This window comes from Myxocyprinus asiaticus, chromosome 20 (assembly GCF_019703515.2).
Source record: "Myxocyprinus asiaticus isolate MX2 ecotype Aquarium Trade chromosome 20, UBuf_Myxa_2, whole genome shotgun sequence".
Lineage (NCBI taxonomy): Eukaryota > Metazoa > Chordata > Actinopteri > Cypriniformes > Catostomidae > Myxocyprinus > Myxocyprinus asiaticus.
Window position 1 is genome coordinate 27,167,189 of NC_059363.1, and position 288,358 is coordinate 27,455,546.

General features: G+C 39.2%; 3 protein-coding genes across 10 annotated transcripts; all 3 read left to right on the forward strand.

Annotated features, from left to right (window-relative positions):
* The first annotated feature begins 605 nt into the window (after positions 1-605).
* LOC127411258 (gephyrin-like) lies at positions 606-138,561 on the forward strand. Of its 8 annotated transcripts, XM_051646683.1 has the most exons (27): positions 606-708; positions 37,582-37,660; positions 46,566-46,623; positions 47,108-47,200; positions 60,127-60,221; positions 60,349-60,415; positions 65,927-66,199; positions 68,910-69,026; positions 80,238-80,369; positions 97,378-97,419; positions 98,744-98,818; positions 102,066-102,128; positions 104,323-104,365; positions 104,453-104,590; positions 119,981-120,073; positions 121,485-121,540; positions 122,431-122,550; positions 122,711-122,769; positions 123,770-123,923; positions 124,043-124,164; positions 127,235-127,322; positions 127,757-127,830; positions 128,196-128,260; positions 128,755-128,856; positions 136,161-136,264; positions 136,360-136,456; positions 138,213-138,561. In XM_051646683.1, the coding sequence occupies exons 1-27, from the start codon at positions 645-647 to the stop codon at positions 138,344-138,346; spliced, it is 2,607 nt and encodes an 868-aa protein (XP_051502643.1). In that variant the 5' UTR covers positions 606-644; the 3' UTR covers positions 138,347-138,561. The 8 variants fall into 8 exon arrangements, with proteins under 8 accessions (XP_051502643.1, XP_051502645.1, XP_051502644.1 ...); XM_051646685.1 differs by lacking the exon at positions 128,755-128,856; XM_051646684.1 differs by lacking the exon at positions 97,378-97,419.
* Positions 138,562-145,629: 7,068 nt separating this feature from the next.
* On the forward strand, positions 145,630-204,393 carry LOC127411259 (protein PALS1-like). The gene is made up of 15 exons (XM_051646691.1): positions 145,630-145,772; positions 168,953-169,082; positions 183,059-183,590; positions 188,155-188,363; positions 193,757-193,834; positions 194,071-194,220; positions 195,338-195,499; positions 196,111-196,188; positions 196,294-196,477; positions 196,642-196,713; positions 196,998-197,069; positions 199,986-200,153; positions 201,254-201,456; positions 201,547-201,657; positions 201,991-204,393. The coding sequence occupies exons 3-15, from the start codon at positions 183,125-183,127 to the stop codon at positions 202,165-202,167; spliced, it is 2,130 nt and encodes a 709-aa protein (XP_051502651.1). The 5' UTR covers positions 145,630-145,772; positions 168,953-169,082; positions 183,059-183,124; the 3' UTR covers positions 202,168-204,393.
* Positions 204,394-205,459: 1,066 nt separating this feature from the next.
* LOC127411266 (eukaryotic translation initiation factor 2 subunit 1-like) lies at positions 205,460-209,706 on the forward strand. The gene is made up of 8 exons (XM_051646705.1): positions 205,460-205,622; positions 205,923-206,170; positions 206,251-206,330; positions 206,479-206,630; positions 206,748-206,854; positions 207,664-207,761; positions 208,177-208,320; positions 209,142-209,706. Exons 2-8 carry the CDS (start codon positions 205,930-205,932, stop codon positions 209,265-209,267), a joined length of 948 nt encoding a protein of 315 aa, XP_051502665.1. The 5' UTR covers positions 205,460-205,622; positions 205,923-205,929; the 3' UTR covers positions 209,268-209,706.
* Positions 209,707-288,358: the final 78,652 nt, after the last annotated feature.

The following is a 288,358-nucleotide window of genomic DNA, read 5'->3' on the forward strand; positions in this document are numbered from 1 at the left end:
GCCTCTGCCTTACTTTTATGCCTCCTTTATGTGATTTATGGAGTGTCAACATTTTGGCACCCATTCACTTGCATTGTATGGACCCACAGAGCTGAAATATTCTTTTAAAAATCTTCATTTGTGTTCTGCTGATGAAAGAAAGTCACACACATCTGGGATGGCATGAGGATGAGTAAATCATGAGAGAATTTCCATTTTTGGGTGAACTGTTCCTTTAAGTCAATAGGAGGGTTAATAAAAGAAATATTCAGAGGATATTCCTTATCTTGCCACTTCAAGGTAGTATGGTTAAAAAAAAAAAAAAAAAAAAAAAAAACACCTGAAATGACACCAAGAAGACAGGAAACAGGCTTCTTGGCTACTGCAGATATTGAAAAAAGAAGAAAGAGTCCACACTAATATATCATGCTCATCATATAAATTATCTTCTGGGCATACTATGAAAAATGTAATGTAAAAACATGTCAAGCTATGTCCTTAACTCAAATACAGGCAACAAGCTGTGAAAGATATATTTCTTTTCACTCACTCAGACACCTCACAGCGAGTGTTCGGCTGCTCACGCCTGACTCCTCCCCCTGAGTTCGATGCTCTCGTCTCTCGGCTCTGCTCAGGCTTCAGTGCGGGCGAGAGCGCTGTTAAACATGGCGTCAGACGGGATGATTTTAACCAACCACGACCACCAAATCCGAGTTGGAATATTAACAGGTAAATACGAAATGACACTAGCTCCTTTTCCGTCTCATCGCTCGTCCTGGTCTGATTTTTCATGCCGTAGCCCGCTGTGGTCTGTCGTGCTGGTGGTGATATGTTACAGTGGTGTTTTCTATCTGAGCGACTTGTGCCTATCGCTTGCGTTCCTCCACTCGTTTGTAGGCGACGCTGACCAAAATCTCTGTGTTTGTTCTTCTATATATTCTCTAATTCAATTATGCATCTGTGCAATTATGTACCCTGCTATATGAGATCTGCCTTTGGTCTGTCATGCAGCAAAGCTCAGTGTCAAGACAACAGTTTGTGTGATGAATTATTCATGCCTTGCACAGAAGACATCCAACTAACATAAAACAGAACGCAGGAAAACCCACTTACATCTGTGAATGAACCCACCGATCGCTGCCATATGTCTTTTTTACATTCATATTAGCATGCTTGGCAGTGCTGGTATTTGGAGTTGGTCACGCAGTGGGGTTTTTTTCTCCATGGATTTCTGCACAGCAGCATCTCGGGTTTACTCTGAGGCTTTATTTGTACACATGCACCGAGATATTTAAAGACCTCGAGCTTGCATGCAATAGATCCAGCTGTGCTTATGCACTCAGCTAAATCAGAAATGCATTTTAAACACGACTTTCAAGGTTACTGATAATGACTTTTAACTAAATGCATGCGATTTAGATGCATTTTAATCGCCCTCATTGATCGCTCCCTCTTCACCACCCCAATTTTTGCCATAAACGGTGGGATGCAACCGCCGCCTTCCCGTTAAAAATCGCTGTAGCGCTGCCGTTGCTGCCTCACGGGAGCAGGAGGGAATGAGTGGTGAAATGCACACAGTTACTGCATGCAAATGTCAGTGAGTTTTGCGGTGTGTTACGTATTCATTATTCCTCTCGGCGTGTTTTCGCCTCTCTCGCGCGCATATTCCGCGCGCGCGAGCCTCTGCGATGATTGTCGAGAGGGGGGATGGCATAAAACAGTATATGGGAATCCCCCTCCCCCCACCACACTCTCACACACACACACATATTAAAATACAAATACAGATATATTCACATACAGACATACATAAAGATACACATTCGCGCGCTCACAGCCCTGTCAAAGCATGACTGCTGATCGCGAGGGTGCTGTCCACCGCTATTTGGTGCTGAAATGTCTTCAGCTACATATTTGTGTTTGTCGCAACGGTTTCCTGAGCATCATACACCCATAACAGAAATAGGTTTGCAAATGTGAGGGGGGATTTTCCCGAGGACATTATAAGCACCCCCTCCCTTTTTCTTTTCTTTTTTTCTTATGCTAACATCAGCTGATGTAGTCCATCATTAGTCACAGTCACGCCTAGCCCTTCTAGGAGATTGGTTAGCATGCCTTCACTGTGTAGGGGCATTTCGTGAAAGTGCACGCTTATTGATGAGGAACTCTATGTGTGTGTAAATGTGTGTGTGTGTGCGTAAAGAAGGCAGCCAGGAAGCGGGAGAGTATGGATGCTGTAGAGTGAGACGAAAATGGGACCAATTGCCTAGAACTACGGAGCGTGCATACTTAATAGTGAACAGGCTTATTGCAGACAGAACACCATTTCTAGATGGTTGTGCATTGATGAGCAAAACCCTTCTGACCTGTGGGGCATCCTCGTTTGAGATGTTGTACATTGGTTAAACGGAAGCATATCAGGGGTATTCAGATTCGGTGTCAATGGTTTATAGAGTGCGCTAGTCCAAAATTAGCTCTCTAAAACATCTACCTTTCCTAGGCCTTATAAGTTGCACCGAGAAACAGAATCCGAATTAGAAACGATCGATTTCTTGCTATTCAGAGTTGATTTGTTTTTGTGTTTATTTGTGGGGTAGCAGTCGAAAGTGAGTCTGCACACTCTGCAGATTCTCCGAATGGTTTCCAAGCAAACATTATCATGGTTCACAGTCCTATCTGGTGGCAATACAAATGTTTTACATATAGCATCCAGAGCCTGGTACAGTTTTGGGGGAAAAAAAACTATTGAATGAATAAAAAATACAAATACAGAATTCTGGCCTGAGGTTTTAGTTGAATGCTGAGCTCAGAGGCTTTAGGTTTTGTTTCTCAGTGACCATAGAAAATGGTTATCCAACAAGCGGCTTCCTGAATGGTGCACGTCAGGAGACTGAATTTGTTATGTTGTAAACGCCTTGTATTTACTGCATAGATCAGGTATGCTTGACAAAACATTATTCATTCCGATTGCTTGAGCTGTAGATGGGAAGTTTTTGCAGATGTGTGTTGCTCACTATAGAAGCTCAGATCTATAACATCTATCAGTTCCTCTTTGATATCCGATACATGAAATAACACAGAATAAAAGCACAAGCTTTTAGATCTCTTCCTCCGCTGTCTTTCCCAGCTCTCATCTTTCCATACAAAGGTGGCAGAATCAGAGTTACATTCATGACTGTGGATGCTGTCAGGGCCTGTCTCTGGGGTGTTCAGAGTGATGTGCTGGTGTGGGCAGGACTCCTTTCTGTTTCCTCCCTCTGAACAGCTGTCGTGCTTCAACGAATACACTAAAGTCAGGTACGTTCTCATCATTGAGAAAATCACGACAGGAAATCACAGACACAGACAGGAAATCAGGAGCAGCACCTCTTGGAGCATCCTGGGGTTAAGGGTCTTGCTCAAGGGCACAATAGAGCACAACATTGTGGTCCGGAAGTAAAAATCAATTTCTTTTCCATAAGGACAATTATTTTTAATTTAAAACCTTATTATTAGGTTGTTAATAAATTGTATATGTTCCTGTTGAAGCCATCGGTTTGAGTTATTTCAAATTCATTAAAAAACATAAAAAAATAAAAATAAATTTATAGTGGAATTCCAGGTGAAAAACAACTACTCATGAATCATAAAGAGAAAGATTCACCCACTTCCGTGATGCATTTTGAATGACACTATTGAGTCAGTCTCCTGACACTCTTAAACTACTTTTTTATTTGTGTAAATATGAAAATTTTGCAATCAGTTAATTATATTCTTTCTATACTTATAATCAACAACTGAAAGCGATAGTTCACCCAAAAAATTAAAATCTTCTCTCATTTAATCACCCTTATGCCATCCTAGATGTGTATGACTTTCTTACTTTTGCAGAACACAAATTAAGATTTTTACAAGAATATAAGCTCTTTTGGTCCATACAATGCAAGTGAATGGTGCCCAGAACTCTGAAGTTCCAAAAAGAAAATAAAGGCAGCATAAAAGTAATCCATTCGACACCAGTGGTTAAATCCATGTTTTCAGAAGCGATATAATGGTTGTGCGTGAGAAGCCTACCAATATTTAAGTCCTTTTTTACTATAAATCTCCACCTTTGACCAGCCCCTACCATTAGGTGGCTATATGCACAAAGAATGCAAATCACCAAAAAACAAAAGAAGAAGAATGTGAAAGTAAAAGTGGAGATTTATTGTAAAAAAGAACTTAAATATTCATCTGTTTTTTACCCACACATATCACATTACTTCTAAAGACATGGATTAAACCATTGGAGATGTAACAGTTACATTTATGCTGCCTTTTTGTGCTTTTTGGAGCTTCAAAGTTCTGTCCACCATTCACTTGTATTGTATGGACCTACAGAGCTGAAATTTTCTTCTAAAAACCTTTGTTTGTGTTCTGCGAAAGAAAGTCATACACATTTGGGATTGCATGAGGGTGAGTAAATGATGAGAGAATTTTCATCTTTGGGTGAACTATTCCTTTAAAATCAACAGTTTTATATACACTGATCAGCCACAACATTAAAACCACTGACAGGTGACGTGAATAACATTTATTATCTCATTATAATGGCTCCTGTCAAGGGGTGGGATATATTAGGCAGCAAGTGAACAGTCAGTTATTTAATTTAATGTGTGTGAAGCAGGAAAAATGGGCAAGCGTAAGGATTTGAGTGACTTTTACAAGGGCCAAATTGTGATGCTAGACGACTGGGTCAGAGCATCTCCAAAACGGCAGGTCTTATGGGGTGTTACTGGTATGCAGTGGTTAGTACCTACCAAAAGTGGTCCAAGGAAGGACAACCGGTGAACCAGCCACAGGGTCATGGGCGCCCAAGGCTTATTGATTCGCATGGGGAGCGAAGGCTAGCCCATCTGGTCCGATCTGACAGAAGAGCTACTGTAGCACAAATTACTGAAAAACTTAATGCTGGCCACGATAGAAAGGTGTCAGAACACACAGTGCATCGCAGCTTGCTGCGTATGGGGCTGCGTAGCTGCAGACCGGTCAGAGTGCCCATGCTGACCCCGTCCACCGCCAAATGCACCTACAATGGGCACGTGAGCTGAACTGGACCATGGAGCAATGGAAGAAGGTGGCCTGGTCTGATGAATCACATTTTCTTTTAGATCATGTGTACGGCCGGGTGCATGTGCATCGTTTACCTGGGGAAGAGATGGCAGCAGGATGCACTATGGGAAGAAGGCAGGCCGGCGGAGGCAGTGTGATGCTCTGGGCAATGTTTTGCTGGGAAACCTTGGGTCCTGACATTCATGTGGATGTTTTTTTGACACGTACCACCTACCTAAAGATTGTTCCAGACCACGTACACCCCTTCATAGCAACGGTATTCCCTGATGGCAGTGGCCTCTTTCTGCAGGATAATGTGCCATGCCACATTGCAAATATCATTCAGGAATGGTTTGAGGAACATGACAAAGAGTTCAAGGTGTTGACTTGGCCCCCAAATTCCCCAGATCTCAATCCGATTGAGCATCTATGGGATGTGCTGGACCAACAAGTCCTATCAATGGAGACCCCACCTCGCAATTTACAGGACCTAAAGGATCTGTTGCTAACGTCTTGGTGCCAGATACCACAGGACACCTTCAGAGGTCTTGTGGAGTCCATGTCTCGACGGGTCAGAGCTGTTTGGGCAGTACGAGGGGGACTTACATGATATTAGGCAGGTGGTTTTAGTTTTGTGGCTGATCGGTGTATTTCCGAAGTTTTTAATTAGATTATGTCATTCACAGTGCTTCATGGGATTGTAGTTCATGCCCACGTCTTTTTTTATTCAATTTTCAAATACTTTTTTGCTTCAAATCACAGTTTGCAATTTTGTGCGTCACCTCGGAGCTGGTTGGTTTGTTTAATTGCTTAGAATTCTTTTATAAAGACATTTATGAAATCCCAATCGGAAAAAATATTTCCGGAGCCATGACAGCTGAAAAGTGCACTGTTGCACTTTATGGTGATAGCGGATCTCACTGACTCTCCACTTTATGAATCACCCCTTTCAGGCTTTTGAATGTACCTTTAACCTAAGGGTTACTTGCCCAGATCTTTAACCACCAAAGACCAAAGTTTCCGGAAACTGCTACGACTCTCGCTCAGTGCGTGTGACGCATATTTCGTCACCAGCACACATACGAAAAGTCTGTGTCTGTGCGCGTCATCTGTGCATAGCCTCCCGTTTACTGTACTAATTAGTATCACAGAGCAGTCATAGTGTGCATGCGTTAAAAACGTATACTTTGAAAAGGCTAGAGTGCTCCACAATGTGCAAGACATAATGGCACCTGGAAACAAGAGTATACCCTAGCCTTAACATTCAACTATTCCTAGCTGGATTGTCATTATAGGCAGCACCACCTTGTGGTAGGCGTATTGTATTGCATTATCATATATCATAGATAATGTAGCTTAACCTGCAGTTTTAGCACCTGTCGGGCTATTTTCCCACGTAATAATGATAGTAACCAATTAATTTTTTTATTATTATACATGAATTATAATGGATTCTCACAAAGTATTAGTCACCAGTCATCTGCTCATACTTTTACTACCCTTTTTGAAAACTACCTTCAGATGTACTTACTCAAGGCCTTTGCGGTGTCACAGCATGTTAGCACCCTCCCGAAGGGTATCTTTCCGCTAATGCTCAAACGCACACAAACCCATAGCTACAGACTCTCAAGCGTTTACACTTCAGCTATCTTTAACACCTCCTGAAACTCTCCACCGGTGAAGGAACAGACACTTGAATAGCAATTGGGAACCCATGTGCCAGACTTTGAGAGAATTTGAAAGACATGGGCCTCTGCCAAGATCTAATCTCAGCTGTACGTCAACAGTTGCCATTAATAAGCCTTAATGAAAGATAGTTCAGATGTCAGTCCCCAGGTATCATTTCGAAGCCATCAGTGTTGAATTACAGGGGCATTAATTCACAAGTGTTTGAAATTCAGACAATATCAGCCCAGAAGAACACAGATAACAAACTCATAATGGGCCTTACGTTAGTCATCAAAACAAAAATTTGTTGACTGAAGGGAAATATGGGTTATATGTTATGGTATATGTTATGCGAATAACCACTTCCATGTTGACACAGCGACATAATATAAATATTATAATATATATATATACAGTATATGGCATTGGTACTCTAAGGTTTGTTGCCCCTTTACCATAGAGGCAGATATAAGGTGTATGGACCTCATTGTACAAGTTTTTGAAGATCACAGTAATTTTTCAAAGTTAACAAGTGTTTTGAAAAACTCTGGACGCACAGTCACTGATTACTACAATATCAGGAAGATAAGACCCTTCCTCTCTGAACATGCCACACAACTTCTTGTTCAGTCACTTGTCATAACTAGACTGGACTACTGTAACGCTCTCATTGCAGGCTTCCCTGCATGTGCAATTAGACCCCTGAAAATGATCCAGAATGCAGCAGCACGTCTGGTCTTTAATCAACCAAAGAGAGCGCATGTTACACCACTCCTTGTCTTTCTTCACTGGCTGCCGGTTGATGCACGTATCAAGTTCAAGGCTCTGATGCTGGCATACAAAACAGTAACTGGGTCTGCTCCAGCATACCTAAAATCATTTCTGCAGAGCTATGCGCCCACTAGAAGCCTGCGGTCGGCTAAGGAACGTCGCCTTGTTGTACCAACACAAAGAGGCACCAAAACACTTTCCTGGACTTTCGGCTTCATCATACCACGTTGGTGGAATGACCTTCCCAACTCCATCCGTGAAGCTGACTCAATTTCTGTCTTCAAAAAACGACTAAAAACACATCTTTTCCATGAGCACTTAACCAGTCACAAAAAAAAAAAAAAAAGATTTCCTTGTTGCACTTTAATCTGTTTTGAATGCTATTCTGATGCTAGTGAAATTTGTAATATGGCACTTTTTGTACCACTGTCTCCTTAAGATGATTCGCTTATGTGTTCCTCTTTTGTAAGTCGCTTTGGATAAAAGCGTCTGCCAAATGAATAAATGTAAATGTAAATTACTATATCATGCCTTATGGCTATATTTTGTGTTCATAAATAATGTTGTTTTCTGAAAGTGTTGTGCTTTATCCACCTTATTTTGCAATGTGGAAGTAAGCAGTGGCTGCATTTCTGGCGAATGTGTAAAAGTTCCACTGTTATTGATCGCAATGTAAATAAATAGAAGGATAATAATACCAGAATTTAGTGATATAAGTTTATAAACTATCACACAACCATAGGATGTACAGCAGAATGATGGATTAATGTTGGATAATTTTCTAACTCTAGCATTTATAGTAATAGAGTATGTAAATCATTCACTTGTTGCTGTGTGTTGTATTGAAGAGACGGTAATAAAATCTGCTTCTTACTTTACCAAGATAGTGACGATGCAGTGTTTCTTGTCTCCATGTAAACCTCCATTTATATGTACTTGCATAACCTCCGATGATGCCTTTATTTGTTTATTTCCAAAGGCGATGTTTCATTAGCCATGCTGAATGGGATGATCTGCGTGTCTGTTTACTATACACCGCTAAGAAAGCGAGAATGCTCTCTGACAAAAACGGAGAGTAAAAGGCGTTTATTAATTTGCCAAGATGAAACAAGATGCAGTTTTGGTGTAAATGAAGTTGAAGCAGCATTTGCCCAGCGGCTTTCTGCTCTCTGGTTGTGTACATTTTGTAGAGGTGTGTCAGACGGCGTGGAGGACTGTCCTGTCAGCGCCTGATCTCTCATTCGTTCTGCCTGTGCAACAGTGTGTGATAAAACGATGGCAAAATGCAATATACAGAAAAACTATATGCGTTCAAATCCAATGAGTTTATGAAAATCATAATTAATGATAATAATATGACGACATATATTGCCAGCCTATAATATAAAGCAGCATAATGTAGTATTTTTGTATCGCTAAAATAGCTGGAAGTGGCTGATACCGGAAGTGGTCCACATTCAAGGTTAATAATGGCGGTGCCCTAGTTTCACTGAAAAATAAGGTGGATAGAAAGGTGTAGCCGATAGCACATCTGTCCTACTATGCAACAAGAGAGACCAATCAAAAGAGGTTTTTATGTCGCCACTTTGGTAGATTATTAATCTATTCCATCGAGGGATTTCCATCTAGATGTGAAAGAGATTAAATTGCATGCTCATGATAAATCCATTGCAGTTGTTATCTGCATATGTTTAGAGCTCAGCTCTCTCAGCATGGGCACAAGAATTTCTTTTTGAAGCGGATTATCTTTGAAGCATCTCTCTGCCGTTTAGAGAGCCATAGCTCGTACTGAGAAATACTTAATGTAAGTATCCATTGTATTGTAGCCCCTTGGCAATGATGTATTCTTTAAAATGCCTAAGGGGCCCACTTAGTCCAACCAGTACAGGAAGAATTGAAACTGAGGTTTTGTATGCAAGTACTATACCCAGTTCCATGCATGTAGATTTACAGTTTCATATTAGGTTGATACATTTTGGCAATTATTTTACATAAATATACCATGCTTACATGCAATGTTGTTTTTTTTATTTTGGTTATCATCTTAGAATAATATTCCATGTATGCATGTCTTTATGTAAAATAATGGCCAAATAATAATAATAATAATACTTTTGCATTAGGGCTGGGCAATATAAAATTAAGTAATATTGTAAATATAGCAATGATTTTAATGCACTTTTTATTTGGCCACTGAAAATAAAATTTGAGGCCGATACTGATCTCCGATGTTTTTAATGCTAAGATTGGCCAATACAGATTTTTTAAAAAGTGCCCTTTGCCACACTTTTGCAAGTTATATTGTGCAGTTAAATGTTTATCCCTCACGCAGTTAAATTATGGTAAATTTCTCTTGGGTGGCTGCCGAAAAATTGTCAGTTCCTGAAACCCCTGTCCATGTTTCTTCAATTGTCTTTTTCAAGTCTCCACCTTCCTCCTCCATTTCTCTGACAGAATGTGTGCATACGTGTAACATCAGTAGAATAAGCTAGAGACAGTAATCAAAATTCTTGCCAGAGACGATAATTCAAAATGTATACCAGTTGTGAAATTTCTACCGGGTTTATCATGTCTACCAGTACATCGCCCACCCCTACCATGGCAACATTTTTGAAAACAAAATGACGTGCTTCATTCACATTTGGCTGCAGTTTCCTAGTGAAATGTCCAGCGGGGGACTCCAAAAACAAGTGAAATTATGTTTATAAGGTTTATGAGGTTTATAAGGTAAATTTTAGATGGATGTTTTAATGAGTAAAACATACTTCCTCAACCTAAAACTTTAGCCTAAACCTAACCCATAGTGTCCTAAAACATAAATGAGAGGTGAACAAAACAGACATTCTTACTTTTAACCAATGCCAAAATCTAACCGATAGCGTTTTAAAAGCAAATTTGAAAAAAAAAAAAGCAAACATTTTTCTGAAGCAACCACGTCATTTGTGTCTCTTCTCATCACTTTAGTTTTACTTTCATTCTATGAGACAAGGTCGATTATGAACTTGAAGGCAAAGTGCTGGAGGTTCACACTTTCTCGCAAATCCAATTTTTTTTAACTGCTACAAGTTATTATACAAATAAAAAAATGCAACAAAGTATCACAGAAAAGGAGATGACAAAAGATTTGTCACGAGGACATATTTTATGCCATTTCAGAGCAAATATATAATTATTGAGATGTACTGTATATCAAATATTGTCAATAGGCTGAAAAATGTCAGGCTAAGTTTTTGTAACCATATCGCCCAGCCCTTTATTGCCTGCAAGTGTATTGTCTTTGTTCATTAGCTGAAATAAATAATAATTTGGCATAAAAAAGCATATTGTCTTTCTGTGAAATAAAAGCCTAAAAAGAATACAGTTGCAATGCATGCAAACATGTCTTTATTTTGACTTTTATTGTACAGAATGAGAATTTGCCTACTGTACGTGCAAAGTTATTCTATATTTTGGGTATAATTTCACATAAAAACTTCTTTATTTTTGCTAATATTTTAAAGACAATATGCTTCCATGCAAACAATATTTTGCCTGCTGTTCTACATAATGTTTATAAACTTGAAAGCAAAATTATTCACAAACATGTAGGATTTTCATCATGGTTTTATCATTGTTTCATAACACATTTATCGCGTTTAAGTTAATCTTCCACCACGCTATTGGTTGCCCTTGTGACTGACAGTTCTCCTGTCCTCTCGCAATGTGTTCCTGCTGGGTTGGCTCGATGGCCTGCCTCGATTACCACACCACAAGCTCCATTCATAAATGCTTAATGGCTCATGAACGTGTTGGCTCTCTGTCTGTGTCCTGCTGGGGATTTGGAGCAGTGGGAAATATGATCCAGCAGGACTTTTATACCATGCCGTCTAGCCTATGCTTCGCTTCCCACTTACACTGAGTGTGTGAACTCAACTGTGTATTGCATGTTTTACACACAGAATATGTGACTGGCTCTTATAGACAAGTTGATCATTCAAGTTTGTGGTGAAATAGACATTGAGTTTTTTTAACGGAAATACATCCAACAAACTATTAAACTTGTCTGGTTGGTTGTATCCCTCCCTATATCATAATTTAAAGGAATATTAGTGACTATTTTGAACTATGTCCCGCATCTGTGTAGAAAGTGTGTATAAAAGTGCGTTTTCAGTAAAACACTTATAGCTTAGCAGGCATGCTTGTATGCGTTTGCACCTGACCAGTTTCATTTTAACACATGAGGTTTATTATGTGTTATGGTTATACTTCAAAAACAGTGTAATTGTTGCATATTTTAAAATGTTATCTGCAGTACTACTTGCCTGTTAAAAACGGTGCATTACATAAATGTTAGGATGGAAACACTTGTCATGTCACAGAGGTCTTTGTCTTAGAAATTGCCCGTATCATCATTTTTACTATTAACTTCATTGAAATATTCAGTGGCCCTAGTTTTTATTTTTTTGACTGAGATTTAATTTGAGGTGCAAAATGAAATGATTAAAACAAAAAAAACAAAGCGACTTTAATACAAAAGCTGCTAAAAACTGTAAATATGTCTTGATGAAATGGATTTTACTCATTTAGAAGACATTTATTAGCTCAAATGAGACCCATTTCTGTATGACAAAAGATCAAGTCTAACAAGATATTATTCACATCAAAGTATTGCTTTATTTTTGTGACTTCAGGCCTTTTTTGCTGTTAATTATCAAGAAATGACCTTTGCCCTTCTCTGTCCCGAGATGCTCTGAAAGCTGGCCTTGAAATGGTGGATTTTTCACATTGGCCACCTGACTGCTGATTAAATTGACCTCTGAAGGGGTTCATGGCTGGTCATATATTTATCACGTGTTTCACCATTAGAGTCCAGAGAGCAGCCAAGATCCTGTGATAGAAACACACATACACACAGACACACATATACATACAGATGTACTAGTGCAGTGGCTGAAATACAGCACTATTGGATAGTTAGCACAGCAGAGGCTGAAAATGAGCATCATAATCCTCATGCAGTTTTAATCTGCCTTTAATCATTACACTCATTACACCACTCCTCTGTCAACGGCACTCTAAACACACATCCGCACAACGAGATGCATACAACTCTGAATACATAATAGACTGTCTGTGTGTTTGTGGAATAGATCATCTAATGCTGCTTTCACGTGCTATCGGAATTATCCTACTTCCCACTTCTGAAGTGGTAATTACGAGTATGTCGTGTTCACATGCTTTTTGTTGGAAAGAACGGGAATTATGGACGACGCCAGGTTCATTCATTCATATTTCTTGAGGAACTTTTATTTTGACACCACAATTCATATTACTTAGTTAGCTTGTTGACGGTAATGGAATTTACAAGCTATTTTCACGGTGTAAAAATATACAACATGCATAGAATGGTTACTGATATACATAAATGAATATGACCAAAACGACAAGTGCTAACAATTAGCTGTATTTAGAAAAATGAACAAAACCTGTCATTCACTACAGAAACTGTACTCTCCTCTGCCATGTTGAGTTTAGAACTCATCCCATCTCGGAAACTCGGGTATCAAAATTATCTCAGAGTTTCTCAGTCGTAATTATGACTTGAGGGATCATTCATGTGCAACTTCCGAGTGGGATACTCGTATTTACAATAATTCCGATAGCACGTGAAGGCAGCATAAGCATCTTGGATGTGTCATGTCTTTGTGATTGTGTGAGCAAAATTATGTACTGTAATTGCTTATTTTTAATGGTTATTTCGAAATATTTTAATATTTAAAACATTATATTTCATGCCATTCATACGTTTTAAAGCCTTAAAAGGAAATCATACAGGTATATCCCTATTTTATTATTCGATTTCGCATTACGTGTACAGAAACAGTTTCACAAATCAGTCATAGACCGCATGTGCCTAACGCGTTCATATTCGCTCACGGTCAGCACGGTATACTTTGAAAGGAAACATGGGGTCTGCTCCAAAACCTAGTGAACGTTCTGATTAGAGAATTTACATTTTTGGGGTGAACCATCCCTTTAAGAAAGTAAATGGAATCAATGTTGATTTCTTATTGTCTTTAAAGCTGCCTTAGCATAGTTAAGACAATCTCAAAAAGGTTGATAAATAGAGTGAGGAAGTTCACAATATACAACACAAATTACAACAGCTAGGCCTTACATCATATTCCGGAAACACCTCTTACAGTGAGGTTAAAACTGTATCAGTAACAGTAAAACAGTCCCATATGGTGGAAACAGACTGTGAGAATCTCCCAAAGTGTCTCGGTAATGATCGCTTCTCTTAAAGATGGCTTCCCATCTTAACGTGCCTGCGTTCTGTTGGCCCGTGTCTGGATGAATAATTTAACTCAAGCCTTATCTGGACACAGCGTGTCTGTGTATTCTATTTAGATAATAGAATACAAGCATTAATCACAGCCACCAACCCCCCATCCACCACCAAAAAGAAACCCCCCGTTTCTAAGGAATCTCTCTTGTGCTGTTCAAACCGCTCTTTACGTTTTCATAACCTGTTAGAGTGTGTGTTCTCGATGTTAGTGAGTGTTTCAGAGTGACAGTGAATGCCATGACTGAGATGGTTGATGATGTTTTCTGTGCTTGGCACTGGTTTGGTGTTAGCTGTGACTAATAGATGATATTAGCAACCACAGACATATTATCTGACAGTTTGTAGTAAAACTACCGTACGTGGGACTGAACCTGCTTATTAAAGTGCAATAAAGCTTTCATAAGACTCTTGCTAATTGCATGTTTCATATCAGGCTTTTGTTTCTCTTTAATTCTGTTAAAAGGCGAAGTGAATCCAGGCACTTATTGCACACGAAGCCTAGACGGGGCATTTTCAACTGTGCGTATCCATATTACTATAACTTCCAACAAGGGATGGGACAATATATCAAATTTCAAAATGTCATGAACCAAAATGAATGACGAACCATATCGAGGTAAAATTGGACATTTCAAAATTTGCAACATTGTTTTCTGTCCATGTGATCATAAAAGAAATAACCCGTCAAACATCTTTCTGTTGCTTTTTTCTATGCTATGTACAGGGTTTGCACAATATCCTCTAAGTGCTTAAAGTGCTTGAATTTAGCTTTTAGATATTTAAGTACTGGAATACCTGGAAAAGTGAAAAGTGCTTGACATTAATAGATTTTTAAGTTTGACTTAAAGGGTTAGTTCACCCAAAAATGAAAAATCTCTCATCATTTACTCACCCTCATGCCATCCCAGATGTGTATGACTTTCTTTCTTCTGCAGAACACAAAACAAAGATTTTTAGGAGAATATCTCAGCTCTGCTGGTTTATTCAATGGTGGCCAGAACTTTGAACCTCCAACTCCAGTGTTTAAATCCATATATTCTGAAGCAATATGACAGGTGTGGGTGAGAAACAAATCAATATGTAAGTCTTTTTTTACTATAAATTTACACTTTCGGCCAGCCCTCCTATGCGCGTTCACAAGAGGACCAAGTTCTTCTTCTGTTTTTTTTTTCTTTTTTTTTTTTTTGCTGAGTTGCATTTTTCGTGCATATTGTAAAGTAAGAAAATGAATAAATTATATTTGCACAACAGCTCAGTAGGTGGTGATATACACAAAGAATGTGAATCAGCATTAAAAAAAAGAACTCTTGTGAATGCAGGGCTCCAGACTGAGACTAAAATGGTCGCAAATGTGACCAAAAATCATTTATTGCGACTATAATTTAAAATCTAGTCCCCATTTGGTGACAGTCAGGTTGTGTGCATGCATATGCGGTTTCATCAGATATCATCTTGTGAGTTATTGAATACATCTATAGAGCACGCACCATCAGTGTGTCTCGTGCTGCTTTTAACCCGGTCTGTTGTGGTGTCGCTGCACCGCACGCAACAACAAACCCAGCACGAGAGAGACATGAACAAATGATTCTTTTGAACTGGATCTTTTTCATGAATCACCCGAAAAGAACTGAGGGTTTGAACTCAGGAGCTCAGGTTAGCAGTTTGAATCAGATTCACTTTCTCAGCAAATCAGCTGTCAGTGAGCTCACAACTGGGATTGCAGACATTTCAAAATAAGAGTCCCATGTGTACACACATAAACTCAGCAAAAAAGAAACATCCCTTTTTCAGGACACTGTATTTTAAAGATAAATTTGTAAAAATCCAAATAACTTTACAGATCTTTATTGTAAAGGGTTTAAACAATGTTTTTCCATGATTGCTCAATGAACCATAAACAATTAATGAACACACACCTGTGGAACAGTCGTTAAGACACTAACAGCTAGCAGACGGTAGGCAATTAAGGTCACAGTTATAAAAACTTAAGACACTAAAGAGACCTTTCTACTGACTCTGAAAAACACCAAAAGAAAGATGCCCAGGGTTCCTGCTCATCTGCGTGAACTTCCCTTAGGTATGCTGCATGGAGGCATGAGGACCGCAGATGTGGCCAGGGCAATAAATTGCAATGTCCTTACTGTGAGACGCCTAAGACAGCGCTACAGGGAGACAGATCGTCCTTGCAGTGGCAGACCACGTGTAACAACACTTGCACAGGATCGGTACATCCGAATATCACACCTGCGGGACAGGATGGCAACAACAACTGCCCGAGTTACACCAGGAACGCACAATCCCTCTATCAGTGGTCAGACTGTCCGCAATAGGCTGAGAGAGGCTGGACTGAGGGCTTGTAGGCCTGTTGTAAGGCAGGTCCTTACCAGACATCACCGGCAACAACGTCGCCTATGGGCACAAACCCACCTTCGCTGGACCAGACAGGACTCGAATGAATGAGCGTTACACTGAGGCCTGTACTCTGGAGCAGGATCGATTTGGAGGTGGAGGGTCCATCATGGTCTGGGGCAGTGTGTCACAGCATCATCGGACTGAGCTTGTTGTCATTGCAGGCAATCTCAATGCTGTGCTTTCCAGGGAAGACATCCTCCTCCCTCATGTGGTACCCTTCCTGCAGGCTCATCCTGACATGACTCTCCAATGCCACCAGCCATACTGCTCGTACTGTGCGTGATTTCCTGCAAGACAGGAATGTCAGTGTTCTGCCATGGCCAGCAAAGAGCCCGGATCTCAATCCCATTGAGCACGTCTGGGAACTGTTGGATCGGAGGGTGAGGGCTAGGGCCATTCTGCCCAGAAATGTCCGGGAACTTGCAAGTGCCTTGGTGGAAGAGTGGGGTAACATCTCACAGCAAGAACTGGCAAATCTGGTACAGCTGGTGGCCCACACGCACACACACACACACACACACACACACACACACACACTTTCTTGAGGGACACTGTAACACAGCTCACGAACAGAAGTGAAGGAGAACACAGGGAAGCAGGTTTTTCCAGGCTCAGGTAGGACTTTTAATCGGCCACTTCAATGCTTTACAACTTCACAAACTCGTCAGCTTCACAGGCATGTAGACTTAAATTCATTAGCGTCACAGGCACGTAGTAACTTAAACACATCAGCTTCACAAACATAACAGATTAAATGTAGCAGCTTCAAGATCACCGTGGCCTTCCTTGTGCCAGACTCTCTCCCTCTCTCTGCTGGTAGCGTGGCTGCTTATATGCCACCCTCCCCATGCTCACTGGAATTAGAAACAGGTGTTAAACATAATCTAGCTCAGGTGCAAGTGCCCTTACTGCTTTCTCTCTCTACGGACGGACACTTGTCCACGCCCCCGCTGCCACAGACACATTATTCCATTTCTGTTAGTCACATGTCTGTGATTCTTGTTCAGTTTAGACACTTAGGACAATTGAGGGACTTTTTTTTTTTTTTTTTTAAACATTCACTGATGCTCAAAAAGACAACAAACTACTATATGCATACTATACTTTATGTAATTATCTGTAATGTAGATTGTGAAGAGCAGCTTATATTTGTATAAATTATGAAAGAGGTGTGAACATTTATGAGACAAAACGGAATGCAAACTTATCTTCTCAACTACGTACTGTATACTGTTTATTAAACCTCAGATTAATGGGTTATCAGCTGTCTTTTCTTCTGCTTTCTATCTTGTTTCTGAACACTGGAATTAGAAACAGGTGTTAAACATAAACTAGCTCAGGTGCAAGCTGAATCGAGCAGTTCTGTGATTTGGTGACTAAAAACAGCCATTTGACTCCTTAATGTTTCAGTTTAGGAGCCAGTGGCTCCTTAGTCATATTTTTAGTCTGGAGCCCTGGAATGTGCACAGGAGCGTCAGTGTAAAAGTAGATTTATTGTAAAGAAAGACTTAAATATTGAGCTGTTTCTCACCCACACCTATCATATCGCTTCTAAAGACATAGATTTAACCACTGGAGTCTTATGGAATCACTTTTATGCTGCTTTTTGGAGCTTCAAAGTTCTGGTCACCATTCATTTGCATTGTGAGGACCAACAGAGCTGAGATATTCTTCTAAAAATCTTTGTGTTTGTGTTCAGCAGAAGAAAAAAGTCATGCACATCAGGGAATGCAAGAGGGGGAGATGATAAGAGAATTTTCATTTTTGGGTGAACTATACCTTTAAGAGTCCAACTACTTTTTAGGGTCTCAGTACAAGTCAGTGCGGTGTTTTAGACACAGGCAGTTGTTCTGCAGTAGATTAAGCTTCAAATCTGGATGCAGTGCTGGACTGTGGGATTAAAGCTTTCACATGCTGGAGCTCCATCCGCAGTATCACTTTAGTTTCTCCCAACTGAATAGAACCCCACTGTGTGCAAGTGAAGGATGGTGCTACTGTCACTATATCCAAACACTATTTGTAGCAAATCAGCCTGCAGCTTGAGACCTACAGGAAGTTCTTTGTCTCATGGCCCTTTCACGTGATTCACGTCAAGTTTTAAATGCAAGCATCACGCGCCGCTTTGACCTCCACATGAAAAATTATGCAGATAGTGTCACAAAAGGGAGATGCACACTAAACATAAAAAAACAAACAAATATTTGAGCCTAGAGCAGAAAAAAATCCCAGCAATTGCTTTGATACATTTATTACAGAAAAGTAATAAAAAGGACTTGTTGAATACATTAGGAGTTAAAGGTGCAATATGTAATGTATTTACTGTACTAAAGCATAAAATAATCATAATGTGTTATCAGAGGAAACATGCTAAGTTGAAATACTGGCTTCTCCGAAAACAGTGCTACAGCCAGTATATTCTATTTTGAAATGTCTGTTCCGGGCCGGAATTTCTGTTTGTGTTTTGGCCTGTGTGATCCCGCCCACTGCCCATTTCCCAATAGTATTTCTACAAAGATTTGAAACAAGTTAGCAGGCAAAAACAGCACACTGCAGCCATGGAAGCCAGCAATACATCTAGCTAACATTAACAGAGTTATAAAAAAATCCACATGAGCTGGTTTATAATTTGCAAACAATAAAAACATTACAAACGAATACATTAGCTGATCAACTTACAGTGTAAGGCTTGTCGCTTGCCATTGTCAGTTTGCTCGTTCCTGTTGTGTGTCCTCAACCTGGCAACCCGCGTGAGCTTCGAGTCTGGGGAGGAGGGGGCGGGGGAGACAGGCTCTCTCCAATATTTTGAATTTGGACTACAGTACCCATTTTAAACGCTTGATGTCAATGTTACATATTGCTCTTTAAATTAGTCTGAGGATGCTAAGAAACATTAAGGTCAACATTAATGAATAACATGAAATTAGACATATAGTTTGAAGTTGTGTTATCTGCTAGGCCACCACTCTGAAAATATTCTATATGATTAAACCAGCCTGTTCTCATGAAATTTACATGAACATTACAATTCAAAATTTACGTGCTGTATAACACGTTTGGCTGCAGGTTTCTAGTGAAATGTCCAGCTGGGGGTGCCAAAAGCGTATAAAATGGTGTCGTATTAAGATGAATTTTAGATGGACGTTTTTAAAACTTACCTCCCTAACCTAAAACTTTTGCCTGAACCTAACCAATAGTATTTTAAAATAAAAATTAGACGTTTAAAAAAATACCTCCTTACCAAATCAACGGCTAAACCTTACCATTAGTGTTTTAAAATATAAATGAGACGTTAAAAAAGACACCCTTAACTTATCAATGTCTAAACCTAACCATTAGTGTTTTAAAATGCAGAAGCACATTTTCTGAAGTAACCACATCACTTTGTGCCACTTCTATGACTCTGTTGTGTCATGTGCACAGCCATTTTCAGATCTCTCCAGAGATGTTCAATCGGGTTCAAGTCTGGGCTCTGGCTGGGACACTCAAGGACATTCACAGAGTTGTCCAGTAGCCACTCCTTTGTTATCTTGGCTGTGTGCTTAGGGTCGTTGTCCTGTTGGAAGATGAACCTTCGCCCCAGTCGATTCATCAAGGATGTCTCTGTACATTGCTGCATTCATCTTTCCCTCGATCCTGACTAGTCTCCCAGTTCCTGCCGCTGAAAAACATCCCCATAGCATGATGCTGCCACCACCATGCTTCACTGTAGGGATGGTATTGGCCAGGTGATGAGCGGTGCCCGTTTTTTTTTATAAATTTGCAAAGATTTCAAACAAACTTCTTTTACGTTGTCATTATGGGGTATTGTTTGTAGAATTTTGAGGAAAATAATGAATTTAATCCATTTTGGAATAAGGCTGTAACATAACAAAATGTGGAAAAAGTGAAGCGCTGTGAATACTTTCCGGATGCACTGTATGTAGGTGGGTCTGTAATACATGCATTAAAATGTGTAATGTTTCATAAGGTGCGTTAGAGGAAAGGCATGTAGATGTCATAAAAGAGCATGGTCGGAGTAATAGAGAGAAAAACATATATTTATAAAGTCATAATCAGCCATTAAAGTCATGATTTGAGTGAGAGTGAATAAAACACAGTTTTTGAAGTGCCTCTAGTATTCATTTCACCTGGAAACAACAGGGAATTGTACCTGGAGACACATATAGCAAGTTTTACAAAAATGTATATAGTCACGTTTTCACTGTGAAACCAGGTTGGATTAAATAAACAAAGAAAGAATGATACACTTTTCAGGTTAGGGTTAGCCAACCTACAAATGGCTTATTTAAACTTGACTCTGCACATTAAACTGGATAAGGGAATGTATTTTAATATAATAAAAATCACAGAACGGTTTTAAAAGAGAAGGTGAGTTTGAGCAGGACTGACACTATGGCATTCTTTGGTCACCTGAAGTGTTTATAAGAGGAACACCATAGATATTGTTTTCATGTTTTACAGTGACACTTTTCTTAGTAATTGATGTTGTGCAGGAGATCAGATATGTGTGCTAGTATGTGCAGACGTGAAGCAAAAGTGCTACTGAAAGCACAGGTGTCATCAGCAATGGGCTTTATGATAATTACCTGCGTTCACAAAGGGAATAGCTCTGTTTGTGTTTGTGTGTTTTTGGTTGTAAAGGTTTACATCATTCCTCTGTAATTTGAAATCTTTTTCCTCCCTGTGTATTCTCTCTCTCTCTTTCTCTCAGGATGTGTGGCTCATCCTGTTCATCATTTATCTGATCTTCTCTGTCTTCTCTTCACTCCCCCTTTCTTCTCATTCGCCATCATATCACTCACTGTTCCCCATTCAATTGTTCCATCCACACCTCCCACATTCTCTTCTTCAGATCCCTCCATCCTTCATTATTCCCCATTGTTCATCCTGACGGACCATCTGTCTCTCTCCATCTCTGGCTGTCTTTCTGTCTCTCCCTGTCTGACTGTCTGTCTGTTTGTAGCCTTTTCTCTCATGCATCCTGAAAATATGAATACTCTCTTTTGAGTATATTGAGGAGTGGTAAGAAAAGAAATGAACGAGAAAGAAGTCAAGATGATGATTGGCTGGATGGAGGGATGAATAGAGACGAGTGCTGAGAGTTGTGTATGTAGCGGGTTTCTGAACTAAGCTCTCTTTAATATTTATTAGTGTGGTAATAAAATATTTAAAATGCCGGACAACCCCATCTCACAGAAGAAAAAAAAAAAAAAAAAAAACGGAAAAAAACTAAACAAAACCCATATACCTGGCAGAAACGCTGACTAGTCGACTAGTCATTCAAGAACTGACCGACTATTTGTAAAGGGGTTGGGGGAAAGGAGGAGGCGAGAACCGGCTTGACAATATAAATAATAGTTTAATAATAAACTTAAACAAAAAGACACACAAACACATGCAGGGCAGCTGCCCATAATTCTCTCTCTCTCGAGCTGCCCTCTCCGGTCGCCTTTATCCCTCGCTTGCCTCATCAGGCTGATTGGGGTCCGGGCGTGCGTCATTCCGGCCCGGCCCCACCCTCCTCCGCGCTACAGTATTTTATTTTCACATGCCTAACTTTTACGTGCAGAACTTAAATCACTTAAAATGCAATGAACAACACACAAAAACAGATACCAGTTTTTCCACAAAGTGGGGGCCTCTCAGATAATGTGGGGGGCCAATGTGTTCCATGGAAAAATCAGGCTCTAATTCCTCTCTGTCTTAGTACTTTTTTTTTTCAAAACATGAGGCAGCATGGAAATGAACATGGAAATGAAATAAACTCTTACAAAGTTATAGACATTTCTAGAGAGGATGTCAATTTTTCTAGTTATGTACAACTGTAAATTATTTCATCAACTAGAAATTGCTGTTCATGAGTGCGATCTCTATAAAATGTTTTTAAAAATCCTTAGAAATCATAAACAACTGTAAAAGTCATGGAAATTCATTTGTTTTAAAAGTGTAGGAACCCTGTATTTTTTTTTATTTTATTTGTTTTGTTTTTTCCCCTTTTTCTCCCAATTTGGTATGGCCAGTTCCCAAAGTCCCCGTGGTCGCGTAGTGATTCACCTCAGTCCGGGTGGCGGAGGATGAATCCCAGTTGCCTCTGCGTCTGAGATCGTCAACCTACGCATCTTATCACGTGGCTTGTTGAGCGCGTTGCCACAGAGACATGGCGAGCGTGGAGGTTTCACGCCATCCACCGCGGCAACCGCCCTCAACTCACCACGCGCCCAACCGAGAACGAACCACATTATAGTGATCATGAGGAGGTTACCCCATGTGACTCTACACTCCCTAGCAACCGGGCCAATTTGGTTGCTTAGGAGACCTGGCTGGAGTCACTCAGCACGCCCTGGGATTCAAACTAGCGAACTCCAGGGGTGGTAGCCAGCGTCTTTACCACTGAGCTACCCAGGCCCCGTATGTATTAAGATAATCATAATAACATCATTTAGATGATTTATTAAGATGCGAGTGTGGTCTTGTCAGGGCTAGATAGTGAATACTGTGTCTTTGACTTTGACCACCACTGTTATACTTTGTCAAGTTTCCATGACAAAGACAGATGTTTAAAGTAATTTTTTCATAACGGTATGATTTTTGTGTGTGTGTGAGTGCCTGCTTTATTATTGTGTGGTCTTGGCGTTGTTTCGCATGTGTGTTCAATATGGAGAGATGGGCTACATTTTGCTGACTAAGTAAGTTAGCTGTGAAGCTGCTGTGTATGATGTTTTATTAATCTGCTCTGGAGAGCAAGAGAAGTCGAGGGCAACTTTCAACTTATGATTTTTTTAGTCATTTTTCACTCAGACTTAGATTAGCATGTTTTTACTTAGCTATACTTTACATAATGTTGTTTTATTCTTTCAGTTCGGAAAGTGAGGTCAAATAATTTCGTGTTTCAGATGTTTGATGGGCTTTTTGACAAAACTGATTGACTGAATGCACTTGTTGAGCGATTGTGGCCAGACTGAGGGTACAGAGCAAACCAAAGTAACACCGCTGGGAATAGTTGTATTAGGACACTGTGCTGGCAGCTGGTGGTGGGAAAAGGACCCACAAAAGACACCATAAAACCATAGTAAAAGTACTAATTTTCACTGGTGCAAATACTTATTTCTGAAGCAACACATTCACTTTGTAATACTGTTATTTTTTTATTTTTTTTTCTCTCTCAAGCTTGACAGACCAGAGTCACTATTCACTTATAAACCCTGCAAATAATTTTTAACAGAAGAAAAAGAAGTCATAATAGTTTGGGGTAACATAATTACAGAATGAAATTTTTTGGGTTAACTGTTTCTGTAATTTGGCATAAATAAATAAATAAATAAATAAATAGTTGTTAATGCTTTTAAGATTGTAAAGGGTTTCTATAGTTTACAAAAGCATTGAACTTTTGCCTTCATAAATCCATGAGCAGCAGATGAAACGCAACACACTTGCTACTCTTTCAATTGGTGGTTGTCCAACTAAAAATGCTTATGCTTACATGAGTATGGGTGATGTAGAATTACATTGATAGATTGTACTGTAAATACAACGTTCATGTCTAAACAGCTAAAGAATCTTCTCATTTTGAAATGTTCACATCAGGGACTAAAACCGAAATATTGTTTATTTCGGTTCGTTCTGAGCAAAAACTGTATTTTTCTGTTCTGGTTCAGAAGTTCTGCAGCATCCTTTCCAAAAGGTTACCGGTTAGTACTGGTTTTTAAATGACAGTACTCTGCGCTAAGGGGTGGGTGAAATACCAATTGCAGTGTTGCCAGATCTCGAGAGAAATGAGCAACCTGGTCTGGAAAAACAAGCCCAAAATATGCTATTTGCCTCACTAAAATAAGCGAATATTAGCAATAAATTTTTTTCCTGTGTGGTGGATTTATCAGCATATAAATCATAACAGCATACAGTTAATTAACAGTTAGTATAATTTTATTTACAAATCTGTCAAATCAGTCAAAACCCGGCAGCAACAAATCTGTATTAATACATCATATCTAACAATAATTTAGTGAAGACTTGAAAACAACTGTGAAATGTACTTTTTTCCTTTTCACTGTATCTGGATTAGCCGTGTATGTATATGTAGTAATTACACATAGTTTTTAAAAAGGTCTTTATTCACAGAATGCAACATCCACAATGGGAAATTAGTCAAAAAATGTGTGATGCACCAGTTTCCTTCAGGATCAAAGCACATGTTTCATTTTCTCGGGCAACATGAAGTGATGTAGTTCCAAAAATGTACTGTGATAAACCCTTTGGCCTTTAATTTCATGAAAAAAATTATCAGAACAAAATTAACCAGTTATAACCGGTTACCAGCATTTAAAAATAACGTTTTCACTCCAGAACAATTGAAAATCAGTTTGTTCTGGTTTTCGGTTACATTCTGCTAAAAATTTTGTTCGTTTTCGGTTTTTCGTTTTCGTTCCTTGATCCATTTTTAGTCCCTGGTTCACATATTATCCATCCTAAATAGTATGCAAGATTAGAAGTAGTCTTAAATGACAGTATGTTCAAAAAGGAGTGTGCCTGGAGAGATGCTGTAATTTTTCTATGCATGCTTTTTGTCTAATATTGCTCATAACCCTTAGTTTAATGGAATTGGAGTTTATGACAGTTCCTTCTTTACATTTTAAGAGGTAGAAAAGTGGCGAAGAGTGGAAAGTTGAATCTGCTTCAGCAGTTAAAATGTGTGTTAATAATGCATTTTTAAGTAATGCATTTAGGTGCATGCTGACATTTACATGCAAACGCAAGCACTCCATACTCAAAAGTATGTACTTTCCAATCACTGCTAAGTATATATTTTTAAGGAAGAGTTCACCCAAAAATGTAAGTTCTGTCGTTTACTTCCTCACCCTCATTTGTTTTAAACCATGTGACTTACTTTCTTCTGCGAAAAACAAATAGATATATTTTAAAGAATGTCATGAACTCCATACAGTAGCAGTTGATAGTGACTCTAAAGCACGCTAAAGTGTCACAGATGTTGTCCATGCTACTTGTGGGTCATATTTCAAGTGTTCTGAAGCCATAGGACCACTTTGTATGATGAGCAGAATGAAATCAACAGAAGTCCATATTCACTTTCAAATCAAATCATTGATCAACTCATGTCTACGGAGTCCATATCAAAAATGGCGACATGTCAACAACAGCAAGTCATACAGGAGTAAAACGACATGAGGGTGGGTAAATGATGACAGAATTATAATCGTTCTATTTTTCCTATAAAATAACGCCTGGTACTCTTTGTTAACACTGTATGAAAATATACAGTGTATGGATATGCGTATGTGTGTGTTCAGAGGTGATATAAAGACAGTGTTTTCTCTGTGATTAATTAAATACCCACAAAGCCTCTCCATGAACATGTCTACAATGCTCCCACCGTACCATCAGCACCCTTCCCCCTAAATAAATGTTTTTCTCTCTCTCCTTCGCCACTTTTCCCTTTGTGAAGCGCTTATCTAGAAATTGAGCTTTTGTGGAGACTCTGTACGATACATTTTGTATAAAGGTGCTTTGAAATGCAGCTCACAAATTGGAGTTCCATTGTGGCCTTCCCTGTTCTCTCCTTAAAGGGATAGTGTTGGTGATGTTATGCTAATTTTGTGGTCCAGATCTAATAAATTATTCAAAAATACATAGAAAATGCAATTCACATAAAACAATTACAGCGTACACCTATTTTATGATGAACATGTTTTGTTTGGTGGACCATAAAATGGAAAAAAAGAAATCCCTATACTTACGTTGAAGGAGAAATCAAAGCCATAACTAGGGACTCTCATGGAGACTTGGGGTGGCATCTTTTGACTTGTGCAAGTAAGCAACCGCCTAGAAACCAATCATAATACTTTTGCAAATGCATTGCCACGTGCTAAAAATCTCAGAGTCAGAACACATTAGCCATAATATAGCAAACTCCTTGGCAACCAACTGTAACACCTTAGCATCACTGTGGCACCGTATGCACAAGTGCATGAAGAAAATGTAAAACTCTAGTTTTAGCTATGCTAGACTATGCTAGTGTCATTCTTAAATGAGGATATTTGCTATAGTTGCTGCTTACTGCCAAAATAAACTTTAAAAAACTTGAGGCATAAAGCAGGATGGAAATGAACCTGCTGGATTAAATGATCGTCCAATCAGAGGAAGACTTATCCTTGTACCGTAAAGGTCACAGTGTGTAAGACACAATTTATTTTCATTAGCACAGCACGCATGGAATACGCTAAATGCTAAAGCCCTGTTTTTCTAGACATGCAGATAGTCCGTGTTTGTGCACGATGTCTGCGCATGAGCCTAGCTTTGTCTGTACTTAAAAGAGTCCACAAAGCAATCAAAATGTGCATGTGGCGAATGTGTCCGTATGTGCTTGCCATTAAAGAAGTAGGCTATACTTTGAAAGGCTGAAGTGCTCGATCATGTGCGAGACTTACAACATGACCACACAGAGGTCGGCATATTGTTTCCGATACTTCCGGTACTCTAGGATCGGCCACATCACGGCGACTTACTGACAAGTGCCATCTCATCAGACATGTTTGCATCAGCTCCAACGTGTTTATCTTTCCCTGTGGCGCGACCGGAAGCACATTGCGTCAGCAACGTGGGAGGCCCGTGTTAGGATACTGCATTGAAACCAGCAAGTAAAATCAGTGATGAGCACGATTCAAAGGTTGCATTTTTGCCTCTAACATTACATTTTCCTCGTCACTGTATTACTGCCTGTACAGCTAAAAACAACTCGCTTCACAATTTGCTTTTGACGCCCATTCGTGGACATTTTACAGCCCACACGTGCCCATTCGCCCAACAACAGCACCGCTTTTGCCACCCAAGGCAGTGTTTTAAATTTTGGTAAGCACAGACTGATTTTAGCTAAAGAATAGCCAACCTACTGTTTCTGATTTCACTGTGAGATCAGTCATGATGAGACATACCGGTTCCATAAAAAAGAAAAAATACTGCAACCTAGTGATGTCAAAAGTACCGGTACTTTGGTACCAAGTCGATAATAAAATAAAATATATGATCATGATACCAGCGTTTCTGCAGTACCAGTCGTGCAGAGTACCATTTTAAATCGGTCCTAGCATGCTGTCAGACCTTCACATGACTGCTTTTAAATGCTCATACGCTTATTTGAGCTTGTGCTCTGTTGCTCCTCTTACACTGAAATGCACAATTAATCAAATTAACATTGTGATATGTCCTAGTGTGATAATTAAACCTGGAAAGGCTGCAATCTTAGTCTGCACAAGCTACCTGCTTTAAATGAATATGTGAAACCGACCGCTCATACTCTGAAACTCCACAGACATTGAGAATCATTCGCATTGTTTGAGATGACAAAGCAGAGCACTAATCCACTGTGAAGCGTGCAGCACATGCAGACTACAGTAAATTTATAGAATTAAATCTTTAACAATCACACTGGGCCATGTAGCGAATGTTTATCCGGAGAAGTGAAGCTTCTGTCAAAAACATACGTCAAAATAAAAGCACGATTCGAAATAAAAGCTAGATGCTAAATAGGCTAAAAGAGTGTGTTCAATAGCACATTATGAAACCATGAAATTTCACTGGTATATATAAAGAGTCAGACTACTGAAATTTCAGTATTGTGATAAGACTACTGCAACCAAAAGTTTTTATGACTTTTGGTTCCATTAACGGTTCTCAAATGTGCATTTAGTATGGAACACCATACTTCCTGTTAGGGATGCACTGATAGATACCACTATGTCTGCTCTGATCTGATCCCGATATCTGAAATCTCAATATTGGCCGATACCAATCCTGAACCGATACCATGCAGTATTGATTTTTTTGCATAATCAGATTAGAATATCTTTACTTCACTGTTTGAAACTAATTGAGGGTACTCTTTAATATGTAAAGAAACACAAACCTCTAACTACACATTATTTCAATATAAATGTGCAGCCTATTAAGAAAAACTTTTTTGTTAACTAGTCTACTAAATAATGTTGCAGCAAAATTAACAATTCCACTCTTCAGTAGAAATAAAAAAAAATTATTTTCAACTTGTATCTGAACTTTAAAGGATTCAGATCTCTTTTTTGTAAGATATCAGTCCACTTTTAATTCACACAGTTATTTTTTGGAACCCATTCAACTTAAATAATGTTATAATTTTTAAACAAATAATAATAATAAATTATTATTATTATTATTATTATTATTGTATTTTAAAATACAACAGTAATATATTTCAGTCGTGCACCTTTAACTTTAAAACCCTCGTGCTTTTATTTTGACCTAACACTTCAGGTAGTCCTGTAAGTTTCTGTTTGTGGGCTACTTCACAGTAGTTTAATTCGCTTCTTATTCAAATTCTAGTAAAATGCTTCTCCTTTGCCATTCTAAATGCATATTATAAGTGAACTGAACTATTGAGCATTTACATCTGAGATGTTGTTTGTGAGTAGCGCTCACATATGAAAACAGCCACGAGCTCTGAGGGCTGAAAATAGCCGCAAGCGCATCACCAGCCTGCACATTATGTTTGTGTGTTAACAGAGCAGCGCCATTCACTAACATGCTGCGCATGCATACTACACGTCTATATTTTCTTATTAATCACAGCCTTTTGCAATTCATAAAGCTGTCGCATGTCTTGGCTTTGAAAAAAATGCACGAATCATATGGACTGCTTTAACCCTGTGAGACCCAAATATAGAAACATTTAAAATTTCACCTTTTATATGTTGTTATAGGAGGCATCTAATGCAGAAATAAATGGGTTTTTAAATGTTTTACATTTTAGTAAGTTTTTAGGGAAAAGTTGTAATATTGCAACGTTGGGCCTGTTGGGTAGCAGAATTTCAGTGATTTTACTCACTGTCTGTATAAATGTAGAGAACATCTAATGGTTCATTTGCAGGGTGTACTGCTTATGTAGCCCCATAACAGTAGCCTATATATCTATACACTAATAATCACACAATAATGATAATCAGACAAGTCATATTTTTATGAAGAATTGTTTATTATAAAAGATATATGTTCAGATTGTATTTACAAAACCTGATGAACTGAATGAAAACTTTGACATTTACTATGTTTAGCTCTGTTCATAGCCCTGACCTGAAAAATCAGTGTTGGTACTGATAAAATCCTTTTTCAGCCAACGATACCTGTCACGGGGCATGGTCTGTGTTCTTGAATGGTTTGGTTTTGTTGGCATGATGTCCACATAATCATCCGATGGGTGGGTCATTGGGTTTTTTATTTTCCTTTTCCAGTTCACAGGCATCTCCACATTCCTCTTCATCACTTGTATCAGAGTCCTTCTCAAATCACTGTTCCCATTTTGGACGGCATCAATGACATCATACACATTGTAGATAAGACGGTCTTTCCTGGCTGGTGGCATTCTGAAATGTAAAAAAAAAGAAATCACTGATTATTTTCCAGGCTAAATAATCTCAATGCGAATAAATCCCAATCATACTTACACATTTTAAAGAATTGACCCATTCCACAGAATTCACACAATACTGTCTGGCTAGCTTATTGTGCCCTCTACTTATCATGCTAATAGCACTTATACCCCCCACATTCCAGAACATTATCACCTGTCCCTCATGAAGCAAGCAGATATTTGGGCAAACAAGCAAAGCCCAGAAAAGAAAACAGGACCAGTTAAGTATATTTTCTATTAGTATTTTTTCACATGGAACAGGAGAGAAGTACAATTCATCCATGTAATGTGCAAGGTGCACAGGCAAATTTTGCTACCCCTTTCACCCAGTGTTGTAAAATTACAACATTGACATAACAAGCTCAAAATCTAATATGATCAAAGCATTCAACAGTACCTTAATATCTGCATGATCTAGACATATTACTAATCACAGAAAAAAATATTTTAGACATTTTACTTACTTGAATGTTGATTTATCCAGTCCAGTAAAACAAGATGATGTGCTTCAAGGCAAGTTTGCAGGTTGTGTTGAGTTCATGGCCAGGTGAACAGGCCTATTTACAAAATCTACCATCCAATAGCATTGCAGTGCTTAACAATAGGACCTATTAGTTGTGTAAATGTGGTCTTAGAGAGAAAAAAAAACATGTGCAGGTTTATTTTAGTAGAGCTAAAATTGATGTTGTAATATTACAACAGTGGGCATCACAGGGTTAATGGTGTTTATGTTTTTTTATGTCAGTTTTGGATCTTGACAGTAATGAACTTGACTAACACACAGTATCGGATTTGAATCGGGCTCGTTGGACCGATACCCGATCTGTCTAATAGTGTCAGTATTGGATCGGTGCATCCCTTCTTCCTGTTCCTACTGGCAATGCTACAATGCTATTGAATCTACATCGCAAAACATACAGCACGTCCAGTGTAGTTATATTCCCCAACAAATGACTTACGAGCTGGTTCTTTTAGTGATTTAAAAATAGAGATCGACCGAATGGCTGTTACATTTAAAAAAAAAAAAAAATTTATTCAAGCAATACATTACAAGAGCAAGCTACTTTACCTGTGGACAACCCTTAGAATTGTTTCCTCTCACACGCACTGCTGCAATGGCCGTCTTGCATGCAATTTCAGAAACTCCCGCTAGATGGCGCCAGTTATCGGTGGATTTGATATTACAAAAACGATATCGATTAAAGAACAATGCTTGAATATCGGAAAAAATATCGGAAAATCAGTTGATCTCTAATCAAAAACCCTTATGAATCAGAGCGGTTACAGAGAGTGCATTTCATCTCGCTCCCTATGTCGCGATTAAGCAATATCACACAAGCAAGAGTGCGATATGGCCCTACATCAGCACTGCTGTGATTCGGACGCAGCAGCCTCGTGTCGCAGGTAATCACAGTAGTACTGATTTAGGGCCATATAGCACAATTGCGAGTGTGATATTGCTTATATACAACAGTTCAAAGAACAAGTACATTTAAAAAAATTTGGAAAAATTGAGTGCATGGAACTACTTTCTTACGCGACGGATCAGAATCTGCCGTTGCTGGTTCAAACCAAATGATGCGTCCAAGCCTCTCATAAATGTCACTTTAGAAGTAGTATCACGGCTTGGGCTGTTTCTAACATGTTATTGGAGAAACAAGGGTGTGTGTGTGTGTGTGTGTGTGTGTGTGTGTGTGAGAGAGAGAGAGAGAGAGAGAGAGAGAGAGAGAGAGAGAGAGAGAGAGAGAGAGATGGAGCGTGTGTTATCACCTGTCTCTGTTGCCACTCCAACAGTAGTGTGTTAGTCAGCTTTAATGAGATAATGTTCTTTTGGTCAAATGCATCCTATTTTCTCAGTGGAAAAATAGCCGTCGAAGCAGGGGTTTTCCTCCCTATTTCGTGGTAGCCAGTGCACGAGACCTGGAGACCGCAATCTCCTCCGCCATTTTGAACAGTATGTCCTCTCCACTGTGGAAACTCTGGTAAGAGGTAAGCGCCTTGAGTTTGTGTAATTAATCAGTCTGTTGTGTCTCTCAGCTGTAATGAGCCGTAATGTTGAAGTTGTTAGTTTAAAGCTGTTTAAAGCTATTTCCTAGCTTTAGTAGTGTAGTAGTAATCCAAGAAATCACGGAGTGCCGATGAATGAAAATACTGACTGACTGGTGAAGCACGTCACCACAGCTGAATCATTTACACACAAAAATGGTCTTTTGCTGCCACCTGCTGGCTAAAATCTGTGATGTCACAAAAATAAATGTAAAGAGACACACCTAGCTTTTTATACATCTGCACTGCTCTTACACTTTAGTTTAGAACCGCACGAACACAAGCGGAGTGATAAAAACAGTGAAGCATCTGAGTGATGATGTTCTGAGACATCAGTACCCATGGAACGTCTCTCGTCCAATCAAATTCGTGTACCGGAACTAACTGTTGTATATATCAGTATATCGTGAACACGAATTTGGGCACTGGCAAGGGTGTTCATCCACTGAACATTGGGACGAACACTTATGAATTAATCATCTGTGATGCGATTACAATACACTATGTAGATAACACGTTCTAAGTTTTGTTGTAAGAAGTGGTGTTTTATAAAAATTTTAAATAATCAATTAAATTTATTAATAAAATATGCCACCAAATGTTAAATTCCTTACAATTCCAATCCCAATGCTAGAAGTTTTTATTAGCAGTCTTTTATCGCAGATCAGAGGTTTGCTCTACTCTGAGCTAGGCTTATCTGCTCCTAGGTTGGACCTGTGGTGTTTGGGGAACAGAGTGAGGTCCACAGGTCCTCTCTGGATGTAGGCAGGGGTTAACGAGACTGAGTTTTACACCAGCTCAGCTCATGCAAGTCTAACTCCTACTCGCAGCCGCTGGCAACACACACACACACACCATCTCACGCTGAGAGGGAAACTCTCACCTCACCAAAGTGTCCATGCAGACAGACTTTTCCGTCTGCAGAGCAGTGATTCACAGACATGAGGTAGAAAGAAAGAAGGAGAGTGTGTGTGTGTGTGTGTATGTGTGTGTGTGTTTGATTGCGCTCTCAGCTTGAAGGATGCCCTGTGGGAATTGATGGTCTTGAATAACCCCTTTATATTTATTAGGCCTGCCGCAATTATTAAATAATAATTTTAAATTATTTGAGATAACCATGATTATTGGGCATTCTAATTCCAATCACGTTTTAATGCCCAAACAAGGGAATTTTAAGAGAATATACTGTATAAATGCCATGGAAGGCGCATTTGTGTGTCCTTCAGTTCACGCTGAGCATAGATATACATACATAGATGCCTCATTTGGCTGGTTCGGATACGTCAACCGCGATGCCATCTTGGAACGGTCAACAAGGAGAGCTGTTTGAATGCAAGTGATTGGAAAAGAAGCCTCAGACCGCTGCATCAACTGCTTTTGTGTAGAAACAGTTAATCATGTAATGAATTAACTGACTGGGTGCTAATTTTTAGTATATTTACCATGATATATTCATTTGTAGAGGAATTTATTTGCAGTTTGCTATGAAAAAAAAAAAGTCAGGAATTTTTATATAATCTAAAATATTGGCCAATGTTTATGGAAAATCAGATAATCTGAAAGTTGGCTGGAAAAGATTCCAATCTTTCATGTGTTGATGGACAGCTCTTATTCTTTCCAATATGGCGGACACACCGACGTATCACGGTCCATAGGAACAGCTGCTAAGAAGGTATCTATGTAAGGGAAGATACCTTACGAAGCGGAGGGGTCTTGTATCACCCTGAAGGGGTTCGTTTTGCGATAAAAACCGACTGACTATTCATTATCCTGCTTATTACACGGCTATTAACCAAGTAAATAAATACATGGACATCAAATATTGATTTGCATTCAAATTATATAATTTGAGAAGAAAGAAATGGCTGAACAGCTGATATAAACCTCCAGTTTGTTTCTGAGTTCTGTTGGTGTTTATTTTGTCTGACTCTTCAATATTCAGACTATTATAAGACTACTTGCCAAATAAATAAGTAAATGCATATGAAACATTTATTTAAGTTTAAAATATTTTATTAGTTTACTTGTAGAGATCGCACAGTGAGCCGAGAAGCAGGAGAGATGGCTCGCAGGACCCGGATGAGCGGTCTGATACGTCTAAATCCCCGGATATTCGGTAGTTACAGAGCAATATCTGACCACCAGATGGCACCATTGACCAATCAGAATCGAGTATTCCAGAGAGCTGTGTAATAAGTATAGATATCTATGACTCCGAGTCAGAGCGTCACTGAGCCGCATCACGAATGTCAACCAGCGCAGTTCCTGTCTAGAAGAGCGCATGAAGCGCTTCTCAAGCGCTCTGATGCGTGCATCGTCAGCAGAGGCTCACGCCAAATGCTTGCAAAAATATAAACAAATGCTCCTGTTTATATATATATATATATATATTAGATTTAACTATAATAACAATAAAATAAAACAAAATAGTTGAGTTCCAAAAACAACAGTGTAAATGTAAAATTGACCAAAACTAAAGTTGAACCAAAAAGAAAGACATATTTGAAGTATTTAGAAATATTTTGATATTTAAAAAATTATTTTTCATGTCATACATAAGTTTTTAAAGCCTTAAAAGGAAGTATATATTCCTATTTTATTATTTGATTGATATATTTGAAGTTAAATATGTAAAAATGATTTCTAAAGGTGCATGAAGCACACATGCCGAAAAAAGTTCGCCTTAAGAAATATGACAGTTTACAGTATAATAATTGTGAAAGCCCTTAAGGAGACAATTAATCATCATAATCACAATTATTTGTTTGACAATTAAACGTCAGCTAAATTTCATAAGTGTAGGAATATCATGATATTCTTTAAAAGTACCTTGGAGTACTGAGTAAATACTGTGGTATGTTAATGTGGTACCATGGTAAATATCAAAGTACCCTGGGATTGACATCTGTTACCATATCTATACTAGGGTAGTCTTTGAAAAACCTCGGGAATCCAAGCAATATAATAATCTTTCAGTACCATGGAATAGATACACTCACCGGCCACTTTATTAGGTACACCTGTACATCTTCTTATTCATGCAATTATCTAATCAGCCAGTCATGTGGCAGCAGTGTAATGTATAAAATCATGCAGATATGGGTCAGGAGCTTCAGTTAATGTTCACATCAACCATCAGAATGGTTGGAAAAAAAGTTATTTCAGTGATTTCGACTGTGGCATGATTGTTGGTGCCAGACGGGCTGGTTTGAGTATTGTTTGACACGTTGTATGTTCAGAAATGCTTTTCTGCATAGCACTGTTGTAACGTGTGGTTATTTGGGTTACTGTCACCTTCCTGTCAGCTTGGACCAGTCTGGCCATTCTCCTCTGACCTCTGTCATTAACAAGCCGTTTTCGTCCACAGAACTGCCGCTCACTGGATGTTTTTTTTTTTTCGCACCATTCTCTATACACTCTAGAGGCTGTTGAAACTGTTGGCTCCTGTGTGTGAAAATCCCAGGAGATCAGCAGTTACAGAAATACTCAAACCAGCCCATCTGGCACCAACAATCATGCCACGGTCTAAATCACTGAAATCGAATTTTTTTCCCCATTCTGATGGTTGATGTGAACATTAACAGATGCTCCTGACTCCTGAATCGCATAAATAATTTGGTGTACAGGTGTATCTAATAAAGTGGCCGGTGAGTGTATAAAGAACCATAATCTCTCTCTCTCTCTCACACACACACACACCCTCTCAGGCACTTATACGGTACACATCGGAAGTACAATCACCATTCATACACACACAGATGCTGGTTTGCGTGCCTGTGACTAGAAGTTTTCTGCTGCCTCTCTGAGGAGAGCTCACTTCTACTGGCTCCTGCAGGGAACACCAACCTATTTATAGATCAAGGGTTAGCAGGGTGGAGAGAGAGAGAGAGAGAGAAGAAAGAGAGAGCAGGGTGAGAAAATGCTGCAATTATGAAGCAAGTGTTGCATTGAGCCCTTCTGCGTGATAGAGAATGTGACAGAGAACGCCAGCGCTTTATCATTTATTTACACAGGACAGGTCATTGTCTTCTGTCTCTGTCTCTCATTCTTTGTCCTTTGACACAATTTTTATCTGTTTTCAACTACACTCGACTAATCAGTGTCCACATCACAATAAGGATGAAGCTGTTATTTCTATTTCTATTACAAAAGCTGCTTTTAAAACTAGTAGCAGTACTATTGTTGTTTTATTTAAAGAGGCCTGATTTTACTCTTTTGAAACATTTAATTGTGTTTTTATATTTTATTTTATACATCCATTATTAGTTATTATGTTGCTCAAGTTTTCTTGCCCCAAAACAGTTAAGCAAATTTTTCTGTATATGAGGCTTCGCTATATTGTCAGTATAGAATATGGCTAAAAGCCAGTGTAGTATTGAGTGCCTTATTGCTTTTGTAAAACGGTTACTACTACATAATAAAATTAACAACACAAAGTTTCCTTAAAATGTTTCTTTAAACAAATTAAAGGGATTGTTCACACAAAAATGGGAATTCTGTCATTTACTCACCCTCATTCCAAACCTGTATGACTTTCTCTCTTATATAAAACACAAAAGAAAATATTAGGCCAAATGTTGAAGGAAGATTTCACCCAAAAAATTAAAAATCTCTCATAATTTACTCACCCTCTTGTCATCCCAGATTTGTATGACTTTTTTTCTTCTGCAGAACACAAATAAATATTTTTAGAAAAAAATATCTTAGCTCTGTAGGTGCATTCTATGTAAGTTACCAAAACTTTGAAGCTACAAAAAGCACATACAGGCAGCATAAAAGTAATCCATATGACTCCAGTGTTTTAATCCATGTCTTCTGAAGCAATCCAATCAGTTTTGGGTGAGAACAAACCAAAATATAACTTTTTTTCACTGTAAATCTTTCCATTGGAGTCTCTAGGTAAGAACAAGATTTCAAGCTTCTTTACACTTCCAAGCACTTGACGCATATGCAGTGCTCTAGATGGTGCTAAGAATTGTAGTAGAGTTTGAAATCGAGAATGCCAAGGAGACTGCTGATGTCAAGATTTATAGTGAAAAGGAGTTTTATTTTGGTCTGCTCTCACCCAAAACGTATTGGATCGCTTCAGAAGACATGGATTAAACCACTGGAGGTGTATGGATTAATTTTATGCTGCCTTTATGTGCTTTTTGGAGCTTCAAAGTTTTGGTCACCATTCACTTACATTGTATGGACCTCCAGAGCTGAGATATTCTTCTAAAAAAGTCTTCATTTGAGTTCAGCAGATGAAAGTCATGCACATCTGGTATGGCATGAGGGTGAGAAAATAATGAGAGAATTTTCATTTTTGGGTGAACTCTTCCTTTAACCCCAGTCACCATTCATCTTATTTTTTCCATACAATGAAAGTGAATGTTTCTGAGGCTAGCATTTAGCCTTACATATACTTTTGTGTTTCACAGAAAAAAAGAAATTCATACAGGTTTGGAACAACATGAAGGTGAGTAAATGATGACAGAAATTTTTGTGTGAACTATCCCTTTAACTACTTTTTTAGGACAATAATTACAGGAGTAACTGCTGGTAGCTATGCACTGGTGCTTCAGGATGTGCCCAGCTGATGTTTACTATCAGTGGTGCTGGTTCTATTCACCATCATCCTGCTTGTAAAATCCCTGTGGAAACTGACATAAAACAGTGTGTGCTACTGTTGAGTAATGTGTTTTGACATAACTCATATTCTCTCAAACCTCAGGACAAAAGTGACATTTAAGGAATGAGACATTATTCGGCCTACAAAGGGGCATTTGGCTATTCCCATGAAATTATGTGATCTTTTTCTCTTTTCTCTTCCATTGCCTTATGTCTCTCGCCCTCTCTCTCCTTCTTGCAGTGAGTGACAGCTGCTTCAGAAACCTTGCTGAGGACCGCAGTGGAGTCAACCTCAAAGATCTTGTCCATGACCCGTCCTTGTAAGTGACTCGCACACAACACATACTGTTGCCTATTTCCAGTACTACCATCCATGTTTCATGCCCTGTCCACCATTGGACTTTGCCAAACAGCCATTGCTTCCCATTCACAGACTTTCTGTGCTCCAGGAACATTAAATGGAGCACAAAATGAGTGTCACCCATGATGATCAAGAGTTCTCATCTCTGACTATCAAGGAAAGCAGTTCAGATTTCGGGAATGCATACTTGTTCTGTGTGCATTATTGTTTATGCATGGATGCAAGCTTCATTGGTGCTTAGTACAAAGAATTTGAAGCAAACCTTCTTCACAGTTTCTTGTGGAGCACCAGGCTGCTACATTGAGGGCTTTCAGGGGACAACTAGTTACTGAGTTTTCCAAAGTTCACAAGGTTCATGGCATCAGATCTGTAAAAGAGTTCAAGAGTTTATTTTAGGCAGTTAGTAGCAATAAAACGAGATATTCTTGAGTGCCCATAAACATCAAAAAGCAAACTGTGGTTAGTAATTTTACATGTCAGCCACACTGTTAAAATAAAGGTTCCAAAAGAGTGGTTTTCACAGCGATTCCATTGAGGAACCAGTTTTCACTTACAGTGAAAGGTTTTTAAAAGGACCAAATTTTAAAGGGATAGTTTACCCAAAAATGAAAATTCTCTCATCTACTCACCCTCATGCCTTCCAAGATGTATGATTTTCTTTTTTCTGCAGAACACAAATTATGATTTAAGAAGAATAATTAAGCTCTGTAGGTCCATACAGTGTAAGTGAATGGGTGCCAAAATTTTGACGCTCCAAAAGCACATAAAGGCAGCATAAAATTAATCTATACGACTCCAGTATTTTAATCCATATCTTCAGAAGTGATATAGGTGTGGGTGAGAAACAGATCAATATTTAAGTCCTTTTTTGCTAGAAATTGTTCTCCCTGTCCAGTAGGGGGTGATATGCATGAAGAATGTGAGTCACCAACAACACATGAAGAAGAATGTTAAAGTGAAAGTTAAAGTGGAGATTGACCTTAGCAGGGAGGAGAATTTATAGTAGAAAAGGACTTAAATATTGATCTGTATCTCACCCACACCTGTCATATCGCTTCTGAAGACATTGATTTAACCCCTGGAGTCTTATGGATTAATTTCATGCTGACTTATGTGATTTTTAGAGCTTCAAAATTTTGGCACCCATTCACTTGCATTGTATGAACAAAAAGAGCTGAAAAATTCTTCTAAAAACCTTCATTTGAGTCTAGCAGATGAAAGAAAGTCACACATCTGTAGATGATGAGTAAATGATGAGAGAATTTAAATTTTTGGGTGAACTATTCTTTTAAGAAGCTTTTTATAGTCTAAAGAATCTTTTAGTACTCCTAAGGACCATTTGTGCAATGGTTCCAGGGATGCTAAAGGTTCTGAATCATAGAACCATACCAAAGTCCCTTTCAAGGCAAATACAGCTCCTATTTACTTGAATAGGGAAATACCGAAATCTCCAAAATGGCTGGTCAAGATTACGATCAAAGAACATATTTCAAATCAGCAGTAAAATCTGACAACAATGGTATCATAAATGATGCTACTATAGCTCATATCATACTAAAAATGTTCTTTTTTTAGGCCAGTTCAGCAAATACACATGCGCATTCTCGAGCTGACTGACAGGCAATTTCTGTATCTAAAAGGAGATTTGATTAGCGGGACTTCCACAGGCATTGGGCGTTCCAGTTCCTCCCATTCATTTGAATACCAGTGGTCCGTCTCAGGCTAAATAGTCTCTGACCATACATGCCAATAAAGAAACTTTCTTTTTAAGAGTGCAGATATCCTCTTCCTGTCTAAAGGTGTGTTCACACTTGACAGGTTTGGTTAGATTAAAACAAACTCTGGTGCGATTGCTCTGTTAGTGCGGTCCATTTGAACAAGTGTGAACGCTGCCACCTGAATCTTGGTGCGTACCAAACAAGCGGACCGAGACCGCGTGAATAATGGGTCTCGGTCCGCTTCCAAACGAACTCTGGTGCAGTTCGATTGATATATGAATGCAGCATGGACCAAAGATGTCTAAACGGACCAATAACAGGAAGTCATTTGCCTAATACTGACCTCAAGCATACTTGGTTCTTCTCATCATAGGAGCTATGTTGTCCATTACAGTTCGCTACAGGTGTCGGAACCGCCGTCAGCCATCCTTGCAGCATATCCTCGTTTGTGTGTGCAACGGAGGAATTCCTGGCGCTGTTTTGACACCTTTACGCATTTTATTAGCTCTTCGTTTGTTCTCAGCTGGTAAAAAATAGCACCATATATACAAATAAAAATCTAACGAGCGCATTTCGCCCAGCAGCCAGCATTGTTTTGGATGTTCGGCAAGTTCCATCGCAAAATATACGTTATAAAAGCTGTCCAATCAGGTTGTGATCTTATTGTTATGCCTTTTGTTTTGTATCTTTAGGTTCAGTGTTAAAAATGCCAGTGTGAACTCTAAGTGAACCAGGACTAAATGTATCATTTTCTTTTTTGGTCCGGACCAAGAGAACCAAGAGAACCGATCTACAAGTGTGAACACACCCTAAGTGTGTAGTTCTTGGCCAGAATAGACCCTTTGGACATTTCCATGTTTGGAAAGTGGAAGTAAACTATTACAAGGTAAACTTTGATAGTATTGAAGAATGGACGACCACATTTTGACCAGTCGTGGTTCAAAATGTCATGAAAAAATCCACCGGACTGGACTGCTGGAGACTGCACTTTTGAGTGCTTTTGTGCTGTGTGTCGGCATGCACTCTTGCTAATAGGCATAGTGAGGAATCTTCATATAATGCAGACCTCTTGTATGCCATTACTTCTCCTGATCTTCAGTTGAGACCTCTCATACTTTTTCGAAACCTTCTTGTCTTAAACAACATTTTGACAAGGAGAGCTCATTCTCCTTCCATCTCTCTCTCTTCATTCCAGTGAGTTTAGATTTAGTTGTGAGTGGCTGTATCTGAAATCCAAAAAATACTGCATTTTCGGGTAGTCGAGCTTTCCATAGGTTGAAATGCAGCAAGGTGCGAGTCTGATGTTGATGTAACATCCTGTCCAAGAAGATGCTTTTATTTGAACAATTTTTGAAGGCAGCAGATCTATAATTTGCTGGCTATGGTTATATCCAACAATGCAATAAAAATGGCACCTGATGAAGCTGAAGCTGTGAAAAAAGAGAATTTATTTATACAGTTTTTAAAATTTATTTTTTATAGTTTTTAAAAGAAAAATGTTTTAATCTTATTTTAGGGATGCACGGATACAAAATTTGTGTGCCGATACAATACCTGATTATTTTAGACAACATCTGCTGATACGATTCTGCTTTTGGTTCTCATCCTCATGTTCCAAACCCATAAGATTTTCTTTCTTCTGTTCTTCTCTTTGTTTCTTCCATTTCATTGTATGGAAACAAAGATGGCTAATATTCTTAAAGGGTTAGTTCACCCAAAAATCCTTTACTCGCCCTCATGCCATCCCAGATGTGTATGTTTTTCTTCTGCTGAATACAAATGAAGATTTTTAGAAGAATATCTCAGCTCTGTAGGTCCATAAAATGCAAATGAATAGCGCCCAAAACGTTGAAGCTCCAAAAAGCACATAAAGGCAGCATAAGAGTAATCCATATGTCTCCAGTGGTTAAATCTGTATCTTCAGAAGCGATATAGCTGTGGATGAGAAACAGATCAAAATGTAAGTCCTTTTTTACTATAAATTCTCCTCCCTGCCCAATTGGTGGCAACATGCACCAAGAATGCAAATCATCAAAAACAAAAGAAGAAGAATGTGAAAGTGTGTGGAGATTGATGGTAAAAAAGGACTTAAATATTTATCTGTTTCACTCCCACACCTATCATATTGCTTCTGGAGATTAAAACACTGTAGTCTTTGGATTACTTTTATGCTGGCTTTATGTGCTTTTGGATCTTCAAAATTTTGGAACCCATGTACTTGCATTGTATGGACCTACAGAGCTGAGATATTCTTTTTAAAATCTCCATTTGTGTTCTGCAGAAGAAAGAAAGTCGTACACATCTGGGATGACATGAGGGTGAGTAAATGTTTGGGTGAACTATCACTTTAAGAATCAAAAACCAATGCTTTTGTCAGAGCAAGTCTTCATGCCTTGACCAAGGACAAGGTGAGGGACAGAGACAGAAGGATTTAGGTCTCAGGAAAGAATGGGGCACAGTCAGAAGGTAGGAATAGTTCAGAGTGTATTGATAGATGAGGTCTGTATGTTTGTGTGTGTGTGTGTGTGTGTGTGTGTGTGTGTGTGTGTGTGTGTGTTGACTGTTGACTGGTGAGCTCATCTCCAGTGCTCTGTCAGCTCAGGTGAATTGATTAATCGGAAGAGCTGTCAGTTTTACTAACGAGTAGTGGTAAAAATAGAGCTGCATTAATCATAGCGGGACACACACGGCTCATCGTCCTCAGGATGGAGACAGTTCAGACGTCTTCACCTATAGAGAGGCAGATGTTTGATAGAGGGATAGCCGAGTCCTCACCTGAAAAATATAGATGGACATTTCCTCACCCAAGAGCAGAAAAGCCACCAAGGTCAAAGTGAATATTGTTTGCCGTGGGCCTGCAGAAATTCTTTATTAACTCATCAGAGTTTGCCGCTTTTTTATAATGGAGACAGTAGGGAAGAGACAGGAAATTATCGTGGAGAGAGATCTGGACATGACATGGCTCCTTCAGAGTCTAAAAATGAGAAATTAGTGCGTTACGTTTCCTTACCAGCTGCAGTGCAACAAACAAAAAGTTCTCTTCCATAAAAGGATGTAAACTTATTAGGATTGGGGCTATTAAATGTATTAGGCCCAAGTGTCAACCATTGAAAAACCCATATCAGTTGAATATATTGAATATAAATCTGTGGTGGTAATGGCGCTGTGTCCAGGTGAATTGATTTGATTTTTCCCATTCATTTATTTCCATAGGGTTTTTAGATTATTCTTCATATAAAAGAGTTGAAAACCATGAACCAAACCAACCAGCTCAGAGGTGAATCGCAACATTACAAATTTTGATTTGAAGAAAAAACATAATTGAAAATCGGACAAAAAGACAAAGGTACAAGACTGTGCACTTAAAGGGATAGTTCACCCAAAAATGTAAATTCTCTCATTTACTCACCCTCATGCCATCCCAGATGTGTATGGCTTTCTTTCTGTGAGTGACTTTTAAGTGAATGGTGACCAGAATTTTGGAGCTTCAAAAAGGACGTAAAGGCAGCATAAAAGTAATCCATATCATTCTAGTGTCTTCTGAAGTGATATGATAGGTGTGGGTGAGAAACAGATACAAATTAATTCCTTTTTTACTATTAATTATCCTCCCTGCCCAGCAAGTAGTGATATGCACATAGAATGTGAGTTGCCAAAAACAAAAGAAAAATTATGTGAAATTAAAAGTGAAAGTGGAGATTTATAGTTAAAAAGGCTTAAATATTGATCTGTTTCTTAACCCACACCTATCATATAGGTTCTGAAGACATGGATTTAATCACTCGAGTCAAATGGATAATTTTTTTGTTGGAGCTACAAAGTTCTGGCCACCATTCACTTGCATTTTATGGACCTACAGAGTTTAGATATTCTTCCAAAAATCTTCATTTTGTGTTCAGCAGAAGAAAGAATACACATTTGGGATGGCATGAGGGTGAGTAAATGATGAGAGAGTTTTCATTTTCTCATTTTTTATGAGGGAATGAACTACAATCCCACAAAGCAATGCAGATGACAATCAAATTAAAAACAATGTAAAAATATAAAATTATTGATTTATAATTGTTGACTTGAGGTATATATTTTAAGTTTATGGCAAAATATTCAGATATGTACAAATATACAAATAGCTTGAGAGTGTAGGGAGACCGACTCTATTACGTCATTCACAGTGCGTCATTGAAGTAGGTTGTTGCTGCAGAGCTCTTTTGGTGCACTTTGTTTGCAATGATTCTTTGATTGGTGGATATTTCTCTTCAGTATTTATGGCAAGTGCAGTTTTTCACCAGAAATTCCACCATTAAACACAATAAAAAAAAGAAAAAAAAAGTTTAAATAATGCAGACTGATGGCTTCAGCAGAAGCATACTGTATACCATGGATTAAGAACTTTGGAGCTCATGGTAGATCTGTCTATAAAGGCTTGTAAGATATCATTAATAATCAGTTCTCCTGTGGAGAAAAAAAAAGATATTTTTACCTCCAAAAGCAGCGCTGTATTAAACATCAATTATATTCTGATTGTCTGTGATTATGTTGCATCGCATAAATTCTTTGCCTTTAGTTTTAACAGATGAATTACTTGTCAATGTAAATCTGTTTCATTACACCTGGTTAGGACATGGTGTTAGCTGTTTACAGGTGGAAACCTCTGCTATATCCGTACACACGCACACATGTAGTCAACCAACCAACGTATCTACTTATTAATATATTTTTGTCCAAATTCAGAAAGCACTCCTATGGAAAGATTCCGAGCTCTTCATTCCAGTTCTTTTTGTTTGTGTGCGTTGGTGTGTGTGTGCATGTGTACTCACTCACACAAACAAAATACCCAGGTTGAAATCCCAAACTCATCTCCGTCTTAAAGCACGTCTCCCCAAACCCCCAATCTTCACACACCAGTGGTTTCCCTGGCAACCAGATTAAAGAGCTCTGCATCTTTGTGTTCAGCATATTCTTCTTTTAGTCTCTGCTCTCCCTCTCTCTCTCCCCCCCCCCCCCCCTCTCTCTAATTCTCACTCTTTTGTGGGAAATACACCATAATACTTAAATGTATAGATAAATGTGCTCTGTTGATTTTCAAGGAAATATTTAGATGCAAAACTACATTGTATTTAACGTAACTATATACAAATATACAAATTAGGGCTGGGAAAACGCCCCAAAACTTTCACTCACTGTCATCTAACTCCTTTAACCCGGGGTGTCAAAATCAAAACTGCACGAGAGTGACCCTGCCTATGCGTGATAGAGACTCATCGGCAGCCAGATAAATTGATAGATTCAAGATTTTAAACATCAGCAAATTAAACTTCAGCATTCAATATGTTTTATATGTGAATGAATAGTGTCTAATAATGCATTGGCAATGTACATTTAAGTTTCTCTTGCCAATAAAGCTTGATATGAATTTAATCTGCCAATTTGATCCTATTATTGAAAAAAGTCCACTGGAAAACACTAGAATATTTTGCCTAACTTTTAATTACAGCATATCCACTGATTTTATGACATGTGTGTATATATATATATATATATATATATATATATATATATATATATATATATATATATATATATATATATATATATGCTTGTATAAAAGATTTATACCTGTACAAATGTGTCTAATTAACTCTGGTAAATCTGCTAAAAACGTAACATTTCACCATGAACATACATATTTAAATAATTAATATAAATTATGACTAACCAATAACTTGCATGTTCTTTGAGACAAACTATAAAGTAAATATATATATGATTTTATTTTAATGTTTGTTTTAATGTACCATGATTAATAGCAATAAATCACAGTGATTAATTCGTTAAAAATGTTTAATTCACAGCCCTAATACAAATCTAAAAAACCTCTCTAGTCAAAGCAGTGGCACAATGATTAACGCATATCCTCCTGATGCATTAAAGGGACTGTTCACCCAAAAATAGAAATGTTATCATCATTTACTCACCCTCAGGCCATCCCATATGTATGACTTTCTTTCTTCTGCAGAACACAAACAAAGATTTTTGGAAGAATATTTCAGCTCTGTAGGTCCTCACAATGCAAGTGGATGGGTACCAACATTTTGAAGCTCCAAAAAGTAGATAAAGAAAGCAGCATAAAAGTAATCCATAAGGCTCCACTTGTTAAATCCACATCTTTAGAAGCTATATGAAACGTGTGGGTGAGAAACAGATCAATATTTAAGTAATTTTTTACTATCAGTCTTGACTTTCACATTCTTATTCTTTTGTTTTTAGCAATTCACATTCTTCATGCATATCGCCACCTACTGGGCAGGGAGAAGAATTTATAATAAAAAAGGACTGCCATTTGGTACCCATTCACTTGCATGGTATGGACCTACACAGCGATAGAGATATTCTTCTAAAACTCGTCATTTGTATTTAGCAGAAGATAGTCATACACATCTTGGATGGCATGAGGGTGAGTAAATGATGAGAGAATTTTCATTTTTGGGTGAACTGTTCCTTTAAGTCTTGGTGCTCAAGCAGATGATGCCGGTTTGAGTCTAACCAGCGACGCCTTTCACAAATGTTTTTTTGGGGTTTAGTTTTGCAATAATGACTTTCTGCGAGAAAGTCCACTATCCCTTACTTGTTTGTAAAAATCCCATATATGAGCCATTTCTTGAATTATTGCTGGCTGCAGCCACTAGTTGGTGCTGCACTTGAGAATTTGAACATGATTTGCTATGATTTGTTCTTTTATGCCTGGTCGTTTATATTATAGAGACTTGTGCTTGAAAACTAGCAGTTGCACCAAACTACCTGTTTTGTAGGCTAAAAACGGCACTGTCAAAGTTTAAACCTCCGTGAGCCGTCACCCCTGAGAATGCAGACATGCATAAAACAGCAAGGGCCCCCTGAAAGAGGGATATTTCTTCTTTAACTGTCATCCCTGCTGTTGTGGGTGGAGTGTGTGGAGATGTATTTTGACAGCTTTCTTATACCTCTGGCATTATGTTGCTCTTTCCCACGCTCTGTCACATTGTGTTTTTATTCCTCTATCACTCTGTTTCTCCCATGCCGTTAGGACTGAACATGCACTAACAGGTGTTGTCGGTTGTGTGTGTGTGTGTGTGTGTGTGTGTGTGTATGTGTGTGTTTCTCCCACAGGCTCGGAGGCATAATCTCTGCATACAAAATAGTCCCTGATGAGATTGACGAGATAAAGGTAACGCTTCCCTCACCACTTCCATAAACCATGCCGCACATACACACACACCTTTGCACACTTCTGCCCCCTAGAGGCCAGCAGTTTAATGACATGATATATTTCGAGTTCACTTGAGCTAAAAAATGCAGTATATTCAAACATTGCCTTCTTTTCATCATATGTTCATTCACTGCTTCAGTGTTTGGTTGCCAGCTTACATATGGGAGGCCCCAGAAAGTTTTTGGACATTTAAGTCACACATAAAATTAGTGAATGTCAAAATATGAAACCATGTGGGAATTATTTTAAATAAAGGCAGCACAAAACATTTTACAGAAAGTTTTAAATGATAAATTAATAGATATAGGCCAACTGTTAGGATTTAAATGATTAAACAATATGCCGTATATATGCTGTTCAAAATCAAGACAGCATTACTAGTGAAAGTTTCTTTTTAGACACTGCCAGGATCCATGATATTATGTGTGTGTGTTTATTAAAGGAGACGTTGGTGGACTGGTGTGATGAGAAGGAGCTCAACTTGATCTTGACCACCGGTGGAACGGGCTTTGCACCCCGTGATGTAACACCTGAGGTACATGGGAGCCCACCTGTTTGTGTTTGCATCCATGTGAGTGTGTTTATACCAGTGGTGGAAAGAGTACTGATTTTTTTTTTTTACTTAAGTAAAAGTACTGCTACTGAAGAATTAATTCACTTGAGTACAATTAGAAGTACTGAGAAATATTATGACTCAAGTAAGAGTAAATATGTAGTTTGCTGAAAAACTACTCAAGTAATTACGTTACAAGTTACTTTATGAAAATATATTATATATAGTATATATGCTTCCATTTTTAGAACACAAAACATTTTTGTTCTTGAAAGAAATTGATGCTTCCTTTCACCAAGGGTGCATTAAATTGATCAAAAATACTGCCAAAATTATGAATTCCAAATTATTATTATGGTTTGAAATAATTGTTTTAAGTGGTATTTATTCAATTTTTTCTTTACCTGTGATGGCAAACATATACTATATCACCTATACCTAACAAAAGCATTCTAAAATGCTAATCTGGTACTCAAGAAACTTTTCTTATTATTACAACAACTGAAAATGGTTGCCCTACCATGCGGAAATCACAATACTGTGGGGTATTTCCCCATTTACTGAGGTATTGAGTTCTTACAAGTTGCTTTACATTTGCAAGTCAAATTTTGGTTTTAAAAATAGGCAAAAAGAGACATTTCTCCTGAAAGTCTACACCAATCAGCCACAACATTAAAACCACCTGCCTAATATTGTGTAGGTGCCACCAAAACAGTGCCAACCCGCATCTCTGAATAGCATTCTGAGATTATATTCTTCTCACCACAATTGTACAGAGCTGTTATCTGAGTTACCGTAGACTTTGTCTGTTCGAACCAGTCTGGCCATTCCGGTGACCTCTCTCATCAACAAGGCATTTCTGTCCACAGAACTGCTCCTCACTGGATGTTTTTATGTTTTTGGCACCATTCTGAGTAAATTCTTGTGTCTGTTTTGCGTGAAAATCCCAGAAGATCAGCAGTTACAGAAATACTCAAACCAGTCCATCTGGCACCAACAATCATGCCATGCTCCAAATCACTAAGATCACATTTTTTCCCAATTTTGATGGTGGATGTGAACATTAACTGAAGCTCCTGACCCGTATCTGCATGATTTTATGCACTGCTGCCACACGATTGGCTGATTAGATAATCGCATGGATGATTGTTTGTGCCTGACAGGCTGGTTTGAGTATTTCTGTAACTGCTGATCTCCTGGGATTTTCACGCACAACAGTCTCTAGTATTTACTCAGAATGGTGCCAAAAACAAAAAACATCCAGTGAGGGGCAGTTCTGCGGACGGAAATGCCTTGTTGATGAGAGAGGTCAACAGAGAATGGCCAGACTGGTTCGAACTGACAAAGTCTATGGTAAGTCAGATAATGGTATTCTGAGATGCGGGTTGGCGCTGTTTTGGCGGCACGATGGGGGACCTACACAATATTAGGCAGGTGGTTTTAATGTTGTGGTTGATCAGTGTATTGATTTAGAGAGATGAAGGTTATTCCATACATTACTGTTTTGAAAAAAGGATCTCTAACCAGGATAGAGAGGGAAGTAGATGCCCAGATGCACAACAAAAACACAAGTAAATCGCAGTCTCTAGTTTGAGAAATAGACTCCTCACAGGATCTAAACTAGCAGCTTCTTAATGTGAAAGACTGGCATTGCTGCAAGAAGATTCTTGGACAAACAGAACATTTTAAGAATACAACATTTATTTAAATAGAAATAGCCATTTGTAACATTCTAAATATCTCTAAATCATCTCTAAACTACATAATGTGCATTGTGACTGAAACACATTCCTATTTCAGGTTTATTTTCATTCACATATGTCCAAGTATTTTGGCTATTAAGTTAACATACTGTACAAAACTAATATAATGCAATATCATAGAGGAGGAAATGTATCCTCTATGATATTGCAGCAATTATCCAGATTTGGAATGAGATTATTAAGCAAACTGTTATCAACTCCTACATGCCAACTGAATAAAATAAGGCAAACATAAACATTTCACACAGTGTTTAGTGAGAGATATGACTGATTCAAACACTAAAAGTGGTTGTTCTGTATATGTATTATTGCATTACAGTTGTAATAATAAATTATTTATTAACATTATGGTTATTTAACATATTGAGATATAATTATTAAGTAAATTGTAACATTTGCATACATTAAGTTTTCATTTCTCATACCTTCTTTATATAACATCCATCCCTTACACACTTTTGGCCTCTAGCGGATGAGGTTTTTCAGACAGATAAACAGCAGCACAGGGCAGGGAAGTACAGTACAGCACCGTGAGCGAGAATGTTACCTGTTAGGACAGTTTATTTTGAACAGGAGTGACGAATGTACGGAATTCAGTGCGGGAGTACAATACCGAGCTGATGTGGATTGATAGAAGTGGAGAGCCCATCTGTGAGCGCGATGGTGCGAGGAACTGGATGGTGGGAAAAACATTATGTTCAGTGAAAAGTCAAAAGAAGATCGCAATGTATGTAATTGTAACTATATCAGATATTATTAATAAAACACGAGAAATTTTTTTGCCCCCATATTTTGAATTTTGGGGATATTTTTGTCAATTTCGGTGGTTAATTTCCGACACTATTGGCATTGTATCTTTCTAAGGCATTTAAAACGTTTGTTTTGGACATATAGTAGCAATTAAACAAGATATCCCCACATATATGTCAAACTACATTGTGTTAATGTTTGACACAGTTAAAACATTGCCTATCTTAAAAACAAGTGAAGTTTGATCAGTGGTTAAACGTGTTCAGACGGTTCCCTCGTACCTGAATGAATGGCTCCTTTCCAGAATAAAATGAAATATGCAGAAAATCACATTATTACAGTTCTTGTATAGTGACAGGGCAGAAAGTCTTGGAGAAACTAGAGAAGAGAGGATACCGGCGGCAGTATATGCAAGCTGATGTGCTCATGATGCTGTGTCCTGCAGGCTTCCGTCGTGCCGAGCACAACGCGTTTTAGTTTTTAAACGGATTTAGCACTTATAACTTGCCGATTTCTTCTTCCCAAAAAACATCCCAAAAATTCTGAAATATTATGTATTTTTTGGTACTTTATAATTGTAGTGAAAAATAACTGTAGCGAAGTTGAATACTTCATTTTTAATCAACTCAAGTAATAGTAAAAGTACTATTATTTATTTATACTTAAAAAAGTAGGATACATTTGAAAAATGTACTCAAGTACTGTAACAAGAGTAGTTGTAATTTGTTACTTTCCACCTCTGGTTTATGCCCCCACACCCATTTGTCTTTGTTTTTCTGTGTCTGAATGTGTGTAAGAGAGAGAAATTGTCTGTTTTGTTTGTTTTGTGTCTTTTGTGCTGAAGCTGAAGTGTTGCATGTGTGTGCTTTTACTGTGTGTATGTACATATATATACTGGAGACATGGGTGAATCACATGAAGAACATGTCTGGGTCTGTGAAGTGTGGAGTAAATGTGCTGTAATTACAATAACAGAGTGTAATCGACACATATGTTGGCGTGTTTGTGCATTAGCGCCATAAATACAAAAGGTAAACATGACAAATTGCATATTATGTACTGCATATATGTTACTTTTTTTTTTTTAAATCATTGAGTGATTAAAGCAACTTCTTTTACTGATCTTGTGTGAATTCTACTTGTAGAATGAGGCTTGAAGTCATTGATAACACATTTTAACGTCAGATCAGCAGTGCTGGGTAGGGCCGGGCGATTAATCAAATTTTATTTTCAATTGCGATTTTGGCTTCCAACAATTATGAAAACAAGATAAACGAGATAAAAAAAAATGATTGTGCCACATTCCGTTTCGCAGTGAAACACCCCAGCGTTATATCTTTAAAGCATCCTTTATTAAAGTTCAAATAATAAGGAAGCGGGTTATGAAAATAAAAACTGGCATTTCTCTGTGCAGTCAGCACCGCGTCTGTGAGTTGCGTGAAGTGACCGGGGAAGAGCTTGATTCTTCTCCCGGCTGATGCACACTCTGAGCGGGGACGCTCATCACTCGCACACATTTGCTGCAGCTAGATTATAACATGATGGCTCGTGATGTAGTGAATCATAATATATGTGTCACGTTCACTGTGTGCATCTTATCATGAAGAAAGCTCTATTAAGAAGAGAAAGTTTGTTTTTTGTGAATTAAAGATGGATCGATGTGAACATAAAGCTGAGAGAGTGTAGTCTTAGCCCATTATACACTGGAACAAAATACATTTCTGATTAGTCTTTTTTGGATTGTTTTCTAAAATAGTGTCTAAAACTCCTTTATAACAACGTACATTTACTTTAGGAGCTATACTGCTGAAGAAAAAATTGTTATCGGAGAATGTTGAATACAATATTTAATCTTATTAACGCTTGTCCGGGACAAGTGGATTTTTGAAGGGGCAAGTGAAAGAGAATTTTACTTGCCTGACTAGACAAACAGACTGATTAAAACCTCAATAACGAAGAATTAACTGGCTATATTTGTGATAGCCTAGGCCTGTATCACTTTTTAGAAGGTTCATATTCTTATTCTGCTGTTGAAAGTAATCAAGAGTACATAATTTTATAATTCGCAAGCAATCTAGTAACAGCTGCGCCCTGTTTGATTGACAGGCGGTGTATGTGTGTGATGAACATGCGTGTGTTCTGAAAATGCTCACGTTAATGCGCACCTGAACGGTCAAATACATTTCAAAATTCCAAAATGCCCGTCTTGGTGAGGTATTCATGTAAACACAGAGAGTGATGTCTAAAGTGAACGTAAACAGCGGAGGAAAAAGCGGATTTGTTTTAAAATGTCGGACTTGTAAGTATAAATGTAAGCTAATAGATCTGCTGTCGTCTAGTGTGTCATTATAATAATCAACAGAAAACACTCGCTGCTCTTGACTGAATAACTTTAGTAGCTTTAAAAAGTATTAATGTATTATAATCATAAAGTGAAGACCAGAAGTAGTTTTATGTTGCATGTCATTCTGAATGTTTACTTGAATACTTGATACTGCTGTTAACAACTTTTAACACTGTTAAAAAAGCACAGAATTTTCGTAATTTGTATTTTTTTGTTCTATTATTTTTAAGCTATTTCTATTCAATGCTGCTTTTTATTGTTATTTTATTACTGACTGTTTACTAGTCTTGAATAATTACTTATGAACTTGAAACCATTCTTCCATAATTAATATATTAGTTAGTGTTATTATTTGTTGTGGTTTTGAAGCTGGTATTGGAATCATTAAATTTCATTACGACTACTGAAATTTTGGTATTGTGATAATGTATATCCTTTATTGTACTTGGTAAATCTTTGTAATAACATGATGAAAAAGTAGATCTCATTGTATAGAAGTGTGAACGTCCCTGATGGAGGCTTTTCTTTATTTGACTACCATTCGTAACATAAAATAATTATCATATGACAATAGCCTCCTCCCCTACCCATTGCTGTTTCCAAGTTTAGGAAAATCCACTGTTTTGAAGTTCAATAAATGTATGATGTTTCCAAAGTCAATGAGTAATCATGTTAAATAATCGTGGTCTCAATATTAACCAAAATAATCGTGATTATGATTTTTGCCATAATGAGCAGCCCTAGTTCTGGGTAGTAATTGATTATCTGTAATCTGGATTACGTAATCAGATTACGAAACTCAAGTGCTTGTAATTGGATTAAATTGCATTTTAAAATACTCATAATTGAACTACAGTTACTTTCTTATTGATTACATGATTACTTGTTAATTAGGCAATGGCAGTAAATTGTTCTTTATATTTTTTAAATCTTTTACATTTTTCACTCAGCCTAACTACGATATATGTTCAGTAACTCTTGAGGGAAAGGAGGAGAGTTGTCAAATTGCACACAGACCCGAAACTCATCATTAGCCAGGTGAAGATGGAGCGGTCTAAAGCAGAGATTGACCACTGGATACACAGAGATAATTTTAAGGCGACAAGAGGAAAAAACATCACTGTGTGTGCAATGTAAACTCTGCCTTCTAAAGGTTAATATATTGTCAACTGCAAAGGATTCAATGTCAAATTTAAAGAAGCATTTGAAGATACAGTATATTAACTTTCTTAACTCCTGATGATCACATTGTAATTATTTGTAACAAATTCCGTAGCTCCAGGGAATTAGGAAGCGGGAGACGACGATTCCAACACAGGAAAAACACTTTTATTTAAACAAAAAAACGTTCGATTAGCAGCGATAATGAAAATAATGAAAATGGACTCAATTTCCAATAAATCAAAGGTGACAAACAAATAAGCACAGCTTTTCAGCAGACGGTAAATGAACAACACACAGGCAGCTTGTCAGCTGGGCTCTCTCTCCCCATCTGCCGCTGGCTCCTCTCCTTAAATGCCCGTCACTCCTCACTGAAACACAAGACAGGTGTTAAGCACAGGTGGAAATAATTCACCACTCATCTCCCCCGGCCTTACTCCCCACAGCACGGCGCTCGACCAAGCCCCCACCTCCACATACCCCCACTGCCCAACTCAGGCTGGGGAGCTGACTCCCCCCTGCTCCGAGAGAGGAAATCAGCCACAGCCAACTGGGCCCCCGGTCTGTGAACCACCTCAAATTTTAAGGGCTGAAGTGCCAGATACCAACTAGTGATCCGCGAGTTGGCATCCTTCATGTGGTGGAGCCATTGGAGCGGGGTGTGGTCTGAACAGAGGGTGAAGGCCCTCCCAAGCAGGTAGTACCGGAGGGTGAGGGCCACCCTCTTGATGGCCAGACACTCCTTTTCTATTGTGCTGTACCTAGCCTCTCTTTTGGTTAATGTACAGCATGGGGCGCCCCCCTCCCCACCCCCCCACCACCTGGGACAACACAGCCCCCAACCCCCTGTCTGATGCGTCCGTCTGTAACACAAAAGGGAGAGAGAAGTCAGGGGAATGCAAAAGTGGTCCTCCACAGAGTGCAGTCTTCACTTGCAGGAAAGCCTTTTGGCATGGCTCCATCCACTAGTCAGGGTCTGGCACTCCCTTTTTAGTGAGATCAGTCTGGTGACTGGTGACGGGCTGGTGACGTCCGAATAATTAGGCACAAACCTACTATAATAGCCAGCCAGCCAGCACCAGGAACTGTCTCACCCCTTTTTGGTCTTGGGTCTCGGACAAGCCACAATGGCTGCTGTCTTATCAATTTGGGGACACACTTGTCCGTGACCCAAGTGGAAGCCCAGATACCGTACTTCCAACCACCCAATTGCACTCTTCTTTGGATTTGCCATGAGCCCCGCTCACCTCAGCGATCTCAGGACGGCCCTCAGATGCTGGATGTGATGCTGCCAATCATTGCTATAGATGATGATATCATCCAGATGGCAGCAGCATACGCAGCGTGTGGGCAGAGAACTTTGTCCATGAGTCGCTGAAACGTAGCCGAGGCCACAAACAGACTGAACGGAAGAGTAACACATTTGTGTAAACTGAACAGAGTGGAAAAGGATGCTTTTTCTCGGGACATGGGAGTCAAGGGAATCTGCCAATATCCCTTCGTTAAATCCAGTGTCGAATAATAGTGAGCCGCACCCAACCGATTGAGCAGTTCGTCAATGCAAGGCATTGGGTAAGCATCAAATTTAGACACCACATTAACTTTTCTATAATCTACACAGAACCGGACTGAGCCTTCGCTCTTAGGAACTAGGACCACCGGGTTGGCCCAGTCACTGTGGGATTCTTCTATTACCCCCATATCGAGCATAGCCTTCAATTCTTCCCACACCACCTGTTTGTTGTGTTTGGGTAATCGGTAGGGACGACTGCATACCACTACCCCTGGGGTCATTTCAATATGGTGCTCTATGAGATTCGTATGACTGGGAAGAGGTGAGAACACGTCTGAGAATTCTCATTGCAACCTGGCAACCTCCGTGACTTGTGCCGGTGAGAGGTGGTCTCTGCAAGTGCCCGGGATGACTCGATCGGTGGTTTTTAAGTTCACATCTGGACCGAGCTCCTCCCTCTCCAGAACCACTGTCGCCAAAGACAACTCGCCGTGTGACCTCAAAGTGTCCTTGCCATATGGCGAGTAATTTAGAGCTAGATGTGGGGAGCAATACAAGTACTTTATATCCCGGTGTAAATTCCCATAGCCGAGTACCCCTATTATACAGCTGGCTTTGACGTTCTTGAGCCTGGAGTAAATTGTCCTGTGTTAATTGCCCCAGTGTGGGGAGTTTTGCTCTCAGGTCAAGAACGTACTGAATTTCGTTTTCGCTGTTTGAAGGTCCCTCCTCCCAATTTTCCCATAGGACATTGAGCACACCATGCGGCCGATGCCCGTACAGTAATTCAAATGGGGAGAACCCCGTGGAGGCTTGCAGGACCACTCAAACTGCAGATAATAGGGGCTCAAGCCACTTGTCCCAATTTCAAGCATCTTCGTGCACAAACTTAAGAATCATATTCTTTAGGGTCTGATTAAATCGTTCGACCAAGCCATCCATTTGGGGGTGGTAAACACTGGTCCGAATCGATTTAATCACCAATAATTCGTACAATTCGCGTAATATATGTGACATAAACGTAGTGCCCTGATTAGTGAGGATTTCTTTCAGAATCCCCACTCGTGAGATTATTCTGAAGAGTGCCTCTGCAGCACTTCTTGCTGAGATGTTGCACAGAGGCACTGCTTCTGGATATCATGTTGCATAGTCCACCAGAACCAACAAAAAGTGATGCCCGTGTGCCATCCACTCTAATGGCCCGACAAGGTCCATGCCAATTCATTCGAAGGGAACCTTGATCAATGGAAGTGGGAGCAATGGTGCTTTTGGTGTGGCCATGGGATTCACCAGCTGACATTCACGGCATGCCGCACACTACCTGCGAACATCCCGCGAATGCCCGGCCAATAGAAACGGGCCATCAGACGGTTTAGTGTTTTTTCCTGCCCTAAGTGACCCGCCATCTTATTATAATGAGCTGTCTGGAATAACATTTCCCGACGGCTCATTGGTACTGACAATTGGGTTGTATCCTCTTTGTCTGAGTGTCCTGTGTCACTCGATACAACTGATCCTTAATAATTGAAAAATACGGGTATGAGAGTGTATTGTCTGACTTGAGGCGTTGACCATCAGTCACGTTCACTTGGTCAAAGGCTTCCCTAAGAGTCGAACATAACGTAAATTGACTCAACTTCCAATAAATCAAAGGTGGCAAACAAATAAGCACAACTTTTCAGCAGGTGGCAAATGGCCAGTGTGGCATTTGTAAAATGGTGAAATTGCATGACCAAGTTTGTGTAATGCACCCCAGGAACCTGTCCATATTTCTAGAAACTTCCACAAGAAATGCAATGACATCACATAAAAGAGTTGGAAGTAATTTAAAAGTAATTCAAAAGTAATCAGATTAGATTACTGATTGCAATTTTTGTCATGTAATTTGTAATCAGTACCCGATTACAATTTAGATGTATTCTGCCCAGCACTGCATATTAGTTGACGTTTTACATGTGGTTTTTATCGTCCTCATATTTAAATGTACATGTAAACGCCTCCCCCAGCCACGTGGTAGGTGTTTGAATGTTCGCAAACAATATGTCATTGCTCAGCTTTTTTGAGGGTCTTTTTGGCTCTGAGCGAAGAACTATGAAGCACTTCGCTATGAGTGTGCCATGGCCTTAAAAGGGTCATTATCAAAATATGGTGACAAATGATTTCATATAGTCAAGAAACCCCATATAAAAAGGCATCATTCTATAACCTAAACTTTTATAAAAAAAAAAAAATATTAAATGGCTTGACTCTATATTGGTTTACACACATTTTTTAGAAAATACATTTGAATTTGTCAATTGCCTGAAAAAAAACCCTTGTCCCTTCATCTGGTATACCACTTTTATTACATTTACAGTTACTGTACTTATGTGTAAAGTTTTTTACTAATTTTGTTATATTGCAAGGCCTAACAAGTGTCCTAAAAAGTAAAACAAAATAAGTAATTAATAATCTGGAATGTTCGTCTCTTGATTTCATGTCATAGGTGGCATCAATATTAAAAACCTTTTTGACAATACAAAAAGTTGTGTAAAAGAACTTCCAAGGTCAAAGTCAAAGAAGAGGCTGCTCAAATGTGCATATTTATTTAAATTGAGAAGTTATTAATTTAAATTTTAACTGCTAATTTTGTTCACACGGTTCATTTAAATATGTCATTAGTGTTACATGTGGCAGATTTTTATTGAATTAATTTTTTTATTTATTTATTTTTTTAACTGTTTAATAATTGAATGGTTTGATTAATTTACTTTAGTCTGATCAGTTGTGTATGTTTTTTGAAGCTATTGACACAATCGTAAAAAATATATTTTAAGAGAATTTGTCACTGGTGTTACAACCCTTGCTTCATTTGTGAAACAAAATTAAACACTAAAATAAACAGTTAAATTGTCCTTTATGAAAAATATATATATATTTCAAGATCTCAAGATGCTTAACCTCAGCTTTTATGGGTAAAATCTGAACTGAATGGAAAATGTCAATATTTTGTAAGTTGGAATTTTTTCTTTTTTTTTTTAAGAATTACCCAAAAGTGTTGGAAATAACTGCAAGTTGTGTTTAGCTATAGGAGTTCAACAAACACTTGCATTGGATATAAAACCCAAATACTGCTTTTGAATAACTTCTCAATCATTAAGAATAATGTCATTCATGTTTTTTTTTTTTGTTTTTTTGTTTTTTTTTGTTTTTGTTTTTATAAATAGGTGTCCAAATTATTTTTGTGGCCACAATGTTTTTGCTATGTGTGCTTGTAAACCTAACGCCCAAAGGTGCTGTAATGGATGTGTGTGAGTGAAATTGTGTGTGTATCTATCGGAGTCTGGTGGGGATTATGCCTGGTGGAGCGATGCTCTGTAGCTCTTCTTTGATGCATCCTGCTCTACTTCTTCCTTTTACTAATGTGAGCATTTGAAGTGTCATTCAATTCAAGGGCACAGTATGTTACATTGCAGAGAAATTCTCCTTTTCTTTTAGCCAGAGATCCCTTTGCTTTTTCTCCACCCCTCCCTGCTGCACACATTTCTCCTGACTTTGCGCTTGTGTGTTTGTGCATATGTTTAATTTAACACTGTGTTTGTGTGGTTGTGGGTGGGGGTGTGGGTGTGGGTGTGGGTGTGTGTGTGTCTGTGTGTGGGTGTTCTACTGGAATGGTACAGTGGATGTGGAAGGGCATGTGTCCCAAGGGATGCTGGGAAGGGTTTGGTGAACGGGGATTTTCAGATGGAAGAAGAAAGACATCAAAGGCTCACTGGAATGTTTGTAATGAAAAATCTCAGCGACCGGGCTGTGCTTATGTCATGAACATTGTAGTAATGCCAGAACTGTGAGGAACAATTGGCTCTAAATGCTGAATTCATTTAGCCTGTTTACATTCATAAGAGCAAAAAAGGATTTAATAAATTAAATAAAACAAATAATAATAATAATAACAATCAGCTTGGTAACTCGAGTCCCTATTATAAATAACTATAATGTGATTAGTTCTGGTCCTGAATGCTGAATGATCGGGTAATATAGAGTTCAAGCCATGCTAAAAACACAAAATTGCATCCATCCATCCGTCCATCCGTCCATTCATCCATCCATCTATCCATCCATCGCCAACAAACTTTTTGTATCTAGTCATAAAATAACACAGTGCTATATAATTTCACAGATGCGTTTTAAGACCCCATGAAATAAAAGTTTTGTGGCACCCCCTGAACAATTTAGCTGTTCAACGGTTCCCCCTTGAAATGGCTCATAAATCACCAGAAATCGCTGACTTTCTTTATATTTTTTCTCCAAGCAAGTAAATCTGTTGCAGTAGGCTGTATTTTATGTAAATATCATAGGCAACATTCTGTATTGTAACAGTAAACATACACAGTTTTAACAAGGCATGGTGGTCGCTCAGCACACCAGAGCAGAAGGGAAAAAAACATTGGCTTATCATTTATGAACCGCAGAAAGTTTGCTGAGTGTAGACCTATCTGGAATCATACGTAACAATGTAACAACAGTCACATGAAGTCCTCTTTGAGTGTTCTAACTACTTCAGAACTTTAAGTCTTTGTTACACAGAATGCAGGTGTCTTGAGATGCATTTTTTCAACAAAAATAAACACAAAAATGTGGTGGTCCTGCAAGAGATGCTGAAAAAACAGTGGCGGTGCCATGCTCAAAGACATCCATCCAGTGCATGTTTACATAAAAAAAATAATAAAACAAACTGTCTGTAAGTGAGAGCGCGTGCACGAAACAAGTTATTTAGGCCTATTTTTTTTATGAATTACAAAACTGACCAGAACCTCAAGTCAAACTTGAAAAACTGAACCGAACCCGACCCAAAACACGACGGTTTGTCCCGTTGTGCTCGGATCAAGTTGCAAACCTCTAGATCGGGGTCCGTCTTGGCCTGGCATAAAAATACGGGACACATCATTTCATCTTTAAATGCAAGACGAACCCTTATTTTACAGTATGGGTGGCAATCCTACCTGCAACTGACTAGCTAAATCACTTAGCAAATCATAATTTAGAGGTGTGTTTTTAATTAAAGGCTGTTGGCTAAATAAAAAAAGACCAGTCCTTCAATATGTCATGCCCAAACTTCCTGTCATTTGTCAACACAGGAAAGAACGTTGTATTCGTTCAACCATTTCATGGGGTCTTTAACACATTGGAACCAGGGTGCTCATGCATGTAACGCAGGTTCAAGTCTGGCCTGCAGTTCAGATCCTATTCCCCATCTCTGTACCCAACAATTTTTTGTTTTCTTTTTCACTAAATCTAATAAAGGGGCAAAATGAAATATGTAAGATAATATTATTGTTTTATGCACCTGTGGTAGTATTTTGCTGAGATTTATTTGTTTCTGTTCTGTCATCTGCAGGCCACCAGAGAGGTGATTGAGCGTGAAGCTCCAGGGATGGCTCTAGCCATGCTCATGGGCTCCTTAAATGTCACGCCCCTTGGCATGCTGTCGAGGTGAATGCACATGCATGGACATGCCTTCTCCTCTCTTTCCTTTGCTCTGCCTTTCACACTCAAACTTGTATAAAGGATATGTTTTGAATACAAATCAGATTGAATACTAATCATCTCCTTCCTGCAGACCCATATGTGGAATCAGAGGCAAAACCCTCATCATTAATTTACCTGGGAGCAAGAAGGGCTCACAGGTAAGCAGTCTGTGTGTGTGCATGTGTCTTTGCGCATATGTATTCTGATCACTTCCACTTACGTTAACCCTTCTGAACGCTCAACGAATGAAGTTCTGTACAATTCTCAGTAGCAATGTCCGATTAGTGAACTAATCATTCTTTTGAGTTAATCTGTTCAACCGGTTCACAAAACCGTTCTGAACGATTTGTTTACAAATTGAACTGATTGTTTGAGTGGTTCTCATTTAGACAATCGCTCCGGTTGGAATAGCATACTAGCATAATACTTTTACTATTTCTGCCATAGATAGATAGTGTAGAAATCTTAAGATTAGTGTGGTATTCTGAACATAGCTAATGAGTTGTTCTTAGCAGATCTCAAGTCAACAACTCAGTGAACCAAATATGTTAATGACTTGATTGTATCAGCAAGTTTTATCAGCATTTATACACAATACTGTTGTTTCATTTTTTTTTAATGCAAAAACAACACATTTTTATATTGTTTTTTATGAATGTAAGTTATATTTCATTTCTAAATGAGCTGACTCATAGCTGCAACTAACTGAACTGTGATACATGAAAGTACATGACATCAAAATGTGCTAATATATGGCTTAATAGCATTTATGTGACATTTTATAGCGTGTAAAATGCCACGTTGGGAAAACTGGGACCAAATGATGACATAAATAATTTTTAAGTGTTTAATTGAAAAGAACTGTTCAATTGGACCTATTCTTCCCATCCATGCTCTCCAGTTTACATCCTCACTCTTAAATTGGATAAGCCCCTCCCCTTCCTTCACCTCTCACACACACTTTCACCCACGCTTACCATTTTAACATTGTGGCCAATCCTATTACAGCTCCTTCCTACGGAGCTTTGCTGATAGGACCGTGGTAATAATCTCCATTACCCATCAGCCCCAGTCATGGAGCACTCCGCTGTCACTGGCGCTTTGAAGTCCACAAGCCGAACCGATAAGGAGATTAAACTTTGAAGAACCCCCTGTATGCTTGGTCCAGCTCTCCTCCTCTCCCTGCCTAAATAAAAGCATCCCTCCATCCCACATCCACGACCCATAAAAGCTACCTCCTCTCAGCCCTGGCTCCTCACTGAGAGGGACTCTTCTGCTGGACTGAGTTTTTTTTGCTTTTAAAATGGAGGCAGACACAGGCCACCACAGTATGAGTTTATAGAGAGACACCGATACAGATAGAGATACTGCAAAGCTATTAGATTATAAGGTTTCAATATATCTTTCAGCAAGTAATGTGAAAAAGAGAGTTTTCAAACTAAATGAATGCTGAGATTTTATACATTTAAAGTGTATAATTTCAGAAAGAGTTGATTGACTTTTCTTTAGTTTAAATCGGTCTGTGCTTACTGTAATTCTAAACACTCCTCCCAGTGGCCAAAGTGATAAGTGTTGTTGGGCGTATGAGCACATGTTAGCTCCATTTTCCGGGTGTTATGTCCACTAAGGGGTACCAAAAGTGAGTTGTGAAGCGAGTTGTTTTCAGATATACAGGCAGTAATACAGTGATGAGGAATACGTATTTTATAAACTGTACCCTCCAACCCAAATCCCAAACCTAAGCTTAACCATCAGTGGAGTAAAAATTTCATGTTAGAGGGAAAAATGCAACCTCTGAATTGCACTCGTCACCGCTAATGCGAACGCGAATACTTTCTGGTTACAATTTGCTAGCCGAACTGTTGCTGACGCAACAAGCTTCCGGTTGCACCACAGGGAAAGGTAAGCACACTGGAGCTGATGCAATGTCTGATAGAAGATTCTGCTTGTCAGTGAGTCGGCATAATGTGGCCGATCCTAAGGTATCGGAACTATCAAAAATAACATGCCAACTTTCCATGTGATCATGTTGGTCATTTCTGCACCACAAAGGGTTTTGCACCATGTCATCAAAAAGAGTTGCAGAAATAATGATTGTTGTCAGACAGGTGTCCTGACCACTCCCCCTCTTTTCCATTGTTTGGACAAACAGATAGTCTGCCACCAAATCATGCCATTGGTTGAACCAGTGTTGCTGTGTTCAACCAATCGAGCCACAGTGTTTAAACGAATGTATTATGAATGGATTACTTATAGTTGTCTCTGGATATTAAGATGGGATAGGGGCAAGTATTTTAACAATGTTTTCAGCGTCAAGTAATTTTTGTCCTCTCTGAAAATATTGTGTGATATGCTAAAAACACGATCTGTGATGTCTAGTTTTGTGCCACTTTATTTGGCCATGATTGGTTCGGACACGGTGTTGGTGTCCAGACAATTTGTAATGCTGCAGATCTGAATAAGAGCTACTTATTAAGAGTTTGTGAGAGTCCTGACCATTTAAAGTGATTTGGGGTGGCAATGGTAAAGAATTGATTCTGGATCCGATTCTAATTCCTCTTAATGATTCTTGTTCCTTAAAGACTGTAAAGAAATACTCTGACTTAACTAGCCAGCTAAACTCTACCTCGCAAACATAGTATTCTTTGGCATAAATTTTGTAAATCTATCTAGTTCTCATCTATAATACGTGTGCTACAGTTGTTAGAACTGCACATATTCAGCCATGTTGCTTTAATGCAGCGGTTCATGCGTCCATTTGCAGTTGCTCTTTCGGCAATCTAAACGCTTTAATTTCTGTTAGTTCCAGGCATCCAAAGATCATCCAGCCGCCGAACAACATAGTTCACATTTTAATAATGACATTTTATGACAATTGTGTTAATGTTAGTAACGTTAACCATGTTAAAGTCACTATGAATGAAGCGCCTCCCGCTGTTGTTCTAAATGAGTATGACAACTACAGTAGTAGGAAATGTTCAAGGGACAAGTATGAATTAATATTAGTTGTACTAATTATTTAGTAATAATAATATTATTAATACTAAACTTGTTATAACTCTGTGTCCCCGTGAAACATCTGACACCCTATGAACCATCAGCGAAACATGATCAAGGGGTACCGACCCAAGTGAGATTATCAGGGAGCACCCCCTGGACAGTTGCCCACTTTAAAGATCAAACTGCCCCCCCCCCCCCAGATCACATCCTAGTACCCAGTCCCCCAATTCGGTTCCTGTATGGACCTTATTCAGAACAGGTTCTCTGTTCCCAACCCTAAATGAAAAGTGGCTTCTTAGGCACTAACATTTCATTCTATACACTCATTTACACACATTGGCATGTCCCTGTCTGGTCAGCCTGTCTGAGTTGCCCATCACTTTTACTAAGAGCTCAGGTGCCATTGCCTACAGAACAGTGTGCTCAGATCTAAAGTGTCAGCACTCACACGCAAACATGCACCTCACCTTGCACCACAAAGACAAAAATAGACCATCTTATGCACCACGAGGACATGAGGTTGCCCCTGGACTGTTGATGTCTCCACACATTAATCTTCGTTTTATCTCTGAGTTACCATAATGGAGAGATGCAACCATATCAGACCTAGGGTGAGCAACACTCCAGCGGATAAACCCTGCCTGGACCTGTCTGTATCCCCTCTGCCATCCTCTCTTTCATTATTATTAATGTCTTCAGCCAGAAGTACTTAAGAAATGCGGTTTACGAGCAATCCAGTTCGGCCACCTGTGTTAAGTTCTCTTGCTGTGTCCTTATCAGGCTTCAACCCCTTAAAATAGAGTCTGTACAATGGTATTAGAAATTCCATTAAGTAATCGCCAATAGGCTGGCCTGTATGTCATCTTATTAGGGGATAGATAGTGGGCCATCACTAACACACTGTTAGGATGGAGAAGAACAAGAGGGATTTGCGCTGTGAAGACCTCAAATTACTGCTAAACGGTACACTTAGCTATGGAGATGTTTGCAAGAGCTGGAAAAATTGTACTCTGTGGAGATTCAGAAGCACACTTACACTGTGAGGCTGGTTGTGTTTATCAAATAGGTTCATGCATTTTCACAATTCCTCTTTCTCAGTTCAATTAATTTAATCAGTGTGGACAATATGGAACAAGTTTATTGCAATCACACCACATTATTTTATATAATGTTAGTCATATTTCTATGCCAATCCCCAAAACTGTCAATATGGTTTGACTGATGAAAATTTGAAAAGGACAAGGAAACACATTCATCTTCATTAATGTTAATTTCTGTGCATTGATTTTTATTGATAAAAAAAAAAAAAAAAATTCAAAATATCCTGATCTTGTGCAAAATTTAGTAATACTGTTCAGTTGTACTTACAAAATAATTTGGAAAAACAAAATATGCAAATTATATTTTCACTGTAGCATTAATCATTTTAGAACTTCTTTAGCTCATAAAGTTTTTTTGTATTATGTTTTTGTCAGAGACATACAGTATTTAGATCATGTTGTCTGTCACACTAAATGATAGTGCATCACAACATGGAATAATAACAGAATTGAGACTATTTATAAATAGCGTATATACATTTTAATAACAAATTGAAGAAAGATATCCAATTATTTTGGAATAAGAACCTTTTTGTTGTTAATCTTCACATAAAAAACTAAATATACGGTATTTATAAAGCATAAAACATGTAAAATATACTGTTGTTTTACTGATTTATTACAGAGTTGCTGCTTCATCATACCATTAAAGTAATTGTTCACCCAAAAATGAAAATTCTCTCTTCATTTACTCACCCTTATGCCATCCCAGATGTGTATGACTTTTTTTCTTCTGCTGAACTAAAATAAATTTTTTTTAGAAGAATTTCTCAGCTTTTTTGGTCCATACAATGCAAGTGAATGGGTGCCAAAATTTTGAAGCTCCAAAATCACATAAATCATCATAAAAGTAATCCATAAGACTCCAGTGATTAAATCCATGTTTTCAGAAGCGATATGATAGGTGTGGGTGAGAAACAGATTAATATTTAAGTCCTTAAGTAAATTCTCCTCCCTACTCAGTCAATCTCCACTTTAACTTTCACTTTCACTTTCTTCTTCTTTTGTTTTTGGTGATTAATATTCTTCATGCATGTCGCCCCCTACTGGGCAGGGAGAAGAATTTCTAGCAAAAAGGACTTAAATTTTGATCTCTTTCTCACTGACATCTGTTATATCACTTCTGAAGATATGGATTAAAACACTGGAGTAGTATGTATTACTTGTATGCTGCCTTTATGTGAGCATCAAAATGTAGTCACCCATTCACTTGTATTGTATGGACCTACAGAGCTGAGATATTCTTTTAAAAATCATCATTTTTACTCTGCAGAAGAAAGTCATAAACATCTTGGATGGCATAAGGGTGAGTAAATGATGAGAGAATTTTCATTTTTGGGTGAACTAACCCTTTAATGTCATACCACTTTATGTCACATTTTATTTGTCATGCAGTTATTTTTTTGTGGACTGGTACAACTTTGAGTCATTATGGTCAAATTTTCGTACATTACCTGAATTACTGTACCATGGAGCTCCAACTTGACATAAAGGAAAATGTTTTGGGACTTAAAAGACCTTCTTGCTATTTAATTCACAGCCTCCCTCTTTCTCGCTCTCTTTTTTCAGGAGTGCTTTCAGTTCATCCTGCCCGCTCTGCCGCATGCCATAGACCTGCTGCGGGACGCTGTAGTGAAAGTGAAGGAGGTACACAACGCTCTGGAGGACCTGCCGTCACCTCCTCCACCCCTCTCCCCTCCACCCACCACCAGCCCACACAAGCAGACAGAAGACAAGGGTGTGCAGTGTGAGGAAGAGGATGAGGAGAAGAAGGACAGTGGCGTGGCATCCACTGAGGACAGTGGCTCCTCTAACATCACAGCAGCTGCTATTGCTGCTAAGGTTAGCGCTGCTATCTGCTAAACAACGTGTTAAACCATCACTCAGACTGCTGAATTAAACTGGCTCAAGCTGTTCCTGTTAATACACTACATGGCCAACAATATGCGGAGACACCCATCTAATTAACGGTTTTGGCTATTTTATTATTAATGTGTGTGAAGTCAAGTATATAAATCAGGACTCATTAAAAGTTTGCACCTAAATTCATTGTAAATTTAGGATAAAGTTTCACTAACAGAAATATTCGGATCAGGCAATGGTACAAACATGCCTGCAAAATCTGTGCCGAATTTGTGCAATTTGCATATTGCAATTCTGTTCTAATGGGACAGTTCTGAGCACTTTATAGCGGAGGAAGCTGCAAACCACCACGAACTGACACACTCTGCCGGAACTGTTCAGCATCTCTCCTCAACTGTGATTCAGACATCTGACTTATCTCTTTAACATGCTGAAAGCACGCTTGACTCTGTCACGTATATAGATATATGGTAGGTTATAACACTTTATAACGTTTTGTCATTATTGATCAATATAAATCTCTTTCAAATAAAATGCAGTTTACCGCCTGCTTTTCTCGTGCGGTAATAGCGTGATTCTAATTGCACTGGGCAGACTTTTTAATTTACAAAGAAAGGAGGCATGTTTGCGTGGAAAGTAATGAAGGACGGGGAGACGCAGTGCTGTTTTAGCACTTTTTGCACCTGCTAAAGCTGGATTGTGAATGGTTTGTTAAGAAAGAAATGCTTCATACATATTATTATAGTTATAAAATTTTCATAAAAAAAAAAATATGTGTATATATATATATATATATATATATATATATATATATATATATATATATATATATACACTGGCGGCCAAAAGTTTGGAATAATGTACAGATTTTGCTGTTCCGGAAGGAAATTGGTACTTTAATTCACACAAAGTATAGTTAGGACATTACTGATGTAAAAAAACAGCACCATCACTATTTGAAAAAAGTCATTTTTGATCAAATCTAGACAGGCCCCATTTCCAGCAGCCATCTTAGAATTTCTTAAACTACTTCAAAGAGTTCTCATCAAAAAATCCTCCATGAGCAGAAATGACTGCTTTGCAGATCCTTGGCATTTTAGCTGTCAGTTTGTCCAGATACTCAGGTGACATTTCACCCCACGCTTCCTGTAGCACTTACCATAGATGTGGCTGTCTTGTCGGGCACTTCTCACTCACCTTACAGTCTAGCTGATCCCACAAAAGCTCAATGGGGTTAAGATCCATAACACTCTTTTCCAATGATCTGTTGTCCAATGTCTGTGTTTCTTTGCCCACTCTAACCTTTTCTTTTTGATTTCCTGTTTCAAAAGTGGCTTTTTCTTTGCAATTCTTCCCATAAGGCCTGCACATCAGAGTCTTCTCTTTACTGTTGTACATGAAACTGGTGTTGAGCGGGTAGAATTCAATGAAGCTGTCAGCTGAGGACATGTGAGGCGTCTATTTCTCAAACTAGAGACTCTGATGTACTTATCCTCTTGTTTAGTTGTACATCTGGCCTTCCACATCTCTTTCTGTCCTTGTTAGAGCCAGTTGTCCTTTGTCTTTGAAGACTGTAGTGTACACCTTTGTATGAAATCTTCAGTTTTTTGGCAATTTCAAGCATTGTATAGCCTTCATTCCTCAAAACAATGACTGACTGATGAGTTTCTAGAGAAAGCTGTTTCTTTTTTGCCATTGCTGATCTAATATTGACCTTAAGACATGCCAGTCTATTGCATAATGTGGCAACTCAAAAACAAACACAAAGACAATGTTAAGAGTCATTTAATGAACCAAATAGCTTTCAACTGTGTTTGATATAATGGCAAGTGATTTTCTAGTACCAAATTAGTAATTTAGCATGATTACTCAAGGATAAGGTGTTGGAGTGATGGCTGCTGGAAATGGGGCCTGTCTAGATTTGATCAAAAATGACTTTTTTCAAATAGTGATGGAGATGTTTTTTACATCAGTAATGTCCTGACTATACTTTGTGATCAGCTGAATGCCACTTTGGTGAATTAAAATAACAATTTCCTTCCGGAACAGCAAAATCTGAACATTATTCCAAACTTTTGGCCGCCAGTGTGTATGTGTGTGTGTGTGTGTGTGTGTGTGTGTGTGTGTGTGTGTGCGTGCGTGTGCGTGCGTGTGTGTGCGTGTGTGTGCGTGTGCGTGTGAGCGTGTGTGTGCGTGTGAGCGTGTGTGTGCGTGTGAGCGTGTGTGTGCGTGTGCGTGTGTGTGCGTGTGTGTGTGTATGTATATATATATATATTCATTTATTTATTTATTGATTTTTTTCTAAAATGTTATAACTAAGTGACCCTGCAGTCTTACTTGTTGCAGAGTAACAAAAATGATGCATGTTATAGCTTGATCTGGGACAGATTCTGCTTAAAAACACAGTTTTAATGATATGTAGAGTAGTGTTCAATATGCACACATGGGTGTGTTGTTCAGGTGTCTACATGAATATGTCCATGTAGTGTTTCTAAGGCTAGCTTGATGCACTGAATTGTATTTGTATCTAAATATCAGACTTTCATCTGTCTCACAAACAACCAGTTGTTTTGTAAGTTTAAGACTTCTGTTTTTCTAATCTTCTTGTGTCCTTGATATTCCCATCATCCATGTGTATTGTGTTTGTGTAAAGTCTTTTGTCATTTTTATGTCTCATGTTCATCATCAGAGTATGAAGTCTCATCCCAGTCATGCTGTTGTCATGGCGAAAGGTGGGCGGCCCTTGACTGCCTCCATCCCGCCCACCTCCATTCCCTCCCATTTTACCTGCTCCTGCAGCAACACGGTAAGCCACACCTATTTATCTCCCCTCCCACATTCACCTGTCCTGCTATTTCACTGGCCTTTTGAACATCCAGTTTTACATTTACATGTATTCATTTAGAAGACACTTTTATCCAAAGCGACTTGATGAAGGATACAACATGAGCAATTCATTTTAAGAAGACAGTAACACAAAAAGTGCTGCATTACAACGTTTCAATTGCATTAGAAAAGTACTAGCCAATAAGGAAAGTAAAACTTTTTTTTTATTATGAGTGTATGGTCAAGTGCTCATGAAAAAGTTGTGTCTTCAGCTGTTTATTGAAGATAGAGAGGGAGTCTGCTTCTCGAATGGAGTTGGGAAGCTCCTTCCTCCATCGAGGTACGGTGAAGCCAAAAGACCAGGAAAGTGATTTGGTGCCTTTTTGTTTTGGGATCACAAGGCGCCAAACATTTGCAGACTGCAACCTTCTGGTGGGAACGTAGCTCTGCAGGAAAGCTTGTAGGTAAGCTGGCGCAGACCCAGTGACTGTTCTGTATGCCAGCATCAGAGCCTTGAACTTGATGCGTGTAGCAACTGGCAACCAGTATAGAGAGACAAGGAGGGAGGAATTTGCGCGAATTTGCGCTGTGCTGCTGCATTCAGGATAATTTGCAGAGGCCTGATTGCGCATGCAGGAAGGCTGGCTAAAAGAGCACTTCAGTAATCCAGTTTAGATATGACAAGAGACTGAATAAGGAGTTGTTGCATGTTCAAAGAGGAAGGGTCTTATCTTTCTAATGTTGTAGAATGCAAATTTACATGATCAGGATGGTTTTGAGAGGTGGTCGGTTTTAGAGCCAACATATCAAAGAGCTTAAATTTCACAAGCAAGTTGTAATTGGTTTATTTGATGTTGTAAATTTAGTGGATAGACTGTTAAAGGGATAGTTCACCCAGAAATGAAAATTATCTCATTATTTACTCACCCTCATGATATCCCAGGTGTATATCACTTTCTTTCTTCACCAGAACACATTTGAAGAAAAATAGAAAAATATCTGAGCTCAGTAGGTCGTTAAAATGCAAGTGAATGGAGTTCCCTATCTGTCACTCACTCGACGTTGTGTCGATGTAGTGACACTAGGAGTCACTCTTGGGAGCCCCAAACTTTTTTGAAAAAAGGCCAATGAGAATTGGCGAGTGGAATTTGCATGCCACTCCCCCGGACATACGGGTATAAAAGGAGCTGGTATGCAACCACTCATTCAGATTTTCTCTTCGGAGCCGAGCAGTTCTATTCATTGAGCTGAATTCATCCGCCGAGTTCATTCACCTCTCTCTGCTGAATTTTACAGCGCATTTCAGCGGCTTCTCGCCCTCTGCATCTGTGGTTTGCAGAGAACGCCCCTGGGCGCTTCGGCAGAACATTTAAAAGAGTATATTCTAAAAGAGTATATTTTCTTTCTGAAAGAGCAGCACACATGGAATGTCTTTTTAAAGATGACTTTCCGTTTGTGTGTTATTCCTGGTTGCGGTCGTTATCTCTCCACTTCCGACGGCCACGATCGCTGTCTTATGTGTCTGGGCACTGCCCATGCAGAGACATCGTTCATGGATGAGTCATGTCCTCATTGCGAGAACATGACCATGGCAATGTTGCGGTTGCGGCTTGCTTTCGTAAGAAAAGCAAGAGCAAAAAGCATCCCTGCACCGGTCCTTCTACCTATGGGTTTGAGGCCGCATCGGTTAGCACTGGGGGCGATTTGGGGACATCAATGGGACCACCTCCGCCTGGTATCCCCCCACGGAGCTCCCATTCCCCAGCACGCTCTCTTGCCCTGATCAGGCTCTCGCACGAGACCGCCGGCTCATCTCAGCGCGAGTTCGACTTCTTGTTCAGAGCTCGGGAAGACGATGATTTATCGAGTGCAGCATCGGAGAGCGGGCTCATCCAGTCTGACGCAGAGGCTTCGGCTGGGCTTCCTCCTTCGGGAACGGTCGCCCAGTCTCACGACGACGCGGAAATGACGGACATGCTTTCCCGGGCGGCCGCGAGTGTCGGGCTAGAGTGGAACCCTCCACTCTCCCCTGAACCTCGCAGCTCAACGATTGGTTCCTGGGCTCGGGGCGCCGCCCACGGCCACGCCCCACCCCCATTCCTTTCTTCCCGGAAGTGCACGAGAAGCTGACGAGATCGTGGGAGGCACCTTTTACTGCCTGGTCCCGGTCTTTCAGCTCCCCCGCTCTCACTACCCTCGATGGTGGAGCAGCCAGGGGGTATACGGTGATCCCCCAGGTGGATAAGGTGCTCGCGGTACACTTGTGTCCGCAGAGCGCCGCCACCTGGCGCGGGCACCCGAGGCTCCTGTCCAGGGCCTGTAGGTTTACATCGTCCCTGACGACTGTGGCCTGCGGTGCCGCTGGACAAGCCACCTCCACCCTGCACGCAAGCGTTCTCTGTCAGCGAATCGTGCCTGGAGTTCAGTCCGAGTTACTCTCACGTGATCCTGAGACCCCGACCGGGCTATGTGCCCAAGATTCCCATGACCCCTTTTAGGGATCAGGTGGTGAACCTGCAAGCGCTGCCCCAGGAGGAGACAGACCCAGCCTTGGCGTTGCTGTGTCCGGTGCAAGCTTTACTCATCTATTTGGATCGCACGCAGAGCTTTAGAAGCTCCAAGCAGCTCTTTGTCTGCTTTGGTGGACAGCGGAAAGGAAGCGCTGTCTCCAAACAGAGGATCGCCCACTGGGTCATTGATGCCATTGCTGTGGCATATCAAGCTCACGATATGCCACCCCCTGCGAGGTTACGAGCCCACTCTGCCAGGAGTGTGGCAGCCTCCTGGGCCCTGGCCAGTGGCATCTCTTTGGCAGACATCTGCAGAGCAGCGGGCTGGGCAACACCCAACACCTTTGCGAGGTTCTACAATCTCCGGGTTGAGTCAGTTTCATCCCATGTAGTGGCAGGCACAAGCAGGTAAGTTCCAGGACAGCTGGCCGGGTGTACCGCTTGCGCATAGCGCCTTTCCCCTCCCTTGAGGGGAAAGTAGTTTGACTCCCAGTAGTGTTCACAGACTGTGATCCCTGGATGACTTCCTCCTTAGCCCTGTGGCAGTCGAGTTTGCAGAGAAACTCACTGCCGGCTCAGTAAGTGCGCTGGTAAGGCCCTGTTCCCCATAGGTAACCCCATGTGTTATATCTTCCATAAAATCATTTCCCTCTTGGTAAACTACGTCTTCCTTGAGCAGGGGGCCCTCTACTCCGGTCGCCATGCTTGTAAAAACTCCTCCCCAGGACCTACCATGTGACTCTCCACATGACATACTTCCGACAAGACTCGGTAAGACCATGTGATGTATTTCCACTTGAAGTACCCATCCCCCCCCCACCCCCCCTCCACGGTATGGTCTCCGTGGTGTCTTCCCCTTGGGAGTGACACCCCCACCTATGTGGACACTCGCGGATCCCAGTCCGTTAACAAAATTCCACTCTTTTTGGGGAGAAAAAAGAGGGAAAATAGGCCTCGGCTGGGCTAGCCTGTCCCTATAGTTGGGCAGTTGACTTGTTCCTGATGGACCGTTCGACACTCATAAGAGCTTTGGGGGAGGTTACGTGATGGCCTGGTGTGCTGGCTATGAGGCACACAGCAGTCTGCCCATCACACACCACCAGTTCACATAACACATTTCAGCTAGTTGTGGCGTTTTGTATAGGGACCCCTAGTGTCACTACATTGACACAATGTCTAGTTTAGACCCCGCACCCTGTCTGCTCGTCACCAAGGGCATCCTCTTGCAGCAACAACACCGGCTCCGCCGCAGCCCGCCCCCGTGGCCCGGCTCTGGCGTGGAGCCCTCCACAGGAAGCAGATGCCACTCCTGGTTACTTTCGTAACCTCCATTCCCTGATGGAGGGAACAAGACATTGTGTCCCTCTTACCACAACGCTGAACTACCCGCTGAAATGACCGGGACCTGGTCTTGGCTCCTCAGCACAAAACCTGAAAAAGTGGTTGCATACCAGCTCCTTTTATACCCGTATAAAATTCCACTCCGCAATTCTCATTGGCCTTTTTCAAAAAAAGCAGAGGTGTTTGGGGCTCCCAAGAGTGACCCCTTGTGTCAATAGATTGACACAATGTCTCGTTCCCTCCATCAGGGAACGGAGGTTATGAAAGTAACCAGGACGATTTCTCTTTTGAATCTCCAAAAATCACAGACAGTCAGCATAAACGTCATCGATACTTCACCAGCTGTTAAATTAATGTCTTCTAAAGCAACACAATCGCTTTTGATGCAAAAAAGATAAATATTTAAGTACTTTTTTTTAACTCTAAATCATGCTTCCATTCTGCAGCGGTACGTGCATGTGACATAATCGCATTGGCATTGGAAACACGTGAGAATTGACGCACGTGCGTCACAGCCGGAAGAGCAACGCTGTTTACAAGTGAGGAGCAACGCTGTACAGTAGCTTGGTTGGTTTTGGTTTAGATCTGTATTTAACTGTTTCTTCACTCACAATGGTGCGATTATGTGCTCATCCTGGATGTCTCAAACGAGAGGAGAACGTGAGACTACGTCCGTAACATGGCAATGGAATATGTCACACGAGAGACCGTTTGGACTTCACCTTCTCGTGAACCCTAACGGAAGCAATGATTTATAGTTAAAAAGTACTTAAATAGTGATCTTTTTTCGAACCAAAAGTGACTGTATCACTTTAGAAGACATTAATTTAACCGCTGGAGTCGTATCGATGACGTTTATGCTGACTGTCTGTGATTTTTGGAGCTTCAAAAGAGAAATCTCCATTCACTTGCATTTTAACATCTTACTGAGCTCAGATATTTTTCTATCTTTTTTCAAATGTGTTCTGGTGAAGAAAGAAAGTCATACACACCTGGGATATCATGAGGGTGAGTAAATAATGAGAGAATTTTCATTTTTGGGTGAACTATCCCTTTAAGCTTATATTATACAAGAATTCGTTTCGATCTGATCTCATTGGACAAGTGGTAGTTAAAGTGTTGGGTTCAACAGTTTGTGTGGATGACACTCGTGAGGCATGGGAATATACATGTACAAATAGGCTATATCAAGACTTGGACAGAGATGAGTTTGTGCTGAAGTGCTCTTCTCACTCACATTAAATCTTTATTTCTCAAATGGCTTCAGATCAACAAGAAACTGCAAACACTGAACTAAATGCAGATTTACAATAATTAAAATAATTACTTCTCCCACATTTTATGGACATAATCTTATGTGTAAAATGTTTTGGTGCTGGATTGCTGTCCCCTGACGGAACTCGCAGAATGACTAAGTTATAGTCTAATGTCACATTGAATAGATGCTAAACATATTTAATCAACCACAGATTTTTGGCTTCATCCACAACCTCTTCCTTGTCTGTCATCTTTTCAAAGGCGAACAAGGCAAAGATGCACGTTTGTTGGTGTTTGTTGGATCAGTGTGAACACGACAGTTGTGTTTTTCAACATTCTAAATACAACAGCCAACATTTGAATGTTTGAAGTGTTGGCATCTGTTGGCATTTGTTGGAGCAGTGTGAACTGGCCTTTAGTCTGTGCGTTGCTCAGTGACATGCTGTGGTTGATTCTTACTTGGCTTCTAACATTTTGATATTGGAGCAAATCTAGACAAAATAATTGCCCATATTTTGTCTAAAATGTAAGTTACTTATACCTCGATATAGTGTATCTAAAATGTAAGTTACTGAAAATGAATTTCTTGTTTATAGAACTGTAAAAGAAATACTACACAAGCAAGAATTGAAAATGGACTGAAAATCAGCTGTGATATTGAGTATTGTGCATTTTATCAGTTTATTCTCTGGTAAGCAATGTTTTTATTGTTATTCAGCCTTGCCAGTTCTTGTAAAGCTTTTCTCCTGATAACAGATAATTTAAATTATCTCCTGTATTAGCTCTTTTATATAGTAATTATAATGGGGTCATGCAGGTTGGCATTACTGTGTTCTCCACAGGGAGTGCTCGTAGCATGAGTCTCGTGGGAAGGCAGAGGTTGAGTCGAGTGCTATTATTAGAGCAGGGTTAGCTTCTGTTCTGGTAATTAAAGTGCTTGCGGAGCTGCTCTTTCCTGTGAGGCCTTGATTTAGCCCCAGTGTTAATTAGTGCTCCGTTAAGCCCCAGCGTTACTGTGGAAGATCCCCATGCTCTTCACCCTTCTGCCCATCAGACTCCCTCTTAATCCCACCACCCTACTTCCAGAGAGCAGAGCTGCAATTTGGTACGGCACAGAGACTTGCCTGCTGGATCAAAGGCAGTGAGACGAAGTGAGACTCAGCTCTGACTACAGTATATATAAATAAATAAAATAAAAAAGACACACACCGTATTAGTTATGATGTTTCATATATTGAGTTCTTAGTGAATGCTCATTGATTCCTTATATAGACGTTATTCCAAAAGCCTATTCAGGACATTTGTTGCATTTAATTTTCCCCCTAAAATAATTATTGCACCAAAAATGAGTAATTTAGTTGCACAAAACCATATGCCACCCCCCTCTCTGATGCTTATAATTGAACAGCCTGTTTTTGCCTGTTGAATACTGTTTGAATGACCTTTCTTATGATTGGTTAACTTCAATAACAATAAGACATCGACTGATAGGGTTTTTTTTTTTTTTTAATGGCCGATGCTGATATCCAAAGAGCAGTGTAGCCGATATAATTTAATAGTTTGTAATAGTAAATGACAAATACATAAATTGACTATAAAATGAATTAACTTTTATTTAGCATTACATTTACTAAAATTTTCACACAAAACTTTAACTTTGTAAAAAAAGATTTTGTGTGTTTTAGATGGTAGATAGCAGTTTCTCCTGGTTTCTGTTACGTCCTCCCATTTTGTTTTCACATAAAGAAATTGTTAAACATTAGAAAAGTTGAAATAATAATAGTGCATAGAGTAGACAGAGTCTTTTGTACATACAGTTGTACATCAATTATACATACAGTGCACAGTGAATATGACATTTACCAATAGCACACGTGAAACACTTTTAAAGTACTTTGAAGTTACTCTATTGCTCTCGTGCGGATTCAGCAAGAGCAGCAATCTACTGACTGCTTCCAGTTTACTTGGCCTGGATCGCCTGCTTGGAGTGTCATGGACTGTCCGTTGCGAAGCATTCGTGAATCAGAGCTACACTATTTTGATCCAGGCTATTATAAAACACTCTTAAGAGGAATATATGTCAGCGCTTTTTTTGTGCATGTTTTTATGAATTAAATGTGTTCAAGCTAGATACAGTATCTACATATTTGCAGATGATACAGTATATGATAGAAGTATTATTGATATTTGCCTTTTTCTCATTAGACGAGACAGTTAAGAGTTACAGGGAACTGTACAGGGAAGAAGAAAGAGAGGGAGAATGAAATGTGTGAGGTTTGTGAGTAAAATTAGTTTAAATGAGCTTTCCGCATATATGCAGATGGTATATCATAGAGGCTTTATTGATATTTGCCTTTTTATCATTAGACAAGTGTGGTGGAACAACCCGCCACTCCCTCCCTTTCGTAATCGTCGGCCTGCCTCTGAGGGCCGTCCTTCAGCCAGGCTCACAACGGGAGTGGGCAGGAGAGAGGAAAGGCGCAATTTAATTAGCATCATTTGGGCAGCGGATGATGAGGCGCACCTGATGTGAATATTGCCTCATCACTACTGCAGTTAAAACACAGAGCACGCCACTCCTTGGGAGGTTAGCCTCTAACTCCAGTGCATGCATGCTGGCGGGTCCAGGAGCAGAGCAGGGAGTGTACCGGCCAATTTAGGTGTGTCGCCGGACAGCAACCTCAGAACCCCAGCACCAGTTAGACGTGTCGCCGGCACACTAGGGATGTCAGTCTTTGGTTTTAAAGTGAATCTATTCGTTTCACTGGTTTTCGATTTGATTCAAAAACGATATTTTGAAAATTCAAAATGATTTACTTTGATTCACAATGAAATTTGATTCGATTAATGCTTCATTTCAGCATTTTTTAAAAATGCATTTATAGTATTTTTTTAAATACTTCCCCTAATGTGCATTAAGCAAGAAAAAGAAAGGCAAACTATTTAAGATTGTTTATTGCACCAAATGTAACTTGAAAGAAAACACATTAAAATGTACTTTATATGCAGGCTACTTGGAATACAATAATAGTACAATAAAATATTTCAGAGATGAACATATCTAGAAAAGTATTCCATATTCCATAGTTCACTATAAAAAGTCTTTAATTTTAATATTTTGCATGAATTTTCCAGGCCTTGAAATCACAATTTTAAAATTCCCTGATATATCCAGGTTGACCGTGGGGACCCTGAATCAGTAAACTAATCCAAATATTACAACATTTAGGTAACATCATCTGACTACATTCAGTTTCAAAGAAAAGAGAAAATCAATTATATAGATGACTTCAATTTAAATGTTTTCTGCACACCAAGTCCCCAACTAAACAATGATACCAGTAAAATGGCACTATATTTTAAATGATAGAAAATAACGTCTTTATAGGTTTCCTCACAATTAAATCACTTTATTTCAGTTGTGACCCAGTGTCAGAAATGAACTTTTACATTTGTGGTCAATATTTTCCCCCTGTATTTGATTTTCAGGGGCATTTTTTTTGAGGGCATAATTTATTCTAACAATTTAAAACATAAACTGTGTCAAATCTATTTATGTCAATTTTAGTCTTACCCTAAAAATGAACATCAACATCAACTATATTAGAGGTTACATATAGAAAACAGAAGGATTCATTACGAGGCCATTTTTTGCCCCCACATTTGAATTTCATTGAGAAAACGAGTGAATCATTACACCCCTACAGCACTCATTGCGGCCGATGGGCTAGAATACCGAGCCACCTTCCCCTCAAATTCCGGGGCCCCTGGGAAGTCGAGTCACATAGAAAAATCCGACACCCCTCGTGCCCCAGTTTGCGACCGCTGGACCCCACCCACATCCTGGACTATTCCTTTGGACACTCCCCTCAACCTACATAGACCCTTTTCACCACAAGGATGCCAGATTCCCCCTGTGTTTGGACACTTTCCCCGTGGACACATTACTTTCCCCTTTTTGAACATTTTATGTTAATAATTATTTGAAATAAACATCATTAGCTCATACGCGTCTGTCTCAGCTCTGATATGAGTGACTGTTTAAACGAGACTGTGTTGCACAGCGGTCTATTATTGTGGTAACACGATGGCACGTAACAACAAAATGAACTGTGATTGGTCTTCCATGTCTCAGGTGGCTCCTTCTTGTGCAAGCAGGCGACTCTCAACTTTGGCGCAGCTTCAGAAACTAATTGGCCAAGCAGGAAAATTAATCGGCCAATGGCGATAATTTAAGAAATTCCGAATATCAACCGATGTAACGGCCTCGGCAATACATAAGTCGAGCACTAATAATAATATACATTGAATTGCATCGATGATTAATTACTTTATATTAGGGATGGGACGATATATAGAATTTCGATAAAAATGATGATACATACCGAGGCAAAACTCGATATTTCAAAATTTTAAACATTGTTTTCTGTCCATGTGATCATAAATGAAGTGACCCGTCAAACATCATAATCTTTCTATCGCTTGATTTGACCCCAACTGCACTTTTTCTACACTGTTTACAAAAGTGCTTGAATTTAGCTTTTAGAAGTTTAAGTACTGGAATACCTAGAAAACCACCTTGTTTTGTTGAAAAGTTCTTGAGATTAAAACTGACCATTTCTTCTGTGTAATATGTGTCCAAAGATGAAATCCCGCACTCCACTTTAATTGAATAATGTGTCTTTTAACATCCTTTCTGTTCTTTACAGTCAGATAAAAAAATAAAAAGAAATATTAATTTTATTCACAAATAACACGGATGCGCTAAAAAAACGAGACTTCTCTTGTTAATAAATTAACCGTAACACCTGTGCGAGAGTGTGAGATGCGCGTTAAACTCTTAAAGTGACGGTACCATTATAGCGCTTTTTATACAAATTAATGTAAACTTATTTCAAATATTCAATTAATTCAAACATTGACAGCTCATATCATTATTATATATACAATTTCAAGAAATAATATTAATTGATAGAAAGTAGAATTTTTATATTTTTAAAAACTTAAAATGTGATTATAATAATCAAGACATATGAAAAATAAATACACTTTCACATACTTTTTCAGGACAAGTTCTGTTCAGTTCACTTGCTTGTTCTGCACCTGATCAGCCTGAATGAAGCCCACTATTTTTGAAGGCACATTTGTTCTTTTCTTATAGTGAAAGGTACATGAGAAACTCTTATTATTCAGACTTTGGGCATTTATATTGTGTATTAAAGAACTTTATTTTGATAAGAAATTATAATGTGCATTTTTGCAAAAAGATTTCAAAAAATAAACAACATTTTCTGCCATACTTTGTCATTTAAGTGTTATCATATCGAATCGAGATAATATCAAATCGCGAACTTCATATCGTATATCGAACCAAATCATGAGATAACCATATCGTCCCATTCCTACTTATATATATATATACACACACTTAATAAAGAATATAAATCCTGTATGACACAAAGGAAACCATTTTACATTATCATTGAAACATCATCTTACAGTTTTTCTCATTTGCTTACACACTAAAATTGATTCTGTTAGCCAAATATGTCAAACCATAATGCCATTTTCCCAAAGTAAGTCTCATTTCTCTAACGTCAATGAGTATGTTTGTCTCTGATTATATCTATGCTACTATAGTTATCTGTGTTCTTCTTCATGGAAGGTGGAAGGTATTTAACAGAAATTCTTACGAGCAGCAAAACCTTTTAAAGCCAATATAGGTGACTTGTTTGAATGTTATTTTGGACTACCGAGGTTGCTCTAAAGACCTCATGGTCTGATTGTTATTGATAAATATCAGAGTGTGTAATGACTTTTTAACTGTGCAATTGATGGCCTTAGCCATTTCAGGGAAACATTTTAATTTGTTTAAAGATATTATAGTTTTGAATAGAGTGTTTACTTTTGTGAAAGTTTGAGGTTTGCAATTTTGATTTTGTGATTACATTATTTAGAAATGTCTCTAAGCACTTCAGAGCAGCTGTAATATTAAAGTCAGCATGGTGAATTCTGACAATGCTTTACTGAATTTTACTGTTCTGGTGGTTTTATGTAGTTTCATTTTCATTTTCCATTCACAGATACCAGAATCCATCATTTCAAGGGGCGTGCAAGTTTTGCCACGGGATACCGCCTCTCTCAGCACCACGCCCTCCGAGTCTCCTTGTGCTCAGCAGTCCCGCCTCTCCACTGCCTCCTGCCCCACCCCCAAAGTAAGACTCCGCCTCTTCTCCCTTTCTTCACGCCATACTTCTCCCCTCAAGCTCAGCTTACTGTTTCATCATGCACTCCGTATCCTCCATGGCTGGATTTTCATCTGCTGCCACCTCATTGGCTGCTTTGACACACTGCTTTGCATTCCAGACAGCAGTGACTCTGCTCATTGGGTCATCTGAGAAGAGAGGCGAAGCTTTTACACTGGCTGAAAATCAGTTTGTTTTTACAGATCCAAATGTGTGACTTAATGAATGGGGGGGCTACAAATGGGGGTTCAACAATAATTCTTTTCTTTATTATTTTCAGTTGAAGGAGCTGTTTTGGTTTATGTATTTTTAAACCCTGTTTTTTGCCATTTTATTTCCCTCCCTAGAGTGAGGATACTATCTCTAACTGCGACCTTTCTCACTTTCAGTTAGCAATGTTGTATTTGGTCACTTCATACTGTACATCATGATCATACTTTCATCTCTTTTGAGTGAAAAGTGCTAAAATGGTAGTAAAGGTTTAATGAACACTAGTGTAGTTTCTCTGTGGCGTCGAATAATGTTTTTATGCAAACATTCTTTTTGATTTTTGAGTATGTAACAGTGCAATACTTTGATTTTAATATCAAGAAATCTTTTAGTTTTGGTTTCTAACTTTATTACACGGGACACGTCACAGCGCAACAAACTAGATAGCTCCCATTATAATCAACAGAGTTGTCTACACTACAAAGGTCTGTTGCAATGTGTTGTGTTGCAATGCGTCTTCAGACGAATACCCTGTTTCAATTTTTTTGCCCTGCTTGGCTTGTTTAGCCACTTTGTTTTTACCATAAATAAAATAATAAATGAAGACAAAATAAAATAATTTTATTAACACGTGTCATACAGTATATAACAATAAATCAATCAATCAATAAATAAATAATAGTAGTCAAATACTCACATTTTAAATAGGTTCTGACTTTTACATAAAAGCCAACTTATCTTTGGCTTTTTACTTAAAAGAATCTTTTGTTTCTAACAATTGTAATTAAGGTTGTCGATTTAACACGTTAATTCAGTGCAATCAATTATATAAAAAAGTAACGCTTTAAAAAATGTACGCCACTTTTTATGTCCCCTGACCACAATAAGGAATATTCCTACCATTGAAGCAGCTAGCTTGAAGTTCCACCTGTTTTCAGCAGGGGGCAGTAAGCAAAACTCCAGCTGTATAGGCAACACGCAGCTTCACAGAGAACAAACCACACTCAGGCTTGCTTGACACCAGCAACAGCACAAGAACAGGACATGTTTTTGTGTTCAGACAGCTGGACGGAGCGCAGTTCCGAATGCAGGGATCTCGAGACGCGTTTTTCAAGTTTCCTAAAAATGCTGCGTTAATAACGCGACACAACCAAAACTGGACACATCCTTAGCCACGCCCTTATAATAAATATATCTTGGACAGACTAACAAATTCAATCCCAAAATGTATTGCTGTGGACTGTACACTCAAAATAAAATAATTGTAATGTTTACACATTTCAGTTTCATAACAAAATTCCATCTTAAAAAAAATAATAATAATAATTTTTGTAATCTTTAACAAAAAATAAAATAAATAATAGTAAAACTATTTTGCTTTTCTAAAAATGTCAGTTTTTATTCCAGTGGATTTCCATTGAAAATTAAGTTTATTTTTATAATTTTACTGTTGCCAACATCTATCTTAAAGGTTACAGCTGATTGGTTCATTGTTTGTGAACATTCTAATGTGATCTGCAGCTTTGACGCTTCCAGTGTAGACAGGCTCATGACACAACACAACGTTGGTCGATGTTGGTGAATACACTCTGTTAGTGGGAGTGTGATATTTTAAATGTGTTTAATGTCTTTGCTGTTTCTCCTGCATGTGACCTAGTGTTTGTGTGTGTGTGTGTGTGTGTGTGTGTCTGTTTAGCAAATGAATCAGAGGGTGAAAAGGTAATATGAGTATGAGCTTTGTCAACATGCTGTGAATCAGTAATTAGTGAAAAGCAAACAGAAATGCAGGGATGAATTATATGATGCAACAGTCAGAAGCAGAAGATCCATAAAGTGACTTGGGCTTCAGCTATGACCTCAGGCTGGGTTTAATTCTGCTGACTGCTTTTTTTTTTTTTTTTTGACAAGCGTTTAGTGGATTTGCTTTAGATCCTAAACATTAGTATCAAGTGGCACTTAACAGTTATAGAGTACATAAAGTGCAGTGTGTGCCTGTATGTGTGTACTCCATTACACATGCTTTTGTGTGGAGCTGGGTATTGATTATGGATGGGCACGAGTACGTGTTAAATGAGGTTGTAATCAAACAAGGTTTTTAAGGTGAATTGTAGATGGAGATAAAAAGTACATCCCTAACCTAAAACTTTACCATAAACCTAACCAAAAGTGACCGAAAAGATGAATGAGAGTTTAACAAAACAGACATCCTAACCCTTAACCCACACCTAACCCTAACTGATAGTGTTTTAAAATGCAAATTCGAAATAAAAAAAGAAAACACACATTAACTGAAGCAACCACATCATTTTGAGTTGCTTCTGTGCAACTTTCATTTTGTGCGTTTTTGGCTGGATTTGAACCGCTGTCGCCGAGCCCAAAGTCTGTCGCTCTATCATGTGAAATACTAAGCAAGCTAAAGCCATAGGAAAAAGTGTGTATATGTAGTATGTAATACAAGTGTTAAAATGTTTAGTTTCTCAAATCATGCATTAAAGTAAAAGTGTTTTGATATCATAACAGCGGGGGGTGAGTAATAGAGTGAAAAATACGATTTTATAAAATCAAAATCAGCAATTGTACTCGTGATTTGTGTGACAATGATTAAATCACACAGTTGTTGTAGCATCTCTAGTGTTCATTTCACCAGGATACTGCAGCTAAATGTAGAAGGCGGCATGTACAAGTCAGTTTGCAAAAATGTATATAGAGTAACGTTTATTATGAAAATATTAATTTTAAAATTATATTTTATCATTAGTTTTTCATCATATCGGTCACATTTTAGCCTTTGAAAATTTTTCACATTCAGTCTGTTCCATCAATAAATGTATTGAAATTGAATATATTATGGTGCATATATATTTTTGTTAAATGTTTATGGTGTACTTGCATCATTTGTACTATTTTCAGGTGTTTACATTATGTAAAGCATGTGCTAAATAGGCACTGTCTTTTTAAGAATACTGGCATCAGCCAGTGAGTGCATATTATCGAGAGAGGACGTACATGGTTTCTTTAGCATTCTTGTATGATTAGAATTAAATATTTTTCATGAACAACTGACTGTAAAGAACAGAAAGGGTATTAAAAGAGACATTTTTTCAATAACAAATGGATTGTTTGGATCTCGTCTTTGGACACACAGAACGAGTTAAACTGAACTTTTACCAGGGTTGGGAGGGTTACATTTGAATGTAATCTGTTACATATAGCTGATTACTTAAAAATAAATGTAATCAGTAATGTAATCCAATTACAGCAATGTGAAAGTACCTTAATCAGATTACTTTTCATTACTTTTGGATTACCACAGGGGCACACATGTAAATAAAGTCAAGATAAAATCAATATGATCTCTAAAACTTTAAATTATGCCTTGAATACAAACAGAACATGTTTGAGTAATATTACGCGTACTGTTGTAGCTGTTATTATATCTAAGGAAAAGAAACATGGACACTGCACCCTACCAAGAAAGCAGAAAATGAGCTGTTAATGTAGAACAACTCAGTATTTTTAAAGAAATCAAGTGAGTTCGCTGTCTGCTACGGAAAAAGAAAATTTCTCATAAAGCAAATATAATCAGAACAGATGCACTGAATTATGTCTTGGTTAACATTAAACTAAATCTGTCAGGATATATCTCAGATTCAAAAACACTGCAAAGTGTAATTTTACTGTGTATTGCAGTTAGTGTGTACAGGCAATTGTAATTTGCACTATTCGTTAACTTCAGACTGTATTCATCTTCATCATTGTTATTATTGTCATAATTAAATGCTGGAGAGTGTCTTTCCTCTGCTTGCTCATGATCCAAAGTCAAATATCACCAGCTAACAGTTAATGGCTGATTTCTATGTTTATGTTTCTGTTTAAGGAGGATTTTAAAGGGGGAAAAAGAGTTTTGATTCCAAAAAGAAAACAAAATCTAGTTTTAAAGAATAGATCAAAACAGATTAAAACTTCTAGTGTGTCTTTTCAATTACTTCTTCCTAATTACTATAAGTGTTGAACATGTTACATTTACCAGAATGTCTCCCTCACCCAGACATTCGAAGTGTCCTCAACAATAATTGATCAAAATCAGATCAATTCTTCATTGAACTTTCTTTCCTATGAACTTAAAACACATTTTCAATTAATTTGGTATTTATGTGTACAATTTGGATTTGTTAATAATGATCAGGGATGCAAAATCATGAGAGGTGAAAAAGGAGAGAAAGTTTCACCTGGGGGAGGGGTCATTTCTTCAGCTTCAATGCGGAACATCATACAGGGCGTCCTGGCTAATATAGTACAGTTCGCATTTGTAATCTTGCAAACCAGGGGATTTCTATGCCGTACCAGCAATGATCCGCAGATCGTGTCAGTATTGGCAGCTATTCCTGCTCCCACCAAATGATGAGGGCCACGGATTTCTTTGAGCACTAAGGCTAACTAATTTTAACACATTTTAATATCAAGTAATTTTAGCTAACCTAGCTAATGTGATTTTTGTGTGGCTCTTATTACCTTCAAATTCTCATGTCCTTGGATAGTGAGAGCATTTTCACAGCTAGAAGGCATAAATTCCACTGAACTTTAATATTGTTTCATTTTTCCCTTTTAAATATAAGAGAAAATAATGTCGAAATTTCCAAGAAAATTATGCATGTTCTTCTGTGGCCATCGCGATGATGCAGCTGTTTGCCTCGAGAGCAGAGTGCTGATGTGAGACAGGTGTTATTTGCGCTTGCGACAGTAGGAGGCGCTCCTGACTCAAGAGAGTCATGACCGAGAACCCGAAGAGAACGTGCATCTAAACCATCTCACACTCAAAACAAACAGCTGTCTTTATCACTTTATGTCAGAAATTAAAACTTGTAATCCTGACAGTAATCCCATTTTTTTTTTTTAATGTAACTGTAATCTGATTACGATGGGGTTTTATTTAATGGATTACAGTTACCTAATTTTTGTATCCTGATTACCAAATGCCATTACAAATAACCCGTTACTCCCCACTCTTACTTTTACTGAAACACACTACACTACACTACACTTCTCAATCACTGGTGAGTGAAATCTGAATGTTTACCAGCCAGTGGCAAATCACAGACATTCCTAGTCGCATAGTGCAAAATATTTTTTTGATTTAATTGCATTATAGAAGGTTGCCACATAGAGTCAAACATCAATCTTGGGATTTATGAATCAAAATCGAGATCGTTCAAATGAAGATTGCGATGCATCGGAAAATCTATATTTTTACCCAGTCCTACTTTTGTGTATACATCTACTGTATGACATTAGGCACCTGGCAATTGACAAGCTTGAAAAATGATGTCAGTTGTTATTCGAGGATTTGTAAAAGACAGGGTGCTGCAGAGGGGCCAGAAATGTGCAAAGAGGGGCCGAATACGTTGACAAGTGAATTCAGGTCCTCATTTTTATTGTTTTCTTTTTAAGCAATTATGTTCAAAGATTAACAATATGCAAAAAAAAAAAAAAAAAAAAAACATTTTCTTAATTAGTATTTTTGACTTAATCAGTTTCCAATTAAAATATCTAAACACCCTTAAAAAAAATATAGAGTTTTAAGTGTCATCTGAAAAGTTAAATAAAACGCATACAGGTCCTAACTTTAAACGCCTTGGTTAATAAAGCAAAAGATAAGAATCTAGAGTTAGCATGTTTCTGTGATACAGCCACAGGACCCAAAATAGGTTCCACCTGAGCCATGAATGATTTATCATAAATTGATATAGTTAATGATGATATATATATATATATATATATATATATATATATATATATATATATATATATATGTTTTTTTCCTCACTGAGAAATAGAGCAACTAAAGCAGCATATTTGCAATGAAAATGTGCGTTTCATGATGTGTTTACACAGGAATCAAAACCATGAACCACTAAATCAGTTTAGTGTATCATTCGCTTGTTGTTTCTCATGCACAGTGGACAGACAACATGTGCTGAATGTCATGACAACGGCACGGTGTAAAGATGTTTTTAGAGTCATCTATTTCTGTTTTTCCAATTGCCCACATAATGTGCACGTAATGCAGTCTAAGCGATTGATAACACCGAAGTTAAAGGAGGCACTAGTAATCTAATTGGTAAGCTAATTCTTTTTCTTAATTTTTGGTAATCTAATTCTTTAAACATGTTTGTTTTATGCAAAATAATTATAATAATAATAATACTAAAAATAAAAAACAACAAAATAATCTTGTAAAGCGCTACACTAATACATTTGAATTTAAAATTAATTATTTGCAGTTCCATACTGACAAATCAGCAGTCTTGACAATTTCCAAAGTGTGTTCTTGAAATGCACATTGTTTATTTAATTACATAGCCACACATCATGAAAAAACTTATTTGGGACATTTGATTGTTTGGACCTATGCTGGGTGGGAAGGAAATTTAGAGACTGGACCTCTTGAAACTTTAATTGAATACCTCTCATACAGGACAACCAGGGGAAATGTACACTCCCCATGCTCAAACACACACACACACACACACACACTGACTGCATTCCCTCTGTAGAACGTCCAGCTGTTACGTAATACCCAGCCTGGCTGTTAGATCACTGTGTGTGCTAAACACAGAGGTAATAATGCATTTTCTCTCTCTCTCCTCCTCCCTCTCTTTCCCGTTTTTAAGGTGCTTTATTGGCATGAAAAATACTTGTACATTTGTATTGCATATGCATTTGCTGCCTAGCTTTGTACATATAAAACCAAACCAACATACATTAAAAAAAGAAACAGAAGCAAAATATACAGTGTAATTGACAAAGAAAGATACAAGGGATGATGTTAAATAATATAAATTAAGCTATGAGAATACAGGAAAAAAGGGAATTAAAATGATAATAATAATAGAAATTAGGAAGTGCAAAAGTCAATTTGGACACAGGACTCATGTCAAAATACTCACTGTCTCTCATATTGTGACAGGTAGACACACACTGTGCTGCCCAACATGATCCAGTGGGAAAGTGGCGTGTTCGGACCTTTTTTCCACCTAAATTCTGACATAATGTGACAATTTCTGGACAAGTGCCATTATGTGGCGAATGTTCATGCTCCGAAAATTTCCGCTGCGCTGTGCCTTTGATGTTATATCCCTTTTCTCCAGCTAGCGAGATACTACATATGCTAAGAAGTAAGAATGCTGTTATCTGGTCTCAGTACTGTTATGGTTAGGAGTATATTAATGTAATTATTACTAATTAATAATGTTTCAGAAAATCGTTTGCACTGTGCCTTTCACATCACATGAATTTATTTGTTTCATTTGCATAATGTTTGCTCAGGTCTCACGCTTGCACAGTGTGTCGCGCAAAAGTGCACATGTGCACAACTGTTGTTCCAAGCTTTGGCCACTAGGGGCATTTTGAAAATTTGGAAAACATCCGATTTTAGACCAAAAATCTACTTAGTGTCGTAGATTTTCTCGTGAGATCAGTCTGGCTGCTTTCTCTCTTAAGATCCTTTGCTTGACCCCCTGTTTGTGCTTTAACAAACACACCCCACAGACAGCACAGCAGTCAACCCTATTACACTGTACATCACTCAGATCTTTTTTTGCATTTGCTCCAAATTTAGATTGCAGTGATCTGTATTCATCCTCCGCTTTGCACTCTTTCTTTTTTCCAAGGCTCACTCCACCTCTCTCTCTCCCCTCCTACACTCTCTCTAGCTTCATGCATGTAGTAGTGTGTGTGTGTGTGTGTGTGTGTGTGTGCCTGCCTGTATGTGTTAGTGTGCGTATGGGAGGCAGGCAGCATTCTGCTGTGTATCGGGATAAAGCATGGTAAGCACTGGCTTTCTCCTCTCTCATGCGTCACTCTGTTTTGTTGCACACAAGTCTTTTTTTGATGTGCGTGTGTGGATGTGAGCGTAGAATAGTAGGGCTCCAGACAGTATCCGGGGGAATCCGTGACAGCTGTGTCTGCTCAGGACGCTCTGTAAATGGGGTGATTTCAGTGTGTTCTTGCCTGATCTGCTGCGTATGGAGCAGCCACTGTGGTTTCGAAACAGCTGCAGTGCTCTGGTGTAGTACAGGAGATGTTAGTGTGGGGTTTCTGAATGGGGCAGGGCTCAGATAGGTTCCAGTGTGTACAGTTGGAGTTTGATATACTGTAACATTGGTGCTGTCCCACACTATCTGCACAACATCTTACAGGGAGTTGTTCTCAAGTTCTCTTTGCCTCATTTTTGAGTGTTGTGCATTCAAATTTATAATAATACTTATTTTCTGTAGCTCTTTAACCAAAAACAAATTGATTGTACACATACTGCACATCTCCCAGACCTCTGTGTTTGTATTCATCTTGTAAGATGGCATTTTTAGGACTGACTTTTTGGTTTTAGAATGTGTTTGAATATGCTGTTTAAGATTTTATCTGATGTTTGTATACAATAGCTTGATGCTTTGCAGGTGATGCGCTCTCTAACAGACGTCTTGGTGGTGTGTGCTCACTGTATACTTACTGGGTATGTGTAATGCGTGTGAAGTGTGTTTGTTTGCATGTTGCACAAAGTGCACATCTGCTTGATGTTTGTATAGGACTAGCATTGAAATTCAAAAAATAAAATTGAGGACATCTATTATGAATTTATTAATTCAAACATAAAAATTTAAATAAATCTCAAATTGTGAATGGACGTGTATTTAATTAATAGTCATATTTAATATTTAATAGACACATTTAAAATGGTTTGTGTTTTTGTAGTTAAATATAACAACAAAACAATAAATTAAAAATAAAATATTAATTTATTATTATAAATTTTAAATAATAAATATTTTTTGATGGATTATTATGAATATATTGTTATATTTATATTTAAACTACTTTTTAAAACATTAATTAAATAAATGGTTTTAAATATGTCTATTAAATTGTCCATTTAAAAAAAGTTTTTTATTTCTTTATTATTATTATTATTATTATTATTATTATTATTATTATTATTATTTATTTATTTATTTAGTTAGTTAGATTTGTTTGTTTGAATGAATAAATTGATAATTTACTTCTTCATTTTATTTTTAAGTGTCACTCCTAGTCCTCAAAAGTTGTTTTGTGTGCATGTGTACTTGTGTCAATGCTCATAGTAAGTTTGTGTGTGTAGACGGGGGAGAAATTGTCTTATATAACATACTCTTGTTTTCCATTATGGAGTTAGATTGAATTGAATGATTCTGTTCAATACAGTAACTTTAAAAGTTCCAACTTCCCATGTGACATATCAACTATTTAGCCTCAAATACAGGGTAGCTCATATCAGCAATACTAAAAATGGATTATTTGAGAATTATTTGAAAATAATGTACAGTTGTAGATATTTACTTACAGGCTTGCTATTAGGAGCTTTTAAGTTATTTGTTAAGCTTTTTTCAAAGTGAAAATATTTGCATTATAAGAATATTACAGTAAAATTAAGTGGTAACACTTCATGATAGGTTGTATTTATTAACAGAAGTTAACACAATAATTAAAATGAAATAACAATAAAAAATGCTTTTACAGCATTTATTTACGTAGTTTAGTTAAAGACTGAAGCTCACTCTCTGTGCTTCATTGGCTGGAGTTGTGTGGAGAGGAAGTGATGCTGGGCTTGTGTGTACGCTTAGAGGGACAGCCTGTGTGTTGTGTTCACTGAGGCGAGTGTGTGTTGTGTTCACTGGTGTGTATGAGCAGGGTAGAGTTGGTTAAGGATACACCCTGAAGGGTCTTTCAGCCAAAGACAGATGTGGAGGAAAAATAGAGAGAGAGAGAGAAAAAAACTATAATTAAACAGAGAGGTTAATACTGAATTGCTGTTGCATCTTTCTCCTACACAATAGTGATTCAATAATGACATGAAAGTTGAAAAATCAACTTTGATTTGAAAAAAGTTGTTTCTCTTTAAATTCCTTCACACTGAAGGCTGAAACATGCCGAATAATTTACGGAAGTACGTGAATGCAGACGCAAGCTTGATTTCTTGCATCTTTGCGTTCCAATATGTGTCAGACCGATTCATAACATAATGCAAGTACACGTTGCATTCGGAAGTCAAATTTTTAATTGTTCGGATGCCATAAAATTTTAGGTATCCAAACCTTTTCTAGAGAATGATGATAAATCAGTGTCATAAATAGTTCTGATTTGAAAATCTGTGAATATTTTATGCTTTCATGTCATGTCCTTCAGTCTAATTTATAAGGTTTTGTATGAGCGAATGTGGATCTTATCTTAAAAATATTTTAGCCCATTTTTAAAATGAACAGATTTCAATTTCATAACAGAATTAAATCAAATTAATTAGTGTAATGTTTAAAAAAAATTAATTAATGAAATGTAAAATATTTAGGTTTTTTATTTTATTTTAATAAAGATTACTCAATTCAATTTGATCAAATTTTGTTATGAAATTGAAATGCGTAAATCTTAAAATTAGTTAATTTTAACATTAATTTGAGTGTATACGCAATTTTAGGTTAGGTTACTTAGGTTATTTTTAGGTTAGGTTATAATTTTGTTTTGTTTTGTTGTTGTTCAGATGCTGAACAATGTATTCAGGTATCTGAACTTTTGTCCATACAGAAAATTTGGTTAAACCTGAGGTTTGTAATTTCTGCACCACTATTGACTCCAAAAGTAATTGCTTAAACCTGATGGATGTAATTTCTGCACCACCAAATGGAATTGCAGAAATATTCTTTGTTTTCAGAACAGTTTTCTGAATATGAGAGAGAGTGTACCTGGCTTCCAATCTCCCCTCTCTGTAAGTGTAATAAACAGACATTGGTGGTCCGATGGTCCTTTGGATCCCCGGCCCCCACCCTCACCTTCTCTCTCGGTTTGATTGATAAATGGAAGGTACTGTAGATTGGAGGTCAGCTGAAGGAGAGATCAGGCCTTTGCGGTTGCCATGGAGATTACTACATGGTTCTGTCATTGATTCTGACAGGTGTGTGACACTTGTGGAAGAGATACATATTGTATCTGGCACTGGCTTTGCATTGAATGTTTTCATTAATGTGTGTGTGTGTGTGTGTGTGTGTGTGTGTGTGGTTAGAGGCTGGTGCAAGACTTCAAGGGCAGAGAAAGAGAGAGCTCTGTGTTCACTTTGGTACTTTGTGTGTGTGTGTGTATGTGTGTGTGTGTGTGTGTGTTTCTGTCCATTTGCATTTGTCTGTTTTCATTGTTCCAACCCAAGATGCAGTTCTTCTCATTCAGAGACCATTACATCCTACTGTATACCTCAAAGGTGCACTCAGTATTTTTTTCCTGATTAAAAAAATTTACTACCAAAGAAATGAATAGTAATTTTCAAACCTATGTATAAAGTCATGACCACTAACATGAGATGAAGACTTAAGTAATCAGTAACCTTAAAAAAACATCCTGGTTACTTTCGTAACCTCCGTTCCCTGATGGAGGGAACGAGACATTGTGTCAATATAGTGACACAAGGGGTCACTCTTGGGAGCCCCAAACACCTCAGATTTTGAAAAAAGGCCAATGGGAATTGGTGAGTGGAATTTGCATGCCACTCCCCCGGACATATGGGTATAAAAGGAGCTGACTCGCAACCACTCATTCAGGTTTTGTGCTGAGGAGCCGAGACAAGGTCCCGGTCATTTCAGCGGGTAGTTCAGTATTGTGGCAAGAGGGACACAACATTTCGTTCCCTCCATCAGGGAACGGAGGTTACGAAAGTAACCAGGATGTTCCCTATCTGTCACTCACCCGACGTTGTGTCGATGTAGTGACACTAGGGGTCCCTATACGAAACACAACAATAAGGTAAACTGTGTTACTTGGACTGGCGGTGCAAAACGGGAAGACCGTTGTGTGCCTCGTAGCCAGCGCACCAGGCCGTCATGTAACCTCCCCCAATGCTCCTTTGGGGACAAGTCGACTTGCCCAACAAATAGGGACAGGCTAGCCCAGCTGTGGCCTCTTTTCCTCTTTTTTTCTCCCCAAAACGAGTGGAATTTTGTTTACCGGCTGGGAGCTATAAGTGTCTACGTCGGGGGGGTGTCACTCCCAAGGGGAAGACACTGCGGAGACCACACCCCGCCCGAGCTTAGTTAGCACATGTACTGTGCCGGCAGCGAGTTTCTCTGCAAACTCGCCTGCCACAGGGCTAAGGAAGAAAGTCATCCAGGGATCACAACTTGTGAATACAACTGGGAGTCAAAAGCACATGTCTTCACCTCATGGGAGGGGAAAGGTGCTATGAGCAAGTGGTACACTCGGCCAGCTGTCCCGGGACTTACCTGCTCGTACCTGACAATACACAGGACGAGACCAACTCAACCAGGAGATTGTAGAACCTCGCAAAGGTGTTGGGTGTTGCCCAGCCCGCTGCTCTGCAGATGTCTGCTAAAGAGGCGCCATTGGTCAGGGCCCAGGAGGCTGCCACACTCCTAGTAGAGTGTGCTCATAGCCCCACAGGGGGTGGCACGTCCTGAGCATAATATGCCATCACGATGGTGTCAATGACCCAATGTGCAATCCTCTGTTTGGAGACAGCGCTCCCTTTTCGCTGTCCGCCAAAGCAGACAAGGAGCTGCTCAGAACTTTAAAGCTCTGCATGCGATCCAAATAGATGCGTAAAGCACGCACCGGACACAGCAACTCCAAGGCAGGGTCTGCCTTCTCCCAGGGCAGCACTTGCAGTTTCACCACCTGATCCCTAAACAGGGTCGTGGGAACCTTGGGCACATAGCCCGGTCGGGGTCTCAGGATCACATGAGAGTAGCCTGGACCGAACTCCAGGCACGTTTCGCTGACAGAGAACGCCTGCAAGTCCCCTACCCACTTGATGGTGGGGCCTCGCAGCGGGGCGGATCCTGATGCACCACGTCGAGAGGGCTCGAGCCCCGTAGCCGTGCTGAGTCCAGGGACATTGAAGCACTTACCTGGCTCCTGATACCCACCATAGGATCGGCCGTGGAGGAGGGAGGAGGAATATCGTCCCGCAGTCCATCAGAACCAACCTGGTATGGGCATGTTTGTGCCACAGCTGGAGCGCCATACCTGCCATAAAGGAACGGTGGCTGGTGGTCGTGATAACGACGGCCGTGAGCACTGGATATGTGACCCAGGGAATGAGGAAACTGCTCCTTTTCTGAACGTGTAGGTGCCGCAGCCCTTCAGGCATGCGGCGAATCAATGAAAAGGCAAAGGATTCTCCTTCCAGCCCTTCACCGCGGGATGGAGTGGTCTGCTTACCGTCTCCAGGCCTGCAGCAGGTCTCCAGGTGTCTGGGTCACCCATCTCAGGGGCGCTTTGAAGCCTTCCTCGGGTTCTTGGCGGCTGGCCGTGAGACGGGTGGCGTCTGCTTCTTGCGCGTGGCTCCACGCCGGGGCCAGGCCGCGGGGGCGGGCTGCAGTGGAGCCGATGTTGTTGCGGCAGGAGGACGACCTTGGCGATGAGCAGACGAGGTGTGAGGTTTTGAACCACGCCGATGCAGGATGTACTGAATAGCCTCCGTCTGCTGTTTCACTGCCGAGAACCGCTGGGTGAAGTCCTCAACGGTGTCACCGAACAGGCTGACCTGGGAGACGGGGGCATCAAGGAACTGTACCTTGTCAGCTTCCCACATCTCGACCACATTGAGCCATAGGTGGTGCTCCTGGACCACCAGGGTGGACATCGCCAACCTGAGAGTCCGCGCCGTGACATTCGTCGCACGGAGAGTGAGGTCGGTCGCCGAGCACAGCTCCTGCATCAATCCCAGGTCAGAACTACCCTTGTGCAGTTCTCTTAGCGTCTTGGCTTGGTGCACTTGCAGGGAGAGCCATGGCTTGCAGGGCGGAGGTGGCCTGTCCAGCGGCACCGCAGGCCTTAGTCGCCAGAGACGACGTAACCCTACAGGCGCTGGACGGGGGTCTCAGGCAGCCCCGCCAGGTGGCGGCGTTTTGCGGGCACAGGTGCACCGCAACCGCCTTATCCACCTGGAGAATCGCCGAGTACCCCCTGGCAGCCCCACCATCGAGGGTAGTGAGAGTGGAGGAGCTCAGAGACCGGGTCCGGGCAGTGAAAGGTGCCTGCCACGACCCCGTGGGCTCCTCATGCACCTCCGGGAAGAAAGGGACCAGGGCGGGGCATGGCTGTGAGTGGCGCTCCAGGCCCAGGAACCAATTGTCAGGCTGCGAGGGTTCAGGGGGGTGGAGGGTTACACTCCAGCCCGACACACACAGCCGCCCGGGCAAGCAAGGCTGCCAGCTGCACGTCAGGCTGCGACTGGGTGACCGCACCCGAAGGTGGGAGCCCAGTCGAGTCCTCAGTGTCAGACTGGACAGCCCGCTTTCCGATGCTGCAATCCACTTTGTGAGCGCCGAAACGAGATAGCGAACTCACCCTGAGACGAGCCGGCGGTCTCATCCCAGCAGGGCAAACGAGCGTACTGGGGAATGGGAGATCTGTGGGGAGATACCCGGCAGAGTGGCTCCCATTGGGGTCCCCAAATCGCCCCCAGTGCTAACCGACACAGTCTCAAATCCGTAGGTAGAAGGACCGAGGCAGGGAGCTGCTGGGGTGGTCTTTCCCTCTAACGAAGGAAAAACCGCGACCGCAATGTTGCCATGGTCACGCTCTCGCAGTGAGAACATGACCCGTCCACAAAAGCTGTCTCCGCGTGGGCAGAGCCCAAGCACGTAAGACCATGATCGTGGCCATCGGAAGTGGAGAGGTAACGACCGCAACTAGGAAATACACACAAACGGAGAGGCATCTTTAAAAAGATGCTCTCTGTTAATGCCACTCTTTTAGAAGGGAAAATATACTCTTTCAGTAGGAAGAATATACTCTTTTAGCTGATGAAGCACCCAGGGGATGAATAGCGTGAGCCTCCACACGCGCTAGGTCTATGTGGTAACGCGCTCAACAAGCCACGTGATAAGATGCGCGGATTGACTGTCGCGGAGGCAACTGAGATTCATCCTCCGCCACCCGGATTGAGACGAGTCACTACGCCACCACGAGGACGAAAAATGCGACCGCCTGGAGTGTGAGAACCGCTGCCAAGGGCCGGGGGAGACCCTTCCACTGCCTCCAATCCACCTGGAGAGGCACGACTGTCGTCCACCAGAGGGTGAAGGAGTGGCCGAGGACCAGGCTACGGCATATCGGAGAACCGGCAAGTGAATTTTTTTTTCTCTCTCTCCTCTCTCTCTCCTGCTGCCACTCTGTGTTGGCCTTTTCCCTCTCTTTTTAAATGTTTTTGTTAATTTGGCATGATCACCGTTACGGCGTGTAGGTGCCACATATTTTTTTGTTTCCCTCCCCTTGTCCCCTCCCCTGATCCTGGTAGACGGGGATGACCTGCCGACAGACGGGGCGGAAGACATCCCCCCCCCCCCAGGGAAAGGGGTGTATGTCATGCCGGGGTCATGCTGAGAGAACGGGGGAGGAATGTGGCAGGGCGGAGGGCGGGGCCGGGTCGTGATTCTACACACCCGGCCCCTAATTAGGCTGGAGACGGCAGTGCGACAGAGAGAGAGTTACGGACAGCTGTCCGACACCTGTGTGTATTTTTCTTTTGGTTCAGTTTATAATTAAACTGTTATTTATATTATCAAGCCGGTTCTCACCTCCTGCTTTCCATTGATGTGTTACAATCACATAGTACATAAAGCATGCAACTTCTGATCCTCGAGCGTATCTGATGCTGAGATGAAATTTAGTGGGATCTTTTAGTTTTAGTTCCAGTAATATTTAAGACTTACTTTATATTAATGACACCTCACTGATGTAACATTAACATTTTTATTATAAAGCATGATATTTCAATATTTCATCAGAGGATGCCCCCAGTGTGGGCTAAGCCCCGAATATTCACTGACCTTAGAACCGCCCCTGCATACTAGTGACAAACAGCGCAAGTCATTGTGTCTCTCATTGAGCTAGTCTCCGTTATACAGTGAAACTGCACCCGTCGCAAAAACATGGAGAAGACCAATTCCTAATATTTTTATTGTGTTGGCAAAGAATATTTCGCCACGTGGAGAAAAAACAAACCTACGGCATCTTAGATAACTTTTGATTGTAAAAGCTGCTAGAATAGTTTCGACAGATGTTTTCTTTTGTATATAGTTTGTATGTCTTGTGTAACATTTTATTTACCCGCCAAAGTCCATTTTTACTCTAATTTGGCACTTGCTGGTTGTTTGGACCTCATCTATATGTTAATGACCTCTGTCATTATTGGCTAACCCCTTTTGCATGTGAAAACGTCAGGCGTATTTCACACTGTCGTTCATCAGGAAGGGCTAAGGTGCTGAATTCTAAATAGGTGTTGAGATGTAAAGGTGGGCTGTCATATGTAAATATGCTTTTGGTTGTGAAGAGACATTTTTGCAGCTTAGTTTCCAGAAATGGGCTGGGGAAGGAGCTTTGCGTTGTGAATGTTAAAGTATGCCTACATAGCAGACTGAACTCTATTTCAAAAGAGCAAAGGAAATCCTGTTTTCCATCACACGTCCCTTTAAAAAACAAAAATGTAGGAATTAAATGGTTTGTTGCATGTTTTATTTTATGTTAGAAGAGAACCTTTCCCTGGAGGTCTGGAGGAAACGTGTGCAGTTGAGTCTAGTCAAACTGACAGTGGGCTTGTTATGTCCTGGTGTCTTGAATGTGTCCTCTCCCTACAGAGTTGCCTGTGTAATGACGGGAATGCTGTTTGTATGTTTCCCCTGCTTGTGGCTGCAGTTAACCCGCCTCTTCCCTGTTCCCTCTCTCCTTGCACCAGGCCCGGCTCATCTCCTGCTCATCCACTTATAGTGTCACAGAGGTACAGCATGTTTTAAGCAGCTCCGCCCATCACCCTGCGACTAACCACACGTGCACAACTCATCCCAGTTCAGCAATTCTGTTTCATCAACGGTCCCATTTACTTACCCCAAAAAATGGCCTCTTATTCTCTTTTATCTCATAGTTTGCTTTGTGTATGTTTGTTGGTGTATAATTCATCAATTGATGCCTTCAGCGATCTTTTTCTCAAGAATTTTGAGCTTTTTTGTCCTAAATAAGTATAAAGTGAACACACAACCATAAATAAGATAATTGTGAAACATGAAATTAATATTGGAATATTTAATAATTTACACTTAATTATTTCATTAAAGCTGTTGTAAGCGATCTAACAACAAAATACACCAAAATAGGTGTCCTGGGTCTCAGTGACAGCCCTGGGCTCAGTAAACAGCGATAATAATAATAATATGTCATAATAATAAAAATATGACTGTGGTTTGTACATATTAACCAATCAAAAACTTTGAGGTGCATCTCTGCCTGTTGGTCATTTTGTGTGTTCGGGTTTGCTGACATCTGGTTGGTTGACATATCTTTGGAGGGTGGGGTTTTGGAGAGAGAGCGTCTTACTAAAAGAATGGATTGCGGTCTAATTCAGTGGCTAAACTGCCGAAAGTTCGCAAGATGGCAAATATCTCTTACAGCAGCTTTAACCACCGTAACTCAAATACACTTGACCCTCAAGACTATAGAACAAAGTATACTTCGATTTTCCACATGCCGTTATATCTCTGCACAGTGTGCGTAATGCAAAATTCATCATCAGTACAATACACTACTGCCCTGTTTTTCTAGGCAGTCCGCATCTGTGCACAGCATTTTTGCATGCTTCTGGCATTGACTGTACTTAAGAGCACTCAACCGTGCCCAAGACATAACAGCACTAGGAAAAACAAAGTATCCTCTAGCATTAAGTTTGTTATCTGTCATTAAAATGTACTTTGTGCAACACTTCCAGTTTCCCAAAGTTGAAGGGTTACAGAAATGAGCTTTAATGCGATTACGAGTGCTCATTATCCACTCAAACCTCCTTTTGTTCTTTGAAATCGGCTGAAAGATCAGTGTAACACTCAGAAACACTCTGTAGCTGCTTTGCTCATCTTTAGTTGCGTAGTAGTAGTGGGAGTATTTTGCTGTCATTAAGTTTCGCTTGGTTCCCCCTCACATTTTTCATGTCAGTGTTAGCTGATCTTTAGGTAGAGTGTGTGTTCGTGTATGTGTCTGTGATAGTGTATGTTATTAATTGTGTTTGTGTGCTGATGGCTGTATCAGGTGAGTTACTGTCCTGTGGCTTCCTCCAGGCCTCACGGAGAGAGTTCAGGGCTCACCTGGATGAAGTCATCACGCTCAAGTCAAGGTACTCTACCTTGGACCAGGTAAATGGATATTCCCTTTCTCCCCTAACTTTCACATAAACCAGCACTCAGTCAATCACATACACAACCATGCACTAGTGTCTTCCCTCAGAGTGTTGCACATGGCCCACAGTCTATTGGTGTAGAGTTAAGGCAGTTTGGTTTGTTAGTGTCTTGTCTTATACAATCTCTCTTTCTCTCTCTTTGTACAGTAGCTCTGTTCTAAATCCTAGTGAAATTTTTTTTATTATTTACTGCCTTCTAAGGCTATACGCTAACCGACATTGAACCTCAAAAGTTACTGATTCGGAATGCTCTTCATTGGCAGCAAATGATCCACATGCCACAAGTAGCAATCTCACGTGAAGTGCACAGGAGACTTGACTCAGAGTTTACTTTAATAGTGTTTGATGTTAGCATACTGCTAAGCTAATAATGAGAGACTCTAATAAGCATAAAAATACATAGCACACAAATATTGGATAATTGTCAATTTTTTAATTTAATGGAACTTTATTTATATTGCTTTTCCATATTGCTTTTAAAGCATATATAATAATAATAATCATCATAATAATAATATAAAATAGAATAATAATGTATATGTTAGGATGTTGCTAAGCTAAAATATCTAAAATGCCTATTAAGCATAAAAATATATAGCAGACAAATATTGGGTAATTTTGTCCACTTTTAATTTGACTGTTAAGTTTATTATTAATTCTTTTCCATATTGATTTTATAGCCTATATAATAATAATTATAAAAATAACAATAATAATAATAATCATAATAATTTATATGTTAGCATGTTGCTAAGCTAACAGTGCAACATTCTAATAAGCATAAAATACATAGCGCACAAATTTTGAGTAATTTAGTAAATTTTTTATGCGATTGATTTTTATTATTAATGCCTTTCCATATTGAATTTATAGCCTAAATAATAATAATAACAATAATTATAATAATTTATTAAAGTAATTTATACATTAGCATGTTGCTAAGCTAATGCTAAGCTAACAGTGCAATACTCTTAATAAGCATAAAAGTACATCACACTAATATTGGTGATTTTGTAAATTTTTCAAATTTGATTGAACTTTATTATTGACATATGATTGATTTTTTTTTTCTACTATTACTACTACTACTACTACTACTACTACTACTACTACTACTACAACTACTACTACTAATAATGTAAAATATAATAATTATTTATATTTATAATCAACATTTCTCCTAACTTGTCTGCCATCTTGAATTTATTTTCGAATTCGGGCATTGCCATCCTTTCGAAGCATAATTGTCATGGTCCTTTATTATTTGTCCAAACAAAAAGGAATTTTAGAAGACAGCACAATTATGTTGGCTGTCTTTTGAAAAAGCCTTCTCTTCTGAAATGTGCATATGATGCCTAAAATGCTCTCTAGGTAGGCAGCTCACTAGATTTTGGAACAGAGCCTCTATTTCTCTTTCTTTCTTTCTTTCTTTCTTTTTTCTTTCTCTCTCTCTCTCTCTCTCTCTCTCTCTCTCTCTCTCTCTCTCTCTCTCTCTCTCTCTCTCTTTCATCCCTCTTTCTTCCAAGCTAATGAAATGGCTTACCAGCATTTCAGCTGTTCGTACCTTAACTGTCTTATCAATCATTTCAGAGCGGAGTTCCTCTTATTGGGCCTGACACTCACTTGTTAATAATTCATTCCTCATTACTATTCACCAGTTACTCCATCTTCATTTCACTGGTCAGGGTTTAACTCTCATCTGCCTGTATGCTGACACATCACCCTTTGTGTGTGTGTGTGAGGACATGTCTGTTTTTGAGCATGCGTTTTCAGTCCACTGAGTCCTTTGGTCCAGCTCTGATTTAAAGAGATGTGAAGTCTCTTCCTTGCTTTCATTGCCTCCGTCCATTCCTTCAACCCCTCCTGTGATCATTTGTTACATCTCATCTTCACTCTGAGCTCATGCTGTTTGTTGTTTGATGAAGGGAGGTTAGACGTACAAATACGAGGAGAGAGGAGAATGAAAAGCAGTGGTTGTGCCATGGTTGCATAAATGTTCTTGTTAGTTAACAGGATAATACCATTCTTAGATCTGTTTGTGTTTGTAAATTTGTGCTATTAGGGGTGTATTATTCATTGTTTTTATGTTGAGTGTAGAAAAATTTACCAGCCTAATGTGTGTGTGTTTTTTCCCATGTACACGTGGGTTTAAGTGCATATATGAAGAATCTTATTGATATTGGCTTTAATATTTTGCTCCTCTGAAGACAAATGCACATTATATATGGCACATTATAGAAATCTATGAAAGGTCTACCCTAGGGGCTACATTTGTATCTTTAGTTAAGGAAATAAGTCTTGTACAACTCCCTTACTCCATCAAATAAACAAATATATTATTTTGAGAGACAAAATATATTTATTCTATGACAGTCAATAGATTAAAATAATCACAATTAATCTCATGTTGTTGTTTTTTTTTGTTTTTTTTTTGTTAATGCGAATAATCTTAAATTATATTATATCATATCATATATATATCATACCATATCATATTTTCAAGATTTTATATATTCAGTTCCAATGCATTTTGTACTTTTGAGAAAAAAAACAACAAAACAAATTGAAATAGTTGGAATATCAAATTAGGTAGCTCTGAAATATTTGTGTGCTGTTTATCAGCAATTCTTATGTCATCCTCATCATCATCCATTCATTCATTTACCCATCTGTCCATCCTTGGTCTTTCCTGACAGAAATCTCCCACACCTGTGCACACGCTCACATTCACATTTATATAATATAAATTTTGACATTCTCTGGTGGCCATTAGCACTTTGAGCCCACAAAACACCATGGACACTCTAGTGGCTGTGTAACATCTTTATCAGGTGTCTTTTAAGTTTACTGGACCAGAAGTGCAGTATGTGTTGTGTGATTTTGCTAACTGTGCTGAGTGATATTTGTGCCTCACTGCACCCCTCTTCCTCGCTTACCTGTGCTAACTTCCTGGCTGGCTGGCATAATGCCCCTTCCTTTATTAGCACACAACTGAATGACTGTCCAATCAGATTGCTTTACCTCTCAATGCTCGTTTGTTCATCTCTCAGTTTGTTTTTTTGTAAACTGAATGACTGCTGTCTTAAAGAGCCTTTAAAAAGAATTTGTTTTTTGATTTTTGTTTTTTTTGTTTTTTGGGTCTCCCAAAGCTTCTCCTTTGCTCTGTCTGTTGTAAACCCTTTTGTTTCTGTTCATTGCTAAAGCTCCACTCTAGGCTGGAGGGGCTCAAAGATGATCGCCGGGGACATAGGACCTTCGACTCGCGAGTAACTATTCCCCACCCACGCAAAAAAAGGAGCTGCTTCCATCCGCAAACTCGGCTTTGCGTCAGGAGTCCAAACTCCTTGCTTTACACTCTTCTCTTTCCTTGTCTTCGTTTCTTTCCTTCTCTCTCATTTTCTTGTCTGTAGATGTCGCTTAATCTAACACTCTTTTTTTATTAGCCGTTTGGTGTGTTGGAGTCTCTTGTGGACATTGAGTTCTGTTTCTTAGATCTTATTATTGTTTCTTTCTTTCCTTTTTTCTGTTCTTTAAGTTTTTATCTCCATTTAGATGCAGTGTTTTTTGCTGTTTGCTGTATGTGAGCTGCGCCTCATCTACTGTTTTTCTTACTCTTCCTTTTTCCTGGTCCTTTTCCTCTTCCTTTCTTTTTCCTCTTCCTTGTTTTTGTTCTCTTCCATTTCCTATCCTCTTTCTCTTTCTCTTCATTTTCTTCTTCCTCTCCCTCTTCTTCCTCTTCCTCTTCTACTTCCTCTCACTCTAAATCTGCTATTCTGTTCCCTTTTCCTTTTCATATCCTCTTTCTCTTCCTTTTCCTCTTCCTCTTCCTCCGCCTTTACCTTTTCATCTTTCTTTTCCTCTTCCTCTTTTTCTTCTACTTCCTTTTCCTCTCTCTATCTCTCTCTCTGAATTTGCTATTCGTTTCCCTTTTCCTAATTTCCTTTTTCTCTTTCACTTCCACTTCCCCTTTAAATGGCCTCTTCATTTTCCTTTCTTCTTTCCTTTCCATTTCTTCCTTTCCAACTATCTCTTTCTTTCCCTTTCCATTTTCTTTTCCTCTTTCTCTTCCACTTCACCTTCCCATCTCTAAATCCCCTCTTCCCTTTCCTATTTCTCTTCCTTTTCCCCTTTTAGTTGCTCTTCCTTTTTTTCTTCCTCTTTTTTTCCCTTTACACTTCCCTTTCCTCTCCCTCTTCCTTTTTCATTTTCCTCTTTTTTCCTCTTTTTCTTTCTCTCTCTTCCACTCCCTCTTCCTCTGTCTTTATTTAAATCTTACTCTTTCTTTCTGCTCTGTGTCGGTCATTGATTTGTCGTGTTGGTGCTAGTCTGTTGTAACTGGATCGTGAGTAGAAAGGATTTGGGACTTGCTTGTGTGTCTCCCCCTATAGGCCAGGGGCATTGCGTCTCAGCACGAAGGACACATAAAGGGCTGTTTATAATGTTTTCATGCACTAATTCAAACACTTCTATAATCTATAAACCTCTATATCACTATTGCCACAAGTTTATGTGTATTGTTTGCATGGAATTTAATTGCCCTCTCATACCATTACTCTTGGCCTAAGGGAACTCCATACTTATAATACTTTGTACTGGTAGATTCAACAGTTACAGCTGAGTGTATAATAAAATTTGCTATTATTATTATTATCGTAAAACATGCATAGGTCTTTTTGAGATGAATTCTACTTAAAAGGGGTGAAAAGAAAGTGGGATTGGAGGGAGAGCTTTAATTTAGTTTGGTCTCATGGGGCTCCTAGCTGTTAAAGTCAACATGAAATCAAAATTGATCTTATTTAATTTCTTAAAGCATGTTTCGGGCTTTATTGTGCACGAATCATCTGTGCACAATATATACATTTATTATAAAAATAAATGCCTTCATAATTTTTCATCAAAATGTAATAACTTGATCTGCCTCTGAAACAATATACCTTTTCGGACGCCACCATTTCCATGCATGCAAGGAAAATATTGTCAACCAGTAGCCAAATCAAATTTTGCCCTAAATGTTTTTTTCTTCATATTAAATATTCAGATTTAAATTCATTACAATTTGTTGTAACTGCTATTTCATGTTAACTTTACTGTCAGCTATATAAGATTTTATACATTTCTGGGTACTAGAATACAACACAGCACAGAACTTCACAGACTCAAATCGACATTATGTCAAGACCGTCATGATAATGATAATAATGGCAGTAGGACTGAAATGTTGTTTTCAGTTTGTTTTATTTCTAGCTAGTTTCTTTTGGTTGCTTTGTCTGAATGTGCAGATGATCATTCTTAACAAAATGAATCCTGTCAGTGGAATGTAAACACTCCTGGACGTAGGATGGGGCTCCTTTTGTGCTCTAACTCTCTCCATCTCTCTCTCTGTCCTTCTTTTTCCAATTCCCTTATCTCTCTCTCTCTCCCTCATTCCCTCTCATTCCCTCTCTCTCTATCTATCTGTAGGTACAGTCACGATGCAGCAGCAAGGAGAACATCTTGAGAGCAAGTGGGTGACCAAACATGCATTATTAGTGATGTTATGTGTGTGTGTGTGCATGTTTGAACATGTGTTAACTCTTAATCTTGGTCTCAGGTCACAGTGCAGTGGACATCACCAAGGTAGCTCGGAGACACCGTATGTCCCCTTTCCCCCTCACCTCTATGGACAAGGCCTTCATCACTGTGCTTGAGATGACTCCTGTCCTGGGTATGGAAATCATCAACTACAGAGGTAAGACCCTTGTAGTGCATACAAAACTTTATAAACTAGAGCGAAGGCCTATTCACACCATGTCTGGTGTGACAAAATGACATGATAGTAAAAAAACTAAAATTCAAAAACATGTTTTTCTCACAAAAATGATTAATATCGAGTTATGGAAAAAATCTAGAAAAGGGTTGGATTAGGGATGTAAATTTTGAGAAAGTTTCATAGTTGATTGAAATTAGAATTAACAATCAGTCGTTAATATGAATACTTTGTTAATACTTATAATGTTTAGGACTTTAAATACCGTGAGCACGTGGCCAATGTTTAAAAGAGGTCATGACATGCCTTTTTTAAATGATTTTAATATGTTCCTTGAGGTTTACTTATAATACTTGTAAAGTTGTTGTTTTTTTTGTTTTGTTTTTCACAACAAACTGTCATATATTTGAAAAACATAATTTTCCACCTTCATTCTGACCCTCTGTCAGAAAAGCTCTGTTTTGGTGCTGTTTCTCCTTTAAGACCTGAGAGAAAACACCCACTGTTATTATTGGCTCTCTGCTCTTGACTGACCTGCTCTCTCCTTGCCATAAAGGTCAATGTAAAGTAGGCGTTGATGTGTTGTTGGGGAGGCAGTCAGATGCAATTGTCTACCACAGTGTGACATCACAATGTGGAGGAAGTAGAGAACGAGTCGTTTTGGCAGCTTGGTTTCAACAAATGCTCTTTTTACAGTGAGGAGGAAGTTTTGAGTTCTGAAACTTACAGTATGTTTTTATAGCACAGTGACCCCATATGTTAAAAGATCAAGGAAATTTTGATTCCTCATGTCATGACCCCTTTAAACAAAAATGTCAAAGACTATTCTGAAGAAGTTAGAATATTGGTATTTTCATCTAAATGATTGAATGTATGTATTTAGTATTAATTTACTGCTATTAATAATAATGCAAAAAAAAATTAAAAAAAAAAAAATGCAGATACGACTCTCCAGTAAATTAATAGTGTGGCTCATAAAATATTTCAGACATTACTTTTATGTGAATGTCATTGGATGTATTGTTGGCATTCAAACAATTAAACAATTGACCTAACTGCAGAATAAAACATGACATATCATTGCAGTATTAAGGAGTTCATACAGATGCATTAATTAGTTTTAAAATCTTGTCATGCTTTTCGAAAACATGTTTTTTTGTTTTGTATTTTTGTTTTTGTTGAAAGTCACATTCAGACACATTCTGACAATTAATCATAAGTTGTGAATAAGCCTCAACGTGCAGTGCTGTCCCTTGCCGAATGTATTTTCTCTTTGTCTATTGTACTGTATATAGGCCAACAAGAGCTGAAGGCATATAGTCACCATGCTCTTGATGCTTTTCAGGCTTTAACCATTGCTCTTGCTTTTTTCATCTCTCATGCCTGTAGCTCCTCATCTGTCACACATCTGTTCTTTCTTTCTTTTCCAACATCTCTCCATCCTTCCAGCTTTAATCTTGTCGCTCCTGTCCATTCGCCAGTCTTTTGTTGTTTTCAAACTGCTGACCTCCTCTGAAGCTTTGATGCCATTTGCGGTTATCTGAAACAGAGTATGTGAGTGGTACAGAGTGGAAGAGGAGCTGCATGATTTTGCAGCGAGAAGCATTGTCTCCAAAGACAGAGCGTCAGAGTTTTTTCTCTCACTCCAAGATCGTTCTGATACCACATCACGAGCATAACACAACGAGAATTCACATTGTTTTAATAGACTATTAGCAATTAGAATGAAAAAAAAAAGGTGTAATTTGGCAAGTCCAAAGATTTGTTGTGGAATTTGAAAAGACCTGTAGAGAAAAACAATAATTAAGTGTTCCTCTTGCACGTGGGGAAAAAAAATATGCGCAATACGTCACATATTAATAGAACTTTACAGTGGAATGGTAATGGTAATTTATGCTGTTGAGCGAACTTGGAGTGAGGGAGCACGGAGTGCACGGAGTGGAAAACCTGGAGTGGAGTGATTACAGAATGCTTAGAGCAGGGAGAAGAAATACTGTCACTCTACTCACTGACATATTCTTATCTGAAGTCAGTTCCTGTGGATAGTTTCCACACAGCTATGCCATGTGGCTACCTCCAACACAAATCCAAGTGTTAAAGCTTTCAATTTGAATATTTTTTTCAGGTCTCATGGGCTAGATTACACCCCATAGTTTTTATTTACTTTATGGTTGGCATAAAAACTGAAAGCTGTTACTCTGCTTTCTGTTTAGTTTTAAAATCCCATGTTATTTGTTTTTGGTGGCTCTTCTGTTATTTTCACAGCCATCACTAACACAAGGCAGCCACCCTTGCATGTGTATATGAATTCCGCCACCACTCGCTAGAGATCTGCACGGGCCTTAAAATGAGGCCCGAACCCGACCCGTACCCAAGACTGTTTGATCCGACCCGGCTCTACCTGACCGGTACTGTCAAATTTTAAGCCCAAACCTGACCCGGACCTGAATTCGCTCACTCTCTTAATAATTTCTTCTCAAAATAATAGGATATATGTAAGCATTGTAGACAACATTCGTAACAGTATAGTAAAAGTACACAGGCAGTAAACATAACACTGAACTTCTTCAGAAAGTCAATGTGTCTAAAAAATACGGCGGTCCTGCGTGAGACGCTGTGCAGTGGTCAAAGACATCCGTCCAGCATGTGTTCATGAAGGACATTTGGAAAAACAGAACAATTGAAAAAAAGCGCAGACATGAAAAATGCATTCCGTTTGGACAGCCCCTAATGTACGTGTTCACTGGAGAATTAAAAATCCACTCAAAGTTGCTCACAATGCCAGCAGTCTATCATTTTGGGATGTTCAGTTACAATAATAACATCTTAAATATGTGCGAATACAGTTGGAAATATGTCAGCTTCATGTCTGAATGCCCAAAGTATATAAACAGCAATGATTTCATACACTTTTGCTTACCCAGCCACAGTATTGCCACAATGAATGCGTGCAATCATCATTTGAAGTCTGTTTGCAGTTGGCATTTTTTGCTCCTCAGCTGAGCATTTCTAAACTCTTTGACGCTCTCTTCCGTTCTCAACACTTGCTTCACGCTGCTGTCAATTCCTATCGCGAGCGTGGCGCTCTGCTACCATTGGAATGAATTGAAAACACCTGCTCAGCTCCGCTCACTCGTCCATTCACCCGTGTCTGTGAGTAAGAGCACGTGCGCAAAACAAGTAAGGTAGGCCGATTTATTGTTTCATTAGTTACAAACCTGAACCAGACCCGAACCCAAATCATACTTGGAAAAACTGACCCAAATCTTTCCGGAAACCTGACGGGTTTTCAGGGCCCGTTGGGCTCGGGTCGGGTTGCAGACCTCTACCACTTGCTAGTCTCAGCCTTAGTCCGCCCACAGGTTCGCTGACCGTCTGATGCATATTGCACACAATGATGACTGTAAAATAATCAGTACAAATCAGTTTTGAATGGAATGAAATTCTGATCAAAAAGTTTAAACACATTTTCCACAATTTTTTCCCGTGTTTTCTGTACAGCTGGTCTATTATTGTGGGATAGTTTAAGATTACCCTGCCCACATGTCAGTCAGACGGTCTCTTCCTGTGTAAGTGAGCAGTTCTTGGCCAGAATAAGCTGCAGCGAGGACCAGACCTTAAGCAGTTTAGTCAAAGGTTATGGCTTTGCGAGACTACCAAGACTCAGGCTGTGAGCTGGGTGTCAATTTCGGTCCATGTGGTGGGGGATTCTGGGATTGCCCATGTTGTAGTGAAATGTGGCATGCGTGTGGCAGGGCCCAGCACAGGTGACTTGGTCCCTCCAGCACGAAAAGGCATCTGGCGCCAGAATGGCTCAAGCTGGCGGAAAATTCCTCTCTGTACTGGCCCCGAAGTAAAGGCAGAGAGGAGCGCCCTGGCCAGTGCAGCCCATACCCCAAAACTTTGCACAGGTCAGTGAGCACCTTACCCAGCACCTTCATATCCGGCGCACACCTTCGAGCATGCCTGATGCTCATCTGTGCACAGAATGTTGTGGAATTGCTGTCATCCATGCTGCAGCGTCATTTCACCTCCAGACCAGGGGGGGGCGATTGAGAGTTGTTGATAACTACTTGCGAGAGGGTGGAGTAAGGCAAAAAATGAATGGCTAGATTCAGAAATTTGTATTATGGAAGTATACGATTCCAAAGTTAGTCAACGTTAAAGGACTGTTCTGGGTTCAATACAAGTTAAGCTCAATCGACAGCATTTGTGGCATAATATTGATTACAACAAAAATGTATTTCTACTTGTCCCTCCTTTTCATAAAAAAAGAGCAAAAATCGAGGTTACAGTGAGGCACTTACAATGGAAGTGAATGGGGCCAATTTTTGGAAGGTTTAAAGGCAGAAATGTGAAGCTTATAATTTTATAAAAGCACTTATATTAATTCTTCTGTTAAAACTCTTGTATTTGAGCTGTAAAATTGTTTAAATCCTAATTTTTACAGTCGTTTTATGATTTTAGTGTTTGTTGACATTGCATCGTCATGGCAGCGATGTTGTAAAATTGGCTGTAACTTTACACAGAAAAGGTTAGTACGTGATTTTATCACACTAAAATCTTGTTTACACATATATTGTTTATGTCTTGTGGCTATATTTCTGAAAAAGTGAGTATTTTAATGCTAAAAAATTGGCCTCCATTCACTTCCATTGTAAGTGCCTCACTGTTACGCAGATTTCTGCTTTTTTTTTCAAGAAAAGTAGGGGCAATAATGTTTGTGGTAATCAACATTATGCCACAAATGCTGTCTATTGAGCTTAACATGTATTGAACCTGGAACATTCCTTTAAGGAGTAATGTGAGCATGGCTGAATCACAATTTGCACACATCTTCGTATACTTTGCAGACGATGCACTAAAAGTAGTAAATAACTATGTTGGGGATGGTAAATCACATACTTTTGAGTATGAAGTAACCAGGGTTGGGAGGACTTTTGAAATGTATTCCACTACAAATTACAGAATACATGCTGTAAAATGTAATTTGTAACGTATTCCATTAGATTACTCAAGGTCAGTAACATATTCTAAATACTTTGGATTACATCTTCAGCACTGTTAGATTTTTCACTTGTTTTGACTATAAAAGCTCTTTAAGACAAAATACACGTTAAAAATACATTCTCTGAAAAACCTAAATATCTTATGCAGTGTTATTTCTAAAACAAGATCAATCACATTGATCTTGTTTTAAGGATTTTGTTATATTTTTACAGGAAAACAATACAAACATTATTATCAAGAATATGATTTTTGCCCTAATTTCAAAGTTCTTACGAGAAAAAAAGAAATTATGATCCAACGTGAATTTTCTTGATAAAAAAGTATGATCGTGCCTGGTAACATGTGCATGTAAAATGGCTAGAAATAGCATTTTAGCTTAGCATAAAGCTGACAATTTACACAAGGTTTATTTCTATTTCTTCTGCTTCAAACTTACCTCTCTGTCTGCTCGTATGAATGTAACACATCATAAGAAAGTTTTTCACCGCTGTTCAAATGCACTTTGGATCGCATCATTAATATGTATAAATGTTTTCCATCTGAAAGGAGTAAATATTAAATGAAACAAATGACAATAAAATGCAAAGTAATCTCTTCAGTAATCAAAATACTTTTTGAATGTAACTGTATTCTAATTACCAATTATTTAAATTGTAACTGTAGTGGAATACAGTTACTTATATTTTGTATTTTAAATACGTAATCCCATTACATGTATTTCATTACTCCCCAACCCTGGAAGTAACCCAATATGACAGTATTGGAACACACCATAACATTAAATCATCTTGATACTGCAACAGAGAATCATTGCAAACCAATTCTCTTTCATAGCATGCACAATTCCATCCTTTGACAATCTGCTTGAAATAGTATGCCATTCGAGCACCTTTGACATACTATTTTCAACATAATTTGATTTTGGATGTTCTTATCTTATGGATAGTTTGCAAATTGGGATCCACAGCATAATAAACAAAAGCGTTTCACTGTTATCTTTTGCAACCTTTTAGCTTCTTCCACTGATTTTACTTAGTGTGGTTGTCATTAAGATTCAAATAATGAAATCATGTCCCATGTTCAGCTCTAACTCTTCTTTGGATAATGGCCTAGAATGGGAGAGCTATATTGTCATTTTGCATTCCATATTATTTCCCCATGACCACTGCTATGAAAACCAGCAAACTCATCAATCAAAATTTGATTAAAAACCTCTGGTTTAGGGATGTGCAAAACTACAAGTTTTCAAAATCCAATAGTTGTTGGGGAGTGTGACAATTTTTCCACTTAGTTGGTCTGAAGGAAGCCCTTTATGATTAGGCTGATTTAGGGGCAATCAGATACATTTCTTAATGGAAGGGTATACTTTGTTTTTCCACATGCTGTCATGCACTGTCGAGCACTCTTGCCTTACAAAGTATACCCTTGACCGCAATCCTATACAAACACATTCACTGCATGTGCACTGTGACTGCTTTGTGAAACTCTTTAGTACAGTCAACAGCAGGTGCATATGCAGACGAGTCGCACAGATGCAGACTGTCTGCTCGTCAAAAAAAAAACATTCGACACGTAACTTGAACCTAACCCCAACAGACATTCAAAAACATTCTTCCCTATCTGTCACTCACTCAACGTTGTGTCGATGTAGTGACACTAGGGGTCACTCTTGGGAGCCCCAAACACCTCTGATTTTTTTTAAAAAGGCCAATGAGAATTGGCGAGTGGAATTTGCAAGGAGCTGGTATGCAACCACTCATTCAGATTTCCTCTTCGGTGCCGAGCGGTTGTATTCAGTGCACTGAATTCAATTCCCTCCAAAGACGCACGGCGCATTTCAGCAGCTTCTCCCCCTCTGCACCCGTGGAGTGCAGAGAATGGCCCTGGGTGCTTCGGCAGAGTGAAATAAGAGAGAATAAGAGAGTATATTCTAAAAGAGTATATTTTCATTCACAAAAAGAGCAGCATACACACGGAACATCTTTTTAAAGATGCCTTTTTATCTCTCCACTTCTGACGGCCACGATCGCTGTCTTACGTGTCTGGGCACTGCCCACGCAGAGACATCGTTCGTGGATGAGTCATGTCCTCATTGCGAGAACATGACCATGGCAACGTTGCGGTCACAGCTTGCTTTCGGCGGCCGCGAGCGTCGGGCTAGAGTGGAACCCTCCACTCTCCCCTGAACCCTCGCGGCTCGACGATTGATTCCTGGGCTCGGGGCACCACCCAAGGCCACGCCCCGCCCCCATTCCTTTCTTCCCGGAAGTGCATGAGGAGGTGACAAGATCGTGGGAGGCATCTTTTACTGCCCGGTCCCGGTCTTTCAGCTCCCCCGCTCTCACTACCCTCGATGGTGGAGCAGCCAGGGGGTATTCGGTGATCCCCAGGTGGATAAGGCGCTCGCGGTGCACTTGTGTCCGCAGAGCACCGCCACCTGGCGCGGGCGCCCGAGGTTCCTGTCCAGGGCCTGTAGGATTATGTCGTCCCTGAAGACTGTGGTGCCATTGCACAAGCCACCTCCGCCCTGCACGCCATGGCTCTCCTGCAAGTACACCAAGCCAAGGCGCTAAAAGAACTGCACGAGGGTAGTTCTGACCCGAGAATAATGCAGGAAGTGCGCTCGGCGATCGACCTCGCTCTCCGGGCGATGAAGGTCATGGCACGGTCTCTCGGGCAGGCGATGTCCACCCTGGTGGTCCAGGAGCGCCACCTTTGGCTCAACTTGGTCGAGATGGGAGAGGCGGACAAGGCACGGTTCCTTGACGCCCCCATTTCTCAGGTTGGCCTGTTTGGCGATGCCGTCGAGGACTTTGCCCAGCAGTTCTTGGCGGTGAAGAAGCAGACGGAGGCCTTACAACATATCCTGCCCCGGCGCGGCTTAAGACCCCGCACCCTGTCTGCTCGTCGCCAAGAGCGTCCTCCTGCAACAACAACACCGGCTCCGCCGCAGCCCGCCTCCGTGGCCCGGCTCCAGCGTGGAGTCCTCCAAAGGAAGTAGATGCCACCCGTCTCACGGCCGGCCGCCAAGAACCAGCCAGGAGGCTGCAGCACCCAAAAGCCTGACAAAAGAATGGTTCCCTCATCTCCTGGGTCACATATCCGATGCGCACGGCCGTCATCACGACCACCGTCCCATTTTGGCAGGTATGGTGCTTCAGCGGTGGACCCCCCGCCCCTGTGCGCCTAGCTGTGGCACAAACATGCCCACACGGGATTGGTTCCAATGGAATATGGGGACAAGATTCCTCCTCCCCTCTCCCTGGCCAATCTTATGGTCGGCGGCAGGAGTCAGGTAAGTGCTTCGATGTCCCTGGACTCAGCACGGCCACGAGGCTCGAGTCCCCTCGATGTGGCATCTCGAGCTCTGCCCCGCCGCGAGGCCCCACCCGCCGGTACGTCCGACATGATCATTCCCTTGGTCCCCCTCGCCCGGAGTTTGGGCGCATGGCTCGCGCTTTCCAACCCATCACGATGGCTGACCCAGACCGTCCGACTCGGCTACGCGATTCAGGACCAATCCTGGACCTGCGAGTACTGAACCGGGCTTTGCACAGACTCCCGTCTAAGATGCTGATGCAAAAACGCACTCTAACGAGCGTCCGGCATCAAGATTGGTTCGTGGTGGTAGACCTGAAGGACACGTACTGCCATGTCTTGGTCTTACCTCGACACAGACCCTTCCTGCGGTTTGTCTTCGAAGGCCAGGCGTACCAGTACAAGGTCCTCCCCTTCGGCCTGTCCTTGTCCCCTCGCGTCTTCCCCAGTTCAGAGCATCTCTTTTCTCGGTTTGGAGTTGGAGAAGGCGTTCAGACAGAGGACAGTGGTTCCACTGAAACTTTTTCAGAGGCTTCTGGGGCATATGGCATCCTCAGCGGCGGCCACACCGCTCGGGTTGATGCATATGAGACTGCTTCAGCACTGGCTTCAGACTCGAGTCGCTGCCTCTTCAGTCCTTGGACCGACCTTGCATTTCTACGGGCAGGGGTTCCCCTAGAGCAGGTCGCCAGGTGCGTCATGGTTACAACAGATGCCTCCAAGACGGGCTGGGGCGCCGTATGCAACGGGCACACAGCTGCCGGCTCCTGGACTGGCCCGCGGCTGTGTTGGCACATCAACTGCCTAGAGTTGTTGGCAGTACTGCTCACCCTGTGGAGGTTCCGGCCTTTGATCCAGGTCAAGCACGTGTTGCTTTGGACGGACAACACAGCGACGGTAGCATACATCAACCGTCAAGGCGGTCTACGCTCCTGTTGCATGTCACAACTCTCCCGCCGTCTCCTCCTCTGGAGTCAGCAGCGCCTCAAGTCGCTACGAGCCACTCACATCCTGGGTGACCTCAACACCGCAGCGGACGTGCTGTCATGTCAGGTTACCCTCAGGGGAGAGTGGAGACTCCACCCTCAGGTGGTCCAGCTGATTTGGAGTCAATTCGGTCGAGCACAGGTAGACCTGTTTGCTTCCCTGGAATCCTCCCACTGCGCTATTTCGGCTCATCATGATGCAGTAGATGGTAAGTACTTGGGAAGCACGACATGATCATCAGGTTCCTGAGAGGCGCTAGGAGGTTGAATCCCTCCAGACCGCGCCTCGTCCCCTTGTGGGACCTCTCTGTAGTCCTTTGGGGTCTACAGGGAGCTCTCTTTGAGCCCTTGGAGTCAGCTGAGCTTAAGGCACTCTCTTTGAAGACTGCCCTCCTGACTGCGCTCACTTCCATAAAAAGGGTAGGGGACCTGCAGGCGTTCTCTGTCAGCGAATCGTGCCTGGAGTTCAGTCCGGGTTACTCTCAAATGATCCTGAGACCCCGACCGGGCTATGTGCCCAAGGTTCCCATGACCCCTTTTAGGGATCAGGTGGTGAACCTGTAAGCGCTGCCCTAGGATGAGGTAGACCCATCCTTGGTGTTGCTGTGTCCGATGCGAGCTTTACGCATCTATTTGGATCGCACGCAGAGCCTTAGAAGCTCCGAGCAGCTCTTTGTCTGCTTTTGTGCACAGTGGAAAGGAAGCGCTGTCTCCAAACATAGGATCACCCACTGGGTCATTGACGCCATCGCGATGGCATATCAGGCTCAGGACGTACTACCCCATGCGGGGTTATGAGCCCACTCTACCAGGAGTGTGGCAGCCTCCTGGGCCCTGGCCAGTGGCGCCTCTTTGGCTGACATCTGCAGAGCAGCGGGCTGGGCAACACCCAACACCTTTGTGAGGTTCTACAATCTCCGGGTTGAGCCGGTCTCGTCCCGTGTATTGGCAGGCATGAGCAGGTAAGTTCCGGGACAGCTGGCCGGGTTTACCACTTGTGCATAGCACCTTTCCCCTCCCTTGAGGTGAAGATGTGCGCTCTTGACTCCCAGTCGTGTTCACAGACTGTGACCCCTGGATGACTTTCCTCCTTAGCCCTCTGGCAGTTGAGTTTGCGGAGAAACTCGCTGCCGGCCCAGTACATGCGCTAATGAGACCCTGTACTGAGGTAGGTGCTCCACATGTGCTGGTTCCCAAAGGCGACCCCTTGTGATATTTTCCGCAAAATCTTCTTGCCTCTGCCCCTTGTTTGTCGCCATGCTCTGTAGAAACTCCTCCCCCTTCGGGTAGGACCAACCATGGGACCTCTCCACCTGACATACTTTCGACAAGACTCGGTAAGACCATGTGACGTATTCCACTCAAAATACCCCCCCCCTTTTGGGCGGGGTGTGGTCTCCGCGGTGTCTTCCCCTTGGGAGGGACACCCCCTGACGCAGACACTATGGCTCCCTGTCAGTTAACAAATTCCACTCTTTTTGGGGAGAAAAAAGAGGGAAAAGGCCTCGACTGGGCTAGCCTGTCCCTATAGTTGGGCAGTCAACTTGTTCCTGATGGACCGTTCGACGCTCATAAGAGCGTTGGGGGAGGTTACATGACGGCCTGGTGTGCTGGCTACGAGGCACACAGCGGTCTGCCCGTCACACACCACCAGTTCATGTAACACAGTTCAGATAGTTGTGGCATTTTGTATAGGGACCCCTAGTGTCACTAAATCAACACAATGTTGAGTGAGTGACAGATAGGGAATGTCCTGGTTACTTTCGTAACCTCCATTCCCTGATGGAGGGAATGAGACATTGTGACCCTCTTGCCACAATGCTGAACTACCCGCTGAAATGGCCGGGACCTGGTCTCGGCTCCTCAGCACAAAACCTGAATGAGTGGTTGCATACCAGCTCCTTTTATACCCGTATGTTCGGGGGAGTAGCATGCAAATTCCACTCGCCAATTCTCATTGGCCTTTTTGCAAAAAAGCAGAGGTGTTTGGGGCTCCCAAGAGTGACCCCTAGAGTCACTACATTGACACAACGTCTCGTTCCCTCCATCAGGGAACGGAGGTTACGAAAGTAACCAGGACGTTTCCATGTGTCACCACTTTTCATAAAAAACACCAGTACCTCAAACATTGCACCTTCAAGCCATCAGTAACCCAAGTCGAGCCTCACTGTTCTCTGACAGATAAAAGTGATGGATTTTCAGCTCAGCGTGAGCACAAGGACACCAGGTCCAGAGTAGAGTAAATAGAGGAAATATTCTCACCCCGCCAAGTAATGTCTCTCATAAATTTTTTAAATAGCGATTTTCACACACCAAGATGGGTGTAAGTTATGAGCGGGGTGTATGTTTTAAAACGTCTCCCTGTCATGCTGGTTAATAAAATGAATGTAACGATTTATAAATGGACTCAGCCTTGGAGAAGATGGGCCATTTATTGGAAGCTGAGGTTTTTACTGTGTTCTGTTGAATGTTGGTGTATAAGTAATAGTCACACCAACATGGGTGTCTAAGTAATCATTCCTAATAGGAATGTGAACATTCCTTTTTTATGTAATGGATGATAATTAGTATGTTTGCATCTTTTGCCTCTGCTATATCTTGAAATAAACATTAAGGTATGAGAAGCCATGCTAGATTGCTATTTTGAAATGTGTCTCAATCAGAAGACCTTATTAATGTTTCAAGCAGTTTATGTTTCATCATTTAAGATGTGACGACATTCAAAGTGCGCAATATAGTCTGGAGCTGTGATTAGTTAATAGTGAATAAAACAAAGGCCTCTGTCACTTGTGTTCTCTCATACAACTTGAATTATGCACCATGGTGAGCCCTAAAGTTTGAATATATAAAAACCAAATCAGATTTGTGGACAGTGTGAACAAAGCCTATGATTAATTGTACATGAGATTCTCTTCTATAATGTTGTCTTTTTCAAAATAAAGGTATAGTCCACCCAAAATGATAATTCTCTCATCATTTACTCACCCTCATGCCATTTCAAATTTATATGACTTACTTCGCTCAATCGACAGCATTTGTGGCATAATAATGTTAATGTGGATTACTACAAAAATTTATTTTGACTCGTTCCTCCTTTTCTTTAAAAAAAGCAAAAATCAGGGGCCTGGGTGGCTCAGCGTGTAAAGACACTGACTGCCATCCCTGGAGTCGCGAGTTCGAATCCAAGGCTTGCTGAGGGACTCCAGCCAGGTCTCCTAAGCAATCAAATTGGCCCGGTTGCTAGGGAAGGTTGAGTCACATGGGGTAACCTCCTCGTGGTCGCTATAATGTGGTTCTCGCTCTCGGTGGGGCGCGTGGTGAGTTGTGCGTGGATGCCGCAGAGAATAGCATGGGCCTCCACACACGCCATGTCTCCGCGTTAACGCGCTCAACAAGCCATGTGATAAGAAGCGCGGATTGACGTCTCAGACGTGGAGGCAACTGAGATTCATCCTCCGCCACCTGCATTGAGGCAAATCACTACGCCACCACGAGGACTTAGAGCGCATTGGGAATTGGGCATTCCAAATTGGGGAGAAAAGGGGAGAAAAAAAGTGCCTCACTGTAACCTCGATTTTTGCTTTTTTCGAAATGTATTTTTGTGGTAATCAACATTATGCCACAAATGCTGTTGATTGAGCTTAACTTGTACTGAACCCAGAACATTCCTTTAAGTATGGGCTCCAAAACTTTCAAGTCTTCCAAAGACATAGAGGCTGCATATTATTAATCCATATATCTCAAATGGTTTTATCCATGTCTTCTAAAGTAATACAAGTGCTTTGGATGAGGAACAGACCAAATTTCAAGTCCTTATTCATAATAAACCTTGACATTTGCAGTCTCCTTGAGAGCAATTACATGAGAGTAGCTCGTTCACACATTTCCACGCGCTTGATGCACACACAGAGTGCTGTTGATGAACCAGACACAGTGTGACAAGGTTTCCATGGTTTAATGGCCAACTGGACTATTTTGAAAAAAGGTGAGGGGCCTGGGTAGTCGCGAGTTCGAATCCAGGGTGTGCTGAGTGACTCCAGCCAGGTCTCCTAAGCAACCAAATTGGCCCGGTTGCTAGGGAGGGTATAGTCATATGGGGTAACCTCCTCATAGTCGCGATTAGGGGTTCTCGCTCTCAATGGGGCTCGTGGTAAGTTGTGCGTGGATCGCGGAGAGTAGCATGAGCCTCCACATGCTGTGAGTCTTCGCGGTGTCATGCACAGCGAGCCACATGATAAGATGCACGGATTGACTGTCTCAGAAGCGGAAGCAACTGAGACTTGTCCTCTGCCACCCAGATTGAAGTGAGTAACCGTGCCACCACGAGGACCTAGTAAATAGTGAGAATTGGGCATGTCAAATTGGGGAGAAAAAAGGGGATTAAAAAAAAATGCAAAGGTGAGTCAAAATGATAGTTGCAGTTTTTTTTTTTTTTGGCATACTTTGTAACGTGGTCGCCAAAAGGTTGATGATAAACACTAGAAAATGAAAATGCAAAGTCTTGCATAATGATACTGGGATTGAGGACCTGCCAATAATGTGCAGTGTCAGAGCATCACCATCTTGAAGACTGCACTGTTCAAATCAGGCCAGATGTCAAGAATTATAGTTAATAAGGACTTAAATTTACTTGTAATCTGCCTTTATGTCCTTTTTGGAGCTTGAAAGTTTTGGACCCCATTGACTTACATTATATGGAAAAAAAACACCTCATACATCCTTCACATTATTTGCGTTTGTGTTCAGCAGAAGAAAGAAAGTCATACGCATCTGGGATTGCATGAGGGTGAGTAAATGTTGAGAGAATTTTCATTTTCGAATGAACTATCCTTTTAAAGTCTGCCATGAATGCAGCGCCTTTAAGACACCATGTCAAGTTAAAAAGAGTTCAACCGTTAAATTGCAGCACAGCAGATCAATGTCAGTTTTAAAATAATGGACCGATCAAATGAATCTGAAGGCGTTATAACCTATTTACAGATGAACAAGCATATTCAGTATTTATAGAAGCTTTTTAGTATGGGAGTTAATGTGCCTTTAAAAGCACCTGTTCACTTCCATTTTGCTCCGTCTAGCAGTTTTATCACAAAACATGTCCTTACAGTTCCTTTTTTTTTTTTTTTGTAGATGTGGGATTCGTTTTTGAAGTAGTGAGTTTGGACTTCAGGCTTACACTTGGTCTCTTTGCGGGCCCAGCATCTGAATATGTGATCGGCTGTGCTGAGTAGATCTGGGCTCATTGTATTGTAGCTTCAGGGAATCATTGCAGTTGCACTGTGACTGGGTTGTCAGCGCTCTCAGTGATGCGAGTTTGTGTACTCATCTCTGTGTGTAGATAACACCGTACCCATCTGTTTGATCTCCCAATCCAGACAAGCGCTATATTTAGAGCTTCGTCAGATGTGCTGTTTTAGAGAAATAAGCCTTTTCTAATCAGCCTCCAACCGAGGAGAGGTCTCATTAGCATCAGCTCACTCTCCCTTTCTTATTTGCAGTCTTTATCTCTTCAAGAGCGCCTTTGCACTCTCTTGCTCTCTTTTTCTCTCTGTCGCTCTATGTCTTTCCTTCTGGCTCTCCCCAGTTCTTTATTCCTTGCCTTCTCTCTCTCTCTCTGTCATCTCTCTTCTCTCTTCTTATTTTCATGTGTGGGTGGGAGCTTGTTGCTCCCTCTGGAGATCCCTGGCTTTGTGCGTCTAAGTGTGTGTGCACAGTAGTGTGTTTTTGGTGCTCAGAGGAAATGGCACATCTGTGTTTCAGGGCACACACACTCATCCACCTTTCTAACTCTTCATTCGGAGTCCTCTGTCTGCACCATCTCTTCCCATGTTTCTCTCATTCCTCCGTCCCTCCGTTCATGCTCTTATCCGTGTGGCTGCATGCATGCATTTGCTGTCTCACACAGCTTTTGCCTGTCTGACTCAGGGACTCTGAGCCCCCACACATGTCCCCCTTTTTTACACCTACATAGAAGCAAACTTCCATTGTGCTTTCTTTTTGAGCTGCTTCTACAATCAAATGACTTTTTTTTTTTACTTTTCCCCCTTTTGTATGTTTATAGATGGAATGGGTCGAGTTCTGGCTCAGGACGTCTATGCCAAAGACAACCTGCCTCCTTTCCCTGCGTCAGTTAAAGATGGCTACGCTGTTCGAGGTGAGAGCTCATTATAACCAAATGACTGAATCCACAAGGTCTCATTTAGCCAGTTTCACCAAAGCATTCTGGTGCTGGAGCTGGTGCTTGGCAGGTCCACATGATCACTGACTTGCGTAACTAATGAGGTAACTCCTCGTTTTAAGAACATATTTAACATGCAAAGTAATTTAATTCGGCACCTTTATGCCATCACAGACTGGCTTTGATGTAAATAATATTGATTTTCCGATGAATCTTCATTTGAATGATCCCGAGATCGATTCTTAAAATCCCGTCATTCTTTTACTGTTCACACAACCCTGTACAATGCAAGTAAATCACTCACATTTGCAACCGAATTTTGCACTAAGCCACTATAAATGCCTGTGATTAGCCACTGGCTGGTAAATGTTCAGATTTCACACACCAGTGATTGAATAGTATATTGGCAAAGATTGTTTCATTGCATGCTGAGGGTAAAAGTTTGGTTTGACTCGTGTGTCTAAAGATGAGACCAACACAATCCATTTGTCATTGAATAAGGTCTCTTTTAATGCTCTTTCTGTTTTTAACAGTCAGTTACAGTCTTACTAAAAAATGTATACAAATAAAATAAACTTTTAATTCTAATCACACATAGCATGGATGTTGTAAAGAAGCCGTGTGACTCCAATCTCATTAATGTGCACTCACCCGAAATTCTTCTGTAACGCTCACTGAACTGCCTGTATTCTTAAAGAGGCAGTACCGTTTTTGTCTTGCGTATCAATAGCCAAGTTTCCATTCACTTTTTGCGTGGTTCTGTTATCGACAAAGCGAAAATGCGTTAAAAAAAACATTCTTACCCCGACGGATGGCTTCCGTTAATTTCAAAGGGTGGCTGCTGGCCATCCATTGTTCTCCAGGCACTTGTTGATGACTGGTGCATGACAGACGTAAATTCTGTAATGTGACATGACATTTGATGTATCGACATCATTGTACATTTATAAAAAGCTCAAATGTGACCAAAATGATGACTAACTAAACTAATGATAAAATAAAATGTGTAATATTAATATTTTTGTAATGTACAAAGTTAGAAAGTCCTCTGTATAATTAACTGCATTAGCTGAGATATATAAGCAAAATGGACATTATACTCTAATTGAAAAATACACAAATGAATTGGAATCAAACTGAATTGCACATAAAAAAATAGGAACCCTGTGTCTGTTCAACTAAATGTGCGGCCACTTCCAATGTAAGTGGCTTTGTTGAAGACCATATTTTATCATGATAAACTTAATAAGATATATTAACCTTATTATTACCTCAATGTAACCTCATTCACCAAGCCATTTATCCTCATGAAAATGACTTTGTATGAGTGTGCTCTTTGGGCAGATAATAGTGCTTTGACAGGAGTTTATCTTTTGCTGTCTGTCAGCTGCTGATGGCCCTGGAGATCGCTTCATCATTGGGGAGTCTCAGGCTGGGGAGCAGGTGAATGAAATTAACACACATTAGTGCTTCTTCTTACCCTGTCATGTGCCTGAAAATCTGATGTGAGCTTGCTGATTCTCTCTCACACACATACACACACATGCACTGGAAATGCTTGCTTTTGCACTGGCTCCTTGTGTCTGCAGGAGGCTTGTGTGCTCAGATGGCAAGAAAACTTAGTGAGCATGCTTTAATGAGTGCATCAGTAAGAAAAAGAGAGAGAGGGAGATCCCCGTGGGCCATGTGGAGCAGAGTGCAGGCCTGCACTCATGGCTGATGTCCATAGAGAGCACTGTCTGGTGTGTGTGTGTGCTTGTTTTAGCCTAAATGTATGTGCATCATCAAATGGGTCATTCTGTTATACTGTTTCTGTTAGCTGATGTCATGTGGCTGTATTACATGTGAGTGTTTATGTCATTAGGTAGGTAGTTTACATGAGCAGTTTCAGCAGTGTCCTGGGGTGAAACTTGCTATAATTCATCTAAATAAAATCAGACTCTGCTGTAATTATTATGCATGCAGTGTTTATGATCTCTGATGAATTGAGTGACTACATTAAATATTTATACTTTTAAAAATGTATATATCACACTGCAGGACTGTTTACTGTAAAATGTACTAGTAAAGGCAATGATAATTAAAAATGGTGAAAAACTTGTATATAATAAATGACATATTGTAGGCCTATACGTTTTTAGACTTATGTACCGTACATTTTAACCTAGAATCTGATATGTTATTTGTCCACTACCCATGTATTAAGATGCTAACCAGTATAGGATGGATGCTTGTATTATTCAGACATCAGTGTTCTATTGCTTTCACACTGCAGACCAGGTGTAATGTTGTGTGATGACTAAGGGTTTGTCTTTCTGTGTTTATGTGTTTAGCCCACTCTCACTGTCATGCCAGGGCAGGTGATGAGGGTGACGACAGGGGCTCCGATCCCATGTGGAGCAGATGCCGTAGTTCAAGTAGAGGACACAGAGCTGCTACGAGAGTCTGAAGATGTAAGCATATCACGCAATCTTTGCGTACCAATTCAGAATATACAAATATATTTGGGTCCACTGCTTTTAATATACAACAGATCCACTGTTGGTGATTTTAAACCCATGTTCATTTGTATACACATACATGCATTTCAGTCTGGTTGTTCATGTATTATAGGGTACAGAGGAGCTGGAGGTGAGGATCCTGGTTCAGGCGCGTCCAGGACAGGATATCAGGTCGGTGGGACTGGAGACTGGTTTCTTCACAACCTGTCAGCCAGCAAGCTGAAAACCCCCAAACTTTACTTTTCTTAACTAACCTAATTTATACTCTTCATCCTACCAAGTCAAACCAGATCTGATGCGACATGAAAGTATAAAGTATTTGCCAACCAATTGCACCAAAATTAATCACAACCAAGTTTGATGCCACATTTTTGTTGTTCTTTGAACAAAGTTCGGATACCTGAATGAATCGTTTGGCTTCTGAACAATTAAAAAAAAACAACCTAGCATAAAAAAAAAAAAAAAGAAAGACAGATGACAATGCCAACTTTTACTCACCCTCATGTCATTCCAGACTGGTATGACTTTCTAATGTGGAACACAAATGTAAAAATTAACAAATATCCCGGTCAGTTTTTCAATGGTAGTTGATAGTGACTCACTTTAAAGATAAAAAAAAATTACCCAAATGTATCATAAAAGTAGTCTATGCGACTCGTGCATCATATTCCAAGTTTTCTGAAGGCATATGATATGAAATTTGTCATTTTTCAGAGAAAATCTTGACGTGTGTTGCACATTCATGAGCGATAAGTGAGAAACTTGTTTACAGAGTCAGCGTTTTTGCAAGAACTTGCATTGTTTTGCATTGTATTGGAAAAAAAGAAAACGAACCAAAATATTGATTAAAATATTTCCTTTTGTGCTAAACATAAGAAAGAAAGTCGTACGGGTTCGGAACGACATGAGGGTGTGTAAATTAAGACAGCAGTTTAGTTTTTGGGTGAAATATTAATTTAATAGGGATGCATAGTTTTGTTTTAAAATCTTGTCACATTTATTTTTTTCAAGCCATACATTTCAACTTGCATACGTAACATACTTACATAAGCCTCAAGTCCATGTTCCATCTTTTTCATGTGGACATAATTGAGTTTCTGGGATTTAAATAAAACTGGTGATATTAAGACTGACATCTCGCTTTCCTTACTTTCCTGTCTGACAAATAAAGACCTATAGGTCATGATATCAAGCGTGGAGAGTGTGTGCTGGCTAAAGGCACTCACATGGGTCCGTCTGAGATCGGCCTCCTGGCCACTGTAGGAGTCACAGAAGTGGAGGTGCAGAAATTCCCAGTTGTAGCAGTCATGTCTACCGGCAATGAGGTAGGACAGTGTTTTCACAGGGTCATTGTTTTCTTTTTTATTTGTGGTATTTATGTTACTTTGTTACTCTCTTTCGCTCATCATTATTTGTGTTTGAACGTGTTTATGTATGTATGCAGTTGTTAAACCCGGAGGATGACCTCCACCCAGGCAAGATCAGGGACAGTAACCGATCCACGCTGTTGGCCACCATCCAGGAGCACGGCTACCCCACTATAAACCTCGGCATCGTCGGAGACAAGTCAGCATCCCTCCCTTTCCACCCACTCCTACACGCAAACACACAGTCAGCTTTGCCCATGTCTAGATTTTCTAACCTCAGCATTCCTCTGGAGATTATAGCACACGTATTAGAATCGATATAGGATCAAACTTTGTGTCAGCAGAATTTACGGCAATTGTCTACATCCTAAGTTCAATGCTTGGTAGTATTTGCACTATACAGCTCATTCAGACCATTGTTGTTAGATTCACATAATTTTATTATCCAATGTAGAAGTAACATTTCTTTCATCAATACAGATGTGTGAGAACAACCATTTAGAACTTCACCAAACTGTTTGTAATGGGTACACTGCAAGAATAATTTTCTTAATCAGTATTTTTTGTCTTGCAAAATTGCTATATAGGCTTGTTTTCAAAGAATATATCTTGAATTAAGTTTATTTTTCTAACCCCATTGGCAATTTCTTTTTCTCATTTTAAACTTAATTCAACAAAACTTAGTGAGCTTTATAGTTAAAACAAGGAAAAACGTTTTTTTGTTTTATTATCTTATATATTATGCATATATTATACCAGGGTTTTTTGACAGGGGGTCCATGATGGTAGTGCGAGGGGGCCGCCATTTAATGTTTGATCTTAAACTATTTTTTGTGAAACAATGATAATATGCAGTAAATAAAATGTTAATTTTATGTGCACATTGCAAGTTAACTTTAACCAAAGCTAAAGTTAAGAGGCTGAATCTCAGCTCAGTATTCCATGTCTCTCCCACATTAAAATGTATTAAGTTGAATTTAAATATAATTTATAAGTATTTGGCTCTGCACATTAGTAATGATTAGCTTAAAGGTATAGTTCACCCAAAAATGTAAATTCGCTCATCATATACTCACCCTCTTTCTTTTTTCATCAGAACACAAACAAAGATTTTTAGAAAAATATCTCAGGTCTGTAGGTCCATATAATGCAAATTTTGAAGCTCAAAAAGGCACATAAAATCAGCATAAAAGTAATCCATAAAACTGAAATGGTTAAATCCATGTCTTCAGAAGCTATATGATTGGTTTGGGTGAGAAACAGATCAATATTTAAGTCCTTTTTTACCATAAATTCTTCTCCCTGCCCAGTAGGTGGCAATATGCACTAAGAATGTGAATCACCAAAAACACAAGAAGAAGAATGTGAAAGTGGAGATTTATAATAAAAAGGACTTCAAAATTGATCTGTTTCTCACCCAAACCTATTATATTGCTTCTGGATTCTTTTGAAAAGGTATTTAATCAAGTGAATCCAAATTTAGTTTTAAGGTTTTTAGGAAAAATGAATCTTAAACACCTTATTTAACTCTATTTTTAAATAACTAAACCTGGTTCCCGCCATGAATATAGACATAGAAGCTGGCATGGTGTAAAAAATTGCATTTCTAAATTTTGGTACCCATTCACTTACTTTGTGAGGACCTACAGAGCAGAGATATTTTTCTAAAAATCTTTGTTTGTGTTCAGTAGAAGAAAGAAAGTTATACACATCTGGGATGGCATGAGGGTGAGAAAATTTTCATTTTGGGGTAAACTATTCCTTTAATAACTTTGCAATGTTAGCATTTTAACAAACTATGCAAATACATTAAAGGTGCTGTAAGCGATTTTTTTTTTTTTTTTTTTTTTTTTTTTTCATGGAAAATAGGCAAAAATATTCCTACTCCCTTAAAGATATGAAATAAGTGTCCTGAGATATCTCACCGGTCTTTGTGACAGCTGTAGACTTTGTAAACAGCAAACAAAACTGTGTCCGTGGACATTGACGCTTTTTACCTGTCAGTCATTTTGCTCGTTCTCATAGTGTTGTATTTGAAGCGGATCATTGAGGCTGTGATTCAAAATGTTTGTCATTTGAGGGTGCTATTGTGTCACTGTTGACAACCACAGGAACAAACAATGCTGCTATTTTGCTCTGTTTTGGTCTCAAAATGATCTTTGGAGGGCAGGGTTTTGGAATGAGGGAGCATGGCTAATTCAACAGCTCAGTCACGTGAAAGCTTCAGAATGCTAAAATCGCTTACAACACCTTTAGTGTGGCACTATTTTCATGTTATTATTGGCCAGTCTTCAAATGTAGCATTACATTTTATGCAATAAACTGTAAAATAGGGCTGCAAATAAAAAAAGTTTAATTCAGTAAAGAAATTCACGGCAATAAATCCTATTGTTATCAAGTGTTTTTGTCTTTTTCCATTTAAAATGGTCTAAAAATCCTTAAAACAAGATACATTTACTTGAGAAGCAACATATAAGATATTTAGACTTGCTTTTAGGGAATGGATCTTAAATATAAGTGTATTTTGTATATAAGTGTATTTTTTCACTTGGTTATACTTCTGTGAATGCAGCAAAGACAAAATATACTTATATTCAAGATCTATTCTCTAAAAGCAAGTCTAAACATCTTATATGCTGCTTCTCAGGTGAATGCATCTTTTTTTAAAGGATTTTTAGATATTTTAAAATATTTGTATTTTTTATATTATATTCAACATTCTCAGATAAAAAATTTTCTTCTGCAGTATAGCTGCTAAAGAAAATGTATGTTGTTTTAAAGGAGTTTTAGATATTCATATTGGAAAACAAGCCAAAACAAAAACAAATCAAAAACGTATTTTGTTGCAGTGTATAATGGGGTGAAGACTACCCTCTCTCACCTTTCTGTTCAATTCAATCCATCTTTAACACTCCAAAAAAAACAAAAAACTCTCTCTTATTAATAAAGCTGCATACAGTATTGCCAATTTTCTTCACGATAAGAAATGCACAGTGACACATATATTATGATTCAATAAGTCACGAGCCATCACGTTATAATCTAGCTGCAGCAAGCGTGCGCTCGAGGGACGAGCGTCCCCACGACAGATTGTCGATACCGTCAACTAATAGTTTCAGCCCTACTGTACAACAGGGTGTCCCTTCTCCATTTCACTATCCACCAAGTTGTCCTTGGTCTAAAAATGGTTGTGGACTTGTCTTCTAAAATGATGAACGTATTTTAGAACTATTTAAATTTTTAATTTCAAATTTAATTTGATCCTGCAGCCCAGACGACCTGCTGAATGCCCTAAATGAGGGAATTAGTCGTGCTGATGTCATCATCACTTCTGGGGGCGTGTCCATGGGTGAGAAGGTAAGTAAATTGGCATGTCCGAAAGCGTTTTACCTTTATAAAGGGTAGTGACAGTGCTCGAAACCTCTGAGCACCTCAATAGAGGAATGCAGTCTCACTGATCAATGTGTTTGATGTCAAATTGAGGATAACATCAGTTTACCCAGAGGCAACATGATCTCTGACCAAAACACTTTAAAGCACAAGCCGCCATGTGTTTTACTGCCATCTGGTGTTATCACTTGTTTCTTGCCACAAAGCAGCATTTGTTAATCTGGCCATTTACTCTGGGTCTTTGCCCAGATTTTCCAACCTACTAATTAGAGCTCTTTAATTACCCAATGTTTCACTTTGCCGTGTGGTACTGTCGGACACGCTGGAGTAGATATGTTGTCCTACATGAGAGGAAAACACAAACACTTTTACTCACAACTAAAATCTCTTTTTCCCTGCAGGACTACCTGAAGCAAGTACTGGATATAGACCTCCATGCCCAGATCCACTTTGGCCGAGTGTTTATGAAGCCAGGGTGAGTGAGTTGCTGATCAGAGTAATATGGTCTTACAGAGCCAGACTCACTCAAAGTCTGGTTCACATCATAGTATGCTCCAGTCAAGATCTGCCCACTTAGGGAGAGAGGAAGGGGTCTGACCGACATGTAAAGCAGCCAAGTTGTTGTCACGATTGTTTTTTCTGAAAATTCTGAAAACGCTGATATCATCATAATAATAGACTAGAACAGCATAGACAGAAAGAGCTGAAGATCATTGCTATTTGTTATTTTAGAAATGTTATTACTTTAATTGTCGCATTACTCTATTCTTGAAAATAGCTTGGATTGACCCTGGGATGCAGACTTTTGATGTACTCGCTTTATTTTCCTTTTAATTGCAGTTTGCCTACTACATTTGCCACCTTAGACATTGATGGTGCCAGAAAACTGATCTTTGCCCTACCAGGTACTGTATATTGTACTATGTGTTTAAAATTGTGAGTGTGTATGTGTGTGACTGAATGGTGCAATTTTTTTTCAACGTGCAGAATGTTTCAGTTGAACTTACTCTGATGTATACTCTGATGAACTTACTAAAATGTATACCATTCACACAAACAAGAACACGTACATACACAAACACAAACAGCTGATTTTTCCCACATATGCATTGATCCAATTAAAACAACTTTGCTCATTCTAACTATGAAGTTCTCTCCAGATTTCTAAACTAAATGTTCCCCCTCCAAAAAAAATATAAGCAGCTCACAGTTGCCCACCTGTATACCCTTCTGCAAACCTGTGCCCCACATCTCCCTGCTTGCCAACTGCCCACTTGCCCGGTCAGCTTCCCCAAGCTTGCCCCTGCCCCAAGCGCACTGTGCTCCCACCTTGTGCCTTCGGAAAACAGGTGGTTTGAGGCAGTGATGACAGTGGCAATTTCTATATTCCCCTTTGAAGGTAATCTCACCTACAGAGACACAGGGGCGACTCTTCTGGAGGCAGTGCCCCTGAGTGACAGCGAGGCCAGCAGACTACCTGTGCCTCCTCCCTCGCGTAGAAGTAGGTGCTCTTAATCCAGGAAATATGCCCTGTCTTCAGCCCGAGCTCAGAAAACGGAAATGGACTTAAAATTTGACACAAAATCTTAAAGAACTGGTTTTCAAAACCAGAAACATTTCTTTGTATTGCACTTGGGCTCATTTGGGACCAGTATGTTAGAATTATTATAGACGTCAGATGCCAAACCAGAAAAAAAAAAACAACCTCAAAAACACATAATGAAATGGATCATAAGTGTAACGGAGGAATAAAAATGGGATATAATATTTTTGTTCTGATTTTCAAATGTGACTTTCTGTTCTGTTTTCTGAGAGAAGCTTTGTATTTTTGCTTTATTTTGGGTCTATGTTGCTCGTTGTAGCTATTAGTTCTGTTGCAACCTCTCAAAGCCTTACCGTTTGTGTACAGTGATGTGGCTTAGTGTCTTGAAACTGCTGTTTGTCTGAAATATTTGAATATTCACCCCATTCCCTCTCCTGTCCTGTCTTCCTTTTACTTTCAATGCCCCTTCCTGATGATGTGTTAAAGGACACCTCTCCACCTCACACACTATTCTTCCTTCACAGAATTTTGTAGGATGGTACACCTGACTTGTAAGAGAGGAATCTTAAAGCGCACACTTAAGGACTCACAGTATTTTGTTTTCGGTCATGTCAATGCACACACTATAAAACTGATTGCAGACTGGGTGTATCAGTTGCAAAACCACACAGCCCTGATTGAAGCAGCTACTGTATATTCCCCAAATGCATTTGCATACAAACTCACAAGCTGTATGTTGGGCTGTTAATCGATTACAATAAAAAAAATAAAAAAAAATTTCTTACAATTTGGAATGCCCAATTCCCACTACTTAGTAGGTCCTCGTGGTGGTGCAGTTACTCACCTCAATCTGGGTGGCGGAGGACAAGTCTCAGTTGCCTCCGCTTCTGAGGCTGTCAATCCGTGCATCTTATCACTTGGGTCGTTGTGCATGACACCACGGAGACTCACAGCATGTGGAGGCTCATGCTACTCTCTGTGATTCATGCACAACTTACCATGCACCCCATTGAGAGCGAGAACCCCTAATCGCGACCACGAAGAGGTTACTCCATGTGACTCTACCCTCCCTAGCAACCGGGCCAATTTGGATGCTTAGGAGACCTGGCTAGAGTCACTCAGCACACGCTGGATTCGAACTTGTGACTCCAGGGGTGGTAGTCAGCATCAATACTTGCTGAGCTACCCAGGCCCCCCAATCGATTACAATTTTTAATCGAATGAATTGCATGGGGTGCCAATTAATTGCTTAATCTCAATATTTAATCAGAAAACAATCAAATAAACATAATTTTGCATATAAAAGTTAAAAGGATAATACATGTAATATATAATAAATATTATAATTCAATTAATTAAAATACATTACATCATATACATTAGATATATTGTGACAGCAGACAAATTAAGCATTTCTACAATACAAAAACTGGTATAAAGGTAAAAATATTATTTTTATTCCCGTATCACTGAACATAATCCTATTATTGACTTCGGTCTCAGCTATTTGTAATATTTGGTCTGTGCACTCATGCATCAGACGGACGCTTTTGGGGCATCTCACTTTGGTTGCATTGTGTTTCAATAGTTTACAGCGTCTCTGGTCATAAGTTCTGTGTTTTTAGGATGCTTTATTTTGGGTCTGTGTTGCTCGTTGTAGCTAATTAGTTCTGTTGCAACCTCCCAAAGCCTTACCGTTTGTGTACAGTGATGTTGCTTAGTGTCTTGAAACTGCTGTTTGTCTGAAATATTTGAATATTTGCCCCATTCCCTCTCCTGTCCTGTCTTCCTTTTACTTTCAATGCCCCTTCCTGATGATGTGTTAAAGGACACCTCTCCACCGCACACACTATTCTTCCTTCACAGAATTTGGTAGGATGGTACACCTGACTTGTAAGAGAGGAGTCTTAAACAAAGTGCACACTTAAGGACTCACAGTATTTTGTTTTCGATCATGTCGTTGCACACACTACAAAACTGATCGCAGACTGGGTGTATCAGTTGCAAAACCACACGGTCCTGACTGAAGCAGCTATTGTACGTTCCCTAAATTTATTTACATACAAACTCACGTGCAGTATGTAACAACTTGGGCTGTTAATCGATTAAAAGTTTTAATTGAATGAATTGCATGGTGTGCCGATTAATTGCTTAATCACAATATTTACTCAGAAAACCACCAAATAAACATAATTTTGCATATAAAAGTTAAAAGAATAATGAATGTAATATATAATAAATATTATAATTCAGTTAATTCATATACATTAGATATATTGTCAGAGCAGACAACTTAAGCATTTCTACAAAACAAAAAGTGGCTTAAAGGTGAAAATATTATTTTTATTCCCATATCATTGAACATAATCCTATTATTGGCTTACTTTGGTCTAAGCTATTTGTAATATTTGGTCTATGCACTCATGCATCAGACGGATGCTTTTGGGGCATCTCACTTTAGTTGCGTTGCGTTTCAGTGGTTTACAGTGTCTCTGGTCACAAGTTCTGTATTTTTAGGATGCTGTGTCAAGTTAAATGTAGTTTGAAATAGGGCTGGGCGATATGGCTAGAAAAATCTCTATATTTTTCAGCTTATTGACAATATTCGCTATATATCTCAATAATTATGTATTTGCTCTGAAATTGCCCAAAAGGAATTTTTTCATTTAAATCAGAGGAACCATCATTTCATCCAAACAGCCATTGTAGCCAGTTAGATTCAATAATTTAAAGGCATTTAATAAAAATCTATTTGAAAATAATAAAGCCATTTTCCCCCACAGATTTTCTCTAAATGAACACAAAGGTGAATGAGATTACATCATTTTCATTGATATGCACTTTTATATTTATATTTTATATACAATGATGCATAATAGCTTAATAAAAAAGCATTATTACATTCATATATTTGTACTAAAAAAGAATTTGTGAATGAACAAGCTGTACAAAAACTACTTCACTTATTTTTTGGAACCCAGTTGAACAATACAAAATTATTATTGTGGGACCCAGTCAAGTGTATTATAACAATACTAAATTATTATTATTATTTTGAGGATTAATTTTGTTTTATTTAAAAGTAATATATATATATATATATATATATATATATATATATATATATATATATATATATATATATATACAGTGCATCCGGAAATATTCACAGCGCTTCACTTTTTCCACATTTTGTTATGTTACAGCCTTATTCCAAAATTGATTAAATTCATTATTTTCCTCAAACTTCTACAAACAATACCCCATAATGACAACGTGAAAGGAGTTTGTTTGAAATCTTTGCAAATTTATTAAAAATAAAAACCAAAAAAAATCACATGCACTTAAGTATTCACAGCCTTTGCCATGACACTCAAAATTGAGCTCAGGTGCATCCTGTTTCCACTGATCATCCTTGAGATGTTTCTACAACTTGATTGGAGTCCACCTGTGGTAAATTCAGTTGATTGGACATGATTTGGAAAGGCACACACCTGTCTATATAAGGTCCCACAGTTAATAGTGCATGTCAGAGCACAAACCAAGACATGAAGTCCAAGGAATTGTCTGTAGACCTCTGAGACAGGATTGTTTCGAGGCACAGATCTGGGGAAGGTTACAGAAAAATTTCTGCAGCATTGAAGGTCCCAATGAGCACAGTGGCCTCCATCATCCATAAATGGAAGAAGTTTGGAACCACCAGGACTCTTCCTAGAGCTGGCCGCCTGGCCAAACTGAGCAATTGGGGGAGAAGGGCCTTAGGGAGGTGACCAAGAACCCAATGGTCACTCTGACAGAGCTCCAGCATTTCTCTGTGGAGAGAGGAGAACCTTCCAGAAGAACAACCATCTCTGCAGCACCAATCAGAAGCCACTCCTCAGTAAAAGGCACATGACAGCCTGCCTGGAGTTTGCCAAAAGGCACCTGAAGGACTCTCAGACCATGAGAAACAAAGATTGAACTCTTTGGCCTGAATAGCAAGCGTCATGTCTGGAGGAAACCAGGCACTGTTCATCACCTGGCCAATACCATCCTTACAGTGAAGCATGGTGGTGGCAGCATCATGCTGTGGAGATGTTTTTCAGTGGCAGGAACTGGGAGACTAGTCAGGATTGAGGGAAAGATGAATGCAGCAATGTACAGAGACATCCTTGCTGAAAACCTGCTCCAGAGCGCTCTCCACAGCCAAGATAACAAAGGAGTGGCTCTGGGACAACTCTGTGAATGTCCTTGAGTGGCCCAGCCAGAGCCCAGACTTGAACCCGATTGAACATCTCTGGAGAGATCTGAAAATGGCTGTGCACAAACACTCCCCATCCAACCTGATGGTGCTTGAGAGGTCCTGCAAAGAAGAATGCGAGAAACTGCCCAAAAATAGGTGTGCCAAGCTTGTAGCAACATACTCAAAAAGACTTGAGGCTGTAATTGGTGCCAAAGGTGCTTCAACAAAGTATTGAGCAAAGGCTGTGAATACTTACGTACATGTGATTTTTTTTTTTTTTTTTTTTTTTTGGTTTTTATTTTTAATAAATTTGCAAAGATTTCAAACAAACTCCTTTCACGTTGTCATTATGGGGTATTGTTTGTAGAAGTTTGAGGAAAATAATGAATTTAATCCATTTTGGAATAAGGCTGTAACATAACAAAATGTGGAAAAAGTGAAGCGCTGTGAATACTTTCCGGATGCACTGTGTGTGTATACATATAAAATTATTATTTTTTTTTTAACCTTAACCTGAAGATTTTATTTTGACATTGAAAGTGCAGTGTGTAGTTTACAGTGGTCCACATCTTGTGACACGCTGTTGTCTCCTCCATTTATGTTATACTGAGCCACCTTTGTAACTTGTAGAGGTTACTCAAATTTGGAACTGCGCGAATGCTTGAACATGCAGTAATTTTCTTTCATTATGCATGTGAATTGCTCTAATAGCACTAAAAACACGAGCCCGTGAGCCTTGCATGTGTCACCCGATTAGTCTTTAATCACAGCCTTTTGCAGTTTAATTATCACATTTGAACATGTTGCCACTTTGATGCCATTTTGATCAATTGTGCAGCCCTGAAGGACAGTGAAATTAATCTACTGATGCACTCTATTAAACTTAATGGCCAAATAAAAAGCACATTGAAATAATCTCGATATTCACAATATTACTTCATTTTATAATGTCAGCAAAATCATTTTGATTATTTTGTGAATATTCAATATATCGACCAGCCCTTTTTGAAATGTTACAAAACACACCTCGTGATACCTGAATTCTGTTATGCTCTGTCCAGCTGGTGTGCTGACTGCCCCTTACTGCCACATCAAGATTGTACATTGCTGCAATGGTAGGAACATTCCTTATTACAGAATTTATGTACGGCTTTAGGGGCATGATTAATTGCATACATTTTTTTAACACATCATTTTTCATATAATGAATTGCACTAAATTAACCTGTAAATCGAGTAGCCCTAGTAACAACGGTAGAACTTGTTAGTGATAGCATGTCAACAAACAACACGAAAGAGGGACTTCCGGCTCTTTTTGCACCGATTTGCACAGAACCGTAAAAAAGACAAAGCGGCAAAAATATTGGTGAGACAGAGGGAAGGGTGATGTGGGGAGCACTTTGATGTTCTTTATTTTCTAAATATGTTTTGGCTACTGTTTCACAATACCTTGCGCACACCTGTTGACTGGTCGGACAAATTTCAAACAGGTTTTTTTATCATAGTGTCTGTGACTAGTTGGTATTGCGCACAAATCTGTCAGCGATGAGCACGCACTGTGATCTGAGACTTCAAATCGCAGACCAGCCGACGACTATCCACAGACTGCAAAAATAAAAATTGATGAGTCGTGTAGCTTGTGCTTGACTTTAAGGGATGTTTGCACTGACAGTGGTTTGCAGCAACACACTTATCAGAAGCCATTTGTTTTAATGACAGTTGGCAATTTAAGGCAACATGAGCAATAAAGGCCATTGGCATTGCACAAATTTGGGCAGAGTTCAACTTCATGCAAATGCACATTGACATGATGCATCGACTGGTAGTGTAGACAGTGGAGCTCACATGATCCTCTTCCTGAAACAGTTGGATACAGCGGTCGAGTATGAACACCTACTAGCAACCTACGGTATAGCGACTTGGTGAACTCCATGCCCCTTTAGGGATCGTTCACATCGAAAGCGCTTTTACATTCATCCACACTCATTTTAAATCGTTTTTCAATGTAAACATACGCTACTTGGACATCTTCGAATGTTGTGGCATGTTTAGCTTTTATTTAAGCATCGCGCACAGAAACGTCACCATGTCATGTCACGGTAAAAGAACTTCATCTTTTAAATATGAGTTTCAAGACACCTGCATTATATCCCATTCGCTGCGCTACATCTTGCCTTATTAGGGGTAAGAACACGTTCAAGGTCTAAATAGCCCCTTAGGCTCTTTTCAAGCTTGATTCAATTGATTTGCCCAAACACAAGTTTGGTTTCATTCCACGTTGCATTATTTGGCTCCAAAAATCCATTGCATCATCACATTGAGTACTAGTGGCAGCTGTTTACCACTGAAGCCAGGTCACAACGCCAAGCTAGGTAGCTACGTAGGAATGGCCAAATAATTACAGCTTTCTTTGCTTTCTTCGTGGCTAGAGGTTAGGGTTAACAAGCACAGAACTGCTGAAACTTTGCAAGAGATGCAAAGAATGCAAGCTGCTTTCCAAAGCCAGTTTCTAAGGAGACAGGCAGCCATAAGAAATGCATTCACTGCTCTGCTTGCAGGGAATCAGTCCCACTTGTCATCATTGAAAGGGGTGCACTTCTACAAATTAGGCCAGAAAATGTTCAAACCAGTTGCGAACTGTACAGGAAATCACATGAACTATGCCCTAGACCCCTGTATTGAACCTGATTTGGGGCAGTTCCTTAGTGTGCACTTGAGTTGACGTCGAAAGGACTCAAGTCCACACCAAAAACTCTTGTGTAAAAATTTTAAAGACATAAATGGTTCAGAAGACAAACTGGGTTCCAGTTTACACTAAGCACAACTTACAGTACATCAAACAACTCTACTTACTAAAACTCTAGTTTGCCCTTAGCAAGTACACACATACTTCCACACCACCATAATAGAATGATCCACGATTCTTATATGCTCTCCTGTACAGAGATTCTGCCCCAGACCCTCACCCATGCCCCAACACCTTTCATCTGTGTACCCTTAGCCTTCACCTCAACAGTCATCTCTCCCTTTTTCTCTCTCAGGTAACCCAGTGTCAGCTGTTGTAACCTGTAACCTTTTTGTCATCCCTGCATTAAGAAAGATGCAGGGGATCCTGGACCCAAGACCCACCATAATCAAAGCCAGGGTAAGCATTACGCCTGAAGCTGAAGCTCACACTGTGGCTGACAGTGTGTTTCTGTTGTACTGGAATGACATCAGTATGTGCCCTTTTCTGTGCAGCTGTCCTGCGATGTAAAGTTGGATCCACGTCCAGAGTATCATCGCTGTATACTGACATGGCATCACCAGGAACCACTGCCCTGGGCACAGAGCACAGGTATAAAAACCTGATTGCTATGTAGCCCTGTTTCTGGCTCTGTCTTTGGTTTTACCCTCTTCAATACTGCACTTACACTCTCATAAGTGTAGTAGTAACCTAATGGTTTGTTAACACAAACACTATTAAAGCCCAAAGTATACTTTGGTTTTGACACGAATGCTTAGCGTATGCATTCAGTCGAACACTAGCCTTTCAAAGTATACTTCATATGACTGTGCACACATACACAGGCGATTGGCACATGCGTGCTACGAATTCTTGAGATACTGGACTACTTTTCTTCAGGAGACCCATAAATATGTCTTTATAGTCCTTATAGTCGAGTTACACAAATGCAGGTATTTCCTGACCTCTTCACACACATGCTCTTGACATGCACATCCACTGTTGTGGTCTACCTTTCTCTCCTGTTGTTTACCAGCGATTGCATCTTCTTCTAGCCCTTCTTCGTGACAGCAAGGGTTCAACGGTGAGTGTTGCCACCTTGTGGACCTGCTTATTAGTGTGAATAATTCCAAGCACATGCACATTGTGCGCATTCAGAGTAAGCTCTGTTGGAATAATCGGGCATCACGCATTCAATGCTCGAGCACTCTGCTGATGACGAAATTTGCGTCATGCGTCCTGTATGCATATGCCTAGCATTCGCGTCTGACTGAAGTATACTTTGGGGTTTAGTATTAGAGAGTTAAATACCCCCTTTCCACCAAAATGGTGACAGTAATAATGGTGGATCAGTGAACCTCTCTCAGAACCAGACCATGTTTTCACTGACTAGAGAGCTTGTCTAGTACATGTCATTCATACACAAGTCTTATACATGTTTTAATATCCAAAGTAATTTTGTTTTTGAATTGGAAAAAAAAAAAAAAAACACTTAGGGAAAGAAACAGCAAGTTTCATGGGTCCGTTTATAGCCAAATTTTCTGGCTTATTGCTAACATTTCTTTACTGGAAATGTATGAAACTATGCTCAGTTGTGCACCAGCAACGTGTCTGTGAAATAAATGGGTAGCAGACATCACAATCTGGGCTACGTTCATACAGTCAGTGTTTGGGATTGACAACCGTATTTACTTGCAGGTGTGAGTCTTGAAATGTCCTGTTCATACAACAGCTTACAGTAGCAGCTTGAGTACTGTCTGTATGAATGAACAACGAAAGTCATAACCATATTCTAACAGCTGTAACCATAGTAGCAGTGACTAAAGTAGATATCAAAGATGGCGACGTCCATAACACCGACATGTCTTATCACAATTGAAGGCACGTTTTTAAATAAACAAGTCCAATCAAGGTGCGAGTTCATCCATCTGATCATAATGCAGCTTTGAATGCTTTTTAACTGCGTGCAGAGCGCAGTTTTTGTGTCGCACGGCACGTGAGCAGCCAGTGGAAAACGGTGGCTGAATCTTCAGATAACAAGCAGCTAATTTCTCTGTCTCCGTGAGTTAATGAAACCCCACATAAAACACACGAGACTCACACATGTACAGTGCTGCGTGGCTCTCTCACATTAAATAACATGACACAACTAGTTGTCCAGTACAGTTCCGTTCACACGGACACAGGACTGACAACTGATGTATTCTGCTGCTGTGTGAACATGGCCATAATGTATCAACAGAGACACTTTATTCTAGGATGTTCATGTGGGACTGTTGCTGCAAATAGTCTCTTGTAAATTTCTTTGGATAAAAAGTGTCAGCTATGTAAATAGCAAGTAATACCCTCTTTCTCCTCTGTTTCTCAGGAAACCAAATGAGTAGTCGGCTAATGAGCATGCGCAGTGCCAACGGCCTTCTGATGTTGCCTCCAAAAACAGAGCAATACGTGGAGCTGCACAAGGGTGAAGTCGTGGATGTCATGGTCATAGGACGGCTATGATGTCATCTTAAGAGGACAGACCAAGTAAAGAGCAAGAAAGTGGTGCATGTCCACATATCATTACTATTCTGTAATATGCAACGGCACAGCTAGTTTTTATTGATTTGGAAAAAGTTGATCCAGTATAATCAACATTTTGAACAAAGACGAATATGTGAATTTATGAAAATATGACTTTGAAGACATCATAGTATTTCAAAGACAGAAAATATTATACCTTTTAAAGTGAAAAAAAATATATATATATATATATATATATATATATATATATATATATATATATATATATATATATGAAATATAAGAGATTTATTCTGTAATATATTGTTATAATTATTATGATTATTAATATAATGATGAATATTATCATATTAAGCAACTCTGTTCTTTCATTGCAATTGCTTTGTGTGTTCAATGCTAGACCTTATAGATAGCCGTAGCATTTTAATAGACAGCTGTTGGCGCCTGTCACACATACATTGAAAAGCTTATTTTCTCATCGGTAGAAAATGTGTCACTGAGGGATGAAAAGCTCTTAAAAATGTCATCAGAAACCCCTTTGGATCCCTGATGGAAGTTAGATATTTTCATCTCTCTTTAAATGGATAGTTCACCCAAAAAATATCAATTATATCATTACTTACCCTCTCATCGTTCAAACCCATATGACTTTCTTCCGTGGAACACAAAAAAAGATTTTAAAGGCAGGATGTTAGCAATATTCACCAGTCAATATTTACTTTCATTGCATCTTTTTTTTTTTTTCATTCAGTGAAAGTGAAAGGTGACCGAGGCTAACATTCTGCCTAACATCTCCTTTTGAGGTTCCACGGAAGAAACTAAGTCATACGAATTTAAAACAACATGAGGGTTAGTAAATGATGTCTGAATTTGTATTATTTGGGTGAACTATTCCTTTAAAGTGCACCAAGGTGACCCAGCTATCTTTCCCTTTAGTATTATATGCTCCATAAAGACTTCATTATGCTTCATAAAGGGTTTACAAAACTGCTTTGCTTGTCGTTTATCTTGTGAGTCGTGTTTATGTGCGCAGTGCCAAAAGCCAGGGCTGTGAGGGGTGAGGTCTTGTGGTTATGTTTGAAAAGCAGTGGGTGCTTTTGAGTAACACAGACTTTGTGCAGCTCCTTCAACTTATAAACATCATTTTTGGATATGATGACCAGTCAGTGAACTTGGATGGGTCTGTGTAAATTCTGTGCTACTTGCACATACCCAGAGGCAGGTCCGGTGCTACAGGCTACCTCAGTCTGGAACATGCTTCATAATAAACTGGCCCTCATAGCTCTGCCCTTATTACTCTCTATTTTACCCACTACCCTTACTTTTAAACTTGCCCGGCCCACACCTAGAGGCTGAGCTCCCTCAAACCTTTTACTTGTTTAACATCGAAAAAGGAGGACACAGCTTATTTAAGTGCTGACAGCCTTTTTAAACGAATTACATAAAATGTACAGTCAAAAAAAAATTACAAAAAAATGCTAGAGTGATATTGTACAGACAAGTGACCAGCACTCCTGAGGAATAAACACTACTAAGGTATTGAAACGATATTGAAAACTCTGTACTATAATATCATTTTCTGTAATACTGAATCTAATGCGAGAATTAAAATTCTTGATCATTATGTAAAGACGTGGTTCTGTTTCTTTTTTTAAATAAATACTGAAAGCTGATTGAAGTGTCAGTTCTCTTTATCTGTCATTTATTTTCAAACATATGAACAATATAGGTGTGTTACTGTATCATCAAAGTTCACTAACGGTAAAATATAAATGAATTCCTTAAGCATGATTTATTGGCTATTGAAATTATATTTTATATTATTTTGTTATCATATTATATTAAATATAATAATATTTCATCACCATTTTATTATAATACATAATTACAAATTATAATATTTTTTTTATTAATTTTACTATTTTTCTCTATATTTGTATAATTAACACTGAGACAGTCCTCTCTTCTTCTTTTCATCCTCATACTAAAACCATTTTGAGTGTTATTGGCTATTGAAATTGTATTTTATATCATCATATTATATTAAATATAATACTAATTTAGCACTATTATTTTATAATAGCCTACATACAGGTAATTTAAAATATATATTTTTTATTGGCTATTTTTCTCCATATTTGTACTATTAAGACAGAGACAACCCTCTCTTTAATTTTTGTTAACGTCTTCAATCTAAAACATATCTAAGAGTGGCTAAAATCTAATCTAAACAAGCATAAAAAAAATCAGAATCTTTTAATTCAGTTCCTGTCTAAACTGTCCATCAGAAAGTGACACATAATGCACTATCCTAGGTCTTTCAAGTCATGGGGTTAGTATAAGTTTTTGACAAATGGATGGCATGCTTTGTTTTTCATATGTCATATGCTTAGAGGGAAAAAATGCTCTCACAAAGGCCCTTGGAAGGGGGACAAATATTGTCCCTTAATAAAAAGTGAATTTCTGACTCTGATTCATACTGATTAATGAGATGTCTATTTCAGTGTCTCTTTCAGATTACATATGACAGAAGCTGTGGCTGGTACTGCTGACATTTTGTGACTTTTTATTTGTCCAGGGTGCCAAGGCCCTGTTTTAAGACAACGTTCAGGGTTTTATCTCAAGACATTTTCTTTCGTCCCTAAAACGTTCTTGTGAGAGGAACTACTTTCTTCTGCCACGGATTCAGCGTCTTACTCTGATACAGCTCAAGCCTTCGTTACTAGTTCAAAAACGTCACTTTAGAACTAGCAACGGAGGATTGTGAGGCTTGCACTGCTTTACTGGAGCACTTACTGGAGTAACAAGTTAGTGTGTTTGTGCGTGTGTGTGAGAGTTTGTGTGTGTTTGTTTTTGAGGGATCGAAAAAGAGAAGCTCAGAAACTGAGAGAGATCACCTGAGGGATTACCTTTATTTGTTGCAGCTCTCGTCAGAAGTAACATCGCTTCAAAATCGCCAAGATGTAAGTTTAAGTAGTTAGCAGCAGCGAATGTTGCCATATTTCCGATGTAAACCTTAACAACTGTTTTCAACCCCACTGAGATGCAGGTGTGTGCTGACATGACAGCTCTGTTTTTTGCTCGATTGTGTGCGTAATGCGTATATGTAAGTGTGTCCACGTGTGTGTGAGAGCTTAAGCACGAGGGCACGAGGGTTTTTCCCACAGATATTTCAGATAATAGACCTTTTTCACAGACTGTGATGATGTGATGAACTGTTTTATACCACGGGTATGTTGAATGCTTGATTGAATGCCTCTAGTGGCTATAGGCGGTACTTCAGCATATAACATAAACAGCACTTTACAGTTTAAATTGTCTTGCATCGCCTTGCCGGACAGCGAAAGACGCATTTAATAGGTACCGATTTCCTCCTTTCACCCTCCGTGCAAAACAAGATGAATTGCATTATATTAGCTATGCTGAAGAAAGTGGTTAGGAAATGTTTTCAATTGCTATAGTTCACTCCGCTTTCTCTGTTATGTTATGTTGCTAGGGTTACAAACAGCACATTAATATTGAACGGTGATTAAAACTGACCGGAACTACCTGTGCATTCAACGGATTGAACTGCACACATTCCAGCCAATCAGAATCGAGTATTCGAACAGACCATGGTATAAGTAAGGAATAACTGATGACGGATCGTTAAATTATTGAAAAATAATGCACACCCGAGGTGGTAATGCAGTCTCGATGCGCAGTGGACACACACACCGTTCTGTGCATGTCAGTGCTTCCCAGTGCTACAGAGGACGTTCTGGAAGAGTATGCTCGGTTCGCACGTCTCTGTGCGTGCTCAATAAACTGTTCAGCAACTCGCACAACAGCAGATCTACTCCGTTGTATGATGTGAGGTATCAGGATATTTTAACAAGAACAAGTACATGAGTAAAGTATCTAACCTGATGTCAATCCTTTAATAAATGCATCATTCTTTTTGCGGGGCGCTTCATCCTTGTAAACAGGCCTGACTCCACAGGGAGGCCTGAATGGGCCTGGCTCACCCATTCATGAACATGGCCCACCTTGAGAACTACACCTACACTCACCCCTCCAACTGTTCGGCCCACCCGGTGGGTCCTGTGGCCCACCTTACATCTTAGGGTCCGTTTACATGACAACGTTTTCAACTAAAAACTTTTTATGCATTTTGGCTGTTCGTTTACACGACAACGGCGTTTTGGGGCCTGAAAACGCAAACTTTTGAAAACAGGTTTCAAAGTGCACGTTTTTGAAAACGATGCCGTTATCATCTCCGTGTAAACACACAAAAACGCGAATTTGTGAAAATGATGACATCATGCACACGCGTATTACATGTTCAGCCTATAGGTATGCGTGCGAGTACTTCAAAACAACGTGCGAGACATTCAAAACTACAATGGCGGACTTCAGGACTGTGTTTATGCTGCTCAAGATTGAGTTTATTGACGCTTCTCCAGCAAAGTGTAGATTTACTGCATCACTACTACGACCAGCGATCGCCATCTTCATTGTTTGTATTCACCGCTGTGGCGTGTAGTGTTTCTTTACAAAGTGACATCGCCAACTACTGGCCTGGCATGCATAATACAGCGTTTTCAGTAATTTTCGCGGATCCGTGTGAACGCGAAACTTTTCAAAAACGTGAAGGAAAAACTGTTCCGTTTTTAGTACATCGTTGTCGTGTAAACGTACCCTTAGAGCTGGAGCCAGCCCTGCTTGGAAATAGGGAGTACTCCAAACTCCTGTTGAACTCTACCAATGGATGAAGCTGGTGATGACACAGAACGCACTAGCGGAGACGATGCGCTGTGAATAGCGGCTGAACATGATAACAACATCAAGTGCCCAGAATATTAATTTCATATAATCTCTCCATAGTGGGCCTAATTCAGTTGTATTTCTAAAGTCTCTCGCAGGCCGCATCGGAACAGTCGGAGGGCCGAAGATGGCCCGTGGGCCGGACTTTGGATACCCCTGCCTTAGAACGTCCGTCAACCTATCAGAATCAAGCATTCAACAGACCTGTGGTATAATAAACTATTATCTGGGAAACTCTGCTAATCTTGTGTTTCATTCCACATATTGCTTTGAAGCTTTCATTGTCTTTCCAATATGAGCTTTAAGCTGCTTCCTCTTTTCTTATGTTAACATTTTATTTCATGAAACTTATATTTATAAAACATACAATATTTCATGACACTAATATTTATAAAACATGCAACAAAGACCAAAATCAGCATGCTTTTTGTATGTATTATGGGTGATTTTATCATAGTACCTATACTTGTGAAAAAAAAAAAAACCTCTGAATGAAACTTTTAAATGTTAAACAGTTAGAACATGGTAGGTTAACACATGAATCATTACATGTAAAGATGTTTACACAATATCTCTTTAAAGACCATTAGACATTGAAATGAGATGGAAATGGAATATCAGGTGATTTTCACATTGGTCCAGCAGCAGCATGTGGTGAAAGAACTGACATCAGGGTCTGTTTCATGTTCATTTAAAAAATATAAAATAAAGGGCGACAGAATAATCAGACAAGGATATGTTATAAACATTTTTATTAGGCCAACGAAACAATTGTGCAGATTTACACTGGTGGCCAAAAGTTTGGAAAAATGTACAGATTTTGCTCTTATGGAAAGAAATTGGTACTTTTATTCACCAAAGTGGCATTCAACTGATCACAATGTATAGTCAGGACATTAATAACGTGAACAATTACTATTACAATTTGAAAAAAATGTTCAGAACTTCTTAAACTACTTCAAAGAGTTCTCATCAAATAATCCTCCTCGTGCAGCAATGACAGCTTTGCAGATCCTTGGCATTCTAGCTGTCAGTTTGCTCAGATACTCAGGTGACATTTCACCCCACACTTCCTGTAGCACTTGCCATAGATGTGGCTGTCTTGTTGGGCACTTCTCACTCACTTTACAGTCTAGCTGATCCCACAAAATCTCAATGGGGTTAAAATCCATAACACTCTTTTCCAATGATCTGTTGTCCAATGTATGTGTTTCTTTGCCCACTCTAACCTTTTCTTTTTGATTTCCTGTTTCAAAAGTGGCTTTTTCTTTGCAATTCTTCCCATAAGGCCTGCACCCCTGAGTCTTCTCTTTACTGTTGTACATGAAACTGGTGTTGAGCGGGTAGAATTCAATGAAGCTGTCAGCTGAGGACATGTGAGGCGTCTATTTCTCAAACTAGAGACTCTGATGTACTTATCCTCTTGTTTAGTTGTACATCTGGCCTTCCACATCTCTTTCTGTCCTTGTTAGAGCCAGTTGTCCTTTGTCTTTGAAGACTGTAGTGTACACCTTTGTATGAAATCTTCAGTTTGTTTTTTTTTGGCAATTTCAAGCATTGTATAGCCTTCATTCCTCAAAACAATGATTGTCTGACATGTTTCTAGACAAAGCTGTTTCTTTTTTTTTTTTTTCCATTTTAGACCTAATATTGACCTTAAGACATGCCAGTCTATTGCATACTGTGGCAACTCAAAATCAATCACAAAGACAATGTTAAGATTAATTTAACGAACCAAATATCTTTGAACTGTGTTTGATATAATGGCAAGTGATTTTCTAGTACCAAATTAGTAATTTAGCATGATTACTCAAGGATAAGGTGTTGGAGTGTTGGCTGCTGAAAATGGGGCCTGTCTAGATTTGATCAAAAATGACTTTTCTCAAATAGTGATGGAGCTGTTTTTTTACATCAGTAATGTCCTGACTATACTTTGTGATCAGCTGAATGCCACTTTGGTGAATTAAAGTAACAATTTCCTTCCGGAACAGCAAAATCTGAACATTGTTCAAAACGTATATGGCCGCAACTGTATGTCAGTCAGCAGTTCTGTAAAGGCACTGATAACCACCAATAAAGAGACACTTACAAGGTAAGAAGAGCACAACGAAGAATAACTTTAATATCTGTAGACTAGCTGATAACTTTGCTCTGCCGTCACAGAGCGTATCTCAAGACTGCACAAAAGGCATAGAATAACCAAAAACACGTTGCAAACTCGCGAAAATGTGAATAAAATAAAATAAAATAGTAGCTTAGGCTTAACCTGGATATTGAAACTTGTTTACCGTTTCAAACTAATCCATTAGAGGTGTTCATGTTGAGTTTTGAAGAGCGTGGACTGACATTTTCAGTTACTCGCGCATGTTGAGAAATCTCATTAATATTCATATTAGCTCCGCCCAGAGAAATAAAAGCTCTCATAACAGCGGAGGCGCTGTTGAGCCGCTCTCAGTCAGCTAGTGTCTCACACGCGTGGAGCAGCTGCGACCCGTCACACAACATGACAACTAATGTGCTATTCTGGTGAACTAAACGACCTATTTGGAAGTTTTTATACCCGCATTGGACTAAAGTGACGCCATAACTGACTGAAAAAGTGAGTTAAGTCTCTATTTAAAGTAGTATTTGTACGTTAAAATGCGGTGTGAGTTGTTATTTGCAACAGGTTGCCTGGGAATGGCAGCGCTGCACTTCGGAAAGTGACCAGCTAGCTGTGTTAGCAGTGCAAATAGTCTGCAAAACACCGAAACAAGCTCTTAATTCTGGTAAATTAAGCTTTATATATATATATATATATATATATATATATATATATATATATATATATATATATTCGTTTATTAAAGTTAAGAGTAATTTATGTTATTATTTATTTTGTTTGGAGTTCATACCAAGCTTTAACAGCGGCTCTGTCTCGAATACTAGCGAGCTGCCTTCCTATGTAGCATTTTAGGGCATCAATATGACTGCTGTTGTTTATTATTACAGCCATTGGGACACAGATGCGCATTGTTCAGTGCTTCCCTTTGAGAAGGTTCAGTGCTTAAATGAAGAAATCTGATAGCTCTGACTCTTCATATTCTCACTGGAGAGATCACTGGGAAACTAGGGATCAAAGCTGACATGGAAAGGGCGTTATCACTTTATTTTATGTCTGTGGATTGCTGTAGACTAGAGCAGTGAGTCCAGACAGATCTTTCCATTTACAAGCAGATCTTTCCTGCTTTATTAATGAATTGAAGATCCAGTGTCATGCATGAAAAGAGTCAGAGTCTGGACTCACTGGCATTTTTACAAGGCATTTACAAAGTGTTTATTTGCTTATAAAAGCTGAAGTGTCAAGTGTTCAGGTTCATTTTTATCAACCCACCTTTTGCATGTTCAAAGGGATCTGACAGTTTGATGTGCTGTTAAATGAAAGAAGATAAAAGGTTGTGTTGCACTGATTATCTATTCTTATGTAAAGGTTTCTTAGCAGCAAAAGTGAACACCTGTCTTCCATTATGTGGACAAATATATATATCCCTGCCCCAAACTTGTGGCATTGGTCAAGCCAATGTTGCTATGTCTGGATGGGCAGTCATCCTGGCTTACTTATAGTTGTCTCTGCATATTAAGCTGGAAAAAGAAGAATGTATTTTATTTTCGTAAAGACGTCACACATCGCCTTTAAACTTTGTTGACATTCCTTTTTGGTAAAGTTATCAGGTCACCAAAAGAAAAATCTCAGCACGGTCTGGCTGTAATCCATGTCTAAATTCCATTATTAGGAACACAATTCACAATCTTATCATTTCCTTAAATCACAAGCTGCTAGTCAGCTGGCTACTTTGTGTTGTTTCAAGATAAGTCTTCACTGCACGCTGTGACATATTTCAGCCTAGACTTAGAAAACCTTCTTTTCTCTTTTTATGTGTACTGAAGTCAAAGACCAGTTGTCACATTAAATGATTAAGGGGTGTTGATGATAGTGCACATTTTAAAATAAAAGAGCTCATTTTTTATGATTGCAGTTTTGCAAGACATTGCATGTCCACGGAGGCTGTAAGAGTGAAATGTGGTAATGGTAAAGGTATGGAGTTACTGCACAAAGAAATGATACTATAGCAGATGATACAGGATTTTGGATCAGGATCAGTTGATTAGCCAAGCTGATGGGTATCTGTTTTCAGCGGAGAGTGAGGTGTTAATGCCAGCACACTCTAGAATCATATTACCGCTCCCGGGACATTCGTTCATTGAGTCTGGGCTGTGAGCCTGATGAAGAGATGTTATGACTACCAGAGGAGGTTACTCTGTTCTAAGATTATCTTGTAGGATGTGGAGTACAATGTGACTCCTATCAGAGACAGTTAAGAAGTTTGAAAATGTTATTGGAGTTCTTGGTTATTTAAAGGTGAAGTGTCATTTTATTTTATTTTTTAAGTTAAAGTTGACTCCACAGAGGGTCTGTGGCGCTATCAAAACATCTCTCTGTTGGTTGAGTTGTCCGTCGTGTCAACTTCTGGCTCAACCAATGGTGTAGGTTTGGAGTACCTGTTTGTCTGAATATTTGCAGAAGGGGTGTTTGAAGACAAATACATTTTCAATTGGGTGTTTCTATAACTTCGGGCACTTTTAGCACTGTGAACTTCTAGAAAGTAAAGTCTCATAAAAAAATGTTTACACTCACCATTGTGATTTTATTTATTTGTCTACTAGCAATTAGTGTTGTCAGAAGTACCAGTACTTCGGTACCAAGCGTGCTCTGTTACAATGAAATGGACAAATGATCAAATGAAAATCTTGACATGTCCTAGTGTGATTTATTAAACCGCTAAAAGCTGCAATCTTAGAGTGAACGAGCTGCGTACTTTAAATGACCGATCGCTCAAACACTGGAAACTCCACAGACACTGAGAATCATTCACGTTGTATCAGATGCAGATCACGAATCCACTGTAAAGCACATATTATATGTAGACTGTAAATGTATATAATTAAATCTCAACATTTGCACTTTAATCTCTACTCAGTTTTATTTATATCACATATAAAACAACAGAGTTCACCAAAGTGCTTCACAGCAATACAGTTTAAAACATCACATTTCAAAATGACCACATACACAAACACAAGTAATCTAAAATACAAAAACTGTCCTACATTTCATTTGTCAGACTCAAAGGACAGTGTAAAGAGATGAGATTTCAGAAGTGACTTAAGTCTTCTATGGGTTCACACTGGGCTGCACAAACTGTTTATCCTTAAAAGTGAAGCTTCCAGCAAAAAACACTTGTCATAATAAAAGCACGATTCATAAGAAAAGTTAGATGCCTGAAATTGAAGAAATTGTGACAAATATATTACAAATGTATAGTAAAATGTAATATTCACTGTAATTATAATAATAATAATAAAGCAGTTTATCGCAAGCAAGACTGCTGTTGAATAAAAGTTTGGCAAAAAAATGCAATGACATGTTGAAAAGTTTTATTTTATTTGAAGAATTAATTGATTGGACACTGTTTTGATGATGAAATTAAATTAAACTTTAAACATGGAGTAATAATACTACTGCTGCTAATAATAATGATAAATAAACTATCATTATTAAAATAATTATTAAAAATAACTAAACTAGTGTGTTCAATAGTACATTATCATTCATATTAGAATATTTTTGCTGTGGTATCGAAATTGGTATCGAGAACCATGAAATTTCACTGGTATCGGTACCGACTACTGAGGTTGTGTTCACACTTGTAGTTCGGTTCTCTTGGTTCTCTTGGTCCGGACCAAAAAAGAAAATGATACATTTAGTCCTGGTTCACTTAGCGTTCACACTGGCATTTTTAACACCGAACCTAACGATACAAAACCAAAGGCATCAGGAAAAAGTCACAACCTGATTGGACAGCTTTTATGACGTATATTTTTTTGACGGAACTTGCAGAACATCCAAAACAATGCTGGCTGCTGGGCGAAATGCGCTTGTTAGATTTATATATGTATATATGGTGGTATTTTTACCAGCTGAGAACAAACGAAGAGATAATAAAATGTGTAAAGGAGTCAAAACAGCGCCAGGAATTCCTCCGTTGCACACACAAACGAAGATATGCTGCAGGGACGGCTGACAGTGGTTCCCACGTCTGTACCAAACTGTAATGGGCAACATAGCTCCTATGATGAGAAGAACCAGGTATGCTTGAGGTCAGTATTAGCCAAATTACTTCCTGTTTTTGGTCCGTTTAGACGTCTTTGGTCCATGTTGCCATGTTCATATATATATCGAACTGCACCAGAGTTTGTTTGGAAGCGGACCGAGACCCATTATTCAGGCGGTCCGCTTGTTTGGTGCGCACCAAGGTTTGGATGGCAGTGTTCACTCTTGTTCAAATGAACTGCACTAACAGAGCAATCGCACCAGAGCTAATTTTAATCGAACCAAACCTGCCAAGTGTGAACACACCCTTAGCTGAATCATTGTCATTTAGGAACAAGATCACATGGGTGTTTGAATCGAGATCATGGTCTTTTAATGATTAATCATGCAGCTCTTCTAGCAATGTCCAACAGTGTAAGTACATGCATCACAAGACTTTTTTTGTTTCCCCTTAAATCCATGAAAATTCACACCACAGTGTCATTTCCACCACATCTCAAATTCTGTATTGTGTTTAATAGAACTATGTGTAATAACAGTGATGGAAATAACTCCTTTGTCTTGCTAAGGCTAATTTCATAGCTAACATTATATGTTTTCTAAATAAGTGCATGATATTTTTTGACACTTTTTCCATAATCCTCAAACGTCACTTGTCTCAAGCATGCTTTTTACTGACACTTGGTTAACAAGTACACAAACTTTTGAAAAAATGTTGTAAGGGGCAAAATAGTTTTATATGGAGGAAATGAAACCACAACTGTCGGACAGTTGTAATTTTTGAAGAAATTATAAAAATTAGTAGTTGTATACGAGTTTTTTAATGGCCGTTGCCGATATCCAGAAAGCAGGGTGGCTGATACAATGCCAATATATCACACCAGGGCTCGGCATTAACACTTGTCTGGGACAAGTTGATTTTTGAAGGGGCAAGTGAAAGAGAATTTTACTTGCCTGACCGGACAAGCAGACTGATTAAAATGTCAGTAACAAAACACTAGGCCTGTGTCACTTATTAGAAAGTTCATATTCTTATTCTGCTATTGAAAGCAATCCAGAGCACATAATTTTATAATTCGTTAGCGATCTAGTAACAGCTGCGCCCTGTTTGATTGACAGGTAGCTTATGTGTGTGTGCTGAACATGCGCGTGTGTTCTGAAAATGCTCACATTAATGCACACCTGAACGGACAAATACATTTCACAGTTCCGTCAAAATGCCGTCTTGGTGAGGTATTCATGTAAACACAGAGAGTGATGTCTAAAGTGAACGTAAACAGCGGAGAAAAAAGTGGATTTGTTTTAAAATGTCAGACTTGTAAGTATAAATGTAAGCTAATAGATCTGCTGTCATCTAGTGTGTCATTATAATAATCAACAGAAAACACTCACTGCTCTTGACTGAATAACTTCAGTAGCTTTAAAAAGTATTAATGTATTATAATCATAAAGTGAAGACTAGTAGTAGTTTTATGTTGCATGTCATTCTGAATGTTTACTTGAATACTTGATACTGCTTTTAAAAACTTTTAACAGAATGAATTTTCTTAATTTGTCATTTTTATTCTATTATTTTTAATCTATTTCTATTAATTGCTGTTTTTTTATTGTTATTTTATTACTGACTGTTTACTAGTCTTGAATAATTACTTAAGAACTTGAAACCATTCTTCCATAATTAACATATTAGTCAGTGTTATTATTTGTTGTGGTTTTGAAGCTGGTGTTGAGAATCGTCAAATTTCATTACGACTACTGAAATTTTGGTATTGTGATAATGTATAGATTTTACTGTACACGGTAGATCTTGCTGCAGTAACATGATGGAAAAAGTAGATCTCATTCCATAGAAGTGTGAGCACCCCTGCTGTTAATGATGGTGATGGAGGCTTTTCTTTATTTGACTACCATACGTAACAAAATAATTATCATATGACAATAGCCTCCTCCTCTACCCAGTGCAGTTTACATTTCTGTTGCAGTGAATTGAGTTGACTGCATAGGTACACTATTAGGTTGGGCATCGGTCACAATTTTAGAAAAATATACAACGTAAACTTTGACATGTTACTTGAGCATGTAACTTAAACGTCCTTTTTTCTCTCCGGACAAGTACATTTTTTTTTACTCGGACAAGTGAATGACCAATTTACTTGTACGGAGGACAAGCACATGATGATGATTAATGTCGAGCCCTGCACAGTTTAATATAGTAAATATCATAAACATAAAATTGCTAAAAAAATATAAAATAAAATATTAACTCTTATTTAGCACACTATTTTCTCAATTTCACAAAAAACTTTAATTTTGTAAAAAAGAATCTAAAAAAATAATATTGTATTTTAAATGGTAGATAGCAGTTTCTTCAGATTTCTGTTTAGTCATCAAATTTTAGTAATTTATTTGCACATGAAGAAATTGTTAATATATTAGGAAGAAGGAAATAACAGTACACACAGTAGTCCAGCAACCATGGATGGCATGTTCACGTTAGCAATCGTATTTACTAAAAAAAATATCAAATCAAACCAACTGTACATACAGTGCATAGTTATTAAGACATTTACTTATAGCACACGTGACACGCTTTTACCTTGAAGGTTCACTCGCGTGCTTGTGCGGAATCAGCAAAAGTCTTTTTAGCAAGTCAGTCCACTGGTGACCATCTTTGGAATGCTCCTGGGAGACTATTTCCAGTCATGACAGTGCAGCTCCTGTCTACTTGAATGGGGGAACACCGAAATCTTAAAAAAGGTTGGTCAAGATTTCTATCAAATAACATATTTCAAATCAGCAATAAAATCTGACAACGCTGGTATCATAAATTGTGCTGCTTTACCTCAGATTATCCTAAAAAACGCAATTTTCCCAGTTTGTATTGCTAATGCGCATTCTCGAGATGATTGACAGGCAATCTCTGTATCTAAAAGGTGATTGGCTCTTTTTAGTAAGGCGGGACCATTGACCTTTGACCATTGGGCGTTCCAGTTTCTCCAATTCATCTTAATAGAAGTGGACCGTCTCTGCTAAATAGTCTCTGATCCAGCGCAAGCAGCAATCTCCTGACAGTTTAAACGGCCTGGATCGCCTGTTTGGATTGTCACGGACTGACCGTCATGATTTGTGAATGAGAGGAACTTTTGATCCTGAAGTTTGCCTTTTATCATTAGAAAAGATAGTTAAGTTACAGGGAACTGTTGAGGAGAGACTGTTAGAATACGTGGTTTAGAGGTAAATAAATGAGCACTCCACAGGATGCTGGATCTGCTCAAGTTTTGTGAGGTTTGTGTATTACATCTGTTTAAACAAGATATGTGCAAATTAGCAGATGGTATATGATATTAATTTTATTGATATTTGCCTTTTTCTCATTAGACAAGACAGTTAAATTACAGGGAACTGTTGAGGAGAAAGAGGGAGAAAGAAACAGGTGAGCACTTTAACATTATGAGCTCAAACACGTCTGCCGCGGCTCTGATATGCAGATCGTTTAAATAAGACTGTTGCACACTGGTCTTACTGTAGTAACACAATGGCACGTAACAGCAAAACGAACTGTGACTGGTCGTTTACATGTCTCAGTCTCTTCACATGCAAGCAGGTGATTCTCGGCACCCTCAAGAAACAAATCGGCCAAACGGGAAAATTTATCAGCCGATAATTAAAAAAAAGTCTGAAAATTGTCCGTTTTATCAGCCTCTGCGATATATCGGTCGACCGCTTATAAAAATCACTTTGTTTAAATCAGGGGTACTCAATAGGTGGACTCCAGTCCGGATCCAGACCGAAGGACAATTCAGTCTGGACCGACCGAGATCTAAATCTTTGTGCTAGTTATCTGACACCTGGCTAAGTGATTGTGTAAGCGTGCGTGTAAATGCGTGCAGAGCGGGAATAAAGTGTGTCCAGCACTACGCGCTTATTCCTTAGCGCTGAACGTGCTTAATTCCCGTTCCATGCGCATTGCCTCTCTCCCAGATGTAAAGCCTAATTCACTGTACGTAGTTGCAGGCGCGGTTATTTTAACAACAGTAGCAGAGACACCGCTAATGAAGCAAAGTGAAACTCCATCTGTTTATGTGATTTCAGATGGTTCAACTCAGCCAGGTTTATGTCAGGACAAGTTAATGTGCTGCCTTTAGACAATAACATCATTAATCAGCATGTTAGGAGTCTTTCATAATAAACAAACAGATTGTTGTTCTAATTTTGTGAAAATTAATCAGATGTCATCATGTCATGGGTGGCAAGGAAAGCCTTTATATTTAAATTAAGCTAACCCATGGTAGTGAAGATCAATGCTTGGTTTTACCTGAGTTTACCATGGTGTTGTAACTAAAACACTTTTAAAACTATTAAAAAAAAAAAAAAAATGGTAAATTTTCATAAGGGTAAATGCAAAATAGAATCAATGGCTTTAAACTCTGGACCTTTGTGAATTATTGACAGCTAGTTTTTCTTCTGTGTAAAATCTGTTCTCTTCCAATGCCCTCGGATTATAGAAACAGATAACTGGTTTTGTTTGCTTTCAAAATATGAAGAGATGACTGAACTTGAATCAACATGAGAGGAGTCCAAATTAAGTCGCACAGTCAGAATAATTTAGCCCTGTTTAAAATTAGGTGTTAACTTAATTTTTTTAATATATATATATGTTACATACCTTGCTGTTGTTAGGCTAATACCAGTACATTTACAGCATACCAACTCTAAATCAGTGCTTTACCACTGAAGGAGCACTTCAGTGGGGCAAAATATGCAATTTTATTGGTAATTGTACTTATTTTTGTAATATAATAATAATGATAAAATCATTAAATTCTAAATTTGACATTTTATAGGCCCCAGACCCCAACCCCACACTGGAGCTACCAAATGAGGTGCTGGTGCCACCAACTGTAGAACTTCGTGGCACCGGTTCCACCACTCTTAAATTTGAGTCTAGAAGTTGGTTATAAGCAAAAATATATATATTGATATTCTTAAAAGTTTTGGTCAATGAAAATATACTTGAAGATTTGTACACATTTTGATGAAATCATTCAAAAACTTCTTTTTATATAAAATGATGTCCAATGTAGTATTAGATCTGTTTTATATACTATGGGTCATTTTTCAATCCAAACCAAAAATGAGGCATCTCTCTGTTTGAAATCAGCTGCTCTGGTTCTGGAGCAAACCCCTCCATCAGGTATTTGTTTTGGATTTAACTTTCCATTGGTTACTAGGAACCGTTTTTGCAACAGTATAGCCTGCCTACAAGATAATTCACTGTTCACAAAGGTGTCATTTATGTCATAATTCACGAGGCAATTGAGTCAATCGCTTCTCTCTCTGTGTTTGTGGGTGTACAGATGCGGGTAGGTTGAGGGACGTCGGCAACGTGAATGTCCAGATGCTAAAGGGAATTTTACATGGTGCATAGCAATCGACAAGCTTTTGCGATCTGCAATATATAGCACAAGTGAAACCATGCCCACAACTGCTGCAGCTCAACGTAAGAGTAAAAAAAAAAATTCTCACGCAATTACTGTGAATATTGTGTTCTGTTTTGCATGCAACAAATAAAATGGCTTTTAAATCTCTATAAAATAGTTTAACCATGCATATAACTCATCCTCAATAAGCAAGATTGGTAGGCAGACATTGTTTCTGAAAAGATACAATATTTTATTTCCATGGCCTGTTTTCTCATGTTTAAGTTCTAAATTAAAATGGGTAGATTATGTTGAACTAGTTAAAGAAAAAAGTAGATCTTGCATTTTGAAAAATGTTGGCATACCTGGAGAACCCAATTTCTGTCAGCTTGACTTGTATAAATGTTTTATATTATAGATCTGCTTTGGGTGTCTGTTGGCTTTAGATAATTTTTGCACTATTATTTTGTTGTTATTCAATGGTAAAATACATCAAAACGTAGGCTAATGAGTGCATCTTAGCCAAACATGACTTCACCCTGACAACTTTGTGCAATCTGAGTTATTAAATCATTTTTTCAATTACTCGATTAATTGTCAGAATTATTGTTAGATTATTCGATTATCAAAATAATTGATAGTGACAGCCCTACTTTAATGGTGCTTTTATGCTTCTTTTATGTCATTCTTTGAGCTTGACATAAGGCTGGGCGATATGACGATAAATATCATGGCGAGATTATAAAGTGTCAGTCGATAGATAATTTGCTATGTCATGTATATTGCGATATGTAAATATGTGTGATGTGAACCTATTTATCAGTGGGCAGGGCTTCACGTGAGACTAAAGGGGGAATTAATTGCGGCTGGTAAAAGCACCAGTTATTTGTACATGCTGGTTTAGCACCAAATTCACTAAAGGAATTGTGCAGATAACGGTGCAAATGTTCCCACAAAAACCGAATTGCTGAACGCAATTTGCATGAGCAATTTGTACGCTCAATTCCGATCTTCAGATTCTGAGTGATAGATAGCGGAAGATGAAGCAGACGACTGTGATCTGACACTCTGCTTTGCAGCGTCACTGTGATCCAGAGACACCTTGATCATCTCTTTAACATGCCAAAAGTGCGCTTGACGACACCGCACATCTGTACCTCTCCATCATTTGATCATTATTTGATGAACTATTACTGATATGATTGATAGAAACGTCAAGAAAATGAAAAGGAGCTTGTTATTATAAAAGGCGTTATTATAATCTGTGGTGTTGGTTCACAAAAGCCGACACAGAGCAAAAATAAATAATAATCTGCAGACTGTGTCGTGTAACAATAATCACTTGTGGTAATACAAGCAAGCTGTTTTATCACCTCAAAATGAAGCACGCTAAAGAATATTATGAAAGCCATATAGGGAGTGAGTTTTTGACGGTTAGATTACCGTCTGAGAAAAAAATCACGGTTAATCTGTTTTACAGTTATTTGCAAATTTTCTTATGCAACAGCCCTGAAGCAGCAAAGCATCCCCACACCATCACACTACCACCACCATGCTTGGCCGTAGGTATGATGTTCTTTTGGTGGGATTCTGTGTTTGATTTATGCCAGATGTAATGGGACCCCTGTCTTTGAGAAATTGAGCATTATGGTAAGGTTGACTTAAAACACTGTTGTTGTTATTTTTACTTTGTCAAGTTTCAAGTAAAGAGAAAATTATGGAAGTAGTTTTCTTTTATAATGTATTTAATAAACTGACTGGATTTTCCAAAAATAGGCATTAAAATATGGTTATTTAATATATTAACCAATTTTTATTGATTTTTCCAGAAAAAAAAGACTATATTGATATACCGTATATTAGGCCTGTTGTGATTATTAAGTAATCATCTGATTGCGGTTATTTGATCTAACCACATTTATTTGAGAGAACCACAATTATTGTGCACTTCAAATTCCAATCACATTTTAATGCCCAAATAAAGGAATTTTAAGCGAAAATATAAAATTGATATGTCATCAATAGCATGTGTGTCGTGTGTTGTGTGTCATTCAGTTGAACTTCTGAGCCGCACGGCGTATGTCAACCTGAGCAGCTCCTGTCTGGAAGAGCGTGAACCGCTTCTCAAGCACTCTGATGCACTCACCGTCAGTAGAGGCTGGCACCAAACTCCCGCGAAAATGTAAACAAACAAAAATAAACTTTGATAGTGAATGCAAAGCGCTCCGGCTTCACTTTAAACAGTTGTGTAATGGCAAATGTTTCTGGTCATAGGACGAGACGCACGCTCTGCTGTGAGAGTGATCAAATTATGAAATGAAATCTCAAGATTTTGCTTCATGAGAAATAAGGGCTTGTAGGTTTAATCAATGAGCATTAAAATAACGTGTGAAAGTGAAGAAATTAGGACAGAAATATTTTACTATTGCGTAATATAATATATTATATAATAAAATATATAAAAAAAGTATCAGAAAAATATATAAAATATGTTACAAAATTAACAGTGTAAATGTCAAATTGACCAAAACTAAAGTTGAAGTATTTTGAAATATTTGAATATTAAAAATGTTTTCATGTCATTCATGAGTTTTTAAAGCTTTAAAAGGAAATCATATATCCCTACTTTATTATTTTATTTAAATATTTGAAATTAAATACGTAAAAATGACTTAAGTGTAGGAAGCACACATATGACAATTTATATTACAATTAGTTGTGGAAGCCCTAAAAGAGACAATTAATCATCATAATCGCAATTATTTGTTTGATAATTGTCAGACAAATTTCATAATCGTGACAGACCTACTGTATATTGTTATCGTGATATAAAGCTACTCATATCGTGCTATAAGATTTTAGTCATATCGCCGACCACTATTTGACGGTAATGACTATGAATAACACGTGGTAACGGTTTGGATTGAGCTCATCGAACCGATACTTGATCCGGTTGAAAATGTCACTATCGAAGCCAATTCCGTTCCAGGTATTGGATTGGTGAATCACTTAAATAATTTAGGGCCCATTGGAAGGAAACAATATCTGTTATGAAGTAGGAATAATTTGTAATGTATTTAAGGTGTTAATTAAGTTTAGTTTGATTTCACATAGCATAACCTTAAAGTTTTTATTTATATATTAAATATTCATATTCAAATTGTCACATCCAAACATTGTCATGTCCAACAAGGTCACAAAGATCCAGTTGCCAAAAAAGCAGCACAATTTACACTATTTTAGTTTTATATATTTTATATATTTTTACAATATTCTGTTTTTGTTTTTTTCAGTTTTAATTCAATTAAATTGATTTTAAGTTGCAATGACTTGATATTACTAAATAATATATACTTTAAGTAAACTTCAAAAAGCATTGTTCACCTCTCAGAAGGCTGTTTTTTGTTAAAACTATCCCTTTAAGTTGCAAGGACTGTAGGACTTTTATATTTTATATGTTCACTTCTCAGAAGGCTTGTTTTTGTTTAAATAGGTCAAAGTGAAATGTAAAAAGATATATTTGAGGGTCAGTATTACTTGTGTATCACAATATATTTCAATTTTGCAATACACGAAAAATAGATTAGCAATAATACCGTTATGACCTAGATATCAGTATAATATTGAATCGCCAGTTACCTTGTGATTCCCACCCCTACTATTAATATCCACACCACTGACAAATACTATCATCAAATATTGTCAGCAGACATTCTGTAGTAATGTGTAGAAGTAGCAGGTAGGTTGATAGTCTCAAGTGCAGCAGCCTCGTTCTCAGGTATATACAATGCATTGGCCTGGTAAAAGAGGAATGAAGTAGGGTTAGGGTTATGGGCATTTTGGTCATTTTGTCTAATTATTGTCAGACTAATTACTCAGAGTACTCGAGGGGCAATGACATGTACATAACTGTATATATAATAACATGTCTGACAAATGTCTTTGGCTGCTGTATTGTGTCTTGTTCCAGTGTATCGTCTATTCATTATTATAGGCTGTTATAAAATAATCTGTTACAAAATGTACAAAAGATTGCATAATCAAAATATAATGCATCATATTATTATAATGCAAGATTCGCTGCCCAACTCAATGAAAGAATGGGCACAATGCGCGTCTGTCTGTTCTTCCTTCAGGTTACCGTAGTAATCTTGGTGTGTACTCGCACTAGGCCCAGTTGCCTTGTACCATGCCCAAGCATGATTGTCCCCACTCCCCTGTTTGCCTGCACTTAACACTCCGGGCCTGAGCATGCATATATCATTATGATGTGACATTTTGTTTTGAAGAAAACAGGAAGAAAAGCGCTCTCGCACAGCACAATGGAGTCCATCATTCTAACATTACTTTGTGGCTAATTTGGAGTCGTTTGGGGTGCGGTGACACATGGCCCTCTCACAAGCCTAATTGTCGACAGCATCATACCATTGGAATTTATCGCTGTCAGATTTACCTTCAGATATTGAACCCGCAGTTTTTTCAGCTTGTCACAATATTGCTCAATGGTTCTTTGGTATCCACGAGCATGAAGATTGTCACAAATTTTACCAAATATCTCGGAGTTCTTGTGTGTTGTATCCAGTTGTTCCTGTATGCTCTCGTTGGCCCAAATTTCCAGTGAACACTCCACCTCTGCCATAGACCAAAGTGATCCTTTTGTCGCCATGTTTGTTAATGGAACAGTCGCATCGTTGACGTCATGTTTCGAGTTAGCGATCACACTAGATGCGTACCGTACCTGAGCCAACTGAACCATGCCCAAGCCCACCTCTTCAAGAGGGCCAAGGCATGGTTCAGCGTACTGTGCCGGGCACGGTACGTAGCGATCACCCTAGTCAAACAAACTGGACTTTGAGGGTCAAACATGCTCTGGCATGGTACAGATCGCCTAGTGTGAGTACACCATTAGTAAGCACACACCAGTTTTTTTTAGTGACTGTCTGAACCGTCTAGTTTCAAATTGCAGTTGGCTTAACAGGAGACGCCATAACCATCGCATTTTTAATATGCGTGTTAAGTTAAAGTTCAGTTTTGAAGGCGCTGCATTCTGTTACAGTTAGCTGCGCTCTGTCTAGATGTTTGAAACACTCACCTGCTGTATATGTACTGCTTCAGCATGTTGAGTCCACTACCACATGCCTGGTGTGTGTGTGTGTGTGTGTGTGTGTGTGTGTGTGTGTGTGTGTGTGTGTGTGTCCAAATGTTCGCTCCTGTGGGGAAAGCCGTGATGCTCCATATTGTTGTTGCTGTAAAGATTCATGAAGCATTCCATTCAACTCGGAGCGTCGGAATTTCCACCTTTCAACTGGGGAAAGTGCAACGGAATGGCACATTTTGTCGGACTTCTAATTTGGAAACTCGTGCGGAAATCTTCAACTCCCATTTCGTCGAGATGCAGTTGTGTTACGTTACGCAAACATTTCGGCACCCAGGGCAGGGAGGTTTACAGTCAGTGACAAACATTCACTTTTATTAAATAATAACCATTAACGAGTCAAAGTTCTTCATTAAATGATAATAAAACATGTTTAGCAAACATTTTGCAGAGACAGATGTTCAAAATACGGTTATTTACACTCTCTTTAGATTATCGTAACAATAGCATTGCAGTGTCGCATATCAGTTTGTTTGCTATGAGACGTCTCTGAAAATCAATGTACCCCCCAATCACAACACAATCAATCTCAAAATTAAAAACAAGCTCCTTTGACACTTTTGTGTTTAGTTGTCAGGTAATTTTTACTGAATTTCGAATTAAGTGAAAAGTCACATCATGCATGATCACCATCAATCATCGTTTTCATGATCGATCATTGCTGCCATGTCCGAGTACTCGTGCCCATCCCAAGTATGAAGGTGTAGACAGGCCTTCTTATCACATGGACAGTGATGTGGAAAGGTTCTGGGACCTGGGACAGGAATGTACAGGACCCATATGTTCTCAGTGACCCATCTCTGTCCCCCTGAGGAATTCTCAATATGTGCCAGCTCTGATGTCCTGATGGACTGCCGTGGTTAGGAAATAACAAGCCTGCACTGTCCGCAAACTCTCCTAGTGACCCCATCCAAAATGCCTGGGGCCTCCTGTTCTGCTTAGACCTGGATTTTCCTGCTTGTTTTCAGGGGGCCCGTAAAGGACAATGACAACATGTTGGCCCCTGAGTGTTCAAACTAATGACTGAACTGCCCTTAATGACTGAACTGAAAACTCTGTACTCTGTTAGTCACAACTGACTGGTTTGGGTGCAACAACCAGTGAAGGCTCATCCACTGATCACCAGCACTGTATCTAGTAGGCCTTCAGTGCTATAAATTGCAGTACATCAGCAGCACACTTTAAACAATGCAAGCGTTTAACAGCTGCTTTTCCTATACGGCTGTGCTGCTGAATGTATGTTATTACTAGGGATGTACAAAACTACACAGAGGCCTACAAAATAGATTAGTCAGTGAACTGCCTGAATGACTGATTGACTCTTCAGGTTTTAAGGAAGCCTTGTATTAGGCTGGTTATTGTCATATCCACCAGACACTGAACGGATGCATTTTTTTAAAACCCCATTCACAATTGCAGCAACACTTGATGTCGCTAGTCCCTGCACTGTACGTTGCTAGTGGGCATTCCTACTGCTAATCACAGATGATGCATATTGCCGGTAAAACAAAGATACCATTCTAATTTGACAAGGAATCAGTTTTCTTTTCTCTAAAAATGAACATTCCGCAGGGGATTTTGTTTTATATTAACTGCAGCAGTGCTCTTTGCAAGATGATTGATCTATCAATGTACGAATCAAACACACTCAAGACTGCCGACAATTTCTATATCCAAGTATGTGGTTATTGAACAGTGAAATCGTTCAATGAGAAGTTTCAAATCATTCTAATTTGACACAGAATCTGTTTGTTTAAACTTTTCTTTATGGAGTAAATGATGAATATGAGTTGATGTCACAAAGCCATGCAATGTTTTGAATGAATGTTTTCCATAAAGACTAGGTCTGTCACGATTATTAAATAACCGTCTGATCGCGGTTATTTGAGACAACCGCGATTATTGGGCATTCTAATTCCAATCACATTTTAATGCCCGAATAAGGGAATTTTAAGCTAATATACTGTAGAAATGCCATAATCGGCGCACTTGTGTGTCATGCAGTTGAACTCCGAGTGTCACTGAGCCGCACCGTGGACGTCAACCAGCTTCTGTCTGGAAGAGCACGTGTAGAGCTTCTCAAGCGATCTGATGTCAGCAGAGGCTTGTGCCAAACTCCCGTGAAAATATAAACTAACATGTACAAACTGTGATAGTGAACGCAAAGTGCTCCGGTTTCACTTTAAACGATCGTGTAATGACAAATGTTCCTGGTTCATACACACTGTGTTAATGACATGCAGTGACACAGAGGAGGAGACACACGCTTACTCTATTTCTGTGAAGTGTTAAAATGATGAAACGAAACCTCCAAGGTTTTGCTTCATGAAAAACAAGGGCTCGTGGATTTAATCAGAGCATTAAAATAACATGTGAAAGTGAAGAAATTCGGACAAATATTTTACTATTGCATAATATAACAAAATATTATTTAAATTTATTATAAATAAATTATATATATTCACACACTGGCAGCCAAAAGTTTGGAATAATGTACAGATTTTGCTCTTATGGAAAGAAATTGGTACTTTTATTCACCAAAGTGGCATTCAGCTGATCACAATGTATAGTCAGGACATTAATAACGTGAAAAATTACTATTACAATTTGAAAAAACATTTCAGAACTTCTACTTCAAGGAGTTCTCATCAAAAAATCCTTCAGGTGCAGCAATGACAGCTTTGCAGATCCTTGGCATTCTAGCTGTCAGTTTGTCCAGATACTCAGGTGACATTTCACCCCACGCTTCCTGTAGCACTTGCCATAGATGTGGCTGTCTTGTTGGGCACTTCTCACTCACCTTACAGTCTAGCTGATCCCACAAAAGCTCAATGGGGTTAAGATCCATAACACTCTTTTCCAATTATCTGTTGTCCAATGTCTGTGTTTTTTTGCCCATTAACAGACACTAAATTCATCTGAAAAGGAGCATTTATGATCAGTATGGCCTTGCATTATGATCATTGTACATTAAATATGGAACATGACACACTAACTCAATCAGCATTAGCGAAAACAGGCATATGTATTGAAAACAGTTGAATGAATAGTTTAGGACCAAAAGAGTAACCCTAATATCCTGTTCTAAATGGAATTCACCCTGTAAACGTTACATAACTTTTAAAAAAATTTTGTTTTATAAAAAAACAAAAAAAAACATTTACTTGCCCTCATGCCATCCCAGATGTGTATGACATTCTTTCTTTAGCAGAACACAAACGAACATTTTTAGATGAATATCTCTGCTCTGTAGGACCATACAGTGCAAGTGTATGGTGATCAGCACTTTAAAGCTCTAAAAAGCATAGACAATCATAGTAAAAGTAATGCATATGACTCCAGTAGTTAAATTAAAGTCTTCTAATACGAGATGACCGCTTTGAGTAACAGATCAGTATTTTAGTCCTTTTCACTGTAATTGTTTACTTCTGGTTGCTCTCCAATGTGCATCCATTAGGGAATGCAGTTCTCGTGTGACTTAAGCGTGCTGGCATGTTCAAATAAAAAAGCAAAACCAGTGAAGCTTGTGAACAGTGTTCTCTTTTAAACAAATCGAGCTGCACTACCGGTCGTATCGCGTCAGTCCTCGCGTGAACATGCCAATGCGCTTGCGTCACTTTAGAGGCTGTGTTAACTGGATCCCTCATGGACCCACATGGGAGCACCCGAAAGTAAGCAATTATAGTGAAAAGGACTTAAATGTTGACCTATTTCTCAACCAAAGCGACCGTATCGCTTTAGAAGACAGATTTAACCACTGGAGTCGTATGGATTACTATTATTACGATTGTCTGTACTTTTTGGAGCTTTAAAGTGCTGATCACCATTTCACTTGAATTGTATGGACGTATAGAGATAAGATATTCTTCCAAAAATCTTTGTTTGTGTTCTGCTGAAGAGAGAAAGTCATACACATCTCGGATGGCATGAGGGTGAGTAAGTGATGAGTGAATTTAAATTTTTGGGTGGATTAACCATTTATTGTTTTGGAACTTTCCCGGTTCCATAGTTGGGCATTTCTCGATTTTGTCAATTATCATCTGTCTATGACTGTCGCAATCGACATTTTGGGGGTTTTTCATCTATCCGATATCGTCCTATTGCCCAGCCCCAAATCACAAGATTACAAATCTATCTCACTAGCCGACTAGTCAACCATTCTGACCCATCTGTTGTTGTCACAGATAGTCAAGCATAGGAATCAATTGGCAGTTTTTAGAACCGACAGGTTGATGTTTTAAAATATAAGAGGTGGACCTAGGAATTTATACCTATTGGTTTCACCTATCGGCTTCTTGAATATTTTATTCTCTGCGCATAGTTGCATGCGAAAATGAACATGACTTTCAGCTCTGATTGTCTACCTTGCAAGTTATTCATTTGAAGGCATGTAGAATGTTTTACTTATTAATAGCTTTGAAAACATATCAGCAGCAAAAGATGAAGGTCTTGTGCTATTTTCTTTTTTTTTTCTCTCTCTTCCCAAACTCAAAACTTTTCCTGTAAATTCTTGCCACCAAAGCAAAAGCCAAAAGTTATTATCCCAGATTTTTGATAGTGCTTGCCTGCTTCAGACTTTACCATGCCTACATACCCTCATTGGTACAGTTTTAGCTTTAAAGATCCATTTTCCACAAATTTTCCCTCCTGTTTATCTCTTTCCCTGTCATTTCCACTCTCTCTCTCTCTGGTGTTGCTCTCCCTCTTGGTACACGGTGGTACGTGCCCCGATTCTTAGGAGCATGGAATCTGGAATTTTCTTGGTACGTAAGCTTTGGGTGTTGGAATGTTGAGCTGGAGCATTAGGGAAGATAACGATCCTGGTCTGTTTCTCATCCGCAGTGACAGCCTTTGAAGTGTCAGCTTGTCCAGCTTCTCTCTCTCCTCCATGATGTCTGTCCAGATATCTTTTGTTTGCCATTTTGTTTGAATGACTTTTGCCTTATGCATTTTCCAGCTCTCTGATGAGATCGACTGCTACGTGTGAAGTGTCAAGTCAATTTGGCTTTTTCAGTAGAAATGTTCAGTTTAGTGATGGACCACAGAGATTTTATATATAATGATGCTATATACTGTAGATATAAACACTTTATGGAGCTGTATGATGTAGGGAGTTCCCAGAGTTCCATTACTGTTGTGTTTTCCTTGCTGCCGCTCCTCAGAACGAGCCGTTTCTTGTCTGTCATTGTAACCGGTTCATCTTGTGCAGGGCTGATGCTGTCAGCCCAAGGACAAATCTGCTTTCTCATGAAAATAAAAAATAAAATCTGTTTAGTGCTTGAAGTGCTTGTTTCTTTGAGTAAACTCTGAGAGCCGTGGTATTGTGATCATTGATGTATCATATGGCTTTAGCTTTGTGATTTTTGTGAGAATTGGATGGGTCAAAGTTTCTATTGACATGGAACTTGGTCAACATAGTTTGTTCTTTATCTGATAACTTTTTCAACACTACTGAGTTTCTCTTTTTATTTACATTGAAACTACTGAAGCCACCAGGAATGTAGCTGGTGAGAGCACGTCATTTGTATTGTACAGCATGTTTTCACAGCAGTATCTGAGGACTGTGAGTTGTTGACAGAGCGCCCACTCATAGTCGCGTCCCGTTGGCTGCCATGGTGAGGCAACGCCCACAGCCTCAAGGCCAGCCATGCTGCACCTGCTCTGCTCTGGCTTGAAACACCTGTATTGAACCATGAACCAGCTCTTCCTAATCCACCCCACCTCCTCCCTGTTCTTCCGCATTGGGAGATATTAGCCTTCCCTTTGGTGTTGATCTGAAATCAGCTTCACTCTTTAGCCAGTAAGCATTCAAGTTTGGATCTGATCCTAGATCAGTGTAAAGGACTGAATCTACAGAAAGAGCCCAGATGTCCCTATTCCCAGCATAAGAGGCCAGAGGCTTAGCGTGCTAGGCAGTGCTGTAGTTGAGCCCCAGCCAGCCCACCGTTGAATGGGACAGGAGGGTTTGAAGTAGGCTACATAAGCTCTTGAGCAGCAGATGGTTCATGGCTCTATTTATGTTTTTCAGTCTTTAGGCTCTCGACTGTGTGTTGTGTCATGAGGGAGGGGGTAGGGGAAACATCCTTGAGATGTTTCGTGTTGGTGCGTGTGTGTTTGTGTTCATACATGTGCGGAACGTGTAAAACAACATTATCTAAGGCCTCATTTGACAGCACCAGTGTCCAAAATTACCTTTTTGCCTCACCTGCCAGTGAAATTAAGAAAGTTTCTCATAAGTATTTCTTACTGGTCATGAAACTGTATTTTGCATCATTTCATTAAAATATGTCAATTAAATATTTTGTGATTTTTGTTTCTCGCCATTTCTTTTTGGCTGCCTAGCTAATTTTTCAGATAGCTAATTGGCCATTGAGGTAATTTGAAGAGTAACTTTTAATAATAAACGGTGTGCAACACAGTCTCATTTAAATGGTCCGCATATCAGAGCCACATTGCGTTAAAGTGCTCGCCGATTTCCATCTCTAACCTCAACAGTTCCCTGTAACTTTTCTAATGATAAAAAGGCAAATATCAATAAACTTCAATCATATACCATCTGCAAATTTCGTTTAAACAGAATGTAATTCACGAACCTCATGAAAATCCAACATTTTCTTACCGTCCAGCCAGAATCAAAATCACTCAGGAGATTGCTGCTCACGTTGGATCCGCATGAACGCATGAGTGCATCTTCAAAGTAAAAGCGCTTCACATGTACTGTGAGTAATTGCCATATTCACTGTGTACTGTATGTACAATTGGTTTGATTGGGTCTTTTATGAGAAAATGCGATTGGTAATGCGCAGATGTCATCCATGTGTTTATTACATTTGTTTTCTTTCTCAGGTTTTTATATCACTTGTTCTTTATGTCTTCATTTAACCTAGACTTCAAGTTTACAATAATCAGGAATTGAGGTGTCATGAGAAAACGCACACAAATGCGTTCACTCACAATAGGTCACTTATAATGGTCTGGTCTTCAGAGGAATGCCATTCCCAGGCTGTTTTGCATTCCTCCCTCGTGCATTATGGGATTGTTGCTTCGTCGCTGCACCAGAGTGACCTCAGACGTCTATGGGACTTAAAAAAGCATGTAAAGGGACTATAAACACTATAGTGTGCAAGCTGTTGTTGTAAGTGTCTACAGTGCAGTGGCAGATGTCTTAATGTTTAATGATGTTTCATTCATAAATTAAAATTGTCATTCGCACTTATAAGTTGTTCTAAACCTGTCATTTTGTTTTGTTTTGTTTTGTTTTTTGTCTTGTGTGGAACAAAAAATGGAGATGTTTGACAGAATGATTGCCTCAATCACCATTCACTTTCATTACATCTTTCTTCCTATACAATAAAAGTAAATGGTGACTGAGGATGTCAGTCCCTAACATTCTGCATAACGTCCCCTTTTGTGTTCCACAGAAGAAAGTCAGTCATACAGGTTTGGAACAACATGAGGGCGAGTACAAAACGACAAATTTTAGTTTTTTGGTAAACTCAAGTCGCTAGATCTCTAAAGATCATGTACTTTGTAGCCAAAGTGATTTGAAGGACGTGGTAAGATCAAATAGCTTGCATACAGTGAATACTTAAAATATATATATATATATATATATATATATATATATATATATATATATATATATATATATATATATTACACTATATTGCCAAAAGTATTCGCTCATCTGCCTTTAGACACATATGAACTTAAGTGACATCCCATTCTTAATCCATAGGGTTTAATATGATGTCGGCCCACCCTTTGCAGCTATAACAGCTTCAACTCTTCTGGGAAGGCTTTCCACAAGGTTTAGGAGTGTGTTTATGGGAATTTTTGACCATTCTTCCAGAAGCGCATTTGTGAGGTCAGACACTGATGTTGGACGAGAAGGCCTGGCTCGCAGTTTTCGCTCTAATTCATCCCAAAGGTGCTCTATCGGGTTGAGGTCAGGACTCTGTGCAGGCCAGTCAAGTTCTTCCACACCAAACTCGCTCATCCATGTCTTTAGGGACCTTGCTTTGTGCACTGGTGCGCAGTCATGTTGGAACAGGAAGGGGCCATCCCCAAACTGTTCCCACAAAGTTGGGAGCATGGAATTGTCCAAAATCTCTTGGTATGCTGAAGCATTCAGAGTTCCTTTCACTGGAACTAAGGGGCCAAGCCCAGCTCCTGAAAAACAACCCCACACCATAATCCCCCCTCCACCAAACTTCACAGTTGGCACAATGCAGTCAGACAAGTACCGTTCTCCTGGCAACCGCCAAACCCAGACTCGTCCATCAGATTGCCAGATGGAGAAGCATGATTCGTCACTCCAGAGAACGCGTCTCCACTGTTCTAGAGTCTAGTGTCGGCGTGCTTTACACCACTGCATCCGACGCTTTGCATTGCACTTGATGTATGGCTTGGATGCAGCTGCTCGGCCATGGAAACCCATTCCATGAAGCTCTCTACGCACTGTTCTTGAGCTAATCTGAAGGCCACATGAACTTTGGAGGTCTGTAGCGATTGACTCTGCAGAAAGTTGGCGACCTCTGCGCACTATGCGCCTCAGCATCCGCTGACCCCGCTCTGTCATTTTACGTGGCCTACCACTTCGTGGCTGAGTTGCTGTCATTCCCAATCGCTTCCACTTTGTTATAATACCACTGACAGTTGACTGTGGAATATTTAGTAGTGAGGAAATTTCACGACTGGACTTGCTGCATAGGTGGCATCCTATCACAGTACCACGCTGGAATTCACTGAGCTCCTGAGAGCGGCTTATTCTTTCACAAATGTTTGTAGAAGCAGTCTGCATGCCTAGGTGCTTCATTTTATACACCTGTGGCCATGGAAGTGATTGGAACACCTGAATTTAATTATTTGGATGGGTGAGCGAATACTTTTGGCAATATAGTGTGTGTATATATATATATATATTATTATCTGATTGGCAATTGTTGATTTGTCTATGTCGAAGTTCATACCTCCCTTCCCACACAAAGTCATAAAGTTATACTTTTACCTGGCATCTGCTCTGTGAGTCTCACAATTTCTATTTATTTCAGGAGGGGGTCAAGCGAGAGAGACTTTTATTACTCAGGGAAAAGAGGAGGCAGACGGGTCAGGACAGACGAGAGAGAGAGGAGACCCTGCTTCAATCTGGAGCGTTTATCCTGGACTGACTGGCCAACACGGGTGAGGACCCCCATGTAGCTTCTCCCCTCTGTGTGTGTGTGTGTGTGTGTGTGTGTGTGTGTGTGTGTGAGTCTTTGTGCTTTCCTCCTTTGGTTCTCAGGCCTTGGGACCTCCTGCCCACTGACAAAGCTGTTGTCATGGCATCGTGTAAGGCAGTCGTGCAGCACAGATATCTCGGAGTAGGCAAAAGGGAGGAGGGGAAACTGTGAGGTGGCATGGCAGAAATTAGACTAAATGAGGGATGGTGTTAAAGATTAGGGAGTTAAAGAGGGAGGTTCTTTTAGGAAGGGTGGTATCAGAAAAAAGGCTCCGCTAAGGTCAGACTGAAGGCCCAGACATACTTAATTTTTTTGTGTTCTAGATCGGGTCACCCCCGATCGACCACATTGCCTTTCAAAATGCGCTCTTCTGACTGCAAATAAATACCAATGCGTTAGACACGTGAACACTACAACTGCTTTGTGACTCTTTTAGTACAGTCAACGGCAGGCGTATGCGCCGACGATGTGCACAGACTAAAGCTGCCTCCGAAATCGCTCACTTGTTCACTATTTCCTATACAGTGAATGTGTGTGAGTGCCCTATATCAGGCAAGGAGTGAACAAAATGAGTGAGTGAATTCAGACGCTGACGTATATACACAGAGCGTCGGAGAGAGCGCTGGAGATGATGCAGAAACAACTTCGTCACACGTGTACTTTTATCTTACATGTAAGATAATAATCATAATAACAACAAAAATAATACTTGTTATTCTTATAAAATGGTATATACAATGAATCTTCATTCTGTTTGTCATGTTTAACCCGTTAATATATATTTTCATTATTAAAATATTACTACTGCTAAAACTGCCAACAAGAATAAAAACATTAGTACAAGCATACATTTTGTATTTATTTTTGTTTTTTTACCATCTTGACAATTTCCGAGAAGACATGTGGCACAGCGCCCTCATGCAACTGTAATACAGTACTAAAGTTTTTAATAACAACATCCATTGATTATTAGATTAATGTGTACATGTGATAATAGCAAAATTTCCACTGTGCGCAGTATTCGGAGTTAACAGAAATATTACCTCAGTGAATTAGTGAAGAAACCACTAAGCATTTTAATGCCAAAAAAAATAAAAAATGTCATCTATATAAATAAGAAATAGTTCAATTTATCTGTATGAATTTGGATCGCTATATTTTGTTGTTTTTTTTTTTTTTATCAAGTTTTGATATGTCAAAAAGTGGAACACTACAGCCAGTGTGAAATAAATCATTGCAGGAATGAAATGAAGCTGTGAACTGATGTCTCTCGCGCTCCCTCTGTCTCTCCTGCTCACCCACTTGCTCTCTCTCTCCGGCTTTGAGTGTACATTGGCTGTAAACTCTAAATCAGAATGCATTGTGGGTAAGAATGAGTGAACAAATGTAGGGAACGAATTTGGACACTACTTAAAATGGCCGACACCCAAAATAGTGCACCATATAGTGGATGGGGGTGATTTTGGACAGTTTAAGAATGTGGAGAAAATCTGGACTGCGCTGATTAAATTTGTGTTTTGTCTACTGTGCGTGAAGCGATCACCAACACGTCAACCAAAGTATACTTTGGCCTTTAGAGGACAAGAATTTAGATTGCTGTTCAAAAACAAGATAGAAAGCCGAAGAAAATGAAGTCAGCTGATAACCCATTCATCGAAGGTTTAATAAACAGTATATATAGTTGAGAAGATAAGTTTGCATTCTCTTTTGTCTCAAATGTTCACACCCCTTTCATAATTAATACAAATATAAGAGATAAAATATTTTTTTATTTATTACTGCTCTTCAGAATCTACATTACAGTTATTTACATATAGTATGCATATAGTAGTGTGTTGTCTTTTTGAGCATAAATGAATGTTTGCACCTTGTGTAATAGTTGTGTACAAGTCCCTCAATTGTCCTACGTGTCAAAAGCTTGATTTTTTTTATATATATATATATATTTAAAATTATATAATAATAATAATATATATATATATATATGTATTTGTTTTAAAATATTGCCTTAGTATTTGTTTACTGTTACCGGATGGCCCCAGACACAGAGACTACAAGAGTGCAAACTGAATGAAATCCCAGATGTAGTTTATTGTGCTACTCCAATCCCAATCAATAATTACCAGAAGAAAAGAAAAAAAGTGGTACACAATACGGGACTTTTAATTATAAAGAAGCCCAAAATACACATTGGACTCTTATTTTGAAATGTGTGAGCTCACTGATGGCTGATTCGCTGAGAAAGTAAATCTGATTCAAACTGGTAATGGTAACCTGAGCTCCTGAGTTCAAACCCTTCTTTTCGGGTGATTCATGAAAAAGATCCCGTTCAAAAGAGTCGTTTGTTCATGACTGTCTCGCGCTGGGTTTGTTGTTGCATGCGGTGCAGTGAGCTCTTTATCGCAACAGAACGAGTGAAAAGTGGCACGAGGCACACTGGTTATGCATGTTCTAAAAATATATTCAATAACTCTCAAGATGATATCTGACGAAACCGCACATGAACGCACACAACCCGACTAGATTTTAAATTATTGTCGCAATCAATTATTTTTGGTCGCATTTGCGACCATTTTAGTCGCAGTCTGGAGCCCTGTTAACTAGTGCCCGACCGATTTATTGGTTGGTCGATATTAAACAATGAAAACAACGCTTTAGAATTGGTGTCATAACGTAGTTTGTAGCAGACAGGGCGGAGTTAAGCTGAGTCTACACGGTAAGTTGCTGACTAGTTTTTGAAATACATACTGGAAAGTTAATACACAATGACCCCATAATTTTTCCTTTTCAGTATAACTAATATAATGTTAACCCTGTCCCTGACAACCATGTCACTCATGTTTATCACATCTGTTTGATATGTTAGCCAGCTATAGTTTGTCAGAGCATCATTTTGCAGCTCAGCAGACAACGGTGTGGTGGTGGATTGTGTCTGAGTGTTGATTTCACGCTATGGTGATACCTTGTTGGTGAGAAGCAATGCTTGTCCACCTTTTACTCTCCGTGACAACAAGCTTATAGCTAACTAGCTAACCACATAGCTACTTTCATACCTTGTCAGCTGAGTGGATAATGTGTAAACATGTATTCACCAAACTGTTTTGTTTAGGATTTGCAGTTTGGTACCCCCTTCAACCGAACAATTCCAGTCATTGCATTTATAAAATGTAATATTTAAAAGTCTGGTTTTCCACCAATCCACACAAGTTTCCCCTGAACTTGTATAGCAAAATACGGTGTAACACTGCTGCCGCCGTTTATCTCTTGACTCAGCAGGTGTAAATGCTTCTTTTTATAACCTGCCCCTAATTGACTGGCAGTATTAAAATAGTCAGCATTTGACTGATACTAAACCGTAATACTGATGTTTATTTAGCTATTTTTTATTTTTTTATTTATTCTTTATTTAAATGGTCAGCATTTGACTGATACTAAACAGTAATACTGATGTTTATTTAGCTATTTTTTATTTTTTTATTTATTCTATATTTAAATGGGCAGCAACTGACTGATACTAAACATACAGTACTGATTTTTATTTAGCTATTTATTGTCTTATTTATTCTTTATTTCTCAGTGTTCATTTCTAGAATTTGTTGACAATGTATAATACTAATGTCAAATATTCTTTGATAAAAATATTTAAGGAAGCAGCCTTCTGAGTACCTTTGCATAGTCATATCGGTGCACAATCCACATAGAAAAGATCTGTTTTCATTCCAGCTCAAAAATTATCTATATCGGTAATTAGTGAATTTTCCCCCACTAAAAATCGGTATCGGTCTAAAAAAAAAAAAAAATCCCATATCGGTCTGGCTCTACTATTAATGCGTCCAGGACAAGTGGATTTTTGAAGGGGCAAGTGAAAGAATTTTACTTACCCAACCGGACAAGCAGACTGATTAAATTGTCAGTAAAAAAATAAATAACCGGCTATATTTGTGATCGCCTTGGCTTGAGTCACTTATTAGAAAGTTCATATTCTCATTCTGCTGTTGAAAATAATCCAGAGCATGTAATTTTATAATTCACAAGCGATTAATAACAGCTGCACCCTGTTTGATTGACAGGCGGCGAAAATGCTCACGTTAATGCGCACCTGAACGGACAAATACATTTCACAGTTCCGCCAAAATGCCGTCTTGGTGAGGTATTCATGTAAACATAGAGAAGGATGTCTAAAGTGAACGTAAACAGCGGAGAAAAAAGTGGATTTGTTTTAAAATGTCAGACTTGTAAGTATAAATGTAAGCTAATAGACCTGCTGTCGTCTAGTGTGTCATTATAATAATCAACAGAAAACACTCACTGCTCTTGACTGAATAACTTCAGTAGCTTTAAAAAGTATTAATGTATTATAATCATAAAGTGAAGACCAGAAGTAGTTTTATGTTGCATGTCATTCTGAATGTTTACTTGAATACTTGATACTGCTTTTAAAAACTTTTAACAGACTGAATTTTCTTAATTTGTCATTTTTATTCTATTATTTTTAATCTATTTCTGTTAATTGCTGTTTTTTTATTGTTATTTTATTACTGACTGTTTACTAGTCTTGAATAATTACTTAAGAACTTGAAACCATTCTTCCATAATTAACATATTAGTTAGTGTTATTATTTATTGTGGTTTTGAAGCTGGTGTTGAGAATCGTCAAATTTCATTACGACTACTGAAATTTTGGTATTTTGATAATGTATAGATTTTACTGTACACGGTAGATCTTGCTGCAATAACATGATGAAAAAGTAGATCTCATTCCATAGAAGTGTGAGCACCCCTGCTGTTAATGATGGCGATGGAGGCTTTTCTTTATTTGACTACCATACTTAAAATAATTATCATATGACAATAGCCTCCTCCTCTACCCAGTGCAGTTTACATTTCTGTTGCAGTGAATTGAGTTGACTGCATAGGTACACTGTTAGGTTGGGCATCGTTCACAATTTTAGAAAAATATACAACATAAACTTTGACATGTTACTTGAGCATGAAATTTAAATAATCTTTTTACTCAGACAAGTGAATGACCAATGTACTTGTCCGGAGGACAAGCACATGGCAATGCATAATGTCGAGCCCTGCTATTTAAGCACAGAGACCATTGGCTTTCAAGCCATTAAACAGGGGTCGGCTGGCATGTGGAGACTAAATCGCTAGCACTTGATCAACAGTGAGACAGAGGATTATGTATTTTATTTCTATAATGTCCCTCGCACCTGCATGAGGCATGCTAATCTGGAATTCATGTTAATTTTTCAGTTTAACTTTCCACTTGAGCGGTTATGCTAATAGTATGATTTGTAATTAAAATAGAACTGTTAAATAAGAAAAAATAAGATGCAGTTTCACAAGTGGACTTAGGCTTTTGAAACACAAGTTATGTTAGGTTGTTCGTACTTGTAGAGCTTGCATATTGGGGGGTTGTTTGGAACAGTGATTTACAAGGAAATTAAAAATGGCATATGTCAAAAATGTTGCTTACCCCTGCTCTAAAAGGACAAAAAAGCAAACATTTTATGAGGAAATTACATTATTTAAGCCATTACTCACTGAGTAAGTTATCTTTAGCATCTTTCAAACCTTATTTGGCCTATCACCAGGGATGTCGCTAATTCACAGCTAGCCTAATTGTGCCCAATATTTTGACCTTTTGAGTTTTAACCCTTTAAAACTGAGCTGCTATCTTATTAATAATAAAATAAATAAACAAATAAAAACAACTCAAGGGTACCCGCAGGTCACTAAAAAGTCTTAAACTTTTTTATATTGAAGGTCACAAGTCTTAAATAAATTACAAGAGGTCTTAAATTATGTTTGCGAAGATCTTAAATTTTGAATTAGAATAGAGGAGATGCTTAAAACAGTAAACGTGTGTGATCATTTGGCTGTTAATAACTATGGAAACTGATCTGCGTGCTAACAGAGCTGTTGGAGCAGTACGGGATGCGCTGAGGAGGATTAGGTGGATTATGAGTTCTCTGACTGATTAAAATCAAGGAGCTCTACAGTGGTTAAAACCAGCTAACTGGTAGTCATGGTCTTAAAATTCAGCGTGGGATTGCAGGTATTACGAGCACTTTATCATTCCCGCATGTTCAGCGTTCATAATGCGGGGAATTCCCACATTATGTTATTCACTTAATGAATGAATGAACATTACATTTATATAGCGCTTTTCTGACACTACACTCAAAGCGCTTTACACAGTGAACAGTGGACTCTCCTCATTCACCACCAGTGTGCAGCATCCACCTGGATGATGCGACGGCAGCCATAGTGCACCAGTACGCTCACCACACGCCAGCTATTGGTGGAGAGGAGAGAGTGGAGTGTTAGAGCCAATTAATGGATGGGGATAATTAGGAGGCCAAGATTGAGAAGGGAATTTGACCAGGACACCGGGGTTACACCCCAACTCTTTTCGAGAAGTGTCCTGGAGAGATGACCACAGAGAGTCAGGACCTCGGTTTAACGTCTCATCCAAAGGATGGTTGAGTCCTATTAAAGGACTTTAATAGGGCTCAATGCTAAGGATTTTTTCTACTGGCCCTGTTGGGCCAGTGGTTCGGATTTTTACTTGCCCTAACAACATTTTCACTGGCCCCAACACAAAAATGAAAAATAGCTGTTTTTACCATCATGGCTTTAAAAAATGTGTCTAAAGCGAACTATTTATAAAAATATTTCGCTTTAGACACATTTTTTTAAAGCCATGATAGTAAAAACAGCTATTTTTCATTTTTGTGTTGGGGCCAGTGAAAATTTTGTGTTTAAGACAATTACATTTATAATTTGCAAGATATAATTTATGCCTTATGTAACCCCGTATCAGCACTTTACAGATATAAATTCATAAATTCATCATATTAACCTCAGCCGTCCTGCCATTTACACATGTTTTTAAGTGAAGTGTTCTGTGGAGCATAGGTATTTGGTCACCCGTTTAGTCTTGCTGTCAACTTTTAAGCTCTGTGTAGTTTTCACAAGCAGGATCAAATATTTAGTCACTGAGTTAAAGATTTGATTATTGGCTGAATGTTATAAACATATGAATCCTTGATAGAGGAGATCATGCTACTAAATTGTCTGTGATGTGTGTTTACAGTAGGTAGATAGTAGGCCTAATCTGTAAATTATGAGTGTGGATATAAGCTTGAAATTAGAAACCCAAACAAAACCATCACTGACTGATACACAGAGCACAGAAAGAGCATTTCTGTACAGCCTAGAAATGAGCAATGTAACCGATGTGTTATGAGAAAGATATGAAGTACACCGTTTTAAATAGTCATCTTCACCCTGCAGCTGAACAGGCGTAATAATAACCATAGTGATTTTGCTTCTATTCGTATCAAATGCCATTAGCATGTCAAATTAATGTTTACATTTTGAAAAACATTACCTAAATATAGGCCTACTTGCATTTTGGATACTGAGCAGCTCAGATTTCCAGCCCCATGCATAACTGGGGTTTAACCAAGTTAATTGGGTTTCATTCAGCGCTTCATCCCATTTTACTGTGGGAACAATACTTGCGCTCTGTGCACGTGCGCGTTAAACATTGTCTACGGTGCATGGAGAGATGAGAGAGAAATGCACGGACAGAGATGGATTTACAGTCTTATAGAAATGAACTGTTGATTTCATGTGTTCCAATGTGTGGATTGCTAATTTTCAACAACATATTAAAAAGGAAAAAATTGGGAATTTTGTGGAATGTGATTGTGAACTGTGGAATGTGTTTGGATCCTTAAAAAGTTGCGTAAGACGTGCAATCCTGCTCTGAAATTCCTGACGTGGTTTTTTTTTCCCCTGCAGTTTTCTACACATTGGTAATTGATGCTTCTAAGACACTTGGAAAAGAGCGAGGACCGTTCTAGGAGAGCTCTCTCGGTGTCTGCACTTTTCTGTGTGTTCACGCAACTGTTCCTTGGTGCGCCCAGTATATTATGCGCTCGCAGGTATTTGCGAGCTTAATATAATCACTCTCACTCGTCTATGAGTGTTTGGTTAGAAGACTGTGTTTGCTCCATGTTATTTTTGTGCTCTCTCACTTGTTGTCTGCTCACTGGCCCAATGACAATTCTTGCAACTGGCCTGAATTTCTCTCACACTAGCCCCGGACCATCGGGCAGTCGTTATTGTCGAGCCCTGCTTTAACATATAAAACGATCCATACAGATAAACAAATAGAATAAAAAAATCAACCATTTTTCTAACCATGTTATAATCTGCGTGAGTAAACAGCTCTTCCGCGTTTCTCTCTCTCTCTCTCTCTCTCTCTCTCTCTCTCTCTCTCTCTCTCTCTCTCTCTCTCTCTCTCTCTCTCTCTCTCTCTCTCTCTCGTACAGCCAGCATTCAACAGCTCATTGAACACTTGAGTTTGGTTTGAGTGTGTGTTGCATATTTACTGAACTTACGATGTTACAGATGCCACAAATGCTGTTATACAGTGTCTCTGTAAGCGAGCGATGCGATAAAACTATCCCTCTTGTTTACAATCAACAAAGCTGTTAGTGTTGCAGCGAGCAATGCGCAAGGTTGGAGTGGTCTAGTTTTGACACCTTTCATATCATGGCGCTCACCCATAATACAGCACCATTGACAAGAAGGGCAGAAATAGCAAAAAAATATTTTTGTGTACCAGAACTACCAAGAGAAACACTTAAACACCTGTTACATCTCTCATTTTCATTTCTCTAGAGTTCCATCTAACATATACATGTATTTTCTCTGACATGTGAATCAGTCAATTTTAACAAGTGTTATAATATACATAAAATATATATATATATATATATATATATATATATATATATATATATATATATATATATACAGGTGCATCTCAATAAATTAGAATGTCGTGGAAAAGTTCATTTATTTCAGTAATTCAACTCAAATTGTGAAACTCATGTATTAAATAAATTCAATGCACACAGACTGAAGTAGTTTAAGTCTTTGGTTCTTTTAATTGTGATGATTTTGGCTCACATTTAACAAAAACCTACCAATTCACTATCTCAAAAAATTAGAATATTTTGACATGCCAATCAGCTAATCAACTCAAAACACCTGCAAAGGTTTCCTGAGCCTTCAAAATGGTCTCTCAGTTTGGTTCACTAGGCTACACAATCATGGGGAAGACTGCTGATCTGACAGTTGTCCTGAAGACAATCATTGACACCCTTCACAAGGAGGGTAAGCCACAAACATTCATTGCCAAAGAAGCTGGCTGTTCACAGAGTGCTGTATCCAAGCATGTTAACAGAAAGTTGAGTGGAAGGAAAAAGTGTTGAAGAAAAAGATGCACAACCAACCGAGAGAACCGCAGCCTTATGATTGTCCAGCAAAATCGATTCAAGAATTTGGGTGAACTTCACAAGGAATGGACTGAGGCTGGGGTCAAGGCATCAAGAGCCACCACACACAGACATGTCAAGGAATTTGGCTACATTTGTCGTATTCCTCTTGTTAAGCCACTCCTGAACCACAGACAACGTCAGAGGCGTCTTACCTGGGCTAAGGAGAAGAAGAACTGGACTGTTGCCCAGTGTTCCAAAGTCCTCTTTTCAGATGAGAGCAAGTTTTGTATTTCATTTGGAAACCAAGGTCCTAGAGTCTGGAGGAAGGGTGGAGAAGCTCATAGCCCAAGTTGCTTGAAGTCCAGTGTTAAGTTTCCACAGTCTGTGATGATTTGGGGTGCAATGTCATCTGCTGGTGTTGGTCCATTGTGTTTTTTGAAAAGCAAAGTCACTGCACCCATTTACCAAGAAATTTTGGAGCACTTGATGCTTCCTTCTGCTGATCAGCTTTTTAAAGATGCTGATTTCATTTTCCAGCAGGATTTGGCACCTGCCCACACTGCCAAAAGCACCAAAAGTTGGTTAAATGACCATGGTGTTGGTGTGCTTGACTGGCCAGTAAACTCACCAGACCTGAACCCCATAGAGAATCTATGGGGTATTGTCAAGAGGAAAATGAGAAACAAGAGACCAAAAAATGCAGATGAGCTGAAGGCCACTGTCAAAGAAACCTGGGCTTCCATACCACCACAGCAGTGCCACAAACTGATCACCTCCATGCCACGCCGAATTCAGGCAGTAATTAAAGCAAAAGGAGCCCCTACCAAGTATTGAGTACATATACAGTAAATGAACATACTTTCCAGAAGGCCAACAATTCACTAAAAATGTTTTTTTTATTGGTCTTATGATGTATTCTAATTTTTTGAGATAGTGAATTGGTGGGTTTTTGTTAAATGTGAGCCAAAATCATCACAATTAAAAGAACCAAAGACTTAAACTACTTCAGTCTGTGTGCATTGAATTTATTTAATACACGAGTTTCACAATTTGAGTTGAATTACTGAAATAAATGAACTTTTCCACGACATTCTAATTTATTGAGATGCACCTGTATATATATATAATTATATAAATATCATAATATTAATAATATACATTATACTGTATGTAAATATCTATTTTGAATATAATGTAATAAATAATGTTTGTTACTCACTTGAACTACCAAGTATGACATTTATACAGATGTTCTGCTTTTTTGAATGAGAAATAAAGGGCGTTAGACATAAATTGTCTCATGCTAACATCTCTTGTCATTGTGAGGGTTATTTGATCACACGTTTTAATCGGGATCATCTGCTGTATGTGACTATATGTAATTTTCACAATACAATAAGCGAGCACGTGACAATGGCTCTTTTAGTTTTATACAAATGGGTTTTCTCACGTTTTCGGTTTTAACTTTAATTAAACATTAACAAAAAATGGCAATGGAAAAAGGCATTACTTAAAGTACAGCAGACGATCCCAAATAAAACAAGCCCAAAAACAATGTAACATAGTGTATACATGTTAAAATAATCCCCATAGAGCGACGTGACATGATAACTTGTCTTAAAACAATTCACTGGTCACAAACACTGTGCATGCACACTGATGCTTGGTAAGGAAAGATGCTGCAAACAGAACTTATTATGGTAGAAAATATCAGCGGTAATTCCACTATTCACGGGACAGAGAGAGAGGAGAGAGGAAAAACTTGCTCAACGGTCCCCGGACACACCGTCGCCTGGTCCTCAGCCACTCCTCCGCCTTCTGGTAGATGACAGCCGCTCCTCCCCAGGTGGACGGCAGCAAGTCCTCCGGCGGCCGGCAGCTTCTCCTCTGTCCCCCGGCGGACGGCCGTGGCTCCTCCCCTGGAGGACGGCAGCAGCAAGGACTCCACTACAGTGCATCCCTCCTCCTTTCCAGGTTTCGACACCAGTGTAATGGATAAAGGATGGGCAAGGAGGCAGCGGGAACCGGCAGAACAGTCAACGTAAACTTTAATGATAGAAATGAACTTAAAACAACATAAAACACATAGACGCACACACACAGTGGCCGCGTGTGTCTCTCTCTCTCTCTCTCTCTCTCTCTCCCCCGAACTGGCGTCTCCGGCTCCCCTTTATCTCTCTCTCCCGCTGATTATTTGACTCAGCGCCGGCCGTGCACCCTCACGGCCCGGCTACGCCCTCCTCCTCGTCACACATGGATCTTGGAAGTTATATATTAAACATTATAGTTATAATAATACAGTATATAGAGTTATATATTAAAAAGTAGCCTAGGGTATGAAACTGGCACCTGCCAAATGCGACGAGGCTGAATCCAGTTTGCGAGCTCCTCGTCCAAATGCAGGAATTTTATGCATGGGTAATTTTGCTCATCTACCCGCAACAGGTGGGATATCTGTAAGACATCTACATGATGTTAGACACAAAGAAACGCACTTGAAGAAACACAATTTATTGTATTTTTAAGAACAGACAAAAGAAAAGCAGTCAATGCCTGTGTCTGATTCACTGTTTGTTCAGAGGCGTCTTGTGGAACAAGTGCATGTAAAGAGTTTTAACTTTTTTTTTTTTTTCTCTGTTTCATTCTTCTGAAAACTGTTTGCAAGAATAATGTCATCTATAAGAATACTGCAAATGATCTCCGATCATCTCAGGAGGTGCTGTGAGTTTAGTTTGCTTTATTTCCACGGAGCAGTTTGCAGTTAACATGCATTGTGAACACAACTCTGCAGGGCCAGTAATATATATCTATGTATTAAAGAAACAAAGACAAATAAATCATAAAATAATACAAGACATGTTCACCTTGAACCTAAAATTGAGTTCTATTTTATTTTCAGGCAGCGTTAACTGTATTACCAAACGCAATACAAACACAAATTCGATAACACACATTTGGTAGCATTATTTTGGGAAAACAAGGGAATTTATTAGGCTTATTTATTATGATTATTATCTTTAGATTTATAATTGTCTTTAGTTCTTCATTTGTAGGCTATTAGTAATTTTCCACCTGTTGTCGTTGACAGATACGTGCGTGATGGCAAATGGGGCCGTTAGAGATGGTAATTGTTTGGATCTGGGGAGGTGGTTATATACATTTTTTGATAACTTTTTTGAATGTAGGAATGCCTTTTTAAGTTTCATGTTTCAATTAATTTTAAGCAAAATCAATAAAGCAGAAATATTCACAGACCTTAAGCAGGGGGGTTGACACTAATATATATATATATATATATATATATATATATATATATATATATATATATATATTAAAAAAACTATATTTTTTTTAAGCGATTATCGCTAAAATATTTTTTACGTTTCGCCCACCCCTAGCTCAGTCACCATATTTGTTTGTTTGGTTGGGGATTGAAGTAGTCTTTCCTCATCTGTTTATGGCACGTTTAAAAGTAAGTTTAGTTTTCACATTTTCACACCCATGGAGAACCATACCTGCCAGGAGGTTGTATTCATGTCATGCCATTATATTTATTACATTTGATTATAGTGTAGGCTGGTTCTTATATTTTGTGCCCACATTGAAAGTAGTTAGAGAAGTGAGGAATGGAGGAGGAGTTGATGGAGGGACAAAGGTTATGCATTATCCTCACTGTGTGGTCACATGTCTTTCCTTTATCCTATGAGATGGTTTTTCCTGAAAGGAGATGCCCATTTTAAGTGTTGTCACTGTCTCATGCATAATTCATTGGTAAGAACGTAGGCAGCCCGAGTCAACAGCAAACACTTAAATCCTAAATCACTCCGCCATGAATACTGTCATTACAAGAGCTGTTTTAAAGCGTCTCCACACACAGCTCATCATCTGACTCACTGGGTGACAGAGCCATGACTCAGGAATGTTTGTTACCGGAATCTTTCTAAGAGGATGGAAAAAAAGGCTTGGGGGGCCAAGGGTCAGGGCTGCTCACATCTGCAGGGTCTTGTTTGGGGATGAGAAGTGGTTTGGGGTTTTCTGAAAGTGTCAGCTTTCAGAAATGGAGATGATAAAGATGCAGATAACAGAGAGATCTGGCCTGTCTCAAACAGCTGACGCTGCATACACAACCACAAGGCCGTGTGTGAGAGAGAGAGAGTCTCTGTTTAGCTGTAAGTGCATATGTTATGAGGACTGATATTTTTATTTTTTTTTTTTTTTGGAAATTACTGTGCAGTTTATTCATCTGAAACAGCTGCCTAAATAACTGTACACTTATTTAGGTCTGTGTGCCATAAATAGCACTGGATTGAATCAGCAATGTTTCAAGCGCTCCATGGGAAAGCAAGACAACTTCCTGTTGTAACAGTATAAAAGCTTTTGTGTTTTGCATATACACAGAATATGAATAAAAACATCAGGTCAGAACAACTCATACTGTATATCACACTGTATATTTATGCACATTTTTGAAGTGTGTATATATATATATATATATATATATATTAAAAAAAAAAAGAGTTTTATCCTGGTGAAGTTTTTTCATTCTGAGCAGTAACATCTCAGTCATGCTATTGGTCAGGCTTGGTTGTGTGTAAAACTCCCCTAACCACTGTTCCTTTTTTTAATCCAGGTGTGGCTCCCTCTTTGGAGCCGCTGCTGACCTCAGCCCTACTGTCATGGCCTCAGCCCTCACACCATGCAGAAAGCACCCCTCCTAACCCTCAGCCCACACATACACACACTCCCACACACACACAATACACCACCACACACTCGCACATCAATAATGACCACCTCCTACATGAACGGATTTGTGACCGAGTCAGAGGGCGGGGGAGGGGGCGGCGGAGGCACTGACATGCTGGAGGAGGTGGTGCAGAGGCACAGGGAGATGGCGGTGGACTGCCCTGGAGACCTGGGTGCCCGCACCCTGCCCATCAGACGCAGCGCTCAGCTCGAACGGATCCGGCAGCAGCAGGAGGACCGCAGGAGGCGCGAGGAGGAGGGACGCAAGGAGCTTGATCTTAACTCCTCCATGCGTCTCAAGAAGCTCTCCCAGAACCCCAAGGTGGGCATCGATAACCCCACCTTCGAGCAAATGGAAGGTCCTGGAGGCTCCATAGGAGGTCTGCAAAACCTCACCGCATCACCAGCTCTACTAGGTGGGTGTTATAAACTGCTAATGAACATTGTTTCCAAAGATTGGTGCTATAAACTCTCCCCACCCCCTTCACTTCTATTCACTTAAAGGGTTAGTTCACCCAAAAGTGAAAATTCTTTCATCATTTAACCACCCTCATGCCATCAGATGTGTATGACTTTCTTTCTTCAGCAGAACACAAATTAAGATTTTTTATAAGTATATCTCAACTCTGTAGGTCCATACAATGCAAGTGAATGGTGATCAAACCTTTTGTAGCTCCAAAAATCACAAAGAAATCATAGTAGTAATCAGTAAGACTCCAGTGGTTAAATCCATGTCTTCAGAAGTTATATGATAGGTGTGGGTGAGAAACAGAACAATATTTAAGTCTTTTTTCACTATAAATCTCTACTTTCACATTCACTTTCAGATGTGAAAGTGAAACTAAAGTCACCACATGTGACTTTCTGATGTAAAAGTGAAAGTGGAGATTTTGAGTAAAAAACTTTTTTTTTTTTTTTTTTTTTTTTTTTAATCTGTTTCTCACCCACACCTATTATATCACTTCTGAATATATGGATTTAACCACTGGAGTCTTATTGATTACTTTTATGTTGCCTTTATGTGAGTTTTGGTGCTACAAAGGTCTGAGCACCATTCACTTGCATTGTATGGACGAACAGAGCTGAGATATTCTTCTAAAAATCTTTGTGTTCAGCAGAAGAACTAAAGTCACACACATCTGGGATGGCATGAGGGATAAAGATGGGAGAATTTTCCTTTTTGGATTAACTAAAAAAAGTGGATGGTGACTTTTGAAGCTCCAAAAAGAACAGATATTCAGCATAAACGTCATCCAAACGACTCCATCTGTTAAATTAATGTGTTCTAAAGCAACACAATTGCTTTTGGTGTGAAAAAGATTAATATTTAAATACTTTTTAAATATAATCTATCGCTTCCAGTCAGCAGCGGTATGCGCGTATGACATAATCACGTAGGCAAGTGCGACACGCGAGAACTTGTGCACGTGTGGCACATCTGGAGGAGCAGCGCTATTTATGACCGAGTAGGAGGAACGCTGTACAGAAGCTTAGTTTGTTTTGGTTTAGATCTGTATTTATCTGTTTCTTTACTCTCAATGTTGCATTTGTGTGCTTATCCTGGATGTCTCAGCTGAGAGGACAATGTGAGATTACATTCGTAACATGGCAACGGAATACATCACACGAGAGATGCTTAACGGAAGCGATGGTTTATAGTTAAAAAGTACTTAAATATTGATCTTTTTCGCACCCAAAGTGATCGTAGATAGAAGACATTAATTTTACCACTGTAGTTGTATGGATGATGTTTATGCTGACTGTCTGTGATTTTTGGAGCTTCAAAAGTCGGATCATCATCCACTTGCATTTTAAGGACCTGCTGAGCTATTTTTCTATTTTTCTCCAAATGTTTTCTGCTGATGAAAGAGATTCATACACACCTGGGATATCACTGTCCCTTTAAGAGCAAGCAGCAGTAGATATGCAGGGTTGTGAACTACCATTTGGCACTAGGGATGCAACGGTTTCAAGGTTTCACAATATACCTCGGTTTTAAAACGGACAGTTATACCATTGAAATCTTCTCATTGATGGTTTGCCATGAATATTAAGACAGATTTTTTCAGAACTTTTCTAAAAACCCAAATCAGTTTAATTAAGACAGAATCGGCAACGTTTACACAGCATCATATAAACTGAGATAAAATAAATCTTAAATTTTGAGAATAAAATAAATCTTAAAATCTTAAAAGGTGATATGCAGGTGTCACGAGGGCAGCGCATCACGAGCACATCAGAAGTGCTACATGAGCGGAGATGCATGAGTGCAGCACGAACACATCATACATTTACCTTTATTTCTGCCGCCAAAGCGGTTGAAGTCTGCTGTCTGGGATTACTTTGGGTATCTTAAAGTCCCACGAGGCACCTTCAATGTTGATGGTTAGCCACTCTGTAAAGTTTGTCGCAAAAAAATATCGGCTCAGGCAGGAAACACACCATGAGCACCATCGCATGGAATTTGCGAAGATGAATGTAAGTGGAAATACAGTATACATGATAGTAAACTATATAGCCCCGGTTTCATAAAAACACCAGATTCAATGTAGTTTGACATTTCACGTCAACTGTTTGTTCATTTGCGTAAGTGCAGCGCAACAGTAGGCCAACAATGTGTTTGATACTACTAATAATATGCTTTATCTGTAAAACATAGCACTAAATAGGGTTACAAAGTGCATGGCTTTTGGTGTGCAAGAAATTGACATTAACAATATGCATGCAGGAAATTGCCAGTGAAACTGTGGTAGAAAATAGACAGTATTGGACAGAATGCCAATAAATAATCTGCAAATGAATAGTATATATTCAGTAAGTATTATTTAGAATTAAACAATCACAAATGCAACAATTTACTGAATGCATACAAATGCATTTCTGAAGTGTTATCCTGGGCAGTAATCATTACAAATTATTACAATTCAATTTCATAAATCATAAAATAACAACAAATATTTTTTTTGTTCTAATCATCTGACTACTGTACATGGTACAAATTGTTTTTTTGTTTTTATTGTTTTACCTGTTTGAGTTGAAGAAATCCAAAATAAATTTCAAGAATTGGTTATAACTTAAATATTTCTCTGTGTTTCAGACATATTTCATAACCAAATATTAAACCGCTAATAATATTATCAATGCACCGTGATACCGTAATACAGAGGAAATTTCTGTGACGTTATCATACCATAAAAATATCACCACTATTTGGCACACAACAACCAGACACATTGAGCTGTGGTGCTGATGTGGATGACACGAGTTTGAATCTGGCTTGCTACATTTCCACCCCCCTCTCTTTTCCCCATCGTTGCCTGTCCTTTCTCCACTAGTGGAAGACCAGAAAATCAGCTCATATTTGGCCATTTTGAGATTATCGTCATTGGCCGGGAACCATGACCGCTTGGCCAACAGAAGCATAAATTCTCCCATGTGTCAGTTTTAAAATTTACCAAGAGCCTGGCCTATGGATACTGCACAATTTTTATTTATTTTTTTTCAGTTATTGTAAGTGAATTTCGAGTTAACTTTAAATAGTTGTAGTATCAACAAATGTGTGGAACTCAGTTTCTATAATTAAAATGGATTAAGCCCATTTCAAATATATGTAAATATCACCAACCCTGCTCTCTAGTTATCAGTATCACCATCAGTAATTGACATACCCATATTGGCTGACCACAACTGTTCACAATCCTACCAGTAAAAGGGACAAAAAGGAAGGAGGAACAATGATGAAATGGTGCAAGGTTGAAACTGATGCTGAGCCAACTGAAGGGCACCTGACTGCTGAAATCAGCACGCATGAGTGAAATCATTCTTAGAGGAGGCGAAGCAGATTCTTTAGAGCCATGTTACTGATGACTAAGAGTACTCAAGAGCAAGAGAGGCACTTGTCTTGAAACTAAACGAGGACAAAAATCCACTTGCTTGTGCCATTTTTTTTTATATCTTCTTCAAGCTGCTTTGTCTCAAATCAGAGAGATTGTTTTTCACCATGACTCTTCTGCTTGCTGATGCCGTTTCCTCACGCAACAATTGTATATTCTTTTTCTTTGGGTTCTCTCAGTATGAAACTTCTAGCTGGAGTTTGATCCAAGAGATTTGGATGTACACACTCGCACTCAGCACCAAAAAATTAATTCTTAGTTTTGAATAGATCTCCATTAGGGGGGAGTACAGCATGCAAGGCAAAGAATAACAGACTGAGTTACTGTGGAAATGAGAGAGGCACTTGGTGATGTGAGTGGAAGTCATGGCTGAGGGATGTGTGTGTGAGTGGAATTCCTCAGGGAGGGAGGAGAGGACCCTTGGGGTGGGGGGGGTGGTAATTAAAAAGCCTTTTATGAAACATTCTGACCCAGACTGTTGTTGCTGTACTGTGTTTTCCTGATTCTTTGTTTCTGTTCCATTTAATCTCTGTGCATTGCTTGTTATGCTCTCCCTAATCTGTTTTTAAAATGTCCAAAAGTTTTTTTTTGGCATAAAGGTATTTTCTTAAACAAGCATGCATAAAGATAAAGGACAAAGTGAAAGCAACTCTTAAGATATTTGATTTACCCATTAATACTTCTATTAGCCACCCGCTTAGACTCTACACATCACAAAGTAAACACACCCCCATTGTGTCTCACCATTCCTTCATACTGGAGTTAGACACTAGAAATTACAGTAAGATAGCTGAAGTAGGTTCGCTAAGGAAAGCGCTCGTGTAGCAGAATCATTGCTCTGATTTACTCAAACTTGATGCAGTGTAGATGGCGAACAATAAAAATGCTCAGTGGGGGAGTCTTTGTCAATGTCATCAGTTTTCCGGGTGAATGATTGAGAGGTATGTACTGTTATTCCTCGGGGAAGTCACTGTTTTTTGAGGCAAATAAGTGACCAATGAACATGTATGAGGCTGAACTTAAGATAATGTAAGTGTCTTTGGTTCTCATGGAATTATTTTTTGTTTTTGTGTGTGCGTTTATTTAGAGCTGGAGGACCTGTTGATGTCCCTGAAGCAGGTGCAGCATTGTTTGAATGATTCTCAGAGTCAAGAGGACGTGGAGCTAGTTCTACAGCTGGTCCAGAAAACTGACTTCCAGAAAGCCTTCAACATTCACAACGCTGTGGCCCAGTACATGAACCGGCCCAGCCCTCCCTTCCCCCTGACGGACCACGCACAGAACCTCACACAAGAGGTGAGCTGCACATTATTGCGAGTATAGATACAGGAGGTGAAAATCACCATGTAGTTTAGCTGTTAGGTTGAGCAGGGATCACACATAAACGCTTAGCATTGATATTGCAAACATTAAAGAAATAGCAGAGTCAGCTGACCTCGCGCAGGATGGCAATCTTCATATCTACCCAAAGATTAATGTGAAAGCAATGCCCTGACACACATGAGATCAGTATAGGCCTACTACTTGTAAACAGCAGCCAAACAAGAAAGGTGGAGCATTTTTCTCTCTGAAAGATGAGGATGCTAGGTGCAGGTTCTCTCGCTTATGGAAACCTGAAAATATCTGGAATTTTAACATTTTGTTTTCCTGGCCCGTAAATTCCTTGAGTGAATATAATGTTACCTTGCTATTATTCACAGCACTGAAATATTTCATCTGCTAAAAATGTAACAGATACATTTTTTTCAGAGTGTAATCTCAATAAAATGGTTAAATATCCTTATCCAGAGATCTGGAAAAGTCATAGAAATCCATCAGGCAAAGGGAGTGGGAACCCTATAGGTATTTGAAAAAATAAACAGAAGACCTTTCAAAGACTTGTTTGCCTCTGCTTGGGAGTGCCTCAAACTGCTCATGGCTGGGTGCAGCATTCAACAGACGTTATGTTCATACACCTGCAATATAGCAACATGACAACTGACCCTCAACTTTGAGCCTGTAATAGAAGAGCTCTTGAAACAGTTTGTTTGTGGATTGGTTTAGTCATCACTCAGTAAGTTTACATGCACAGTTACCGTATAATCGAGCTACAGCAAGTTTTTGCATAGTCAAGCAACAGACCTTATCTGTCTGTTCAAGTGTAGATGACACAATGTGCATTGCGTAATCAGATATTTGAAAGATGAATAGCAGTTGAAGAAGTTTTAAATACACGAGTCACCTCTGTCTTTCGTAACGTGCGCAGCGGGTCTGTTCCAAAACATAGTGATTGTCCTCTGGAGGCAGCATTTGAAGACATCATAGGCGCGCTTCCGACACGAAGGCTGTTCCAAAGAGTAGGTATCTTAATTATGCTGCCTTCTAAGATATCTCGTTTTGGCCAGATTTTAAGGTCTTATGGTATTCATTTAGCTCTGATTCCAGAAAATCTCTAGGCTTTCCCACACACTTGAGTCCGCTATCTGCACAGATAATCTTGCTGCCTGTGTAAGCAGGAGACTGCAAGGCAGCTCACTAAGTCTTGGAACAGACCCAATATTAAGGCCTCTTGTGGTCCGATTAACATGTATACATGCTGGACTACTATCAGAGCTACTGTCACTTTATCTAGGTCTGTTAGTGTGACTGGTTTGATTTCAGTCAGACTAAAGATGCATTTTAAAAAGACGCATCATTTTTTTAGTCAACTGAAATCAAACTTTTAAGAGTGTAGAACTCCCTGCAGTTGTGAAGCGAAACCGGCTCAGGCCTGATTTGAGGTTTGACACTTGCACCCATGCATCCAGCACAAAGATCAATGTGGCCATTGAAACACAATGACGGTGTGGTTGGGTGCCTCCTGATTGATCTCCCAAACAGCAAATCTCAAGGTGGATGCTCTGGAGTTAGGAAGGAGGACTTTTGCTCCTGCTACATTGTAGTGGTTAAAGCTCAGGGCTTGTAACCGAAATTTTTACACCTAGATCCCTACGAGTGAGCCATGAGCCTTTTCGCCAGTTGACTCCAAAGGGATTGTCCCTGTAATAAGTTCATGGTGCCGTTCTATTGTGTGAAAGTCGCAGAAACCAGTTTTAATGGCCATAGGTGTGTGACTATAAAGCTTCTGTTCTAGTCTATTACCTCTTGTTTTACAAAGGAAGAGGTCAAATGACTCACTCTGCCAAACCTTTCTTACTGTAAATTAGTCATTTGTTGTTGCTATACCGATCGAATCAGTGACAATGAAAATACTTAGCCTGGGATTCAGTAGATTCACAGAACAGTTCAGGACAAGATGATTCAGAGTGTCAACAACAAATGAGCAATTAGCAGCCCAGCTAACGGGGGAACATTTGCTTTTGTGCCATTAAAGCCACTTAGCAATAAACTGTTCAAACTGGAATAGAGTGTTTTCATGGAAGGACTCAAAATAATATTGTGGCTGTTCATGTAAAATGCTTCTTGTTGTGTTTAAATGATTTTGTCAAAGAACAGAGGGGAAATTCAGTTCAATATTATAGTAATACAGTCACTGATTGTGCAATGGTGATCTATATGCATTCCTACGTGGATGTCTGATGTAGGTATCAACAAGTGCTTAGTTAATAGAGCATTAATGAAGTTAGTAGGTAACACATCTCCACCCGTCAGCTCCTTACTCTAATAATAGGGAGATTACACTATTTTCTGGCTCATTCATTGTAGACATATACAATTATTTTTACATGAATACAACAACAAATGGTGCTAGGCTGACAACAGCTCTACCTGGCCCAATTTAGATCGCTTTTTTTAATATATTTTTTAGCAGTTGTCCTCATATGAGTTTAACATGTACACGTCTATATGTTGAATAATAATATGGCATTATTTATGATATTATACCTTTGTTCTTTGGAATATCTGAAGGGGTTGACAAAGTAATTAAAATGACCCCACACATTTGTTAGACCGATAACTTCGTATTGGCTCCACTGACAGAACTCCATGTTTCGCATGTAGGAATTCTCATTGCTTTCACCAACTTTACCTGAGCGAGGATTTTAAAGCAGACCTACCTGTTGAATGTAACAACCAGTTAAGAAATTAAAGAAGTGTTATGATAAAAGTCAGATCACCAGATATCTGATTTAGTATCACATGTGAAAGTTGCCTAAAGCGGCTGTGAATAGTCTGATCTCACGTGTTTGCTGTTTACGAGCAACAATATCGCATCTGTGCCAGATACTGTTGTAACAGTCGGGATTGGTTGACAGTCTAAATGCGGCCTGTATATACCATTCCGTCCTACTGCTAAAACTGACTTAAGATCTCTTCAGTGCAGTTCCTGAAATGACTGTATATTTAATATCCATATGTCTTTACATTATCATATATCTTTAGTACACTTCATTCAAAACAGTTTTGAAGCTAAGATGTTTAAAGCTGTTCAAATGATTGACCGTGTGAGCATTTGCACTAATGAAAAGGCTCTTTAGTTGGAGTTATTGTTGTGTGAAGTGCTAATGAGAGGCTGATAAACTCGTGGTTGTTGTTTTTTGTTCTCTCACTCTGTGCTGGACAATACCAGACAGAGAGCCGCTCTGTCCTCTGCATTCATTAAGTCCCAAATCTACTGACCTGTACTCTGCTCTCACAGTAATACTCTCTCTCATGGGTACAGGTTAAAAGACCCTGTGTGAAATGCCTATTCGAATGTAGCCACATCTCAATCCAGATTTTATCAAGATCGTAAACATTATCCCCTTAAATGATCATCTTTTCATAAATACTGTATTGCCAAAGTTCTCCAAAAATGGCCCTTTCCACCTGGTCCATCAGTAACTGATTTGAGCATGGTAGATTAAACTGACTAACTGTGAGATCTTTTCCAAAACCTCTCCAAGTCTCACCCAATTGCCCTGACCCCATCACACATGGCTGTGCTTTGTGTCTACAAAAACGTGAAGGAGAAAAAAGAGGACAGAAATCCTTCATTCTGCTTTCTTGTACAATTTGGGACAACCTGAAACTAAATGGCATCATTTCCTCTGTACCCCTCTCAATCAGTGTTATGCATTTGGATAATTTCCCATTCCATTTTAGGAGTGTGCCATGATGTTATCTCATAGGACAGAAACAGTAGGGAGAGATTGTTTGCACATTTGAATTTAAGAATGGCTTTAAACAAAATTATTTTTCTTTTTTCTTTTTTTTTTATTTTTTATTTTTTATTTTTTTTGAATAATGTTCACATGTATCATGTAAAATAAAACTAATTAAAAAATAATTAGGTAATTTTATGCTTTTATTAGGTGACTGATATCACTGGAATGTGCATCTCATGAGTGTACAAGAATTTTCTATCTCTCAAAATGACTTCATTTCTTTGTGTTAAACCCTTTTAATGTAAAAATACTGAGCGCCCTTTTAAGAAAGTGAATGGGGTCAATTTAGATTATTATTATTTTTTTTTTTTCAATTTGGAATGCCCAATTCCCAATGTGCTTTTAAGTCTTCGTGGTTGTGTAGTGATTCGCCTCAGTCCGGGTGGCGGAGGACGAATCCCAGTTGCCTCCGTGTCTGAGACCGTCAACCCGTGCATCTTATCACGTGGCTTGTTGAGCGCGTTGCCACGGAGACATAGCGCGTGTGGAGGCTTCACGCCATCTACCGCGGCAACCACGCTCAACTCGCCACGCGCCCCACTGAGAACACCCCACATTATAGCGACCTCAAGGAGTTTACCCCATGTGACTCTACCCTCCCTAGCAATCGAGCCAATTTGGTTGCCTAAGAGACCTGGCTGGAGTCACTCAGCACGCCCTGGGATTCGAACTAGCGAGCTAGCGAACTCCAGGGGTGGTAGCCAGCGTATTTTACCACTGAGCTACCCAGGCCCGCCAATTTAGATTTCTTGTTGTCTTTAAAGGTATAGTTCACCCAAAAATGACAATTATCTCATCATTTACTCACCAACATGCCATCATGCCATCCCAGATGATTTTTAGAAGGAAATCTCGGCTCTGTTGGTCCATTCAATGCAAGTGAATGGTGGCCAGAACTATGAAGGTCCAAAAAGCACATAAAGGCAGAATAAAAGTAATCCAAATGAGTCCAGTGGTTAAATATATATGTTCAGAAGTTATATAATAGGTGTGGGTGAGAAACAATATTTAAGTCCTTTTCTACTGTAAATCTCTACTTTCACTTTTACATTCTTCTATTTCCCCCCCCATTCACATTGTTCATGCATATCGCCATCCTAGTGGTTGGGGCTGGTAAAAGGCGGAGATTTATAGTTAAAGGACTTAAACATTGATCTGTTTCTCACCCACACCTATCATATTACTTCTAAAGACATGGATTTAACCACTTGAGTATGGACTACTTTTATGCTGCTTTGATGTGCTTTTTGAACTTTCAGAGTTCTGGCCACCGTTCACTTCCATTTGAATGGACCAACATAGCTGAGATACTTGATGGCATGAAGGGGAGTAAATGAGAATTTTCATTTTTTGGATGAACTATCCCTTTAATATATTTGTGAAATCACTATTCATGAGTTTTCACATAAGTATATATCATCAAATGCAACTTTTCTCAAAGGTGGGGCATTAAAATTTAGCAGTATACTCCTCCTCTTAGTTCTATTTTGAAAACTGAGCATGCTAATTGTAGTAGTGTTGCTGTATTGACCTTATTTGACCCAAATAACACTATCCTCACAGATCCAGGCCATGCTGCACAACAGCTCACAGAAGGAGGGATTGGAGCTAAGCACTCTGCTCACGACTCCTCATGTGCAGGTGTGTTTTAATTTTACACACACACACACACACACACACACACACATAGTCTGTCCCTGTTGCCCACAGTTGTGATCACAGTCCCTGTCCAACAGCTTAAGAGCTTTGATCTCTTACTAGATGTTAAGATCAGACACATGGCTACTCTGACCCTTCTCTCTAGCAGTCCATCTCAGAACTCAGTTGCTTTCATCCTGGTTGTAACTGCTCATCATCTCTGTATATGTATCCTCCAGGCTCTTATGATGGCCCATGACAGCGTGGCTGAACAAGAGATGCTGCTGGAGCCTCTTGCGCCATCAGTCAATGCAAGTGAGACTGTTACCCAGTGGGGCGGGGAGACCGTCAAGATTGTGCGGATTGAAAAGTCCAAGGACATCCCACTGGTGAGAACGGCATTTCACTGTTTTACCTCACTATATTATTTGAATCTTCACACTTGACCTGTATTTTAGCTTAAAACCCAATTAAATCAAAATGAGAGTTTTGTCTTAGGCCATCTGTGTTAGCTTTGTGGTATAAATGCTGATGTACTCTTAAACATTGACAAAATTAACTTTAAAGGAATATTCTGGGTTCAATACAAGTTAAGCTCAATCGACAGCATTTGTGGCATATTATTGATTACCACAAAATGTATTTTGACTCGCCCTTCCTTAAAAAAAAAAAAAAAAAAAAAAGCAAATCTGGGTTGCAATGAGGCACTTACAGTGGAAGTGAATGGGGCTAATTTTTTATGTTAAAATACTCACTTTTTCAGAAGTATAGCCTCAAGACATAAGCAATATGCATGGAAAAATATTTTTAGTGTGATAAAATCACTTACAAACCTTTTCTGTGTAACGTTATAGCCAATTTTACAAATTTGTTGCCATGACAATATAATAAACAAACCCTAAAATGACTGTAAAAATGACAATTTAAACAAAGTTACAGCTCAAATAATACATGAGTTTTAACAGAAGAATTAATGTAAGTGCTTTTATAAAATTATAAGCTTCAAATTTCTACCTTCAAAACCTCCAAAACTTGGCCACATTCACTTCCATTGTAAGTGTCTCACTGTAACAGATTTTTTATTTATTTATTTTATTTTTTTGTTTTAAGGAGGGACGAGTCAAAATTATTTTTTGTGGTAATCAACATTATGCCACAAATGCTGTCGATTGAGCTTAATTTGTATTGAACCTGGATTATTCCTTTAAGCATATATCTGGAAAAACTGACCAAAAATGTTTGACTCATCTTGCACTAAACAGATTTGTTCCAATCAAATTCTTCTCTAGAATGAGAATACCCCACCCCCTGCAACCGACTAGCAAGTAGCAAATCATGGTGCTTAGCTGTGACATAACTAAAGCCTACTAAAAAAATGTTTTTAAAAAGATGATGGGCTCTTTAATAGGTCCTGCTCAAACTTCCTGTTTCATTAGGGAATGATTCAACACATGAAAGAAAACCCATCAAGTGAATTCACGGGGTCTTCAACTGTTATTTGTTTAGGGAGCAACTGTGAGAAACGACATGGACAGCGTGATCATCAGCCGCATTGTAAAAGGAGGGGCGGCAGAACGCAGTTGCTTGCTGCATGAAGGAGATGAGATACTGGAGATCAATGGTGTGGAGATCCGCGGCAAAGACGTCAACGAGGTCTTCGACATACTGGTAAGAGAAAGAGAGGGAATTACAGTGGGGTCCAAAAGTCTGAGATATAAACAAAGTTCTAGGATTTTGAAAACTTTCAATTAAAGAAACATTATAGTGAAAAATTAAGAAATATTTAAGATTCTGTGCTATTTCTAGGTCTATGTCTAGGTAATATAAGCAAATTTGTGACATTGATTGTATTAATGTTGCGCAAAAGTTCAGATTTCCTTGTTTCCATTGAAGCATTCAAGATGCTCTTTGGAAAATTTTCAAATCATTCAGACTTGATATGGATCAAGTTTTGTACAAAGTTGTGGATTCCATACCAGCTCAATACTGTTATTAAAGCAAAAGGGGGACATTCCAAATATTCAGAAATTCTGAAGTTCATGTAAATTTTTCATTTCATCTTTTCACTTAAATTATTATGCTGATAATACAATTTGTTATGAAACATTTTGGATGAAGTAGAAAAAATAGCACTAGTAGTCTCTGACTTTTAGACACCGCTGTACGTCAAAGGAAGAAATAAGATAAAAGGAGGGTGTAATTAGTGAGAGAACAAAATATATGAATACAGTGAGGCTGTGTAAGCGAGATGTAAATAGATGTATGATTCGTATTCACAGGCGGATATGCATGGTGTACTGACCTTCGTTCTGATCCCCAGCCCACAGATCAAACCACCTCCCATTAAAGAGACAGTGGTGAGGCTATCAATCTAAACTCTGCTCATGAATTAATACATAAAATGTTTGTTACATTCATGCAATAAAGTCAGTAAATAAATAATCTCACATTTCTCCACTCAGGTGCATGTGAAAGCACATTTTGACTACGACCCTTCAGATGACCCCTATGTACCATGTAGAGAGCTTGGTCTTTGCTTTCAGAAGGGAGATATCCTCCACATCATCAGCCAAGACGACCCCAACTGGTGGCAGGCCTACAGAGATGGGGATGAAGACAACCAACCTCTCGCTGGCCTGGTCCCTGGTATTGTAGCACACAGGCTTCAATAACACTATTTTGCACTTAGTTTTTTTTTTTTTTGTTTATGTTGATATATTCCATAGGTTTTGACTTTTAAAGGTTTTGACTCTTTGAAATGTATGACTGTAGCTTTCACATTTAGATGTCCTTTTTGTCTCATTATCCAGGCAAAAGCTTCCAGCAGCAGAGAGAGGCAATGAAGCAAACCATAGAGGAGGATAAAGAGCCTGAGAAATCGGGTGAGGGTTGCAGAGAGACTGGTGTCTCTGCAGAACAAAAATGGGAGTTTCCCAATCAGTTTCAGCCTCTACTTGATTTGCCTACTATATAGAGATTCCCTACTTTCATTGGATATTTGAAAAATGCCCATCCCTGTTTGAAAACGCCCACTGATTTGGAAATATCCATTTTTGTTCTGCAGAGACCTATGCTTCGTTTCAGTGCATGAACACACTCACAAACACTTGGGTGCACAATAGTTTAACTTTTGATTCTTGGTAACACTAATCTTGTTTCATATCAGGAAAACTTTGGTGTGCAAAAAAGAACAAGAAGAAGCGAAAGAAGATGCAATACAATGCTAACAAAAATGATGGTGAGTCAAACAAGTGTTTTTGCTTCTCAGAGTGATCATCTGAGTGAAAATGTGCCAGTCAGGTTAAAGGGGTCTTTAACCCCTTTTGAAGGTTCAAGGTCATTTTTTTTTTTTCAACACCAGCACTAGGGTAGGGATGGGTCACGATGTTTGATTAGTCATCCAGCAACCAACTAGATTTTTTGTTTCGAAATTTGTAGCAGCACGATTTGATTAGTGTGCTAACATGCTGTGCTTCAACTTTTACACAGTTTGCGCTGTTAAACCCTTTCGGAAAGGATCTTTAATTTAATCCCTTTTCATGCCCCACTACTTTCAGATGAATGTCTGTAGCTGTTGTGACATGTCTCACACTGTTTTTTTTTTTTGAGAGAGAGTTCTGCCAAAAGTGTTGCATTTTCCATGTCAAGTTAAAAACTTATCTCAAAGCCCCAGAATTCTATTCCATTATGTTGCGTTGCGTGTAGCTGTTTTTGAAAACAAGAAAGCGTCTTTTGTAATTACCCCTAAAGAAATGCGGTTAACTGAAATTAGCCTAATTAACCCCGCATAATTATAAAGTGCTTCCTTAAAGAAATAGTTCACCAAAATATAAAATTCTTTCATCATTTTCTCAGCCTTATGCCTTCTCAAACTCAAAACTTGATACGACAAAATCCAGACAACTCCAGTGGTTTAATCCATGTCTTTTGGTTTAAGCCATATGATCAGTTTTGAGTGAGTGAAAAAGGAGTTACATTTTGGTCTGGTTCTCACCCAAAACCGATCATATCGCTTCAGAAGACATGGATTTAACTAGAGTCGTATGGATTACTTTTATGCTGCCTTAATGTCCTCTTTGGTCCTTGGAAGTGTTGAACCGCATTGAGTCAATATTGAAAATATGTAGTTTTGCTCATCCCTAACCAGCACTAAAGCAATTCTCCCTCCTTTCTGTGTACTTATTTTTATTTTTATGTTTTGGCATTGATTTAACATTATTCTTTTGAAAAGACAAATGCGATGTTCCAGTTTTATCAGAGGCTTCTAAATAATTCAGCAAGTAGTCATTCAGCAGATGCCTTTATCTAAAGTGATTAACAGTACACTTAATACAGGGACAATCCCCCTGGAGCAAAATGAGGTTAAGTGCCTTGCTCTAGGCTCTGTGGTGATAGCTCATGGATCGCTCCTTGTTGTAGTAGTGCACTGATTAGGAAATTTGAGGACGATATGATGGCCAATACCAGTCAAATCACAGATAATAATTTTTTAAGTGCTCCCTGCCACACTTCGAGTTGTATGCTGCAGTTATTTGTGTATACCCAAAACAGTGTAAAATGTAATTTAATTTACACTAATTGTGAAATGCTAACATTTATTTAAATACAAAACAGTTATTATTTATTCACTATCAAAGATCATTGTGACATACTGGCAACCAGTTAACACCATGAGAGCATCACACACAGCAGAGATATGTTCAAAAATAAGAGAGATATATCCACTACAAGCTCCAAAACCGCTCCAGTGAGAAATCATTAGTATCTATGATTTGTTTACTGTCTTTGGCGTTTTGTTGTAAGACAACTCACTATTTAAGAAACTGCATGAAGACACTGTGCCGTTATTGAAGTTTAAACTGGTATTGCTGTTATAAGTGGTATTGTGACAAATATAATGTAATATGATTTAAGTCAGGGTTCTTACAAAATAGCGCTGGGATGAGTGAATGATGAAAGATTGAGATCGCGCATGTTCGATGACACTGTATTGGAGGTATGTTGGAAGGAGTGAAACTGAAAGCGTGCATATTCGCTCAAACTGTCTTTAGTCAGTAATTTGATTGAAAACTGTCCAGACTGTGAATCAGAATAGAGGCAAACGATCATCACAGTCACATAAAAAGAGAAATGCGTCACTTGATAGCGATTACAAACCTTATAACATTAGTGTAAGTGAAAAGAACTGCTTATAACATCTTACAACACACTCATTTTGGTGCTGTGAACTCTTTATTCACCTTTACTAAGACCTGAATCAATACGAAAATGAACTGTTAAGTTGTTTGCTTTAATTTACTTTGGAGGAAATGTAGGTGTCCTCAATGATGATATACATGCTCAATTGGGAATGAGGGATGACACACTTTAATCCATAGCATGCTCTTCTCAATATGTATTTAAAGATTTTTTTACAAGAAAAAAAAAACACTGTGTGGATCCTCTCTATGTGCCTCGTCACTGTTACAAGTGACCCAGCAACAATGTTTTTTACATTTTGTGGATCATTTCGATAAAATCCCTCTTAAAACTACTCAAACACACACATTAGTCCAGTAGGCTCTCATTGTAAAAAGGCAAATGCTTGTCAGAGTAATGGTGGTGGGGCAACAGTTGCTAAAACATGATTAGTCAGAAATGCTTTTAAGGTGGGGCTTAGCAAAGGGTCAATTAAATTTTACTTCCAGAATTACTGTAATGACTCCTGAAAATGGGCACTTTAATATTCATACATTTAATTCACCTTTTTAAAACAAGGTGGCATCTGAATTACATGTCTGAAAGTTCACAAATGCTTAGAATTGCCAATAATTCACCCTCCAGTGGCCACAATGTCATGATCAAGGGCTGAGCAAGTGCTCATTTGTTAGAGTAGCAGTGTGTGTGATTTTGTGCATGCTGCAAAAAAGATCTGCCCTGAATCTAAGCACGATCGGCCAATCACAGATTTAAGATGAAGATTAGCTAATGGCAATTAGTGTCCGATTGATTGGTGCATCCGTACCTTGTGTTTGAACCTTTTTTTTTAATAGCTCAGATCTTTTAACCACTCTACTACACCACCTCTACTTCAGGAGTATACACATTTTTCACACAGTAGACCCTGAACACTCCTCTCTTTTTTTTTTTTTTTTTTTTTTGCTCTGCCCTGCAGACTTTGATAATGAAGAGATTCTCACATATGAAGAAATGGCACTGTACCACCAGCCAGCCAATCGCAAGCGGCCGATTGCTCTAATTGGCCCACCCAACTGTGGGCAGAATGAGCTCAGACAAAGACTCCTCTCCAATGAGCCAGACAGGTTTGCTGGCGCTGTCCCTCGTAAGTGTCAAAAACTGCCTTGTGAAGATGGCGTGCACATCACCCAATGTGACAACTTCTGTCAAAATCCATTTCTTCTTATTGTATCCCCTTCTTTTAGGCATGTGACGGTACAGCATTTTCACATCATGATAATTGCTCAAGCTTTTATCACGGTATATACGGTATTATCACGGTACTGAATTACAAAAACGGGTTGAACTATAAACAAACTTTATTTTTGTTTTCTTAATAACAAGTTTAATCACCTTTTCAATACCAGAATGGCCTTTAAATTAACAGATAACAAAGAACTTTGAAAAGCACCCTGAATGTTTAAAAAACTACCATCAACACCATAGATACATAGCCAAATATAACATTTAGTTGATGTCTTAATATTTAAATGGTCATTATGCCACAGGGCCACTGATCATTACAGATCAGTACAGACCTTGTTTTGTTGAGGCTATTGTTAAAGTAAAGCTAGACACATTTTTATCAAGCCAGCTACTAAGCTACAACAATAGTATGCATGTTTTTTTTCCCCACTGGTTTTTTGGATCGCAAGCCAGTTGCTAATAAATAGCAAGGCGCTAGCTACAAATTTCATAACTGCAAGTTCATGTTGGTGTTCCTGTATTTCTCTGCCACTTTTCTGCCACGTTTTTTTACTCAAAGGGAAACCATCTCCAACCAACAATCCCTCTGCATTTTAATGGAACCCAAAATATTTCCACACATACAACTTAACCCTTTTAGAAGGCGGATAAAGGGTCGGCTGCGTTCCTGCATTAGCTACGTATCTCATCCACACTGGTTCGTTTACATCAGAGTGCCCATGTGTCATTTGTGCCACATAAACACAGGGTTGTAAATCTCGATTCGTTGATGGAATAAAAACTACTGTGCGATCAGAAAAAATTAAAACAATTTGGCCAAAAGGTTTTCTTGAATTATTTAAGGTATTTTGAAGTGCCCACGATAACAATATCGTGCATGTTATTTACCAACTGAATACAGTCACATGCCTAATATGCAGCACTTTTTCTTAATTCAGAAAAGTTTGTCTGCAGATTTTCTTCTATAATGTCCTAAACAAGAACCTCTCTCTGTCACAGACACCACACGAAACCGCCGTGATAACGAGATGAGCGGTCGCGACTACCATTTTGTGTCCCGTCAGGTCTTTGACATGGACTCTGTGGCAGGGAAGTTCATAGAGTCTGGAGAGTTTGAGAAGAACCTCTACGGCACTAGTTCCGACTCGGTCCGACAGGTCATCAACACTGGCAAAATTTGCCTCTTGTGTGTGCACAGTCAGGTGAGAGAGAGACAGAGCGTGGTGAGTGGTTTTTGAAATGTAATGAGGCAATAAATGCTCACTAATAACTATTGTCTTGTCTCCCTTAAGTCTTTAAAGGTGTTGCGCAGCTCAGACCTCAAGCCCTACATCATCTTCATCGCTCCCCCGTCACAGGAACGATTGAGGGCCCTTTTAGCAAAAGACAACAAAAACCCAAAGGTAAAATGTATCCTTCAGCACCATGTCTTACAGATTTTTTTTTTTTTAACCAGGTGCGACGTGACAACTTTAGAGCATGAAATCATTTGTTTGTCCTTACTGAAAGTGACTAAACAGAATTGAAAAAATAATAATTGTTTTTAAACCCAGACATGCCCCTCATCTTCATTTGGTCAGACAAACAGATTTTCCCACCCCAAACTCTGGACTAAAATGGAGATCAAGCCACCATAAAATTACTTGTATCTGGTTAGGTATGGTGTTCGACTACAAATCCATTCCTGTTTTCACCATATAGTCTTACACCTTGCTTGTTCTTCTCTCATGTGTCAGCCTGAGGAGCTGAGAGACATCATTGAGAAGGCTCGGGAGATGGAGCAGAACTACGGCCACCTGTTTGACGCTGCCATCGTGAACACTGACTTGGACAAAGCCTACCAGGAGCTTCTCCGCCTCATCAATAAACTAGACACTGAACCTCAGTGGGTCCCTTCATCCTGGCTGCGCTGAGATGAAACCCACTCGGAGACTGACCCATCAACAGATGGGTGTAAATGAAGAATCTCTCACACTCGGGTTCCTGTGGCAGACTCTAAGGCCATGTTTTTACACTACAATAATTCAACACTCTATTAAAGATAAGGACGCTACGCCACCTCAGACCTGGACAGAAGTGTCTGTCTGCACTGTGCTGTCAACAGGCTGGGGAAATTAGTTTTTATGTCATAATATGTTTGATCATGGTGTGTATTTGAGTCCAATTACCCACATTCCAGAGACCTGTAAGAGAGTTACCAGCACTTGGTGCAGCAGTAGAATTAGGGCTTCTATACTGCTTTTGATAACTATTTATGAATGTAAATATTCTGTATGTAATTTTAAAAAAGAGAAACATCGGGATAGGTTTGAATTGTGAGAAAGCAACTCTTTTAAAAGCCCAATGGGGAGATATCTGTGCTCCAAAACTGCACAAGAGTTTAGACTCCCTCATTAGCGGACAAAATGTTTGTACTCTTTATTATTCTCTCCTTCATCACCTTAAACATCTGATGTATAATGTTTCAAGGATACCCAGCAGTAAGTTCGGTGTCCGTCACATTTGAACAACTCTTCCAAGCTTCCAAGACACCAAATGGGATGAATGTTGAAGTGACTGCAACAGAACCCGAAGCCTCTGCCTTCAATCCCTGCAGCGCTGCCTCTGTGTTCCTATGGCAACCAACACTGTGATTATGACAGAGTTTAATAGTTAAACTTCAGGTTAAATGTTGTTTTAAGAGTTTGCAAGGCCAAGTCTATAATAAGAGCTACTTGTAATTGGCTCAGTGCGACTCCTGTGTTCTTGTCTCGGTATTCACATGCACTTCCAGCACTCAGAAGTGTAACCAGTATTGTAAACAGTGTTTGGGAGCAATACAGTGAGGTTCACGATCTGAGCATTGCCACGGCCTAGTCTTAGTCAATGCTTATGCATAACTTAAAATTATGTTTCTTTGATCAAGTGATATTCCTTTAATTGGATTGGAAGATTGTTGTATTTTTACCCATAAGCTTTCAACTTGAGCAAGCAGTGGTTGTGCTCTATTATTAGGGTGAATCTCATGAAACCTGTCAAGAACATTTCTGGGTCATTTTTCACCCCAAAATCAAAAGAAAGAAATTAGTTTTGTTTAAAGAAAACAAAGCCTATTTTTTGGACTAGGATTTTTGGTATTGAGAGATTTTCATGACAGACGAGCACATTTTCTGCCATAAGTCTCATCACTGTAATAAAAAAAAAAATTAAAAAAAGATTTAATTATCATGGTAGTATTTGATGCACTGCCGATTTAAATAAAAATCAGTAAGAAATGACTGCATTACAGTAAGAATCTGATGAAAATCACCTTTTGAGGATAATTAGAATTACAAACAAACTCAAAAGTTAAACATCTAGATGCATTGTGGTATTAAGAAAATGTGCTTAATTGCCATGGAAATTGTCACAGTCTTAATTGTCCTAAAAATATGCTTCAATTTCTTTATGGCAATTTTTTTTTTAATATATATATATATTTTTTTTATTTTACTATTTTTCCATTTGATTTTGGGGTGAAATGTGATTCAAACATTTCAGGAGATTTTCACATTTTAATGAGATTCACTTATTAGTTTTCCATTACTTTTAGTGATCAAAATTGTGAAACATCAGGTCCATGTTGAAGTCATATGTGAGCGTATGCTTGTGAATGCATGATTTCTGTGATTTGCCCATGAGAGCAAATACTAGAAGTAGGGAACGCTTGATCATGATTGATAGAAAGCTCAGTGAGAGTGTGCATGATTGAAAACAACCCTTTTTGCAGACAAGTATTCTCTCTATAACTGATTCAAGCGCACACTGAAAACAGCTGAGAGATTTGTTTTGAAAAACTGTTTTTACTGTTGTTGTTTTGTTTTTGTTTTTCAAGATAATGTGTATTTGGTAAACAACCTAAATATATTTTGTTTAATGTACAGAATAGATCAGCCGCTTAGAAAACTCATCCTTAAGCTTTTACTCTTGTGCACTACAGTTTGGTTTCTGTTCTGAGTGTGGACTGAGCCAGTAACCTGCTGTGCATCACCTCAGTCTCATGTGACCTAGTTACACGCTAGTGAACAGAAAGTAGAATTAATGAATGTAAAAGAATCACATTTCCTTCTCAACTGTTTTTGTTTGAATTACCTAAGTGAATTAAAGTCCAGATTAATAGAGCGTTTGTCTTTTTTCTCTTTCTCTGTGTATTCTCTCATCATTTACTCACCCTCATGCCATCCCAGATGTGTTTAACTTTCTTCAGTAGGACAAAGATTTTTAGAAGAATATCTCAGCAGGTCCTTAAAGGGATAGTTCACCCAAAAATGTAAATTCTCTTATTTTCTCACCCTCATGCCATCCCAGATGTGTATGACTTTCTTTCTTCAACTGAACATAAACAAAGATTTTTAGAAGAATATCTCAACTTTGTAAGTCCATTCAAAGTGAATGATGGCTAGAATTTTGAAGCTCTAAATCTAAATTGCTATAAATCTCCACTTTCACTTTCACTTTCTTCTTTCGTTTTTGGTGATTCACATTATTTGTGCGTATCGCCTTCTACTGGGCAGGGAAGATAATTTATTGTGAAAAAGGACTTAAATATTGATCTGTTTCTCACCTACACCTATCATATCACTTCTGAAGACATGGATTTAACCATATCAGTCTTATGGATTACTTTAATACTGACTTTATATACTTTTTGGAGCTTCAAAATTCTAGTCATCATTCACTTGCATTGTATGGACCCACAGAGTTGAGATATTCTTCTAAAAATCTTTGTGTTCAGCAGAAGAAAGAAAGTCATACACATCTGGGATGGCATGAGGGTGAATAAATGATGAGAGAATTTTTCATTTTTGGGCGAACTATCCCTTTATAAGAGTCACACTTTAACAAATTTTAAAAGCGCTCTGCCTCTTGTAAAGGTTTTTGCATAATTTGTTGTGCAGGCTTTACTTTGCGCTGTTAAATTGGGGTGGGGTAGATGACCATTGCTGTACTACATGGATGATAATCAAATGAGAATGATTATGGAGAAGTACAAACAAGTTAAAATATGCATGCTTCAGAATCATCCGTAAAACACTCTCAATACATAGTCCTATTAGCCAAATATTAATAATTTGAAGTGGTGAAAAAAGAAGAAGGGAAAAAGAAGAAACTCATAAAGAGCTTCGGATCAGTAGATGGCAATGTAGAGCACTTCAGCACTGACAGAGGTCATTCAAAATAGTAAAGAAAGACCAACTTCCGCTTCCGGAAGTGTAACATGTTGATGAAATAGCTGTAAAACCAGTGTTCAGTTTCAGTTATACCTCCTCTTTTGATTGTTGCACTTGGATTCCTATAATAAATTAAATCACTAAAACTGAACTCCAATAAACAGTTGTCGAATATATTGGTAAGTGAAAGAGCTCATTCTTGTTTTAGATGCAAGAAGTGAGTTCTATTAGGTATCATTCACGACAGTTAGTTGATGATGATGATGATGATGCCTTGTTTTTATGCGTCAAGCCTGAAATTATTTGCAGAAGACATTACACCGTTTTGTGTTTAGGTAGCTGTTTAACTGATGAGTTGTCTCATTTGATAATACACTATTGAGATCTCAGGCTAGTGCCTGGCTGCCTATCTAGAGAGCATTTTGGGGCATGCTGATCATGATCACAGGTTTTGAAACACTCTTTGTTTTTGTTTTTAGGTTCAAGATGCCCGGACTCAGCTGTAGATTCTACCAGCACAGATTTCCAGAGGTGGAAGATGTGGTTATGGTCAATGTAAGATCCATAGCAGAGATGGGTGCTTATGTGTGTCTGTTAGAGTACAACAACATCGAGGGCATGATCCTGCTCAGCGAGCTCTCCAGACGACGGATTAGATCCATCAACAAACTCATCCGGATCGGCCGAAACGAATGTGTGGTGGTCATTCGTGTGGACAAGGAGAAAGGTGTGGATTGCTGAGATTTAATTTTTCTTGATAGTTTCTTCTGTTGCTTTATTTAACCTGTGATGTCCATGTTTCCCCAGGCTACATTGATTTATCCAAACGAAGAGTGTCACCAGAAGAGGCCATTAAATGCGAAGACAAGTTCACAAAATCTAAAACCGTAAGCGTCTCGCAAGTACCGCATTGCTGAAAGATTTCAATTTTGTGTATGGAATAGCAAATTTCCTTGGACCACCTCTTGGCATCAATATCCATGGCTTGGTTGTGAAGTTTGGCAAATGATCTTATAGATAGTGTTTGTGTTGTAGGTGTACAGCATTTTGAGGCATGTAGCTGAAGTTTTAGAGTACTCCAAAGATGAGGAGCTAGAGAGTCTGTACCAGCGAACAGCCTGGGTGTTTGATGAGAAATACAAGCGGGCAGGATATGGCGCTTATGATGCCTTTAAGCAGGCGGTGTCGTAAGTAAAATGCCACTCTGCATCCACTCTGACCCATCTTCAAAAACAACAATGTTTTTGTAAACTGTGTACATCTGTCCTACTACATATTTTTTTTTTAATATTGTTTCTATGCAGAGATCCGTCCATTTTAGATGGCCTGGATTTGACAGAGGAGGAAAGGACTGTCCTGATTGATAACATCAACAGACGACTCACTCCACAAGCTGTTAAAATAAGAGCAGGTGCCAGTCTTTCGATCAGTTCTGTAGTTGGCACTTACTGGGAACTTGTATCAATAAACATATTAAAGGGATAGTTCATCCAAAAATGAAAATTCTCTCATTTACTCACCCTCATGCCATCTCAGATGTGTATGACTTTATTTCTTCCGCTAAACACAAACATAGATTTTTAGGAGAATATCTCAGCAGTGTGGTTCCATTCAATGCAAGTGAATGGTAGCCAAAACTTTGAAGCTCTAAAAAGACAGCATAAAAGTAATCCATAAGACTCCAGTGGTTTAATCCACCTTCAGAAGTGATTTGAAAGGAGTGGGTGAGAAACAGATCAATATTGAAGTCCTTTTTTTAAGAGAAATTTCCACTTTCACGTTCACATTTTTCTTTTGTTATTGGCGATTTACATTCTTCGTGCATATCATCACCTACTGGGCAGGGAGGATCATTTCTAGTAAATATTGATCTGTTTCTCACACACACCTATCATATCGCTTCAGAAGACATGGATTTAACCACTGAAGTCATATGGATTACATTTATGCTGCCTTTATGTACTTTTTAGAGCTTCAAAGTTTTGGCTACCATTCACTTGCACTGAATGGAACCACACTGCTGAGATATTTTTCTAAGAATCTTCATTTATATTCTACAGAAGGAAGTCATACACATCTGGGTTGGCATGAGAGTGAGTAAATGGTAGAATTTTCACTTTTGGGTGAACTATCCCTTTAAATAATCTGTGTATCACCATCAGTAGTTACCTCTGAATTTTAAATTTGTGTGTGTGTGTGTGTGTGTTTTCTCATTAACAGACATTGAGGTGGCTTGCTATGGTTATGAAGGCATAGATGCAGTCAAAGATGCTTTGCGGGCTGGGCTGACATGTTCAACAGAGGCCATGCCAATCAAGGTAAGAACTCCTTTGATCTGAAGGAATATGCAATACTATTTGTTATAGTTTAGGGTGCTTCACACTAGAAGTTGTTGTGTGCACCCGGGATTGTTTGACATCAAAGTTTGGGTTGTTTAGATTAATTTGTTAAGGTGTGTATGCTGTTTTCTGATCTCGGGTGCACACCTGCGAACCGCACCTGACTCCGCTTGAAAAGGTGGTCTGGGGTATAGTTCGCCGTTAATATGAACACAATCTGTCCTTAATCGCAGATATAGTAAAGTGTGAGTTTTGACAAATTACATGCCCAAATATTGGTTATGTTAGTGGTTTTAGGCATGCATAGAAAATAAGCAGTTGAGTGCACTTAAATATGTCTTTTAGTTTTAACACAAATCCAGACTTGCTCACTATTACTTTGCTTTTGTTTCAGATCAACTTGATTGCCCCTCCTCGCTATGTTATGACCACAACCACACTAGAGCGTACAGAAGGCCTTTCTGTGCTCAATCAGGCCATGGCTGTCATTAAAGAAAAGATTGAGGAGAAGAGAGGTGTCTTCAACATTCAGATGGAGGTGATTGATTTTGGCTCTGTTTTTCTCTTAAAGGAATAGTTCACCCAAAAATGAAGGTGCTCTCATCATTTACTCACCCTCATGCCATCTCAGATGTGTATGACTTTTTTTTTCTGCTAAACACAAACAGATTTTTAGAAGAATATTTGAGCTCTGTAGGTCCTCACAATGCAAGTCAACAGGGTTCAAAACTTTGAAGCTCTAAAAGCACAAAGGCAGCATAAAAGTAATCCAAACGACTCCAGTGGTTTAATCTATATCTTCAGAAGCAAGGGATGGGTGTAAGTTAGAAACACATCAATATTAAATTCCTTTTTTACTAACAATCGCCATTTTCTCTTTGACCTTCTTGTTTTGGCGATTCACAATTGTCGTTCATATCACCACCTACAGGGCAGGGAGGAGAATTTATAGTAAAAAAAAAAAGGACTTAAATAATGATCTGTTTCTCATCCACACCTATAATATCCCTTCAGAAGACATGGATTAAACCACTGGAGTCATATGGATTACTTTTATGCTGACTTTATGTGCTTTTTGGAGCTACAAAGTTCTGGTCACCATTCACTTGCATTGTGTGGACCTACAGAGCTGAGAGATTCTTCAAAAAAAAATTTGTTTGTGTTCTGCTGAAGAAAGTCATAAAGATCTGGGATGGCATGAGGGTGAGGAAATAATGAGAGAATTTTCATTTTTGGGTGAACTATCTCTTTAAGAGTAATACTTGACTAAATCTATAGTTCGGTATGTTGCTTAAATCGTGTTCTCTCGTTTATGTAGTATCTGACCTTGTTTTGTTCCAATATTCTGTCCCACCACAGCCAAAAGTCGTAACGGACACAGATGAGACAGAACTGGCTCGGCAGTTAGAGCGACTGGAGAGAGAGAATGCAGAGGTGGATGGAGACGATGATGCGGAGGAGATGGAGGCCAAAGCTGATGACTAGCTTGATGAAAAAGAATAAACCAGCATTGCCATAATCATTCAGGGGACTTTAGAGTTACATCGGTTAGTTTGTCATAACACAAGGACTGAAAAAGAGTTGATGGGAAGAGCTGCTTGAATAATAACCATAACAGTGGTCAGATTGTGAGGAAAAGAAGAGGATTTCATTAATGGACGTTTGATTAATGACTTTTGGGATGCAATTACTACCATGACCACTTAAATTTTGCTTTGAGTCTATAATAATGCAAAAACTATTTCATAATTGTGATCGTTTAAAGTTTTTCTATCTCGAAGCCTCATTTAAGATGGACGATCAACTGTCAGGAACCTCGGAAATTTTTTAATAAACCTGAAAGCAACCAACCAGTTTACTTCTGCTTATCAGAACCCATATCTGTTGTGAATGTTAAACTAATAAAAACAAGCAGTTGTTTTTATTTTGTTTTATTTTTTCAACAAAAAAAAAAACATTCTTATTCTATATTTTATTTTCCCCCCATACAATGAACGCGGATAGAGTTCGTGTCTATGGCAGAAATAGTAAGAGTTGTATGGTAGTGTGCAATTCTGAACTCAGCCCCATATATCTTTGTCATTCTTTCCTATATACAGGTGCATCTCAATAAATTAGAATGTCGTGGAAAAGTTCATTTATTTCAGTAATTCAACTCAAATTGTGAAACTCGTGTATTAAATCAATTCAATGCACACAGACTGAAGTAGTTTAAGTCTTTGGTTCTTTTAATTGTGATGATTTTGGCTCACATTTAACAAAAACCCACCAATTCACTATCTCAACAAATTAGAATATGGTGACATGCCAATCAGCTAATCAACTCAAAACACCTGCAAAGGTTTCCTGAGCCTTCAAAATGGTCTCTCAGTTTGGTTCACTAGGCTACACAATCATGGGGAAGACTGCTGATCTGACAGTTGTCCAGAAGACAATCATTGACACCCTTCACAAGGAGGGTAAGCCACAGACATTCATTGCCAAAGAAGCTGGCTGTTCACAGAGTGCTGTATCCAAGCATGTTAACAGAAAGTTGAGTGGAAGGAAAAAGTGTGGAGGAAAAAGATGCACAACCAACCGAGAGAACCGCAGCCTTATGATTGTCAAGCAAAATCGATTCAAGAATTTGGGTGAACTTCACAAGGAATGGACTGAGGCTGGGGTCAAGGCATCAAGAGTCACCACACACAGACGTGTCAAGGAATTTGGCTACAGTTGTCGTATTCCTCTTGTTAAGCCACTCCTGAACCACAGACAACGTCAGAGGCGTCTTACCTGGGCTAAGGAGAAGAAGAACTGGACTGTTGCCCAGTGGTCCAAAGTCCTCTTTTCAGATGAGAGCAAGTTTTGTATTTCATTTGGAAACCAAGGTCCTAGAGTCTGGAGGAAGGGTGGAGAAGCTCATAGCCCAAGTTGCTTGAAGTCCAGTGTTAAGTTTCCACAGTCTGTGATGATTTGGGGTGAAATGTCATCTGCTGGTGTTGGTCCATTGTATTTTTTGGAAAACCAAAGTCACTGCACCCGTTTACCAAGAAATTTTGGAGCACTTCATGCTTCCTTCTGCTGACCAGCTTTTTAAAGATGCTGATTTCATTTTCCAGCAGGATTTGGCACCTGCCCACACTGCCAAAAGCACCAAAAGTTGGTTAAATGACCATGGTGTTGGTGTGCTTGACTGGCCAGCAAACTCACCAGACCTGAACCCCATAGAGAATCTATGGGGTATTGTCAAGAGGAAAATGAGAAACAAGAGACCAAAAAATGCAGATGAGCTGAAGGCCACTGTCAAAGAAACCAGGGCTTCCATACCACCTCAGCAGTGCCACAAACTGATCACCTCCATGCCACGCCGAATTGAGGCAGTAATTAAAGCAAAAGGAGCCCCTACCAAGTATTGAGTACATATACAGTAAATGAACATACTTTCCAGAAGGCCAACAATTCACTAAAAATGTTTTTTTATTGGTCTTATGATGTATTCTAATTTTTTGAGATAGTGAATTGGTGGGTTTTTGTTAAATGTGAGCCAAAATCATCACAATTAAAAGAACCAAAGACTTAAACTACTTCAGTCTGTGTGCACTGAATTTATTTAATACACGAGTTTCACAATTTGAGTTGAATTACTGAAATAAATGAACTTTTCCACGACATTCTAATTTATTGAGATGCACCTGTATTTACTTTGTGTAATTACATTTCTTACCAAAAGATGACGCTATTGTATCAGTGTTTGGCATGCGAGAAGCGGCTTGAAGGATTCAAACTGAGTTCTCACCCGCTCATGGCACATGATACTGCTCGACACTCACGCCGTCTACTTCTACTCACAGGTTTTTAATTCTGTTTCAACAAAATGTAACAGATTTTTCTGTTGAATGTTTTAAAAACAACTCTATGCTATATTCACGTGGATGTCATCAAACAGTCCACTTTCAAACAAATCTTCTCTACGAAGGAGGAAATAGAGGCTTTGAGTTGTGCACTCAGTGGGTGGTGGTTCCTCTCACTAACAAAGGCTACTTGTTCCTGATGAGGTGAAGTCAGGTCAGCCCCCTTTTTTTTTTCTTAAATTATTTCTCATCTGATCATAAACTGGCAGCTCTGAGAGTTTATGACTTTATGTTGAAGTGATTTAGTACAGGATGTTTATGGAGTTCCATTACTGATGTCCCCTCTGGAGTCCTAATGTATCTGTCTGTGTTCATTGTATTCCTGCAGGTGTTTGGCTAAATAAGACCCTGGACCCTTAGAGCAATTTTTTGCTGCGATCACATGGGCATATTTATGGAAGTAAGGCATGAACCTGCATATCCACTGGCACAAGACACCTACAGTTCAAAACCACCAATGTAACTAGACTCATAAACTGACAGTTAAAGGGAGAGTTCACCCCAAAATTCAAATTCAAAATTTACTCCCAGATGTATATGAATTTCTTCTGCTGAACACAAACAAAGATTTTTAGAAGAATATCTCAGCTCTGTAGGTCCATACAATGCAAGTGAATGGTGGGCAGAACCTTGAAGCTCCACAAAGCACATAAAGACAGCATAAAAATAATTCATACAACTCCAGTGGTTTAATCCAAATCTTCAGAAGAGATATAAGTGTGGGTGAGAAACAGATCAATATTTAAGCCTTTTTTTTTTTACTATAAATTCTCTTCCCTGCCCAGTAGGTGGCGATGTGCATGAAGACTGTGAATCACCATAAACAAAAGAAGAATGTGAAAGTGGAGATTTATAGGGAAAAAGGGACATTCATTTAGCCACTGGAGTCTTATGGATTACTTTTATGCTGACTTCATTTTCTTTTTGGACCTTCAAAGTTCTGGCCACTCTTGCATTGTATGGACGAACAGAGCTGAGATACTCTTGTAAAAATCCTGGTTTGTGTTCAGAACACATCTGGGATGGCATTTGTGTAAGTAGATGATGAAAGAATTTTCATTTTTGGATGAACTATCCCTTTATATATTTCAAGAGTTTTCTTGAAACTAAACTAATATTATGTATTATTTAAGAATATTTAAATTATTTTGTAGCCTATTATTTGTTACATTCAAATTTGTTGATATCTTGTATGCCCACTTTGTGCTGAAGACCTGAAAGAAAAACTTTATTTTAAGGTTGAACTGTTGAAGGTTGCTTTGAGTTTTCTTGCACTTTAATTCCTAACAGCTAAAGCTGTTGAGCCCTTCTCAGAAAGTGTGGAAAAGTGTGAAAATAGGACTATTTAGTTTAAATCAAGTCTGTTTAAAATAAACTAAAGGGATTGTTCAAAACTCTTTAATTTTGAAACTCTACATGCATCGCACCTGTTCATTTAATTGTAAGAAATCAATCTCTTGTTGCAAAATCAAGTTAGTTCCCCATTACTGCACACACAGTCAGGTTAACATTATTAACTGCTAATGAGGGGTTATTTTTGTCACTGCTGCATCAAAGGCTGCATAAAGTGAGAGAGACAGCACCCATAATTAAGAGCCATTTGCTTATCGTTTTGGAAAAATAATCCCTTCATTATCACCTTTAATATTAATTAAACAGTTTTTTTCCCTTCTGTATGATTACACACTTCTCATGATTAAATATTTTTTTAGGTAGGCTCACTTGAGAAAAACAACAACTACAAAGTTTTCTTCACATGCACTGCATCATTGTACTGTGTTTAATGGTACATACAGAAGTAATTCAAATATTTTTTAGGGATTATGTTCTTATATGTCTTGGAAAAACATAATTGTCAGTTTATGGGCTTTCATTGCACCAGTCTACCAAGTGAGGGAACCAAAGTCTCAGTAACCATGGGAACCGATTTGCTCAACCCATTTGCTCTGTTTGCAACACCACAAAAATAATGTGTAAATATAAGTTTAAGGCATATATATTGTATTTATACAGTATATATTATCTAAAACCTCAGTAAACAGTCAAAGTAAGTTTTTAATACACATCTGAATGATTTTGAGAACAAAGACTTGTTTTCTAAATTCAAATAATAATAATAATAATAATAATAAAAACTTATTCTTTTCACAAATGTCATGTCAAAATTATTCAACCCCCAAAGTCAGTCATTTGTGGAGTATCCTTTACCCTTTATAACATCCAATAAATGTTCTAGGTAAGTGTTCTGAAGCTTCAGAAACCTCTCTATTGAAATATTAACACATATTTGTCATGAGCAAAAGTGTCCAGCTCATTGACATTCTTTGGTTTCTGTGCTGCCACTGCTTCCTTCAAATCCCTCCAAAGATTTTCAATAGGATTTTTAATGTGGGACTTAGAGGGCCATTCAAGGTCAATCTAGGACCCATCCCTGAACCAGACTTTGGACAACTTTGATGTATCATTGGCATTTTTGTCTTGCTGAAAAGACCAGTGATCACAAAGCTTCACTTTACACACTGAATGCATCACATTCTTTGCCAAAATGGCCTGATACCCTATAAATAATCTATGGTGCCAGTTATACAGTCAGGGTAACCAGTTCCTGCAGCAGCAAAACACCCCCATGACAGGACTGACCTCCATGCTTGACCGTGGGGATGGTGTTGTTCTTGTCATAAGCCTTGCCTTTCTTGCTCCAGACATAATGCTGACCCATGGGTCTAAAACTCAGTTCCAGTTTAGTCTCATACGTCCATAGAACATTCTCCCAGGGCTCCACAGGCCTTTTCAAATTCCTTCTTGAATATTTAAGTCAACAATTCCCTTGTTGAAGTTTTGCTTTCTTCCACACCCGGGAAGGTTGCTGTTGTACCCTATTTTTTTCGTAAATGTACAAATGGTGCTGCCAGCTTTGTCTATTGGAAATTGTAGTGAAAATGTACTTGTAGCCATGGCCTTTTTTGTATAATGAAATCTCCTCTATTAGCTTTTGTGAGAGCTAATTTTTCTAAATAATTTGATTGTAATTGTATATACTATATGTATTATACCAAACAATATACTTTGCAGATGGTTAGCTACAGTAGTACACTCTGCATGCAAAAAAGGGTTCTTCATAGCTCCATGAAGTTTGGACATCTTAGAAAGGTGTTTCTTTGCCGTTTGAAAGATTCTTGGCTACAACATGATTCATCTTAATTCGAAAGGTTATATAAAATATATGAAAAAAGTTTGCCATCCTTGTTTTTGAATGGGGCGATCGTTTGACGGGGAGCCTGTTCCATGACAGGGTCCTTTAATAACGTATAATGTGCGAGGAAGGGCAGCCAGTGGACTTTTTTGGGTAAAATGGTATCCCCAGGGTTGGTGGCCTACGCTAACTGCGTAATCTGCATATAGGGAGCAGCAGCCCTGCCAGTACCAAACCATCACGAATCAGCTTGGAAATGTATGCTGGTCTAAGATGTTTTTCTCAGCAGGGTGCTTTTAGTTCAGCGTTCCAAATATAGCCTTCGCTCACTTGTTTGGACAAAGCTTGCCAATACATCCAGCCCTATTTAATGTTATCTACGATAGCTGCAGCTAGATAATATTCATTATGAAGAGGAACTGTCATGTCAGTCAGTAGTAATGGTCTGCTTCCAGGACCTTGCTGCTCTGCATTGATGATGCCTGGAGTGTTTATGAACGTGCTCAGCTGTACCCATGATGTTTCTATTGGAATCGTAGGTGAGCTTTAGATCTTCTTTCGAGTGGGAAATGTTTCACAGGCACTTCCATATAACTTAATGGACACACCCTGAGACTGGCAAGAAGTAGAGGAATATATTGCTGTACACCAATACGCTAATGCTGGATTTTGTGTATGGAGAAATAAAAATAGTCAATGTGAGCTCATGTTTGTTTTCGAGCCTTAAAACATAAAAATTTGATCATCATGAAAATATTTAAGAGTCACATGACGCTATGCGAAGGTTGGTCGCTTAAAAGGCAAGCTCCGCTTAAACTTTGCTACAGTTATCCTTTTAAGCAACATAAACTGGTGAGAACTGTAATAGTTTTGTTTGCTAACTGTGCTGGGAGGGCAGGATGTCGAAAAATTCGAAATCGTCAGCCTGTGGAGACATTAAAAACACTTACGTTCTCACGGGTCGGACGACTTGCAGGATGGCAGAGGTCCGGTCAATGGTGACAGCAAGCTTCGTGAAGTAGGTCGGGAGATCTCGAACATTTATGCAGTGCTGACAAAAATCTCGGAGGGCCTCGCAGAAATAGGCAGAGCGATTACATCTATGGAGGTGAAACTTTCCACCCTGATCACAAGAATGGACGATGTTGAAAAACGGGTCAAGTTTCTGGAGTCGGCCGAAAGAGAGCTACAGGCTAACCTGCCTGCTACCAAGGCTGATGTGAAACGCATGTGGGAAAAACTAGAGGATATGGAAAATCGGAGCAGGCATAATAATGTTTGTTTCATTGGAATCTCTGAGGGAAAGGAAGGTCAAGATATGGTGCATTTTTTGGATGGGCTTATTCCGAATTTGATCGACACAGCGGACCGCCGGCTCGAAATTGAGTGCACCCACAGAGTTTTCGGTCAGCTTCCCACGGTGGGAGACATCTATCCTGGCAAGATTTTTGCAGTTGGCTGACAGAGACTTTGTTCTACGAGCGGCGAGGAATAAAGGCAAGTTGTGCTGGGAGGACCACAACATCATGGCTTTTCCGGACTCAAACGAAGTGCGACGGATTCAAAGAGTGAAAACTGCTTCACCAACAGAACTTGGGGGTTCTCATTCTAAACTGAGAATTGACACCAAGTGTTGTCGCAAGATTTACGTGCCCACGACAAGTTATGGCCTTCATTAAATTAATGGTGTGAGTGGGTAATTTTGCCTGCACTCAGTCAACAATACAGACTACACATTGTACATTTTACTGAGAGGGTATGTTTCATTTGTTAATTTTGTGGGTTTGATGTAATTATTTACTGGGGCTTATTTTATGGAATACATTTTTGTGCAATTTAATGGCACAGTTTATGTAAAAAAACAAAAACAAGACAAAACAAGTAGAAAAAAAAAAGAAAAGAAAAAAACACTGGACTTGAGCAATCAGGTAGCAATAGTTTTGTGGAGGATCTCGTGAGCATGCATGGACCATCGGATTTCCGGGATATGGATGCCAGTTGGGACTTTTTTTCTGTTCTGTGGGTTGTTCAGGATTTGATTGTTACATCAATGTTGGAAAGTGGTCTATATAATTTTGCCTTGGGTACACAGTTTATCTTTACATGTCAATATGTCACACTTTAATATAGGTAAAATGTTTCTCTTCACATGGAATGTTAATGGGCTGGGGCACCCTATAAAAAGAAGGAAAGTTGGATCTTTCCTTAAGCATAAAACATATGATATTGTGTTCCTTCAAGAAACACACCTTTCTTTACAGGAAGCTGAAAACTTGGTAGGGCATGGGGTAGGCATGTGTTTTGCAGTGTTGGTTCGAGTAAGAGCAGGGGAGTCATCACATTGATAAGTAAGCATTTACAATTCAAATGTCTCAAACAGATCAAAGATCATTTAGGAAGAGTCATTATTGTTTTGGCTGAAATACAGGGGTAAAACCTTATTTGGGCTAATATTTATGCACACAACGCTGATGATCAGAATATTTTTATAGATCTTGAAGGGAAGCTACAAGTTGCTGGGATCCTTTTGGGTGGAGACTTCAGTCTTTTAATGGATACATTCTTTGAACATAGTGATGCAAAAGTGTGTAGACTCTTTAGAGCAACATTGACACTTCAGAGGATGTGTAAAAATCTTGGTCTTACAGACATTTGGAGACTTCTGAATCCATCTGGGAGGGACTACACCTTTTTTTTGTCAGTTCAGAAGATTTACTCTAGAATAGATTTTTTTTTATATCAAAGTCACTTATTCCATCTACCACTGGCTGCACAATTGGGAACATTTTAGTTTCAGATCATGCTTTGGTATGTTTAGAGATGTTGCCGCATATAGAGAAAAGACAATCATATAGATGGCCCTTTAATACATCCCTTCTACAAGACCCTGAATTTCAACAAATGTTAAAGAAGTCAATGTTTATGTAGAAACCAACTGGTCCTCAGTGTCCTCTGTGGGCGTGGAATGGGAGGCACTTAAGGCAGTTCTTAGGGGCAGATCATACAATATAAACGTCTTTTTTGGGGGGCCTGGGTAGCTCAGCGAGTATTGTTGCTGACTACCACCCCTGGAGTCACGAGTTTGAATCCAGGGCGTGCTGAGTGAGTCCAGCCAGGTCTTCTAAGCAACCAAATTGGCCAGGTTGCTAGGGAGGGTAGAGTCACATTGGGTAACCTCCTTGTGGTGGTGATTAGTGGTTCTCGCTCTCAATGGGGCGCGTGGTAAGTTGTGCGTGGATCGCGGAGAGTAGCATGAGCCTCCACATACGGGGTCTCCACGGTGTCATGCACAATGAGCCACATGATAAGATGCGCGGACTAACAGTCTCAGAAGCGGAGGCAACTGAGACTTGTCCTCCACCACCGGATTGAGGTGAGTAACTGCACCACAATGAGGACCTACTAAGTAGTGGGGATTGGGCATTCCAAATTGGGGAGAAAAGGGGATTAAAAAAACAAAATCACTTTTTTTCAAATAGTGATGGTGCTGTTTTTTTAAATCAGTAATGTCCTGACTATACTTTGTGATCAGTTGAATGTCACTTTGGTGAATTAAAGTACAAATTTCCTTCTGAAACTGCAACATTTTTACATTATTCCAAACTTTTGGGCACCAGTGTATGTGCTAACAGAGAAATATTTGACAGATTACAAATGATAACGAAAGTCTGGTAGACCCGATTATCTAACAGCCGTTGTAAACCATTACAAAATAAACAGCAAGATTTTATATACTAGAACACAACAATACAATCACATAATTTCAGATGTGTACATTACTAAGCATTTGATAATTTAATACGTCAGCCTATAGCCTAGCCTGTATTTCACCCATACACCCAGAAACTGCCCAAAAATAGGTGTGCCAAGCTTGTAGCATCAGCCTCAAGTCTTTTTGAGTATGTAATTGGTGCCAAAGGTGCTTCAACAAAGTATTGAGCAAAGGCTGTGAATACTTATGTACATGTGATTTTTTTTTTTTTTTCATTTTTTATTTTTAATACATTTGCAAAGATTTCAAACAAACTCCTTTCACGTTGTCATTATGGGGTATTGTTTGTAGAATTTTGCGGAAAATAATTAATTTAATCCATTTTGGAATAAGGCTGTAACATAACAAAATGTGGAAAAAGTGAAGCGCTGTGAATACTTTCCGGATGCACTGTAAATGTGTTGAGGTCGCTGCTCAATTTTACCGATAACTGGCTCTGACTTGAGCAGCACGGTGGTAGGGGTGTGTGTGTTCACTGCAAATTCGCATTCAGATCTGCCTCTGTTCCGCTATGCAATGCCCATATTTTCACAATCCAATCAACAACCAATGGATAAACTCAAAATCCCACCCTAAATTTGTTTTCTTTTTCAATAAGCTGTTTCACTCGAAAATACGTCACAGTACGGAAGTCGGTCGCAACTTCCATTTCATGCCGACTTTAACAGATAAGGTACAAAACATTAAACATTAAAATTGACATCTAAAGGGTACCTTTAAGGGAACTGCCCAAGTGACAAGCTGTTGTACCCCTAAAGGTACCATTTTTGCACACACAAACGTACACACACACACACACAAAGAAATTCAGACAGTGAAGTTAATTGTCATTGTTTGGCTTCATCCACATGATTCTCATGATCTAAATCGTTAGAAGAGCAAGGCTGTCTTTGAAAGGCTGTATCTTCTAAAAACAATCAGTATTTCTCATGTGTAATATTTGTTTTTTGTATTGTAGCTTTGATGAACTGCTTCATATCAGATAATGTACCACTGTTGGATTTTTGCGTGGTGCAACGAGCATCCTGAGCAATAAAACACAGTGGGCGCTCTCAGAATGTGTCAGATTGGCTCCCATAACCCTCCGCTGCGCACCTGTGTTGATGTTGCTTCATTTCTCAGGTGATGTGTGGCAATAATCAGAGGAGATCCTGAACACAGATATGTCCTCTCTTGGCTATCGAGCCATCCACTGCTTCCAGCAATGCACCTGTACACCTCCTTGCTCCTGCAGCTGTGTGCCGTGTTTTGCTTGGCATTTCTCATTAAAACCTTGCTCAGCTGGACACCGCAGTTTCCTAAGTGAGACTTTCACAAAGAATCTGTCAGTACAAATACCCGACAGCTTGTTAATAACGGATTTTCACAACAACAATGCACTGCCAAATCTTCTGAAGGTATACGATAGTTTTTGGTGGCAAACAATCTGGAATTTGTGCATTCATGTGTTTTAGCACTACAAGCACGCGTACCACTGTGAATGTGAAAAAAAATATATATATTTGTAACATGAAAATAAAACGCTTCTACTCAGAAATGTACATTTCATATTTTTTAGCTTAATTTGCATAAATGTGCATTCATTAATATTAAGAACCCATAGATATTTTAGATCTTTTTAGTATTATTAGTATTTGTTGAATTTTAATTGGTTGTTTTGTGTAAAGTCACCATTAGGGTGATCAGTGTTCCCTATGCATTCTGTTAATTTCACTTAATTTTTCCTTGCGCATGTGAATTATTTTCTTTTGAGCCAATTAAATAAAGTAGAAACAATAATTAAAATAATTTAATTTTAAACAACGTACTATTAGTTGTTCAATCTTAATGGTGTGACATAACTTTTTAAGTAAACAAAGTTAAATGAGCTGATTCATTTGTGTAAAAGACGCAGGCTACCACCCCTGGAGTTCGCTAGTTCAAATCCCAGGGCATGCTGAGTGACTCCAGCCAGGTCTCCCAAGCAACCAAATTGGCCCGGTTGCTAGGGAGGGTAGAGTCACATGGGGTAACCTTCTCATGGTCGCTATAATGTGGGCCGTTCTCGGTGGGGCACGTGGTGAGTTGAGCGCGGATGCCGCGGTGGATGGTGTGAAGCCTCCACACGCGCTAGTTCTCTGTGGCAATGTGCTCAACAAGCCACGTGATAAGATGCACGGGTTGATGGTCTCAAACACGGAGGCAACTGGGATTCATTCTCCGCCACCCAGATTGAGGCGAATTGACCACGAGGACTTAAAAGGCACACTGGGAATTGGGCATTCCAAATTGGGTAAAAAAAAAAAAAAAAGAAAGTGTTTTAAAAATGTTACATACTGTATATATTTTAAGTAAATACAACACTTGTTTTTCAGTGCACTGTCATGCACTCATGTCATGCATGGGACGTTCAGATTTCCACAGAAAAAGCACTTAAATTTTCGGTTGTTTTTTAGCAAAAACGTATCATATGCTTTCACAAGTGGTGAAATGATGCAAGATTCGGATGGACTATGATACTCATTTAAATGTTTCCTTTTATGTTCCACACAAAAAATAAAGTCGTGGGTTTGGAAAGACATGAGGGTGAGAAAGATCATGACAGAATTTTAATTTCTGGGTGAACTTTTGCCCAGAGATGCCCAACGCAGGGCCCGCAGCCCAAAGTTGGCCCGTGATGAGCTTTGATTTGGCCCACCTTGCCAAATATGACGAGGGAAAAAAATGCTATCGACGCAGTTTTTCATTGCATTCATTTATCAGATTGCAGATTCATGTTTTTTTACATAATGAAATCAAAAAGGAGGGGAACAAGGGCAACTTTCATATTTTAATGTAATACTATTTGCAGGGCTTGAAATTCGGCGTGGGATTGCGGGTTTTGTGCACAATTTTAATAATTCCTGCAAATTCCACATTCATAATGCGGGAAATTCCCGCACACTTTTATTCACTTTACGGTGCAGCTGCGAATGAGTAAACCAATAGATACAGAAGAACAAATCAAATCAATAAACTTGTTTTTGTATCAAACTGTAATTTCAGATGCTGCATGAGTACATCACTCTATCACGTCCCTTCCTTTTCTCTCGTGCAGCTGTCAGCAACGCATTGAGCGCTTGCTGAATTTAGTGTAAGTGCGCAGTGAGGAAGCGCTTTGTCACATAGTTACAGAACTAAGATATTATAGATGTATAAACCTGTTAATTCGACATGCAAATAGCACTGAACTGTGTCTCTGTAAGCAAGCGACAGGATGAAACTATATCATTCCTGTTTATAATCAACTAAGCTGGTAACATTGCAAGCACGTGACATCGGTGCAATCCATAGTTTTTGCCACCTTTCATATATTGGCCCTCCATTATTCATAATACAGCACATTTGCAAGAAAAGCAGAAAAAGCTAAAATGTTTTGTGTAATATACCAGCTGCATGGTTAAGAGACACACTTAAACACCTGTTACATCTCTCATCTCCATATCTAGTTCCATCAAGAGTAAAAATGAACGGGGCTCTGGGCAACAACAAAAAAATCCCCTGTAATCTGATATAGTTCCAAATACATACATGCGATCTTCGTTTGAATTTTCGCTGAACATTATTTGTTTTGTGCCGTCCATTGTGCAGATGTTGCCGTGTTAGTGGTGGATGCTCGCGCCATAAACGCGCACAGACGGGCAATCCGCTTCTCACACAAAACATCAGGGTCGATGTCGATGTTCGATGTCGTGCTCACGTGCTAAAATTACCCAATGCTACAATGTAGGTAATAATAATATTAACGAAGATAATATCTGGATGCGTTAAATAGCCTTGATGTTAAATAAAACGTTATTAATGATGCAGTATTAATTTTACAGAACATTAACCACTTTAAGTGTAAGAATCATATCTCTGACTAATGTTCATTGTTTATTTTTGCATTGTATTATTCAATTGGCATGAAGGAGTTGCTAAGTTGTTTTTTTATAAGCTCCTAATTCCAAATCTGGAGAAATGCTGTCATCTCCTGTGTCAATGCATTAGTTTTGTATGTTAATTTAATAGCCAAAATATTTTGAAATATGTGAAGGAAAAAAATTTTCAATAACAATGCACATTATGCAAACTAGAGATCATGCAATTTTTTAATTATTGAAACATGCCTGCCATTTTAAAATTGAATTATTTAAATTAAAGTATTTGACATACTGTAAAAGGATCATTTTATATATGCCTAATTTTCAGAAATGAATTTCATGCCCAAATTTGTTTCGGCCCACGGCCTTCAATCAAGTTTGATTTTTGGTCCTTCGTAGGAAAAAGTTTGGGCACCTCTGCTTTAAACAGTCTGAGATATCAAAATCGGTTCCACACATTTGTGCCTAACTGGACATAAGGTGGAAAAGGTCAGACTGACTTTGGATAAGACCATGTGTGTGTGTGCCAGGGCAACTTGAGCGATTTTTGGACTGGATCGAGGCAACATGACCTCAAAAGTTCAAAAACACATGAAGCACATGAAATTTATTACATTTTTGGGACTTAATTTTCTAACAGCCTATTTTTAGGGCAGCATGACATACTGCTCTGAGCCATAAGTAGAGTCTATCCTCTTTAGCGCAGGATTTAATGATGCTTGAATGTGCACTCTCTTACATGTGTGGCCCCTGCCACCAGAAAACTTTTTGAGAGGCAAGTTAACAGACCGTGAAAAGGCGGCACAGATGGCAACATCCTAGGTGGTAATTATCCAGCACTTTCTCTAGAAAAAGATAAGAAAGTAGAAAGTAAAAACACAAGATGGGTGTTGCCATCAGGTCAGATATTGACACCTCTTACAAGTCAAATCAAATCAATAGGGTCCTGTGGGGACAGAGGCAGGACTGATGACACAGGTCACATCGTCCAAAAAGAGGATGATTTAAGAAGCCAAAGTGTTTCAGTAAGGGTGAACCGACTATAATAAGTGCATTTATGCAACATTAAGCCAGTCAAAGCTGTTGTGAAGAGCTTAAACGTTTATTTTGGCACAGATCTATTAAAACTGGAGGGGACGGTTCATTTGAATCCTGTTTGATTTTTTTGGGTGGGGGGATTCAATACACTACAAGGTGATGGCTGTTCCAATGTACAAGCTTCCATGCAAAAATATGTAAATTCTGCCCATATTAGAAGCTTTGTCTGGTTGTCATTCTCACATGGGGCACATCAAAGCCATATGACCTGATTTTGCACCTGCTGTTTAATTAAATTTACAAGACAGACACACTCTCCACTCCTGGAGATATACAAATCAGTTTTTATTACCCCGGCCCTGTAATTTACAAGGCAATTGACTGCTGTGTGGAGATGGTGTCTGCCAAAGTGGTCCCTCAGAAAAGATACTGAAATGCTCAACAACTCTAAACTGCTTTAGTTCTGCTTCTGACAACTGTAGATTAAGAATTGTAGGTATACTGTATATCTGCTCTACTGCCTTTATGGAGTGGTTTAATTTATCATGTACTTTAGAGACAAGGAGAATCTAGCATTTATTTTCATGTAACTGTGTACCATTTTTTGGAATGACACACAATAAAAAAGTACTATTTTTGCTTTGTTTAAACCATAATGGAGTACTGTGTACATACCATGTTGCATGAATATGCTAATTCTGTTGAAATATTATATATTCTTTGATCATACACTAACACAATTTTACCATGTTTTTTGGTCATGTACTATGGTAATACTGTGGTATTTTTAGAAGTACCTTGGATTACCAGTCTGTGCATGGTTTATATCAAAATATTGTTGGTATTACCATCTGATACCATCATAGCACTTTTTTTTTAAACTAAGGGGCCAATAAAATAGGCCTATTTCTTTTAGGATGAAAGTAAAATTTTAATTAGATAAAGAAAAAAGGGAAACACTGAATCATGGACCATCGAAAATTCTGCTGTTTAAAAGGGCTCAGAGCACAAATGTGTGGCCTTTTGTCAATTTGGATGTTGGATGTGGTAATAAATTGATCAGATTTATCCTCCGCTTATCATCCTGCACAAACTGGCAATAAATCTCTCAGTAAGTCCATAAATCCTTGTTATATCTGATTTGAAATTGCAGGGGTATTTCAATACAAGACATTTCAACGATCTAAATCCTTTAATTCTGTAGTAACATGTTAAATTCCATAAAGCTAGGCCAGCTCAGAGCACATCTCCAATATCTCTGCGCTTGGTGTGGATTTACGATTGCATGTGATTTAGGCATGCCCCCGGTCGCAGTGGAGTACGCTTCTCAGGCAATCCATAATAGATGATGAAATTTGGCAAGCGGTCGAGCCTTATGGTCCATTCTTCCTCCTGCAGCTGCTTGTTTTCCCACAACTCATCTGTGCTGACCAAGTTGTGTGCAGAAGTATGTGCCAGGGTCCGTATGTCACAGGCTCTGCCTACGAGCACTCCTGCAACTTTCCATTATTCAACATGTCACTGGAGGAGAAAGACAGGCCAACTTACTGTACAGAGGGTTCCCTCTTTTCTGCACACTTGCACGGAGGACAGGAAGTTTTAAAGCACGTGTGGATGGAAAGAAGCAGAATATTGCAAGTGTTAGTGCATGAGTTTGACACTTTGGCTTTGTTGGGAATGGAATACTTACTACAGCATACTGCATATTATTTTGATTAAATAGTAAGTGAAACAGTAAGAGTTTGAAACAGCAGTATGCTACATTGTTATCACTGGACCTCACAACATTTATCATTTTGCATTTTTGATCTAATTTTATGTAAAAATGTCTTAACATTCTGTAGTCTGATCAAATAATGATCCAAGAAAGAGATGTTTAAAGTCATGTAATTCTGGTTCATCCATCACTTTGGAAATGGAAGATCAAGTCGATCGTATTACATTGTTGGAAACAGTATTCTAGCACGTAAGCTATATTGTAAACTGTACATTTTGGCAAATGTGTGTAGTAGTATTTTGCAAACTATACAGTATACAGCAATAGTAAGAGTAGTATGATAGTATGCTATTCCGAACATAACCATTGACAGCATCCTAATTTGCATATTTCCTGTATGTACTTCCATGATGATGGGACAGGACATATGCTATTATTGGGCCATACTACAACATCATAAATGTGTGTAATGATTGGCTGCTACAGACCCTGTTGTCGCATACTGTTTGCATTTGCAAAGTAACATTAGCATCTTGCAAAATTCCTGACCTTAACATTCATAATTACTTACCTTGTTGGATGATATATTTAAAAATTACAGTGGCAGCTTTGGTCTTGCAATTTTTGTCATATTTCTACAACTGAAAAAGTTGAAATAGAAATATCACAAATACATCTTTATTGCAAGGGGTTATGGGCAATATTAGCCTCAAAACCATGCATGGATGCATACTTTGAAAACATACTAGAAATAGTATACCATTTTTGGACCGTTTGCATTTTATTTTTTAAAATGCTATGATCTGATATGCACTAATCCTTATCTCTCATGCTATTTATGGTATGAGTAGTATGCAAATTATGGAACAGTCCCCTCCACAGGAAAACAGAGCAACGCACTTACAGTACATAGGCGAGAAGATCGATGGCAAACGCCAAGTAGATTGTACTGTAGCGGTACAGCTTGTCAAATTTGCCAAACAACGGTGTCATGTCCCGGTGCCACGGTACATCAAACATGTCATTTTATTTACGGCGACAACATCGCGCAAATTGGTTTAACAGCCACCTCTCCCATCCGACACTGAGCGTGACATGCACAACTAGATGCTCATAAGTTATGAGTCATAACTATCAAAAACAAGCGTATTCAAAAAACCGACAACTTAAGAAACCCGTGAATACATGAGACTTATAATTCTCTGCTTTTGACTTAGAAATGTAAACAGCTTTGAGAACTTTGCACACATTGGATAAGCCGGTAATAATGCAGGTTAAGTTTGCATGTAGAGTGAAACTGGGGGAAGATGGCAAAAAAATCAAATCAAAAATCAAAAGTTACAGTCAGTATCTGGTGTGGCCACCAGCTGCATTAAGTACTGCAGTGCATCTCCTCTTCATGGACTGCACATGGTTTGCCCGTTCTTGCTGTGAGATGTTACCCCACTCTAGCCCTCACCCTCCGATCCAACAGGTCCCACACGAGCTCAATGGGATTGAGATCCGGGCTCTTTGCTGGCTATGGCAGAACACTGACATTCCTGTCTTGCAGGAAATGACGCCCAGAACGAGCAGTATGGCTGGTGGCATTGTCATGCTGGAGAGTCATGTCAGGATGAGCCTGCAGGAAGGGTACCACATGAGGGAGGAGGATGTCTTCCCTGTAAAGCACAGCATTGGGATTGCCTGCAATGACAACAAGCTCAGTCCGATGATGATGTGACACACCGCCCCAGACCGTGACAGACCCTCCGCCTCCAAATCGATCCCGCTCCAGAGTACAGGCCTCAGTGTAACGCTCATTCATTTGACGATAAACGCGAGTCCGACTATCACCCCTGATGAGACAAAACCGCGACTCGTCAGTGATGAGCAATTTTTGCCAGTGAAGGTGGGTGTATGCCCATAGGTGGTGATGTCTGGTAAGGACCTGCCTTACAACAGGCCTACAAGCCCTCAGTCCAGCCTCTCTCAGCCTATTGCAGACAGTCTGAGCAATGATGGAGGGATTGTGCATTTCTGGTGTAACTCGGGCAGTTGTTGTTGCCATCCTGTACCTGTCCCGCAGGTGTGATATTCATATGTACTGATCCTGTGCAGTTGTTGTTACACGTGGTCTGCCAATGCGAGGACGATCAGCTGTCCTTCCTGTCTCCCTGTAGCGCTGTCTTAGGCGTCTCACAGTATGGACATTGCAATTTATTGACCTGGCCACATCTGCAGTCCTCATGCCTCCATGCAGCATACCTAAGGCACATTCACGCAGATAAGCAGGGACCCTGGACTCTTTCTTTTGGTGTTTTTCAGAGTCAGCAGAAAGGTATCTTTAGTGTCCTAAGTTTTTATAACTGTGACCTTAATTGCCTACCATCTGTAAGCTGTTAGTGTCTTAATAACCATCCCACAGGTGCATGTTAATTAATTGTTTATGGTTCATTGAGCAAGCATGAAAAACATTGTTTAAACCCTTTACAATAAAGATCTGTAAAGTTATTTGGATTTTTACAAAATTATCTTTAAAATACAGTGTCCTGAAAAAGGGACGTTTCTTTTTTTGCTGAGTTTATAACCAATCTTATAGTGTTACCTCTGGATAGACCTCAGTGAGTTCCATCCATTGCCACATTCGTTCTCTGTTTTATATATATATACAGGTGCATCTCAATAAATTAGAATGTCGTGGAAAAGTTCATTTATTTCAGTAATTCAACTCAAATTGTGAAACTCGTGTATTAAATAAATTCAATGCACACAGACTGAAGTAGTTTAAGTCTATGGTTCTTTTAATTGTGATGATTTTGGCTCACATTTAACAAAAACCCACCAATTCACTATCTCAAAAAATTAGAATACATCATAAGACCAATAAAAAAAACATTTTTAGTGAATTGTTGGCCTTCTGGAAAGTATGTTCATTTACTGTATATGTACTCAATACTCGGTAGGGGCTCCTTTTGCTTTAATTACTGCCTCAATTTGGCGTGGCATGGAGGTGATCAGTTTGTGGCACTGCCGAGGTGGTATGGAAGCCCAGTTTTCTTTGACAGTGGCCTTCAGCTCATCTGCATTTTTTGGTCTCGTTTCTCATTTTCCTCTTGACAATACCCCATAGATTCTCTATGGGGTTCAGGTCTGGTGAGTTTGCTGGCCAGTCAAGCACACCAATACCATGGTCATTTAACCAACTTTTGGTGCTTTTGGCAGTGTGGGCAGGTGCCAAATCCTGCTGGAAAATGAAATCAGCATCTTTAAAAAGCTGGTCAGCAGAAGGAAGCATGAAGTGCTCCAAAATTTCTTGGTAAAAGAGGTGCAGTGACTTTGGTTTTCAAAAAACACAATGGACCAACACCAGCAGATGACATTGCACCCCAAATCATCACAGACTGTGGAAACTTAACACTGGACTTCAAGCAACTTGGGCTATGAGCTTCTCCACCCTTCCTCCAGACTCTAGGACCTTGGTTTCCAAATGAAATACAAAACTTGCTCTCATCTGAAAAGAGGACTTTGGACCACTGGGCAACAGTCCAGTTCTTCTTCTCCTTAGCCCAGGTAAGACGCCTCTGACATTGTCTGTGGTTCAGGAGTGGCTTAACAAGAGGAATACGACAACTGTAGCCAAATTCCTTGACACGTCTGTGTGTGGTGGCTCTTGATGCCTTGACCCCAGCCTCAGTCCATTCCTTGTGAAGTTCACCCAAATTCTTGAATCAATTTTGCTTGACAATTCTCATAAGTCTGCGGTTCTCTCGGTTGGTTGTGCAACTTTTTCTTCCACACTTTTTCCTTCCACTCAACTTTCTGTTAACGTGCTTGGATACAGCACTCTGTGAACAGCCAGCTTCTTTGGCAATAAATGTTTGTGGCTTACCCTCCTTGTGAAGGGTGTCAATTATTGTCTTCTGGACAAACTGTCAGATCAGCAGTCTTCCCCATGATTGTGTAGCCTAGTGAACCAAACTGAGAGACCATTTTGAAGGCTCAGGAAACCTTTGCAGGTGTTTTGAGTTGATTAGCTGATTGGCATGTCACCATATTCTAATTTGTTGAGATAGTGAATTGGTGGGCTTTTGTTAAATGTGAGCCAAAATCATCACAATTAAAAGAACCAAAGACTTAAACTACTTCAGTCTGTGTGCATTGAATTTATTTAATACACAAGTTTCACAATTTGAGTTGAATTACTGAAATAAATGAACTTTTCCACGACATTCTAATTTATTGAGATGCACCTGTATATATATATATATATATATATATATATATATATATATATATATATATATATATATATATTCTTGAGGTGGCCTTTGTGGCATTTATTATTTAAAAGACATTTTTGTTGAATCCTTGAGTAATTCTGAGCAAAACATTTGTGGGTGCTCGTATCGTATCTTGAGGCTATGCATCAAAATGTATTCTATCGTGAAATTTGTGCATTATTACATGCCTAATGTGCATGTATTGCCACATGTGGGAATGGTTTTAGGGTGCAAAGAAGTGCTATTATGATGTTGTGTGTCCTCTATGCAGGGTTGGGGAGTAACAGAATACATGTAATGGGATTACGTATTTAAAATACAAAATATAAGTAACTGTATTCCACTACAGTTACAATTTAAATCATTGGTAATTAGAATACAGTTACATTCGAAAAGTATTTTGATTACTGAAGAGATTACTTTGCATTTTATTGTCATTTGTTTCATTTAATATTTAGTCCTTTCAGATGGAAAAATGTTTATATATAAATGATGTGATCCAAAGAGCATTTGAACAGCGGTGAAACACTTTCTTATGATGTGTTACATTCATACGAGCAGACAGAGAAGTAAGTTTGAAGTAAGTTTGGAGCAAAAGAAATAGAAATAAACCTTGTGTAAATTGTCAGCTTTATGCTAAGCTAAAATGCCATTTCTAGCCATTTTACATGCTTGTTACCAGGCACAATCATATTTTTTTATCAAGAAAATACACGTTGGATCATAATTTCTTTTTTCTAGTAAGGCCTTTGATATTAGGGCAAAAACTGTTTTCTTCATGATAATTTTTGTATTGTTTTCCAGTAAAAATATCTACAAATCCTCAAAACAAAATCAGTTTGATTGATCTTGTTTTAGAAACAACACTGCATAAGATATTTAGGTTTTTCAGAGAATGTATTTTTAACATGTGTATTTTGTCTTACTGTGTTCTTGGGGGAGAGTATTGTCATGACCAGGTGTCTCTAACTCCTCACAGTGTCATCCCCCAAACTTGGCACATGTGTTCCCAAACAGGTCCACCTCATTGTTGCACTCCCTCAGTGTTGGGCCCAAATTAACGAACGTAGACTGCACAGAGCAGGAGAAAAATCTGAAAAATGTCAGCCAAAACCTGGGTGTAGGGCAAGACAGAAATTTTGCTGAATAGAAATGAGAGATGGAGTCAGAGAAAGCCAGAGAGGCACACAGGAGAGCTCCATTTGTTAAGGTGCAGGTGCAAAATTTGAGTGAATGCCAGGTTGCACTCCTCTTTTTGGTTCCATATTAACACTGTCAGCTTTTTTTGTTCATATCTAAATCTTTTTTGACAATGCTGCCCCCTTTCAATGCCTGCTATGATTTGCTCATTTGCTGTGTCGTAAAAAGTTAAAATTTATATAAAACAGGCTTTTGTCTTTGTAAAAACTAGAAAATTAGCCACATATCATTATGGAAGTCAACTCAAGCATTTAGGAAAACACAGTTGTTGTTTTTCAAAGTAAGCACTTGTAGGTGCATGCAAGAGCATTTTTTGAAACTAAAATTGTCTCAAATGATGTACTATACCGTCTTGGTTACTGTCGTAACCTCTGTTCCCTGATGGAGGGAACATATCGTTGTGTCAATGTAGTGACACTAGGGGTTGCACTTGGGAGCCCCAAACACCTCTGATCTTTGAGAAAAGGCCAGTGGGAATTGGCAAGTGGAATTTGCATGAGCTGGCTCGCAACCACTCATTCAGGTCCTGCCGAATTGGAGGTTAACATGTTGCGAATACGTCACATGGGCTTACCAGCCACATGTGGAAGAATCCCCATGGTAGGTCCTATCCGGAGGGGAGGAACTCTACAGCACGGTGACCGGTGGCGGGGGGGCCCTGCCAAAGGGAGACACGGATTTGCCCTCAGGGAATCCGTACCGTGGAAAATACATCACAAGGGGTTACCACAGGTAACCAGCACATGTGGAGCACCTACCCTAGTACAGGGCATACTAGCACATATACTGGGTCCGGCTTCGATTTTTCCTCCACCGAATTTGCCTGCCGCAGGGCTAACGAGGAAGGACATCCAAGGTTAACCCGTCTCGGGAACCCCTCAGGGAGGGGAAAGACACTGTGCGCAAACGGTACACCCAGCCAGCTGCCCGCATACTTACCTGTTCGTACCTGTCAACACATGGGACAAAACTGGCTCAACCCAGAGATTATAAAATCTCGCAAAGGTATTGGGTGTTGCCCAGCCAGTGGGCAATCCTCTGTTTGAAGACAGCGTTCCCTTTCCGCTGTCCCCCAAAACAGACAAAGAGCTGCTCAGAACATCTAACTCTCCGTGCGGTCCAAGTAGATACGCAAAGCACGCACCGGACACAGCAACAACAAGGCTGGGTCTGCCTCCTCCCGGGGCAGCACTTGCAGGCTGACCACCTGATTCCTAAAAGGGGTCATGTGAACCTTGGGCACATAGCCCGGTCGGGGTCTCAAGACCACGTGAGAGTACTCCAGACCGAACTCTAGGCAGGTGTCGCTGACAGAGAACGCCTGCAGGTCCCCAACTCTCTTGATGGACATGAGCGCAGTCAGGAGGTCCATCTTCAATGAGAGAGCCTTTAACTCAACTGATTATAGAGGCTAAAACGGGGCTCTCCACAGTCCCAGCAGGACCACGGAGAGATCCCACGAGGGAATGAGGTGCCGCCTAGGAGGGTTCAACCTTCTAGTGCCTCTAAGGAACCTGATGATCAGGTCTTCCCCAGGGACTTACCGTCCACCGTGTCGTGGTGTGCCGCTATTGCGGCCACATACATCTTCAAGGTGGAGGGGGACAGCCACCCCTCCAGGCTCTCCTGCAGGAAGGAAAGTACTGACCTGACTGCACATCTCTGGGGGTCTTCACCTCGGGAAGAACACCAATTTGCGAACAAACGGCACTTCAAGGCATACAGCTGCCTCGTAGAGGGAGCCCTGGCCTGAGTGATAGTGTCTACCACCGCCGGTGGTAGGCCACTTAGGTCTTCCGTGTCCCATCCAGGGGCCAGATGTGGAGATTCCAGAGGCCTGGGTGCGGGTGCCAGATAGTGCCCCGTCCCTGAGAGAGGAGGTCCTCAATCAGGGGAACTCGCCAGGGAGAGGCTGTAGCGAGGAGCGTGAGCTCCGAGAACCAAGTCTGGGTGGGCCAGTATGGTGCCACCAGGATGACCTGTTCCTCGTATGGTGCCACCAGGATGACCTGTTCCTCATCCTCCCTGACCTTGCACAAAGTCTGTGCAAGCAGGCTCACTGGGTGGAACACATACTTGCGCAGCCCCCGGGGCCAGGAGGGGAGCCTTGGCCAGGTAGTACCAGAGCAGGCAGTGGGAGGATTCCTGGGAAGCAAATGGCCCTCTCCCCTGAGTGTCACCTGCCGTGACAGCACGTCCACTGCACGGTTAAGGTCGTCCGGGATGTGAGTGGCCCGCAACGACTTCATTCACTGCTGACTCCAGAGGAGGATGACAGTGGGCGAGTTGCAACATGCGACATGAGCGTAAACCACCTCGCGTTCGTCCGGACCAACACATGCTTGCCCTGAATCAATGGCCGAATCCTCTGCAGGGCCAGCAATACCACCAGCAACTCGAGGCAATTGATATGCCAATGCAGTCGCGGCCCTGTCCAGGAGCCTGTGGCTGCGTGCCCCTTGCACACGGCGCCCCAGCCTAACTTGGAGGCGTCTGTCGTAACAATGATAAGCCTGGACACTTGCTTTAAGGGAACCCCTGCCTGCAGAAATGCAAGGTTTGTCCAAGGGCTGAACATGTGGTGGCAGATTGGTGTGATAGCCATGTGATGTGTGCCGTTGCGCCATGCCCATCTCGGGACTCGAGTCTGAAGCCAGTGCTGAAGCGGTCTCATATGCATCAACCCAAGCAGCGTAACCGCTGCCAATGACACCATATGCCCCAGGAGCCTCTGAAATTGTTTCAGTGGGACCGCTATTCTCTGCCTGAATGACTTCAGCACCGACTGTGCGCGCTCGTTTGTGAGGCACGCTATCATAGTGACCGAGTCTAACTCCATCCTGAGGAAAGAGATGCTCTGAACCGGGGAGAGCTTGCTCTTTTCCCAGTTGACCCGAAGCCCCAACCGGCTGAGGTCCCTGTGCGCACACAACAGTGAGTTAAAATCAGCCAGTTGTCGAGATAATTGAGGATGTGGACCTCCACCTTCCTTAGCGGGGCAACGGCTGCCTCTGTGACTTTCAAAAAGACATGAGGTGACAGGGACAGACTGAAGGGGATGACCTTGTACTGATACACACGGCCCTCGAAAGCAAACTGAAGAGAGGTAAAACCGAGACATGGAAGTACGCGTCCTTCAGGTCTACCGCCGCAAACCAATCTTGATGCTGGACCCATGACAGAATGCGCTTCTAAGTCAGCATCTTGAACGGGAGCCTATGCAGAGCCCGGTTCAGCACTCGCAGGTCCAAGATTGGCCACAACCCACCGCCTTTCTTTGGCACGATGATATAGGGGCTGTAGAACCCCTTCTTCATCTCTGCTTTAGGAACAGGCTGTGTCACGTCCTTCTGCAGAAGGATCACGATTTCCACACACAGGGCAGCGGTGTTCTCGCCCCTCACCGAGGTGAAACGGATGCTGCTGAACCCAGGCAGGTGCCTGGTGAACTGAATCGCATAGCCGAGTTGGATTGTCCTGGCCAACAAACTCAGAGCGAGGGGCACACTAGCGACTGACACTAGAGGCTGTAGTCTTTAGCCTCCTTGTTAGCGCACCCGCAGTATCCCCCTCAGAGCGGGTCGAGCAGGACCGGTTACAGTGGTGCCGTGACCCGGTTGGGATTGAGGTTTAGGGGAGTGAGTGTAAAGGGAGCCGGCTGGTACATGATAGCTGTGTGGTATGTGAAGACCTCACTCCCTTCCAGGTCACGGCATCACTGTAACCAGTCCTGCTCGACCCGCTTTGAGCGGTATTATCAGCTGGCATGGGAGGCGGGAGCACTAACGAGAATGCTAAAGGCTACAGCCTCTAGTTGCTAGTGGGCCTCGAGGCTAGGGGAGTGAGGTTTACACATATCGCTATACACATATACACAGCTATCACGTACCAGCTGGCTCCCGTTATCTGGAAATTATTGAATTTGTATTATGTTTCCAGAGTATTTTCTTTCTACCAATGATTAATGTTAGGAGAGACTTAGAAATAAACTGGACAAATTAAATGAATTAGTTAAATCCTCAAAATAATATGCAGATTTTTTTTCTATTGTGGACTCCATTGTGGCCCCACAGTTTGAAAACCCCTGATCTAGTGAATACATTTTCAATGGATAGTATAATTTTAAACGGAATGCTTAAATGTTTACTAGACCCAAGTATTCAGCATTTTTCAGTTGAGGGAAAACAATTATGTTTCAAATGCTCATGATGCAAACAAAAGCCTCTCGTTTTGTGTTGCCGCTAGTTTTAGTTTGTTACCTGTAGGTTATTACGAGAACCCTACCTTTATATTGTGAAATTTACAAATATTAAAACAAAAATCACACAATGGGAGATTGTGTAACATGCTGTTTTGGTAGATGCCACATAGCCATGTTGACATTTGTTTTGCTAGGCCAGATAACCCCTCAGATCTTAACATCTCAAGATGAGATATGGAGCCATTTCATTAATGTGTATTTGGGGTGTTCACTTCTAAATCTTGCAAAAACAATACTCAAAGTTTTTTTTTCTGAAAGTATTACATGTGTCTATCTAATATAATATGAGAACAGAACAGAAGTTAACCAAGAGTCTGCAAAAAGTCTAATTGCATTGGACTTCTGAAATTTTTATGCTGACAGTTGGTATGGGAGGCGTATGGGCCACAGTCAAAATTGAATAAAACACAAGGCGGGAGTTGGATGACAGCTTTAAACAGGGCAAGCCGTGAGTCTTCTCTTCTGTCTGTGGGAACAATTGTAGTCCTGCACCAAACATTGGCAACCACAGACCACAGCTTGAAGGCAACGGGAGAAAAATAACTTCTGTCAAAATACAAGAACAAAGGAGAAAACACTCATGCCTGCACTTTACTCATTATTTTGTGATTTCATAATCAAGACAACGGGATCTGATCTGCAAAACTGTGGACAGCTGGTCCGTTTCCACCACCGAACCTGTTGGGATTTGTAGTTCTTTCTCAAAGACATGTGCAAAATCCCCACCGTCCCTCCCCTCATTCTTGATAACGGCCGACTTTTTCAGGAAACAGAAGGGGTACTCTGTTGTGCCGGGCTCTTTATTTCCTCCCACCATTGGATAAATAAAACATTGGGCACACTTTGAAGGGCCAGGCAGAGGGAAGTGAGGATTCAAAGGGATTGTTAAGAATCTGGGCTGTGCCCTCGCATCGATTCCCCGTTTCGTTTGTGAGGCTTTGCTGATGCTGCATTGTGGGTCGCAGATTGCACTGTTTTTTCCATCCCTCAAGTGAGATGTAAAAGCAAGGCACCCATCTGCCATGCAGACTCCTGCAGCCCTGAAAGCTTTGGCATGTGGAAAGATAAGGAGAGAGATAAAAAGGAAAGGAAAAAAAGAGGGGGGAAGGCATCACTCCTCTGAACTGTCACCAAACCTCCATGGTCAAAGAAAGCCACATCGGTAAAGGCCAGGAACTCTACCCAACAACCAGGAAATCAAGTTTGCAGAATGACAAGTACAATGCAATGTACAGTAATACCTGTGACACTGAGCATTTGACATATACTGTCGCACTTTTTATTGTCCATCCGATAAAATATATATTTTTAAATTAATAAAAAAAAGTCTAGGTAACTATTTACAATAAGTTTCTATACATTAATATAAGCTAATGCATTAGGTATGATGCATTATATATCATAATTTCTACAGCATTTAATAATCTTGGTTAATGTTAATTCATAATACTACTGTTCATGGTTAGTTCATAATATATTAACTATTGTTAGTGTATACAACCTTCAATGTAAAAAATGTATTACTATGTAGAAATTTACCATTAACATTAACAAGTAACAATCAAGTTTAATAAATTCTGTAAAAGTATTGTTCTTTAATTTTAAGCTCATGTTAACTATAACGTTAACCTGGGGCAGTTCTATATGGATATTAGAGGCTAATCCTAGACCTCTATGGATATGTTTTGGGCCATCCTTTGATGAAATATTGAAATATATAATACATAATGTAGCCAAGTGGAGAAATTTGATGTAATTTAACTAGTCATAAATTGGACGTGGCCCCTTTAAGAACCAGAGTTTTGCGACACCTGCTTTCTGGCACTATCTCATGTTAGAGATGTGAGAGCATGCACTGTGCAAGAGAGTTTCCAGTTTTGTTCATTGGTTGACAATTCTTTGGGTAAATATCAAATTTTACACAAAATGCTTATAAATTTAGCTAGTATGTGGTGGGCACTCTGGCGCACTATGGCTGCCGTCACATCATCCATGTGGAGGCTGCACACTGGTGGTGGTTGAGGAGATTCCCCCTATACTATGTAAAGTGCTTTGAGTGCCTAGAAAAGCGCTATATAAAAGTAAGGAATTATTATTATTATTATTATTAAATTTAATTACATATGTGTTCAGAAGAGTTGAATGTTAAAATGTAGTGTTTGTTATGGATCATTTTTGAAGGATGCGTATGGATTGCATGTGAGGAGTTTGACCACGTTTTTGTGCACATGCAAGGACTGGGTATGTAAATGTAGAATTAATAATATCTTATTTAATGATTTATAGCCCAGAGTGTTTTCCAGTTTAATGAATAAGTGTAATATGTATTATATGTGAAAACATGTGTAATGAGAACTCTGTTGTTTAAACTGTTATACATGTCCTTAAATCCTGGTTAAAAATGCATAAAATGCTGTGAATTATGTAAGCATGTATTAAGGTGATGTATGCTGAAGCATATGGGTAGGCTAATGCCCTGATTGTATTTTCTTTTGACATTAGCCTCTAGTCTTTCACCGTATTTCATTTTTGTATTTCATTTTTTTGTATTTTCTTTATACTTTTTTTTATTTACGGACCCATCGACCGCTGTTTTTTTTTCATCTAGTCTTTATAGCGAGGTTCAAGGCATATAGTCTTTATAACGAAAACGCTAATGATCCTGGCTTGTGTTTTAAAGTTTTCAAATTCGTCGAACACATCTGTATATAACTCTTTGTTTTCAGGCTTAGGTATTGTAACAGCATCTTAGTTTGGGTTTAAGGTCAGTCCTTTCATTGTCCTTCCACACACACAGTCGACGGTAACTGTCGATAACCAAGCAGTAATACTTTTATAACTGAAAGCACTCTAAAACGTAAACAAACAAACACGCTCTCTCTCTGTCGGTTCGGGCTATCGTGCTTGACCAGCACTCTCTCCCCTTCTGATGCTTCGGCATGCCTTTTAAGTCTCCCTCCACCATCACTATAATGAGAGACAGGTGTTAGAAATAATTATGGAGCCAGGTGACCAGCTTTACCGCTCTCCCTCTCCCGTAGACTGACACATGACCACGCCCCCCATGCCACAGGTATCTAAATATTTACACCGTTTTCAGTATCTTACCAAGACGCTCTTCTTGTGTGTGCGCAAATATGCACAAGTGCTGGAATGTAGATGCCAGACAGTGTGTGGGTACCAAACTGAGTCAGTATTTGGTATTACAGTTACTGTAGAAAGACTGGTATTAGTACTACAGCTCTAGAAAAAATTAAGAGACCACTGCAAAATTATCAGTTTCTTTTAAATTTAAATGTACTATTTATAGGTATGTGTTTGAGTAAAATGAAAAAATTTATGTATTCTATAAACTACTGACAACATTTCTTTCAAATTACAATTAAAAATATTGTCATTTAGAGCATTTATTTGCAGAAAATGTCAACTGGTCAAAATAACAAAAAAGATACCGTGTTTTCAGACCTCGAATAATGCAAAGTAAACAAGTTCATATTCATTTTTAAATGACACAATACTAATGTTTAACTTAGGAAGAGTTCAGAAATCAGTATTTGGTGGAATAACCCTGATTTTCAATCACAGCTTTTATTCGTGTAGGCATGCTCTGTACCAGTCTTTCGCATTGCTGTTGGGTAACTTTATGCCACTCCTGGTGCAAAAATTCAAGCAGCTCGGCTTTGTTTGATGGCTTGTGACCATCCATCTATCTCTTGATCACATTCCAGAGGTTTTCAATGGGGTTCAGGTCTGGAGATTGGGCTGGCCATGACAGGGTCTTGATCTGGTGATCCTACATCCACACCTTGATTGACCTAGCTGTGTAGCATGGAGCATTGTCCTGCTGGAAAAAACAATCCTCAGAGTTGGGGAACATTGTCAGAGCAGAAGGAAGCAAGTTTTCTTCCAGGATAACCTTGTACACGGCATGATTCATGCGTCCTTCACAAAGACAAATCTGCCCGATTCCAGCCTTGCTGAAGCACCCCCAGGTCATCACCGATCCTCCACCTGGTTGTCTAATGGTTAGATGGAGACCTGGAGAGGCCTTCAAGCCACAGTGTCTCGCACCCACAGTGAAATTTGGTGGAGGATCGGTGATGATCTGGGGGTGCTTCAAGTACTGAGTTAAGGGTCTAAATACTTATTGTCAGTGTGATATTTCAGTTTTTCATTTTTAATAAATTTGCAAAGTTATCAAAAATCTGTTTTTTTGCTTTGTCATTATGGGGTATGGATTGTAGATTGATGTGAAAAAAATATTTAAAGCATTTTAGCATAAAGCTGCAACATAACACAATGTGAAACAAAATGAAGGGGTCTGAATACTTTATGAATGCACTGTATAAATATTTTGTATTACTATTACTGGTACTTTTTACATCCCTACAAGATGACAAAAACATTCTGGGCTTTACTAAAAAACATTTAGCCCACCCTAGCGCTGCCCATGGCGTTAACTAATGTCATCTTGTAAAATATTACCAAAATCTGTGAAAAGAAATGTGACATTCTACAAACATCATCTCTGCCAAAAGACAATAAAAATGCCAATGAGAGATTTTGCACCTGAAAAAAACCCAAAACTGCACATTGAAGTTTGTCATTGATAAATTGTATTATCTTTGAAGCTTCTCTTACTTAAACCTAAAGTTTGGACAAAGCTGGTACCTGTCTTCAAAAAATGTGTTTTGGTACACAGGTTTGACTGCTGGGTGGAGTGCAGTATTTGCAAATGCTTTAAACTCGTAACCTAAGCACAGACTGCAAGGTGACTATATGAATTGGGATCAATGCCTTTTTCATGCATCAAAAATCAGACAATTTTCCAGATGATTATTGATGTATATCAGCATTTTATTTTTATTTTTTTTTAGATATCGAAAGAGCTAATCATTGCATAATAGTTTTTGTCTCTTCATACATATTTCTCAACACAACTTTGGTAAAGTGTGAGCAGCTGGATAACTTAAAGGGGGTCGCACACCGGACATGACTGGCGGACATCATGATGCGATTTACAATTAAAAACACCTAGTTACGACTCCGGCTGCTTGAATAGTTCTCCATTAAATTCGACCCAAATCATTATCAAATGACATCAAATGAGTAAATGATTATTTACTCTTTCCATCATTGGATGATATGTTGTGTATATGTATCTTTCATACAGCCTACACAATGTATTCTCAGTTACAAGTATGTCTTTTTGTGGTTTGACAGCTTGAATGAAACCTATTCAAGGCTACATACAGAGAAATTGCATAATAAATGTCGCCATTTCGAATCATTCAGTTTGCGCACTTACACTAACCTGCAAACTCATCAACATTTGTTTATTCTTGAAGTACAAAAACTTTTGTAACTTTTGTGTATGGTGATTATATTCTCAATTATGGAATGCCACCCAGGGGTTGCATTAACCGAAAATTCTCCGTCATTTACAGATTTGTTTGAAATGTCAGATTTCAAATGCTTTCTGTAATTTTGACAGATAAAAAAATAAACAAGAAAACCACTGAAACCTAGTGCATCAGTTTTGATTTCACTCTCTCACTCCCGCTGTGGGTGTGTGTGTCCTGCCACCGTTTATTGCCTGGTTTATTGCATTTAGGGCGATCTGATCACAAATGGACAGGCGCCCTTGACAGACACATCACCATTTACCCCTGGTCTTATATGCGTCTCTTTGACCATATCTTTTCGGATTTCAAGCTGAGTGTCTCTGGTTTCATGACTGCATACATCAGTCATTACAGTATATCAATGGGTTTCTGCATGATAATAAAATGCAAAAAGTATAAGAACAATAAAAAAGTGCAGAAAAAAATGCTTACTGTTTCTGACAATTATACTTGCATTTAATCTTAGTGCAGAGCAAAAATTACATTAAGAGCAGGATTCTCTGTTATTTTAATGGCGAACCTGTTTTAACTGAGCTGATGTGCTTGATATCAGACACACTGAAGTTCCGTGATGTATTACATGAGTGTTTGTGCTTTTCAAATTTTCTGACAAGGCGATTATTTCCTTTTCAAGCCACACATAACCGACAAAGTTTAAAAATCATGTTTTATCACAGCGGTTGATTGGCAGGTATAATTTTTACCCTAGAACTCCTGAATCAAAATACTCACGCTTGAGTCATAAATCTATTAGCCTGTATATGATATGTACCGTATATGGCAATATAATGGATGCTACACCCATGAATTCATTATTTATTAAATGAAAAGAAGTATGACGGATAAAAAAAGACCATGATGGAAATTTTTCAACTTAGTCCATCAGTGACGGATAATGATTTTTTCTGGTGCAAACTCTGCTGCCACTTGCACCCGCGACATGGCGCTTTTCGTCTGGTGTGTGAATGAGTTCAGTATTGAGTTCAGTAAATGTTATATCACCACCTTGTGGTCTCCCAAAGCTATTACACCAGACTACATTAAATGGAAGGGCAAATGACAGTTACTTGGAAAGCACACATATTAGGCTATTCATTTAAGTGTCGGCAAATATTAATATATTGATGCCTCAAAAACGTAATGGAAAAATAACGTGTAGCAGGACGAAAATGGTTTAGTTAATCAGGGACATACCCACTTAGTGGTATCGGGTTGGTTGTGTGTGGTCCTGTGACGTGGACCGGAAGGCATGTAAACATCAAAAAAATGTGTATACGGCCCATGGCTGCTTTTTCTTTGAATGCTGTGAAACCGGAGATGCCTACAGTATTATTGTGATTTCCATTAATTTAAATGAAGTGAACGCTATGTGTTTGTGGAGTGTTTAACGGGAGTTGTTGCGTCTTCTGTCCCATGTGCTCTTTGTTTGGGTGCACCTGCTTTGTGTTGTGATTTGAGCATTGAAATTAATGTGTTTAGCAAATCCCTGTTAATAATCAGATGCTAACAACACATTTTAGATAATTGAGTTTTGTGTGGAATGTGAAATGATTTATAATGTTATATTATTGTTTCTTTTTATAATTTGTTTCTCTTCAAAGCCATTGCTTCCTACGTTCCTTTTGTTTTTTTTTGTAGATCAGCCTTGCATTGCAGTTGGAAAGTTTACTTGTGGATGTGCACTGCGTAGTGAGTGACAGTGTGTAGTGGATGTGTGTATTGAAATATTCACTGTGCATGACCTTATACGATATTTCACAGTGGGGGATTTGTTAGACTGACCAATTGCATTGTATTGGGATAAGACAATAAGGGATTGGCGTTCATAGGAATGCTTAAGCTTTGTTTTAAGATTGTTGTACAATAAATTTGACTATTTTCCTGTGTATTCCTGGTATTCTGGTGACCACTGAAGTATCCCACTAAGAAAACAGTTTCTATATTATATGTTTAATTACATTTTTAGCTATTACAAACATGTTGATCAATAATCAATGTATCGTTATTTTATGACAATCCTAGTTCATGGAGTTTGGTTGTGCAAAATTATACATTTTCAAAATCAACTTATTTGTGGGTTTTCTGAGCAATTAGTCAGCTCATCAGTATTAAGGACAGCCTGTATAATTAGGCTGGATTTGTATTCAACTGACCCGATCTAAAGTTTCTTAGGTAGAGTTCACATACCATAAGACATGGTCTTGCATTGAAAACAGCTGGATGGAGCAAAATCGATAAGAACACAAATCAAAGGTCTTGAGACATGTTTTGAAAAGTTGGACTCACTTGACACACTGTCTTTAAAATTCTATGCACATGTTGGATGCTAAACAAACAGCACATGGTGTGACAAGATGACCAAAGATGTCTGTCTGAATGTGTGTGGCTGTAGCAGTGTTCGAAAGGGGGTGCATTTAAAGATACAACTTCTCAGAGAGTTTTACTGTACAAATTGTCAAACCACTAGGCTGCACCACCCTTTTCATACCATTTGGATAAATTACAAATCTGATTTGTAACGGTGACTCATCCTCCTCAACTTTTGAGCATATGGATGCTAAATATCTCACTTCGCAATAGAACGGCTGTCAGCTGCTCATGGTGTTATTTTCTATGACTTGTGAAAAGTTAAAGGCTGTTTAGCAACACATAGGGCTCCCAGTTGCTGCATGTTAAAAGGCCTTGTGTATGTGGTGGGTTCAAAATAAAGTGTAGAAGAACCTATTATATAATCCTAAATAATATTTTTTCCCACAGCATCATAGGATATTCAATATCAGTTCCCTAGGAGTTCAGATGCTGTTTTCTTAGTTGTGTGAGTCAACTAAAGGGATTGCTAAAGCAACTCTTTTCAATGAACATTGAGAATACAGCTACTAAATGTATTTGAATGTCCAATGTTGTAACGTTGGTGTCTGGAGTGGTGGAGGAAGAGAGGAGATGTAGGAGTAGAATCTTTCAATCATAATCGCTGCAGTGGAACAAACTATAAAGCTTAACTTCACAAACAAACATCTTAACAATACAACTACACAACTTAACACTTCAAGGACTGACAAATGATTAACAAAACTAGAGGGTATTTATGCACAGAAAACGAATGAGGGAATGGAAGGCAGGTGAGGATGATGATGAACAGATGGAAGTGATTAGGGCAGTGAATTCTGGGAAATGTAGTACAGGGGAAAACTTCAAAATCAGAGTCCTTGAAGAACATGATGGAGACAGACTATGACAGATGTAGCCAGAGGTAAAAGATAATTAAATTACATCAGAAAAAGATTCTGAAGGTAAGATAAAAGTGGCTGCCATTTGAAAATAAAATACTAAAAACAAAAGAATAAGTAGTAGTACATGGAAGAACCAGAATAAAAGGAGAACCAGAATAGTCACTTTTCAACTGCCAAGCATTGATGATGAAGAGCATACAGTTCAATCATCCACCACAAGAGCACAAGATTTTTTTAGAGGGAAGATCCAGTCCAACATATTAAATGAAGTTGGTAAATGTAAAAATATAAATAGGTAAAAAAACATGACATATGGGCAGGTGATTGATTGAATACTTTTGAAGTCACCACAGATGCATAATCACTTTATACTAATATTTATCAGGCAGTAGGACTTGATCTTGTAGACTTTGGGACAGAAATATCAGAATGGACATTGAAGAACAATTAATTCCTCTCCCAAGATCATATCTTCTTCCAAGTGGTAAAGATAGTCTTCATTACACCTAACTTTTTCTTGAGAATTTGACATAAGAATGGAAAACATTATATTTTCCCATAAGGAGCTGTTTTTATCCACTCCAGCACTAAGAACATCCCACAAGGTCAAATCTATAGACTGAATAGATCTTTGACAAGAGGGCTAAAGAAATGGAGCAAAGAATCTTGAAAGGTAAACCAAGAACGATGAGAAATGCATATCATTAAGCCAATTCTATCAAAAGAGACTAACTGCTGAAGAAAATAATGCAGTACCATTCCAACTGGACACATTTTGTTGTGTGACAGTAGAGAACCAATGAAAGAAAATCAGAGGCGATGACACCACCAGGGACAGCTTCCCAAACCCCCTATAGGCTTGAAAAGAGCTCCCACTATCCAAGACAAAGTTTTCCTCAAAAATCTCCCATCAACAAAAAAGAATGGGCCAAAAAGGAACCATAGATGACTAAATGTATAAATATAAGGGATGGGCACGAGTACTCGAGTACTCGAAAGTGACAGCAAAGATTGATCCTGAAAATTACGATCAATAATGATCATGTGTGACGTGACTTTTCCCTCAATTTGAAATTCAGTGACAACTATACACAAACGTGTCAAAAATGGCTGAAGATACTTGAGTATTTACTGGTAAGTACCACTGCAGTTCATCTTACCTAACAATCTTTAACTGAACATTGATTCTCTTACCTGATTGGTATGTACCATGACTTTACCCTCATTACATCCTTGTAATTTCTGGAAATTCATGAAGGGATTTTTAAAGATATACCTAATAATTATGTGTTGACAGTTCTCATTTTGGACATTTGCAGTAGCTACCAGACTCATATTTGCACTTGACTTTACCAGTTGTCATCTGAAGAAGACTTTGCTTAAAATTAGTAAGTAATAACCCTATGAAGTACTTTATATTTACTGCTGTGTGTAATATTAGGATCTATGTAAGATCCCATCCAGCTTACAAAGCATGTACCATGAGGACTTGTACTCACTGTTATCTATCATTTTTAACATATTGATAAGTACAGTAATGTTTCACATTTGTATGTACACTATAAGTGCCTGTTATTACCCCACATTTGCTGTAGGTGTAGGTATTATTCACCATGTTTGTACCATTGGTAAGTACAGTAATGTGTTGTATAAGTTACCATGGCATGTACTGTAAGTATACCATAAGTAAGTACCTGTTATACATGTTGGAAGTTTCCAGAGTAGTTGTGTTTTGATGGTTTAATTAGTGAGAGCTTGTAAAGGCCTTTACATTTTACATTCGTCAAGAGTGTTTTGAAATAACAAAATTCAGTTGAGAAAAACAATGAGAAGTTGTCTGATGAAAAAACCCTATTGCTTATGGGGAAGAAAGAAAATGGAGGTTCTGTGAATATTACACTGCCTATCTGAGTGCAGCAGGATACCAGACTGGGCCTGCAGGGAGAGAAAAAGAAACCTTGTAGTTATTGAAAAGTAATATTAAAATGAAAAAATACGGTGTGGCTGGAAGCCTTTTCTCTTTATACAGGCATACAGGGAGGTCCGTGCCTCGCTGTGAAGATAAATGTCACTTTCAGCACACACACAGGCCGCCAGTGTGAGTGTGTGTCGCCTCTGCTCTTATCACTGGTTTCTCTCTCTCTCTCTCTCTCTCTCTCTCTCTCACACACACACACACACACACACACACACACACACATGGCTCTCTCTTTCTCTTTCAGGAACAATTAGCTTTATGTTGGGGCTGAGCCTCTGAAATCTTATTCATTGAGGTGAACTGGTTATTATATCACAAAGACTGCAGCTGAGTCAATTATACAGAGTGAATCGAAGGGTAGGCAGAGAAAGAAAGAATAAGAATAAGAAAAGGAGAAATAGAGAAAGAGTATTGTTTTTAAATTGATCAAAGTACTTTTGCAGGAAGTCACATTCTCCGGGTTTTGAAAGACAGGGCCAGAGATTTTGTTATAAAAGCACATTCAATAATGGGGATGGAGATGGCGAACAAGCGCAGAAAATGCAGCCTAACTTTTAACAGCACTTACTGTATCTCCATCTCACATTGAAGTCTCTGTCTTTCCACCTAAGGCTTCACCCCAATGCGTTTGGCCCGACTCAGCAACAAAAACAGCAGCCAACTCCTGTACATCCATTTTTTTTTTACATCTGTTATGTGTCTCCTAGAATGATCAGATCGGATTGACAGTCTGGTACTGTGTGATACTCAGTGATGCATAGTTTTTGTCTGTATCCATTTACACAGTAGTTAAGTATATGATGCCTAATATTTTTGAATCCATTCAAATATTAGAAGTCATGTGGTGTAATTCCTTAAAGCTCTAAATATGTCATCGGCTTAAAGGAACAGTATGTGATTCCCTACTTTACCAACAAGGTAACAAGCTATGCAGAGGACAAAAAGTATTTCTGGCAAATGGTATAACAGAGTGTAACGCCATTTTAGTACTGATGTGCAGGGGTGGACTGGCCATAGGGAGAACCGGGACTTTTCCCTGTGGGCCGGTCGCGAAACAGGGCCAAACGGTGCTGAGCTGGTGGCAGTAAGCTGAAACGGGCTGCCACGTTATGGCGAATGGGCCGCGATTATTTCATCAAATTGTAATTTCACTGATAAAGAAACTATTCCATTTAGTCAGAGGATATAAAAGATATTTGATATATTGTATAACAGCTGACTAAAGAGGAAATCTCAGTGTATGATGCTCCACGACTCAAATTGAGATCAAACAAGCGCTCAAAGTGAAGAAAACATTTAACACCATTCACCTTCTCCTCACTCGTATTGCAGTCTCCGTCTTTCCACCCAAGACTGCACCTAAAAGTGCTCAGTCTGTTTCTTTGAGACTCGGAACAGAGAAGCAGCAATATCAATTTCAACACTTCCATACACCCATGTTTGTTTATATCTGTCATGCATCTCCTGAATCTTAATGAGTGGTGAATTTGCAGCAAGTTTGCGGCAACTCTAGATTTTTTGCAAGGGGTTTGTCGACTGATAAAATAACTAACTACATCTTAAAGTTTAATGGCATTTTGTTGCTGATGCATGAATGGTAGCAAAACGATGTGGTAATTTTACCAGTATAGGCAATCCAACGATTTGACTGGAATTTACCAGGCTGCATGTGTGAAAAGAACTACTGTCTCATAGTTTAGCTATCAACAAGAACTGCCCATGTAAACCCAAAGTACACTTCGGTTTTGATGCGAACGCTTGTCGTCTGTGTACAGTCAAAGGCTAGCCTCTTAAGACGTATGCCTAAATGTTTGAAATTAGTTTTGTAGACAAAAATATAATTGTGCCAACATATTAATTTATTTAATTACAAAACTAAAATGTTATTTAAAAAAAAAAATAGATTTTGAAATGGATGACTTGGACCAAATAATTAAGAAAAGCAGCCACTAAGTGCCCAGCATATAGATGGGAACTTCTTCTTTAAAAAGCATCCCAGGGTGATACCTCAAGAAGTTGGTTGAGAAAATGCCAAGAGTACATTTCTGCAGATTCTAGGCAAAGGGTGACTACTTTGAAGATGCTAAAATATAACACAGTTTTGATTTATTTTGGATTTTGTTTAGTCACAACATAATTCCCATATTTCCATTTCTGTTATTCCATAGTTGTGATGACTTTACTATTATTCTAAAATGTAAAAAAAATTATAAAGAAAGAATGAGTAAGTGACCCTAAACTTTTGAACTGTAGTGTATATAATTTTAATCCCATATTAGATTTTTAAAAATGTACAAATTTTAAATAATATCAATTTATATGATGTCATGAAATTGCATTTTAAATAATGATAGAAGCTGTTGTCAGTGTTTGAAATTTCATACACAATTTTAACAAAAAATACACAAGGTTGGAATCTAGTAATGAAAATTAGAGAACTAGTCACGATAATGAAATTTGGCTGACGATTAAATGTCAAGCAAATAATTGCAATTATGATCATTAATTGCCTGTTTTAGGGCTATGATGATTCATTTTCTGTTTTTAGGTCTTTCACGAATATGAAAATTAGTCGTCATACAAACTGTCACTGTGTGCTTCATGCACACAACAAAGTCATTTACACAAATTTAGCTTGGGTCATATAATAATTTGTACATGATTTCCTTTTCAGGCTTCAAAAACATATGAATGACAATCAAATATAAAATATAAAAGTATAAATGTAAAAAATAAAAGAAAGTCATATTTTTAGTATTTCTTATATTTCTGTATTTCTTATATATTTCTAAATAACTAAAATATCTCTCTCTTTTTTGTTAGATTTAGTCTTGGTCCATTTTACATTTTCACATGTTATAATATAATATTACATTATATTTAAGCAATATCACACTGGCACTGCTGTGATTCGGCCTTGGCCGAGTGCCATAGGTAATCACAGCAGTGCTGATTTAGGGCCATATAGCACTCTTGCTCGTGTGCTATTGCTTATATACAACAGTTCAATGAACAAGTAAATGTAAAAAAAAATTAGGAAAAACTGAGTACGGTCATAAAAAACGCATTTGTGCATGGAACTACTTTCTCACCCGACGGATCAGAATCTGCCATTGCTAGTTCAAACCAAATGATGTGTCCAAGCCTTCATTAGTAATTCAAAAATGTCACTTTAGAAATAGTATCATGGCTTTGGCTGGTTCTAACAAGTTATTGGAGAAACAAGGGTGTGTGTGTGTGTGTGTGAGAGAGAGAGATGTGTTAGTCAGCTTTCTGAAGATAATGTAATTTTGGTCAAAGTCATCCTATTTTCTCAGTGGAAAAATAGCCATCCATGCAGGGATATTCCTCCCAATATCGCCGTAGCTAGTGCGCAAGAGTCATTCACTATAGAAACCGCAGTCTCCTCTGTCATTTTGAACAGTATGTCCTCTCCAATGTGGAAACTTTGGTAAGAGGTAAGCGCCTTGTGTTTGTGTAATTAATCAGTCTGTTGTGTCTCTCAGCTGTGATGAGCCTTAATGCTGAAGTTGTTAGTTTAAAGATGTTTAAAGCTATTTCCTAGCTTTAGTATTAATACGAGCAATCACGTAGTGCTGATGAATAAAAACACTGACTAACGCTGACTCACTTCACGTCACCTAACTGGCTTATATTACACACAAAAATGGTCTTTTGCCGGCAATTAAAATTAAAGAGACACATATAGCTCTTAACACATATGCACTGCTCTTACACTTTAGTTTAGAATGGCATGAACACAAGCGGAGTGATACACACAGTGAAGCGTCGGTGTGCTGATGGTGTCAGACCATCAGTACTCATAGATCGTCTCTTGTCCAATTAGATTCAAGGACTGGAACTAACTGTTGTATATAAATATTATATTATATTATATTATATTATATTATATTATATTATATTATATTATATTATACTGTATTATATTATATGATGCAATAGTAAAATATTTTTACCTAAAACATTTCTGGCTCTCTGATTAACTCACGAGCCCTAATTTCTCATGAAGGAACACTTTGAGATTCTATTTCTTGCAATTTATCATCTCCACAGAAATAGAGTAGGTGGGCATCTCCTCTGTGTCACTGCATGTTATTAACTGCGTGAATGAACCCGCAATGACCTTGGACATTTGCCATTACACGGTCATTTAAGTGAAACTGGAGCACTTCGCGTCCACTATTAAATTAATACATTTATACCTCGTTTATATTTTCGCGGGAGTTTGGCGCGAGCTTCTGCAGATGGCGCACACATCAGAGCGCTTGAGAAGCTGTTCATCTTCACGTGCAACAGTTCAACTGAATGAGACAAACGCATTTTCCTGCACACTCATGAGACATAGCATGCAGGGAAAGACGAGGCTGAATCCAGCTTCTTAATTGCCTGCTTTTTATTCAGTAAAAGTATATCAGTGCTTCAACACTACACTGGCACACAACACAACTCAATCACTGGCGAGTGAAATGTTAATATTTACTAGCCAGTGGCTAACAGACATATTTTAGTCGCATAGTGCTAAATTTACTCGCATATGCTGCTGTGTGCACATACAAAGGTGGTTGATGCACGCACGCTACGACTGCAGTGAGATACTGGATTAGTTCTCTTCAGGAGTTTAGACCTATAAAGTTGTATTTATAGTCCTTCAGGGTCAAGCTATACAATTGCATGTATCTCCTGCCCTCTTTACACAAGTGCTAGGGATGTGCCTATACCATTTTTTAGAGAACGAGTACAAGTATCTCTACTTTTTTTCAGTACTCGTCCATACCGAGTCCGATACCTGTTTTTTTTTTTTCTTCAATGTTGCAGTTAAAAAAACAAAAAACAACAACAAAAAAAGAAACAAAGAGAGTAGACCTGCTGACTTTATTGGTTTCAGCAACTGTAGCTCAATTTAAAACCAAGATGTAAAGGTCGTCTATCAATAAGCATTCTTTTGCAAATTTAAGGTGAAGATTATTTATTTACAATGGTTTAATTCAATTTTATTTTTAAAGGGTCTCTAAATAAATGAATTGAATGAAACTAATCAAATGAAAAGAGAACCATTACAAGTAATTCAACATAACATTGCATTATTTTTATCATATAAAGTGCTTTTATACAGATCCTTAAAATGCAACGTTTAAGTTATTTTTGTCAAATACATTTCTGTACAATAGAGCATTAAAGATGTGAGGTATTGCTTAAATATAACACAATTATTAATTAAATATAACACCGTGAATATTACATAACTATACAGTTACACATGACTCTAAGACTTTATAGATATTACAGTTTAATTTTCTGTTAAAGCATGATTTTCTGTAAAGCTGCTTTGAAACGATGTGTGTTGTGAAAAGCGCTATACAAATAAAAATGACTTGACTTGTTCTCTATTTTTGGTCATTTAAATTGAGCTTTTATTTTCACAGAGCTTAAATTTTGTCAGATAATACAGAGTGATGCCGGTTTCCGGCTTCACAGATCCAGAAGAGCTGATGATTGCCCCATGACAGTGTGATTTTAAACAGCAAATGCTGCGATTTAAGTAAATATGTAAATATGCATGTGTACATGCAGACTATACAGGTGCATCTCAATAAATTAGAATGTCGTGGAAAAGTTCATTTATTTCAGTAATTCAACTCAAATTGTGAAAATCGTGTATTAAATAAATTCAGTGCACACAGACTGAAGTAGTTTAAGTCTTTGGTTCTTTTAATTATGATGATTTTGGCTCACATTTAACAAAAACCCACCAATTCATTATCTCAAAAAATTAGAATATGGTGACATGCCAATCAGCTAATCAACTCAAAACACCTGCAAAGGTTTCCTGAGCCTTCAAAATGGTCTCTCAGTTTGGTTCACTAGGCTACACAATCATGGGGAAGACTGCTGATCTGACAGTTGTCCAGAAGACAATCATTGACACCCTTCACAAGGAGGGTAAGCCACAAACATTCATTGCCAAAGAAGCTGGCTGTTCACAGAGTGCTGTATCCAAGCATGTTAACAGAAAGTTGAGTGGAAGGAAAAAGTGTTGAAGAAAAAGATGCACAACCAACCGAGAGAACCGCAGCCTTATGATTGTCAAGCAAAATCGATTCAAGAATTTGGGTGAACTTCACAAGGAATGGACTGAGGCTGGGGTCAAAGCATCAAGAGCCACCACACACAGACGTGTCAAGGAATTTGGCTACAGTTGTCGTATTCCTCTTGTTAAGCCACTCCTGAACCACAGACAACGTCAGAGGCGTCTTACCTGGGCTAAGGAGAAGAAGAACTGGACTGTTGCCCAGTGGTCCAAAGTCCTCTTTTCAGATGAGAGCAAGTTTTGTATTTCATTTGGAAACCAAGGTCCTAGAGTCTGGAGGAAGGGTGGAGAAGCTCATAGCCCAAGTTGCTTGAAGTCCAGTGTTAAGTTTCCACAGTCTGTGATGATTTGGGGTGCAATGTCATCTGCTGGTGTTGGTCCATTGTGTTTTTTGAAAACCAAAGTCACTGCACCCGTTTACCAAGAAATTTTGGAGCACTTCATGCTTCCTTCTGCTGACCAGCTTTTTAAAGATGCTGATTTCATTTTCCAGCAGGATTTGGCACCTGCCCACACTGCCAAAAGCACCAAAAGTTGGTTAAATGACCATGGTGTTGGTGTGCTTGACTGGCCAGCAAACTCACCAGACCTGAACCCCATAGAGAATCTATGGGGTATTGTCAAGAGGAAAATGAGAAACAAGAGACCAAAAAATGCAGATGAGCTGAAGGCCACTGTCAAAGAAACCTGGGCTTCCATACCACCTCAGCAGTGCCACAAACTGATCACCTCCATGGCACGCCGAATTGAGGCAGTAATTAAAGCAAAAGGAGCCCCTACCAAATATTGAGTACATATACAGTAAATGAACATACTTTCCAGAAGGCCAACAATTCACTAAAAATGTTTTTTTATTGGTCTTATGATGTATTCTAATTTTTTGAGATAGTGAATTGGTGGGTTTTTGTTAAATGTGAGCCAAAATCGTCACAGTTAAAAGAACCAAAGACTTAAACTACTTCAGTCTGTGTGCATTGAATTTATTTAATACATGAGTTTCACAATTTGAGTTGAATTACTGAAATAAATGAACTTTTCCACGACATTCTAATTTATTGAGATGCACCTGTATATTTATTTCATTAAATTTAATTAAATTAACCTTTGTTGTTTAATAATCACACTAAGACAGTCACACAGACCTTCCTATGTCAGATGGTATCGGTTTTTGGTATCAGAGCCTTTTGACGAGTATGAGTAGGAGTACGTGAGCCCAGTATTGGACCCGATTCCGATACCAATATTGGTATCGGGACATCCCTAACAAGTGCTCTTGACGTGCACATCCACTGTTGTTATTTCCACCTTCGTCTACTGTTTAGTGACCATTGCATCTTCTAGTGTTTCTTCATGACAGCAATGGCTCAATGGTGAGTGTTGCCATCTTGTGGACCCACTTATTATTGCAAATAATTCCAGACGCATGTGCATACTGTGCAGAGTATGCAGTTAGAAAAATCTGGCTGCATACGTTCAGTGCTCGAGCACTCAAATTTGACTAAATGACTAAATTTTGTCATGCATCCCATAAGCAGATGCCTAGCGTTCGCGTCTGATCAAAGTATACTTTGGGCTTTAGACAGGAAGTGGGGCAGGTAAATCTGAAATCAATGAAACCACAGTAATAGCACATGGTGCAACACTAGAGAAATTAGCAGAAAATGTGTATAGGCTTTGATCAGAATTTCTGTTCATACAACAGTTATAAATACATAATATTTCTCAGACATAACTCAGAAAAAGAAGTAGAATGTACAATAAGAGGATATACCGTTAATGTGCTTCCAAATGCATCAAACAAATCTTCTTCAGAATCAGATTTGTTGATATAAATTTAACAAATTTTGATGAATTTAGCTAATAGTTCCTCTTTAAGGGCTCAATATATCAGCCTTGTACCATGTAAGTACAACTTTGTTTCCTGGCGGATTGATATAAACCTGTGCACCTTGACTCTCAGAAGTTTTGTAGCAGCCAGTCAGTCAGGTTGTAACTAGCAATTTCAACCAGGTCCTGCCATTTTTGTGTGGAATATGGATTGTGGGCAGTCCGTGGATTAGCCTTCTGAGGCTGAGACGAGGTAAAACAGGAATACCTATAAAGTAATCTGAATGCTAATTAAATCATGAGTGGCGTATTGCAGAACTTCTCTGTTCCAGACAGAAGAGCCTGCTGGAGCTCTGTACAAACTGTACAAATGCTACACCCGTTGGGACTACTGCCCAAACACACACACGCATATACTCATACACCTCATTTGGGCAGGTGTTGGAAGAATTGCTTCCCCCATTCTCTCTCCCACTGGGGGTCTCTAAACTCCCCCTGCTGTGGAGCCGGTCAAAATGCCAGCGCAGTCCCACCTGGGCGAAGCCTACCCTGTGGCACCTGATGGGCCGGCGTCAGTGTCACGCCTGGCCCGAGGCACTCACCCCTGACGAGAACACAATGGCATGCAGGCTGCCGGCAGACACGGGCAGGTACAGATAATATTGTTAATCGTGCAGAATGGCAAACAGGCCTCTCAGGACAAAGAAGGATGGCAGCGCAGTGACTGGAGAATATCCCCTCTTCTATTTTTTCACCCTTTCTCGCCATTTAAGCACAGAAAATTTAATTCTGCTATTTTCCACCTCACAGCATCTATCAGCCAAGGTGTTTGGTTCTGATATAGTGAAATTGAGAGTTTTGCCTTTTACAGCAGGGTATGAATCACCAAAAAAATATTTGCCTTAGCCCTCATCCCCCTCTCATTTTTAATCTAACTCCAGCAACAATGAGTGCACATTGCTCCAAAATCTCAACATTGTTTTGCTTCTGTTTCCATTCGTCTGGATACTAGCAGATATTCTACAGGAGTGTGTTGTAAAACGAGATAAGCACATTTCTTTCCCCCACCAGCATGTTTAATTTCTCATATATTTTAAAGAGTCTAAATGGCCCATCTGGGTTTGCCAAGCATCATCTACTTATGTTTCATATTTTGTGTCGCTTCCCATTAACATCACATTAAAAAAAGAAAAGAAAGCTTCATCTTTTTATATGCACAATAAATAGACATCCATATTCTCTGCAGAGATTCACAAAGCTGTGTGAAAAAAACCCCAGAGGGATTATGAGTGAGATCAACTTCTGTAAACTGTGTTAAAAAGGCTTTTCAAACTTTTGAGAAAGACATAAATTAGACGCTTAACGTATTCTAGAATCATTGTTGTCAAGGATGTTGGCCAGAAAAAAGTTCACTCATTACTACAACTATTGAAGCTTCCATCTTTAGAGTACTTTCATAAGACTAAATAATCAAGGTCATGATAAGGTGACTTTTCAGATGTGGAATGAAAATTATATTACTTATGCATAAATAATAAGGGCATTTGTGACATCTCTGCAAGCAAAAGTGAAAGAAGTTAATAAATTGTTTTGATGAAAAGAGTTTGAGTTGAGGTGTTTAAATGTTACTGCACTGAAGGTAGAAGAAAATGTGTGGGGTTTTTTTTATGTGTAGTCATGGTTTTCGTTACATAAGAAAAGAAAAACAATTTAATTTAACAAACTGTCAGATAAGGGTATGTCATTAGCTGGGTTTCTTTTTTTTATACACATTTTGGGATATTGCATAAAAAATACTGGATGGAAACAACAAGATGCGAGTAAAAATTCCAAAATGTGTGTAAAAAACGAATACGCTTACTTAAGATGGATCAATTTTACTGTCCCCATTACTTCCATTTTGTGCCAATTTCCCACTCGGCATGGATGATACTTGGTCTGCTTTTTTGTAGTTTTTTCTCTCAAAACAATAGCATAACTGAGGGGATATTACCACATTTATTACACAGCACTCTGGAATACTCGATTCTGATAGGTCAATGGCGCCATCTAGCTGTCTGATATTTCTCTGTAACAACCGCATGTCCACATATCAGACCGGCCATCCGAGTACTGCGAGCCTTTGTTCCTGCTTCTCGGATCACTGTGTGATCTCCACAAGTAAGCTAATGAAATAATTCTAACTCAAATCAATGTTTCATGTGCATTTATTTATTAATTTGACAAGTAGTCTTGTAATAAGATGCATAATGAGCAGGCAGACTTTTATTATTGACAAAATAAACACCAACAGAATTCTGATGCAAACCAGAGATGGATTTCAGCTGTTCAGCATTTTAGTTCTTCTCACATAATTACATAATTTCAATGCAAATCAATGTTTCATGTCCATGTATTTGTTTATTTGGCAAGTAGTCTGATATTAAGCTGGATAATGTACAGTCAGACGGTCATTTTCACCAAATAAACACCAATAGGGGGGCCTGGGTAGCTCAGCAAGTAAAGACACTGACTACCACACCTGAGTGTAAACGCTGTCGTAATATTCAGATTTGTTGCATAAATGTAATTTGTAACTTGGATGGAAACATGACTATTCATGCAACATGAGGCCAACAAAGATAATGCTAACAAAATTATTTTCTAGACAACAGGAAAATAATGTTTTTGCATGCAGTAGAATCAAAAAGTATTTGAACACTTTTGACTTTTAAGTCACTTAAAAATATATTTCATTGCATAGAGGATAAATGTCAGTCCAAGTGGCATTTTCCAACAAATGATGCTAGACTGTTTTTCAGAACTAGCTTCACTTTTCTTAGAAATTTCTGAAACTTCAACCAACAGGTCCCGAGGTGATTTTTAGTGGATGTATTATGTCTGTTCTCCTCAGGAGTCACACAGGAGTCATAGCAGAATAACCACAGTAACCACTTCCACTACATTTCACAACCAGAACGTGTCCAAATGCTTTTGCCTTACATTTTATCAGTATGTGCTTTATCAATTAAAACCTAACAAACATCTTTTTGTAGTAGTAATAGTGCTTGTCTTATTTTTCTTTAAGATAAACTCCACTTGATTTAATATTTTGTTATCAAAATCAATGGCATTAATACACGTTTTAAGTGTAGCCATAATGTCCAAATACTTTTTGGGGCCAGAGTATGCAGAAATTAAAATAATCTTCCACATACAATGCCACAAATGTTAAATGCCCTTTCAGGATGACTGTAGCTCAGGTTCATCGATATTCCCCAAATAATTCATATAAAAAGGGACCCCTGTAGCTTATGTAAACCCAAACTGAGGACAGTTTTTTTGTGTCCTATTCTGTCCTCGTGGCTGTCAGAGATGGGCGGTATTGAGCAAGGCTCCTGCTGCTGGCAGACACCATGGGCTGCAGATTGAGTGACAGCAGCAGCAGCCCTGGTACATCTGGGGTGTGATTGGAGCAGGGAGCTGTGCAAAGGATGTGTCACAGACAGCACTGCATCACAGAGCCCCACTCTTTTACACCTGACAGTATCCATATTCATGTGCCCGGACTCCATCTTTTGCCAGACGTGGCGAATGGAGCCTGCGCTCCCCAGTCTCAGATAAAGACATGCTCGCTAAAAGGCTAGAATACATTCTGCAGATGGCTGTTTTGCTGTGATATTTTAGGTGTGAAGAGGAGAAATGCTGAAAAGCAAAGATTTTCTTTTCATGACTGACTCAGTGTTTTAAAGGTATCTTCTTCCATTCAGATATGAATGTAAGGACTGGTTGTAAAAATCTTGCAATTTAAAACTTAAGGGTGAATCTCACGAAAATAAATCTAGGTCACTTTTCTCTTCAAAATCAAAAGAAAAGAAAAAAGATAAAAAAAAAAAAAACTTAAACCAGTTTAAGGTGGTTTGCAGGTCTCACTGATCAATGGTGTAGTTTGATAGTTTTATATGGATTTTGGCCATTTGCCAGTTGGTGAGGCAGGGAGACCAGCTGGTCGGTCAGCTAAACCAGTTTAAACCTTAGACTGGTGAAAGCAGGTTCATTCGATTCATCATAAAATATGTTTTCAGTTTAAGTGAAATGTTTTCCCCGAAGTTTATAGGTGATAAATTAAATTCTGTGTAAGTATTACAAGGATGTTGCAGCCCTGCTTGCCTCTAACTGACTTAAACACTGCTCTGGCATATAGAAACTAAAAGACATGACACTTTGACTGAGCTTCAAGGACTGAGGTTGCATTAGTGGCCTTGCTGTTAGTGCATATGCTCTGACACAATGTACATGGGCAGAGCATGTCTAAGGCTGGAAAAGGCCATGGACATGATGCGTGTATTCATGAATCTATATACATTTGAAGTCAGAAGTTTACATACACTTAGGTTGAAGTCATTAAAACTAATTTTTTAACCACTCCACAGATTTAATATTAGCAAACTATAGTCTTGGCAAGTCGTTTAGGACATCTACTTTGTGCATGATACAAGTAATTTTTCCAAGAATTGTTTACAGACAGATTGTTTCACTTTTGATTGACTATATCACAATTCCAGTGGGTCAGAAGTTTACATACACTAAATTTCTAAGAATGATGTCAAGCCTTTAGACTATTAGCCAATTAGCTTCTGATAGGAGGTGTACTGAATTGGAGGTGTACCTGGGGATGTATTTTAAGGCATACCTTCAAACTCAGTGCCTCTTTGCTTGACATCATGGGAAAATCAAAGGAAATTAGCCAAGACCTCAGAAAAAAAATTGTGTCTGGTTCATCCTTGTGAGCAATTTCCAAATGCCTGAAAGTACCACGTTCATCTGTACAAAAAATAGTACGCAAGTATAAACACCATGGGACCATGCAGCCATCCTACCGCTCAGGAAGGAGACACATTCTGTCTCCTAGAGATGAACGTAGTTTGGTGCAAAAAGTATAAATCAATCCCAGAACAACAGCAAAGGACCTTGTGAAGATGCTGGAGGAAACAGGTTGACAAGTATGTATATCCACAATAAAACGAGTCCAATATCAAAATAACCTGAAAGGCTGCTCGGCAAGGAAGAAGCCACTGCTCCAAAACTGCCATAAAAAAGCCAGACTACAGTTTGCAAGTGCACATGGGGACAAAGATCTTACTTTTTGGAGAAAAGTCCTTGAGTCTAATGAAACAAAAATTGAACTGTTTGGCCATAATGACCATCGTTATGTTTGGAGGAAAAAGGGTGAGGCTTGCAAGCCAAAGAACATCATCCTAATCGTGAAGCATGGGGGTGGCAACATCATGTTGTGGGGGTGCTTTGCTGCAGGAGGGACTGGTGGGTGCACTTCACAAAATAGGTGGCATCATGAGGAAGGAGAATTATGTGGATATATTGAAGCAACATCTCAAGACATCAGCCATGAATTTAAAGCTCGGTCGCAAATGGGTCTTCCAAATGGACAATGACCCCAAGCATATCTCCAAAGTTGTGGCAAAATGGTTTGAGTACAACAAAGTCAAGATATTGGAGTGGTCATCACAAAGCCCTGACCTCAATCCGATAGAAAATTTGTGGGCAGAACTGAAAAAGCGTGTGCAAGCAAGGAGGCCTACAAACCTGACTCAGATATACAAGTTCTGTCTGGAGGAATGGGCCAAAATTCCAGCAACTTATTGTGAGAAGCTTGTGGAAGGCTACCCAAAACATTTGACCCAAGTTAAACAAATTAAAGGCAATGCTACCAAATACTAATAAAGTGTATGTAAACTTCTGATTCACTGGGAATGTGATGAAAAAAATAAAAGCTGAAATAAATCATTCTCTCTACTATTATTCTGACATTTCACATCATTAAAATAAAGTAGTGATCCTAACTGACCTAAGACATTGAATGTTTTCTACGATTAAATGTCTAATAATGGATAATGCTGCTGCTCATAACTGCTGTTATCCATACATTTTTAAGTTGGTGCTGACATTGCTGGTGCGGAACTGCTTATGATTATGACGTATGCAGGTGTAGTTAAGCTGTTTCAATTTCATTTTGCTATGTTAAGAAAGAATGCTTATCACTTATTATTAGGGCTGTAAATAGGGATGTCACAATTATGGAATTTGGCTGATGATTAATTGTCAAAAAATAATTGCGATTATGATGATTAATCGTCTGTTTTAGGGCTATGCCAATTAATTGTCTCTTTTAGGGCTTTCACACTGAATTGCCATATAAACTGACATATTTCTTAAGGTGCATGTATTGCTTTATACACCATTAGAAGAATATTTTTGCATATTTAACTTCAAATATATAATTAAAACAATTAAATAGGGAAATATGATTTCCTTTTAAGGATTTAAAAACGTATGAATGACATGAAAAATAATGTTTTTCTAAATACTTAAAATTTTTCTTTCTTTTTTTGTCAACTTTAGTTTTGATCAATTTTACATTTTACACTGTTGCTTTTGGAACTCACATAAAAAAATATATTTAATTGTTTTGTAAAAAATATAATAAATATATTATGTAGTAATATATTATATTATATTTATAGTAAAATATTTCTTCACTTGCACACGTTATTTTAATGCTTTAAATATGTACATGTTAAAATGTTGATGCAGTTTTTTGCAGATAGACTTAATTAGACACATTTTTAAAGGTATAAATCAATGGCATGTTTAATTTGCTGAAGTTTATAATCTCAAAACTTTTATTTTCTCAGGCTGCCGTTCGGTCTCTATCATGCACACACTGGGTCTTTCTCACGTGGTTTCGCTTTTGATACTGTTTCAGATGACAGTGACCGGACATGTCCACTGGCGTGTGGTGAGCGGAGCTAAGAGGGCATTTTCAATTCCTTCCAATAGGCACAAAGCACCACGCTAACGCGGTTGATGCTCAATGGAATTAATTAAAAATGTCTACTCAGCTTCACCCACCATGTGCCAGTGGATACGTACCATCAGTGAGTGATTTCGGGTGATTTTGGTGTGAAAAAAATGGAGACTGCCTTAATAGTTTTATATTTTACGTGTTAAACAGTCAACTATTAAACATGTAAATTAATTACTCCCTCGACTGATTAGTCCCTAGACTCACGTTTTACAATGATATACCACAACTCATTGGAAAATGTAGCTCGTTACTTGAAAAGATTCACTATTGTGAAAACAGCTTAGCCTATTGTAAAGCTCCTGAAAACTGTAGTTAGGAGTATTGCTACTTTTAGTTAACTACATGCCAAAACTGATTTTAAAATAATAAAATCTCAACGTATCTCACCCTCAGCCTATGCAAGTTACTCATATGGGTGCTGTAAGTGGCTGAACACACTTCTGAGTCTGAGATTTGGTATAAATACATTATAGCTATCAAATGTGCAAACATGACAATGGAATTGTATGGACAATGAACTATAATGGAATGGAATGTTTGCATACTCTAATATGTACTGTAGATTCACAGCTGCGAAAGTAGACATCAGATTGCATTTCAGTCACAAATTTTCACAGTTCTGACAAATACACAAGACTAACAAGCCTACCAAACAAAGCAAGATTAGGAGTGAGGACCTCCATAGCACGTCTGTGCTGACCTTAAAATGAAGAGCTCGACACAACATCTGGTTCATCAGCTGGATCCTATGCATCAGCGGGCAGAGGGACACACAGGGACAGGTTTGGCGGCTGCCTTTGACAGCAACAGTTAATTTCCAACATAATCAATTTATGTGGAGCTCCATAATAACCATCTGTGTGTTGCAGTGGAGAGCTTCTGAGGAACGATGCATTTCTTTTCAAATGTCTCAGCCAGGAAGAAGACAAGTCCGGCGTCACCATATGGAACTATAGGATCTCCTGTGACAGCATTTCCATATGCAAAACAGCTCACTTCCTGTGATTATAGCTTGTATTTTCATATGACAAATGAGCAAATGCAGCAAGAAGTCTCCAACAATGTCCTTGCTTGAAATACCAGCATTGCCTGTTTCGGATGCAGGTGTCTCCACCAGGCTTCATAACCAGCAAGACATCCTTGGTCAAGCAGAAAGACCATACTGGCTACCAGGTACTGAATAGCATGGCACTACTCGTCCACCTTCTAGACCAAAACTCCAAACTAGTACTAACCAGCATAAACTAACCTGCAGCATATAAATTCATGTTGGTCTAAGCAGGTCTTTGCAGCAGGGATTCTAAGACTATTGCAATGTGAAGGCAAAAATAGAAACACCTCGTCAGTGTGTTTCTGGCCTCTAACAAGGTTAGTCCTTATGGCAACGTGACATGCACCCTCTCCCTCACCTTTGGTGTCAAAATGTAGCGAGGAACGTGCCACTCACGTGATTACAAATTCACCTCCCTGAGCCAATTACACCAGGCCTGTCATGGCTGAATGCAAAGAGCAGCTCGTGTGCAGACACCGACAGACCCGGCTGTGTGATATGGGCTATGAAACTGAATCCTGCTCCCTGCCCTCTGACCCCAGCGCATGCTATTAAAGTGGTATTTATAGCAGAGTAACAGCTAACATCTTGGCACACTTTGACCTTAACCAAATATCCAAAGGTGAAAGAGAACTTGCCTTGTACAACCTTGTACTGAAATGAATGCGAGATAATGTGCTACTCAATGATACCTGATTGTCCTTTTTCTTTATAAACGCATCTCTCCCCACATGAAGCTGAAAAATTTGGGAAGATATGGGGTGGACATATTTTCTTTAGTGCTGGCTCAAGTAAGAGCAAGGGAGTCATTATACTGATAAGCAAGCATCTACAATTCAAATCTCAAACAGATTAAAGATAAATTAGGAAGAGTCATTAGAGTTTTACCAGAAATTCAGGGGCAAAGTCTTATTTTGGCCAATATTTATGCACCTAATGTTGAAGATCAGGGCTTTTTTATAGATCTTGAAGGGATGTTGCAAGCCGCTGGCACACCTCATGATATAATATTGGGAGGAGACTTGGTCTTACAGATATTTGGAGACTTTTGAACCCATCTGGTAGGGACTATACATTTTTTTCATCAGTCCATAAGATTGTGTGCGAGATGAATGCGAGATAATGTGCTACTCAATGATACCTGATTGTCCTTTTTCTTTATAAACGAAGGCATGCTCAATAATGTTCAATAATAGTTGGATAGCCATTGATGAAGAGCATCCCAAAAGTTGCGTTTTGAATGCTGGTATATCTAACAGGCTTCTAAACTAGCTTAATCAGTAAGACTTCCCTGGTCAACCAGCTTCTTCAGAAAGACCATGTTGAATGACCAGCATTTTTGCTGGTAAAAAGCATTGCTATATTGGTCCAATAGCCAGAACAGCACCAAACCAGTCTAAACTAGCATGGAAGTTAATTGTGTTGTAAGCCGGTCTTTTCAGTCGGGATCTAAATAGTCTATTTCAGCAACACAAGCTTTCGCTTTAGATTTTTGCTATGTACTGTAGTTTTAACATGATCAGACACGCTGAAAACGACCTTGATGACCTTAGTACATAAACATTTTCACCATATGTGACACATGGAGTGCTGTGTGTCCTTGTGAAACCTACAAACACTATTTCCCTTCCCTCTAATTGACATGCAAAGAATCCCAGCAGCTGGGAGGCTCTCTGTGAGCCCCAGCGCAACCCTGGCCACCTGGACATAATAGCCATCAGCTGCCACCATCACCAGAATGTTTTGTTGGCACCACGTTACAAATATCAGATCCTACATCCATCATACACTCAGATTGACTCAGATTGATACATTCATGATCAAGTCAAGTCAAGTCATTTTTATTTGTATAGCGCTTTTCTCAACACACATCGTTTCAAAGCAGCTTTACAGGAAGTCATGCATTAAAAAAATTAAACTGTAATATCTATAAAGTCTTAGAGTGATCATTGTGTAGTTTGATTTAATATGATTGTAAATTGTGTATAAAAATATTTAGAACCCCTGTGAGCAAGCCGAAGGCAACTGTGGCAAGGAACACAAAACTCCATAAGATGTTGGTTAATGGAGAAAAATAACCTTGGGAGAAACCAGGCTCACTGTGGGGGCCAGTTCCCCTCTGGCTAAACAACATGAATATAATGCCAGTATTAGTTATTTGTGTGCAGTGCAAGTCAAATTAAAATTTGTAAATTAAGTAAGCGTTAGGTCCATTGTTTAAAAAAAAAAAGAAAATATTTTTTGTCTTGAGCATTCTGATGGCAAAGTTGTCACGGGGGCTCTTGTAGGCGTACATGGACTGTTTGAGTTTAGAGGGATGGACGGCAGTTGGCGCTGTCGTGCGCAGGGTTAATGTGCACGTTTTTCCTTTTCTGTTTGTTTGGTTCTGGGGGAAGTTCGGGGTTTGATTGTTGCTCTAATGTTGGAATGTGGTCTTTATAATTTTGTTTTTGAATAATGTCTATTTCTTCTCATATGTTAAAATGTCAGATGTTAATATGAGTGGATTTTCTCTCCATGTGGAATGTAAATGGGTTGGGGCACCCCATAAAAAGAAGGAAAGTTATTTCCTTCTTGAACATAAGAAATATGATATAGTGTTTCTTCAAGAAACGCATCTCTCCCCACATGAAGCTGAAAAATTTGGGAAGATATGGGGTGGACATATTTTCTTTAGTGCTGGCTCAAGTAAGAGCAAGGGAGTCATTATACTGATAAGCAAGCATCTACAATTCAAATCTCAAACAGATTAAAGATAAATTAGGAAGAGTCATTAGAGTTTTACCAGAAATTCAGGGGCAAAGTCTTATTTTGGCAAATATTTATGCACCTAATGTTGAAGATCAGGGCTTTTTTATAGATCTTGAAGGGATGTTGCAAGCCGCTGGCACACCTCATGATATAATATTGGGAGGAGACTTGGTCTTACAGATATTTGGAGACTTTTGAACCCATCTGGTAGGGACTATACATTTTTTTCATCAGTCCATAAGATTTACTCTAGAATAGATTTTTTTGAAAGTCCCTCATTTCATCTGTTGTTGATTGCTCAATTGGAAACATTTTAGTCACAGATCACGTCCTGGTGTGTTTAGAGGTGTTTCCACATATGGAGAAAAAGAAATCATATAGTTGGCGCTTTAATGTATCCCTTGTGCAAATCCTGAATTCCAACAAAGGCTAAAGGCTGAATTCAGTGTTTATATGGAGACCAACTGGTTCCCAGTATCCTCTGTGGGCGTGGCTTGGGAGGTACTTAAGATGGTTCTTAGGGGCCGGATCATACAGTATACCTCATTCACCAAAAAATCCAAAGCACAAGAACTCGTGGAATTGGAAGGGAATATTAAAAGTGCCGAAGCAGAGCTGAAACTCCAAATGTCGTCTAATGGCCTCAGAGAATTGACCCGATTGAAATACAGATATAATACTATAATATACTATTTTATCGCGGAAGGTGGAGTTTTGGCTATTCAGGGTAAGACAGTCATACTTTGAGTCGGGGGACAAATCAGGGAAGCTTTTGGCTAGATATATAAAACAGAGAGTCTTTTTCTACCATTCCCTCAGTGAATTCTGCTGGTGGTGAAATATTTACCTCAGCCATTGATATCAATATTGCTTTTAAAGAATTCTATCATGATCTCTATAGTTCCACGTCTTCGTTTACTGATGAAGATATTAGAAACTTTGTGGAACCATTAGAACTTCCTAAACTGACGACTGAGCAAAAAAATGATCTGGATTCTGAGATAACCTTGGAGGAGCTTGGCGAGGTAATTAAGGCCTTGCCTACAGGCAAGGCTCTGGGGCCAGACAGCTTTGCTGCTGATTTTTTAGATCTTATGCTACAGAACTGGCTCCACTTTTGCTAGAAGTTTATACAGAATCATTAAAGAATGTAAAGCTTCCGCCAACCATGACACAAGTCCAGATCAGTCTGATTCTTAATAAGGACAAAGATCCAAGTGAGTGTAAGAGTTATCATCCAATTTCCCTGATCCAGCTAGACGTTAAAATATTGTCAAACATTTTGGCTTACTGATAAAGTTGTTACATCTCTTATACATATTGATCAGGTGGGATTTATTCAGGGCTGTAGCTCTTCTGATAACATTAGGTATTTCATCAGTATCATGTGGTCAGTGGCAATGATCAGACCCAGGTCGCTGCCATCTCACTTGATGCTGAAAAGGCATTTTATATGATAGAATGGGATTGTCTTTGTAAGATTTTGGAAATATACGGGTTCGGGAATACTTTTATTTTAATGCTTTAATGGGTGGATTAAGTTACTGTATAGACACCCTGTAGCGGCGGTACAAACACATGGATTAATTTCAGATTATTTTTCTCTGGATAGGGGCACCCGGCAGGGTTGCCCTCTTTCCCCATTATTGTTCTGTCTTGCCCTAGAACCATTAGCAGTCATGATAAGAAAGGAGGAGGATTTTCCAGAGGTGGTGGCGGGAGGTGTGGTGCATAAACTTTTGCTTTACGCAGATAATATTTTATTATTCGTCTCCGACCCTACTAGATCTATGCCTTGCCTCCACAGAATTATTAATTCCTTTTCTAAATTCTCAGGATACAGAGTCAATTGGTCTAAATCCGAAGCTTTGGCTCTGACAGGATACTGCCAGGTAATGGTTTTTCAGCTGGGCACCTTCCAGTGGCCCAAACAGGGCATTAAGTATTTGGGTATTTTATTCCCAGCAAATTTGTGTGATTTAGTTAGTCAATTTGACCCTTTAATAAAAAGGTTTTTGAGCGATGTGGACAGGTGGGCTTCATTACATTCATCTATGATTGGGAAGGTTAATGTTATTAAAATTAATTGTATTCTAAAATTCAACTACCTGCTACAATCTCTCCTATAGATGTCCCCCTTTCTTATTTCGAGCAATTTGATAGCATAGTGAAGTCCTTCATTTGGAATGGTAAATGTCCCAGATTACATTTCAGTAAATTGCATAGGCAGATTGGCTTTTTTTTTGAAGATTTTTCTTTAAAATTATTATTATGTATTCGGTCTCAGACATTTGGCTCATTGGTTGCTTCCACCTGAGAGAGCCCCTCCGTGGTTTTGTATTGAACAGGAAGTTCTTGCCCCTATTTCACCATTGCAAAGCCTTTCTATAAAACTAATCGGAAAAGTTAAGTTACACCCCGTTATCTCGCATTTGCACTCGGTATGGACAAAAGTGTCCAGAGTGTTTAATTCAGACATTTATTTAAATGTTGCCTTGAGCATAATGCTGAACCCCAAATTATATATTAATAAGTCTCCTTTTTGCTGGTCAGAGTGGATTGTGGGTAGGTTAATACACTCGGTGACCTATATGAGAGTGGAGTGTTGAGATCCTTTGAAAATTTGGTTCAACATTTTGGGATTCCCAGATCTCAGTTCTTTTGGTGATTACTGCTTTTGGAAAAGGTCATGAGTCATCAGTGTATTACTCCCTGCTAATTCAGAATCTGGGGGACGGCGCTTCAACTTCTCTCAAGAGATTATGGGAGAAAGATTTAAACTTGGTTTTGGAGTGTGGGCTAGGATTCTAAAAAACATCAAGTCTGCATCTAGAGGTGCAAGGGTGCGCCTTATGCAATTCAAGATTTTACATCGATTCTATTGGACCCCCTCTAGATTGTATAGGCTTGGTCTTAAAGACGCACCCACCTGCTAGCGATGCCAATCAGAAGATGGTGACACAACCCATGTTTTTTGGTGGTGTGTTAAGATCCAAGAATTTTGGTTGAAGGTTCAGAGTATTATGTGTGATGTATTGGGCACTCAGATTTCATTTGGCCCCTGACTCTGTATTTTAGGAGATGGGGCAGTCATCAATATAGGAGATAAACACATAAAAAATTGGGTTCTAACCAGTGTCATGATCAGCAGACAAATTGTTTTAAGGGGATGGAAGTCAGCTGGAGTGCCCTCATTTCAAGAGTGGTGCACGGAGATGGGTAGGGTGGTGGCTTTCGAGGAAGCATCATGTAGAAGGCTGGGGAGTTGGGATTCATTTGATGGGAAATGGGGCAGCTATTTGGCATTTTTGGAGGGCTCTCGGGGAGGGGCAGTGGAGAGAGAAGTTTAGTTTTAAATCTGTGCGACTATTATAGTTTTTTTTTTGTGTGTGTGTCTGTAATCATGTGTGACCACAGGGATGTTGTTGAGGGTCAGGGTGGGGTAATAGTGGGGGTTAAATGTTGATTCTGTATATATATGTTTTGGTTTACTTTGTTGTCTATATCAATCAATACAAAATGTTTATCACAAAACAGATTAATGACTAATGTCCATCCTGGATTAACTGCAGAAGTTCACATAGATGCATTGTCCTTTGTTAGTTTGCTGATGAAGGCTTTTGTTGGCAATTAAATTATAGTCTATGTATTCCATTTCAAGAGCGTAGTCCATCAATAGACAAAGGTGATGCTGGCAGAGATCAATGAGATGCATCGCAGTTCAACAGGCAGGTAATTTCTGTGAGATTCAGTGGGGTCCATCCTAAATCCAAGGTTCAGGCAGTGGCATATGAAGTATCTGATGCCTTACAGTACAGCCTTATGTTGGCATCAGTTCATCCTCTGAAGTCAAAAGACTGCAGTGATGTCTGGCTAGCACCGGCTGTAGTTTGTCGTCATCCAGTCCCGGTTCTATGGGGGTGCTTGAGGGTGCTAAGCACCCTCAAACGAAACTTAGAGCACCCTCAGTTGCAGACCAGGGCAAACTACTGACCGCAGGTCGATTTATCATAAATGTTTTTTATTAGATCTTTCATTTTTCTGGCTTTGGGACCTATCACACATCCACAAGCTTTTAATATGATCAGGGTTGCCAGATAATAGATTCAACACCCAAAAAAACAAACAAACAACAACTTAGCGCTCAATAGGGGACACACGAGAAAAACCAAGTGAGAGAGGAATATATTTATTCTTTGTGTTATTTGTAAGATGCTGAAGTCTCTCACACCTGTATGTGAATGTTTCTCTGGCAGTAATCATTTATCAGTGTCATGCAGCCTGTTTTATTCAGTTGTGTGCTGAATGGGGTGCCAAACACTGACAAGACCCACATCATGACCCATGAGCATGTAAACAGGTTGATAATGTTCTGAGAATAAAACAAGTAAATGGGTCCACTTTGCGGCCAACATTGAAATAAGCTTTTAGAAACACTTTCCCGAATATTTTATTTTACTTTTAAACCAGACTCCTGATATAGAGTGTTAAATTGAATACTAAATTACCATTGCATTGAAGTATGGTAAAATAATCAATTAATAATTTTATTCAGCCTTTATTCAGTTTTACTCACACATCATAGAAAAGTAGCAGCAAAACTTCAAGCAATCGCAGAATGGTCCCATCAGTATACACTTCAGAAAATTGTGCATCATTCATTGAGTGCATGTCTGAGCTTAAAAGATACAACTATGCAGAACTTTTTATCTTCTCTGTTCCATGTTCAACTTAATGGTGATGTGGCCCCAGTACCAAAATAATTGCACACCCCTGCTCAATTGAATATGTAAGACTAATACTGTAAACTGGCAAACAGATTTTCTTGAATACCAGCAAACACACAAAAATCCTTGCATTTTGTGAATGCACAAAATGCTGCATCAAAACTTATAAACGTGTATGATTTTGCAAATCAGTATGTCCTAATCTGCAGGCGCAGCATTTTGCTGTCATTTTCAGTGACAGATCATGGGAGGAAGCATTTAAACATGATTTAATCTATAAAAAAATGTGTAATTATGATACATCTCCACTTTATATAGAGCACCCCCACTATTTTCAGAAGCACCCTCAGTGATTTTGATCTGGAACCGGGCCTGTCGTCATCACTCAGCGACACGTAGCAGTAGAGTCCGACACCAAGCAGGAACGGAGCTGGGTCTGGCCGGCTCTGGTAACCTCAGGATATGAATCCTATTAGAATATTAATATGCGTAGATGCCATTCAGTTTTATGCAGAGTTATATAGATCATGATAGATGTTTCTGGTTCCAGCAGACCTAACTAAAGCAGCCTAAATTGTGAGTTGATGGATAAATTAGGTGTATGCCTGGCTAAATAGATGAGCCTGTAGTCTAGAGTTAAACTGAGTGACTTTGTCTGCATCCTGAACAGTGTTAGGGTGACTGTTCCATAGTTTAGGAGCCAAATATGAAAAAGATCTACCTCCTTTTGTGGATTTTGATATTCTTGGAATTATTAACAAGCCAGAATTTTGTGATCGTAATGAACGTGATGGAGTATAGGATGTCAGAAGGTCACTTAAGTACTGTGGAGCTAGACCATTCAAAGCTTTGTAAGTAGTTAACAGAATTTTAAAATTAATACGAAATTTAACAGGTAGCCAATGTAACGATGATAAAATTGGGCTAATATGATCATATTTCTTGGTTGTAGTCAGCACTCTGGCAGCTGCATTTTGAACCAATTGAAATTTATTTATTGAACTTGCTGGACATCCTCCCAGTAATGTATTACAATAATCTAGTCTTGAGGTCATGAACACATGAATTGGTTTTTCAGCATCAGCAACAGAGAGCATGTGTCTTAACTTAGCAATATTTCTGAGGTAGAAGAATACTGTTCTACAAACATTGAAAATGTGATTTTCAAAGGACAGATTGGTATCAAATATAACACCTAAGTTCTTTGCTGTAGAATACAATGTAACAGTACATCCATCGAGAGTCAAATTATATTTTAGTGGCTTATTTTAAAGGTTTTTGGTCCAATAATTATTACCTCTGTTTTGTCGGAATTGAGTAGAAGGAAATTTCTGGCCATCCAATCTTTAATTTCATTGATACACTCTGCTAATTTGGAGAATTGTGAATTTTCATTGGGTTTAGAAGAAATATAAAGTTGGGTATCATCGGCATAACAGTGGAAACATATTCCATGATTCCTGATTATATCTCCCAGGGGAAGCATATATAAGGAGAAAAGCAGAGGCCCTAAAACTGATCCCTGTGGCACTCCATACTTAATTTTTGTTTGATTTGACAATTCCACTTTTACACATACAAAGTGGTAGCAGTCTGATAAATAGGACCTAAACCATGCTAATACAAGTCCACTAATGCCAACATAATTCTCCAGCCTATTCAAGAGAATGCTGTGATATATCGTGCCGAAGGCAGCTCTAAGATCTAAAAGCACTAGAAGAGAAATGCAGCCACGATCAGATGATAAGAGCAAGTCATTTGTAACTCTGAAAAGTGCAGTCTCTGTACTGTGATGGGGCCTAAATCCTGACTGAAATTGTTCATATATTCCATTTCTCTGTAGATATGAACATAGTTGGGAGGACACTACCTTTGCTAGTATTTTCAACATAAATGGTAGATTTGAAATCAGTTTGTAATTAGCCAATTCTCCAGGAACAAGCTGTGGCTTCTTAATAAGCGCTTTGATAACTGCCATTTTAAAGTTTTTGGGACATGTCCTAAGGATAGCGATTAGTTAATAATATTAAGAAGAGGTTCTGAGATTACGGGGAATACCTCTTTTAAAAGCTTAATTGGTATTGGATCTAACATACATGTTGTGGCTTTTGATTTTTTGATACGTTTTTTTAGCTCTTCATGGCCTATGACAGCGAAGGATTGAAGCTGCTCGTGAGGAAAATTATGAGACAGTTTTCCGAGGTGCTGTGACAGTTGATTGCATAGTCCAATTTTATTTCTGATTATTTAAATTTTATCAGTAAAGAAATTCATGATGTCATTACTATTGTGCTGCCACTGAAAATTTGGTTCAATCGATGCTTTATTCATAACCAGTTTAGCCATGTTACTGAATAAACACCTAGGATTGTTGTGGTTATTTTCTATGAGTTTGCTAAAATATGCTGACCTGGCTTTTAGTGCCTGTCTGTAGCTACTCCTGCAGTAAAGGATGTAGAGGGAAGGGATCTGAAGAGGGGTATTTCAGAAGGTGATGCATCTGGGCTGCTTAGAAGATCTGGTCATGACAGCTGTCACCTGGAACATAATGCAACAAACAGAAAAGTGCACAGAACTAGGCCGGCTAAAGCTATGAACCATTAACAATGGAGACTAATGCATATGGAAGTTAGCTGGGGAGGAGGTGGGTTGTTAGGTGCTTGACTAGGCTGGCAAGAATGCTGTGTTGAATATGTATATGGGCCATCCTTGATAGACAGACTACTGTGATTGGAGGAAGTAGGTCAGCTGGTTGTCAGCTGATGATGAGCTTGCCTCTCATGGCCTAACTGAACTAAAGCTTGCACTTGACTGATCTCCGACTGGCAAAGCCAGACACCATTAGTGCCAACATGAATAACAATTTTAGAAAACCTACATTTAGCATTAGCAAGCACTTGTACATTTTATCTGATGTCAGACGCCTGAGCCCCCGAAATGCATTTAACAATAGTGGCTGGAGTCTCTATTTCCACGTTCCTTACAATAGAATTACCAATTATTAAGGCTCTTTCAACATGATTCTCAGTGGGTTCATCACTGAGTGGGGAAAATCGATTGGAAACCCTAACAGGAATGGGAGAGTGGTGTTGCTTTGCTGAGCGAGTATGCTGCCGAGACGTCACCCAAGCGCCCTGCTGCGGGGGCTCTACATCCGGAACTGAAGTGTGTGTGTTGCTCGCTGTACTACCTGCATCCGAAACGGTATCTATTGGCTTCCCTTGCTCACTGACCTTCACTAGCCTTTGGATGCGTGTCTCTAACTCATTAACCTTCTCCGTCAGCCTGACTAATTCCTTACATTTATCACATGAAAATCCCTCACTGCTGACAGAAGAAGCTATAGTAAACATGTGGCATGCAATGTAGGAAGAAATAACATGAGCGAATGCCATGACTTACCACAATTGTTTGTTGTTATGTTGTTATGGTTGTTCTTGAACGGTGAGGGTTTGAGATCGATGTGGTTTGATGTGGTTCCTGATCAACAGATATTTGAGATTGATGCAATAATCAGTGTAAAACACAGAGGAGAAAACAAATGCATGGAGTCGAGACGCGAGTTGTAGACAAGCAGAAAAAAAGAAAAGAAAAAAACGAGAGAAACGGGTGTGTGCGGTAATATACACAGTTGAAACAGTAGAAAAGTGGAAAAACCCAAAGCACGTGGTAAAATGGCAAAGGATAAAATGATGAATGTGAATTAGCAAGAATAAGCAATGCTAAGCAGGCTAGCAAGCTACAAACACAGACTCGTGCAGCATGCCAGCAGCAACCGGAACAGCAAAGTATTAATTCAGGCATTAACTTGATTATTCATGTACTATTATAAAGTGTTACCAGTTTGATTTCAGTCAGACTTGAACAATAATTTGTGTTTTTAAAATAGTACTGTATGTACGACAGAAATAATTTTCTCAAAGTTGGACTAACAGACATAATAATGCGTTTATGATGCACAATGTGTATTTAACACTTTCTCAGCTGACGTCGGTCCTTCAAATATTCAATTACATCTTGTGTCATGTATTCTTGGACAGACAGATGAAGACTTTAGCTCAACTAAGCTCAAAAACTCACTGTAGCTCATTTATAAGTGCACATGTAAACGTACTGACTCTCTATAATCCCATTATATGAGAGAAATTATTGTCTCTGTTGGCATGAAAAAATATTGATTTTCTCATCTGGCATTTAGAACCTGACACATTTCCTCCTCATCTTTAATTCAGGAATCACTTTCGCTTGCTGCTTTCCAATCGGAATCCTTTGATTCTTCTCCTACTTCTCAATTCTTTATGGAACTCTGCATTTCAAAGAGTTCACTTTCTTTTTCAGAGGCTCAGTGCAGGCCAAGTCTTTGAAAGAGACTGCCCATCTGAGGTTATCTGGTTTCAGCAGGGGTTTGCTCATCTCCAATTCAGGTCGTCCTCAACTGCACAAGGGGACATAAAAGCCAGCATGGGCACGTCTTGTGATCCCAATAAGCCTGACTGTTAAAAGGCTTGATCAGTCAGGCATCCACCTGGACTGCCCGACCCTGGCACGAGTGCCAGAGAAGCATATAAATGCCCAGAGAGGTAAACATGAAGAGAGATTATGCCTGGTCTTAATGCTTAGGTAAGAGTGCAGTGAGAGTTTGATCTGCTTTACACTCTGTCTGCATTGGATTTGAGCGCTGCGATGACCCAGTCTACTATATTTCTGATGCACTGTAGTCATTATAATTTGCAATCATCCAGTCCACATGATTTTACTCATGACTTTACCAAATATCATATTTGTGTGTGTTGTTTATTTTTTTTACATTAATTTTATTAGTTATACACTACCAGTCAAAAGTTTTGAAACCCTTGACTGAAATGTTTCTCATGATCTTAAAAATCTTTTGATCTGAAGGTGTATGCTTAAATGTTTGAAATTAGTTTTGTAGACAAAAATATAATTGTGCCACCATATTAATTTATTTAATTATAAATCTAAAATTTAATTTAAAACAAAAGAAGTTTTTGAAATTGATGACTTGGACCAGATAATAAAGAAAAGCAGCCAATAAATGCCCAACAGAGATGGGAACTCCTTCAATACTGTTTAAAAAGCATCCCAGGGTGATACCTCAAGAAGTTGGTTGAGAAAATGTCAAGAGTACATGTCTGCAAATTCTAGGCAAAGGGTGACTACTTTGAAGATGCTAAAATATAACACAGTTTTGATTTATTTTGGATTTTGTTTAGTCACAACATAATTCCCATATTTCCATTTCTGTTATTCCATAGTTTTGATGACTTTACTATTATTCTAAATGTGAAAAAAATTATAATAAAGAATGAGTAAGTGTTTCAAAACTTTTGACCGGTAGTGTATATTTAATCAACTTCTTAACATAACATGATTCTGGTCTCTGCTCTCCGAATCGAAATATTTTGTTTCCTAATTTGTATTAGGAAAATTGTATCAATATTAACATTAGATTAATAATAATAATATATTCAATTTCATATTATTTATGATTTATTCATACATTATGTATGATTTATATATGGTTATTCAATAATAATAAGTCAATAATTAAACCAATGGATTTCTTTTTGAAAATGAAGTATGATACATAGTTATTCACCGATTAAAATATTGCTTAAGTCTCCTCAAGCTTACAGCTGACTTGTCCATTTTAGTGAACATTCTTAAATGACCTGCAGCTTTGACACCTCCATGTGTAGACAGACACATTCGGTCACACACACGAGACTGATCTCTCAGTGAATCAGTGATTTTGAAAACAGTAGGCTGACTTTTCTTGAGCTATTCTCTTACAGAATTTTGAAGAACTGCCCCCTATGATCGAAGCTGGAAGTATTTTTGTACGTAAGGCCACATGTGAGCTCCAGGTTCTGGTTAAATGTCCACAGAGGGGTGCCAAAAGCGAGTTGTTAAGCATCTTGTTTTTGGCTGTAAATAATGTAATACCAGTGGTGAATTCTCAGGGCCAGCAAAGCCTTCTCTGCTGGCATAAACTGCTTGATAAAAAATAAAGTTTTGATCCTTTCATTCTCATTCACCTTTTTGCCTATTTATTTACAATCACTTTCCACTCCTAATTCATCTTCAAACAAAAAGTTTATCCAGTCAGAATTTATTCCTCGACACTTACAAACAAAGCGTGAAGCATGTTTCACATCGCATGCCGTAGCCGAGCTCGTTAGCTGAAGCAGCGAGTCTGAGCTCCACTCTGTTAAGCCCTCAGAATTTCCACTGAATCCCTCAACAGTGCAAATGATTAGGCATCTAGTGTCAGATTGTTAGATCATTAGCCAATCAGATTGATTTATTTGTTCCTGGTGGGTGTAGTCTTTTAGATAAGTCCCAGTCAAGGCCTTCTAACTGGCCTTGAGTGACGCAATCACGCATTAAGTAATGTAAATAATTCAAAAGCGAAGAGCGTGAGATCAAGACAGAGATGGCTTTCATCACTGTTGTTATCGCCATTAAGAAAGAGATCCTAATGGATTTATAAATCCGAGACGTTCTGCATGACCGTGTGATCGCTTAATTAAGCAGGAAAGGAGGGTTGATTTTGACATCAATTAAATTGGTAAGTGCTTTTGTATAGCAACATCAAAAGTTTTCAGAGTGTAAATTAGGATGTCTTGAGTATTCAGTGAAATTTATTGCAAGCAACATTTAAATCGCAAATATTATCTGATAGCTTTTTCCAGGTGTTATAGACCTCCTTGGTAGATTCATATGAAAAATGATGATTTCTGAATGTCAAGAGGCGTATCCAACTCTTTATTTAACAATATATTTCACAAAACAATCATGCTGCAGTTAAGATTAGGCTACCTTGAGCATTCAGTGCCGTTTCAAGTTTTGGCTTTCGTGTGTGGGTGAGTTTTTAAAACGTAAATTGGTATTATTAGTGGGCTACGACGTAATGTATGTTGTTCATAAGGTGTCTTAGTCATTGTGAAATGGTGTTTTCTTAATCGCACAAATAGCATTGAAGGCCTACACTTAAAATGCACGGCCACCACTGTGTAATACAGTGAAGAGGAATGCAGATTTTATTAACTGTAACCAAACCCCCAGAACCCGGGTCTTCCACGTTGATGACACAACACACTATCAGTCGCGCCACAGGACAAACACACTTGAACCGATGCAAAAATGTCTGATGGGAGAAGGTGCTTATCAGTTACTTAGCATGATAGGGCCAATGTCTAGGTACTGGAACATTTGGAAGCAACATGGCAAATTCACATGTGATCATGTTGCATCTACGGTGTAGACAGAGTGTAATGCTGCCCATTGATGACATTTATACACAATGTAGCTTTGTTTATATTTATGCATTTGGCAGATGCTTTTTAAAGTAAATTTTATTAGGAACCATGGGAATCAAACCCATGACCTTGACGTCACTAGTGCCATACTCTACCAGTTGTGCTACTGGAACACTTGAAGGTCTTAAAAGAGCTTCTTGAAGAGTTCTTGAAAGCACCTTTAAGGACCTTGCACTCACTTTTCCAATAACCTCATTCAGCAAATCATCTAATGGATATGATGGTCTCTCTGTATACCTTTAACATGTGTTGACCCAGAGGCCTTGGTGTGCAATGTACATCTGGTTAGAGCAATGCCTGAATAGGATTTGCCTGGGGTGGGAGCCCAGCTGGGGGTGCACATATGAAGCCAGGCTGTGGAAATGCTTTGTGTATTATATAAAAGCAGGGTTGGGGAGTAATGAATTACATGTAATGGGAATACGTATTTAAACTACAAACTATAAGTAACTGTATCCACTACAGTTACAATTTAAATCATTGGTATTTAGTATACAGTTACATTCAAAAAGTATTTTGATTACTGAAAAGATTACTTTGCATTTTATTGTCATTTGTTTCAATTAATATTTACTCCTTTCAGATGGAAAACATTTATACATATAAATTATGCGATCCAAAGTGCATTTGAACAGCGGTGAAACACTTTCTTATGATGTGTTACATTCATACGAGCAGACAGAGAAGTTTGAAGAAAGTTTGGAGCAGAAGAAATAGAAATAAACCTTGTGTAAATTGTCAGCTTTACACTAAGCTAAAATGCTATTTCTAGCAATTGTACATGCACATGTTATCAGGCATGATCATAATTTATTTTTTTCTAGTAAGACCTTTGATATTAGGGCAAAAATCATATTCATGATAATAATTTTTGTATTGTTTTCCTGTAAAAATATCTAAAAATCCTTAAAACAAGGTCAATTAGATTCATCTTATTTTAGAAATAACACTGCATAAGATATTTAGGTTTTTCAGAGAATGTATTTTTAACATGTGTATTTTGTCTTACTGTACTGGCAGAATTTTTATAGTCAAAACAAGTGAAAAACATCTACCAGTGCTGAAGAAGTAATCCAAAGTATTTAGAATATGTTACTGACCTTGAGTAATCTAACGAAATATGTTACAAATTACATTTTACAGCATGTATTCTGTAATCTGTAGTGGAATACGTTTCAAAAGTAACCCTCCCAACCCTGTATATAAGGACATTAATGGAGACACTGACAGCTGCACTTCTCCTGCACACTTTTTCTACCTTTGGAGCAGCTGAGCATACACATTGGCTGGGTGAAACGGGGCAAGTGAAGCTCTTGATATTTTGGGCACAAAGGTAGTGAAAAGTGTAGAACACACTTGAATGTGCAAAAAGCTATGTTTCAAGGTTTCCAAGGCAACACTTCCTAATTTCAACCAAAAGCACTCATATTTCTCAAATTTCAAACAAATGTTTTTGCCTTGTATTCCAGGAAAAATATATATCATTATAACCAGATAAATTTACTTGATATGCAAAACTGCACAAGATATAAAGGCTTGTTTTCAGAGAAAGTATGTTGAATGTTTAAATCAAGTGAAAAAATCTGCCAATGCCATAAAAAAAAAAAATAAATAAATAAATAAATAAATAAATAAAATACATGTATTTTGAAGATAAATTCTCTCAAAACAAGCCTTATTGCAATTTTGCTTATCGGGTATATTGTCTTGGTTTTTAGGACATTTCAGTGTTTTTACTGGAAAACAGATAGTCGATGCATAGTGCACGCATGGCAACATGAGGCAAGCTACCCACCGCAAATAAGAGCCCACAGACACGAAGAGGCAGCCGGCATTTGCTGTGTTTGAGGAATTTGGGGATTTGATAATTTCCTGTTCTCTGAAAGGGATGGAAGCACCTGGTCGGCACAGCTGTACTTCATTTGGAGAGCAATTTGAACAGCGGAGAGGGAGGCAAGAGGAGCGCCTGCCTTGTCATTAAGGGCTGTAGAATGGCCTCTGTTTGTTAGACACATGGCACAGAGTTAATGCTTTTGAATGAGGAGACAGCCGCTGTTGATGCTGCCGTGAATTTCTCCTAAGTGCTGGCAACAACTAAAAAGCCACTCCAACAAAAAGAGAAAAGTCACATTTCCATTTTTTCTCTTCAGCAAATGTTTTAGATGTTAATTATGAAATAATGTTGCACGTGGAAATAGTTTCTCAACGAAGTTGAAAATACTGTAGTGTTTTATTGCTCACCGCATTGCACATTTTGTTATTCTCTCCTCCTTTCTTTGTCTCAGTCCATTCTGACATATAGTTATGCCCAAATAAGCTCTCTCCGATTGATCATAAACAAAACTTGCCTTTTCTCACAGTGATAAAAATGAGGGAAAGTAATTTCAAAGCTACAGCAGGACAGAAATCCTGTCAATTTGGTGGCTAGCTTCCTGTCTCTCAGTATATGATGTAACTTTGACGTGCACATGTGTGTGACGGGAGGGGAGGCAAAGTACGATCAAAGGGGAGCGCTTTATCGCCACATCAGAGCTCCCCACTGCATTTTGTATTCTACCAATCTGTCCAAACAGTCTGACAAATTCCTGTGATAGAAAGTTAAGTTATTTCCTCCTCTTTTATTCAACCACAGATGGGACTCAGAGTACTAAAGTGCAGCGTGAAAACACAGATCCGCAAAGGTGAAAAGAGCTGCTGCAATATTGAGGGATTCTGGAGGGAAGTAACAGCCTGAAGGACTGCATTAAAAATATGGTGAAAGTTTGGAAAAGTTGTTTTTAAAGAACACGTTTAGAGATTTCTGGAAAAGAGAAGAACAAAATATATTCCACACTAAATAAACGATGAAGAATATTTACAAATTTTCATTAATATGCAACAGTATATATACATAAGAGTCAGTAGCAATATTCACCTGCATATGCAGTATTTGTACTAATGCATTTTAAATATATATAAAAAAAAACACACACACACATACTTAAATGAACAATTTTGACTAATGATAGAAATGACTTGTTGAATCAGAGTTTTGAATCGATTCATTGAAATCCTGTAGGGATTCTTAAAGTTAAAGTTCACCCAAAAATGAAAATTCTCTCATAATTTACTCACCCTCATGCCATCCAAGATGTGCATGACTTTCTTTCATCTGCTGAACACAAAGATTTTTTTGTTGTCATAGAGGTGCTGTTACTGTTCCGTTTGCCATCACCCTTGCCAGTTCGGTGCCCAGTTCATGCAGAGGAGGATTCCTTGGTCTCTTCCGGCATCTCAGGGGAGTATATCATCTGGGCTTTGCTTCGCACCACACCAGCTTCAATGGATTCTCTTCGGATTGCTCCTGACTTCCACAACACACACACTCCTCAAACAAACACACTCTTCACTAGCACATAGCGGCTCGTTGGATCTCCGCCTTCTGCAGCCGGCACCGGGTGTGCCTTACCTTGACATTGAGAACTTGTGCTAATAAATCCTATTGAACTGTCATCTCTGCTTTTAGGTCCTTTGTCTCACCTCAACCTATGACATAGGTGTGGGTGACAAACAGATCTTTTTTTTTTTTTTTTTTTACTATCAATCTCCACTTTCACAGGCTTTTGTTTTTGCTGAGTCCCATTCTTTGTGCATATCACCACCTACAGGACAGGGAGGAGAAATGATAGTGAAAAAAAAGGACTTAAAAATGTATCTGAGTCATATGGATTGCTGTTATGCTGTCTTTATGTGCTTTTTGGAGCTTCAATATTTTGGTACCCCTTTAAGCAAACATGTCCAAAAAGGCACTAAAATCATGATATTGATGGTGTTTCTTAATTTATATTGTCAACAAAATCAACATGAATATACTGCTCTATATGCAGTTATTTTCAGAGATTATCATGTCAGGTTTTGCTGCTAGCTAGGGTAATTTAAAATCTTTCTGATATATTATTACAATTTTTTTGTGATACTCTGGTATCACAGAAACTCATATCATTCAGCAAGATGGCGAAAAGACTATGAATAATATCTTAACTGACTAGAAACCATTTTTTAAAATACTGGGTAATGCAAGATGCCTAAAAAAATAGAAACAATTTGATTTTACACATACACACACATATGCAGCTATCTTTAGAGATAATAGCAATGGGACACCATGTATCCTCATCATGGGTTTGTGGCCCCCAGGAGGCCAGTACAGCATACTCGTTGTTAATGGGGATGTTAGCTGTTTAGGGAGAGCGATCAGAGTTGGACAAAGAAGGGGGGAGTGTAGACCTGGCAGGTGGAAAAGCGTTGTAAAGCTCCATCACTAGCATCCATGAGCGCCACAATGCTGTACTGCTCCACCGATGAATCAGACCCACACCAGCGAAGCTGCACTGTACATCTGCATTGTATTACTGTAAGACACAACTTTTTTCTTCACAATCTCCTCATCTCCTCATTCACAGGGATTTGAGGAACCAGCAGCCACTCCGCCTTCCTCCTCCATTTCTCCAAGAGAGTGTGTACTGTGTACATGTAACATGAATAGTAATACTGTGCACATTTCTTGCCATTCGGTGGCGATTTTCTTAAACCGCAATAGAGATGATAATCCAAAATGTATACCGTTGGCAAATTTCAACCATGTCTACAGGTATATTGCCCGCCCCTAATGCCAGTCTTGAATGGCTAGAGACGTGAATACAATTTCAGAGTTAAGGCAGAATTTTCCGGAGAACTATTCCTTTGACTTCACCAATGCAAGTGCAAAAAACATTCAGGAACAGGATCATCAGAGACAAACCAACAAACAAACAAACAAACAGATGTGGAAACTTTGAGTTAAAGTGGTGTGACGCACAAGCTGCATCGGCTTCAAAGGGTGCAAAGGAGTTGGAGATTTGGGTCACAGAGGGCATTTGGCTGCTTGGCTCTCTCCTGTCAGATGCCTTGCACCCAGACGTGTGTGTGGATGTGTGGCCCGTCTGCAGCAGATGCGAGGCCTCATGTCAGAATCAGGCAATGGCACGCCGGCGCTGCGGAGCCTGATCATACCTCATTGAGCCGTTTCCCCCTTAGCAGATGGTGCGCTGCTGCGGGCGCTCCTCTTCCTGATAATTACCAGCCTTCGCCACAGATGGAAACGTCAGTCAGCCCTCACAGGTCCTGGTTCCTGCCATTGCCTCTGTCCACCGCCCCTCTCTACCTAGGCAAGGCACTGCCACCCCTCACCATGTGTTTTGTGACTGCTGACTAGGCAGGCAACAAAAGGGTGAGGGCGCCTCATGAAAATGCATGCTGAGATTGTAGGTACACTGAGAGGCCTCCACACTATTCAGACATTTTGGACTCTGGCTTACCCTCTCTGTCATGAGTGCAAAACATTGCTCTCTTTTTTCAGCTCTTAAAACAATAGTTTAGCCAAACATGAAAATTCTGTCATCATTTACTCACCCTCATGTCGTTTCAAAAGCACCTTACTTATTTTCTTCCACAAAACATAAAATGAGACATTTTGAAGAACGTATTGGTCCTTTATTTACAAGCTATTTCAAAGAATCTGAAGTTTCAAAAGAACAATGTAGAACCATTAAGCATCAAAAGTAATTATACACAAAAAATCTTAACTGAAAAATCTTTGCATGTTCACATTTTGTAAATGAATCATTCTTTTGAGTCAGATTTTTTCAAAGAATCTGTTTATCCGGTTCACAAAAGTGGTCTGAAATTATTCATTCACAAATCGGACTGATCCGATTATCTCTGTGACTCACTAATCCGGTCGCAGCAATCAACAGCTCACTGCAGGGGAAGATTATCAGTGAATAACAACTTAGATTTTAACCTGTTTCTCAAACAAAGCTATTGTATGTAGTCACGATACCAACATTTCTGTCCAGTGAAATTTCTCGGTTCTTGATTCCAATTTTGATACCACCTCAAAAACATGCTAATATGGTAATGTGCTTTTGAATACGCCATTGGCCTATTTAAGTTAAATTTCTATGTAAATAATAAATTAAAAGAAATGCATGTTTCCCTCAAGTGTTTCTCAGTTAAGTATGCATTCTTGTGTTTTTAAAGCAGGGCCCTACTGAAATCTGTTTTATTTTTTCCCAAAAATGGTGTCTAATCAAATTAATAATTAAAACTTTTAACAAGTAAAACATAGAACAAATACTTTTTTTACTCAACATTCCATTGCATTTTTAACAAACTTTTATTCAGTACAACAGCATTCTTGCCTGTGATATATTGCTTAATTATTATTATTATTATTATTTTTTAGGCAGTGGTAGTGATAGATGGTATTTACACTGTGTAAATAGCAACAAAAAGCATCTTCTTTGCACTATGTGCAAATGGTGTTTTATGCTATTTGCACACTGGTACAACTTTAGTGGCAGATACTATTTGCACTCCTAAATAAATACTAACACACATTATAGGGGCATCACTGTAGTGTGTTTATTTTGTTTATTTAGAGATCCACAGACATCCTACAACAAACCCTAGCCCTAAACCTAACCCTAACCTTACCTTACAAAAATTAACCATGGTTTTACTACAGTAACCATAGTATCACCATGGTATTCTGTAGTGAAATCATAGTAACCACACAATTAAAAAATGGTTACTATATTAACACCAAATCACTGTTGTAATACCATGGTTAAATGCATTAAAACTATGGCTTCCACCAAAAATCTAGCCAAAATATATGGTTACTACAGTATTACTATAGTAAAACCATGGTTAATTTTACCCAGATCAAACATTTCTCTGAACTCCCTGACCACCACCATGACCAAATCACTGTGAGGCAATCAAACTTTATATACATTTATTATACTGTCAGTAGTATTAATGGAAATATTAAGAGTTGAGACAGGAAACAGGATGGGGAAAAGTGGTACAAAGTGGGGAACTGAACCTGGAATTGAAGCTGTCATGTGTCAGTCATACGGTTAGCGGTTATCAAATTGAGTCGATGCTCGGTACTATCGGTCAAGGCTGTAACCTTGTCTTGAACATTTGAGGTCACAAATATAATGGTACTCGGTCCTTTAAAATAGTAAAGGTGATGTAGTGTACTGAGTTTTGTGACCATTCCAACAAAATTTAAGTTGATTTAAGTAAAAATGTTTTTTCTTGTATATTTCTGTTGTTCTGTATAAATTATCTTTATAAGAGAATGGGAAGAACATGCATGTGCAGTTTTAAAATAATATTTTTGCATTAAAAAAAAAGAGAAGTGACGTCCTTCCGCTTACCTGCTGTTTCACCAATTGGATCTCGCTCTAGTTCAGAACAGCTATGGACTTGAGCGAGACAGGTATGTTGTAAATGAGCTCCGTGATAAAATGTTAAAATATAAGAGATTGGGTTAGTTTTCTTGTTAATACTTGTGCATGAAGTGTTGTAAGAGTGGATTGAGTCACTGAAAGTACTTTATTGTCAGTAGCTTTAGTTATATTCCGAGTTTTGCATTAATGAGCTCTTAATGAGTTTGGTTATATTCCCGCCCGTACGCCATTTTATATGCAGGTTTCTTTGTTAATATAGGTTTCAAAATATAACATAAAATGGTGGATAACGTTCATAAAACGTTAATTTGTATCTGTAAAATGATATGACATCAGCTAGCTAGCAAAAACAAAATACACAAAAATATTTACTTAAAGTTATGCCTCATTGTTCTCCCCCCCCATAGAATCTTAAAACAATCTTTTCTTCAAGAATCCTAACGCTGCTCTTTCCCATACAAAAACACTTCATTTTGACCACTGCTGTCAAGGTCCAAAGAGGAAAAAAATCATCATTAAAATACCATAAAAGTAGTCCATACAACACTAAGCTTTTCTATGGCCCCAGAAAGCTTGGAACATAGTGCACAAGTCATTTGGACAACTGTTATGATGTCTTTATACTGAACCTTTCATTACTCTTTATAGTATTTGTCCTTTTTGAAGCTCGACAGCTCCTGCTCACGATAAACTGTTATTCTATGGAATAGAGCTGCTTAAAATACATTTTTTATGTTTCAAGAAAAAGTAACAGCATATGGGTTTTGAACAACATAAGGGTAAGTGAATGAGTGAGTAAAAGTACATTTTCCATTTGTAGGTGAACTATTCTGGTGGCTCTTTTTTTTTTTTTTTTTAGCACAGACCTAACAAGGACATACTCAAAATAAAACTCTTATAAATAGATGACTCTTAGGAGATGCTGTACAAAATTCAGAACACAAACAAAAAAAAAAAAAAAAAAAAAAAAAAAGATATATATATATATATATATATATATATATATATATATATATATATATATATAAAAAAAATAGTCACACACATGTATACCTCCACCTCTCTCTCCACACCGCCCCCTCCGCCCCGAGAGCCCTCCAAAAACTCCAAATATTTACCCCATATCTCAACAAACAAATCCAAGTTACCCCTTCCAAATGACACTTCTTCAAAAGCTGCCACCACTCCCAAAATGGGGGCACCTCAGCCGACCTCCAACCCCTCAAAATAATCTGCCTGGCGATTATCACACTGGTCAGAACCCAATTCTCTATGACTGCCCCATCGCCCAAAACACAGAGTCTGGGGCAAAACGAAACCCGAGTACCCAATACGTCACACACAAAACTCTGAACCCTTAACCAAAACTCCTGGATCTCAACACACCACCAAAAAACATGGGCCATGTCTCCATCCTCCGATCTGCATCACCAGCAGGTGGATGTGTCTTTAAGAACAAGCCTATACAATCTGGAGGGGGTCCAATAAAATAGATGTAAAATCTTGAATTGCATAAGGCGCACCCTTGCATCTCTAGATGCAGGCTTGACATTTTTTAGAATCCTAGCCCACACTCCCTCCTCCAATACCAAGTTTAAATCTGTCTCCCATATTCTCTTGATAGAAGTTAAAGCTCTGTCCCCAGACTCTGAATTAACAGGGAGTAATACACTGATGCCTCATGACCTTTTCCAAAAGCAGTAATCACCATTCCCAGATTATCTGCTGCTTTAGAGGGGTGTATGCTACTTCCAAAAATAGTACAGAGCAGGTGGCACAGCTGTAAATACCTATAGAACTGAGATCTGGGAATCCCAAAATGTTGAACCAAATTTTCAAAAGAGCTCAACATTCCACTCTCATATATCACCAAGTGTATTAACCTCCCTCACAATCCACTCTGACCAGCAGAAAGGGGACTTATTAATATATGATTTTGGGTTCAGCCATATGCTCGAGGCAATATTTAAATAAATTAAACACTCTGGACACTTTTGTCCATACCAAGTGCAAATGCGAGATAATGGGGTGTAACTTCATGGTTACTTGCATAACCTCCATTCCCTGATGGAGGGAACGAGACATTGTGTCGATGTAGTGACACTAGGGGTCACTCTTGGGAGCCTGAGACACCTCTGGTCTTTGATAAGAGGCCAATGAAAGTTGGCAAGTGGTATTTGCATGCCACTCCCCCGGACATACGGGTATAAAAGGAGCTGGCATGCAACCACTCATTCAGGTTTAATGCTGAGGAGCCGAGACAAGGTCCGGCCATTTCAGCGGGTAGTTCAGCGTAGTGGCAGGAGGGACACAACGTCTTATTCCCTCCATCAGGGAATGGAGGTTACGCAAGTAACCATGATGTTCCCTATCTGTCACTCACTCGACATTGTGTCGATGTAGTGACACTAGTGGTCCCTATACAAAACGCCACAACTGGCTGAACTGTGTTACGTGAACTGGCGGTGTGTGACAGGCAGACAACTGCCTTGTAGCCAGCGCACCAGGCTGACACGTAACCTCCCCCAACATAGTTATGAGTGTCGAACAGCCCTTTGGGGACAAGTCAACTACCCAAATGATAGAGACAGGCTAGCCCAGTCGTGGCCTCTTTTCCCCTTCTTTAAAAGGGGGAATATCTGACTGGGCTGACCAGGTCTAGTCGGGGGGTGTCCCTCCCAAGGGGAGGACACCGCGGAGACCACACCTTGCCCAGAGAGAGGGGGGAATATTTTAGTGGAAAATATGTCACATGGTCTTGCCGACCATGTGGAGAAGTCTCATGGTAGATCCTACCCAACGGGGGATGAGTTACTACAAATATGGAGACTGTGGCAGAGGGGCTCTGCCCAAGGAAGACGCAGTTTGCCAACAGGGAAACGAATTAATGGAAGATGTACATCACATGGGGTTACCTTACAGGGTACCACCACATGCGGAGCACCTACCCCAGAACAGGGCTCTTAGTTAGCACGTGTACTGGGCTGGCAGTGAGTCACTCCAAAAACTCAACTGCCACAGGGCTCAGAGGAAGTCAACCAGGGAACATAGTTTGTGAACACTACTGGGAATTAATGGCGCATGTCTTCAGCTCAGAGGAGGTGAAAGGCGCTATGTGCAACCGAAACACCCGGCTGGCTATCCCGGGCTTATCCGCTTGTATTACGTGCCACTACCCAGGATGAAACTGGTTCCACCCGGAGGTTGTAGAATCTCACAAAAGTGTTGGGTGTTGCCCAGCCCGCTGCTCTGCAAATGTCTGTTAGAGAGGCACCCCTGGCCAGGGCCCAGGAGGCCGCTACACCCCTGGTAGAATGGGCTCGTCACGCAAGCCACGCATCCAAGTTCCGCACGAGAGGGACCAATGGGACAACCTCGTCGGACGTACTGGCAGGTGGGGCCTCGAGGCGGGGCGGAGCTCAAGGTGCCACACCATGTCGTGGCTGTGCTGAGTCTAGGGACATCGAAGTACTTACCTGGCTCCTTGTGACCACTCCTCAAGGTGCCACACCATGTCGTAGCTGTGCTGAGTCTAGGGACATCGAAGCACTTACCTGGCTCCTTGTGACTACCCCCAGAACAGCCTGGGGGTAGTCACAGCTGAGGCTTCTGCGTCCGACTGGACAAGCCCGCTCTCCGATGCTCTCCGAACAAGAGGTCGAACTCACCGTGAGACGAGCCGGCAGACTCATCCGGAAGCCCGATTGGGGCAGACGAGCATGCTGGGGAATGGGAGGTCCGCGGGGGGATATCCGGCGGAGGCGGTCCCATTGGTGTCCTCAAATTGCCCCCAGTGCTAGCCGCGCTGGCCTCATACCCGTAGGTAGAAGGACCGAGGCGGGGAGCCGCTGGGGTGGCTTGCTTTCTTATGAAAGCAAGCCGCGACCGCAACGTTGCCATGGTCATGTTCTCGCAGTGAGAACAAGATTCATCCACGAATGCTGCCTCCGTGTGGGTCGCGCCCAGACTCGAAAGACAGTGATCGTGACCGTCTGAAGTTGAGAGGTAATGACCGCAACCAGGAATAACACATAAACGGAGAGGCATCTTTAAAAAGGTGTGTCTTTAAAAAGACATTAAGTGTGTGCCGCTCTTTTAGAGAAATATACTCTTTCAGGAAAATATACTCTCTTTTTTCTGCCGAAGCACCCAGGGGAGTTCTCTGCAGTGCACCAGTGCAGAGGAGGGAGAAGCCGCTGAAATGTGCCGTCAGATCCAGCAGAGGTGAATGAACAGTCAGCTCAGTAGACATTGACCGTTTGGCTCCGAAGAGAAAATCTGAATGAGGGGTAGCACGCAAGCTCCTTTTATACCCATATGTCTGGGGGAGTGGCATGCAAATACCACTCGCCAATTTTCATTGGCCTTTTAGCAAAGACCAGAGGTGTCTCGGGCTCGCAAGAGTGACCCCTAGTGTCACTACATCGACACAACGTCGAGTGAGTGACAGATAGGGAACTTAACTTCTCCGATTAGTTTGACAGAAATGCTTTGCAATGGTGAAATAGGGGCAAGAACTTCCTGTTCAATACAAAACTAGGGAGGGGCTCTCTCAGGTGGAAGCGACCAATGAGCCAAATGTCTGAGACCGAATGCATAATAATAAAACAAAATCTTGGGTAGGCCTAGCCCACCTTTGTCAATCGGCCTATGTAACTTATTGAAATGTAATCTGGGACATTTACTATTCCAATTGAAGGACTTCACTATGCTATCAAATTGCTTGAAATAAGAGAGGGGGACATCCACAGGGAGAGATTGTAGCAGGTAGTTAAATTTTGGAATACAAT

Coding starts and splice junctions, on each gene's coding strand:
- LOC127411258 (XM_051646683.1), top strand. CDS start 645: ATGGCGTCAGACGGGATGATTTTAACCAACCACGACCACCAAATCCGA. Junction 97,420..98,743: donor CCACTTATAGTGTCACAGAG/GTACAGCATGTT, acceptor GGCTTCCTCCAG/GCCTCACGGAGAGAGTTCAG. Junction 136,265..136,359: donor CCACCATAATCAAAGCCAGG/GTAAGCATTACG, acceptor TTTTCTGTGCAG/CTGTCCTGCGATGTAAAGTT.
- LOC127411259 (XM_051646691.1), top strand. CDS start 183,125: ATGCAGAAAGCACCCCTCCTAACCCTCAGCCCACACATACACACACTC. Junction 197,070..199,985: donor CAATGCTAACAAAAATGATG/GTGAGTCAAACA, acceptor TCTGCCCTGCAG/ACTTTGATAATGAAGAGATT. Junction 201,457..201,546: donor TCTTGTGTGTGCACAGTCAG/GTGAGAGAGAGA, acceptor GTCTCCCTTAAG/TCTTTAAAGGTGTTGCGCAG.
- LOC127411266 (XM_051646705.1), top strand. CDS start 205,930: ATGCCCGGACTCAGCTGTAGATTCTACCAGCACAGATTTCCAGAGGTG. Junction 206,171..206,250: donor TCGTGTGGACAAGGAGAAAG/GTGTGGATTGCT, acceptor ATGTTTCCCCAG/GCTACATTGATTTATCCAAA. Junction 206,331..206,478: donor AGTTCACAAAATCTAAAACC/GTAAGCGTCTCG, acceptor TTTGTGTTGTAG/GTGTACAGCATTTTGAGGCA.